Genomic DNA, 288,358 nt, shown 5'->3' on the forward strand with positions numbered 1-288,358 from the left:
GGGTATATTGATGGAGTCACATGAGTGGCTGGGGTATATTGATGGAGTCACGTGAGTTGCTGGAGTATATTGATGGAGTCACATGAGTGGTCGGGGTATATTGATGGAGGCACGTGAGTGGCTGGGGTATATTGATGGAGTCTCATGAGTGGCTGGGGTATATTGATGGAGACACATGAGTGGCTGGGGTATATTGATGGAGTCACGTGAGTGGCCGGAGTATATTGATGGAGTCACATGAGTGGCCGGGGTATATTGATGGAGGCACGTGAGTGGCTGGGGTATATTGATGGAGACACATGAGTGGCTGGGGTATATTGATGGAGTCACAAGAGTGGCCGGGGTATATTAATGGAGGCACATGAGTGACCGGGGTATATTGATGGAGGCACATGAGTGGCTGGGGTATATTGATGGAGGCACATGAGTGGCTGGGGTATATTGATGGAGTCACATGAGTGGCTGGGGTATATTGATGGAGTCACAGGAGTGGCTGGGGTATATTCATGGAGGCACATGAGTGGCTGGGGTATATTGATGGAGTCTCATGAATTGGCTGGGATATATTGATAGAGTCTCATGAGTGGCTGGGGTATATTGATGGAGTCTCATGAGTGGCTGAGGTGTATTGATGGAGTCACATGAGTGGCTGGGGTATATTGATGGAGTCACACAGGGCTGGGGTATATTGATGGAGACCCATGAGTGGCTGAGGTGTATTGATGGAGTCACATGAGTGGCTGAGGTATATTGATGGAGTCACGTGAGTGGCTGGAGTATATTGATGGAGTCACAGGAGTGGCGGGGTATATTGATGGAGGCACATGAGTGGCTGGTGTATATTTATGGAGTCTCATGAGTGGCTGGGGTATATTGATGGAGTCTCATGAGGGGCTGGGGTATTTTGATGGAGTCTCATGAGTGGCTGGGGTATATTGATGGAGTCTCATGAGTGGCTGGAGTATATTGATGGAGTCTCATGAGTGGCTGGGGTATATTGATGGAGTCACGTGAGTGGCTGGAGTATATTGATGTAGTCACAGGAGTGGCTGGGGTATATTGATGGAGGCACATGAGTGGCTGGGGTATATTGATGGAGTCACGTGAGTGGCTGGGGTATATTGATGTAGTCACGTGAGTGGCTGGAGTATATTGATGGAGTCACAGGAGTGGCTGGGGTATATTGATGGAGGCACATGAGTGGCTGGGGTATATTGATGGAGTCACAGGAGTGGCTGGGGTATATTGATGGAGGCACATGAGTGGCTGGGGTATATTGATGGAGTCACATGAGTGGCTGGGGTATATTGATGGAGTCACGTGAGTTGCTGGAGTATATTGATGGAGTCACATGAGTGGTCGGGGTATATTGATGGAGGCACGTGAGTGGCTGGGGTATATTGATGGAGTCTCATGAGTGGCTGGGGTATATTGATGGAGACACATGAGTGGCTGGGGTATATTGATGGAGTCACGTGAGTGGCCGGAGTATATTGATGGAGTCACATGAGTGGCCGGGGTATATTGATGGAGGCACGTGAGTGGCTGGGGTATATTGATGGAGACACATGAGTGGCTGGGGTATATTGATGGAGTCACAAGAGTGGCCGGGGTATATTGATGGAGGCACATGAGTGACCGGGGTATATTGATGGAGGCACATGAGTGGCTGGGGTATATTGATGGAGGCACATGAGTGGCTGGGGTATATTGATGGAGTCACATGAGTGGCTGGGGTATATTGATGGAGTCACAGGAGTGGCTGGGGTATATTGATGGAGGCACATGAGTGGCTGGGGTATATTGATGGAGTCTCATGAATTGGCTGGGATATATTGATAGAGTCTCATGAGTGGCTGGGGTATATTGATGGAGTCTCATGAGTGGCTGAGGTGTATTGATGGAGTCACATGAGTGGCTGGGGTATATTGATGGAGTCACACAGGGCTGGGGTATATTGATGGAGACCCATGAGTGGCTGGGGTATATTGATGGAGTCACATGAGTGGCTGGAGTATATTGATGGAGACACATGAGTGGCTGGGGTGTATTGATGGAGACACGTGAGTGGCTGGGGTATATTGATGGAGTCTCATGAGTGGCTGGGGTATATTGATGGAGTCTCATGAGTGGCTGAGGTATATTGATGGAGTCACACAGGGCTGGTGTGTATTGATGGAGACACGTGAGTGGCTGGGGTATATTGATGGAGTCTCATGAGTGGCTGGAGTATATTGATGGAGTCACATGAGTGGCTGGGGTATATTGATGGAGTCTCATGAGTGGCTGGGGTATATTGATGGATACACATGAGTGGCTGGAGTATATTGATGGAGACACATGAGTGGCTGGGGTATATTGATGGAGTCTCGTGAGTGGCTGGGGTATATTGATGGAGACACATGAGTGGCTGGGGTATATTGATGGAGACACGTGAGTGGCTGGGGTATATTGATGGAGTCTCATGAGTGGCTGGAGTATATTGATGGAGTCTCATGAGTTCCTGGGGTATATTGATGGAGTCACATGAGTGGCTGGAGTATATTGATGGAGACACGTGAGTGGCTGGGGTATATTGATGGAGTCTCATGAGTGGCTGGGGTATATTGATGGAGTCTCATGAGTGGCTGGAGTATATTGATGGAGTCTCATGAGTGGCTGGGGTATATTGATGGAGTCACATGAGTGGCTGAAGTATATTGATGGAGACACGTGAGTGGCTGGGGTATATTGATGGAGACACATGAGTGGCTGGGGTATATTGATGGAGACACGTGTGTGGCTGGGGTATATTGATGGAGTCTCATGAGTGGCTGGAGTATATTGATGGAGTCTCATGAGTGGCTGGGGTATATTGATGGAGTCACATGAGTGGCTGGAGTATATTGATGGAGACACGTGAGTGGCTGGGGTATATTGATGGAGTCTCATGAGTGGCTGGGGTATATTGATGGAGTCTCATGAGTGGCTGGAGTATATTGATGGAGTCTCATGAGTGGCTGGGGTATATTGATGGAGTCACATGAGTGGCTGAAGTATATTGATGGAGACACGTGAGTGGCTGGGGTATATTGATGGAGACACATGAGTGGCTGGAGTATATTGATGGAGTCTCATGAGGTGCTGGGGTATATTGATGGAGTCTCGTGAGTGGCTGGGGTATATTGATGGAGTCACAGGAGTGGCTGGGGTATATTGATGGAGTCTCATGAGTGGCTGGAGTATATTGATGGAGTCTCATGAATGGCTGCGGTATATTGATGGGGTCACATGAGTGGCTGGAGTATATTGATGGAGACACGTGAGTGGCTGGGGTATATTGATGGAGTCTCATGAGTGGCTGGGGTATATTGATGGAGTCTCATGAGTGGCTGGAGTATATTGATGGAGTCTCATGAGTGGCTGGGGTAAATTGATGGAGTCACATGAGTGGCTGGAGTATATTGATGGAGACACGTGAGTGGCTGGGGTATATTGATGGAGACACATGAGTGGCTGGAGTATATTGATGGAGTCTTAGGATTGGCTGGGGTATATTGATGGAGTCTCGTGAGTGGCTGGGGTATATTGATGGAGTCACAGGAGTGGCTGGGGTGTATTGATGGAGTCTTATGAGTGGCTGGAGTATATTGATGGAATTTCATGAGTGGCTGGGGTATATTGATGGAGCCTCGTGAGTGGCTGGAGTATATTGATGGAGTCACGAGTGGCTAGGGTATATTGATGGAGTCTCATGAGTGGCTGGAGTATATTGATGGAGTCTCATGAGTGGCTGGGGTATATTGATGGAGTCTCATGAGTGGCTGGATTATATTGATGGAGTCTCATGAGTGGCTGGGGTATATTGATGGAGTCACATGAGTGGCTGGGGTATATTGATGGAGTCACGTGAGTGGCTGGAGTATATTGATGGAGTGACAGGAGTGGCTGGGGTATATTGATGGAGGCACATGAGTGGCTGGTGTATATTGATGGAGTCTCATGAGTGGCTGGGGTATATTGATGGAGTCTCATGAGTGGCTGGGGTATTTTGATGGAGTCTCATGAGTGGCTGGGGTATATTGATGGAGTCTCATGAGTGGCTGGAGTATATTGGTGGAGTCTCATGACTGGCTGGGGTATATATTAATGGAGTCACATGAGTGGCTGGGGTATATTGATGGAGTCACGTGAGTGGCTGGAGTATATTGATGGAGTCACAGGAGTTGCTGGGGTATATTGATGGAGGCACATGAGTGGCTGGGGTGTATTGATGGAGTCACATGAGTGGCTGGGGTATATTGATGGAGTCACGTGAGTGGCTGGAGTATATTGATGGAGTCACAGGAGTGGCTGGGGGATATTGATGGAGGCACATAAGTGGCTGGGGTATATTGATGGAGTCACATGAGTGGCTGGGGTATATTGATGGAGTCACGTGAGTGGCTGGAGTATATTGAAGGAGTCACATGAGTGGCCGGGGTATATTGATGGAGGCACGTGAGTGGCTGGGGTATCTTGATGGAGACACATGAGTGGCTGGGGTATATTGATGGAGTCACATGAGTGGCCGGGGTATATTGATGGAGGCACATGAGTGACCGGGGTATATTGATGGAGGCACATGAGTGGCTGGGGTATATTGATGGAGGCACATGAGTGGCTTGGGTATATTGATGGAGTCACATGAGTGGCTGGGGTATATTGATGGAGTCACAGGAGTGGCTGGGGTATATTGATGGAGGCACATGAGTGGCTGGGGTATATTGATGGAGTCACATGAGTGGCTGGGGTATATTGATGGAGTCGCGTGAGTGGCTGGAGTATATTGATGGAGTCACATGAGTGGCCGGGGTATATTGATGGAGGCACGTGGGTGGCTGGGGTATATTGATGGAGTCTCATGAGTGGCTGGGGTATATTGGTGGAGACACATGAGTGGCTGGGGTATATTGATGGAGTCACGTGAGTGGCTGGAGTATATTGATGGAGTCACATAAGTGGCCGGGGTATATTGATGGAGGCACGTGAGTGGCTGGGGTATATTGATGGAGACACATGAGTGGCTGGGGTATATTGATGGAGTCACATGAGTGGCAGGGGTATATTGATGGAGGCACATGAGTGGCTGGGGTATATTGATGGAGTCACATGAGTGGCTGGGGTATATTGATGGAGTCACATGAGTGGCTGGGGTATATTGATGGAGTCACGTGAGTGGCTGGAGTATATTGATGGAGTCACATGAGTGGCCGGGGTATATTGATGGAGGCACGTGAGTGGCTGGGGTATATTGATGGAGTCTCATGAGTGGCTGGGGTATATTGGTGGAGACACATGAGTGGCTGGGGTATATTGATGGAGTCACGTGAGTGGCTGGAGTATATTGATGGAGTCACATGAGTGGCTGGGGTATATTGATGGAGGCACGTGAGTGGCTGGGGTATATTGATGGAGACACATGAGTGGCTGGGGTATATTGATGGAGTCACATGAGTGGCCGGGGTATATTGATGGATACACATGAGTGGCTGGGGTATATTGATGGAGCCACATGAGTGGCTGGGGTATATTGATGGAGTCTCATGAGTGGCTGGGGTATATTGATGGAGGCACATGAGTGGCTGGGGTATATTGATGGATACACATGAGTGGCTGGGGTATATTGATGGAGTCTCATGAGTGGCTGGGGTATATTGATGGAGTCTCATGAGTGGCCGGGGTATATTGATGGAGTCTCATGAGTGGCTGGGGTATATTGATGGAGGCACATGCGTGGCTGGAGTATATTGATGGAGGCACATGAGTGGCTGGGGTATATTGATGGAGGCACATTGATATTGATATTGATATGTATTTATTGAGCGCTCGTACGCCCGGGGGCTTCATGGCGCTATAGACAGGAACGCAACGCGGCAGTCAGGAGTAACAAAGAGGAGCTCAGCAGAACGCTTGGGAAAAAAGCCATGTTTTGAGGGAGTGTCTGAAACTGAGAATATTATCGCATGTTTTGAGGTGAAGGGGAAGAGAATTCCAGAAGGTGGCTGCAAGATGGTCAAAGCAGCAACCTCCGAGACGTTTCCTCTTGTAAGGAGGGACAATCAGAAGGGATTTGTGCATGGAACGGAGATTACGGGGGGGATCGTATTTTTTGAACAGACCTCTAATGAATAGAGGACCAGAGTGATGTAGGGACTTAAATAAAATACACCTGGTTTTAAAAGCTACCCGTTGCTCAACAGGCAGCCAGTGTAGCTGTTTTAGGCCTAATCTAACAGACTGCCTTTTAGGTAAGTTGAGAATAAGTCTGGCTGCCTGGTTCTGAATCAGCTGGAGACGCTTGAGCTCTCCAACCTGGAGCCCGAGATAGAGGCTATTGGAAAAGTCCAGTCTGGACAGAACCAGGGAGATGACAATCTGTGTGAGGACCTCCAGGGAGAAAAAGCGAGCGATTTTCTTGATTTTTTTCAACTGAAAAAAGCTAGAAGATACCACTGCGCCGACCTGCCTTTTCAGAGAGAGATCTTCACTAAGAAAAATTCCTAGGCTCTTAACTGAGGGCGACTTGGATGGGGGGGCTCCCATGCTGGCTGGCCAGAAGCCAGGGTTCCAACTAAGTACACTCTGCCCAGGCAAGACCAGTTCAGTCTTGCCCGGGTTGAGTTTCAGATGACTGCAGCTCATCCAACTCAGGATGTGAGACATGGTGTTTTGAAACTCTGCCACTGAGTCCTTGGTGTTTAAAGGAAAGATGAGCTGCAAGTCATCTGCATAGTTGAAGATGGTTACTCTGGCATTTCTGAGAGAGTACAGCAGGGGGCGTAAGTATAAATTAAAAAGCAAAGGTGACAGGGATGAGCCCTGAGGGACTCCGCAGGTGGTAGGAATGATGGGGGCTGTAAAGGAATCCAGTCTCACAGATTGGGTGCGGCCAGTAATAAATGAGCGGATCCAGCTCAGCGCAGAGCCCCTGTGACCTGCCTGCTCGACACGATTGACCAAGATGGTATAGTCAACCGGCACATGAGTGGCTGGAGTATATTGATGGAGTCACATGAGTGGCTGGAGTATATTGATGGAGACACGTGAGTGGCTGGGGTATATTGATTGAGTCTCATGAGTGGCTGGGGTATATTAATGGAGTCTCATGAGTGGCTGGAGTATATTGATGGAGTCTCATGAGTGGCTGGGGTATATTGATGGAGTCACATGAGTGGCTGAAGTATATTGATGGAGACACGTGAGTGGCTGGGGTATATTGATGGAGACACATGAGTGGCTGGAGTATATTGATGGAGTCTCATGAGGTGCTGGGGTATATTGATGGAGTCTCGTGAGTGGCTGGGGTATATTGATGGAGTCACAGGAGTGGCTGGGGTATATTGATGGAGTCTCATGAGTGGCTGGAGTATATTGATGGAGTCTCATGAATGGCTGGGGTATATTGATGGCGTCACATGAGTGGCTGGAGTATATTGATGGAGACACGTGAGTGGCTGAGGTATGTTGATGGAGTCTCATGAGTGGCTGGGGTATATTGATGGAGTCTCATGAGTGGCTGGAGTATATTGATGGAGTCTCATGAGTGGCTGGGGTAAATTGATGGAGTCACATGAGTGGCTGGAGTATATTGATGGAGACACGTGAGTGGCTGGGGTATATTGATGGAGACATATGAGTGGCTGGAGTATATTGATGGAGTCTTATGATTGGCTGGGGTATATTGATGGAGTCTCGTGAGTGGCTGGGGTATATTGATGGAGTCACAGGAGTGGCTGGGGTGTATTGATGGAGTCTTATGAGTGGCTGGAGTATATTGATGGAATTTCATGAGTGGCTGGGGTATATTGATGGAGCCTCGTGAGTGGCTGGAGTATATTGATGGAGTCACGAGTGGCTAGGGTATATTGATGGAGTCTCATGAGTGGCTGGAGTATATTGATGGAGTCTCATGAGTGGCTGGGGTATATTGATGGAGTCTCATGAGTGGCTGGATTATATTGATGGAGTCTCATGAGTGGCTGGGGTATATTGATGGAGTCACGTGAGTGGCTGGGGTATATTGATGGAGTCACGTGAGTGGCTGGAGTATATTGATGGAGTGACAGGAGTGGCTGGGGTATATTGATGGAGGCACATGAGTGGCTGGTGTATATTGATGGAGTCTCATGAGTGGCTGGGGTATATTGATGGAGTCTCATGAGTGGCTGGGGTATTTTGATGGAGTCTCATGAGTGGCTGGGGTATATTGATGGAGTCTCATGAGTGGCTGGAGTATATTGATGGAGTCTCATGAGTGGCTGGGGTATATTGATAGAGTCACATGAGTGGCTGGGGTATATTGATGGAGTCACGTGAGTGGCTGGAGTATATTGATGGAGTCACAGGAGTGGCTGGGGTATATTGATGGAGGCACATGAGTGGCTGGGGTATATTGATGGAGTCACGTGAGTGGCTGGGGTATATTGATGGAGTCACGTAAGTGGCTGGAGTATATTGATGGAGTCACAGGAGTGGCTGGGGGATATTGATGGAGTCCCAGGAGTGGCTGGGGTATATTGATGGAGGCACATGAGTGGCTGGGGTATATTGATGGAGTCACAGGAGTGGCTGGGGTATATTGATGGAGGCACATAAGTGGCTGGGGTATATTGATGGAGTCACATGAGTGGCTGGGGTATATTGACGGAGTCACGTGAGTGGCTGGAGTATATTGATGGAGTCACATGAGTGGCCGGGGTATATTGATGGAGGCACGTGAGTGGCTGGGGTATCTTGATGGAGACACATGAGTGGCTGGGGTATATTGATGGAGTCACATGAGTGGCCGGGGTATATTGATGGAGGCACATGAGTGACCGGGGTATATTGATGGAGGCACATGAGTGGCTGGGGTATATTGATGGAGGCACATGAGTGGCTGGGGTATATTGATGGAGTCACATGAGTGGCTGGGGTATATTGATGGAGTCACAGGAGTGGCTGGGGTATATTGATGGAGGCACATGAGTGACCGGGGTATATTGATGGAGGCACATGAGTGGCTGGGGTATATTGATGGAGGCACATGAGTGGCTGGGGTATATTGATGGAGTCACATGAGTGGCTGGGGTATATTGATGGAGTCACAGGAGTGGCTGGGGTATATTGATGGAGGCACATGAGTGGCTGGGGTATATTGATGGAGTCACATGAGTGGCTGGGGTATATTGATGGAGTCACGTGAGTGGCTGGAGTATATTGATGGAGTCACATGAGTGGCCGGGGTATATTGATGGAGGCACGTGGGTGGCTGGGGTATATTGATGGAGTCTCATGAGTGGCTGGGGTATATTGGTGGAGACACATGAGTGGCTGGGGTATATTGATGGAGTCACGTGAGTGGCTGGAGTATATTGATGGAGTCACATAAGTGGCCGGGGTATATTGATGGAGGCACGTGAGTGGCTGGGGTATATTGATGGAGACACATGAGTGGCTGGGGTATATTGATGGAGTCACATGAGTGGCCGGGGTATATTGATGGAGGCACATGAGTGGCTGGGGTATATTGATGGAGTCACATGAGTGGCTGGGGTATATTGATGGAGTCACATGAGTGGCTGGGGTATATTGATGGAGTCACGTGAGTGGCTGGAGTATATTGATGGAGTCACATGAGTGGCCGGGGTATATGGATGGAGGCACGTGAGTGGCTGGGGTATATTGATGGAGTCTCATGAGTGGCTGGGGTATATTGGTGGAGACACATGAGTGGCTGGGGTATATTGATGGAGTCACGTGAGTGGCTGGAGTATATTGATGGAGTCACATGAGTGGCCGGGGTATATTGATGGAGGCACGTGAGTGGCTGGGGTATATTGATGGAGACACATGAGTGGCTGGGGTATATTGATGGAGTCACATGAGTGGCCGGGGTATATTGATGGATACACATGAGTGGCTGGGGTATATTGATGGAGCCACATGAGTGGCTGGGGTATATTGATGGAGTCTCATTTGAGTGGCTGGGGTATATTGATGGAGGCACATGAGTGGCTGGGGTATATTGATGGATACACATGAGTGACTGGGGTATATTGATGGAGTCTCATGAGTGGCTGGGGTATATTGATGGAGTCTCATGAGTGGCCGGGGTATATTGATGGAGTCTCATGAGTGGCTGGGGTATATTGATGGAGGCACATGCTTGGCTGGAGTATATTGATGGAGGCACATGAGTGGCTGGGGTATATTGATGGAGGCACATTGATATTGATATTGATATTGATATGTATTTATTGAGCGCTCGTACGCCCGGGGGCTTCATGGCGCTATAGACAGGAACGCAACGCGTCAGTCAGGAGTAACAAAGTGGAGCTCAGCAGAACGCTTGGGAAAAAAGCCATGTTTTGAGGGAGTGTCTGAAACTGAGAATATTATCGCATGTTTTGAGGTGAAGGGGAAGAGAATTCCAGAAGGTGGCTGCAAGATGGTCAAAGCAGCAACCTCCGAGACGTTTCCTCTTGTAAGGAGGGACAATCAGAAGGGATTTGTGCATGGAACGGAGATTACGGGGGGGATCGTATTTTTTGAACAGATCTCTAATGAATAGAGGACCAGAGTGATGTAGGGACTTAAATAAAATACACCCGGTTTTAAAAGCTACCCGTTGCTCAACAGGCAGCCAGTGTAGCTGTTTTAGGCCTAATCTAACAGACTGCCTTTTAGGTAAGTTCAGAATAAGTCTGGCTGCCTGGTTCTGAATCAGCTGGAGACGCTTGAGCTCTCCAACCTGGAGCCCGAGATAGAGGCTATTGGAAAAGTCCAGTCTGGACAGAACCAGGGAGATGACAATCTGTGTGAGGGCCTCCAGGGAGAAAAAGCGAGCGATTTTCTTGATTTTTTTCAACTGAAAAAAGCTAGAAGATACCACTGCGCCAACCTGCCTTTTCAGAGAGAGATCTTCACTAAGAAAAATTCCTAGGCTCTTAACTGAGGGCGACTTGGATGGTGGGGCTCCCATGCTGGCTGGCCAGAAGCCAGGGTTCCAACTAAGTACACTCTGCCCAGGCAAGACCAGTTCAGTCTTGCCCGGGTTGAGTTTCAGATGACTGCAGCTCATCCAACTCAGGATGTGAGACATGGTGTTTTGAAACTCTGCCACTGAGTCCTTGGTGTTTAAAGGAAAGATGAGCTGCAAGTCATCTGCATAGTTGAAGATGGTTACTCTGGCATTTCTGAGAGAGTACAGCAGGGGGCGTAAGTATAAATTAAAAAGCAAAGGTGACAGGGATGAGCCCTGAGGGACTCCGCAGGTGGTAGGAATGATGGGGGCTGTAAAGGAACCCAGTCTCACAGATTGGGTGCGGCCAGTAATAAATGAGCGGATCCAGCTCAGCGCAGAGCCCCTGAGACCTGCCTGCTCGACACGGTTGACCAAGATGGTATAGTCAACCGGCACATGAGTGGCTGGAGTATATTGATGGAGGCATATGAGTGGCTGGAGTATATTGATGGAGGCACATGAGTGGCCGGAGTATATTGATGGAGGCACATGAGTGGCTGGGGTATATTGATGGAGTCTCATGAGTGGCTGGAGTGTATCGATGGAGACACATGAGTGGCTGGGGTGTATTGATGGAGTCTCATGAGTGGCTGGGGTGTAGTGATGGAGTCTCATGAGTGGCTGGGGTATATTGATGGAAGCACATGAGTGGCTGGGGTATATTGATGGAGGCACGTGAGTTGCTGGAGTATATTGATGGAGGCACATGAGTGGCTGGATTATATTGATGGAGGCACATGAGTGGCTGGAGTATATTGATGGAGGCACATGAGTGGCTGGGGTATATTGATGGAGTCTCATGAGTGGCTGGAGTATATCGATGGAGACACATGAGTGGCTGGGGTGTATTGATGGAGTCTCATGAGTGGCTGGGGTGTATTGATGTAGTCTCATGAGTGGCTGGGGTATATTGATGGAGTCTCATGAGTGGCTGGGGTATAGTGATGGAGACACACGAGTGGCTGGGGTATATTGATGGAGTCTCATGAGTGGCTGGGGTATAGTGATGGAGACATACGAGTGGCTGGGGTATATTGATGGAGTCTCATGAGTGGCTGGGGTATATTGATGGAGTCTCTTGAGTGGCTGGGGTGTATTGATGGAGTCTCATGAGTGGCTGGGGTATAGTGATGGAGACACACGAGTGGCTGGGGTATGTTGATGGAGTCTCATGAGTGGCTGAGGTATATTGATGGAGTCTCATGAGTGGCTGGAGTATATTGATGGAGTCTCATGAGTGGCTGGGGTATATTGATGGAGTCTCTTGAGGGGCTGGAGTATATTGATGGAGTCTCATGAGTGGCTGGGGTATAGTGATGGAGTCTCTTGAGTGGCTGGAGTATATTGATGGAGTCTCATGAGTGGCTGGGGTATAGTGATGGAGACACACGAGTGGCTGGGGTATATTGATGGAGTCTCATGAGTGGCTGGGGTATAGTGATGGAGACACACGAGTGGCTGGGGTATATTGATGGAGTCACATGAGTGGCTGGGGTATATTGATGGAGTCTCTTGAGTGGCTGGGGTATATTGATGGAGTCTCTTGAGTGGCTGGGGTATATTGATGGAGTCTCATGAGTGGCTGGGGTATATTGATGGAGTCTCTTGAGTGGCTGGGGTATATTGATGGAGTCTCTTGAGTGGCTGGGGTATATTGATGGAGTCTCATGAGTGGCTGGGGTATATTGATGGAGTCTGATGAGTGGCTGGAGTATATTGATGGAGTCTCATGAGTGGCTGGGGTATATTGATGGAGTCACATGAGTGGCTGAAGTATATTGATGGAGACACGTGAGTGGCTGGGGTATATTGATGGAGACACATGAGTGGCTGGAGTATATTGATGGAGTCTCATGAGTTGCTGGGGTATATTGATGGAGTCTCGTGAGTGACTGGGGTATTTGATGGAGTCACAGGAGTGGCTGGGGTATATTGATGGAGACACGTGAGTGGCTGGGGTATATTGATGGAGTCTCATGAGTGGCTGGAGTATATTGATGGAGTCTCATGAATGGCTGGGGTATATTGATGGGGTCACATGAGTGGCTGGAGTATATTGATGGAGACACGTGAGTGGCTGGGGTATATTGATGGAGTCTCATGAGTGGCTGGGGTATATTGATGGAGTCTCATGAGTGGCTGGAGTATATTGATGGAGTCTCATGAGTGGCTGGGGTATATTGATGGAGTCACATGAGTGGCTGGAGTATATTGATGGAGACACGTGAGTGGCTGGGGTATATTGATGGAGACACATGAGTGGCTGGAGTATATCGATGGAGTCTTATGATTTGCTGGGGTACATTGATGGAGTCTCGTGAGTGGCTGGGGTATATTGATGGAGTCACAGGAGTGGCTGGGGTGTATTGATGGAGTCTTATGAGTGGCTGGAGTATATTGATGGAGTCTCATGAGTGGCTGGGGTATATTGATGGAGCCTCGTGAGTGGCTGGAGTATATTGATGGAGTCACAAAAGTGGCTAGGGTATATTGATGGAGTCTCATGAGTGGCTGGAGTATATTGATGGAGTCTCATGAGTGGCTGGGGTATATTGATGGAGTCTCATGAGTGGCTGGAGTATATTGATGGAGTCTCATGAGTGGCTGGGGTATATTGATGGAGTCACGTGAGTGGCTGGAGAATATTGATGGAGTGACAGGAGTGGCTGGGGTATATTGATGGAGGCACATGAGTGGCTGGTGTATATTGATGGAGTCTCGTGAGTGGCTGGGGTATATTGATGGAGTCTCATGAGTGGCTGGGGTATTTTGATGGAGTCTCATGAGTGGCTGGGGTATATTGATGGAGTCTCATGAATGGCTGGAGTATATCGATGGAGTCTCATGAGTGGCTGGGGTATATTGATGGAGTCACATGAGTGGCTGGGGTATATTGATGGAGTCACGTGAGTGGCTGGAGTATATTGATGGAGTCACAGGAGTGGCTGGGGTATATTGATGGAGGCACATGAGTGGCTGGGGTATATTGATGGAGTCACGTGAGTGGCTGGGGTAAATTGATGGAGTCACGTGAGTGGCTGGAGTATATTGATGGAGTCACAGGAGTGGCTGGGGGATATTGATGGAGTCCCAGGAGTGGCTGGGGTATATTGATGGAGGCACATGAGTGGCTGGGGTATATTGATGGAGTCACAGGAGTGGCTGGGGTATATTGATGGAGGCACATGAGTGGCTGGGGTATATTGATGGAGTCACATGAGTGGCTGGGGTATATTGATGGAGTCACGTGAGTGGCTGGAGTATATTGATGGAGTCACATGAGTGGCCCGGGTATATTGATGGAGGCACGTGAGTGGCTGGGGTATATTGATGGAGTCTCATGAGTGGCTGGGGTATATTGATGGAGACACACGAGTGGCTGGGGTATATTGATGGAGTCACGTGAGTGGCTGGAGTATATTGATGGGGTCACATGAGTGGCCGGGGTATATTGATGGAGGCACTGATGAAGGGTGAATTGAAGCCCTCTGGGGTGTGGTCACGAGTCACAAACCATAAACCACCCTGCCCTGTGGTTTTGAGCCGTGGGCACATGTCACCGACGCAATACTTCACTGAGGAATAAGGAACAAGCAACAAAGATTACAGTTGGGTGACATTTTATTGCACAAAACACATGTATTTCAATAAAACGCATTTCTAGTGAATATTCTTTAAGACAATCTGGCTTCACTCTGCCAGGAGTATATGCTAAATAGAACTTGCTTCTAAAGTGCTGCGAGGCAAGCTGGAATGATCCATTGAAATCACATTTAAATCAGTTAGAGCTAGAATTTAAGAAGGACACAGAATACATTCTATGAACATATAGAGAACTTGAAACCAGCCTTCATGAAGAGAATAATTCCTGCAGATTGAATAGTTTAATGTGAGGGGCCAGCATTATTACGGCGGCACAATTGAAATTATTTCGGGTAAGCAGGACACTCTATAAAGTCTAGTGCCCAGAAGCCCCTTAGCCTATGGAGACTATCCCAGCAGGACCTAATAGCCTAAGTGAACCTAAAATGCAAGGGATTGGGTGTGAATGGAAAGTACAGAGCAAGGACAGACATTTAAAAGACAAAAGTATTATCTGGCTTAGGGTGCCCACCACCTGAGAGAGAGAGGAATTGACACCCCAAGTCAGACAATCGGCTAGCCGGAGAGCCTGCATGCAAGAAGTTGCATTAGCAGAACCCCGCCTTCAGATTTGACGGGCTGAATCTCATATACCTGAAAAATGCAGAACCAACACTGTGCTGACGCCTTTTCTGACGCACTTTCTGATGCAGGTCATTTGGCCACATGTGTTCTAGGACACCGGAAGCTCACCCCCAAAGAACACTCTGTTCTCTAAAAGAGGACACAGTGTTCTCAAAAAGCGAACATCTTGTACATTTCTAAAAATATATGTGTTAGAGCGGAACTTACAACAGGTGCCGAGGTGCTGTGACATTCATTTCATGCAAGCTATCTTTCAGATCAACATTTCTGCAAGATTCCAAGATGTGCCAACTTGTAATGGCTGAGTCTGTGTACGTGTGTGTGTGGTATCTTGCAATGGGGCTTGTGAAAGGCTACTGTAACTTTCAGGTTTGCTCAATTGCCTCGCTGTGTTCAGCACATCAGAAATGCACGTTTAAAACTATTTAGGCTCAGTGGTTTCTGTTAACATAAGCTGGTGACTTTTGGCCTTTGGCTTGGGCCTACAACCCCGGGATTCAGGGGATCCATGGGATTTCATTTGCTGATTTTATAAGGTGAAAATTGGTCATTTTAGCATATTTTCAGATTTTGTCAAGTAGGGCTCACATCAGACCTTCATCCTACCAAGGTCGATAAAAAGGCCCCTCTATCAGCACGTGAGTGGCTGGGGTATCTTGATGGAGACACATGAGTGGCTGGGGTATATTGATGGAGTCACATGAGTGGCCGGGGTATATTGATGGAGGCACATGAGTGACCGGGGTATATTGATGGAGGCACATGAGTGGCTGGGGTATATTGATGGAGGCACATGAGTGGCTGGGGTATATTGATGGAGGCACGTGAGTGGCTGGGGTATATTGATGGAGTCTCATGAGTGGCTGGGGTATATTGGTGGAGACACATGAGTGGCTGGGGTATATTGATGGAGTCACATGAGTGGCCGGGGTATATTGATGGAGGCACGTGGGTGGCTGGGGTATATTGATGGAGTCTCATGAGTGGCTGGGGTATATTGGTGGAGACACATGAGTGGCTGGGGTATATTGATGGAGTCACGTGAGTGGCTGGAGTATATTGATGGAGTCACATGAGTGGCCGGGGTATATTGATGGAGGCACGTGAGTGGCTGGGGTATATTGATGGAGACACATGAGTGGCTGGGCTATATTGATGGAGTCACATGAGTGGCCGGGGTATATTGATGGAGGCACATGAGTGGCTGGGGTATATTGATGGAGTCACATGAGTGGCTGGGGTATATTGATGGAGTCACATGAGTGGCTGGGGTATATTGATGGAGTCACGTGAGTGGCTGGAGTATATTGATGGAGTCACATGAGTGGCCGGGGTATATTGATGGAGGCACGTGAGTGGCCTGGGTATATTGATGGAGTCTCATGAGTGGCTGGGGTATATTGGTGGAGACACATGAGTGGCTGGGGTATATTGATGGAGTCACGTGAGTGGCTGGAGTATATTGATGGAGTCACATGAGTGGCCGGGGTATATTGATGGAGTCACATGAGTGGCCGGGGTATATTGATGGATACACATGAGTGGCTGGGGTATATTGATGGAGCCACATGAGTGGCTGGGGTATATTGATGGAGTCTCATGAGTGGCTGGGGTATATTGATGGAGGCACATGAGTGGCTGGGGTATATTGATGGATACACATGAGTGGCTGGGGTATATTGATGGAGTCTCATGAGTGGCTGGGGTATATTGATGGAGTCTCATGAGTGGCCGGGGTATATTGATGGAGTCTCATGAGTGGCTGGGGTATATTGATGGAGGCACATGCGTGGCTGGAGTATATTGATGGAGGCACATGAGTGGCTGGGGTATATTGATGGAGGCACATTGATATTGATATTGATATTGATATGTATTTATTGAACGCTCGTACGCCCGGGGGCTTCATGGCGCTATAGACAGGAACGCAACGCGTCAGTCAGGAGTAACAAAGAGGAGCTCAGCAGAACGCTTGGGAAAAAAGCCATGTTTTGAGGGAGTGTCTGAAACTGAGAATATTATCGCATGTTTTGAGGTGAAGGGGAAGAGAATTCCAGAAGGTGGCTGCAAGATGGTCAAAGCAGCAACCTCCGAGACGTTTCCTCTTGTAAGGAGGGACAATCAGAAGGGATTTGTGCATGGAACGGAGATTACGGGGGGATCGTATTTTTTGAACAGATCTCTAATGAATAGAGGACCAGAGTGATGTAGGGACTTAAATAAAATACACCCGGTTTTAAAAGCTACCCGTTGCTCAACAGGCAGCCAGTGTAGCTGTTTTAGGCCTAATCTAACAGACTGCCTTTTAGGTAAGTTCAGAATAAGTCTGGCTGCCTGGTTCTGAATCAGCTGGAGACGCTTGAGCTCTCCAACCTGGAGCCCGAGATAGAGGCTATTGGAAAAGTCCAGTCTGGACAGAACCAGGGAGATGACAATCTGTGTGAGGGCCTCCAGGGAGAAAAAGCGAACGATTTTCTTGATTTTTTTCAACTGAAAAAAGCTAGAAGATACCACTGCGCCGACCTGCCTTTTCAGAGAGAGATCTTCACTAAGAAAAATTCCTAGGCTCTTAACTGAGGGCGACTTGGATGGTGGGGCTCCCATGCTGGCTGGCCAGAAGCCAGGGTTCCAACTAAGTACACTCTGCCCAGGCAAGACCAGTTCAGTCTTGCCCGGGTTGAGTTTCAGATGACTGCAGCTCATCCAACTCAGGATGTGAGACATGGTGTTTTGAAACTCTGCCACTGAGTCCTTGGTGTTTAAAGGAAAGATGAGCTGCAAGTCATCTGCATAGTTGAAGATGGTTACTCTGGCATTTCTGAGAGAGTACAGCAGGGGGCGTAAGTATAAATTAAAAAGCAAAGGTGACAGGGATGAGCCCTGAGGGACTCCGCAGGTGGTAGGAATGATGGGGGCTGTAAAGGAATCCAGTCTCACAGATTGGGTGCTGCCAGTAATAAATGAGCGGATCCAGCTCAGCGCAGAGCCCCTGTGACCTGCCTGCTCGACACGATTGACCAAGATGGTATAGTCAACCGGCACATGAGTGGCTGGAGTATATTGATGGAGTCACATGAGTGGCTGGAGTATATTGATGGAGACACGTGAGTGGCTGGGGTATATTGATGGAGTCTCATGAGTGGCTGGGGTATATTAATGGAGTCTCATGAGTGGCTGGAGTATATTGATGGAGTCTCATGAGTGGCTGGGGTATATTGATGGAGTCACATGAGTGGCTGAAGTATATTGATGGAGACACGTGAGTGGCTGGGGTATATTGATGGAGACACATGAGTGGCTGGAGTATATTGATGGAGTCTCATGAGGTGCTGGGGTATATTGATGGAGTCTCGTGAGTGGCTGGGGTATATTGATGGAGTCACAGGAGTGGCTGGGGTATATTGATGGAGTCTCATGAGTGGCTGGAGTATATTGATGGAGTCTCATGAATGGCTGGGGTATATTGATGGCGTCACATGAGTGGCTGGAGTATATTGATGGAGACACGTGTGTGGATGGGGTATATTGATGGAGTCTCATAAGTGGCTGGGGTATATTGATGGAGTCTCATGAGTGGCTGGAGTATATTGATGGAGTCTCATGAGTGGCTGGGGTAAATTGATGGAGTCACATGAGTGGCTGGAGTATATTGATGGAGACACGTGAGTGGCTGGGGTATATTGATGGAGACACATGAGTGGCTGGAGTATATTGATGGAGTCTTATGATTGGCTGGGGTATATTGATGGAGTCTCGTGAGTGGCTGGGGTATATTGATGGAGTCACAGGAGTGGCTGGGGTGTATTGATGGAGTCTTATGAGTGGCTGGAGTATATTGATGGAATTTCATGAGTGGCTGGGGTATATTGATGGAGCCTCGTGAGTGGCTGGAGTATATTGATGGAGTCACGAGTGGCTAGGGTATATTGATGGAGTCTCATGAGTGGCTGGAGTATATTGATGGAGTCTCATGAGTGGCTGGGGTATATTGATGGAGTCTCATGAGTGGCTGGATTATATTGATGGAGTCTCATGAGTGGCTGGGGTATATTGATGGAGTCACATGAGTGGCTGGGGTATATTGATGGAGTCACGTGAGTGGCTGGAGTATATTGATGGAGTGACAGGAGTGGCTGGGGTATATTGATGGAGGCACATGAGTGGCTGGTGTATATTGATGGAGTCTCATGAGTGGCTGGGGTATATTGATGGAGTCTCATGAGTGGCTGGGGTATTTTGATGGAGTCTCATGAGTGGCTGGGGTATATTGATGGAGTCTCATGAGTGGCTGGAGTATATTGATGGAGTCTCATGAGTGGCTGGGGTATATTGATGGAGTCACATGAGTGGCTGGGGTATATTGATGGAGTCACGTGAGTGGCTGGAGTATATTGATGGAGTCACAGGAGTGGCTGGGGTATATTGATGGAGGCACATGAGTGGCTGGGGTATATTGATGGAGTCACGTGAGTGGCTGGGGTATATTGATGGAGTCACGTGAGTGGCTGGAGTATATTGATGGAGTCACAGGAGTGGCTGGGGGATATTGATGGAGTCCCAGGAGTGGCTGGGGTATATTGATGGAGGCACATGAGTGGCTGGGGTATATTGATGGAGTCACAGGAGTGGCTGGGGTATATTGATGGAGGCACATAAGTGGCTGGGGTATATTGATGGAGTCACATGAGTGGCTGGGGTATATTGATGGAGTCACGTGAGTGGCTGGAGTATATTGATGGAGTCACATGAGTGGCCGGGGTATATTGATGGAGGCACGTGAGTGGCTGGGGTATCTTGATGGAGACACATGAGTGGCTGGGGTATATGGGGGCTGTAAAGGAACCCAGTCTCACAGATTGGGTGCGGCCAGTAATAAATGAGCGGATCCAGCTCAGCGCAGAGCCCCTGAGACCTGCCTGCTCGACACGGTTGACCAAGATGGTATAGTCAACCGGCACATGAGTGGCTGGAGTATATTGATGGAGGCATATGTGTGGCTGGAGTATATTGATGGAGGCACATGAGTGGCCGGAGTATATTGATGGAGGCACATGAGTGGCTGGGGTATATTGATGGAGTCTCATGAGTGGCTGGAGTGTATCGATGGAGACACATGAGTGGCTGGGGTGTATTGATGGAGTCTCATGAGTGGCTGGGGTGTAGTGATGGAGTCTCATGAGTGGCTGGGGTATATTGATGGAAGCACATGAGTGGCTGGGGTATATTGATGGAGGCACGTGAGTTGCTGGAGTATATTGATGGAGGCACATGAGTGGCTGGAGTATATTGATGGAGGCACATGAGTGGCTGGAGTATATTGATGGAGGCACATGAGTGGATGGGGTATATTGATGGAGTCTCATGAGTGGCTGGAGTATATCGATGGAGACACATGAGTGGCTGGGGTGTATTGATGGAGTCTCATGAGTGGCTGGGGTGTATTGATGTAGTCTCATGAGTGGCTGGGGTATATTGATGGAGTCTCATGAGTGGCTGGGGTATAGTGATGGAGACACACGAGTGGCTGGGGTATATTGATGGAGTCTCATGAGTGGCTGGGGTATAGTGATGGAGACATACGAGTGGCTGGGGTATATTGATGGAGTCTCATGAGTGGCTGGGGTATATTGATGGAGTCTCTTGAGTGGCTGGGGTGTATTGATGGAGTCTCATGAGTGGCTGGGGTATAGTGATGGAGACACACGAGTGGCTGGGGTATGTTGATGGAGTCTCATGAGTGGCTGGGGTATATTGATGGAGTCTCATGAGTGGCTGGGGTATATTGATGGAGTCTCTTGAGTGGCTGGAGTATATTGATGGACTCTCATGAGGGGCTGGGGTATAGTGATGGAGTCTCTTGAGTGGCTGGAGTATATTGATGGAGTCTCATGAGTGGCTGGGGTATAGTGATGGAGACACACGAGTGGCTGGGGTATATTGATGGAGTCTCATGAGTGGCTGGGGTATAGTGATGGAGACACACGAGTGGCTGGGGTATATTGATGGAGTCTCATGAGTGGCTGGGGTATATTGATGGAGTCTCTTGAGTGGCTGGGGTATATTGATGGAGTCTCTTGAGTGGCTGGGGTATATTGATGGAGTCTCATGAGTGGCTGGGGTATATTGATGGAGTCTCTTGAGTGGCTGGGGTATATTGATGGAGTCTCTTGAGTGGCTGGGGTATATTGATGGAGTCTCATGAGTGGCTGGGGTATATTGATGGAAACTGATGAGTGGCTGGAGTATATTGATGGAGTCTCATGAGTGGCTGGGGTATATTGATGGAGTCACATGAGTGGCTGAAGTATATTGATGGAGATACGTGAGTGGCTGGGGTATATTGATGGAGACACATGAGTGGCTGGAGTATATTGATGGAGTCTCATGAGTTGCTGGGGTATATTGATGGAGTCTCATGAGTGGCTGGGGTATTTGATGGAGTCACAGGAGTGGCTGGGGTATATTGATGGAGACACGTGAGTGGCTGGGGTATATTGATGGAGTCTCATGAGTGGCTGGAGTATATTGATGGAGTCTCATGAATGGCTGGGGTATATTGATGGGGTCACATGAGTGGCTGGAGTATATTGATGGAGACACGTGAGTGGCTGGGGTATATTGATGGAGTCTCATGAGTGGCTGGGGTATATTGATGGAGTCTCATGAGTGGCTGGAGTATATTGATGGAGTCTCATGAGTGGCTGGGGTATATTGATGGAGTCACATGAGTGGCTGGAGTATATTGATGGAGACACGTGAGTGGCTGGGGTATATTGATGGAGACACATGAGTGGCTGGAGTATATTGATGGAGTCTTATGATTGGCTGGGGTATATTGATGGAGTCTCGTGAGTGGCTGGGGTATATTGATGGAGTCACAGGAGTGTCTGGGGTGTATTGATGGAGTCTTATGAGTGGCTGGAGTATATTGATGGAGTCTCATGAGTGGCTGGGGTATATTGATGGAGCCTCGTGAGTGGCTGGAGTATATTGATGGAGTCACGAGTGGCTAGGGTATATTGATGGAGTCTCATGAGTGGCTGGAGTATATTGATGGAGTCTCATGAGTGGCTGGGGTATATTGATGGAGTCTCATGAGTGGCTGGAGTATATTGATGGAGTCTCATGAGTGGCTGGGGTATATTGATGGAGTCACGTGAGTGGCTGGAGAATATTGATGGAGTGACAGGAGTGGCTGGGATATATTGATGGAGGCACATGAGTGGCTGGTGTATATTGATGGAGTCTCGTGAGTGGCTGGGGTATATTGATGGAGTCTCATGAGTGGCTGGGGTATTTTGATGGAGTCTCATGAGTGGCTGGGGTATATTGATGGAGTCTCATGAGTGGCTGGAGTATATTGATGGAGTCTCATGAGTGGCTGGGGTATATTGATGGAGTCACATGAGTGGCTGGGGTATATTGATGGAGTCACATGAGTGGCTGGAGTATATTGATGGAGTCACAGGAGTGGCTGGGGTATATTGATGGAGGCACATGAGTGGCTGGGGTATATTGATGGAGTCACGTGAGTGGCTGGGGTATATTGATGGAGTCACGTGAGTGGCTGGAGTATATTGATGGAGTCACAGGAGTGGCTGGGGGATATTGATGGAGTCCCAGGAGTGGCTGGGGTATATTGATGGAGGCACATGAGTGGCTGGGGTATATTGATGGAGTCACAGGAGTGGCTGGGGTATATTGATGGAGGCACATGAGTGGCTGGGGTATATTGATGGAGTCACATGAGTGGCTGGGGTATATTGATGGAGTCACGTGAGTGGCTGGAGTATATTGATGGAGTCACATGAGTGGCCCGGGTATATTGATGGAGGCACGTGAGTGGCTGGGGTATATTGATGGAGACACACGAGTGGCTGGGGTATATTGATGGAGTCACGTGAGTGGCTGGAGTATATTGATGGAGTCACATGAGTGGCCGGGGTATATTGATGGAGGCACGTGAGTGGCTGGGGTATCTTGATGGAGACACATGAGTGGCTGGGGTATATTGATGGAGGCACGTGAGTGGCTGGGGTATCTTGATGGAGACACATGAGTGGCTGGGGTATATTGATGGAGGCACATGAGTGACCGGGGTATATTGATGGAGGCACATGAGTGGCTGGGGTATATTAATGGAGGTACATGAGTGGCTGGGGTATATTGATGGAGTCACATGAGTGGCTGGGGTATATTGATGGAGTCACAGGAGTGGCTGGGGTATATTGATGGAGTCACGTGAGTCGCTGGGGTATATTGATGGAGGCACGTGAGTGGCTGGGGTATATTGATGGAGTCTCATGAGTGGCTGGGGTATATTGGTGGAGACACATGAGTGGCTGGGGTATATTGATGGAGTCACGTGAGTGGCCGGAGTATATTGATGGAGTCACATGAGTGGCCGGGGTATATTGATGGAGGCACGTGAGTGGCTGGGGTATATTGATGGAGACACGTGAGTGGCTGGGGTATATTGATGGAGGCACATGAGTGGCTGGGGTATATTGATGGATACACATGAGTGGCTGGGGTATATTGATGGAGCCACATGAGTTGCTGGGGTATATTGATGGAGTCTCATGAGTGGCTGGGGTATATTGATGGAGGCACATGAGTGGCTGGGGTATATTGATGGATACACATGAGTGGCTGGGGTATATTGATGGAGCCTCATGAGTGGCTGGGGTATATTGATGGAGTCTCATGAGTGGCCGGGGTATATTGATGGAGTCTCATGAGTGCCTGGGGTATATTGATGGAGGCACATGAGTGGCTGGAGTATATTGATGGAGGCACATGAGTGGCTGGGGTATATTGATGGAGGCACATGAGTGGCTGGAGTATATTGATGGAGGCACATGAGTGGCTGGAGTATATTCATGGAGTCTCATGAGTGGCTGGGGTATATTGATGGAGTCACATGAGTGGCTGGGGTATATTGATGGAGTCACATGAGTGGCTGGGGTATATTGATGGAGTCACATGAGTGGCTGGGGTATATTGATGGAGTCACATGAGGGACAGATTGACCATCACGGAACATCACATATCAGGCTGAGATGCACAGTTCACTAAAGGAGTCCTGATATAATTTATCTTAGCAGATTCCAAGGAATGGAGTCATTGAGGCCGGTAGTATTGGTCCCAAGACGGAACACCCCCCGTTGTTCCTTTTCCAGAAGACCTGCCTCAGACTGTAATTGCTCGATCACTGTCCACTGTAACTCATTGCCACAGTGTTGATGTTCAATAAAGTGGGCTGACATTTTTGTTGTAAGTTTTTTGCACCTAATGTTACTTTTGTGCTCATTGAGTCTTACTTTCACTGGTCTTGTTGTCATTCCCACATATTCTTTCCTGCATGGACATTTGATCAAATATACAACATTCTTGCTGTTGCAGTTCGTAAAAGCACGTTGTTCCCAATTAGTTCCATTGGAAAAAGTAAGAGTTTGGCTTTTTTTGGTGAGGTGACAATTATTGCAGTTGCCACACGGATGGTGGCCCTGTACCCCCTGCAGTCTTGGCTGTTTTTCTTTGATAGGACGGGGTCTTGTGTGGACAAGCATGTCTCTCAAGTTCCTACCCCTTCTGTGTGCAAACAGAGGTTTCTCCAGTGATAGAGTACCACTTGTTAATATACGCCAATGTTTATTGACCAGTTTCGTAACCTGATTGGTTACTGGACTGTATGTGGTAACACAGACTGTTCTATCCGCTTGGTTGTCTCTCTGAGGGTTATCCTCCAGGAGGGCATTTCGGTTGTTGTTTCTGGCTCTTTTCAAAGCCTTTTGGATCACCTGGTTAGGATACTTTCTCTGTCTCAGTTTCATGCTGAGATCCTTGGCCTGAGTTTTATATTTCGCAATGTCACTACAGTTCCGACGTAGGCGAAGAAACTGTCCATATGGTAAGTTCTCCCTCAGAAGACGCGGATGAAAGCTGTCAAATCTGAGGAGACAGTTCTTGGCCGTCGGTTTGAAATGGGTCTCCGTCTTCAAGACGCCTGCCTCATGATAAATGTTCAAGTCCAGAAAAACCATGGTACTGCTTGACATCTGGTAGGTGAATTTGAGGAATGCATTCTGGTTGTTAAGCCAATGCATGAATTCAGAAATTGAGTTCACATCTCCTTCCCAGATAACCAAAATGTCGTCAATATATCTTCACTATGTAAGAATCCTCGCCCTGTAGGGGTTGTTTGAATGTAGGATCTTAGAGGATTCCAGATGATGGACATAGAGTCCCGCCAGACTAGGGGCAAAAGTGCTGCCCATGCTGGTCCAGTGACTCTGCCAAAATAGAGTGCCCTCATATTCAAAAAAGTTCTTAGCGAGCGCCAGTGAGATACACTCCATCACTACACTGCGAGGGGTATGATACTTCCAATTGGTCGAGTGTAGTACTTCTTCAATAATCTGTAAAGTCTCATCATGTGGGAGGCTCGTGTAGAGACTCTCCACATCAAGGCTTAGAAGCATCTGAGAGGTGGGATCGAAAGTCTGATTTTGTAACAGTTGAAGTACTGCTTTCGTGTCTCTCAGATAGGTATCAGTGGCCTGTACGAGAGGTCTCAGGAAGGCATCGGCAAACTTGGACAGTGGTTCCAAGATAGATGAAATACCGGACACAATCGGCCGTCCTGGTGGATTCTCGAGGTTCTTGTGCACTTTCGGTATAGTATAGAAATACGGAATGCGCCGATTTTTTTGAACCAAGAATTCTGACTCTTTTTTGGTTACCCAGTCATGTGCGAGAGCCTCCTCAATCATACCACCTATTTGCACTCGTAAGGACTCAGTCGGGTCTTCAGCTAGGATCTGGTAATTCCTACTGTCCGAGAGAAGTCTCCGACACTCCCTGTCGTAAGCCGTGGTAGTTTGAATAACCACTGCTCCACCCTTATCTGCAGGTTTTATGGTAATGTTTTTGTTCATTCTCAACTCATTTATTGCCTCATTCTCCATTCTGCTCATATTTTGGAACACCCTGTGCTCGGTTTCCAAACATTTCAGTTCCTGCATGACTGCTTTTTCAAAAGCCAGCGCCTCCACCGGGAGTTGGTTATCCAGTGGCGTGAACGTTGACCTAGGTTTTAGCCCTGTGTCCGAGGTCTCCAAAAAGGGTTCCTTATCTTTGAAAAAAGCCCTCAACTTGATGGTTCTCATAAAGTCCTGCATTTCCTTATGCAGTAGAAAAATGTCAGGTTTGTTGGTGGGGACATATCCCAGGCCTTTGTTGAGTACCTTTTGTTGCAACTCAGTCAGGGGCCATGGAGTTATGTTAATCACTAGGTCCCCCTGCATGAGTGGCTGGGGTATAGTGATGGAGACACACGAGTGGCCGGGGTATATTGATGGAGTCTCATGAGTGGCTGGAGTATATTGATGGAGTCTCTTGAGTGGCTGGGGTATATTGATGGAGTCTCATGAATGGCTGGGGTATATTGATGGAGTCACATGAGTGGCTGGGGTATATTGATGGAGTCACATGAGTGGCTGGGGTATAGTGATGGAAACACATGAGTGGCTGGGGTATATTGATGGAGTCTCATGAGTGGCTGGGGTATATTGATGGAGCCACATGAGTGGCTGGGGTATATTGATGGAGTCTTATGAGTGGCTGGGGTATATTGATGGAGTCTCATGAGTGGCTGGGGTATATTGATGGAGTCACACAGGGCTGGGGTATATTGATGGAGACCCATGAGTGGCTGGGGTATATTGATGGAGTCACATGAGTGGCTGGGGTATATTGATGGAGTCACATGAGTGGCTGGGGTATATTGATAGAGTCACATGAGTGGCTGGGGTGTATTGATGGAGTCTCATGAGTGGCTGGAGTATATTGATGGAGTCACATGAGTGGCTGGGGTATATTGATGGAGTCTCACGAGTAGCTGGGGTATATGGATGGAGACCCATGAGTGGCTGGGGTATATTGATGGAGTCACACAGGGCTGGGGTATATTGATGGAGACCCATGAGTGGCTGGGGTATATTGATGGAGTCACATGAGTGGCTGGGGTATATTGATGGAGTCACATGAGTGGCTGGGGTATAGTGATGGAGATACACAAGTGGCTGGGGTATATTGATGGAGTCTCATGAGTGGCAGGGGTATATTGATGGAGTCTCATGAGTGGCAGGGGTATATTGATGGAGACACATGAGTGGCTGGCGTATATTGATGGAGTCACATTAGTGGCTGGGGTATATTGATGGAGTCACATGAGTGGCTGGGGTATATTGATGGAGTCACATGAGTGGCTGGGGTATATTGATGGAGTCACATGAGTGGCTGGGGTATATTGATGGAGTCACATGAGTGGCCGGGGTATATTGATGGAGGCACATGAGTGGCTGGGGTATATTGATGGAGACCCATGAGTGGCTGAGGTATATTGAGGGAGTCTCGTGAGTGGCTGTGGTATATTGATGGAGTCTCATGAGTGGCTGGGGTATATTGATGGAGTCTTATGAGTGGCTGGGGTATATTGATGGAGTCACATGAGTTGCTGGGGTATATTGATGGAGTCACATGAGTGGCTGGGGTATATTGATGGAGTCACATGAGTGGCTGGGGTATATTGATGGAGTCACATGAGTGGCTGGGGTATATTGATGGAGAAAAATGAGTGGCAGGGGTATATTGATGGAGTCTCATGAGTGGCAGGGGTATATTGATGGAGTCTCATGAGTGGCTGGGGTATATTGATGGAGCCACATGAGTGGCTGGGGTATATTGATGGAGTCTTATGAGTGGCTGGGGTATATTGATGGAGTCTCATGAGTGGCTGGGGTATATTGATGGAGTCACACAGGGCTGGGGTATATTGATGGAGACCCATGAGTGGCTGGGGTATATTGATGGAGTCACATGAGTGGCTGGGGTATATTGATGGTGTCACATGAGTGGCTGGGGTATAGTGATGGAGACACACGAGTGGCTGGGGTATATTGATGGAGTCTCATGAGTGGCTGGGGTATATTGATGGAGCCACATGAGTGGCTGGGGTATATTGATGGAGCCACATGAGTGGCTGGGGTATATTGATGGAGTCTTATGAGTGGCTGGGGTATATTGACGGAGTCTCATGAGTGGCTGGGGTATATTGATGGAGTCACACAGGGCTGGGGTATATTGATGGAGACCCATGAGTGGCTGGGGTATATTGATGGAGTCACATGAGTGGCTGGGGTATATTGATGGAGTCACATGAGTGGCTGGGGTATATTGATGGAGTCACATGAGTGGCTGGGGTGTATTGATGGAGTCTCATGAGTGGCTGGAGTATATTGATGGAGTCACATGAGTGGCTGGGGTATATTGATGGAGTCTCACGAGTGGCTGGGGTATATTGATGGAGACCCATGAGTGGCTGGGGTATATTGATGGAGTCACACAGGGCTGGGGTATATTGATGGAGACCCATGAGTGGCTGGGGTATATTGATGGAGTCACATGAGTGGCTGGGGTATATTGATGGAGTCACATGAGTGGCTGGGGTATAGTGATGGAGACACACGAGTGGCTGGGGTATATTGATGGAGTCTCATGAGTGGCAGGGGTATATTGATGGAGTCTCATGAGTGGCAGGGGTATATTGATGGAGACACATGAGTGGCTGGGGTATATTGATGGAGTCACATTAGTGGCTGGGGTATATTGATGGAGTCACATGAGTGGCTGGGGTATATTGATGGAGTCACATGAGTGGCTGGGGTATATTGATGGAGTCACATGAGTGGCTGGGGTATATTGATGGAGTCACATGAGTGGCCGGGGTATATTGATGGAGGCACTTGAGTGGCTGGGGTATATTAATGGAGACCCATGAGTGGCTGAGTTATATTGATGGAGTCTCGTGAGTGGCTGTGGTATATTGATGGAGTCTCATGAGTGGCTGGGGTATATTGATGGAGTCTTATGAGTGGCTGGGGTATATTGATGGAGTCACATGAGTTGCTGGGGTATATTGATGGAGTCACATGAGTGGCTGGGGTATATTGATGGAGTCACATGAGTGGCTGGGGTATATTGATGGAGTCACATGAGTGGCTGGGGTATATTGATGGAGACACATGAGTGGCAGGGGTATATTAATGGAGTCTCATGAGTGGCAGGGGTATATTGATGGAGTCTCATGAGTGGCTGTGGTATATTGATGGAGTCTCATGAGTGGCTGGGGTATATTGATGGAGTCTTATGAGTGGCTGGGGTATATTGATGGAGTCACATGAGTGGCTGGGGTATATTGATGGAGTCACATGAGTGGCTGGGGTATATTGATGTAGTCACATGAGTGGCTGGGGTATATTGATGGAGACACATGAGTGGCAGGGGTATATTGATCGAGTCTCATGAGTGGCAGGGGTATATTGATGGAGTCTCATGAGTGGCAGGGGTATATTGATGGAGTCTCATGAGTGGCAGGGGTATATTGATGGAGTCTCATGAGTGGCAGGGGTATATTGATGGAGTCACAGGAGTGGCAGGGGTATATTGATGGAGTCTCATGAGTGGCTGGGGTATATTGATGGAGTCTCATGAGTGGCAGGGGTATATTGATGGAGTCTCATGAGTGGCTGTGGTATATTGATGGAGTCTCATGAGTGGCTGGGGTATATTGATGGAGTCTTATGAGTGGCTGGGGTATATTGATGGAGTCACATGAGTGGCTGGGGTATATTGATGGAGTCACATGAGTGGCTGGGGTATATTGATGGAGTCACATGAGTGGCTGGGGTATATTGATGGAGTCACATGAGTGGCTGGGGTATATTGATGGAGACACATGAGTGGCAGGGGTATATTGATGGAGTCTCATGAGTGGCAGGGGTATATTGATGGAGTCTCATGAGTGGCAGGGGTATATTGATGGAGTCTCATGAGTGGCTGGGGTATATTGATGGAGACACATGAGTGGCAGGGGTATATTGATGGAGTCTCATGAGTGGCTGGGGTATATTGATGGAGTCTCATGAGTGGCTGGGGTATATTGATGGAGTCTTATCAGTGGCTGGGGTATATTGATGGAGTCTCATGAGTGGCTGGGGTATATTGATGGAGTCTCGTGAGTGGCTGGGGTGTATTGATGGAGTCTTGTGAGTGGCCGGGGTATATTGATGGAGTCTCATGAGTGGCTGGGGTATATTGATGGAGACCCATGAGTGGCTGAGGTATATTGATGGAGTCTCGTGAGTGGCTGTGGTATATTGATGGAGTCTCATGAGTGGCTGGGGTATATTGATGGAGTCTTATGAGTGGCTGGGGTATATTGATGGAGTCACATGAGTTGCTGGGGTATATTGATGGAGTCACATGAGTGGCTGGGGTATATTGATGGAGTCACATGAGTGGCTGGGGTATATTGATGGAGTCACATGAGTGGCTGGGGTATATTGATGGAGACACATGAGTGGCAGGGGTATATTGATGGAGTCTCATGAGTGGCTGTGGTATATTGATGGAGTCTCGTGAGTGGCTGGGGTATATTGATGGAGTCTTATGAGTGGCTGGGGTATATTGATGGAGTCACATGAGTGGCTGGGGTATATTGATGGAGTCACATGAGTGGCTGGGGTATATTGATGTAGTCACATGAGTGGCTGGGGTATATTGATGGAGACACATGAGTGGCAGGGGTATATTGATCGAGTCTCATGAGTGGCAGGGGTATATTGATGGAGTCTCATGAGTGGCAGGGGTATATTGATGGAGTCTCATGAGTGGCAGGGGTATATTGATGGAGTCTCATGAGTGGCAGGGGTATATTGATGGAGTCACAGGAGTGGCAGGGGTATATTGATGGAGTCTCATGAGTGGCTGGGGTATATTGATGGAGTCTCATGAGTGGCAGGGGTATATTGATGGAGTCTCATGAGTGGCTGTGGTATATTGATGGAGTCTCATGAGTGGCTGGGGTATATTGATGGAGTCTTATGAGTGGCTGGGGTATATTGATGGAGTCACATGAGTGGCTGGGGTATATTGATGGAGTCACATGAGTGGCTGGGGTATATTGATGGAGTCACATGAGTGGCTGGGGTATATTGATGGAGACACATGAGTGGCAGGGGTATATTGATGGAGTCTCATGAGTGGCAGGGGTATATTGATGGAGTCTCATGAGTGGCAGGGGTATATTGATGGAGTCTCATGAGTGGCTGGGGTATATTGATGGAGACACATGAGTGGCAGGGGTATATTGATGGAGTCTCATGAGTGGCTGGGGTATATTGATGGAGTCTCATGAGTGGCTGGGGTATATTGATGGAGTCTTATCAGTGGCTGGGGTATATTGATGGAGTCTCATGAGTGGCTGGGGTATATTGATGGAGTCTTGTGAGTGGCCGGGGTATATTGATGGAGTCTCGTGAGTGGCTGTGGTATATTGATGGAGTCTCGTGAGTGGCTGGGGTGTATTGATGGAGTCTTGTGAGTGGCCGGGGTATATTGATGGAGTCTCATGAGTGGCTGTGGTATATTGATGGAGTCTCATGAGTGGCTGGGGTATATTGATGGAGTCTTATGAGTGGCTGGGGTATATTGATGGAGTCTTATGAGTGGCTGGGGTATATTGATGGAGTCTCATGAGTGGCTGGGGTATATTGATGGAGTCTCATGAGTGGCTGGGGTATATTGATGGAGTCTTATGAGTTGCTGGGGTATATTGATGGAGTCTCATGAGTGGCTGGGGTATATTGATGGAGTCTTGTGAGTGGCCGGGTATTGATGGAGTCTCATGAGTGGCTGTGGTATATTGATGGAGTCTCGTGAGTGGCTGGGGTGTATTGATGGAGTCTTGTGAGTGGCTGGGGTATATTGATGGAGTCTCATGAGTGGCTGGGGTATATTGATGGAGTCTTGTGAGTGGCCGGGTATTGATGGAGTCTCATGAGTGGCTGTGGTATATTGATGGAGTCTCGTGAGTGGCTGGGGTGTATTGATGGAGTCTTGTGAGTGGCTGGGGTATATTGATGGAGTCTTATGAGTGGCTGGGGTATATTGATGGAGTCTCATGAGTGGCTGGGGTATATTGATGGAGTCTTATGAGTGGCTGGGGTATATTGATGGAGTCTTATGAGTGGCTGGGGTATATTGATGGAGACCCATGAGTGGCTGGGGTATATTGATGGAGTCTCGTGAGTGGCTGGGGTGTATTGATGGAGTCTCATGAGTGGCTGTGGTATATTGATGGAGTCTCGTGAGTGGCTGGGGTGTATTGATGGAGTCTCATGAGTGGCTGGGGTATATTGATGGAGTCTTATGAGTGGCTGAGGTATATTGATGGAGTCTTATGAGTGGCTGGGGTATATTGATGGAGTCTCATGAGTGGCTGGGGTGTATTGATGGAGTCTCATGAGTGGCTGAGGTATATTGATGGAGACCAATGAGTGGCTGGAGTATATTGATGGAGTCTCGTGAGTGGCTGGGGTATATTGATGGAGTCTCATGAGTGGCTGGGGTATATTGATGGAGACACATGAGTGTCAGGGGTATATTGATGGAGTCTCATGAGTGGCTGGGGTATATTGATGGAGTCTCATGAGTGGCTGGGGTACATTGATGGAGTCTTATGAGTGGCTGGGGTATATTGATGGAGTCTCATGAGTGGCTGGGGTATATTGATGGAGTCTTGTGAGTGGCCGGGGTATATTGATGGAGTCTCGTGAGTGGCTGTGGTATATTGATGGAGTCTCGTGAGTGGCTGGGGTGTATTGATGGAGTCTTGTGAGTGGCCGGGGTATATTGATGGAGTCTCATGAGTGGCTGTGGTATATTGATGGAGTCTTATGAGTGGCTGGGGTATATTGATGGAGTCTTATGAGTGGCTGGGGTATATTGATGGAGTCTCATGAGTGGCTGGGGTATATTGATGGAGTCTCATGAGTGGCTGGGGTATATTGATGGAGTCTTATGAGTGGCTGGGGTATATTGATGGAGTCTCATGAGTGGCTGGGGTATATTAATGGAGTCTTGTGAGTGGCCGGGGTATATTGATGGAGTCTCATGAGTGGCTGTGGTATATTGATGGAGTCTCGTGAGTGGCTGGGGTGTATTGATGGAGTCTTGTGAGTGGCTGGGGTATATTGATGGAGTCTTATGAGTGGCTGGGGTATATTGATGGAGTCTCATGAGTGGCTGGGGTATATTGATGGAGTCTTATGAGTGGCTGGGGTATATTGATGGAGACCCATGAGTGGCTGGGGTATATTGATGGAGTCTCATGAGTGGCTGTGGTATATTGATGGAGTCTCGTGAGTGGCTGGGGTGTATTGATGGAGTCTCATGAGTGGCTGGGGTATATTGATGGAGTCTTATGAGTGGCTGGGGTATATTGATGGAGTCTTATGAGTGGCTGGGGTATATTGATGGAGTCTCATGAGTGGCTGGGGTATATTGATGGAGTCTCGTGAGTGGCTGGGGTGTATTGATGGAGTCACATGAGTGGCTGTGGTATATTGATGGAGTCTCATGAGTGGCTGGGGTATATATATGGCGTCTCATGAGTGGCTGGGGTATATTGATGGAGTCTTATGAGTGGCTGGGGTATATTGATGGAGTCTCATGAGTGGCTGGGGTATATTGATGGAGTCTCGTGAGTGGCTGTGGTGTATTGATGGAGTCTCATGAGTGGCTGGGGTATATTGATGGAGTCTCATGAGTGGCTGGGGTATATTGATGGAGTCTTATGAGTGGCTGGGGTATATTGATGGAGTCTCATGAGTGGCTGGGGTATATTGATGGAGTCTCATGAGTGGCTGGGGTATATTGATGGAGTCTTATGAGTGGCTGGGGTATATTGATGGAGTCTCATGAGTGGCTGGGGTATATTGATGGAGTCTTGTGAGTGGCCGGGGTATATTGATGGAGTCTCATGAGTGGCTGTGGTATATTGATGGAGTCTCGTGAGTGGCTGGGGTGTATTGATGGAGTCTTGTGAGTGGCTGGGGTATATTGATGGAGTCTTATGAGTGGCTGGGGTATATTGATGGAGTCTCATGAGTGGCTGGGGTATATTGATGGAGTCTTATGAGTGGCTGGGGTATATTGATGAAGACCCATGAGTGGCTGGGGTATATTGATGGAGTCTTATGAGTGGCTGGGGTATATTGATGGAGTCTCGTGAGTGGCTGGGGTGTATTGATGGAGTCTCATGAGTGGCTGTGGTATATTGATGGAGTCTCGTGAGTGGCTGGGGTGTATTGATGGAGTCTCATGAGTGGCTGGGGTATATTGATGGAGTCTTATGAGTGGCTGGGGTATATTTATGGAGTCTTATGAGTGGCTGGGGTATATTGATGGAGTCTCATGAGTGGCTGGGGTATATTGATGGAGTCTCGTGAGTGGCTGGGGTGTATTGATGGAGTCACATGAGTGGCTGGGGTATATTGATGGAGTCTTATGAGTGGCTGGGGTATATTGATGGTGTCTCATGAGTGGCTGGGGTATATTGATGGAGTCTTATGAGTGGCTGGGGTATATTGATGGAGTCTCATGAGTGGCTGTGGTATATTGATGGAGTCTCATGAGTGGCTGGGGTATATTGATGGCGTCTCATGAGTGGCTGGGGTATATTGATGGAGTCTTATGAGTGGCTGGGGTATATTGATGGAGTCTCGTGAGTGGCTGGGGTATATTGATGGAGTCTCGTGAGTGGCTGGGGTGTATTGATGGAGTCACATGAGTGGCTGTGGTATATTGATGGCGTCTCATGAGTGGCTGGGGTATATTGATGGAGTCTTATGAGTGGCTGGGGTATATTGATGGAGTCTCGTGAGTGGCTGGGGTGTATTGATGGAGTCTCATGAGTGGCTGTGGTATATTGATGGAGTCTCGTGAGTGGCTGGGGTGTATTGATGGAGTCTCATGAGTGGCTGGGGTATATTGATGGAGTCTTATGAGTGGCTGGGGTATATTGATGGAGTCTTATGAGTGGCTGGGGTATATTGATGGAGTCTCATGAGTGGCTGGGGTATATTGATGGAGTCTCGTGAGTGGCTGGGTTGTATTGATGGAGTCACATGAGTGGCTGTGGTATATTGATGGAGTCTCATGAGTGGCTGGGGTATATTGATGGCGTCTCATGAGTGGCTGGGGTATATTGATGGAGTCTTATGAGTGGCTGGGGTATATTGATGGAGTCTCATGAGTGGCTGGGGTATATTGATGGAGTCTCGTGAGTGGCTGGGGTGTATTGATGGAGTCACATGAGTGGCTGTGGTATATTGATGGCGTCTCATGAGTGGCTGGGGTATATTGATGGAGTCTCATGAGTGGCTGGGGTATATTGATGGAGTCTCGTGAGTGGCTGGGGTGTATTGATGGAGTCACATGAGTGGCTGTGGTATATTGATGGCGTCTCATGAGTGGCTGGGGTATATTGATGGAGTCTTATGAGTGGCTGGGGTATATTGATGGAGTCTCATGAGTGGCTGGGGTATATTGATGGAGTCTCGTGAGTGGCTGGGGTGTATTGATGGAGTCACATGAGTGGCTGTGGTATATTGATGGCGTCTCATGAGTGGCTGGGGTATATTGATGGAGTCACATGAGTGGCTGGGGTATATTGATGGAGTCTCATGAGTGGCTGGGGTATATTGATGGAGTCTCGTGAGTGGCTGGGGTGTATTGATGGAGTCACATGAGTGGCTGTGGTATATTGATGGCGTCTCATGAGTGGCTGGGGTATATTGATGGAGTCTTATGAGTGGCTGGGGTATATTGATGGAGTCTCATGAGTGGCTGGGGTATATTGATGGAGTCTCGTGAGTGGCTGGGGTGTATTGATGGAGTCACATGAGTGGCTGTGGTATATTGATGGCGTCTCATGAGTGGCTGGGGTATATTGATGGAGTCTCATGAGTGGCTGGGGTATATTGATGGAGTCTCATGAGTGGCTGGGGTATATTGATGGAGTCTCGTGAGTGGCTGGGGTGTATTGATGGAGTCACATGAGTGGCTGTGGTATATTGATGGCGTCTCATGAGTGGCTGGGGTATATTGATGGCGTCTCATGAGTGGCTGGGGTATATTGATGGAGTCTCATGAGTGGCTGGGGTATATTGATGGAGTCTCATGAGTGGCAGGGGTATATTGATGGAGTCTCATGAGTGGCTGGGGTATATTGATGGAGTCTCATGAGTGGCTGGGGTATATTGATGGAGTCTCATGAGTGGCTGGGGTATATTGATGGAGTCTCGTGAGTGGCTGGGGTGTATTGATGGAGTCTCACAGGGGGGTCGGGTGGGGGTTGTTGCTCGCCTCTGGCTCTTGAAACCTCAGCTCTGGGGCGTTTTACAATGTATTGACCTTTTCTTGATTCAGCAGCGTCTGGCTTCAGTGGGTTCATTTTAGATCATTGTTAGTTTTTTTTGCTCCAGTCTTTGTGTTTATTGTTTGTATTTCGCCTTCGGTGGTAAATACCAGGTCACTAAAATCGGAGCAGATGCATGAAGCTTGCACTTCCGGGTCAGCACCAGTCGGAGCTACGGACAAGCAGCAGCCTCCTCACGCGGACCAGGTTTCCACTTCCGGGTCAGCAGAGGCGGAGTCAATTTTCACCAGCAGGGAATGCTCCTCGGCCTGGTACAATGGTCGCGTCATCGGAGGTTTGACGTCACTTCCGGCGGCTGCCTCTGCTTCCGGTCTGCGGCAGAGGAGGAAGTGCCGCGTGCGTGTGAGCAGGGGGCCCCATCCCCCCTCAGCCCCCGGTGCGGAGGAGCCCGGGGGGGTCTCCACGGGGTAAGGAGCTCCCAGGGCCCAGAGCAGGGGTTCAAGCCCCCTCTTCACCGCATTATTATTATCCCCCAGCCCTCCTCACCCCATTATTATACCCCTGCCCCCCTCACCCCATTATTATACCACTCCACCATAATACCCCAGCCCCCCTCACCCCATTATTATAACACCCCATCCCCCCTCACCCCATTATTATTATCATCCCCCATCCCTCCTCACCCCATTATTATACACCAGCCCCCCTCACCCGTCATTATAATACCCTATCCCTCTTCTCCCCATTATTATAACACCCCAGCCCCCCTCACCCCATTATTATAATACCCTATTCCTCTCCACCCCTTATTATAACACCCCATCCCTCTTCACCCCATTATTATAACACCCCAGCCCTCCTCACCCCATTATTATAACACCTCATCCCCCCTCACCCCATTATTACAATGCCCTATTCCTCTCCACCCCTTATTATAACACCCCCTCCCTCTTCACCCCATTATTATAACACCCCAGCCCTCCTCACCCCATTATTATAACACACCAGCCCCCCTCACCCCATTATTATAACACCCCATCCCTCTTCTCCCCATTATTATAATACCCCAACCCTCCTCACCTCATTATAATACCCCATCCCTCTTCACCCCATTATTATAACACCCCAGCCCTCCTCACCCCATTATTATAACACCCCAGCCCCCCTCACCCCATTATTATAATACCCTATTCCTCGCCACCCCTTATTATAACACCCCATCACCCCATTATTATAACACCCCAGCCCTCCTCACCCCATTATTATAACACCTCAGCCCCCCTCACCCCATTATTACAATGCCCTATTCCTCTCCACCCCTTATTATAACACCCCATCCCTCTTCACCCCATTATTATAACACCCCAGCCCTCCTCACCCCATTATTATAACACACCAGCCCCCCTCACCCCATTATTATAATACCCTATTCCTCTCCACCCCTTATTATAACACCCCATCCCTCTTCACCCCATTATTATAACACCCCAGCCCTCCTCACCCCATTATTATAACACCTCAGCCCCCCTCACCCCATTATTACAATGCCCTATTCCTCTCCACCCCTTATTATAACACCCCCTCCCTCTTCACCCCATTATTATAACACCCCAGCCCTCCTCACCCCATTATTATAACACACCAGCCCCCCTCACCCCATTATTATAACACCCCATCCCTCTTCTCCCCATTATTATAATACCCCAACCCTCCTCACCTCATTATAATACCCCATCCCTCTTCACCCCATTATTATAACACCCCAGCCCTCCTCACCCCATTATTATAACACCCCAGCCCCCTCACCCCATTATTATAATACCCTATTCCTCTCCACCCCTTATTATAACACCCCATCACCCCATTATTATAACACCCCAGCCCTCCTCACCCCATTATTATAACACCTCAGCCCCCCTCACCCCATTATTACAATGCCCTATTCATCTCCACCCCTTATTATAACACCCCATCCCTCTTCACCCCATTATTATAACACCCCAGCCCTCCTCACCCCATTATTATAACACACCAGCCCCCCTCACCCCATTATTATAATACCCTATTCCTCTCCACCCCTTATTATAACACCCCATCCCTCTTCACCCCATTATTATAACACCCCAGCCCTCCTCACCCCATTATTATTATTATCACTCCATAAGCTGTAAGCTCTTTTTTACTTCTTAAGTGCGGTTACGCTGCACTTTGTTGTACCTTCTGGTAGCTGATTTTTGGACCAACGTAATTTGTTTTTAGATCAGACATATGCCATGGAGGTTTAAAAGTCCCTGGGTTCTTGATGGCTGCTAAGTTATGTTTCCTTTTCTCTCTTAAGTCACGGTATAGTGATCTAATAATAAATCACAGTTTGTTTGGAGATGTTTACCTGTTGGGGACTCACTCAAGATGTTCAGTTCCCTGAATGATTGTTTGCATATGTTGAATCAAACCGGCCAGACCGTGCTCCACTTTAGCCGCCTTAGTAAAGAGTTTTTTTCTTCCTTTAGAGCGCTCTCTAACAGTTAAGGCCATGAGTGACTCAAGTAAGAGATTACTAACAAAGGCATAGTCCAAACTGGAAATGCCCAATATATGTGAGCGTGGGTTTACGAGACAGCCTTTTTGATGTCTTAAAAGCCTGAAATGAAATAAGATTATATGTGTGTAAAGAATCATTCATTTTCCTTGCAAGATGATCCACGCCAGTTGGCTGAATGTCAGCTGATTACCCAAATTGGGCAAGTTAAAGTCTCCAATTATAATACCTCATATGTTTAAAACCATCAAATGAGGTTGTTGAGTGCCTTACAAAAAGCCTTCTGCTGTTGGTTTCCTGTCAAACCTCCGGAGATTTTTAGTAAACGTTAACTAATAGAAGTGGTTTAGCACAGCTATCTAAGTGGAACCCATGGATTATACCCTGTGCACCCCCTCCTTCTTTTATGAAATACCCTCATTCCTCAGGACCTAGCCCACTGGGGGGCTACAGTGAAAACAAACACGGAAGACCGCACATGTTTTTTTTCCTCCCAATTTTGCTGCAAATTTGCATGTCAACCTGCGATTCGATGCAAAATTGAAAAGGCTCAGGGTATTCCTACCCTGCCCCCTTGTCTTTTTTGTAACATTATTATTTGCCAGCACTTCTTGGTTAAAGTGCTGCCAGTCAATCAGATCTCTGCACGAGATCAGCAAGATTTACGGAGAGTCACGTACCTAGATATTCAAATGTGGTTTTCCTTTAATATCTCAAAATCTACGGAACAGCTTTTCACAAAAGCACGATTTCTGGACCAATATCTAACTTTCTGCCAAATTTGGTGTAATTTCATGCAGCGGTTCGTGCTGTAGACCTGTTCAAAATCCCTATGGGGGGAAAAAACTTTTTCGCACCCTACCTTTTTTCTCAACCCCTACTTGATAAATTACCCAAAACGTTCAGCACTGCAACTGAAGTGAATAGCAAACAAATTTGGAAAATTTTGTGAAGATTCGTCAAACTTCACCAGAGTTATTGGAAGAACAAAAAACACTTTTCTTATTGAAACTATATCCTATCCATAACTACCTACTGGTGACCGCCAGTGGGTAATAGATATATATATATATATATATATCTAGATCTGTTTATGTAACAGTCTCCCTGACCTCCTTAATTTATATCAAGGGTGAGTAGATTGTGCTCACCAAAGCCACCGCCAGAGACTGGTGTCGCACCTCTCAGATCCAAAAACATTAGTCAAGATGAATGAGCTCTTTACTTGAAAATACTCTCCCAGAATATAAATCTGGCCCAATGTGCCCTCCTCTATATGGTCACCACTTACTTCTCACCGTTTCCTGTTAGTTGAGTGGAAAGAGCTGCTCCCTGTAAATGCTTTCACCTTAACCCCCTTGTGAGGGAAGATGACCGCCCAAGTCAGTGGGCGACTTAATATACGGCTGCAGCACCTATACACCAAGGCAATGACAGACTTCACAGAAACCTTACACCCTGATGCTTCTGCATCACATAACTCACATCTAGCAGCGGTCCTCGCTGCTGTCAGCAGTGACCTCCTAGGTTTCCTAGGACTCCATCCTGCACTCTGGTGGTGGTGCTGCTCTTGCATTACCCATCTCCCCCATACCTCTACATAGTCCCATGTGCATTACATCACCTCTGGGCCACCCAACTCCAGTGCCTGCAGTAACTCATTTGTGTGTGTCACTCACCTGCATCCAGGGTGGGCTCTAAAGCTTTAAATATGCATCGGCTACCTGTTGTTAAAAACTAAATTTGTGGAACACAGTTGAGCCTGCAAACTTCAGGCCAGTCGCCTATATTGATTAAAACTCCTGAGAAGGTGCTTATAATGCCAATGCCAAACTACTACGAGGCAAAATAATTACTGGGTGATTAAGTGCACCATCATGAAAGGATCAACCAGCCTCAGAAATATGCTGTTGAGTTATGCTTGGCATACCAGACCATGCAGGTTGTGAGTTATGGTGTATTTACCCCCATAGTGCTATCCACGTTATTTCCTTAGGCCTCCTTCTGACCCCATGCTTTTCACGGCTAGGGTTTTACATATGCCCCGATGATACACAGTTATTGTCAGTGTAATGTCATGTCACTTTTACTTGAGGAGGTTCAGTAATAGAGACAGTAGAACGTAGAGAGAGGGAAGTGAGGTGGCACCGAGAAAAGAGGACAGTGAGCATCTGTCTAGCGGATGCAAGACAGATAATGGATGTGAAAGTGCATGAGTCACGGGTACAAGGTGCCCATGAATGTAGGAAAGGACTGAGGCATAAGACTGGTGGGGGGAGAAAACTGAGGCACAGACAGGTGGGGAAACGTTACCAAGGCAAAAAGAAGATGTGTGGAGAGCAAGGCTTGCAAAATAAGTGTGTGCAAGACATGGCTGTGGAAGAAGGAATGAGACTTGTTGAGATGGACTAGGTGCGTGGGGACTGTGAATTTGAAGGCTTCTAAACAGTGACATGCTAGATCATAAAGGCGTTTAATATTTTCATTGTTAAAGCAGATCATAAAAAAATGTAAAATGACATGTGACACTATGAAGCGCGAGGATACCCTTGCAGGTGACTGTGAGCTTTACAAATTAAACTTCTGAGGAGCCAAAGATCTATGTTTTCAAACTAAAACAGATAACTTAGGTTTCTGTTCAGTCCTGTTTCCTGGTTAGTTTGGGGGCACTGCACTCTATAAACAATCAGCAATAGAACATTTGTGGTGGAATATTCCTATAGGCTCGCTACTCTGGTGCTTATACAACAAGGTATTTACTTACTCTAAAAGCAGCAAAAATTCACTGCCATTTAAGGACTAAATACGATGGATACTAATAAACTCTGCTTTGAGTTAAACTTAATTGCAAACTATTAGATTTGGCCGTCTAGGCAGGGTCACCCTCAGATGTTTGCCTTTAGTTTCTGACCTCTTTTTTGTTGGAATTAAGAATCTGTGCACTTTACCACTGCTTAAGTGCTTGTGCTCTCATCTAAAACATGGTAAAATTGGCCCACACCTTATCGGCACATTCAATTTACGTCCACGTCCCTAGTATTTGTAGTACTATATGTACCCAGGGCCTGTAAATGAAATATTACTAGTGGGCCTGCAGCACTCATTGTGTTACCCACTAAAGTAGCCCCATAAAACATGTCTCAGACCCTCTATTGTAGCCTGTTGTTCAGTTTTAAACTGCCATTTCGATGTGCCTAAATAAACCGCTTACCAGGCCTAAACCTTCCTTTTTAGGGCTCGGCTATAACGCGCTTAAAGCGCGTTCTCGCCAGAGAACTATTGTCGGCGTCTCAGCAGTCTGAGACGCCGAAGGGAGACAAGACCTGGCCGCGCGCAGCGTTTTTCCATAGGATAACGTTGTGCGCGCAGCCAGGTCTTGTCTCCACGGCATGCATGGCAGGCCGGATCGCGTCGCGCGCCTCTGTGGAATGCAGGGGGAGTCTGCAGAGAGGCGCGCGGCTCTGATAACACGCTCCATGTGTTAGTTATTACAGCCCGCCCACTCACAGCGCTGATGCTTTGCACTGAAGCCATTTTCAATTATGTATGCTTAAAGACATTACTGAGAACAGAGACAAGGAGTCAAATTGGTTTTTGAAGAAAGGTGGTATTATTCACCAAGGACAAGGGGTATTAGATGTACATTTACAGTTAGGGACAGCACTGTAAAGATTAGATCTTGTGACAACCCAGTGGCACTTGGTGCAAGGTGCTATATACAGTTTAAAGTGAAATAAAAAAGTGCAAGTGCTTAAAAAACAGCATTTGGTGGCGCATAGAGTATATTGTATACATCAATTACAGCTTCAATTACAGTACAAGTTACAGTCACTTGGAAAGGGTTAGTTTCTTGTAAGAGCTGAATGTGTCATATGCGTCTTTTAATTCAAGCTGTGTGGTCGACGGCGTTTCGATCCCCTTTGGTCGGGATCGTCATCAGGACGGGGTTGTCGATAAGTACAGTGCTGTGGAAGGATGAAGGGAAGAATGAGTGTGGTTCACCTGGGGGGCGGGAAGTGAGGGTGCAGCAGCACTCAAGGGTCTAACTCGTAAAGGTATACTGTGTTTAGGGAATGGTGGTGGTGGTGGTGGCCAGAAAGGGAAGAAGAGTGAGATTGGGGGTGCCTATTGTGAAGGTTGGAAAAAATTCTGGGTGGGATCGTGTTCCACAATAATAAATGATTGGATGAACACTTACAGGAGGCCAAGCAGGGATGCGTGGCTTGTGGCATTCGGGGGAACTGTGCGCCGGTAGCTGCAGGAAAAAGGGTAAGTATAAGTATAGGCACGTTTGTGTGAGAGTAACCAAGGGCGCAAGGGGAGTTAATACCTGGTCGCGGTGAGGTCCTGGGTCTGCTCACGAAGTTGGGCAGCGTCTGTGTGAAGGGAAACAGATAGCGTGCGGTCAATGCCACCGTTGTGGAACAGGCGTGCAATTGAGCAGCGCGAGCTAAGGGCGTAGTCTCTGTCCAGGGGAGAGGCGCTTACCTGAAGATTTAAGGGCACAGAAGGCGGAGGCTCATCTGGCGAGGTCAGTCAGCAGTGAATGCGATAACAGACCGCATCTGCACCGTGTACTAGGAGATATGAAGGATGCCGCGAGGGGGAGGCGGGGAAGTGGGCGTGTGCCGGGGGCGGGATCTGCGACTGAATGCAGATGTGTCGCGAGGTGATTGGAGTGGTGCTGCGAGGTGGGCGGGGTCAGGGCGGGGAGGCGAACAGTTCCTAAGGAAACCGGAGAAACAGGAAGTGTCAGAACCAGGGCGGACACATTGGCTAGGTGGCTAAAGCTGACTCGAAATTTGGGGTCCTGTGTGAATATAGCCGGGGTGTTCCGGATTTGTAGGCCTAGAGGAATTACACCAGACCGTAGGTAATCTGTAAGCATACGTGCATGTAGATCCGTTCTGATCTGTTTCTTCTTTAGTTTCTCCAGTTGATCCTGACACTTCCTGTTTCTCCGGTTTCCTTAGGAACTGTTCGCCTCCCCGCCCTGACCCCGCCCACCTCGCAGCACCACTCCAATCACCTCGCGACACATCTGCATTCAGTCGCAGATCCCGCCCCCGGCACACGCCCACTTCCCCGCCTCCCCCTCGCGGCATCCTTCATATCTCCTAGTACACGGTGCAGATGCGGTCTGTTATCGCATTCACTGCTGACTGACCTCGCCAGATGAGCCTCCGCCTTCTGTGCCCTTAAATCTTCAGGTAAGCGCCTCTCCCCTGGACAGAGACTACGCCCTTAGCTCGCGCTGCTCAATTGCACGCCTGTTCCACAACGGTGGCATTGACCGCACGCTATCTGTTTCCCTTCACACAGACGCTGCCCAACTTCGTGAGCAGACCCAGGACCTCACCGCGACCAGGTATTAACTCCCCTTGCGCCCTTGGTTACTCTCACACAAACGTGCCTATACTTATACTTACCCTTTTTCCTGCAGCTACCGGCGCACAGTTCCCCCGAATGCCACAAGCCACGCATCCCTGCTTGGCCTCCTGTAAGTGTTCATCCAATCATTTATTATTGTGGAACACGATCCCACCCAGAATTTTTTCCAACCTTCACAATAGGCACCCCCAATCTCACTCTTCTTCCCTTTCTGGCCACCACCACCACCACCATTCCCTAAACACAGTATACCTTTACGAGTTAGACCCTTGAGTGCTGCTGCACCCTCACTTCCCGCCCCCCAGGTGAACCACACTCATTCTTCCCTTCATCCTTCCACAGCACTGTACTTATCGACAACCCCGTCCTGATGACGATCCCGACCAAAGGGGATCGAAACGCCGTCGACCACACAGCTTGAATTAAAAGACGCATATGACACATTCAGCTCTTACAAGAAACTAACCCTTTCCAAGTGACTGTAACTTGTACTGTAATTGAAGCTGTAATTGATGTATACAATATACTCTATGCGCCACCAAATGCTGTTTTTTAAGCACTTGCACTTTTTTATTTCACTTTAAACTGTATATAGCACCTTGCACCAAGTGCCACTGGGTTGTCACAAGATCTAATCTTTACAGTGCTGTCCCTAACTGTAAATGTACATCTAATACCCCTTGTCCTTGGTGAATAATACCACCTTTCTTCAAAAACCAATTTGACTCCTTGTCTCTGTTCTCAGTAATGTCTTTAAGCATACATAATTGAAATTGTCTCTCAATAATACCTGTTGGGAATTGTTTTTTGTTTACATAACATACCCATCCCAACGTGGTTTATGGGTTTCCTCCTGTTCTTCCTATAACTTGCACTGAAGCCAGTCAATATCTGTGTACATGCCTATCACGAAACATATTCTGTACTTAAAAGTGCAGTTCAGATTTCGAGATCTTCATCCATCACTTCCCATTCCACCTCTAATAAGGTAGCCTAGATTCCATGGCGAGTTTCCGGATTGCTCCTGCCTAACATCTGAAACAGGTCTGACAGACCTATATGTGAACAAAAAAAAACATTTATTGTGCTTGTAAACTAGCCAACACGGGTGAGAACCCTGCTTCTCTGAGATAGGCTCTGGTTTCTTTCTCCTGATCCCTGGCTGTGTTAGGACATTGTATTTCCTCCTGCGTCACACATCCGTCCATACACCAGGAACGAAAGCCGAACCTGAGGTGTGGTCATCAACGTGATGCTTGCATCTGCGGGAACAGAAGATACCCACCGCCTCTTGCAGCTTCAAAAACAAAAAGTCCATGATTTTTTTTTAAACGAAAAACAAACAATTTATTATTTTATTTTTAAATCCTACACAAACTTCTCGTCAAAAAAAGCTAAGCATTGGAGTTACATGACACTGCAATGAAAAATTAACATATAAGCAGGACCCTAGCTGCGTGTTGGTGTTTACCCCCCAAAACGACGTGCAGCAGACTCGCAGTACACAAACACAGTAGGCTGCATGCACAGAAACGGACACCACCCGTGCTTAATTTGTAAAAACAAAAAGTGCCAGGGCTTTCATTTGTAAAAAATTAAGTGAAAGGGCACTCGTCAGGAGGCTACTGTAGTTAGCCATACACATTACGCGACTTTGAGCTATTGGCATTGTAAATGACAATGACTTTTATTTATATTTTTGTTTTTAAAACCTAAATAAAAGACCTTGTCATTTACAGTGTCAAGACCTTAAACTCGCGTTCATTTACAATGCTAATAGCTCTAACTTTTGCAATGCCGAGACCGTTGCATTGTAAATGCTTGTTTTAATACTTATCAGTCACTCCCAAGGTGAGCCTAACAGCTCTTGGGCAGGGTGCGTGGTATTTTTAAAAGGACATGTGGGTTTAAGTTTTACATGTTTTACATGTTCTGTTAAATTGTTTTTCACTATTATAAGGCCTATCTCTCCCATAGACTAATATCAGGTTGCCTTATTACACTTAATACAGGATGACTGGGGCAGAACTGCACCAATCCCCCTTACACTTCAAAGGGCGGTCCCTCCTGCATACACAAAAGACTTGACACTAGACTTTTTGTCACCCCAGATATTTGGAAGTCACACCCAGAAAGAGCAGGCAAGTGGGCCAGGTGTTGCCTCCCACACAAAGGCTGGCATTGGGGAGAAAAGGTTGCACACTCTGACCCCAAATAGGATCACTTCTGAAGCTGTGTAAAACTCGGAAGGACTGCTCTGCTACCCTTTTGCCGGAAGGGCTGCCTTGCTCCTTGAACGATGCCCTACTGCCAGAATAAGGAAGACATGACCTGGTTCTCGAACCTAGGGCCACCAAAGTGACTTCAAGGGCAAGTTGGTTGACATCCTGTGTGAGCTTCAGGGACAGAACAAGCTCCAGTGGCTTTGCACCTTGCTGCTGGCCTCAGCTGGTGTGATTCCTAACCCTCCAAGTGGTGCCGTCTGTGCCCAGGACCCTTGGAAGTGGTGTTGGTGGTTGTGTTCCAGCCTGACCCTAAAACCTGGGACTTGAACATATGTTTCAAGAAAGAGTACTCTGAGAACCGACATGAAACTGGGACCCACCTGCATGCTGATCTGATGAAAGTGCATCAATAGTGGGATTGACATCCCAGCGGCTCGTACTATGTTCTCTGCAGCAACAAATCCTTTTTGGTGGAACTTCTTGATGAATGTATCCGGCCTCGTGGAACCCTCTTAGACTAAAGGCTGTTGCCTCATCCCACTGGAAGAATCAGACTTTTAAAAAAAACATCTACGTCCGAAGGTAAAAGTGTTCACTGTTACCATGTCCAACAGTTCCCCTAAGACCTCTCCTTGGACACAGCCTGCTACCTTTCCCCACTAATGAATTTACCTTCTCCAGGAAATCTTCAAGAATTTTAATAGTTCCAAAGGTAAGCCGAGACCAGGCCCAATCCCCCTTTGTATCTGACCTGCGCTTCATTGTCGACCTTTACTTTTTACTTTGGCCCACTCTTGTACATCAAGATGCTCGCGATTGGTGCTTTGTTGTCCTTTTTGGTGCTATTTTTCACTACAAATTGTACAAATTCACTACTCTGGTTCTACTGATTGGATGTAATTCATTTTGGTGTCCTTTTGTTATTTTAAGACGTACTCTATTTTTCTAAATTGGTTTGGGATTTTTATTGTATTGGGTTTGCTGCATAAATACTTCACACATTGAATCTAAGTTAACCCTGACTGCTTTTGTGCCCAGCTGTCAGAGGGTTAATCACAAGTGAATTTAGTGACTTTCTGTGGTTCACCCTGACATGAATTGTGGTTGTTGCCTGAGTGGTACTTCCACCCCCTCAACCAATGATCTGACGTTTAACACAAACCAATATTTAAATTCAGATGGAAGTGGTTATTTTTTCCTAGTTTCAAGTAAGATCTTGTAGTTCCAGTTTAGTTACATTGAAAGAAGGGGGTGGGAATCTCTGGTATTCAGGAATATGTCCTCAAAAGGTTATATTTATTTCTTCATATACTTTGGGTTTTGTGCTGCTGGTGTCCACATGCCTGGCCTCTGTACTCCTAATTAAAGGTGATCAGGGAATTTACAAATAATATGATTGCAGAAATTTTGTAAATGAATGCAGGCTTTATCACTGAGGTTTGCTTCATGTGTGTAGGTTAGTAGGTTCATTTTTTTTTTAATTAATATTTTTAAGGTAGTTGTATTTGTTTTGCACACATGGAAATGGGTACAAAGTTTCAGAATTGCAATGTTCCCTGCTAATTCATTTTCAAGTAGTTTGCATGCCATGTCCTAATCAGTTCTCTTATTGTATGTGTTTTATAAGAAGGTAGGTTTTTCTGTGGTCATCTACATACAGACTATTTAACTGATTTTAGATCACTTTTCATTCAACAGATAGAAGACACATGCTGAATTACTGGATTATATCAAAAATGTGGAAGAAGAGTTGAAAGTGAATGCTACCAGTTTTCTAAAACAAACACTTCCAACAAGATAAAGAGGAACCTAAGCATGAACAACCCCTGCCTGAGAAAAAAGGGAAGCGCTACCCTGTGGCTGCAGGTCTCTGAGCTATGTACCTACATACCCTGAGACTCTCATCATCAAAATCCAAGCAAGTCCACAACACTGGCTCTCTACATCAATACAATATACCAACTTTGCACCTGAGATTGACAGTATCAGTGTTCATCTTTATAAAACAATACCATCCATTATCTTTGGTAGTCCTTTTTCTGTGTTTGTCCCTTATATCACATCAAAGAGAGGTAGAAACCTCGACTGAGAAGCATTTTGTAAGTGCTTTTGACACAATTCAGCAATTTGAGGAAATCTTATAAACCTGCATTGGAAACTCCAGGCATGCACTCGGGGTGATCATATCTATAACGTTTCATTATGCACAATGGATGATCAGCAAAGTCCAGCATTTCCTGTCTGCAAGCATAACTAACCCAGAGACGCTAAGCCATAGATAAAGGTCAGGCAGAAGACACCTTGCTAAGAGCTATAGACTCTCTTCTCTTCAGGAAAATCAAAAAGGTGAGATACCTAATGTATGCAGTGACTGAGGAAAAGCTTCACTCAGACATTAAAACTAACTTCAGACCAGCAGGTATAGGCAGATGTAAGACGATCCAGGTGATGTGAGTTTGGGCAGTATTCAATCTAACCTCTCATCTGTGAACAAACGCAGGAGAAAGGCAAACAGGTGCACTGAGTGAGGCAAGAGTTTTAATGGGCCATCAAATCTAGCATCTCATTAGCAAAAACACACAGGTGCAGTGATTGTGGGAATAGCTTTACTCGATTATCAACTCTAACGTCACATCAACGAATACACACAGGAGAAAAACCATACAGGTTCAGTGACTAGGTCAAATGCTTTGTTGAAGCATCAAAACTAAGGGCACATAAGCAAACACCCTCAAGTGAAAAAACATATAAGTACAGTGTATGTAGGAAGAGCTTTAGTCAGTATAACTCATGGCCCATCGCCAACTCCACACAGAAGAAAAACCATACTGGTGCAGTGAATGTGGCAAGAGTTATAATGAGTCCTCAAAACTGACATCTCATCAGCGAATACACACTGGAGAAAAACCATACAAGTGCATTGAATGTGGGAGTGGCTTTACTGATTCATCACAACTAAACAGACATCAACAAACACACACAAGAGAAAAACCATACAGGTGCAGTGAATGTGGCAGTGGCTTTTCTGATTCATCAAAACTAAAGAGACATGAGCGAATACACACAAGAGAAAAACCATACAGGTGCAGTGAATGTGGCAGTGGCTTTATTGATTCATCAAAACTAAAGAGACATCAGCGAATACATACCGGAGAAAAACCATACAAGTGCAATGAATGTGGGAATTGCTTTATTGAATCATCAAAACTAAAGATACATCAGAGAACACACACAGGAGAAAAACCATACAGATGCAGTGAATGTGGGAAGAGTTTTACTCAGTCAACAACACTATTAAATCATCAAAAAACACACACTGGGGAAAAACCTTACCAATGCAGTGAGTGTGGGAAGAGCTTTAATCAATCATCAAATCTGAAATCTCATCAGCGAATACACACCGGAGAAAAACCATACATCTGCAATGAATGTGGAAAGAGCTTTAAGGACTTATCAAAACTAAGGATACATCAGCGAACACACACAGGTGAAAAACCATATACTTGTATTGAGTGTGGCAAGAGCTTTAGTGACCCATCAGCCTTAGTATCTCATCAGCGAAGACACACCGGAAAAACACCAAATGGATGCAGTGACCGTGGGAAGAACTTTAATCGATCATCGAATCTGAAATCTCATCCACAAATACACACAGGAGAAAAACCATACAGATGCAATGAATGTGGGAAGAGCTTTAATCAGTCAATAAAACTATTGAATCATCAACGAACACACACTAGAGAAAAACCATATATATGCAATGAGTGTGGGAAGAGGTTTAAGCAGTCAGCAAATTTGAAATCTCATCAGCAAATACACACAGGAGAAAAACTATACAGATGCAATGAATGTGGTAAGAACTTTACTCGGTCACTGACACTATTGAATCATCAACGAACACACACTGGCGAAAAACCGTATAGATGTGATGAGTGTGGGAAAAGCTTTAGCATATCCTCAAATCTGAAATATCATCAGCGAATACACACGGGAGAAAAACCATACTCCTGCAATGAATGCGGGAAGAGCTTTGCTCAGTCAGTGACACTATTGGCTCATCAGCGAATACACACAGGAGAAAAACCATACAAGTGCAATGAATGTGGGAATTGCTTTACTAAATCATCAAAACTAAAGATACATCAAAGAACACACACAGGAGAAAAACCATACAGATGCAGTGAATGTGGGAAGAGTTTTACTGAGTCAACACCTCTATTAAATCATCAAAAAACACACACTGGAGAAAAACCTTACCGATGCAGTGAGTGTGGGAAGAGCTTTAATCAATCATCAAATCTGAAATCTCATCAGCGAATACACACAGGAGAAAAACCATACATCTGCAATGAATGTGGAAAGAGCTTTAAGGACTTGTCAAAACTAAGGATACATCAGCGAACACACACAGGTGAAAAACCATATACTTGCAGTGAATGTGGCAAGAGCTTTAGTGACCCATCAGCCTTAGGATCTCATCAGCGAAGCCACACCTGAAAAACACCATATAGATGCAGTGACAGTGGGAAGAACTTTAATCGATCATTTAATCTGAAATCTCATCAGCGGAAACACACAGGAGAAAAACCATACATATGCAAGGTATGGTATGTGGAAAGACCTTTGCTCAGTCAACAACACTATTGAATCATCACCGAACACACACTGGAGAAAAAACATATATATGCAATGAGTGTGGGAAGAGCTTTACTGAGTCAATGACAGTATTGAATCATCAACGCCGCGGCCAGGGCGACTGACGCTGGAATCTGGGGACCACGGTTCGATCCCCGGCTCCGGCAGCAGGTTAGCCCAGCACCATGTGACTCTGGGCAATAGCTCGCTTAATCTTCCTGACGGCCCCCAGCGCCTAGAGACCCTTACGGGTGATTGTGCGCTTTAAAAAAAAACAACAAAAAAAAACGAACACACACAGGAGAAAAACCATATAGAGGCGGTGAGTGTGAAAAGAGCTTTAATCGACCTTCAGTTCTGAAATATCATCAACGAATACACCCAGGAGAAAAACATAGGTGCAATGAGTGCAGGAAGTACTTTACTCAGTCAAAGTCACTGTTGAAGCATCAGTAAATACACAGAGGAGACAAAATTATGCAGGGATAATGAATGTTGGAAGTACTTTACGCAGTCAAGCACATGCGCATCGAGCAAGCGAGACTATAGGGGCTCATCCAGACTTTATCTAACTTGCAAGGAATCGTGGCGATTCCTTGCAGTGCCCGTGACTTTTAAGCTCAATGCGCATGTGCATTGAGCTTAAAAGCGCGTGCACAGCCGCCCGCATTCCTCCGACACCTTTGAAGTGAAGCTTAGCTTCACTTCAAAGGCCCGGCTTGTTCACACCCACATGCCGCTCTGCCCCGCTCCGCCCCCTCCCCTGAGTCATCCTGCCTGCCCCTTCCCGCCGTGTCGCATTTCTCCTCCCCCCTCCCCTCTCTTCCCTCCGTCTTGTTCTTCTTGCTCACTTGTCACTCTTTGCCCCTTACTTCTATCCCTTCCTTTCGATTCCCTCTCTGAACCTCCTTCTATGCCCATCTCCTGTTCCTTTCTTTTCTCCAACATTTGCCACGTCTGCTTTCCTCGTCTCCCCACACGTTTGCCTCCCTTTACCTCTGTTTCCTTAGCTCCTCGTTTCTCCCGCCTACTCTCACATCTTTCTCTTTTCTTTCTACCCTCTCGCCCCCACTTCTCTTCGTGCTCATCTGTTCTCCACACATTTCTCTCACTTAATTCTTCCTGCTCAACTCTCCGCTCCGCCCCCTCCCCTTCCCGCCGTGTCGCATTTCTCCTCCCCCCTCCCCTCTCTTCCCTCCGTCTTGTTTGTTGTTGTTTGTTGAAGCAAACCCTTGCATTCACCCTTCGGGAGTTCATCCATTTGCGAGACTGCGATAGGCACATTTATTATTTTGTTTCCCATTCACCACAGTTTTTATTTTTTTAATAGGCACTGGTAGAAAGGGAGACTCGAACCGGTCCGTAGTCCACATCAATGCGGTACGGACAAAGATAATGACCGTGAATTGTGACCGTGAATTGTGACCTCCGCTTCGGCATTATAATTTAGCTTCCCCTCTCCTGCTTCGCATTACCAGCCCTCCCCACCCTCTGAGCACAAACAGTGCCTTTCTTAAGCAAGTGTCAATACTTCCTTATTCCTCCTCCCGCAGCCATTCCCATGTCTGCCCGACCCCTCCCTCACTCCCTACACCCCTCCTGCACAGGTCCAGCGGGCGCCTACAAAGTAGGAGCTCCACAGCGGCATTTGTATTTTTAAAAAGCAGCAGCTTGTGTAAAAGCATTTCCATTCGGGCTTCGCAGCTGTAGCATTTGTATTTTCAAAAGAGTAGCGTGTGTACGCATTTGCAGTTTGTAAATGCTCGGTCACTACAGGTAAATAAATATTGAAGTGCGTGGACTTTAGTATGTGAACTGCCAGAGCCGCAAAGAAATGCTTTCACATTCTTCCTGAATCAACTTGTAGGTGTCACCAGAATTGGCACTCAGTGTCGGCCTCGTGATATGGTGAATAGGCAACAAGAGACTTGAGCAAAGCTGTCCTTCTTAAGGAGGCGATGTTAACCAAGAGGACGGTAGCTGGACATGAGGTAAATACAACACTGGAATTAAGGGGCAAACCAATTGCCTACCTAGGTATTCAGTCTTCCACCCCTGCATTCTTGAATCTTCTTTTCACTGACTCTTCCTTATGTTCTTAACCCTTTCAGAGTTACTGGACTGTTTGGAAAACGTTTAATTTCCTTTAAATCTACTCCAGTGTTGCAACCATCTTCTTAGCGGTGAACAAACAGTAGCTTGATCGCTTTAATCGTGAATTGTTTTATGCTCTGAAACTATCCAAGGAGCTAAATTGGTTCCCTGTAAAGAGCTTGCAGTTTCTGCTTACATTTCACATGCTTCACTTGGTCTTGTTTTTTGTTGGAATGCGGCGGAAATGACTTAATTGCCGTTAGTTTAACCCCAAGGTGCATTGGCAGGGCTGTTTCAGCCGTCTTCCTCCTGTTGGCTCTTTCCCCCACAACTGTGTTTTTATGGCCCGCTCACCTGTGTGCCTCTCTGCTCTGTGTACGTCCCCCTAATGACGGACCTGGCATGCTGTCCCGCTGCTATGTATTCTTTCTGCTTTGCCACACTTTTCACACGCAATGGCTATTTTCTCACATGAGCGCCTGCCGAGCTGTGCGTCTTTGCTAAGTTGCTTTTTCCCATAAATGAGCCAGGAGTCGATGTTTTATGGCTGTGTTTGCTAGTCCATCCTTCCTTCAGTGAACCCTCAGACTGGGAATGTAATGTTACCAGGTCAGTGTCAAACACAGTACACCAGCAGATCAAGACTTTCTATTTAGATAGCTGTGCACTCTTGCACTTTTGGGTTCTAATCGTATTTCAAGAGCTGCATTTCAGAGCTTTTAGAAATGTTTATGGCTTTTTTTTTTGAAATTCTTTAGCATTGGCTACAGGAAACAAAAATGCTAAAGATTTACAAAAAAAACCCATAAACAATTCTAAAAGCACTAACTCTAATGCTGCGAGACCTATTGCATTTTCAATGCTTGTTTGACTCATCAGCGAGGCGCACAGGTAAAAAGCCATGTAAATGCAATGAATGTGAAAGAAGTTCAGTTACTTGTCATTAGCTAATCCACAACGGTGAAAAGGCATGTTTATAAATTTTATGTGAGCAGAACTTCAGTGATTCATCAGCTTTAAGACACCATTAGACAACTGCAAAGCAGAAAAATACAAAAATGGAGATGTCAGAAAAACTTTAAACTGTTAAGATTTTTTCATTGACAGTTAAACACTGGAAACACATGGAGGTCCTGTGAGTTTAGGAACAGCTGCAATGACACAACAACCCTCATGACCCAGCAGCAAACATAAGGAATACCCGGATCCTTGCAAAAGAAGTTCAGAGTGGAACCATGCAGTGAAAGTAATATTAATCCTCGGAGAAAACCCATGGTAACAATTATGGAGAACTGAACCCCATTGTCGAGAGAGTAGTAAATATAGTCCCAAATAGTTTCTTCTTCACCGCACAGAGTGGTGTGTGGCATTCATAGAAGAAAAAGCAAATGCATAAATGCAGCTGGAGACTGTCTCAGTCCTGGTTTATAAATGTCATGTTTTTATGACTGAAGGCTATGCGACATGCTAAACAACAAAATAGTTGGTCTCATGCATTAGAAACAATGTAAACATTTCAGTGCCAAGCATACCATGGGGTCAAGAACCACCAGAAACTAGTGAAAAAGAAGAAGGTTGATTGATTGATTGATTGTGGGTTTCTAAAGCGCTAGAATCGACTCCCGAAGAAGTATCTCTGCGCTGTAGACCGCTGGGAAACCCGTCCTGGCTTTCCCTGTGAGATGGTCCCTACTGGGTATCTCCAAGGTGAAACCAGGCATCCCCGGCGTATGTGAGGGGCCGTTGTGGAGATGAGACAAGCTAATGCCCAGAGTTGCCGAGTGTGATCCCTAGTTAGAGTAGGCACCGAGGCGAGAATTATCAAGTCCGTTGACCCTGGTCCAAGACTCTGCCGCGTCAGGAATTGAACCCTGGTCCCGGGCCGTCCTCTGCTCCCAGGTGTGCCGCCTCTAACCAGTGAGCCACACCACTCCACTAAGGTGGAGTGACATCTCAAGTGATTATGTATTCTTGCAATCAAGTGGTCAGGGGAGATCTGGTAACATGCCCTGTGCCCCATACCGTCTTCAGCTGCATTGGTAACGATTCCAGGAGCCTAAGTGAACCCTTAATTATAGGATGTATATCAGACCTCATGTTTTGTACCGACTTCTTTCACTTGATAAATCTTGGACATATGTTTACCCTTTGTATTCATCCCGTACTAGCACTCTGTCTTCAAGAATTCACTAAGCTATGAGCATTTTTCCAGACTAGTCAACTGGAAGAAGAAGAAAAAAATTGGTCTTATCCAACTCTGTAAACCGAGATGATATTTTTTTCTGAATGCACAGTAAATATATATGCAAGGCTGACAGATGAGTACAGAGCAGAAACTTTGCAACATATCTTCAAATGCATAGTCCTCATTTTTCTCGTTTCTGCAATCCTATGTCCTTTTCAACCTGATTACATCATGTAAATGTATGTGAAATCAAGCATTGCATTGTACTGTATTATATTATTTTTTGAGAGCATTGAAGTGGCGTGGCTCATAACGCTAGTGTAAAACACTACTTGGTTTTATTATTATAGGTTGATACCTACATTACTTTACTGTTTGCTTGCATTTAATCATTTTTCTGTAATATGTGTAACTTAAAAATTGTAGCTCCTGGAACAACAGCATCATGTGTATTAGTTAGCTACTTAAAAGTTATAAATGTAAATAAAACTGATTGTATTACTTGACTGGAGGCTCAGTTGTTAACAAATCACCTTCTTTACTGGAAACTCAAGCAGCCAATAAAAGTAATTTAGAAATAGAAGCAAACTAACCATGGATGAAAAAATCCATCATAGGGAAAAGGTACACAGGATACCAGTCTAGTAATCCAAGGACATCTCAAAAGGACCGCTGATCACCCAGTGAACTTTGGTATAATGGTCTCTGTGAAGCAGTAAACTTTCTCTTCTATGCTGCTGTAGCATAGATAGCTACCTGTGTTGCATTGTTTCCTTATTCTTTGAATTTATTGTACAGAAAATACTTTATTTAGCATTTGATAACGTATTAATGTGTGGTTCCATGTTGTGTTTTGATTTTCATTAACATTAGCAAGGTTAATCTTCCTCGTATGCTGATGCGTGGCCTGCTTCATCTCAAACTGTGATGAGTAAACTTCCATAATTCAGAATAGGTGTTCTCTCAGGAGTGAATGCATGCTCTCTGATAAGCTGTGACAGCCGGTGCAGGTAACAGTGGTGGGGCGGGGTGGGTGGGAGTCAACAGACAAGTCGGCAATGCTGCAATCACAAGGTAAATGGTTTTATAAGGCTTCATGAGGGAAATTTCGCCACGGTACGCTGGGGCCCAGGAGGGGAGCTTACAGATGAGGTTCCGATTAGGAGAGGCATGCGCCAGGGTTGTGTCCTGGCGCCAACTCTGTTTTTAGGGCTCGGCCTACGTCAACCCTGCGTCAGCAGGGGAGGCGGAGCTCCGAGCTCCTTTTTTTAAGGGCTTTTGAATCCTGCAGGAAAAATTCCTCAGTGCGCGAGCTTTTTCAGTCGTTTAGTTTGCGATGTGAATGGAAATTGGTCCTCGCGGTGCCCTATTTTTAGTAGCCTGCACGTAATAGGCCATATGTTTTTCTGCTTGAGCACTTCCGCCATATCCTGAGTGGTTACGCGCACGGCAGTGCAATAAATTAACAATTATAGCTGTCAGGGTGCTGCGGTAATGGAATCCAGATGGTCTGGGCGCGTTCACCAGTCTGCCGTGAGTTTTAGCGGGCGTGCGTCCCTTTGCCTCCTTTCATGTGTAAGTGTTGGCCTTTTGCCAGATGCCGGCTCGCAGAGGCGTCTGATATTGCCTGTCCGTGCCTGCTCCTCACTGCAGCCCCCACCACTGGAAACGACAGGCTGGGAGTTCACAGAAGCCGGGAGCTCACAGAAGCCTGTGAAATCGCCTTCCTAGCCTGCTCGTCATTTCAGCTCCCACCGCTGGAATTGATATTAAAAGCATGCTTTTGATATACATAGATATGCTCTGTTGCTGCTGCTGCCTTGGCACAGTACCTGCTGTGAGTGTGTGAGGGAAGCTTGCACCGCTGCTGCTTGTGATGTCCTTCTTGTGATTGGGAGAAGCTTGCACCTCTGCTGCCTGTGCCTCTGAGGTGCAAGCTTCTCCCACTCACAAGAAGGAGTTCACAAGCAGCAGCGGTGCAAGCTTCCCTCACACACTCACAGCAGGTACTGTGCCAAGGCAGCAGCAGCAACAGAGCAAGAGTCCCTTACAAAGAACAGGCACAGCACAGAGATGTACAATGCAATCTTCTCATACTGACAGGCAGCAGCTGTGCAAGCTTCTTACACTCACAAGGAGACCACAGGCAGCAGAGGTGCAAGCTTCTCCCACTCACAAGAAGGAGTTCACAAGCAGCAGCGGTGCAAGCTTCCCTCACACACTCACAGCAGGTACTGTGCCAAGGCAGCAGCAGCAACAGAGGAAGAGTCCCTTACAAAGAACAGGCACAGCACAGAGATGTACAATGCAATCTTCTCATACTCACAGGCAGCAGCGGCGCAAGCTTCTCACATTCACAAGAAGGACATCACAGGCAGCAGCTGTGCAAGCTTCTTACACTCACAAGGAGACCACAGGCAGCAGAGGTGCAAGCTTCTCCCACTCACAAGAAGGACATCACAAACAGCAGTGGTGCAAGCTTCCCTCACACACTCACAGCAGGTACTGTGCCAAGGCAGCAGCAGCAACAGAGGAAGAGTCCCTTACAAAGAACAGGCACAGCACAGAGATGTACAATGCAATCTTCTCATACTCACAGGCAGCAGATGTGCAAGCTTCTTACACTCACAAGGAGACCACAGGCAGCAGAGGTGCAAGCTTCTCCCACTCACAAGAAGGAGTTCACAAGCAGCAGCGGTGCAAGCTTCCCTCACACACTCACAGCAGGTACTGTGCCAAGGCAGTAGCAGCAACAGAGCAAGAGTCCCTTACAAAGAACAGGCACAGCACAGAGATGTACAATGCAATCTTCTCATACTCACAGGCAGCAGCGGTGCAAGCTTCTCACACTCACAAGAAGGACATCACAGGCAGCAGCTGTGCAAGCTTCTTACACTCACAAGGAGACCACAGGCAGCAGAGGTGCAAGCTTCTCCCACTCACAAGAAGGAGTTCACAAGCAGCAGTGGTGCAAGCTTCCCTCACACACAGCAGGTACTGTGCCAAGGCAGCAGCAGCAACAGAGGAAGAGTCCCTTACAAAGAACAGGCACAGCACAGAGATGTACAATGCAATCTTCTCATACTCACAGGCAGCAGCGGTGCAAGCTTCTCACACTCACAAGAAGGACATCACAGGCAGCAGCTGTGCAAGCTTCTTACACTCACAAGGAGACCACAGGCAGTAGAGGTGCAAGCTTCTCCCACTCACAAGAAGGAGTTCACAAGCAGCAGCGGTGCAAGCTTCCCTCACACAGGTACTGTGCCAAGGCAGCAGCAGCAACAGAGCAAGAGTCCCTTAGAAAGAACAGGCACAGCGCAGAGATGTACAATGCAATCTTCTCATACTCACAGGCAGCAGCGGTGCAAGCTTCTCACACTCACAAGAAGGACATCACAGGCAGCAGCTGTGCACGCTTCTTACACTCACAAGGAGACCACAGGCAGCAGAGGTGCAAGCTTCTCCCACTCACAAGAAGGAGTTCACAAGCAGCAGCGGTGCAAGATTCCCTCACACACTCACAGCAGGTACTGTGCCAAGGCAGCAGCAGCAACAGAGGAAGAGTCCCTTACAAAGAACAGGCACAGCACAGAGATGTACAATGCAATCATCTCATACTCACAGGCAGCAGCGGTGCAAGCTTCTCACACTCACAAGAAGGACATCACAGGCAGCAGCTGTGCACGCTTCTTACACTCGCAAGGATACCACAGGCAGCAGAGGTGCAAGCTTCTCCCACTCACAAGAAGGAGTTCACAAGCAGCAGCGGTGCAAGCTTCCCTCACACACTCACAGCAGGTACTGTGCCAAGGCAGCAGCAGCAACAGAGGAAGAGTCCCTTACAAAGAACAGGCACAGCACAGAGATGTACAATGCAATCTTCTCATACTCACAGGCAGCAGCTGTGCAACCTTCTCACACTCACAAGAAGGACATCACAGGCAGCAGCTGTGCACGCTTCTTACACTCACAAGGAGACCACAGGCAGCAGAGGTACAAGCTTCTCCCACTCACAAGAAGGACATCACAAGCAGCAGTGGTGCAAGCTTCCCTCACACACTCACAGCAGGTACTGTGCCAAGGCAGCAGCAGCAACAGAGCAAGAGTACTGTACCAGTGTAACGTAGCTATCATTGTGCAGCACGTGCAGTGGCATAGCTACAATTGTGCAGCAGGTGCTGTTGCACCAGTGTGGCATAGCTACCCTTGTGCAGGATGTGCAGTGGCACCACTGTGGCATAGCTACCATTGTGCTGCAGGTGCAGTGGGACCAGTGTGGCGTAAGTATTTTTGGTGGAGCAGGTGGAGTAGTACCAGCACTGCCACCAGTGTGGTATAGCTATCATTACTGGAGCAGGTGCAGTGGCACCAGTGTAGCATAGCTACCATTGTGCAACAGGTGCAGTGGTATAGTGTGGTATAGTTATCATTAGTGGAGCAGGTGCAGTGGCACCAGTGTGGTATACCTATCATTAGTGCAGCAGGTGCAGTGGCACCAGTGTGGCGTAGCAGGTGCAACAGTGTGGTGTAGGTACCATTGTTCAGCAGGTGCAGTGGCACCAGTGTGGTGTAGCAGGTGCAACAGTGTGGTGTAGGTACCATTGTTCAGCAGGTGCAGTGGCACCAGTGTGGTGTAGGTACCATTGCAGCAGTAGGTGCAGTAGCACCAGTGTGGCGTACGTACCATTGCTGCAGCAGGTGCAGTTGAACCAGTGTGTAGTAGCTACCATAGGCACTGTGGCATAGCTACCAATTGTGCTGCAGGTGCAGTGGCACCAGTGTGGTGTAAGTATCTTTGGTGGAGCAGGTGGAGTAGTACCAGCACTGGCACCAGTGTGGTATAGCTATCATTACTGGAGCAGGTGCAGTGGCACCAGTGTAGCGTAGCTACCATTCTGCATCAGGTGCAGTGGCACTAGTGTGGTATAGTTATCATTAGTGGAGCATGTGCAGTGGCACCAGTGTGGTATAGCTATCATTAGTGCAGCAGGTGCAGTGGCACCAGTGTGGCGTAGCAGGTGCAACAGTGTGGTGTAGGTACCATTGTTCAGCAGGTGCAGGGGCACCAGTGTGGTGTAGGTACCATTGCTGCAGTAGGTGCAGTAGCACCTGTGTGGCGTAGGTACCATTGCTGCAGCAGGTGCAGTTGTACCAGTGTGTAGTAGCTACCATAGGTGGAGCAGTGGTAGTGTTTCTTAGCTATAATTGTGCAGCAGGTGCAGTGGCACTAGTGTGTGGTAGATGGCGTTGCGTAGCAGGTGTAGTGTTATCAGTGTTACTTATCTATGCTTGTGCAGCAGATGCAGTGGCACCAGTGTGGCGTACGTATCATTGGTGCAGCATGTGCAGAGGTACCAGTGAGTGGTAGCTACCATTGGTGGAGCTGGTGCAGTGGTAGTGTTGCTTAGCTATGATTGTGCAGCAGGTGCAGTGGCACCAGTGTGTGGCGAAGTTACCATTCGTGGAGCAGGTGAGGTGTTATCAGTGTTACTTAGCTATGATTGCGTAGCAGGTGTAGTACCACCAGTGTGGCGTACCTACCATTGTGCAGCAGGTGCAGTGGCACCAGTGCGCCTCATTAGTGTAACACACTCACTACCACACACTCACCCCCACAGACTCACCACCACACACTCACCACTACACACACAACCACACACACAACAACACACCACCAGCCGTCAGTGCACGCTATCATCAGGGCCAAACACCATCACCCATCAATGCACACTTTCACAAACAACAAACACCACCAGGCATACAACACCAGCCGTCACTGCATCCTTTTACAAGGCGCACTCACCAGCAACAATCAGTGCACCCTTTCACCAAACACACACACCATCAGCCATCTGTGCACGCTTTTACTAACTACACACAACCAGCCGTCAGTGCACCCTTCCACAAGGCACACACACCACCAGCCATCAGTGCACAATTTCTACAGGCAGTCACGGCCAACAGTACTTGCATCAATTGTTACACATCCACAATTAAGTATTGTAGCAATCTCAGTATGGTACACTTTAGTTTTAAAGTTCAAATGTGGGACCAGTGGGGCACTGGCTCCATCCCTATGCGCACACCTACCATTCCTCACACAAACCTGAGGATTCGTTGTACTGTTTATCCAAGTGTTTAGTAATGTTTATTCAATCACTATTTTTCAAAAATATGTTTCACATTTGGACATTCGGTCGTCAATCTGTTTTTCTAAACATTTTCAACATATGACAAAGTCCTTCAAGCAAGTCCAATGCATTTCGGGCGAATAATTGTGCCCTTCATCAGGGAACAGACACTGAGAAATGAAAATAAAACAATAACGAACAGTCAGTAAGTATCCTGTTGAAAACTGGGATGTTGGGGGTGGGGGTAGTGTGGGAATCACGTCGCGATGGGTCGTGAAACCGGTGTGTGAATAGTTAAGGTGTCACCTCGATTAACCTTAATGCCCGTGTGTGTCCAACAAAATAAACTGAAATGTCTCACATGTCATGGTTTATCAGGATGACTGGTTGATCCTAAAATTTGAATATCTGGAAACAGAAAAACTAATAAGAAAACGAAAAAACAACCACGGCTTCTTAATCATATCTAAGTCGGTGGTGCCGAGAAACTAACCTGGGAGTTTGTCATGTTGTTAGTCCGATGTTGCTCGGTTCAAAAACGCCGGTCGAGACGTGTCCGCCACGGACCGCGCTTCGTAATTTCCTCAAATAGACTACTTGTCGTGTTAGTGATCGGCCGGCAAAATAAACAAAAAAGGTGTTTAATGCAAGTGGTGCTTTGACGCAACAAAACACTACGTGTTGATGCTAGTAGGATATTCTAGTATATCCAGAAGGTTGGAAACAAATTGAAAAAAAGTTGAAAAAAATAGTGGAAGGTGGTATGAAAGATCGAACCCGGTCGGGTTGGGGTACATCACTGGTATCGTATATGGGTGAGCTAGTGAGTCTACAGTGCTATGGGAAGTGAGACTGGTGTATAGTGGATAAATATTAACAGGCTAACAAATTTCACATAAAATAAAACAAAACATGTTAACGTACAGGCTCACAGGAATTACTAATTCGATTTGGGAGCAGTTTTACAGGTAACAAGAGAGTTCAATTCTGTCATTTAAGCCAAACGGCTTGTGGGTTGAGAGTTTTTGTATCCAGGCATTTTCTCTTTGGGGTAGGAACTTAGTGTTGTCTCTGCCTTCAATTTTTACGATGGTTTCCAATATGATGTATTTCATTTGGGAAATATTATGTTGTTCTTCATTAAAGTGGGTTGCCACTGAAGATTTCGTGTTTTTCAGACGTATGTTTGATTTATGTTCAGTAAGTCTGATTTTGATTTTGCGCTCCGTTTTTCCAATGTATAGTTTGCCGCATGGGCATTTAAGGGCATATATGACATTACTTGAGTCACATGTGGCATTCACCTTCAGTTTCAGTTCATGTCCTTTCATCGGATGGTTGATTTTATTTCCCTTAATTATGCTATTGCAGTTTCCGCAATTTAAACAGGCTTTGGTGCCAGTAAATACAGTTGTTTTGGCCGGTTTATGTTGGAGAAGTTCTCCTAAGTTGTGTCCTCTAGTGAAAGCAAATAATGGAAGTTCAGAAAAAATCTGATTGAAATCTGGTTCGAGGTTTAACAATGGCCAGTGTTGTAGTATGGTCCTCTTGAATTTGGCAGTGGAGGTGGAATATTTAGAGACTACCACTATCCGGGTCTGTTGTTGTTTCTGGCTTGGTTGTAGCAGTTTTTTTCGGTCAGTATTAAAAATCCTGTGTTTAGATTCTTCTATGATGTCTTTGGGGTATCCTCGTTTATGAAATTTGGTTGACATTTCATTAATTCTTTCTTCCAATTTGTTTGGGTCTGATATTATTCTTTTAACACGTGCCATTTGTGAAAATGGGAGATGCTTTTTGAGGTTAGGTTCATGGAAACTTGAAAAATGAAGCATGTTGTTTCTGTCTGTGGGTTTTGTAAAGAGATCAGTTTCGAGCCCTTTTGTTGTTATGGAAACTTTAACATCCAAAAAATTTACACTGCGCTCTGATATTTCCCAAGTTAGTTGGATGCGTTCGTCAATTAGGTGGAATTCTGTAAGAACTGTTTGCAATTCTTCCTTAGTATTCTTCCAAATGATAAATAGATCATCGATGTAACGTATCATGAGTTTGAGATTGTCAGTCCATCTATGGTTGGCAAAGATGTGGGTCTCCTCGTAATGTTGCATGAATATGTTGGCATATACGGGTGCTGCTGAATTGCCCATGGCCATTCTGACTAGTTGTTGATACCATTTGTCTTGATACACAAAGTAACTTTGGTATAGTGTGAAGAGCATGAGCTCCATCAAGAAAGTTTGGAAAGGCGGGTCGGAGCTAGCCTGCAACTGAGATGGCCGCCTAAGCCATCGGCTCATCCGCCGCATTACACATCCTGATAAATATCCTGATTTGCCAGTGCCAAATTGCTTGCAAAACGATGGTACATCGTGCCGGAACATTGGGGGCACACGAGAAACGATCTGCGTCTTGAACCGACGGCTGGAAGCGCTCCTGAGGGCCTGGACACGCTCCGGACCGGGACCGATTGCTACGCGGCTCCCCGGGCTTGAAGAAGACGATAAGCCTGCGCTGGTGAACCCCACGGCTGCCATCACCTGAGGGTGCTTGAATGTTGAAATACCTGACCCGGAGCCGCGGAGAGATCGAGCGGCGCCCTTGGTGAGGAGTCTCGTGGAAGGGGGCCGGACTGTGTGTGTCGCACAGGCCAGTTGCAACATATCGAGCGCACAGCCTAATTTAGCCCCTGGCTTCTTCTGGGCCCCTGGGCCTCCCGCACACGGGGGCGCCGGCCGGCACAATCCCCCGGGAAGCCGCGGCGAAAACACTACGCCTGCATGTGTGGGCCCTGACTGAACACTCAAGACTACGTGGGGGGCGAAATGGATGCACCGGCCTAGCGCTTAAGAGAGGAGACGTGATGCCGGTTGTGGCCTGGACACAGGACGGTAATAGATGGCGAGGGGGGTGCTCAGACCTGTTCAAATGCTGACTCTGTGAATAGAGGGAGCACTGCTGCCCTGATGTAGCTGCGAGTCCCAATCTGAGCCAGGGTACTAATATCAGCATTCTGGACATTAAGATTGAGCTATCTGAGGAGGAGCTATAAAGGCGGCGGGATGGCGGTTTAGTCTCCCGGCTCCCCCCCGACCTCCTTCCTTAGCTAACAGATCCTGTCCCCTTTCCTGTTTTTCTGTCACACGTCAGTGTCTATGAACGGGTCTGCAGCCCGATGGAGCAATCCCGAAATGTTCCCGACATTGTGGTGAGGAGTAACGTCGAGGTCAGATCTTGAAGCCTGCTCCTATCTGGAAGCCGGGGTCTAGAGTGGTGGCCCTGCCGGATCCCAGTCGAACGACAGCGGACTGGTGAGGGCGGCTGGGCCCGGTCCGTTGACCTTTCAACACCTTTTAGACTGCTTTGCTGCCAATTTGCTGCCCCTGTCGAAACATGGCGGGGCGGACTGAGTGCGGCCCGACGCTGCGGGCTGTGCTGGCAGCCCTCGAGGCACTTCTAGCGACAACGGAAGTCCGGGTCCGTAAACTGCTGTCGGCGGCGGACGGCATTCGGCATTTGGAACCGGACTCTGATTCATCGCACGAGACTCGATGGACGCCTTTATTTTCGATAGACACCCCAGTGACGCATTTAGTCCCTGTGCACGGAGATGTGATTACCCCCCCAGAAGTGGTACTGATTGATCATGCTGCATTCTGTTTATCTACTGTGCGGCTCGACTCCTTGGTTTCGCTATCAGTGGACCATTTAGCCGCTATACCCATTCTGGTAACTTTGTGTCGAGACTGTCGACTGGATTGGACTGTGTCGCACCCCCTTCCCGGCTGGTCCACCAAGATGGCGGAGGAGGACATGTCGGACCGGACAGTCGGGGAGGAGTATCGTCGGCCATGTACTTTGGGGTTTGCCATCTATCCTTCATCTAGTAGACTGAATTTCGGCGACTTCTATATATATTTTGACACTTTGGGGAGTGAGTCCGACTTATCAGGAGGGGACAGCACGCTCGATCGAAGGGGACAAGGCTGAGACTATCGCTTTGGGTTTACTGAAGAGGTTTAATCGGTGACGGGATATGCTTCATTGGTTGTTGGAGACTGGGCGGGGCTTACAGTTTCCTCCAATATGAACTCCTCTTGTATCTGGCATGATGGCGTTTACTTATGGTGATTTTGTTGGGGCGGGGGGAGGCTTGGATTGCATGCGTTATTGTCCCCCTCCATTCCTACTTTTAGGGTCGGGGTTTAATCACCTCTTACATTCCTTTTTCTCTCTATATTTCGGGTTTTAGTCATCTAGGGCGACAGGCACGCTGCTAGGGGGGTTAGGCCGTAGTCACCTGCAGGGGTGCTGGGTGGGGGGTTGGGGGTGGGGATTTTTTTGTTTTGCCTTCCTTTGTTTCTATGGCCTTTTTCTCTTTTGTTCTTTTCTTCTTTTCTTTCGTTTCCTATTTCTCGGGTCAGTATGGTGGGTTCATTTTTGTGTTTATTTTCGATCCTTCTTTAATTGTGCCAATATCTCTATGGTACTATTTGTATCAATGGGCGGGCGCTTAACCTGTGCGAACTGTGATTGAATGCTTTCTTATCCTGAATCGTGTGTCCTGGCGCTACTGTTCTCACTACGACCGTTTTAATTGCGATTATTTTTCTATTTGGCCTGCCCTTCCTATGACGCTGTCTTATTGTATGGCACCTGATCCTTCATTTCTCATATTATAAAATGGAGCCTTTTGAATATTGTATTCTAGTTGGTACGCTCGATGGCAAGTTCTCAATGGAATCTATGGTGCCTCTGCTTCACGGGCTGCTGAATCGTATTATGCTCAACTTACTGTGGTGAAACCTAATTAGCGGCCGGCCCTGGTGGTTGTAGGCCCATACTTGTACTTGTTGGAAGTGATAATAAAGGCTTTAAAAAAAAAAAAAAAAGAAAGTTTGGAAAGGTACATCAAGGTCAGAATTTAATAGTGCCTGTTCAACAACTTCAATTCCCAAAGAGTGGGGTATGGTAGTATACAGTGAACGCACATCGGCGGTGCAAAGTATCAGTTTCTCTTCGGCGTCAAATGTTAGCTCTTGTAGTGTGGAAATGAAATGGTTGGTGTCCTTAATGTAAGTTCTCATTTTTTGTACTGTAGGTTGGAGATATTTGTCCAGGAGTTGGCCTATCGGTTCATGTAGACTACCACGTGTGGAGACTATGGGTCTTAGTGGAGGGTCCATGGTATTTTTGTGTATTTTTGGTGCCATTCTTAACGTGGGACTTTTCGGATAGGATTTTGTGAGGAAGTGCTTGGTTCTGTCGTTAATGATGCCAGCTTCATGTGCTTTCTCTAGAATGTTTTGTAAGTTCTTCATGAACTCTTGTATCGGGTTGTTTTCTAACTCCATATAGGTTGTGGTGTCAGAGATGTGTTCCATGACTTTCCGTTCATACATATTTCGGTTCATGATAACAAGGGCTCCTCCCTTATCAGCTTTTGTGCAAATAATTTCACTGTTAGATGATAATTTCTTGAGGTTATCCAAATCTTTTTGGGTGATGTTTTTAGCTCTTTTGTTGCCATGTTTGATACCATGTAGGTCTTGTTTCACTCTGTTTTCGAATAGATTAAATGTTTTGTGACTGACCGGTGATTGGAAAGTACTGGCTGGTCTTAGACCGAGTAGTTGGTCGGGTTCATCTTTATTTTGTTGAGGTAATACGTTGTCAAAAAAGTGTCGAAGTCGGAGCTTACGCATGAGTTTAAAGAAACTAACTTCCAATTCTATGTTATCCGTACTTGTCGTTGGTACAAATGATGTGCCCTTTTGTAGAAGTTGGATTTGATAAGGGGTGAGATGGTAGTCACTGATGTTAATTACAAGTTGTTCCGGGTCTAAATCTTTTTCCCTTTCTTGTCCTTGATGGTGCTCGTCATGCTTCTCGTGGATGGTGTTTCTTTCTCCTTTTCTTTTATTCTTTCCTCTCCGGGGTCTCCTTTTTGTGATTGTCCCTGTTCTAAAAAAGGATTCGGTTCGTTTTGGATACTGGTAGTTGGTTGTTGTAGTTGTGTGGTATCCGGGAGTTTGGTGATGGGTTGAGTTTTCCGGGATCTTTGGGTGGTATCACTATCTGATGAGGAAGTCTCAGTTTGAGAGGTATAGGGTTTGTTCCTTCTTTTTTGGGCATAGACTTCGGCCCATGTGTAGACTTCTCCTAGTCTATAATCAAGAGTGTCTCTCTTGAATTTACGTATTTTTCGTACATTAATGTCGTTGGTGTGTTTTTCCATTTGTGTTTTGATGTCTTCTAATGTGCTTTTGAGTTCTTCCTCGGTCATCATTTTAGATAGTTCTGTTGAAACCTCCGAAATTTCTGTGGTTAATTCTTCGAGTATTCCAGATAGTTCTTCAATAATTAGGAGAATCAGATCCAGGGAGCATTTATTAAGAATCTCATACCACCTCTCCTGAAATTTTTGGGAGTTTTTGCAGAGGGATGGCTTGAGGGCAATTCTGAGGCCCCTCGGTATGCGTTGATTACGATGATATTTTACAAGAGTGGTCGCATGGAGTTGTTGGTTGATACGTCTCTTGGTTAGGTATAATAGTTGTCTTATGTGTTGCTCCTTGGTTCGAGTAGTAGTTTCCTGTGAGTTTTCTTCCCTAATGAGTGCATATATGCGGTCCACTTCGTCTGATTGGTATGCAAACGTGGAGGCACGGGCCTCCGTACTTTTTGAAATTTCCTCATAGTTACTCATGTTTTGTATTTGCGTGCTATCTGTCCGAGTGTGGACGCTGAAATTGCAACAAAGAAAAAAGGCCGGGCAGATGCACAGCTGATTCGAATGCTTTCGTGAGTTTTTATTTTATTTTGTGGGTGCTGTATAGGTTACGTCGAGGGTCCTGCGGCGTCGTGACAACAACGTTCAAATGTGGGACCAGTGGGGCACTGGATCCATCCCTATGCGCAGACCAGCCAGTACTTTCCAATCACCGGTCAGTCACAAAACACTTGATCTATTCGAAAACAGAGTGAAACAAGACCTACATGGTATCAAACACGGCAACAAAAGAGCTAAAAACATCACCCAAAAAGATTTGGATAACCTCAAGAAATTATCATCTAACAGTGAAATTATTTGCACAAAAGCTGATAAGGGAGGAGCCCTTGTTATCATGAACCGAAATATGTATGAACGGAAAGTCATGGAACACATCTCTGACACCACAACCTATATGGAGTTAGAAAACAACCCGACACGAGAGTTCATGAAGAACTTACAAAACATTCTAGAGAAAGCACATGAAGCTGGCATCATTAACGACAGAACCAAGCACTTCCTCACAAAATCCTATCCGAAAAGTCCCACGTTAAGAATGGCACCAAAAATACACAAAATTACCATGGACCCTCCACTAAGACCCATAGTCTCCACACGTGGTAGTCTACATGAACCGATAGGCCATCTCCTGGACAAATATCTCCAACCTACAGTACAAAAAATGAGAACTTACATTAAGGACACCAACCATTTCATTTCCACACTACAAGAGCTAACGTTTGACGCTGAAGAGAAACTGATACTTTGCACCGCCGATGTGCGTTCACTGTATACTACCATACCCCACTCTTTGGGAATTGGAGATATTGAACAAGCACTATTAAATTCTGACCTTGATGTACCTTTCCAAACGTTCTTGATGGAGCTCATGCTCTTCACACTATACCAAAGTTACTTTGTGTATCAAGACAAATGGTATCATCAACTAGTCGGAATGGCCATGGGCAATTCAGCAGCACCCGTATATGCCAACATATTCATGCAACATTACGAGGAGACCCACATCTTTGCCAACCATAGATGGACTGACAATCTCAAACTCATGATACGTTACATCGATGATCTATTTATCATTTGGAAGAATACTAAGGAAGAATTGCAAACAGTTCTTACAGAATTCAACCTAATTGACGAACGCATCCAACTAACTTGGGAAATATCAGAGCGCAGTGTAAATTTTTGGGATGTTAAAGTTTCCATAACAACAAAAGGGCTCGAAACTTATCTCTTTACAAAACCCACGGACAGAAACAATATGCTTCATTTTTCAAGTTTCCATGAACCTAACCTCAAAAAGCATCTCCCATTTTCACAAATGGCACGTGTTAAAAGAATAATATCAGACCCAAACAAATTGGAAGAAAGAATTAATGAAATGTCAACCAAATTTCATAAACGAGGATACCCCAAAGACATCATAGAAGAATCTAAACACAGGATGTTTAATACTGACCGAAAAAAACTGCTACAACCAAGTCAGAAACAACAACAGACCCGGATAGTGGTAGTCTCTGAATATTCCACCTCCACTGCCAAATTCAAGAGGACCATACTACAACACTGGCCATTGTTAAACCTCGAACCAGATTTCAATCAGATTTTTTCTGAACTTCCATTATTTGCTTTCACTAGAGGACACAACTTAGGAGAACTTCTCCAACATAAACCGGCCAAAACAACTGTATTTACTGGCACCAAAGCCTGTTTAAATTGCGGAAACTGCAATAGCATAATTAAGGGAAATAAAATCAACCATCCGATGAAAGGACATGAACTGAAACTGAAGGTGAATGCCACATGTGACTCAAGTAATGTCATATATGCCCTTAAATGCCCATGCGGCAAACTATACATTGGAAAAACGGAGCGCAAAATCAAAATCAGACTTACTGTACATAAATCAAACATACGTCTGAAAAACACGAAATCTTCAGTGGCAACCCACTTTAATGAAGAACAACATAATATTTCCCAAATGAAATACATCATATTGGAAACCATCGTAAAAATTGAAGGCAGAGACAACACTAAATTCCTACTCCAAAGAGAAAATGCCTGGATACAAAAACTCTCAACCCACAAGCCGTTTGGCTTAAATGACAGAATTGAACTCTCTTGTTACCTGTAAAACTGCTCCCAAATCGAATTAGTAATTCCTGTGGGCCTGTACGTTAACATGTTTTGTTTTATTTTATGTGAAATTTGTTAGCCTGTTAATATTTATCCACTATACACCAGTCTCACTTCCCATAGCACTGTAGACTCACTAGCTCACCCATATACGATACCAGTGATGTACCCCAACCCGACCAGGTTCGATCTTTCATACCACCTTCCACCATTTTTTTCAACTTTTTTTCAATTTGTTTCCAACCTTCTGGATATACTAGAATATTCTACTAGCATCAACACGTAGTGTTTTGTTGCGTCAAAGCACCACTTGCATTATACACCTTTTTTGTTTATTTTGCCGGCCGATCACTAACACGACAAGTAGTCTATTTTCAGTTCCAACTATCACGTGATCGGAACTGAGGAAATTTACGAAGCGCGGTCCGTGGCGGACACGTCTCGACCGGCGTTTTTGAACCGAGCAACATCGGACTAACAACATGACAAACTCCCAGGTTAGTTTCTCGGCACCACCGACTTAGATATGATTAAGAAGCCGTGGTCGTTTTTTCGTTTTCTTATTAGTTTTTCTGTTTCCAGATATTCAAATTTTAGGATCAACCAGTAATCCTGATAAACCGTGACATGTGAGACATTTCAGTTTATTTTGTTGGACACACACGGGCATTAAGGTTAATCGAGGTGACACCTTAACTATTCACACACCAGTTTCACGACCCATCGCGACGTGATTCCCACACTACCCCCACCCCCAACATCCCAGTTTTCAACAGGATACTTACTGACTGTTCGTTATTGTTTTATTTTCATTTCTCAGTGTCTGTTCCCTGATGAAGGGCACAATTATTGGCCCGAAATGCATTGGACTTGCTTGAAGGACTTTGTCATATGTTGAAAATGTTTAGAAAAACAGATTGACGACCGAATGTCCAAATGTGAAACATATTTTTGAAAAATAGTGATTGAATAAACATTACTAAACACTTGGATAAACAGTACAACGAATCCTCAGGTTTGTGTGAGGAATGCAGGTGTGCGCATAGGGATGGAGCCAGTGCCCCACTGGTCCCACATTTGAACTTTGTTGTCACGACGCCGCAGGACCCTCGACGTAACCTATACAGCACCCACAAAATTTAAAAAAAACTCACGAAAGCATTCGAATCAGCTGTGCATCTGCCCGGCCTTTTTTCTTTGTTACACTTTAGTTTTAAACATATTCATGTAAAAAGACAGCATGCCACCAATGCTACAATTCCAATCTAACACACATAATTTCACTACACACCACATTAACACACTCCATAACACTTAGCAAAAATACATTACCATTTACAATGCCATTAGCTCAAACTCAAATAAATCCGAGCCCGATTGCATTTCTAATGCTTGTTACTATATGTTAACGATATGGTCCAGCATCTGCAATTATTCTCCCATGATTCACCTAAGCTCGGAGGTACTCATATCTGTGCCTTAACATTTGCGGACGATACAATGTTACTGTTCCAAACACCAAGGGGGTTACAAAACTTACTCAATAGCCTTAATAATTACTGTAAATTAAAAGGTCTCGAGATAAACCCTAACAAAACCAAATACACAGCTATTAAACCACATAAAAACTTCAAAATAGAATAGCTTTGAATGGGGTGCCCTTGGAGTGTGTTTCCAACTTTGTATATTAGGCGCTGCACTTGACTCAAAGCTCTCATGGAAGCCACAAATAAATCAAAAACAATTTTAATGCAAAATTCCACCCCCATTGTAAAGAAACAATACTTGACTGTGTCAAAGGCCATTACCCCTTGCTCTGATAGTTTACAAATCCAGAGCCCAAGCCGCCACCCTCTATGGATCAGAGATGAAAACCTACAGCCGCTAATTGTTGGGGGAAATAAAATCTTGAGAATGTTTACATGCTTCCCCCAAAATACTCCAATGATCCCACTAACATACGACATGGCGATGAAAACGCTGGAACTCTAAGCTTTATGGAGGTCATTGGCCTATTGGGTCAGAATTTGGACCACTGTGGAATTAGAAACCTACAGGCAGACCAGGCCCTGAGTGAGCTATTGGAATTTTTAGGTCTGAGCAGGTATTAGGTAAATCCAAGCCTGGTGACTCCAGAATCAAAGAGAGAGATCAAGCAGATATATTGGAATTTTATCTTGCACAAAGTCACTTTAAACTGTGAGTCAGGGAGTACTACACAATTTTTGTCTTTCAAAATGAACCCGAGCTTTGAGCCATTTTTAGATGAAATTAAACCGCAACTAGCAAAGACACTCCATCTGAAATTTAGATACGAGATACTTCAGTTAAATGTCTTTACAGCTAAATGGGCGAAGTCTCAATTGAGGGCAAGAGACCCTAAGTGTACATTATGTCCATTAGGTGCAAACGAAGGCATCGCACAAGTTTTATTTTTCTGCACAGCATATGTAACTCCTAGAAGAAAATGGATTAAGCCGCTGGGTAAAAGGTTGAATATCAGGAGCTACCTTGAGACACCGAGAATAATAAAAGCACAAGTTACTTACCTTCTGTAATGATATATCTGTAAGAAACATTAGTAGTGATAGTTTCCTTAACTTAGAATTACCCCCAGGCGTCAGTCTGGATCCGGAAAGTTTTTTGTCAGCAGTACCCCTGCTTGTCGGTAGGCATCGTCGTGCGGTTCGCGTGCATCGTTGGCGCCAGGATGACGTCGCTGGAGCTACTTAGACTCGCCCATGCACGCTGACGTCAGTTCTGTACATGACTTTCCACGCCCGTAATGCAGAGCCATGCAAGAAACTGACCACTGGGGCCATGAAACTAGGGCCCTGATAGGGATAACCGTAACCCTAGAAATCAGTACGCAGAACGGGGAGGATGGGTGGGACGGTAAGGAATCTATCACTACTAATGTTTCTTACAGATATATTGTTACCGAAGGTAAGTAACCTGTGCCTCTGAAAGAAACACATAGTGATAGATGCCTTACCTTAGAATAGATACCCCAGCAATACCAACCCCGGTGGTGGGTCTGCGAACCAAGATCACTCCAGAAAGTCCTGGAGAACAGAACGGCCAAAGAGGCTGTCTCTCCGGATTTGGCTGTCCAGGCAGTAGTGCTTGGTAAACGTATGCAGCGTAGCCCACATAGCTGCCTGACAGATGTCCTGCAAGGGAACTCCTCGTCCCAGGGCAGTAGTGGCTGCCGTCGCCCTGGTAGAGAGGGCGTGCAACCCCACCGGAGGCTCCTTTTAGCCAAGGAGTAACAAACCTTTATTCGTGGAACGACCCGCCGAGAGATGGTTCGTTTGTGCACAGCCCGACCTTTCTTGTCACCCACGTAGCCAAGAAAGAGCTGGTCATCCACCCGGAACCGTTGTAGATAAAAAGAGAGCACATGTTTTGGGTCCTGACGGTTGAGCCTCTCTTCCTCTTTAGAGGGATGCGGAGGTGGAAAGAAGGTGGGCAAAGTGATGGTCTGCCTGGTGTGAAAGGCAGTAACAACCTTTGGCAGAAAAGAAGGACGAGTCCGTTGAACAAGTTTATCCGGATGGACAGAGAAAAGGAGGCTTAGAAGAAAGAGCCTGGAGCTCACTCACTCTTCTGGCAGAGGTGATGGCAACCAGTCTTTAGAGTGAGAAGACGAAGAGGACAATTATGAAGTGGCTCAAAGGAACGCACATCAGAAAGGTAAGAACGAGATTCAAGTCCCACTGAGGCATCACAAAAGGAACAGGAGGAAACGTGCGTGATGCCTTTCAAGAATCTATTTACAACAAGGGACTTGAAAAGGGGAGGCTTGTCTGGGAGCCTTAAAAAGGCAGAAATGGCAGAGAGATCGCCTCTGATAGTGCCCAGAGCAGAACCCTGCTGGGCCAAAGAGAGAAGAAAAAGAAGGACCTCTGAAAGAGGGGCAGAAAGGGAATCCACAGCCTTTGCTGTGCACCATGCCACAAACCTATTCCACCTGCAGGTGTATACCGTCTTAGTGGAGGGACGCCTGGCTGCCAAGATAACATTACAGATTTCTGGGGGCAGGTCGAAAGATGTCAACTGCCGCTGCTCAATCTCCACGCAAGGAGGTGGAGGCTGGACAGGTTCAGGAGGAGAACCGTCCCCTGATGCGACAGAAGATCCTCCCGAAGAGGCAGACGGATCGGGGAATCGATGCTCATACTGAGTAGCTCGGGATACCATACTCTTCGAGCCCAGTCCAGAGCCACAAGAATAACTTGGGCCCGGTCGTGCCTGATCTTCTTCAGCACTCTGGGCAGAAGTGGTATAGGTGGAAAGGCGTACAACAGACCGCAACTCCACTCGTGCCAAAATGCGTCGCAGAGCGAGCGCCGCCTTAGAAATTCCAACGCACAGAACTGATGACTTCGTTGGCGAATAGATCTAACCAACGCTCTCCCCACTGCTGAAAGAGCCCTTCGCCACGTCAGAGTTCAGATGCCATTCGTGATCCATCATGCACCGGCGGCTGAGTTCGTCTGCCCATGCATTCAGAGAACCTGCCAGGTGTTGAACCACCGTCATGTGGTTTGTTGCAATACCACATGGTGTTTGTTGCAATAACACATGGCGGTGTTGTTGTTTGTGAACACCTGCACTACTCTCCACATGACAGAGGGGAGGAATGCCTTCAGAGCAAGTCGGATCACCTGAAGCTCCAGCAAGTTGATGTGGAGCCTGGACTCCACCGGAGACCAGAGGCCTCTGATCTCCGCCTCTCCCATGTGGCTGCCCCATCCCAGAAGGGACGCGTCCATCAAAACTGTATGTTCCGGTTGGGGAAGGGAGAGGGATCTGCCATTGACCCAATCGCGATTTGTGAGCCACCACTGCAATTGCCGTGCAGTGACCTCTGAGATCTGACAGGTTGCCCTGATGCTGTGCCCACTGGAACTTCAGGTACCACTGCAGAGCCCGCATATGCCATCGGGCATGATCCACAAGCAGGATGCAGGAGGCCATCAAGCCCAGCAGCCAAAAGGTCATCCAGACCGAAACCTGGGACAGAGGCTGAAAGAGTGGAATCATAGCCTGAATGTCCCGGACTCGCTGTTCGGGAGGATAAACCTGAAACTGCGCTGAGTCCAGAACCACTCCAATCAAAAGGAACTTCTGCGAGGGAATCAGGTGTGACTTCGGCATATTGATGGGAAAACCCCAGCAAATGCAGGAGGTCAGTGCCATGGCCCGGCGGTCGGGCACGACTTGGGGTCGTGGTCGCGCTCAAGGCAGTAGAGACACACGTGGTGGGGTCCGTCACCGACATCATGCGATGACAGTCCCCACAGTTCTTGAAACCAGGCATCCCTACGACACCCGGAGTCGGTTAACTCGACAAGATGAGGTAAAAGGCTTAAAAAAACTCAATCAAAAATTGACTGGGGGTACTTGCTCTTCCCGGATCTGCGCTTGCTGGCGCAGAAAAAGAAAGAACTGACGTCTGTGCGTGTGGGCATGTCTAAGTAGCTCCAGCAACGTCATCCCAGCGCCAACGAAGCATGCAGAGCCGCACGCCGACGCCTACCGACGCGCAGGGGTACTGCTGACAAAACTTTCTGGATTCAGTCTGACGCCGGGGGGTAATTCTAAGGTAGGGAATCTATCAGTACGTGTTTGTTTCAGATTCAGATAGCTCCCAACTTATTGTATTTGGAGTGAGTAAATGTTGAATGGCTGCCAGCTACATAAGGAAAAAGAAAGGGCAAAACTGTTAATGTAAATATATTATTCATATTGTCGCTTTGATTGTTTTTTAACACATACCATGAATTAATGGTCCAGCATATGTCGGGATAATGGAATAACAGTATGAATGCTTTTATTGTTAATTAGAGAAGGGTTTAATTATTTTAGCATAATTTTAATTAATTTCAGTGTTGCCATGGGCTAACGGAGCAGGTATTTGCATTTTACACTTATTATATTTTAAGCTGAATTACGATCCTTAGTATCATGCCAAAATGGGAATCTTAAACTGTTTACACTTTTTGCACCTTAGTCCCTAGTGAAAATTGCTCTTAATGCTTGTACTTGATGGGATTTTACTGCAATGTCTTTTAAAGATTTGTTTGAAATGCTTTAATGAGATAGCTACCTGTGTTTCAGTTTTCCTTATTCTTTGCATTTATTATACAGAAAATACTTTATATAGCATTTGATTAAAAAAGTATTAAAATGCTTGGTTCCATGTTGTGTTTTGATTTTCATTAACATTAGCAAGGTTAATCTTCCTCGTACGCTGATGCGTGGCCTGCTTCGTCTCAAACTGTGTAGAGTAAACTTCCATAATTCAGAATAGTTGTTCTCTCAGGAGTGCATGCATGTACCCTGATGAGCACTGACGGCTGGTGCAGATAACAGCGGTGGGGTGGGAGCGAGTTACAGACTAGTCAGCAATGCAGCAAGCACAAGGTAAGTAGTTTTCTTTTTTTTCTTTTCCCTCATCATCTGTCGACTCCACTGATGCCCTCAAACTCATTCTTTGGGCCATGATTCTATCCCGCCGTGACTACGGCAATGCCCTATATGTAGGCGCTCCGGCTTATGGAATTCGGTGCTTACAATTGATTCAAAATCAAGCAGCACGTCTTATCTATAGGCTTCCTAAGTCCCATCGAGCCACTCCCTGGCTAAAAACGCTTCATTGGCTACCCATCTCCCAGCAATCTCTATTAAGATGGGCTGCCTGATCTTTATGGCCTTAGCTGGCACTGCTCCAGTTTTTATCAACACGCTGATCTGCACTTACGTTCCCAGCAGAAGCCTCCGCTCCTCCACGCAGATTCTACTGAACGTCCCTCGTTTTCGGAGGAAACAATTTGGAGGCATGAGGTTTTCTACCCTTGCCCCCCACCTCTGGAATTCGCTCCCCTTTACCATTAGGTCCGCCCCCACCTATATGGATTTCCGTAAAGCTCTTAAAACCCACCTTTTCTCCCAAGCTTATTCTCCGTAGGAACCTCCCGGTCTCCCCTCAGCTCTGTCACTGCGTAGCACCAAGAAACTGCATGGTGTTAGAGCGCTTTATAAATCATTTCAACTTCAACTTCCCCCCACACACCCCACACACCAACCGCTCTTACCTGCAGGGGCCGTCACTGTTGGTGAGAGAGAATCTTCTCATCTTCAATAGTCAGTGAGGCCGCGCCCCTTTTCTATTCAACGTGCGGTCTTGCCTTTCTCTTTGGTTTTCACTTTCAATGTGCGTGTGTTCTTCATATTTAAAAGTGGTTAAAGCACAACCTTGTAGCACCCTTGCTGCCTTTAGGATTGACTCTTCAAAGCAAGAAACATTGCCAGCCCACTTTATTTTCTCTATTCCCCATCAAACAAGATATATTGGGTACCTTTGTTACAGTATGTTTATTAAGTTTGATACAATTACAAAAAAATAATGAATGAAGTACATACTGCAATGGATTATTTTAATTATAATATATTATTATATTTACAACGATTACAATGTCCTTCATTTTGGCTGCTCGCTATTATTCTATTATTGACGGGTATATTATGGGGGGCACTTATAAAAGTGACCTTAAAAGACTTTCAATCAATCCTGCAGTGAATTTAGGCCTTGAGTCTGATTCCTTTGTGGATGAGGAGAGCCGAGGGCGGCATAAAAGACGGAGTCTGTCCTTGAAGGGCAGGGCACAGGCAGAGAGGTCATACCGTCAGCTGTGACTCCATCGATCCAATCCAGGCAAGATGCTGCAAGTCTTTCCATTGGATCCTCTTTCAGTAAATTGATTGATCTTCCCTCATGGCCAGGGAAAGAGATAAGCAATTCCCAAGACACAGAATTCCACCACAAAAGTAGCAAAGATTCTGCTTACAGAAAAATAAATTTTGATACGATCCAAACTGACTGTCCAATGGATCAAGATCACGAATATATACCTTTTAAAAAGAGCAGTAGGGTCTCATCTTTAGGGATCCTTTTTGAGACAACAGTCAGGGAAAGCAACATTACCACTGGCACGGCCTGAATGGGATTTAATTTCCTCTCTGCTAAATCACCCAGAAGGACACAAATGAGGAAGACATAGTTCGTCCTCACACTTCAGGTGACGCACTGGATCCTGTAGCAGGAGGCAGCGCAGTCATCCTGGGTCCTCTAGTCTATCCTTATTTTGATGCCAAGATAATGACATGCCCTGGGTTGAAAGGACGCCTTCCTCTAATATTCAATGTGGGTCTCACTGGATTAGGAAGCCTATGGATTAGTCAAGTAAGAGTAAACTCCAGGCAGAATGCTCTAGGCCTATTTTAACCCACGAGCTAGCTGTTTCAACCAAAGTTGATATAGCCATTGGATCATGGTTTCAAGAAAGAGGGAAAGGTATAGACTACACTCTTCAAATTTGTCAGACATTTTCAGACCCTTGACTCAAATTTGAGAGATTATGGAAGATGCAGCACTCTAGGGGCTGTATTACAATAAATGCCCCAGGGTGCAATGGGCGTTTGCGCCAGCTTTGCACACCCCAGGGGCACTTTAGTATTATAGAAAGTGGGGCAGGTGCTTTTATGCCCCCTTCAGTAATACAGATAGCGCTGGCGCACTTTAAGTGCCAGCGCTACCATTAGGGGGCGTTCCCTTATTTGCATAGGGGCGTGCCCTATGTAAATGAGGGAATTCCTTTACCTCTGCGCCTACGCCATATTACAGACATGGGCGCAGAGGCAAAGAAGCTCTCAGGGGGTGCACTGTAAGTGCGTCCCCTGAGAGCAGCCTACTGAAGGGGAGAAAGGGGTTCCTATGGACCCCACAGACATCCCCTTTAAAAGTGCAGGCAGGTTGCCGCCTGCGTTGTGAAGGCACAGCAGCCGCTCCGTGTTTTCACGTGAATGTGCTGCCCGGCAGCGCAAGTTCGTGGCTGTCCTGTAACAAGGTCATTGTTTGCGCCAGGCACACCCAATGGTGTAAAGAAAAGTGAGGGGGCCTCCCTGCATGGTACTTAAAGGGGCCCCCTCTGGGCTCAATCAGGAGCTCTCCGGCCAGAGTGCAGTGCCGAGGGGGCCCATTGGAGCTAGGGCCCCCCCCGCACCGCAGGGGCTGCGGGGGCCTGTGTTACGCCCCTGGGCACACCTTTTAAATGGTGCACCCGGCGCAAACAATGACACTGCGTAATATGGCCCCAGGAGACTCAGCTTTTGCATCCCTAGAGGATGGACCCAGAGAACTATTTGCATGTTAGGCAATACTAATGCTCCCCTCGCATCGGAAAGAAGGAACATTGTATTAATGAGAATTGGTCCTAAACTGGCAGAAATAGTGGACAAAGAGCTTGGCCTTGAGGCCGAAGGGTATTTGTTTGGCAATCATTTGTCAAAGAACTCCAAAGGTTATGCTTTTGGTAGAGCCAAGTGAGTCAGAGGTCCCTCCTGTGGCAACCGTCAGCAGAGCTTTTTCGACCAACCTTCTGCACCTGCAGAGGAGGGCATACTCCCAGCTAAGACAGGAGTGGGTTTTACGCTTTGGTCTTTCAAAGAGGAAGTCACCGCAGAGGCCGGTTTCAACGTGGAAGAGGATGCCCTCCATTGTGATAGTTTAGTCCTCTTTTAAACTTTTTTCCCCAAGCCCGTTGGGTTGCAGACTTGCCATCTTTCTTCACATTTGAGGAATTATGTTGTCAGATCAATGAGTGCAGAATACAACTCAAGATTACAGAACAGACTATTATTCTCATCGTTCAGTTAATTTCATCCCTCTTGTATGATTTTCACATCTATACAGATTTAATTACACAGGGGGCTCGAACTTCTCCTCAAAGGTGGGATAAAGGACATTCCAGTAACCTCCTAAGTCTTTCTGGACAACTTATTTTTAACTGGAAATTAATTTGAAGCTGTTGACTGCTTTTGTCTTCACAGATATTTCAAAATAGAAGGATTCTCTGTTTCAGAGATTCTCTTCAGATGAGAGATGAGTTACCAAGGATAGACCTAAAGGACACGTACCTTTCAGTCCCAATTCACTGTGCACACAGGAAATTCCTACAGTTTATCTGACAAGAGAAGAGATATCGGTTCAAGTCACAGGCCCCTGGGTGTTACAGTAACTTAACGAATGTAATGTAATGTGTATACTTGTAAAGCGCACTGTTGCCAGCCGGCGTCCTGGCGCTGTATACCGCTGGGGAACCCGTCCTGGCTTTCCCTGTGGGATGGTCCCTGCTGGGAATCCCCAAGGTGGAGCCAGGCATCCCCAGCGTTGATGGGGCCATTGTGGAGATGAGGCAAGCTAATGCCCAGAGTTGCCGAGTGTGATCCCTGGTTAGAGTAGGCACCGAGGCGAGAATTATCGAGTCCGCTGACCCTGGTCCACGACCCTGCCGCGTCGGGAATCGAACCCTGGTCCCGGGCCAACTTCTGCTTATGGGTCTGCCGCCTCTAACCAGTGAGCCACACCACTCCAACAAAACCAGTCATGACTCTCTTGAGATCCCGAGGAGTCGGGACAGTGATCGATTTAAACAACATGCTCCTCAGGGACAATTCCGAACATTATTTGGAATAACAGATTCAGTGGGTGGTCAATCTTATCTAACAATTGGGGTTTGTGATTAACTAAAAAAGGTTAGTGCTGATTCCTTTACAAAGTATTTAGCTTCTAGGGATAAAAGTGTCCTCCTTTCTCCCACATACAAGAGTAAAGCTGATACAGGAGGAGATTGGATCCGTAGTTAGACTTCAGAACTTTTCCCTCAGTAGGGTGGTGAATCTTTTAACCACATCTGTTCACACAATCTTTCCTTGTCCACTACATTATCAAGCCTTACAACATCTTAAAGGATTACATCTGCGTAGTGGCCTCCGTTACTCATCTTTAATTCATCTTTCCCAAGAGGTAACACAAGAGTTCAGTTAATGACTTTCCCAAAAGAAGGCTTGCAAGGAAAGATCCATTTTTATCAGGACCCAAATATCACATTAGAAACAGATGCAAGCAAAATGTGATGGTGTGCAAGATGTGGAGATATGGTGACAAGGAAAATGGCCTCTCCACAAAAGCCAGTTTCATGTAAACTACTTAGAACAGCTTGCCAGTTCCATTGTGTTAAATATGTTGGCTCACAGCAAAATAAACTGTTGCATTCTTCTATGAATGGACACCGTCTCCGCTGTCTGATACATAACCCAGAAGGAGTATGATTCAGTTATTTGTCAGACTTACCCAAGGAATTTTGAGCACTTTTGCCACAATTGGTAAATTATGCTCCAAGTACAGTATCTTCCAGCCCTTTTAACTCAGTAACAGGTTGGGGGTCCAGATCCTCAAGATAGAAGCGGTTGGTCCCTTCATTGCTCAAGCTCTGTCTGATTCGTTGCTGCTGGGTTCCGATTCTGAACGGACGCTTCTGAGACATGAGTCCACTCTGGTCCGTACGTTACTAGACAATGTAAGGAACAAAATGCAAAATTATTAGTAATAGCACTCCCTGCTCCGGTCACATTTGGTTCTCTTCGAACACAACCTATGATGTAGGTAAATATTACTCCACTACTGACACAATTGTACAGTAATTGAATGACTATGATGCTTCAAAGTAACAACTACGTCCTCATGGATTCTCCACACTGGATGTCAATTGATCTTCTTTATTTTTCCACAGCAAGTTCCCAGCAATCGATACAAGCCAACACGTGTTTCGTCTGTACATTAATACGTATTCAGACTTTTTCAAGGCAATCACGCGAGTCAAATCAGAATTCCACGTGGCCGTCAAGGAGTTGTTTTGCCTCCCTTGCATTTGCATCTAGGTGTGAGGCTCCTCTAGCTCTCAGCTAGGATCATATCGGAACAAAAGGAGGTCTGACGGCCCCTTCTATTCAACTCTTGTGATGGGAGATGAAGTCTGAATTATGAAAGCCCCCGTCGCTAGAAATGAAAGCAGACATGATGCAGGCGCTGCTGAATGTGTCCCGGTGTCTGAAAATTACACCTTGACAGGTTTTGCATATTTCAGTGTGGCCCATTCCGTGCTTGGCGGACTGTGCCCACCCTGTGAAAATAGAGAGTGGATCGTGGAAGCCGTGTACTCACGTGTACCCCCGAATTGTGCCCTGGTAGACAACATGTTTTTTCTGCAAACAAAGTTTTATTTGTATGTATTACAGTAATAAACATAACTTCACTGAACACATGCTTATTTGTGTTGTATAGTATACCACATTCTGTTACATCACTGTTAGACAAGCATTAAATATAGTCAAGTGAAATCTTTTGTTACATAATATTACATGAAATATCAATCATGGGCCAGCGGCACTAAACCAGTATTTCTGAGAACGTTAACGGCTTTCCCCCATGCAATAATCTGGTTATTGCATCTGCGTGTTCTTCACATTGTAACCTAGTGGTTCAGTATCAGTAGGACATATGTAAAACCAGTGAACTACGACCGCTCATCGGCAGCATACTACAATGCTGGAGGGAATGGGATACAGAGGGTGGCCCGTCTGTCAGTGCCCTTTGAGCTTCGTAGGTTTCTTTTGTACTGAAGCAACTTTGGGTGGAATCCTCTTATTCCGGCCACACAACCAACTCCCACATATTGCTGCTGCGTTCCCTCATGGGGACTCTCAGGTGAAACCTCTGCAATAAATCCAGTCCCATCTTTTGGAAATGAGGACAAGATTTTTTCCCATGCACTGGCTGTCTCTGTTTAGCCCTTCCCTATTTTAGCCTTTCTTAGTAATAATACACTTTCAGAGCCAGCCCATTTTAATTAGTCAGTTTTCCATCATCTGTAGGAAAGTCCACTCACTGATTTTCAATTCTTTGTTGTCTGCCTTTTGTCTAATACCAAAGCCTGGTTATAAATCACCTTGGAAATTCCCCTTCATCTGTGGGTCTGAACAAGCACAGGTTTTGGGTCCTCCTGGGTGGACGCCCTCTGTTTGTAATCATAGATGATTACTCTAAGTACCCTAAAGTGCAGACACGATTGTGAGCTCTGCGTCAACAGAATAATTGATTCTAAACCAGAGAAAGTGAAGGCCACCTATGGAGTCATGTAGGTGTGAGGACCGACTATGAGTCTCTGATTCAAGGGAAGAAATATCAGAGTATTTGACATCTCGAAAAGTAAAACATCTCAAGATTACACCCTGATGGCAAAGGCTACTGGCGAAGCAGAGTTCTTGGCAGTCTTATTAGAACTTCCCATGACGTGGGGCATGATTTAAAGTATAGACTCTGGGGACTACAGCCTAACACCGCGCCATGACCCGCGCCAAGCCCCATTGATCTTTGATGCGCTTCCTCACCATCCATCAAGGGTTCCAGAGACTCCAGGTGATGTAGGAGTACCAGCTAGATGGATGGGAAGAAACAAATAATTCAGCGAATGGCTGTATGGGGACAAAAGAATTCACTGTCACCACGCTTGGCCCATCCCTTGTACTCAACCCTCGACCCTCCATGCCCTAGAATAGAAAACAATAAGGAGAAAAGAGAGAAGGGACAAAGAACACAGACAGAAAAAGAAAATGCTTTTTAATTCTAATTCGAACGAGGAGGAAACGAGAGAGCCCTGGTCACGGGACCCCAGACGCTGTAGAAGACCTGGACCCTGGTGCACTGTTCAGAAAGGACCCACGGGGAGACCCAAGATGTGAACAGCAAAGGGAGGGTTCACTCTCAGCCGCAGCACCCCCTGTCTGCTCCCAGGACCGAGGGACCCGTACCTCACAGTTGAGATGAATGCCGATACAGGAAGGGTCGGGCACAGCAAAAACCTAGGAGGGAAGGTGATACGTGTGCTTAACATACTAGTGCATGGAGACTGTCTTGTCATTACAAAAGTCAATATAATTATAAGAAAACAACGATTAGATTAGATACTCAGTCCTGACAGTGGACAGGTTGACAGATCTGGACAAGGATGTGCTTACTGTGAGCTGACAATTAGATACTTACAGGAAAAGGGGAATGATATACTAACTGAGAACTGTCAGCTTTGTTCAAATCTACCTCTAGCAATGTATGCTAGCTGGCAGCTGGGGTTCTTTGATGCCGTGTATCCGCCCGGAACTAAAGAGGCTCTGAATCGAGAAAAAATAAATCCTGACCAGACAATACAAAACGTTATCAAGCAAGCTCATCTGCATTGTGCTGCATTTAAAAATGCATAAGTGACATCTGGTCACATTTCCACACAATCACGTTCTCTCGTTATATTACGCTGACGTTCAATCGAACGGGTATCCATTGACCTCTAGGCATACAGATAATATTTTAGATTACCTTGGATGCATTGGAATTGTCCTCTTCACCTTAGACATTCAGATCATACATCAAGATTCGCTTGCCTCCGTTGACTGTCCTTCACGACTGGCGTACCCAAATTACCACTGCAAATAGATCCTACAATTATCTACATTGTTGCCCTTTTCCTGACGAAGGCGCTCTTGTTGTGCCCAAACTCGCGTAGAATACCATCAGTCTATTGAATTTGTGCCACTCTTTTTCCAATTAAATTTTTTTTTGTATACATTGTTAATTCATCATTGTGAAGCAATACGTTACCATACCAAACAATGTTTTTAAATTGCCGTTAGTGTGTCTGTGAATGTGTATGATGGATACGAAAGTGAATGAATGATTTTTACATTTTTTCTCATTATTTAACACTTAATAAAAGCTTCTTTTTGCATTTTTTATAAATATTTTATTGTCCTTGGTCCTATTTGATTGTAAATTGTCTATTCATCAACACTCAATGATTGTGTTTTGAATGGGTGCCTTAAATCTGTACATTTAGTGTTGCTAAACCAGCCGTTCATTGAATTCCTTCAAGTTGATGACTGTTCTGAAACCCTTGTCTTTATTCTCCACCAGGAATATATTGCTCAAAAACCCTCTAGGGCAGTACTGACCTGAAAATCGCAGCTTTACCCAAAAGTTCCATCACCTCTGGACCTATCAGGCTCATCCCCGGAGATGACAAACTCACATTGTTGGATATACCACTTGTGTTGGAGATCTGTAGAACTCTATGTGGTAGTCCTGAACAGTCTCTAGAACCTATGGGTGGTCTGAGGCGATTTCCTCCAACTGTGAACAAACCTCTTGATTCCCTCCCGTAGTTCTTGAGAAAAAGAAAGGGTATTGGTTACCATCAAAACCCCCGGGAGGGGTTGCTCCACATCTACCGGGTCTGTTGCCCCAGCCTTTTCCTGCATCACTGCTGGGGTAGAATATCCCCTGGCATCCGTTATGCCCAATGTTGTTTCTTTAAATTGGCCTCTATTGGAAACTTGCTGAAAGGAACAGCCGGAAGAGCAACCCCTGTGTTATCGGGCCCCAACAAAAATATTCCCTGGGAAAATCTTCTTTATGGAAAATTGGGCCTTTTCTAGTGGGGAGAACGTGACCACGAGCCTGCCCTTCTCCTTTAAGAGGGTTCTCCAAAGAGGTTCCCCTGAGCAATGATTCAGAAAAGGGGGTGGTGATGGACAGAGTATCTGAGTTAATCAGGACACTCCTACCCAGTCAACAGATCAGGGCTTGATCCATCACCGTTTTTTAGCTCACTGCACCATCCCAGTTCAGAACCTGGCTACATGCAAATTAGTCTGTCCCTGGCCCAGTGCATCATGGGAACAGGGCAGACCAAACTACCAAGCCAATTCTTTACTGGAAAGGAAACAAGCTTCCGGGGACCGGTTTCTGGCATTACAGCCGTCTTCGGCCCGGCTTGCTTGAATCCTGATGGTGCAGTGAGCAAGGGACTCATGTCTGAGCATACCCTTCCACACTTGTAGTGGCCAAAACGATTCAGAAAAGGGGGTGGTGATGGACAGAGTATCTGAGTTAATCAGAACACTCCTACCCAGTCAACAGATCAGGGCTTGATCCATCACCGTTTTTTAGCTCACTGCACCATCCCAGTTCAGAACCTGGCTACATGCAAATTAGTCTGTCCCTGGCCCAGTGCATCATGGGAACAGGGCAGACCAAACTACCAAGCCAATTCTTTACTGGAAAGGAAACAAGCTTCCGGGGACCGGTTTCTGGCATTACAGCCGTCTTCGGCACGGCTTGCTTGAATCCTGATGGTGCAGTGAGCAAGGGACTCATGTCTGAGCATACCCTTCCACACTTGTAGTGGCCAAAACGATTCAGAAAAGGGGGTGGTGATGAACAGAGTGTCTGAATTAATCAGAACCTGAGCAATGGCCCTGCCTCAGAGGTGGATTACTCCCCTAACTTGGGGTCAATTTTGATAGGAAAGGACCTACATCTCTTGGCAGATAGCGTGCAGTTCGCGTTGCCTAAGAAGCAGATGGCCGCTTTACCCAGCCCCCCACAACATCAGTGGCCATTGTTGTCCCTGACTGTTTGGATTGCTCCGCCAATACTATACATTTTGGGAGAGATCCCACAACATCCAGGAGCTTGTATTGAAATGCCCTCCAAATACCGGTCAATACTCTTTTTGGGCCCTTCATACATTTACTGAAGAAGGTGCACATCTTTGCATCTATCTCAGGTGTTAAAGCAACCTTACCTCCTAGTGAGGGTCTGGGGCACTCCGCCCTCAAGCAAGCTCATTCTTACTTTTGTAGGGGCTGACGGATGTTGTTGGCTACCTAGTCCGCTACCTTCTGGTCTGGGTAACATTCAGAGGATCGAGAATGGTAAATACTGTCTGGCTCAAACATAGCAGTATCTGACTCTCCATCTAGAGAATCAGAGTGTGGTGTTGGGTTCAAATCAGGCCTACATACTCTGCTAAGCTCTCGAACACCTTAGTATAGAAGTTGGCACGGACACTGGAAAAGGTAAAAGACAAGTTTATTAAGACCCCATGGGGTGGTGATACATTCCTACCGCACCCTTCGGCAGTGTAAGAGGTAGCACACCGAACATTGGTGCGCGACCTCTTTTATACAGTTTAATAGCAATAAAAAGATTGGCGGTCACAAGTTACACATTTTAGGTACATATAAGGTCATTTTTGGAACACAGCCAGCAGGTGGGAGGAGTTAAATAGCACTGGTCAGTTAGTACCAACATTCCTAAAGAGTGACCAGTAAATGCATGATGCGCATGTGCGCTTGACCAGTACTAAAAATAGCCTGTTGCCGAGCAAAATAAGGGACCATGGGTATCAAGAAAGGACAAAAGGGCACACTGACCATGAGGCAGCGTGTTCATAGAAAACGGAAGTCAGAGGGATTCAAAATGGCCCCCGTTCGTTTTGGTCAAGTTAACAGAAAAGACCGTGTAGCTGTGCTAAACGCTAACTCAGGAGCTGCCAAAACACGACAGACGGCCCTTTTAGCGTTTAGCAAAAGCGACCTCATACTGAACATAATCAGAATGTTCATCATCAATGTTAATAGCCATTATTTTCAATACTTCGTCGTTGATCAGTTTCTCTTGCTTTACAATAGCTCGTTTGGACGGAATACAGGCTGTGATACATACAGAACATAACGTAGGGCCGCATTGAATACATAGACAAAGGGTAAATAGTACTCCAAGGAAGACACAGAGAATCGTTAATAATTTCCAACCCCAAGTAGTAAGCAGAGTCCAGAACCACCCAGAAAAAGTCCATGCTCCATTTTCTGGATGGATCTCAGCAGCTATCTTATGTAATTTTGTAATTGAATCATACACAGAAGGTGAGTTATCTGGCACATACACACAACAACTACTCCCGATGACGCGGCATGCTCCACCCCTATCAGCTAGTATCACATCTAAAACCATTCGATTCTGGAGCGCTACAATTCTGGTAATTTGCAATTCCTCAGTAATATTCCCTAAAGCAGAGGCAGTTTCATTGGCGACAGCTTCCACCACACGTGTAAGCCGCCTTATCTTCCTGCTATTCAGTGCAGCTCCTACAAATGAAAATAACCCCAAGTTGAAATCTACATATTGTTGTAAAGTGGTATCAGTCTGATCAATTTCATCAAGATCTAATGTTCGTTTAACTCTGTTCAGCACGAAATCATGGTACAGAACGTAATCATTGTGATACATGGGAGGAGCAATAAACACAGGTGGTAATACAAAAGCTATATAACATGTTCCCAACCATCCCAATGGTAGACGATGGTATCCCTTATTTCCACAAATGAAATATGTGTTACGTGAAGCTACAAATGCAATTCCAATCGGTGTATCAAAGGTAAGTGTAATATTACATTCACTGCGACCTACAGGGATTGTACCTTTATTTCTAATACACAAATCTGCTTTTGTATCAATGACTGTTATCATATGCAAATTCGTCACATTTATAAATCTTTGATTCGTATATACACGAGGTGTAGAAACATTGTCCGGACGATACTCTTCCCATTCAAATTTAGTTCCTTCAGCATGTGGATAGCCTTCTTTATCGTTATAGCATATTTTATTCAATCGAAAAAGTAGTCCACCTTTCGTTGGCCATCTCAAGGTGAAGAGAAGAGTGTACCAAGCATGACAAGAACCATTATGAGAAAACGGGAGAGGAATGAGTGGTGTTCCTCCCTTCTTCTGATGTCCGGGCAACATTCCACATACCCAACAATTGGACATGTTGGTCATGTTGTGAGTATGATGCAAAATCTGAATAAAGCTGTTATTCAAATAAGTCTGCCTATGTCTTTCTTCGTGAAAAGGCAAAGTAAAATGAAAATGTTCAGATGGACTCGGAGTGGTGGGCAGCAAATGTTCTCGTACAGGAAACAATAGTTCTATAGTCCAAGCTAATACTGCAATCACCACTACGGTCAAGACAAAAAAAACAGCACCAAGAATTCTCCCTTTTCGTGTCGAAGGAGATGCCATAGTTCACAAAACAATATTCTTCAAAAGCAACACTAAGCGGAAAAATAAAAACGATGGTTCTGGACCGAGGCTGCCGTTGATTTGTTCTCCGGGATTCAAGACGGGTGTCGCTACACTGGGTAGAACTGATCCCCCCCCCTTGATATTCCCGGCTTCCGTTTCACAAACCTCAGAGCGGTTACCAACCAGTTTCAAAAACAAAAAGGGAATCTTATTTCCTGGGACGTAGATTGTACTTCACTTTATCAGAAACAACGTGGTCCGGGAAGGCTCCCTCCAATTCATCAGGCGTGACAGCTGGGCTCTTTTCTGTATCCAAAATCTTTCTGTAGTCGGATAGCACCACAGGGCTCACCAGATCCGGAGAGACACGTCGGCAGTGCGTTGAATGTATCCACCGCTTCTTGTTGGTGACTCTCACAGCAGTTCGCGTAGCCAGCAGCACTTGTTCAGGGCCATGCCATCTTGGTTCCAAACTGCTGGATCGCTCAAATACTTTGACCATCACGTGGTCCCCAGGGCGGAGATCGTGAGCCTCACCAGTGGAGTTATCAGGGAGCGCCTCTCGAACCTGTTGATGAATAGAAAGCAAATAATTTGTTAATCGTGCCAAATAATCGTTCATCATTATACAAGGCACATCATGTATTAAACGAGGTTTTGGAATTCCCCAAATATTCATCGGCCTTCCAAACACCACTTCATAGGGTGTGAGGCCAGATCGAGAATGTGGGACTGATCGAATGGACAGCAATGCCAGAGGCAAAGCATCCGGCCATTTCAGAGATGTGGATGCCACTATCTTTGCTAGCTTCAGTTTCAGAGTTGCATTGTATCTCTCGACCAAACCTGCTGATTGTGGGTGAAAGACTGCGTGGAATCGTTGTCTGATTCCCAATCCTTTCAGGATGTACTCCATTACTTTCCCAATGAAATGAGGACCATTATCACTCCACATAAGTTTACAAACACCATAGCGCGGGAAGTACTCTTTGAGTAACACCTTAGCTGTTGTCAATGCTGTATTGTCTTTCGTAGGGTAAGCCTCAATCCATTTGCTGAAGGCACACACCACCACTAGGACATACCTGAGATTATTACAGCGCTCCAGCTGGATGTAATCCATTTGCAGTACTTCGAATGGTGCAGTAGGTGGAACAAACCCTCCTTTGGGAGTATGAGTCCCTTGTCCAGGATTGTGCTGTAAACATATCAGACAAGTCTGTACTACTCTCTTAGCCGTGCTTGCAATATCAGCATTTTCCCAAACTCGTGTAAGCAATTTAGTAATTGCGAGAGCTCCAATGTGTGCCAGCCCGTGTGTCATTTGCACCATTGTTTGTAAATAGGCCATGGGTAGTTTCCATCTCTCCATATCTTTACTACGCCAGCAACCCTCATCATCCAATACTCCTTCAGTGGCCCATTTCATAAGTTCTGCCTCAGATGCTGACTTCTGTATATCTAATATTTCTTCTCTAGCATCATGCCACCGCTCGGCTTGTGACTTCACCACATACATGGGGAAATTATTTTGCAGCATAGCGGTCTCTCTCGCAATGCGATCTGCGAAAGCATTGCCTTGCCCTATTTTGTCCGTCACCTTTTTGTGTGCACTGCACTTGACTATTGCAACTTTCTTTGGGCATAACAGTGCATTCAGGAGATCGCGTACCAATTCTCCATGCATGATGTGTACTCCGTGTGAAGTCAAAAATCCTCGTTCCTTCCAGAGTAGGCCAAAATCATGCACTACTCCAAAAGCGTAACGACTATCCGTGTAAATGTTCACACATAGTCCAGCACTTAACTCACATGCTTTCGTTAAGGCTATCAGTTCAGCTGCTTGAGCCGATTTCTGGGGTATTCGTGCTGCTTCTACAACTGTCTTAAGTGTCGTGATCGCGTAGGCTGCAGAAGTCGTACCATCTGGTAACCTCACGCACGATCCATCAACCCACAGTTCCCCATCTACATCTGGAAACGGTGTATCCTGTAAATCGATACGACCCTTTGTCTGTTCCTCAGTCAGAAAAACACAATCATGTTGTTCTTCCTTCTGAGTCTCAGCAACAGGATCCGGCAGTAAAGTAGCAGGATTCAGTGTCGTACATCGTTTTAGTGTGATGTGCGGCGCCAACAATGTTAGCTCATATCCTGTTCAAACGGGCGCTGGTTAGATGCTGTGTTTTCGTTTGATTCAGTAACGCATCTACCGCATGGGGAACTAACACCAACAATTTGTGTGACAAAACTATTCCCTCACTTTGTCGTATCGCAACTGCTGTTGCTGCAACTGCTCGAAAACATCCAGGCAATCCTCGAGCCACAGGGTCGAGTACCGCCGAGAAGTATGCACAAGGCCTCTGTTTGTCTCCGTGTGTCTGCACTAACACTGACAATGCGCACCCATCCTTCTCGTGTACATACAATGTGAAAATCTTCGTGTAATCAGGTGTACCTAACACTGGTGCAGAACAAAGAACTTGTCTTAATTGTTCAAAAGCATTCTGACATTCATCCGTCCATTCAATGGGGATCGGTGTATCTTTAGACAACAATGCCAACAATGGTTTAACGATATGTGAAAAACCCAATATCCATTGCCTACAAAAAGACGTCAAACCTATAAAGGCACGAACATCCTTCTGGGTGCGAGGAACTGGAGTGTCTAGGATTGCTTGAATTCGATCTGGTGTCAATGCACGGCCCTCCTTAGACAAAAGATGACCGAGGTAGGTCACCTTTGGTCTACAATATTGCAGCTTTTTCTTCGAAACTTTATGATTATGTTTGGCCAGGAAGGAAAGCAAGGAAAAGGTACTCTTCTCACATTGTTCTGGCGTGTCTGCAGCAAGTAAGATATCATCTACATATTGAATAAGAGCCACTCCATCTTGTAATTCAAAGGAATCAAGCTGTCTTTTTAATGCCTGACTATAAATGCTAGGACTTTCAGTATAGCCTTGAGGAACTCGACAGAATCTGTACGATTTATTGTTCAATGTAAAGCCGAATAGATATCGACTATCAGAATGTACAGGGATCGAAAAGAAAGCATTCTTCAAATCGATGACTGTAAAAGTAGTTGCCGTCGATGGAACCAACGTAAGCAACGTGGTGATGTCAGACACCACCGGGTATTGAGGCACTACTATCTTGTTTATTTCCCTCAAATCAATAATGAAACGGTAAACCTTAGCATCTGTATCTCTTTTAAGGATCGGTAAAATGGGGCTATTGCAAATATTGTAGGGGACTTCCTCAACTACTCCTGCCGAAATCAAATCATTTACAATGTGTATCAAAGCAAGTTCACCCTCTCGGGAAATCTTATATTGTGGGACACGTGGTAGAGATACTCCCTCCTTTACAGTAATACGTACTGGAGGAATTATCATCCGCCCCACATCCGTATCGGAAGTGGCCCACAACGTTTTCGGTAAGGAGGCCAGTACTTCAGATTCATGGAGAAAACACACTCGCTCTAATTCTGGGTAATTCTCATTCAACACAACTCGCACTCCTTCTGGGGCACAGCGAATAGTGGCTCGAAAGTGTTTTAACATATCGAGTCCCATAATATTATCTGGTGTATTTGGAGACAACAAAAAGGGACAAGGGGCAGCAAATTTATCAACATGAAATGCAACTGGTTGAGACAGTGGGCTAGAAGTAGGTGTTCCATCGAACCCTATAGCTGTAATTACCTCGCCAGACAGGGGAGCCCTTGGAACCAAGTATTTGGACAAGGCGCTACGAGTAGCTCCTGTATCGACCAGAAATTGATCAGTAGAACCCAGAACATGTGCTTCTATATATGGACCCCTTTGATCAACTGGTACCTCAACCGATTCCACACCCCATCCTACGCAATCCTATGCATAGTGCTCATCCCGTGGCTCAGCAGAACCACCCTCATTTATCTGATATTGATTACGATTATCAAACGTATTATAATCTGTCTGACCACGACCCCTTGCTCCATATCCTCCGCGATCATTCGTGCCATAACCTCCTCGATCATTCGTTCCATAGCCTCCTCTTGACCCCCCATAATTATTTCTAGACCTCCCACTTCCTCGTCCCCTCAAATTACGCTGCTCTCGAAACACCGGACAGTCTGCAATCCAATGCCCAAACTGTTTGCAGTATGCACATTGATTCACAGAAATGTCAAAACGAGGGGGAGGAGCATTACTGTACGATCCTCGCCCTCCTCTATTGTTTCCTCTCGTAGCCTGAACCTGAGCTAACATTACCTTCGTCTTCAAATCCTTCGCCTTCTTTTCACTACTTTCTTTTGCCTCCAATTCCTGTCGTTCATAATATTGAGCCATAGTCAATAAAGAAGCAGGGGTTGCTGTGGTCCATGAACTTTCACTCGCTTTTAATCGTTTCGCAATCTCCGGTAGGAGATTAGCCACATACTTATCAACGAATAAGTGCCTGCCTGTATCTTCTGTCAATGATTGACCACTGTAATCATGGAACGCTTCCTCGAAGCGAGAGAAAAAATCAGAAACCGATTCATCCATTTTTTGTGTACAAGAAGCTAACATAGTCCAATCAATCTTTTTAGCGGGAGCAAGAGTCTTTAATTTTGTTAGTATGGCCTGTGGAAGGTCTAATATTAATTGACACGGCTTACATGCTGGTTCTCTATCTAAATCAGCCTGAACAAGATCTTTCCAAGTGGCCCCGAGAGTCGTGAGGTCATCAAACTTACGAATCGCTCTCCACATATCAGGAGGCAATATCAACCCGAAAAACAGGTCAATATCAACTAACGTCATAATACACGAAGAAATCGCGCTTTCAACATTTTCATAAAAAGCCGCAGGATTTTTACGGGGATCAGGTAAAGCATTCTTAAGCGCCATAACATCTGCTCTATTCCAAGGCGTATAAACCCAGTTATATACAAAATACCCTTTCGCATCTTTGGATCTTTTATCATCATCTGTGCCATCCCCTTTATGAGGGACATATAAAGGCGCAGCTTCTCGCATAGGTCTAACATTAATCGCAGCGATCTTATCTGTTTCAAAGATAGGGCATTCTTTGGATATCCCCGTCGCTCCGGACGCAGACGAATTCTTCGACTTTGCCAACTCCCGTAGTCGTGTCGCCTCATTTCACAGTTGAATCAAACGCTTGAAGAAGTCGTCCGCATCTGAAAGAACAAAAAGACCTTTACGAAAATTCTCACGACCCTCGGATATCTCCTTTGGCTCTAACTCGAGAGAATATTTTCTGTACCGCTCAACAACTTCATCTCCAAAATGATCTAAAAAATACAGTCGCTCCTGATCAGACCACTGTTCCATTTTCGCAGTAATGTCAGAAACAGTAACAGTATTAATATTTAGCTTTCGTGCAAACGAACGTAATTCCGCAGTTCGTTCTGCATGTAACCTGGTACGCTGTGTTCGATCACTATCCTCGTCTGATTCCTCGTTCGGAGCCGTAGGTGCGACGTACGGAGGCGGACAACGATCTAGTAATGAAAAATCATCTGTTTCATTAGTAAGGACTGGATAAAGAGGACGCCTGATAGGGAATTGACCATTAACCTGTAAATTGCGTTCTCGTCTCTCCCTCTCTTTCTTTTCCTGTAATTCCTTCTCCTGTAGCTGTAAAGCTTTGTCATGTGCAGCCTTCCGCTGCACTTTCTCCGCCAAGGCTTCCTCACGCTTCGCTCGTTCACGCACCTCTTTCTCCCACATACGCACACAATCAAACATATCTTGTCTAGACCTTCGCTGAAACAAACACTGCTCTACATATTGTACCTCGAAGGTCAAACGATCCATATAGTGGCCACTGTAATTCACGATCAGTCTTAGTATACTTATGCCATAATGTACTATACATTATTGGTGGAATACCGAATTTGACATACATTTCACGATTTGGAGTCCCCTCTGGGGGAGCCGGCTGTTTTTTACTTAATCGATAATTGGTACCATTTTCAAGACAGCACATCCTGCGGAGTGTGCTAAAAACAGGCATGTTTCAAAAAGTACCACGAGAACGCGATACTACAAAAATGACACCTAACGCGGTGTACCGTTCAAATCAAATAAATCAGAGAAATATCCCTACATGCCTGCCTATGTGAGGTGCACTTCACATATTCAAATTCAAATTCAAAGATTCAAACGTTAGCTAACTTCAAACAAATTCAAATTCAAATTCAAAATTCAAAAAGCCACAGTAAGTGTCAGTAGACTACCTCACCAATCAAAAGCTTACCAAATATTTTCAAACGTCCAAAGTCCAACTGCCAAGTTCTGTGGTCAAATCAGCCAAAACGGCACATCACGACAATCCAAGATCAGAATCTCAGTCGGAGACCGGCGCCACCTGGAAGGTCAGATCGGAAGGAAGGAAAGACACACCGTGGGTGCCAAGACTCGGGTCACTCAGTGGCAGCGTACGCGTCCATGGCGAGTTTCCTGACCTTCGTCACGACCTCTCCTTCGGGCATCCGAGTCGCCGATGAGTCCCTTCGTGGTCGCCAATTGTGGTGTTGGGTTCAAATCAGGCCTACATACTCTGCTAAGCTCTCGAACACCTTAGTATAGAAGTTGGCACGGACACTGGAAAAGGTAAAAGACAAGTTTATTAAGACCCCATGGGGTGGTGATACATTCCTACCGCACCCTTCGGCAGTGTAAGAAGTAGCACACCGAACATTGGTGCGCGACCTCTTTTATACAGTTTAATAGCAATAAAAAGATAGGCGGTCACAAGTTACACATTTTAGGTACATATAAGGTCATTTTTGGAACACAGCCAGCAGGTGGGAGGAGTTAAATAGCACTGGTCAGTTAGTACCAACATTCCTAAAGAGTGACCAGTAAATGCATGATGCGCATGTGCGCTTGACCAGTACTAAAAATAGCCTGTTGCCGAGCAAAATAAGGGACCATGGGTATCAAGAAAGGACAAAAGGGCACACTGACCATGAGGCAGCGTGTTCATAGAAAACGGAAGTCAGAGGGATTCAAAATGGCCCCCGTTCGTTTTGGTCAAGTTAACAGAAAAGACCGTGTAGCTGTGCTAAACGCTAACTCAGGAGCTGCCAAAACACGACAAGAGGTGGTAACTCCGGAAAAGCCACAGTCTACCCTGCTATGCTATCAGGAATGAAGAATAGCCAAGTTTATGTCCTTGGGCATCCCGGCCTTGGATCCTGCCAAAATGGGCCAATAATTTCATCTGCCTCAAAATTGACCAGTGCAAGACATTTGTCATATGCTAGGCATTTATTTGTGTAAATATGTTTTATATATTGTTTGTAATGCATTTATTTGGATATAGTTGCCCACTCTGCCTTACTCAAATCCACGTTAGCCTATGCTCACAGTGTTGCACAAGTCGACACATCCTACCTAAACTACCTGAGAACTGTATCGCACACATATCCCACGTATGCACTGTTGCAATGTATCTAAGACTACTCTGTGTAACTGCTTTATCCATATGTAACTATCTCTATTATCCCTGTGTATAGTACACTTTCAGTATACGTTGCTATGTGTTTGTACCTACTCCATGTACGGTACTTAACCCATGTGTAACTTGGGTAACTGTTTCTATGACAATTATGTAAAGCGGTGTGATACCTTTCAATCGTTCTCAGGTAATGCGGTGAGAATCTGGCACTCGCTTCCTCCATTGCCATAGCTGCCAAGGTTTCAGATTGCTATGTGTGACATTTCAATAATTTCAGTGTAATTATGAGTGACAATTCAACGACTATGAGTGACACTTTCTCGCAAGCAAAATCAAGAAATGAAGATGGGGGAAGAAATAAATATCAGAAATTACACCCATTTGAAAAATGAGAAACTGTAAGAAAGTCCAAAAACTGTTTCAAAGCACCAGAAATGGAATGGCACTCATCAGAGGCAGACTGCATGACTATAGTTCTCAGTAACAGAGGGCAGGCAGGCAGGCACTGCAGCGGCTCAGAAGATAATCTCATTGATATGATCATTCAAGACCGCTCGATAGCCTAAAAAGCTAATTTTATAGCATAGCAAGTGCAACTAGGAGATTGCACAATCATTCAGTATCAGGCAGTTACTGATTTTGTGAACCTGGCAAGCTGGAGCCGCAGCAACAGGCAGGCCCCGTCACACTGAGCAGCCCGGCTGCAGGTCTACATGGCAGCATAAACTTCACAACAAGACAGGATTTAACTGAAAATATATACTTCCTTAAACAAGAACACAGGTAGCCATTGGACAGAAAGTGTCCGCCTCCACAACAACAAACCACAACTGCAGCTACTCTTTAGATACGCAATGAAAACATATATATAATGGGTAGCAATGCAATCTAGGGAAAATATGTGTATACTTCAAATTACTCTGTGTTCCTGCATGGAATGCATTGAAAGTCATTATTTTCTGCTCACATTGTATTTCTGTTTCTTTACTTCCAGTGCTATTTAATTTTCAAATCTTGGTTATTATCTCACTTCAGAATAGGATTCTAAGGTATAATAAAGGCTGCACTTCTGCTGGATTTGGAACAGTCAATATGTCAAGTATCCACCCAGTTTATTTTAGCAACACCTGCCGTAGGTTTTTAAAAAAGTTTTTTACCTGATGTAACTAGTGCAACTATTCATCTATGTAAAGCGCTCTGATACCTCGGGGTCTAGCTAGCGCTATATAAAACTCTACAAATATATATATAAATGCTCTGTTTGCATGAGGTTTGTACAGAAAGTACAGTATCTTTGGTGCTTCTCAAAACACATTTTCCTCCTTGAATGCTTCCCTTGAGCTACCTCGGCAAAGACACTAAGAAGTCCACCACAGTTTGAAACTCTGGTATTGAAAGCAGCATGTAGTGCCTGATAGTGAGTCAACAACTATGTATCAGGGCTTTTACTGAAGCCTGCAAGTGCAACACTGCTATGCAAACCTACTCACTGTACTGGGGCGCCGTGGCGTGGCAACTGTATCAGCCTGTCGCTTGGTGGTTAGTGGTGCTGTTACAAATACAAAGACAATGAAGTGACAGTTCTCTTTCGCTAACTCATAGTGCTGCGCAAGTGAGAGTTCTCTCACACCCGCAAGTGAAGCGTATCTCATCAAATTACACTGACGAGCAGGCCTGACAGTACATCTGCGGATGAGATGCATATTTTGCTAGTGTTAAAACTAAATCTTGCATGACACCCGCAAAATGCTAGTAATTTGACAGGTGTACATGGTTTAAAATATATTGCCTGATTTGGTGTTAAATTAAATTGAATACTTTTTTTGTCATTTTCACTGCATTTTTTAATAAGGGAAAGATACAGCTAATCTACATTTTCTCCTTCCTTTAGAAGAGAGTTGGTGTGCTGCCTTGTGCTGTCTGTGTTTTGAACCACGGTGTTACCGATTCTAAATATCAGCCTCTGACATGCAAATGCACCCTGCCTTGTCAGTGAGCTGCTGATTGCTCTTTCAGTGTGCCAGGCCCAGTTGTAAAGCAGGGAGAGTCCCCTCCTGCAGGTCTCACAGCATGTGCCTGAGCGTTTTCACACTACCTCAGATACAGTAAGGTTCAGGCTAAGATTAGCTGCGGTCCTGCCCGCGAACCTGGCTCAATATTAACTTATGGGGCTGGATGCCACCATAGTACAACCCTGCCTCACAGCCTGTTAAACTTGTATTGGAGCGGAATTTGAAAATCACAACTTTCCCATGAAAAGAATGTGAGTTTCCCACATACTTAATTAAGCAGTCTAGGCGTGTGCACTGGGGTGGCGTCAGGACCTTCAAGGTTAAGAGGCTGGTCACTGAGTTTTCATCACCCTAATTACGAGCACCTTGACGCCTACAAAGAGGATCAGAGGCCCATGCTAGCGACCTCGAGGGCGAAGAGTTCCCCGAGAGGCCGAAACTGCGGACTTTACATTCTGCTGGGTACCAGGAGTGTGTGAGTTAATTTACTGTTGTGTCGTACAAGGGCAGGCGCTAACAGAGGAATCACTGTGTGACCTGAGCCTCGTCTCCAATCTCGCATTAGGTGCAGCTCCCATCGAGTCTGGCCGTTACTTGATTTCTTGCTGCACGGTGCGGGGGCCCTGCAGCACCTGTCCCTCTCACATCCCCCAGCGCCAGCCTATCGAAGAAGAAACCACGGGCCCGCTGCGATCCACATGGTGTCTTAAGAATGAAAAGAAGGCAGTCTTCCCTCACCAGTCGTCATGGTGCCTGCAGCCTCCTGAGGGACCGGCAGCGCTTCTCGCATTTGGCCCTTCTGCCCTTGCGAGTGTCCCTGAAACTGGAATTGGCCTGGGCCTTCTCAGGCGTGCACATCGTCAGCACCCTCCACTTTCCGAGGCCAGCTGGTTACAGCCAGGAGGAGGAAGACCAGTTGCAGTCACAGCGTTGCCCCAGAATGTGGCGTAAGGACGGGAGGATCCTCACTCCCCGTCCGCCTGCCTCCCGCCTGGCCGCACCCTTTTGTAAGCAGGTGTCTCCATTCGATAATTGACATGCACATGTAGTTACTTGGGCCTCTGCAGCAGTTGGCATTAATGAGCCAGTCCGAACTCGAAGACTGGCGAGTTTGGAGCTCCATAATTGCAGGCACGACTCTGCAGTACAGTGCTGGCTGCACCAGACAGGCTCAGGTCGTAGGCCACCGCAGGCCGCGGAAATTCAGGTTTGCAGCCCGGGCCGCCTTCGGTGATTATCGTCGAGGCAGAGGCTGTGTTCTGATTCCTGTGAGTCCCGGCGAGGCCGTCCAGTGCCAGACAGTCATTGGACACACACTTGATGACGTCAGGCTACAGGCGCGCCCCGTGGAATAATGGATTATGCTACATTGTAGCAGTTGGAGTGTGCGCCTTCCAGCAACCTTAAATCTGCTGGGAGCCCCACACTGCAGGAGCATCGAGCGCGCCACGAATGGCGCACCGCCACACTCGACGGTTTTAGGCAGCACTTTCAGTGAGAGCTGAGACATGCATATGCGTGACAATGCATTTCAGTGCGGTAATGCGGAATACCACACTGAAATACGTTAGTCTAACACGCGATGCGTGATACTTGGCAGGACTGCATTGCTCCGCGCCACCACCTCTATTTCGATCTTTAAAGCCGACCTCAAATCTCTTCTCTTCCAAAGACACTTTCAGAACAAAGACTTTCATTCTCAGGCCCCTCGAGGAAGTTCGCTCTTCATTGTAAATTTGTATTTTTTCCTGTTCATTCCTCACCCTTGGTGCGTAGGGTTATGTGTACCCTTCCTTTTAAGTCTCCTGTTTATCTTTGTAATGTTCTATTGTGTAACACTCTTCTCTTGTGAGGTATCTGGCTCTATTGCCAGCGCTCTGACACCTTTGACTTTATAAAAATGCACTAAATAAACCAAAGGGCCTTATCACTAAAACCGACCTGTCAATCACACACCGGGCCCGCCCTCCGCTCCCTGTGCGCACGCGTCGCGGTGGTGTTCAGTTGGTGAGCATGCGCAATGATTTCTGCTCATTCCGAGCATGCGCGCTGATCCCTGCTTATTCTGAGCATGCGCAATATTGAGCTCCTTCCGAGCATGCGTTCTGTTCTGGATTTCATATCTGAGCGTGCGCAGTGATCCAGCAGAGAACCGTCATCAATCTGCGCATGCGCTATGCCTAGTGCTCCCGCTCCGAATGTGCGCCATAATTCGTCGCTCAGCTCCCGCGCATGCGCCGTGATCCCGTTCAGACTCCGCGCATGCGCCGTGATCGTCGCTCAGACTCCGCGCATGCGCCGTGATCGCGCTCAGCCTCCGCGCATGCGCCGTGATCGCGCTCAGACTCCGCGCATGCGCAGTGGAAGCGCGGCCCTGTCCTCTGGAAGGAACTGCTCGTCCCCGGACTCGCCTGGACTCTGCCCCCCACCCCCGAGCCCCGGACACCCCGTGCTTTCCTAGGACCGTTGTAGGGTCGGAGGAGGACGCGCCCGCCGCGGCCCAGGGAGGGATGTCTCTGCAGGAGCCGTACGAGGTGAGCGGGGCCCAGAGAGGGAGGGAGGGGTGCTGCGGTGCACGTGCACTGATGACCACAGAGAAGGGGGGCTGTTAAAGATGTGCATGTGTGCTGATGGCGGGGGGGAGGGGGGATTTACAGCTGTGCTTGTGTACTGATGATGTCTGGGAGGGGGGTACTGTGGTGATCAAAGGCAGACGGAGGCTCCAAGTATGCTGAAACTGTACTTTATTTCAATCAACAAGAATAACATTTATAAACAACTAAGTCATGCTTGCACAATGGACTAACTAAAACTGACTGTATAAAATCCCAGGGGCCTCATTTATAAAAAGTGACGCATCGCTGCGTGAAAGCAGCGCTGTGTCACTTCTCACTGCGCCCTCCTTGCAACATGATTGATGCGTCATATTTAATGTATGACGCATCATGGCGCAAGGAGTTACAGATACGTCAATATTTCTGACGTATCTGTAAGCGCAAAAGTGACACATTCTGCGTCAGTCTTACGCCTGCTGTGAGGCAGGCTCAAGATTTTGATGCAACAGCGTCTTAAAAGTGGCGCAGTGAAATCTCATCGGTTTCACTGCGTCACTTCTACGAGGCTTTTTGCGGGAGAACGCCCCCCCTGCATACATTATACCTGACGCAGGTATAATGTAGCGCAGGGGTTTACAAAGTGACGCATCTACCTAGATGCGTCACTTTGTAAATATGGTGCAACAAGGCACATTATTTACGCTGCTGGTGCCGCGCAAAAAGTGATGCACCGGCAGCGTAACAGTGACGCACAGCCTCATAAATGAGGCCCCAGGTGTTACCAGTGCGCCAATAATAAATGATATAGAAAGGCAGTGACTTGTCTGGCCCATATAAACAATGAAACAATAATACTATAGGAAAAAAACTCAGCCAAAAACACTTTACCATAATTAAAAAGCTCAAACAAAACAAAAACTTAACAATATAATGACTAAATGTAATCGTTGTACTTGACAAATACTCTGATTACTCTTGTGCTTCATCTCAGACCAACATCCTTAACTGGAGCAGTAGCTGAAGAGTGTGAATCATGCAAACTAGCCCCTTTCATTCCTCTTGCCACTTTTCCTTAGCATGTCCTAGGATTACTCTTCTCTTCAATCAATCTGTTTTCTGTAGACTCCACTCTCACAACTCTTCTACTAATCTTCAATTGTCCACCTTCAGCTTTTACACTACTACCCTTTGCCTTCATGACCATAACAGGGGGGGGCAAGCTTGGTCCTCCCTTTCAACACATGAATAGGTTTGCACACACAAACCTTGCTTCCAACCATACCATCCAATATCTTAACTCTGTTTCTTTCATCAGAATTTGGGTTTTTACAGCATTTTTGAAATGTTTTCCCTGACTAAATCATCCGACCATTGACTGACTGTTTCCGGACCGTACCCACCTATTCATTCCTGCAAGACAAAAACAAGTGGTAGCCCTTCTTCCTCGCAGCACTTCGAAAGGGGAAAACCCTGTTGCCACATGAGGAGTTGTACATTAAAACCACAACATACTCTTCACCGCATTAACAACTACACACTTATTGGCAGTCGACCATTGGATGCACTCCCCCAGTACTTAATCATCCGCTCCACAAGACCATTCGTTTGAGGATGATATAGAGAACTCTTAAGATGTTTTATACCACTTTTCTCCAAGAACAATCTAAACTCTTCTGACACTAACTGAGCTCCATTCTCCAAAACCAAAGTAGATGGAAATCCCTCCTTCACAAACACTTCTTTCATAAACTCTACGTGCATTCACTAACAAATTTTACTTCAGGCCACTTACTATAGGTAGTCCATCAATACTAAAGCAAATCTAGAGGTGCTAGTCAATGCATGGAAAGGACCAACAATGTCAGTGCCTATCTGTTCCCAGGGACCAGTGGGTAATTAATTGGGGTCCAGGGGCGGAGTTCTTCACTTCAGAGATTTGCCACAACTTGAACAGTTCACACAATCTTTGACAACTGATCTATCTCTCGATCCATAGCCGGCCACCCGAAATGCAGCCGCACACGCTTCTTGGTCATTATAGCACCTAAATGAGCACCCACAACAATAGTCTCAAAGAAATTGGGGGAACAAATTTGTCAGCCCTCAACAGTAGACCATCCTCAATAGATTGCTCCTCTGCCACCTTAACAAAGGTTTTAAGGTCGAACTCAAGATTTCTCTCCTTTGGCCATCCCGTTTCAATGTATTTCATGACTAAACCTAAAGTGCAATCATCCTTAAGTGCGCTCCTCCAATCCTGCTCAGTAAAGGCTCTTACTAGAGGCAAATCAATAGACCCCACCTGCACTAGCTCCCTGTCAACAAGGGGATATCCTTCAAGCTCCTCACCCACGCACACAAGGCACTCCACAATACCAGCTCAGCCTACCTCAACAGAAGGCTGTCCTTCTACATCCCCAACCGCCAGCAACGCTGCTGACCTCTCACTCGTCACCGTCCCACGCATCCAAAGAACAACCACCGGTGGGAGATCCTTCTCCCACCTCGCCTAAGACATGGAACACCCTCCCACTGAGCCCACGACAGACACAGGACCTGCTGACCTTCAGAAGGCTACTCAAGACCTGGCTGTTCGATCAGTAGCCCCCCCCCAGCGCCTTGAGACCCTCGAGGATATGTAGTGCGATTTACAAATGATTGATTGAATTCACTTTATCTTCCTCATAACACAGCGCTTTATCCTCCTCAACCTTATCAGAAGAGCATGTTAAAAAATCAGCACAGCCATTACTCACACCAGGGATGTATTCCGGTGTAAAGTCAAGTTGTAACAACTTGGTTGAGAGACCTGCAATGCATGTAGTAAAACCTTTAGAATTTTTACCACTCAGGGTAGATCTAGGGTTTAAGATCAGTCTGGATGGCAAAACGATTATCCCACAGATAGTTCCTAAATTTCATGACTGCCCACCAACAGGCCAATTTTCTATCACAGAGTATTGTTTCTCTGTATCTGACAACACATGCAATGCATATCCAATGGTTTGCAACTAAGACTTTTTCACTTGACTGAGTACTGCACCCAACCCCACACTGCTTGCATCAACTCTAAGAATACACTGGAGTTCCGGTTCATAATTCTTTAGCACTCTCGGTGATGTTAATAGCTCTTTCATCCACTCAAATACACCCGGTCACTCCTTGCTCCACTCAAACACTACACCTCTCTTTAACATACTGGACACTGGTCTTAGTTTAGTCACATGGTTTTGAACAAACCAGGAGTGAAACTTACATAAGCCAAAGAATGGTCACATAAGCCAAGGAATGATTTTAAACCAGGCTTGTCTACCGGAGGGTTGGCTTGTGTAATGCTCTTCACCGGGTTTTGGTTCGACACCTTGACTGGTAATTAGATGTCCCAATATTCAACTTTATCTGCGAGAAAAGCACATTTATCTCTTCTGAGCACAACTCCTTGTGTTTGAAATCTGTCTAACAACTCGTTCAGGATCATGTCATGGTATCGTCTGTCTGGGGCGTAAATCAGAATGTCATCTTGGAATATAGATATTCCTTTGATTCCATTAAGCATGTTAACCGTAACTCTTTGGAACACTGAAGCTGCCGAAGCCAATCCAAAAGGCATCCAGCAATATTGGTACATGCCAATAGGAGATTGTGGCGAGGGGAGCCAGTCCGGAACCGAGATGTGCAAAAGTCTGACACCGAAGAATATGAACATACCTCTCTTCCTACAGCAGGCAGAAAACTGGAACAGGCCCGATCCCCCCCCCACTCTTTCTACCTGAAGAAGAAAGCAGTCCCCGTTTCTTTAACTGGGCCGAATTCACAGCAAGCCCCGCCCCCTTGGATGACGCCAAGGACTCCAAGCAGGTAAAACCAGGAAGTGAAGATAGAACGTGGTGTTCTACACCCGGAGGAGGAAGAAGCGAGTGCAGTGAGACTACAGTGATTGACGATAGGAGAGGAACGGACGAAGCAGGAGGAGAGGAGCCAACCCGACATATACCGGAGCCAGGAGGCCAACGACACGGCATATCGCCCAGCCACGCTTCGGGGGAAGCGTGGCTCACACAGGTACGTTCGAGTATCTCGGGTTGGGCGGGATGGAAGGGTTTTAAACCACCATAACCTACGATTCGGAGAAACCCTGTCACTCCCCTTCCTGAGCACCACCAACACCTTGTGCCAGTTGTTTTGCTTTATTTTGTACACAGAGTGACTCCTCACTTCCCTTCCCTGAATACTGTGTAAATATTGGGCACCCGACTGAAACCAGTCTTTGTTTTCCTTTACTCCCACATACTCCGGACCGGCGAGCGACCTCCAGATCACCCTGGAGTTGGGAAAGCGAGGAAAAGGCTTTCTGAAAGGGCGAATATCCCCGGAGAAGGAGTTGGAAGCACCACTACCGTGCTAAAGACTTACTACATGCTGAAAAAGACTGTTAAAACCAATAAAACCTAGTTTAACTCCCTATAGTGTCATCACGATTTCCTCTAGGCTGCCACAGAGATACAAAAGCTGTCAGATGTTTAGACTCATCATCCAGTTCAATCTGGTGATTGGCTGAGTCTAATCTAGTTTAGAGAAAACCTGGCCTCCTGCAATCCTGCGAACAGTTTAGAGATGTTGGGCAACAGATGTGAGTCTACCCATATTTCCCTGCTTAAACAGCGGAGGTCCACACATACTCTCAGCTCACCATTGTGTTTACGGGCCACAACTAAAGGTGACAGCCTCAGTGAATAATCTACAGGTTCAATTACACCTCTCTTATATAACATGACTAGTTCTTTCTCAAGGTCTTTGGAAATGCTAAACAACACACTTCTGAGCCTATGCTTCCTCTTCCCCTATTGCTATTTCAGGTAAATACTTCAAGATGGCTCTGCCTTCAAACCCTAATGAGTGTAGCAAAAGTTATTTTTTCCTTTCCGGCCTAAACCGAAGACTACCAATAGCACCGGAGTAGGTCTTGAACACCTCAAACCATTGATTCCAGGATACTAGTGGATCTCCTGGTGTTTCCAGAAAATGGGATCGTGGACATACAGCTTGCCTTCTTACCTAACCCGAAATAAAAGTAATAAACTTTAAAAAAAAGTTAAACAATGTAAAATCACACATTAACGTGTTGTGCAGACGACTTCCTTGTGCACAAAAGAACTATCTCCACTATATGAGTGTTCAAAATATAGGTGCTAGAAATTTCCATTCCTCTAGGAGAACTACTCAGGCCAAATGCTCCATTTGGCGAGTTTATATAAACATACAATAAATCTGTGCCTGACAGAGATGCTGAACAAATTTGAGAGCAAAATACCTGGTTTCATTAGATAATGTTCTTCTTTTTGTGTCTTATGTTTGGACTTAAAATCCCCGGATTTACAGTCTCGATCAGAAAGAAAATGACCCCGAATAGCACTAGCCGTGCGTGTCGGTAAATGCTCCTTTAAATAACAAGCTGCAAAACACATGACTCGCATCTGAGACAAGCAGTGCATGTCAGTATATTCACCCCAATAGACCGTAGTTGTGCCTGTATAGGATATGAATGTGTCTACATAGCACCAGTGTGTGCCTGTGCATGTCTACATAGCACCAGTGTGGACCTGTGCATGTCTATATAGCACCAGTGTGTGCCTGTGCACGCCTACTTAGCACTGGTGTGTGCCTGTGCACGTCTACATAGCACCTGTGCACTTCTGCATAGCACCAGTGTGTGCCTGTGCACATCTACATAGCACCGGTGTGTGCCTGTGCACATCTACATAGAGCAAGTGTGTGTCTGTGCAGGTCTACATAGAGCATGTGTGTGCCTGTGCATGTCTACATAACACTGGTGTGTCCCACTGCCTTATTCCATGATACAGTTTAGATTCTCAAATTTGCAAACTTGTCTCTTTTGAAGATTACACTGACGTGGCTCTTCTTTTGAGCTCCTCCAGCTGTTCTAATTTAAAAGGTTCATTAACTTATTGCCACCTTTCCGCAGAGGTCAGGGCTCTATAGTTTTCCATTTTCTTTTTGATAATAAACAGTTTAGCAGTAGCCACCACCTGGGTCATGTCTGCGCTATATAAAACTATATATAAATAAAATATAACTTAAAGAAATATAATTTCTGGGAGACATTGGTTGTTGGTTGAGGGGGTGTAAGCCCTTCTCAATCTACCGCCACAGTCCTTATCAGGATGAAACCCAAAAAGTCGCTAAATTAACCTGTGCTTAACCCTCTGGTAGCTCGGCACAAAAGCAGTCCGGTTTAACTTAGAGACAATATGTAAAGTATTTATGCAATACTAAAGCAGTTATCCAGTGAAAAAAACAGTACAAGAAAAATCTCACTCTGTGGGACCTGGCCCTTTCTGCAGGGTAACACCCACACTTTCTGCCTTCCTCGTCCCCTTTTTGCTGAATATGTTTTTGTTGGCTTTAGGACTCTGGGGACATTAACACTGTTAACCAGTGCTAAAGTGCAAGTGTTCTCTGCTTAAAACATGGTAACATTGGCTTATCCACAACTAACATATTTAACTTACTTATAAGTTCCGAGTAATGTGACCTACAATTGATCTGGGCCTGTAAATTAAATGCTGCTAGTGAGCCTGCAGGACTTGTTGTGCCAACTACTTAAATAGCCCTTTAAACAAGTTTCACGCCTGCCACTGCAGAGACTGCATGTGCAGTTTTAAAATGACATGTCGACCTGGCAAGTTAACCCTCTTGCAAGGCCCCAACCTTCCTTTTTAATAAATATGTCACCCCTAAAGTAGGTCCTGGACAACCCGAGGGCGGGGTGCAGAGTATCTAAGAAGTTGGACTTGTACTTATAAGTTAACATGCCCAGGTAGTGAAAAACACTTGCATTCGTTTTTCAATACTGCAGGGCCCATCTTTCTCATCCTATAATTGCAAATTTCCTATTGAGAAGAGACAGGACTCCAAAGTTTGGTGTCTCTGGAATCGCAATGTAAAATTTTAACTTATGGTGAAGTTAGATTTTAAATTGTAGTTCTGAAAATGCCACTTTTAGAAAGTTTGGCAGTTTCTTACTTTAACTGTTTGGTGCCTTCTGTCTCTGAATACACATCTGAGGTGGGTGACAGCTGGTCTTTGTGCATTCCCTCCAGATAGTCGCACACAAATGTGACTGATGGGCCATCCACATCCTGTTGAGTCATCCCAGACAGGATTGGAGGGAGGAGCTGCCACTTACACCTGAATAGGTGGTGCTTGTCCCCACGCAAAGGACTACTTCAAGGGCACAACTAGGTACATATAACTACTGGACTCCTGACACCACCTACTCAGTACACTTATGTACCTGAGGATACTCTGCCAGGAAGAAGGACTGCTGTGCTGCTGAAAGGACTGCCACTCTGCTGGACTTAGCTGAACTCATGCTCTGCCGCTATCTTTGCCTGGGAGTGAGATGGACTAGACCTGCATCTCTACACCCCAGGATCTAAGCGACTCCAAGGGCCTACAGGCTTGCCTCCTATTCTGAAATCTCAGTGACATCAAAGACTTCAATCAACTCTCCAACACCACCTACACTCGCGATTATGCTGCAGATGATGGATTATGTGGCAAAATAATGACAATGCGAAAATCGCCCTGGGCACACAATCTCATAATTCTAGAGGCCCTGCCTATAGCTTAGAACAGGAGGCCAGCTAAATAGCCTTTGGATTCCCTCGGGTATCTAGGGATGAAGATGGCAGGTCTAGTCTTCCTTCTCAGGCAGCAGAGCAGTCAGTCCTTCTGTAGTGCCCTGGGGTCCAGGAGTGTGCTGAAGAGTGGATGTGAGGGTCCATTTTATACCTAATGACAGCTTTGAAGTGGGTGAAGCTTCTGCAGCCCCCCCCCCACACACACACACAGAACTGTCTGGAATTTCCTGCCTCCTGCCCTCAGTCTGTCCGCTGTCATAATAGGCTAGTGTGAAGTTCTTTGTATGTGAGCTGAGGGAGTGTCTTTGAAGTGCAAGTAGGGCTGTGCATGGCTCTGCCCCCCATCCTTCCTTGGATTGCCCATCCTGACGCTATCCAATTGTCCGCGACGTAGGAGAAAGCTCTTCCACCCACTCTGGTTCTGCAGATGTGCAGGGTTTCTGCTAGGATGAGGTCGGCGGAGCAGCGGTTTCTTTTGGGTACGTGGAATGAGACTCTTTCGTTGAGGTATTTGGGTCCGGTGATGTGGAGGGATTTGTAGGTGTGGGTTAGTAGCTTGAAGGTTACTCTGTTCTCAACAGGGAGCCAGTGGAGGTCTTGCAGGTGTTATGTGATATGCTCATGTTGTGGGATGCCGAGGATGAGTCTGGCCGCAGTGTTCTTGATGGTCTGGAGTTTGCGTAGCAGGGATTTGTTGATTCCAGCATAGAGGGCGTTTCCGTAGTCCAGTCTGCTTGTTATGAGTGCGTGGGTGATGGTCTTTCTGGCTTCGGGGGATCCACTTGAAGGTCTTGCAGAGGGTGTTTAGGCTGAGGCGACAGCGTTGAGTCATGGTGAGGGAGGAGTCAAGTATGATGCTGAGGTTCTGGGCGTGGTCCGTGGGGGGTTGCCGAGGGCGGTGGGCCACCAGGTATTGTCCCTAGCTGAGAGGGTGGGTCCAAGGACAAAGACTTCTGTATTCTCCGAATTGGGCTTCAGACAGCTTCTTCTCATCCAAGCTGCAACGTCTTTCATTCCTTCCTGGAAGCTGAGTCTTCCTCTATTGCGTGGCTGTCTGGGAGGAATACACAAAGGCCTACTACACCTAGTCATGTGACCCAGGAAACAGGTTGCAAGCACCAAGAGGTGAGGACAAGAAAACGTCAACTTTCTAGAAGTGGCATTTCCAAAATTGTGACTTACCATTAAAGAGGGTTTTTTAAATTACAATTCATTTATGTGTAAACATGACATTTCTACTTGCTCCCGATCAAAAGTTAACTCTGAAGCTTCTTCAAGCTTTAGATCCAGCTCCTTGTGGCTCACTTCATGAGCCCACAAACCTTTATTGTCCCCCAGAGCATGCTTTTTCTCCTGCAGGGCTAGGTTTCTCTCAACCTCAGCCCTCTCCTTGATTCTCCCGGACAAACCTCTTGCCCCTTTTGAAGCTAGGTCTAATCAGGGCAGCTGTAGCTTTCACTTCCTTTCAGTTTGCCTGTCCTCTTGTTCCTCAGGGGACAGGGGGTGGGAGCACACACTGCTGCCTGTGCAGGACATAGTAGGGAACCTCACTCCTCTGGGTCTCCCAATGTCCTCTGGTTCTGGGGCTAGGGGCAGAAGATGCTTCTCTTTTCTTTCCAGCTCTCGAGCTGTTGTAAAGTTATCCTCTTAACTCTCTCTATTTCATCATCCTCCTCATCTATTTCATCCATCTCCTCCTCCTCATCCATTCCATCCATCTCCTCATCAGCCTCCTGCTCTGTCCTGCGGGCTGGCCATGTAAAGGATGAAGGATTTAGCAGCCACCCTGGCCAGGAGGGGTAAGAGCTTCCCCAGGCCATGTGGTATTTTGTGCGCCAGAAACACACAAAAATCATACTGCTGGCACACACTGTATTTATGCTGGGACTGGAGCTGTGAGTTCTACATGAGTGTTTTAGTTTCTTCTGCGCATGGCTGGCATCAGACTTACTCGGTGTTGTCTGTGCATGGCTCTGGCTTTTTTGAGAGCGCCCCAGGAGAATCTTTGTTTCTAAGTTTTTCAAGAAAGGATGCTAGTGAGCATATTGGGAAAACAACAACTATTTTTCAAATCAGCATAGTAAACCAATTAAAGTCTGCATTAAATAAGAAATGGAACACCGTCGCTGGAGAAAGGAATATGGAGATGTACACGTACCGGTTAGAGAGCGTATTAGAGGAGATGTACACGTACCGGTTAGAGAGCGTATTAGAGGAGAAACCAGTGATATAGTGGGATACCCGCTGCAAAATACCCATGTCATGGTAGGAAGATGGGATAGATTCTACTTTAGGGTAGAACAGAGTAATGATTCTCCGGTACAAAGAATTGAGACACCCACTCCAAATGGGGCCACTCTTGACGCCATCATTGCCAACAATGACTTGGCTTCCCTCTCCAACATCATCCCCATTGAATGGTCTGATCATCACCTCATTCTGTTCTCTATTGCAACCTCGGCTCCACTCACCCCCCCACCCACCATTAACAACAAAACCTCTAAATGGACCAGAAATCCTAATCGCATCCCCCCCGGTGAACTTGAGTCTAAACTCCTAGCACAACTTCTTCTCACCCTTCTCTCCCTAAATGCTAACGAACTCGCCGAAAATTTTAACAAAACGGTCATCGATTGCCCCATCCAAACTAAAAACCCTAAGAAACATTCCAGCTAAATCGTGGTTCAATTCCAACCTCAATAACGAAAGATGTGCACTTAGACTTACATAAAGAACATGGAGAAAAACACCCTTCCCCCGCCAATTTTGCTCTCCTCAGATCTGCCAGAGCCACGTAAAAGAAACACATATTCATGGAAAAGGCTTCGGCCTTCCATACACAACTCGATCGTGCGAAAAACAGACCCAGAGAACTGTTCAACATAGTTCGAAACCAAACTTCCTCTACCCCTCCAACCCGGGCAGCCACAACTGACAGATGTAAAGATATTGCTAACTTCTCCGAAAAAATTGCCATAATAGACCAATCCTTCCTAGCATCTCAGATCCAGCCTTATCTCCTATCTATTGCTGACTCTACCTCTCAACCTCCCTTGCTATTAACCCCCTCACCCCACGACTTCTCATCCCTCCTTCCTGCCACTTGCTCTCCGGATACCAGCCCTCCTAACTCACAGCCTAAAAACAATGCCTCCTGGCACAATTTCTACCCCGTAACAGAGCTTGAAGTCTCTAACATCATCTCCAAACTTTAACCGTCCTCACATACCAAAGACACTTTCCCTGCTAACCTTGTTCTGGAGCTTAAGTACATCATTGATGCTTATTGGACCCCCATCATTAACTCCTCCCTTACCTTGGGTTGTGTCCCTCCCTCCTTCCAACTTGAACAAATTCTTAAAAATTCCAATGCCTACCCTAATGACCTCAATAATCTCTGCCCCATCTCCAACCTCCCCCTCCTTTCCAAAGCATTTGAAAAATGTGCCCTTCTTCAACTGGACAAACACATTGACACCTTTAACCTCTTTGACTTCTTACAATCCAGCTTCCGAAAAGCCTGCAGTACAGAAACTGCCATACTAAATAATGTAGACGACAACCCTCACTCTCTAGATAATGGCGAGACCTGCCAACTCATTCTCCTCGACCTCTCTGCAGCATTTGATACTGTTAACCACCCTGCCTTACTTAAGGCGCTCAAAGTTTGATTTGGCCTCAATGGCCCGGTACTTAAATGGTTCTCCTCCTTCCTCCAACACAGAACACAACAAATCAAAATCTGCAACTGCCTTTCTAACTCCACACCGGTCTCCCTCTGTGTGTCGCGGGGTTCTATTATCCCCCCTCTCTCTTTAACCTCTTTATGAAAACCCTTACCCTCATTCTAAAACAAGCTGGAATCAGCTACCACCTCTACGCCGATGACACCCAACATCCTGTCTAAAATCCAATCCTGCTTCCTCCAACCATCTCAAACTCTACCCCAAAAAACGGAGTTCATTCTCTTCGCTCCAAAAAACAACCCTCTTCCTATCCAAACATGGATCTCTGACCTTCACGTCCTCAACTGTCCGCTCACCTTATCAAACTCCGTAAAATAACTTGGCATCGCCTTTGACAATAGCCTAACCCTCCAGGCCGACATAAAAAACTCGGCCAAAGGAGCTCTCTTCACTCTACGCCATCTCAAGAAAATCAAACCCTTCATCCCAGCATACGATTTTAAATCGGTCGATCAATCTCTTGTCCTCTTGAAAATTGACTATGGTAACGCTATCCTCTCCGGAACACCAAAAGTTCACCTAGCTCCACTCAAATCTGTGCTAAACCTGGCGACCAGGCTAATCACCGACTGCAAATGATTTGACCACATCTCCCCAGCCCCTAAAGCCCTTAAATGGCTGCTCATCGAAGGCAGATCCACCTACAAGATGGCATGCATTACTCACAAAGCCCTTCACTAAAAGGCCCGCTGTATCTCACTGACAAACTCAACAAAGTAGGCTGCGCCCGACTGTTGAGAAGCACCAACGCCCTCGTCCTTGTCACACCTTTGACTAAAAAGAAATCCACAAAATCTTGCTCTTTCTCCGGCTATACCCCCAGCATCTGGAACGCCCTCCCTAAAGACCTGCGTTGTAAGCCCTCCTACATCAGCTTTCAAAAAGATCACAAACTGCACCTGCTCAAGAAATATTGGGGTCCATAATCCTTTCCATTTCCATACTTTTCTTTTCTCTCTCCCCATTTCCCCTCCTTTTCCCTCCCTGCTTTTCCCTTTTCTTACCCTCTTCCTTGCCTTATTACTACCCCCACTCCTTTGTCTATTTTCCTCTTCCCCCATTCACACCTCCCCTCCCTCCACCCTCCTACCACCTCGCCTCCCTCCATCTCAGGCTACTATATATAATTCGACTACATGTATCCATTTTACTTATGTTTCATTTCTCTTTTGGTTTGACATATGCTAATTCGTATTATGCTGCTTGTTCTTTATAATCTGACCCATGTGATCTCTACGTTATGTACAACTGTATTATGCCTGTACTATCTTCACTCATGTAAAGCGCTCTGATACCCCGGGTCCAGCCAGCGCTATATAAAACCTTTAGAATAAATAAATAATCAGAAAAGAGAATGCAAGGCACAGATGACAACAAGACATGGCAAAATCCAGAGAGTAGATGGATGAGATTGAACAATCAAGAGAGTGGCAACAAACACAGAGAAGCTTTGATTGCAAAGAGAAGATGACACCCTTTGCAGAAAGAGACAGGGCAGTAAACAGGAGGAATGAGCACATAAGACAACAGAAGAAATCTAAAACACCTCTCTGTGTCAGAAACTCTCTCCGTCTCACTAATAATAACTGAAAAGGGAAGTGCAGAGTGAGGCAAGCAGGCAAACCTGTGAATAACAGAAAGAACAGTCTGGTGTTCATTGCTTCTTTACTCCATATTTTATTCTTCTTTCATTTTGCTGGAACATTGATTGAACTTTCCCGGTCTCTCCACAGGTTACATTCTGTGCTTCTGCGTGTTTCTCTGGCGAGGAGTGGAAGCTGTTACACAACTGGCAGAAGGAACTTTACAGGAATGTGATGAAGGAAATTCACCAAGCTCTGATCTCACTGGGTAAAGTTACAGTTTATCATTAGTTGTTTGTAACTGTAGGTTTCTAAACTGGTTTGACTTTATGTGTTTCATTCACACTAAAGAATTCTCAAATAAGATTACTTCATTTGTTGTACAAACAATATGGGTTTGTGCTGGAAGAAATCTGGCCAAGCAAAGCAAGCGGTAGGGAGAAACCCGGTTTGAACAGTGTGAGCCCTTTACATCGTGTAGGTCAAAATTGTGACTAGTGGAGGTTTAATGAGGCCAAAGCATGCAGTAATTCCTTCAACCCACCGGAGGAGAGCAGAAGCACTCACAAAATAGTAGCTGAAAACGACATTAAGACAGAAGCGATAATGTAATGTTTGGCTGCGCAAAGAGGCAAACCGCATTCAGAGGCTGCTACCTAAAAGCAGGATTGGGGCGGGTGGGGGGAAATTGGGTGGGAAAAAAAAGAATAAATTACCTTGCTGCCAGTCTTGTGTCACGTCCCATCTTCTTCCTGGCTTCTTGTGAGGAAGCAGAAAGCATCAAGGCTCCCACTCTCCCCACAGACAGTGCAGCGTTGTGATTGGTCCTAAGTGCTGTGACATGGCGCCCAGCCAGGGGCTAGAGGGATGGGCATGGCCTGCATGGAGAACAGAGAAAGAGCGCATGAATGCTTTAAGCGGTCCGAGAGGGCCGACCAAAATGTCATTGCACACTTAGGAGGGTTGTATCCTCCTCCCCCCCTGCTCTTCAGCTCCACCCGCCCCCTCACACAAGCTGCCGCAGCAGGAGGACAATATAAAACAATAACATTGCGTTATTATCATTTTATTTATTTATTTCCCTTTCTTTTGCTGCTTCCTGGCAGTGGGCCGACGTGGAGGAGCGTCGCCCCACTGATTGTATCGCTCAAAACTTGAAAAGCGAGTTTTGAACAAAGGAAGCACATCAGAACACCTGAAAAAGGGACAAATCTTCTATATTTATTTTCATGCTGTTTCTTTGGGTTCTGAAACTGATTTGAACCCCTGAACAATTATTGCTGCCCAGTTATGAAGGCAGCGAATCCGTGTCCATGGCTTCGCGTATCCTGTGAACTGCTGACAATTCATTGGGAGCTTGTGACGTTCTGAACTGGAGGCCAATAATGCTTGTTGTGTTTCTAAATCACTAAACCACACTGCACAGTCAACCAATACGCATAGAGAAGGATGGCTCAAAGGACGAAACAAAAAGGACTCACCACCATAATAAGAATGCCTTTTTGACCTCCTCACATGTCAAACAAGAACAGTCAAAATTGGAAACTTCTTTGAACTTAAAGACAGAACAAATCCCCCTACTAAGCTCTATTTGGAAAATGAAAGTGATTAGAACTCGATTAAGGGTTTTGCGAGCGAAATGCACTTGTGGGATTCTGCTTCACAAAATCACAAATGGCCATGTTCATGCTCCCTGATTTGCCAGACCCAGTTTTACCATCTAAAAATTCTGGCTGACCAAATCGCTTTTAGGGAAAGGGCGCAACTGTTTTCAAACCCTTGCTTGACCCTCTGCAGTGGCACGGAGGAAAGCATGTAATGCTTAACCGGTTAGATGACAGACTCCCTTTCCCTTCCCCACCCTTCTTAGCCCCCTTCCCCATACTTACCAACTGATCAGTGCAGATGATAACTGTGAGCGTTTATCCCCACAGAATAAGAAATATTCTGCTGAATTCCACTAGGTAAAACTGGGTCTGCGCAGTTATTCCCCATTCCATGGTGATTAACTTGTAATTGCAGGAATTCAATGTGGAAATTCCATCCAGTCTTAATAATTATAGCCGCTCTGAATTTCCTAATGGAATTCCAAAATATGCGACCTCAGGCCCTTTGTGCTTGTGAGCTTTCTAAAGAATTCTGAATCATGAACCCACGGAGAGTGAGGTGGACGGTGACCTGGAGAGCATTTGTAGTCTTGCTCGACTACTGTAGCAGGATGTAAAAAAGTCAAGCCAACAAAATTGCTAGAGGCACCAAAATCAATTGAAATCTAGAGAATTGTTTAGGATCTGGAGAGCCCAAGCGCACATTGCAAGTGGTAGAAGAGAGTTAGGCCTAGGGCTTGATTAACAAATGAGGAGAGTGACCTGCAGCAAAACATGTTTAGTTTTACAAAGATAAACCAAAGGGAAGGGGTTAGGAAAGATGGGGAGCGGCCTACTGATGAACATGCTCACTGGTAGCGTGTGTACATCGAATCGACTGTGTATCTTGTTAATCTCACCCCATCTTTATACACTGGCTTTTTCTATGCTATTCTGCACAATGTCGGCACTGCTGGCATGGCTCGGACATTACTGACTGAGTTGCTGTTTAGCCCAGACTTGTTCCCCCATCTTGCATGAGATAATAGTCTTAGGTAAATTGATTGTTCCATGTGGATCTGTTAAAGTAACTTTTCTGTTTCCTTTAAATTCTAGGTCCTATAATTGCCTCCACTGTCTCTACTTTAAAAGCAAAAGAAAATGAAGAACTCTATCCTGTGGATGACCCGTACTCTGGCAGAAGACACGTGATTGGCCATTATCCGGGTGAGTGATAGGGATAACAGTTGGCATCTGTTAGCATACACTGCATCGAAGCTGATGCACATCCATCCAAATGTGGAAGGGCAGTCGACCAGAGACGCGCCACACAACACATTTTTACAGACACATGTGAAAGGCACAGCCATTCACTGACCGAAACAGACAAATGCACGTGCAGTCTTCCTTTGATCCCACCACATTTAAAGTGTTTTTCATGAAGCCAATTTGCGTCAAATAGTTGTGTGATGTTAAAGACATGTACACTACCACAGCTTGAATTTGCGGCCAAAGGCATTCAACTTCACCATCCTCGTCATACAATGACCCAGGAAAGCAATCTTACTTGAGGGCGAATTACCCAGGACACACACAAAGCGAATTACCCAAGACACAAAAAAGCAGTTTTATGGCCTATCGGTGTGGAGTTCTGCCAACACTATTAAAGTGGCAACCCGACCGCCTGATGTGAAACGCAGACCGTGTAACAAACAACAGGAAAACATTATATATGTAATATGTTTGTGTTTTATGGGATGAAAAACCTTGGAAAACTGTTTAAATTGTAGACTATTTGTACAGTTTCTGTGAGATTTTCTCTCCATTAATCAAAAGACTTACAACCATATTCAACTTTCCTCGTCGTGTAGTACTCTTTCTCAGGTTAATTTTAAGAAGAACTCTGTTGCTTTCTATGTTTTTTTAATCCAAATAGGGTTAGAACTGTGTCTCACCTATTCATAAGTGAGCAGCCTTATGAGGTTTAAAATATTTTATTCATTTATTTGTGTGGTTCTATTTAGCTCAGACTAAGTTAAGTCGATGTTAAGGCAAGTAAGTCTCCTTTTCAGCGGCACCGTCTTGGGTGATCAGCCACGCTTTATAAGTACCGCTTGATTGATTGATTGATTGATCGATCGATTTCATGAGCGTTTAGGGAATTCCTATGTTGTTGCGCTTCATTAGGCATCAGAACGTCAATGAATGGACTCCTCTCCACTTTTTCCCTTGCTCGCTACAAGTGCTTCACTTCATGTACCACTTAGAAAGACTTTGTGAGCTCCGGAGTGCTCGCACCTGAACACTTTGCCTCTCTGAACAAGAGTAGCATAGCCCTTCTTCTAAATGCCTCCTAGGGCTAGAAAGGCATAACATGCATCCAGGCCGCACTAGCCTTTTAAAGACATGCTTCTTCCCACGTAGTCAAGCAGATTTTCCTACTTCTCCTGCCCCTGTTCGTACCATTGAATGAGGCTGGAAACATCCAATCTGCTGGAGAACGACCGAGAAATGAAAAGAGAGGCGGCCTCTGGCGGGTTAGCAATCCCTGGCAGTGGCACATCTTTTTTTTTTTTTTTTTTTTTTTTGCAGTTTTATATAGCACGAACTAGACCCGAACCGAATCAGGTATCAGAGCGCTTTACATAGCACCAGTTACGTTATTTATTTATTGACATTTATAAAGCGCGGCGAATACCCGTGGGCGTCTCGGCGCTAATTAAGGGCATAGATCAGCAAACTGGGGTAATGAAGATATACAAGGCTATTGGTCAAATAACCACGTCTTTAACTGTTTGCGAAATATGAACAGGGAGGGACTTGCCCGGATATGTGCAGGAAGGGTGTTCCAGAGTTTCGGGGCGGCAACCAGGAAATGTCTGTCGCCCCATTTGACTGTTCTAGTGCGAGGCACAGCCAAAAAGTTCTGATAAGAGGAACGAAGGGATCGGGTTGGAACATGATGAAGAAGATTCTGTTTGAGAAAATGGGGACCTTGATTATTGAGTGACTTATAAGCAATACACAGCGATTTAAATTTAATACGACTGCGTATCGGGAGCCATTGGAGATCCCTAATGATATTTGTGACTGGTGCAAACTTGGGGATCCCAGCCAGCATTCGTGCGGCGGCATTTTGGATTGACTGCATCCTATTTATCACTCGGACTTGAGCCTTTAAGAATAGAGCGTTGCAATAGTCCATGGAGGACAGGACTAGTGAGCTGACCAGTGTTTTCCCGGCAGTGTTCGGTAGGAAAGGTAGTATTTTCCTAATCATTCTCAATTTCATATGAGCTATGGCCGCAGTTTTGTTAGCATGTGCCATGAAGTTGAGGCCAACATCAAAAGTGACGCCTAGATTTCTCACTTTGCTGGCTGGACTAGGCGGAGGACCGAAAGATGGTGGCCACCAGACAGGTGACCAGCCCGGGGAGAGGTGACCGAAGATGACCACTTCAGTCTTTTCTGAGTTGAGTTTCAGACAGTTCGTGGCCATCCAGTCACCTATTGCCATCATTCCTCTCGTGAATCGATTGGCCACTTCCTCACCGTCCCCTTTGATAGCCAGTACCAGTTGGGTGTCATCAGCATAGGAGGTCAGGCTCATCCCAAATGCTTTGATGACACTAGCAAGGTCCGACACGTAGATATTGAATAGTGTCGGACTCAGGGATGAGCCTTGAGGGACCCCACACGGCAGAGACACCTTAGATGATTGGTAGGGTCCTAGAGATACTGCCTGTGATCTGTTGGCCAGGAACGATACGAGCAGGTCCAGAGCAATTTTCTGGACCCCCAGTCGTTCGACACGGTCGACTAAGATCTTGTGGTCGACCGTGTCGAAGGCCGCCGAAAGATCCAGCAGTACCAGGACTGCTGTCCCCCCCTGGTCTCGTATGGCTCTGATGTCATCCGCAGCCTTTAGGAGGGCAGTTTCCGTGCCATGACATTTGCGGAATCCGAACTGGGTGTTGTCGAGCAACTGGTGCTGCTCCACAAATTCCGACAGTTGCTGATTCATGGCTTTTTCTATTACCTTAGCCAGAAAAGGAAGACTGGCTATCGGACGATAGTTTTTCAGGTCATCTTTATTCAAGTTGACTTTCTTTAGAAGGGGTTTGACCAACGTATGTTTCAGAGAGGCCGGGAAAATTCCGGAGCTAAACATAGTATTGCAAACATGGGTTATAACCGGTATCAGCGTGTCCATAACTGGCATAAGAACTTTAAGCGGACACGGGTCCAGTGCTGAACCTGATTTAATCCTTAAGATAATGCTCCTTGTCTGATCCATAGTAAGATCGACAAAGCAGGTCAGTGTGTTATCCCGTGAGGTGGAGGACAAGGATAGCGGAGTAGTGTCCGTGTTTGAAGAAAAAGCCTGATAGATGTCGTTAACTTTCTTAAAGAAAAAATCAGATAAAGCGTCGCAAAGATGTTGTGAGGGAGGTGGTGTGAGGTCGTGTGTGCCACCCGACAAGCGTTTAGTAATGTCGAATAACTCTTTGCATGAGTTTTTGGCAGTCTCAATTTGTGCTGCATAGTAGGCTTTTTTCGCCTCTGCGATCATCTGTTTGTACCGGGCAAGTGAATCTTTGTATAATGATTTGCTTTCTGGGTCGTAGCGCTTCCGCCAGAATCTTTCTCTTTGTTTATTTAATTGTTTCTGTTTTTTTAGTTCATCCGAGAACCAAGGAGCACTAGGGGAGGCTCGATTCTGGGAGATAGATTTTACGGGCGCTAGCTCAAGTGTGGCCTGATTAAGCCAGTTATTGAACTGGTTTATGGCGACAGTAGGGTCATCTGACAACAGTGGCGATGTTCAAGCCAGGAATGTGTTCAGCGTCCCCACCTTTATGTCCTTCCATGCTCTCACCTGTTTGGGGCTATTGTTAGCAGCCTTCCTCTTAGAGGCGTCGGGAATAGCTAAATGACTTACAATGGCATGATGATCGGTCCATGCCAGGGGGAGGACATCTGCGATATGTAGCGTCTCAATATTAGTGAAAATGCCGTCAAGAGTGTGACCAGCGTCATGGGTAGGGGCAGAGATGCGTTGATAAAGACCTAGTATTTCCATGTCCGCTAAGAGACATGCAGTGTCTGTGTCACTACTTGATTCAAGATGGAAATTGAAATCGCCTAACACTGCAAAGTGGTCTTCAAGAGCTATGGATTCCAATATAGACCCAAGGCTGAGTAAAAAGGGGGTACGTGCTCCAAGTGGGCGATATACCAATACGCCTTTAAAATTGAAAAGGGGTGTGAGCTTAATACTGAATAGTAGGGCTTCGCAACATGTAGATGGTATCGGTGTGGTCCTGATTGGGAGATGGTCTCTGACTATAATTGCTACCCCACCTCCCCGCTGGCCTACTCTGTCCTGTCTATGAATGGTGAAACCACTAGGGACTGCTATGACCAAGTCAGGGTCCGAGGCACCATCCGTCCATGTTTCCGTAATAAACAGGACGTCCAAGTGGGCATCTGTTATTAGGTCTGCAATTTCTTGCCTGTGTTTGCACATGGAACGGGCATTAATAAGTGCTAAGTGAAAAGTGGTGATAGGAGGAGGCGGAGTAGTCAGGGCCTTAATTTTGTAGTTGACAATGTGTGTCTGAAATGAGCAGTGTGAACAAGATAATTGGTAGGGTACATCGGTGATTGAAAGTGGGTCATAAGTAACACAGCAATCATTGCCTGGTGACCGAAGTGCAGAAAGAGATGAGGATGAGTAGACCAGTCTGGTCGCAGTACCAGGGGTTTTGGCACTCAGCACGGGCCCGGCGCGGACGGGCGCAGACGGGCTGGACTTTGGCTTGACTTCGGCGCGCTTCCGGCGCGCCCGCTGCGCCGTCTGTAGGGGATACACATTTATAGGTAGTGAGGAGGGTAGGAGGCAGCCAGCGACTAGAGCGCTGACCTGCCTACCTCAAGATGGCGGCCGTCAATCGCCCCAGTACCTAGATCGGCTGGCGAGCGAAGACGGCGATAGCAGTGCCCAAGGTAAGCGCTAAGAGCGCTAATCAAGTAAATAGCACAGTACGACTACACCTGCATAACAAAAAGGGGTTAAAACATCCAGATACAAATTTTTAAAACCCACGAAGCAAATAGTGCCAATAGCAAAAATTCTGATGTGCAAATGCGCAAAGTGAAATTGTATCAAAGGCAGGTCTGTGTAGAGCCCCTCAGCGTGACCGCTACCCTTAGACCGGTGAGGTCGACTGCCCGGTGTTTGAATAGCTTCCGGGAGGGCAGGAGGCAGCTAGCGACTAGAGCGCTGACCTGCCTACCTCAAGATGGCGGCCGTCAATCGCCCCAGCACCTAGATCGGCTGGCGAGCGAAGACGGCGATAGCAGTGCCCAAGGTAAGCGCTAAGAGCGCTAATCAAGTAAATAGCACAGTACGACTACACCTGCATAACAAAAAGGGGTTAAAACATCCAGATACAAATTTTTAAAACCCACGAAGCAAATAGTGCCAATAGCTAAAATTCTGATGTGCAAATGCGCAAAGTGAAATTGTATCAAAGGCAGGTCTGTGTAGAGCCCCTCAGCGTGACCGCTACCCTTACGATACATGAGGACAGACACACATTTATTTTCAGGCACGGGGAGATTAAGTGATTTGCCCAGAATCACACGAGGTTTTGGCATCGTTACCAAGACTCGAACCCAGATCCCCAGCTCCGAGGTCGAGCGCCCTAGCTGTTAGGCCAACTCCTCTCCCCACATCTTGTAGCCTCTTGTTCACTGCACAGATACAGGCACCAGAAGAGTACTAGAAAGAAACGTTTGTGGTTCAGGCATGCTGGCGCAATCTCTAAGCTGAGCCGACTCCATCATTCTGGGTGACAAAACTGCATCTGATCCATGTCCATCTACCGCTGTACAGTATGTGCTTGAATTAGTTTTAAAAATGCACTTGAAATCACCCAGTGTATCTAGACCCTGCTGTGATCTGTCCACAGAGGAGTCATTCTGGTGAAAGAAAGAGAGGGGCTTAATGAAAGAATACACATTTAAACTCCAGATGCTATCTGAAGGAGAGTGGCAGGGTTGTGATGACGAAGCGAGACAAAGCTGTAATGTGTGTTGTTTTTGGACATGTGTAGCATGTCTAAAAGTCATGATGTTTTTCCTTATTGTGTGATCCTTTTATACGTGGGCAGAACAGTGATCAAAGAGTAAGTTCTATATAATCTCCAGAGTACTAATATAGTATTGGACTAAAGAGCAGAATGTTAATCCCTCCTCTGGAGAGTGTAACCGAGACATCTGTCTTCTCATCCCAGCTGACACTGCAGCCGACCCTGGTGTTGCTTTCAAGATGAAGGGCAGCAACCCTCCACATCTGAGAAGTCCTCTGCGCCCAGAAAGAAGGAAAACAAATGATCGCGTCAGCACAGGTGAGGAAGAACTGCACTGCATTACATGATAGTGACTCACTACAATATTTGAAATGCAAATGTTTTGTCCACCACCAGTATGGCTAAACTTGAGTTATTAGGCTCAGCATCTTAATGCAGCTTCAACAAAGATCTGTGTCTAACCTAACAGTCGCTAGTTAGTATCTCTCGTAACATCTCATCAGTGTGAGCTTTAATTAAAGGATTACAGTTGCATTTCATAATACTAGTTACTGGTGGTTGGAAACTATAAATATGGTAGTTAATACTGAAATTATATTTTTTTTAACTCATCTTACGCAGAGATAGAAAATCTGTCTAAAGGAGTTGAACGGTTTAACCACCGTCCTTCACGATGGGCCTGATGCATGAAGCATGTTTACAGTCGGAGACACTCCGATTCGGTGTTTGCAACCACCAAAATGCTTTTTTTATATGTACTAATCTCTTTTTAGGAGTTGGTAAACATTTAATGACTCCTAAGATTGCAAATGGATAGCGGTTTGGTATTTGGAAGGAGAGTGTTTTGAGAGATCTTTCCAATATTAAATTAATGTGTTGTGTATCTGTGTTTTACAACTGAAATCCAGTCACCAAACTTTGAAAATGACAGACTCCGAATTGGTCATGAAGAGGATAGATTAACTATGAAACGTCTAAGACAAAAGTATTGAATTAAATGTTGGGAGCAAAGTCTACATTTGAATCCAAGAGGTGGTGTGAGCTCAGTGAATGGGCTCAGACAAAGCATACCAAGTCCTTTTGAAAACTCACAAGTAAGCTAGAGGAGCCAGAATCCAAAATAGAGCATTGAGTTGCAATGCTGCGAGAAGCATCGGTGACAACTTCATTAGGACAACTCACGTGGGAATGAGCCAGACTGAGATGCTGACCGCAGTTCTTCACCAATCAAATAATATGTAGAAGCCACAAGTACAAAACCCACGCGGGTTGATCAATAGCAGCGTGCTTCTGATCCCAGGAACATCAACAAGTGACCCAATGAAGAAGCTCTTGCTCCTTTGAGTCCAGCGCATTTGAGAGAGGACCAGCTTTCTATCAGTGACGTCTGTTTGGTGCCTAATAAATCAGAGACATTAAAAACAATATCTCTAATGAAAAGCGGAGTGGTGCCAAGTCCAGATGGAGCCCCACTGGCAGTATGGATACCCGGAGTGTGCCGTTCATTAACACTGTACAAAGGTATCCTGGGTTCTGAAACTATACCCAACAGTTGGAAAGGTTCTAATTGCGTCCCACCGATAAGGAGGAAGGTGGCAACAATCCTCAAACATGTAGAACCGTTGCTCTTCTTGACACAGGAGCAAAGGTCTTTGCCATGTTATTACTGGTTAACCTGAAAGACTGAAGCGTAGGTAGGATATTAATCCTGTTGATCCAGACAGGCTTCATGAAAGGTTGCGAAACATTGGATAACATCCCAGTGATTAATCTAGCAAAAAAGCATTCGAACAGAAATCCTCCCTGTATATGCTTTTTAGATTACAGTGTTGTCTTCGATAAAGTCAATCAGGGCACACTGTGGCAAAAGGCATAGAATATTCTGAACACATTCTTTACCATCATTAGACTGCTGCATATCGATTCCTGGGTCAGGGTTAAATTGGGCAATGGTTCGACAATTTCTAAAAAGATTCCAAAGAACTGGGGACTAAAATGGGTGCCTGGTGGCACCAGTCCTTTTTATCTTGTATATTGCAGATATGTTTCTGCACTGGCCAGTCTAAAAACTTATTCCCCAATATTGGGGCCGCAATCGTTGCCACTTTTGCAGTATGCAGACGATAGTGCCTTATTCGATCAGACTGCAGTTGGCCTTCAGACGTCCCTAAATGGTCTCCAACAAACTAATGATCTGAATGAATTGAAATTAAATTTGGCAAAAAACTAAAATCATGTAGTTTGGATTGTATAAATATACATGGAAGTTAAATGATCAAAATATTTCCATTATCTATATATTGCAGTATGGTTAGATTCTCAACTCATACAAAAGTCAGTTAAAATCAATACCTGTTCCCTCCAAAATCAACTCGAAAAAATGAACAGCAGCTTAATGAGCATTCCTTGGACGAGACTGCTAGGAATAATCAATCCAAATAGGCCCCAGCATTATTACATGGGTCCCACTGGTGGGGGTCTAGATTGCATGGCGAAATGGAGTCCATTTAGTCCAGTGTTATTAGGGTAGTATTTGAGCTACCTAAAAGCTCGCTCCCTGGTCTGAAACTCAGATTGGAATTTGATATGGTAAATATATCTACTAAAGCTGATACTTATTTCGTCAAATACTGGTCTAACTGAGAAGTGCACCTCAAAAATCATTGAAAAATTTGTTGGAAGGAGCAGCAAAAACATCCAAAGATTTACATTAGCAATGGAACTCGAAATCTAACAAGATCCTGAAAGCTCTCGAGTTAATGAAATACTGGGAGTTAGGGATGGATCGCAGCCTTTTCAAAGCTCAAGGTACAATAGCGGCATAGCTGTATTGATACAGAAAAAAATCTGATGTCATTTAAAAATCTGTTCAGAGTCAAGTTATTACTATCTTCATATAATTCTACGTCTCCCACATTGTATCTTTTGCAAGACATGAAACAGGTCATTCGAACGAAGTTTATTTGGCTACGGTTTCTGCTACTTATTCTTAAACCATTAGAAATTTGGAAAAACTCTTCTGGTTGTGAATGTTGTTGTGGGCTTCAACGCGGCCTGTGCACTAAAGCATTCATTTTTTTCAAAACCGTATTTATTAAGAGTTCATGCATAAATCGATACAGCCCTCCACAGTCAGGAGGAGACTGTCAACGACAGACATTGAAAAAGGCATAGCAGTGAACCCAGTGTTATAAAAACATACCCCAGTCCCCTCCCAGACCACCCAAACCCAACCGCCCTACCACACCCCCCCCTACTACCCACCCCTTAACCCTCCCTAACCCAGTGCACGTGTTCACAGCGTAGCAACATAAGATGCAAAACAAAGGTGGAGTCAGCCAACAGTCTAAGGTATGGGGTCCACATTCAGAGCCAACACATCATCAAGATCAGCGGGGGGGTCGAGGTGCAGACCCCTGTAGTCCGCCCATCTTTTCCAAATTTTGTAGTGCTTCCGGGGACACCCTCTGGCCTCAAAAACAGGTAATTCCAGGCCCATAAGGAAGTCCAGTCCCGCTTTCCATGCACCAAGCGGGGGGGCACGAACGCTTTTCCAGGCCTGGGCCAGATCTCGCTTGGCCACCACTAGTCCCAAAAGCAGCAGGTGACGTTTGTAAGCATTGCCCCCAACATTTTCCAGGATATGAAGGAGACCCAGCCTAGGGGTACGGGGCAGGTCCCACCCCAGCACCTCCGAAAGACAGTCCCAAACTCCCGCCCAGAATCTGGTCAGCCTCCCGCAGGACCACACAGTATGGAGAAGCGTCCCTCTCTCAGCACCACACCTCAGACACTCCGGGGCGGCTATAAGGCCCGCCCGCCACAGCCGTTCTCTAGTATAGTAGGCCCTGTGAAGGTACTTAAACTGAATAAATCTGAGACGGACAGCTATAGCAGCTCCCCGGGGGGATTCAAGCGCCTCACGCCAGTCATCATCATCCAAGGGGCCAATATCAATCTCCCAGGAGGCCTTCAACGACGAGAGGGAAGGGGAACAGTGTGTAACCAAGGAGCGATATATCTGAGAAACCTTTTTGTCGCCTAGGTCACCCATAAATAGTTTAGCCTCGATGGGACTGAAATCAGGGAGTTGCTCCAAGCCCACCAGACTCGGGCCAAGGGCATGACGGAACTGGAGGTACCGGAAGAATTGGGACTTAGGCATATTGAATTCAGAGCTAAGGTCCTGAAAGGACTTAAGCGTAGTACCGGAGAGAACGTGACCAAGGGACGAAATCCCGATCGCGTCCCAGCCGCCAAACCCGGAAAGGGAAGCCAGTGCCGGGAGCAGGCCATTATGCCACAACGGCGTCTCGGCCGTCAGTTTGCCCCACCACCCCATACGATGCAAAGCTTGCCGCCAGACCGCGAAGACCACCTGAGTGACCCTCGGCAATATCCTCCTCCGCCTGGCCGAGTACAGCAATGTGTGGAGCGTGGCACCGCCCATCAACGAGTGCTCTAGAGCATAAGCCGGATCACTACGGTCCCCATACCACCACTCATTGAGCACGAGGAGGTGGGAGGCTTGGTAATAAGACAGGAGGTCCGTGGACGCCAAGCCGCCACTGTATGTAGAGAGAAAGCAGGTACGTAGCGCCACCCGAGAGGCCTAAAGCATTCATTTTGAACTACACATTTAAACTTGACCTCTTTTTTTTTTTTTTTTGCAGTTTTATATAGCGCGAACTAGACCCGAACCGAATCAGGTATCAGAGCGCTTTACATATTTTTCCAGTTACGTTACAGGAGGACACACTTTCATTTTAGGCACGGGGAGATTAAGTGATTTGCCCAGAATCACAGGAGGTTTTGGCGTCGTTACCGAGACTCGAACCCAGATCCCCAGGTCCGAGGTCGAGCGCCCTAGCCGTTAGGCCAACTCCTCTCCCCTGAGATGGTGACTTTTTACATGCTTTGCATGTACATGTGTAAGAAGTATTCGGGACAGAACAGTCAAAGGCAAGAATATTGGCTTATTTCCTTATTTTTTCTCCTTTCATATACAGTGTCATTCGTAATAGTACTGCTGATTTTCTCTGTTCTTAGGGCCCCGTTTCATAGGGAGTTCCCAGTGTGGATTTTGGCCCCGGTGCTCCAGATGGAGGAGAACATGTCCTGCAGAGAGTGGCGCTGTGGTGGTTGTGAGACCCTGGCGGACCTCTAACCGAATGACTCTTTTGTGTCCTTTGAACGGGCTACGGAGCTTTTTGGGTTAATTAGGGGGCAGTACCTCCACTACAGAGGCCTCCAGGACATAGCCAGGACAACGTGGCCCCAGTTCCCGGAGGCGCCTCCGCTGACCTATACTCTTGACATCATCTTATCCTGCGGTAGAGGTAAAAGACTGATTTCCCTGCTCTACTCGGCCATGCGCCGGGACTCGACCCCCCGACCGCGCCGTCTTGGGCGGCCTGGGAGGCGGACTTGGGGATGGAGTTGGAACCGGACCAGCGTAAACGGATCGGGCTCATGACTTGTAGGGTCTTCTGTAATGCTAGTTTCAAACTTATACACTTCAATTTTGTCCACTGTACCTATATGACCCCGGTCTCCCTGAACCGCATATCTGCAGATAGACGACACAACTGTCCTAGGTGTGGTGCGCAGAGAGCGGGATTTTTCCACCTAGCGTGGGAATGTCCTCTGGTCAATGCTTTCTGGAGAGAGGTGGTGGACCATATCGGTCGCGCCACGAAACGTAGAATTGCGCTGGACCCACTGCACTGTCTCCTGGCTTTAGTCCCCAAGCCCAGGAAGAAGAAGCTGTCTTATAAATTCTTACACTTGCTGCTAGTCTAGGCTAGGAGGCGCGTAGCTAAAACCTGGATGGGTCAAAGGGCTCCCGAGCTCTCCCTCTGGCTGAGAGATGCCAGAGAATGGGCCCTGGCTGAAGAGACACATATGCAGCGCACTCGCCGAGATGAGAAATTACAGGATGATCTGCTTGCTTGGAGGATGTTGTGCATAGAGGGGTTGACGGATGATGAGTCTGATGCCACCAGCGCTGAATTATTCACCCCTGATGAGTCTGGGTCCGAATGTGCTGAGCGGGGAGCCGAGTTGAGGGGCTCAAGTCCTGTGTAGTACCCCACCGAATGCACGCTGATATTCCTTGGTCCGCATAACGAATAGTTTTCTTACCTGTCGGTGTAGTTTTGCAGCTTGAAGATCTTTCTGGATTCACTATGCTGTGCATTATTATGCGGTCTTGTGGTTGGGTCCGGATTCGTAGTCTTTTCTTTCTTTTTTTTTTTTTTTTTTTCGTAGCCCAGGTGGGCGCCGGCGTCACACCTCCTTGGGTGCATTTCCGGTGACGTCGGCACTCTTGGGCGCCATCTTCGGGTTCTTTTTTTCCCTGTTTCTTTCGTTTCCGAAGTAATGGCAATGTTCTATTTAGGTGATATTTTACCGCTTTGTACTCTTAAGTCCTTTCTTTTTTAACCACCTCTTCTCTCTCCAGCCTCATCTTTCTGGAGGAGGTGGGTGGGTTCGCTAGTGAATCCAGGAACATCTTCAAGCTGCAAAACTACACCGACAGGTAAGAAAACTATTCGTTTTGCAGCGTGACTCTTTCTGGATTCACTATGCTGTGCATAGATTTTGTAGCGGTTTCTCATCTCTGTGGCGGCTGGGTGGAAGATGAGCGTTGGTTATTGAATATGTGCTGGAGCACCTTTTGTCCGACTTGTGCTTCCTTGTTCATCTGTATGTCCACACAGTAGTGCTTCGTGAACGTGTGCACCGAAGCCCATGTTGCCACCAGGCATATGTCCTCTATGGGTGTGTTAGCCAGGAAGGCTATTGTAGCACCCTTTTTCCTAGTGGAGTGGGCACGTGTCCCCTCTGCTAGCTCTTGTCCTGCACGTTTGTGGCAGAGTTGAATTGTCTGTGCGATCCACCGTGCAATAGTCTTTTTGGTTACTGCCTTTCCCATGAAACTGTTGGCGAATGACACGAAGAACTGTTTTGATTTCCTGTGTCCCTTCGTCCTCTCAATGTAGTGCATGACTGCCCTTGTGGCGTCCAGGGTGTGCAGAGCCCGCTCTGCGCTAGTTGTTGTTTTTTGGAAAAAACTCGGTATCTGTATAGACTGGTTCATGTGGAATTTGGATACCACCTTCGGCATGAAGTGTGGGTCAGTCCTCATCACAACCCTATCATTGTGTATTTGTATGTAGGGTTCTTGTAGCGTTAGCGCCTGAAGTTCGCTTACTCTTCGTAAGGACGTTATTGCAACCAGGAAAGCTGTTTTCATAGTTAGCATCTTTAGGGAGGCCTTGTGAAGTGGTTCAAAGGGTTCCTTCATGAGTTCCGTTAGGACTATGTTTAAGTTCCATGCAGGTGGCGGCACCCGCTTGAGTGGTGCGATCCTTTTTGCTCCCTCTAGGAATCTTTTCACCACCTGTGACGTGAAGAAACTCCTGCACGTTTCTCCCCTTGTGTAGGCGACTATCGCTGCCAAGTGAACTCTTAACGAGGATGAGCTAAGGTTCTTTTCCAGCAAGTGTGTCAGGTACTTTAGCACTGTGGAGTCCTTCTTCATTTTATTGTGAAGTCTTTCTTTCCTGCACCACATTGTGAATCTTTTCCATTTCGCAACGTAGCACTTCCGAGTGCTGGGCCTTCGTGCTTCCCGAAGGACCCTCAGGGTGCTTTCTGGCAGTCTCAAATGTGCAAACTCTATGTCCTCAGGAGCCACGCTACTAGGCTCAGGCTCTCTGGCTCTGGGTGTAGCACCTCTCCGTTCTGCATGGAGAGTAGGTCTTTCCTCCTGCCGAATCTGTGGGGTGCACCCTGTGTCATCTCTATGATCTGCGAGTACCATGTCTGCCTGGTCCACTGTGGCGCGACCAGTATCAGGGTCATGTTGCTCGCTCTGCACTTGCTCAGCACTCTGTGCATCAGTGGTATCGGGGGAAAGGCGTAAGCAAATGTCCCGGACCAGTCTATCCATAGGGCATTCCCCAGTGACCCCTCCTCGGGCTGTCTGGATGCGAAGTTTTGGCATTTTGCATTCCGGCGTGTGGCAAACAGGTCCACTGATGGTGTTCCCCATCTGTCGAACAGCCACTTTGTCTCCTGAGCGTTGAGCTCCCACTCGTGGGATGCCGATGTCTGTCTGCTGAGCCAATCTGCCTGTATGTTGTCCTTCCCTGGTAGGTGTATGGCTAGCAGGTCTATTTTGAGAGGGATGGCCCATCTCCATATCTCCTGCACCAGCGTTGAGAGCGGGGCTGACTGTGTGCCCCCCTGCTTGTTGATGTAGAACATCGCGGTGGTGTTGTCTGTCTGTAGCAGCACCTTGTGTTTGTACAGTCTTTTTTGGAAAGCTTTCAGTGCAAGGAAGATTGTCTTCAATTCTAGGTAATTGATGTGCCTTGTCGCATCTGTTGGCGTCCACAGTCCCCTCACCTTGAGCTCCTCCATGTGAGCGCCCCATCCCTTCAGGGATGCGTCTGTGGTGATGGTCACTGTTGGCGTTGGGGGTGTTAGAGGCTTTCCCCTTGTTATGTTCTCCATGGTCCACCATGTCATCTCCTTCTGCACTGCGTGCGTCACAACCACTAGATCCTCCCAACTGCCTGTAGCTTGTGACCATTGCTCCTGTAGCCATTCTTGAATGGGTCTCATGTGGAGACGTACATTGGGTACCAGGTGGATGCATGATGCCATCATCCCCATGATCTTGCTCGCAGTCCTCACTGTCCGAGCTTGTCCCTTCCGGTAGAGGCGAGTTTCCTTCACCAGCGCCCTCGCCCTCTTCTCGCTGGGGAACACCTTGCCCTGTAAGGTATTGATCTGTGCTCCCAGGAAGATCTTCACTTGTTCCGGCTCCATTGATGATTTCTTCCAATGGATGGAGAACCCCAGGCTTATGAGCGTGCTCGTCACAGTATGTGCGTGCTGCTTGCATTTCTGGTATGAATTTGCTTTCACCAGCCAGTCGTCCAGGTAAGGGTATACGTGTATTCCTTGCCTTCGTAGGTGCGCTGCGACTGCAGCGAGGCACTTTGTGAAGACCCTTGGTGCTGATTTTAGCCCGAAGGCTACTGTCGTGAACTGGTAGTGGCTTTCTCCGATGGTGAACCTAAGCATATGCTTGTGCTTTATGTTCATTGGGATGTGCAGGTAGGCGTCTTTGAGGTCTATTGTGACCATGAAGTCTCCGATCTGCAATTGCGGGAGCACCTCTTGCAGGGAGGTCATTTTGAATTTTTGCGTTCTTATGAATTTGTTCAGGAACCTTAGGTCCAGAATGGGTCTCATTGTCTCGTCTACCTTTGGCACCAGGAAGTACGTTGAGTATATTCCTGTGTTTCTTTCCTTAAAGGGTACCCGTTCTATGGCCTGCTTCCGCAGAAGTTCTTTTGCCTCTTCCTGAAGACACTCTAGCTGTTTGCTTGCTAGTTGTTTTCTCTTTGGTTTTCTGCTTACTGGCCTCCCCTCCAACTCTATGCAGTAACCGAATTGGATGATGTTGAGGATCCATTTGTCTGATGTGATTTTTCTCCATTCCTGGAGGTAAAGTCTTAACCTTCCTCCCACTGGTGTTATGTGGTCGTAGGTGTCTAGCTTATCTTGATCCCTCTGTACGTGCTGCCCCCTGGGATCTTTTCTGTGGGTGGGCACACAGAGTTTTTTGAAGTCACTTAGAGGCGGGCTGCTGTCCCCCTCTTCTATTCTGGCCACGTCCATTTCCTCTCCCTCGAAAGGACTGGCCTCTTTGTTGGTACTGCCAGGACTGCTTCTGCTGACCCTGCTGGCCCTGCGAGTCTGTCTGGTGCGTTTGTTGGAAAGCCTGGTGTGATGTACCTGGCTGGTTTCCACCTCTCCCGCCAGGCCTCCGTGACGGGGTGCCCCTTTTGTTGCCTCTGAACTGCAATGCTCCCATGGACCTTGCGGTTTCGTTATCCTTCTTCAGTTGGCTGAGCTTCTCATCAACTTTTGTTCCGAAAAGCGCGTCGCTGTTGAACGGTGTGTTCAGGATGCTGTGTTGCACCTCTGGTTTGAAACCTGAGATCCTTAGCCATGCGTGTCTTCTTTCAGTGACACCCATCATCATGAGCCTGCTGGCGGTGTCTGCTCCATCCAGGGCCCTCCTAAGTCAAGAATTTGCCGCGTTCTTCCCCTCTTCAACCAGTTTTTCGGCCTTCTGCTTGGCATCCTGGGGCAGGTCCTTCACCAGCTGCCCCAGCTCCTCCATGATCTGGTACATGTGTCTGTTTATCAGGGCGTTGGAGTTAGCCATGCGCCAGTGGGTTGCGGCATTCCGTTCGATCCTTCTGCCCACCAGATCCATCCTTTTGCTCTCCTTATCCGGTGGTGGTCCAGAGGTAGTGGGTACGTTAGCCCTCTTCCTTGCTGTGGCCGTGATAATGGAGTCTGCGGAGACCATCCCCTGAATGTAGGGTGGGTCCTTTGAGGAATGTTTGTATTTTTTCTCTGTTCTGGGAGTTACTGCCTTGCATGTTGCGGGCTCCCTGAATGCTTCCTTCCCCTGGACCAAGACGCTGTCGAGCATTGGCAGGTAATGGCTCCTTGTTTGTGTTGGGAGCAATGTCTCTAGAAGGAAGTCTGCTTTCTGCTTCTCTTCATCGACCTTCAGCTTGAATGCCGCTGCAGCAGACCTTATCACCGAATTGTAGGCCCCGATGTCGTCCGGCGGCGAGGGCCTCGAGGGATACGTGTCGACCGCCTCCTCCGGGCTGTCGGTCTCGACATCGAGGTAATCCACCTCCTGTAGGTCAGAGGGGGCCGAGTCTGCGTCCGTCCTGCTGTCCTCTTCCTCCCCATAGTTGTAACTATCGTAGGGATTCTCGTACTCTTCCTGGTCATCGACCACCTCGTCGTCCGGGTCTTGGTCTTGTTCTTCGGTGACCTCGTCTTCCTCCTCGACCACCTCCACCACCGGTGGCTTGGTCTTGTGAGGGATCGTGAAAGCTTTCATCTTTGCGTCGAATTCTTTCTTCCGCTGCACGATGTTTTCCATTTCGGCTTCGAGGCGCCTTCTCTTTTTCTCCATCTCGGCCGCGTGTTCCGCGTCGGATGGTTCGGCCGCTCTTTTCGGCGGTTGGCTCGGCGCCGTGCCTTTCGGTGCCGAAGTTTTCGACGTCGACGTCGAACCGGATTTTGGGTCTCTGGTCGGCGTCGGTAGTTTAGGGTCCTTGTCCCTCGGCGTCGATCGATCCTTTTCGGGGACGATTTTCGACGACTTCTGCTGTTCAACAGCTCTCGGCGCCGGGGACTCCTTCTCAGAGGATCCGCTGGGCCTGTGAGTACTCGCTGACGCCTGGTACTTCGGCGTCGGTGCTTTCGAGGCCTTGCCCTCGTTTTTTCGAGACTCAGAGTCTCTCGGGTTCTTGGGGGCCGGAGAGTCTCCTACCTTATCAGAAGTCTTCGTGTAATCGGTCTCTACGACCGTGTAGCTGTCGTCTTCGGCGGCAGCGTTGTCCTCTTCCTCGGAAGACATCCCCAGGTCGTAGAGGGACGGAGTCTGGGCCTTCCCCTGCAGGGTGGCGTGGGCTACCCTCTGTCTCTCTCTCACACGAAGGGTCTTCGGGGTGAAGGCGGAGCAGGCGTTGCAGTCCTGGCTTTCTTGATTCACCGGTAGACAAAGGTTGCATACCGGGTGCTGGTCCTTCTGCGCGTACTTGTGGTGGCAGTTACGGCAGAACTTGAACGGCGTGTTGTCCATCATCGAGCGCTCAGGGCCTCCCTGGTCGCGTGTTCGTCGACGGTCGTCGAGGATCTCGATGAATTCGCCTTTTCCTTTGCAGACTCCTCGTCGATGAAGTCCCCTGGAGTCTTCAGATGACTTTCCTTTGTTATTTCTGTATTTTCTTCTCTTCTTTTTCCAAAAATGTCTGGAGCCCAAACAGGAACGATCCAGACCCGACCGCGGAAAAAAAGAATCTGAAGATGGCGCCCAAGAGTGGGAGCTTCCGCAGGAAGCATGCCGACGTCACCGGAAATGCACCCAAGGAGGTGTGACGCCGACGCCCACCTGGGCTACGGAAAAAAAACAAAAACAAAGAAAAGACTACGAATCCGGACCCAACCACAAGACCGCGGAATAATGCACAGCATAGTGAATCCAGAAAGATTCACGCTGCAAAACTGTGATTAGCTTTGATCCCTATAGGTCTTTAATGCATACTAATGACTGCGCCTTCTTGGGCCTCACATAGATAGTCTGATTCTTTAAATGTTTGCTCGATAATGCCATGCTTCGGGGGTTTGTTTCTTGTTTTATGTTACACTGTATTACCATGAACACAAAAGGAAAATTTGCGAATACAAAGATACTTCCATATCCTTAACGCACAACTGAGTTACTCTATATGCATGATCTGATTTATGCCGCCCAGCCTCCGGGATGTGGGCCTAGATGGCTGTGTATTGTCCTGGACATAGCATGTCGTTACTCTTGCATATCAGTGGTGTGCCTTTTGTGATTTCGCAATAAAAATATTAAAAAAAATAAAAAATAAAAATCTCTGTTCTTCCTCTAGGTTCTTCTTACGTCCTGCAACACTGGAGCACCAACACCGCTTCTCCCTCGGACAAAAGAAACAGACTTGGCACAGGTAAGTGTTTCATTCACACTTGACACTGTTTGGGAAAGGGTGTGGGGGGAAGATCACCACCTGAGTCAACCAGTGTGTTTTTCCAGTATATTTAATCTGGTCCCACGTAAAGTAACTGTGGACATGCGCGATTCAGTGCACTCTGCTATAATTAATATAGGCGGTGCAGTGGGGGCTTGTCTGACGCTTCCTCCCTCCTTCCTTTTATGATCCGTATACGGGCACGTACCTGCGAAAGCCACGCTCCTCCAGGAGTGTGGCGGGGCCTCTGTTGGGTTGTTGGCCTCCTGGCGTCTTCCTGCTTGGCCTCCATCGTTCAGGAGTCGTTGTCTCCTACCCTTCTTCTTGAGGTGGCTGTGGGGAATCTTCCTCCTCCTGTTGGCGTTCTCTCGATGGCGTCCAGCGCATCTCTCTCTCTCAGCGTGTTCCTCTTCCTCCTCTTCACTTTCCAGCCACACCCCGATAGTCCTTCCTCTGCGCTTATTGGTTCTTGGACTCCCCTGACGTGGTTGCCGGCATCCAAGGAATTTCTGTAGTTTCCCCAAATAAAAGGGACCACTTTCTCTGAATGGTGTAGAGATCGTGTAGAACGAGGCTTGTTCCACATTTCACGTTCCTTCTCGCAGGGGCTGTAAATACAGAAGAGGGGCGGCGTGATGAGGCAGAGACCAGCATTCCTTGTCAATGCCAAGTACCTTGAGGCTAGAGCTCTAGTCCTCCTGACAACATAACGTACTCAGAAAGTATTGTGCTTGCAGCACATTTCTTTATTTTATCATGTTCAAGGTTAAAGAACACCGAGTACATTGCCCTTGCTTGTTGTCTGGTTGGAGACTGCTCTGAATTGGAAAGACAAGCAATCCCATAGGCATTGCACCTCCGACACTGTGCGTATAGGACCAAGCTTTGATTATATAAACAGCCTCTGAGTTATGTTCCTCAGATGAATGCTGCTTTGGATTATCCTGGAACATTCAGCAGTCGCTGAGGTGCAGCCCTGCTGACTCAAGTCTCTGTCCTGCAAAGGGCGGTGTCCTGTTTTACCCCAGACAGGCTTCCTCATGCATCTTACACAGGTATGGGGAGTTTGGCGTCCCAAGCGATCTGGCAGACAGTACTCTCACTTTGCTCTCGATGGTATAGGCAGTATGAGGTAGGAGTAAAAGTTTGATATATTCTCATATATTCATGTAATCACTTTAAATGTTCTAATGGTTGAATTGTTTTTTAGGTCTCGCCTAGTGAACGCAGCGCATGTACTGCTTCGCCTTAGCGAGACTATTGTCGTCGGTTTGTTGCGTAAAGGGAGACAAACTATGTGCATGCACGGACCGGCGATGTGCACGCGCATGGCGTCTCCTCTGAAGGGGGAAAGAAGATGGCATACGTACGGACAGGAGATGTGCACTCCACTCCGTACGTGTGCACATCTCACCAAGATCCCACAGTACCAGCAATTTTAGTTGTCTGTAGTGTAAAAAACCGAAATGTTTATTCACCAGAAAAAATGTTGCTATGCTTATTTCACAGCAGATAATCAATGCGATGTAAACTATATTTATGTTACTCATTAAGTCTATATCAATTAGTCTTTCTATATCTGAAAAATAGAACACATAATACTAATATCTGCTACAAGCCCTGAGAGCTTTCGCTCTACCCAGGCTAAATCTGACTTCCCCTAGCTACAATAGTGTTTAAAGCAACTCTGTCAGTCTTTTATTCTCACCTTCGCTCTGCCTGACTATGGGGTACCTGCCTCTAAGCGGTGGCATTGGGAGACCGGTCTGCTTGGCTGGATGCCGGGGGGTTTGGAGGCTTGGCCTGGCCTGAGTGCAGCCATAGGCAGAAGTAGTGTGGGTGTGGCACATGGCCCGCCAACAAAGGTCACCTCACTCATGTTTGTGTCTCCAATATATTTCTTTTCTCTAGGCCGTTTGATGGAATATACCCTTAACCCATCATTTAATGATATGTAGGAGTCTTCCTATTGGGCACGTCGCCACATTATTTGGATTTGGAAAATCTTTTTGTCGAGTTTAAAAAAATCTTTTTTCAAAGCGTTCTTGTTTAGTGACCTTTCACCGTGCAGCAAGCATTGTTTCGTGTTTCCTATGGAGTACTTCGTGATAAACTGCAGAAATATTCTTTAAACCATTTAAAAACGATTTTTCAAAACGCTCTTCATTACTTTAGGGGGCTTAATTATACTGCAGCTATCATCCTTGTCAGCCACCCAAAAGTTGCTAAGCATGACAATTGGTAACGTCATATCATCATTTACAAAATCTTTTTATAGCATTTCTTAGAATCCTTTTTTAAAAACGTTATTGCTCAGTGACCAGTCACCGTGCAGCAAACATTGTTCGTATTTCCTGTGGAGTGCTTCGTAGTATCTTGCAGAAATAGTCCTTAAACCATTAAAAAAAACTATTTCCAAAAAACCCTTTATTCCTTAAGGAGTTCAAACCTACTGGGACCAAGTATGCCAATTGAGAGCTGGCATACAGCACAGACAAATTGGACGTTTTAGGTAATGGTGGTCCACAACAGTGGACCATATATATGTACTTAATATATGCATTGTCTGAAATCGTAATATAGCATGTGCAATTTACAGGTTGGTTAGGTTGTATGACGTTACAACGCATACTTTTACAACGCATACCTTTACAACGCAACATCCATTACAACGCATTCCATTACAACGCATGCCATTACAACGAATATTGTTAAATGACCTGTTCGAGGCATGTGGGCTGCTAAATTCATATCTATAGCATAGATCGCCGCCTAGTGTTGGGTCCGGATGATTGCACATTGTTGTCCTGGAAGAGTCTTCGAAGTATCACGAGATAGGTGGCTCCGCCCCTGGACTACAGTGCGCATGGGCATCGACTCCATCCCCAGATTGTTTTTTTCCGCCATTGGGTTCGGATGTGATTTCGACGTCTCCTGTTCGGAATCGTTATAGAACTTTTTTAAGGCCAAAAGGCCTTCTTTGCACCGTCGGTATTGTTCGCGTTCGGTCCCGTATTTATTCCAACGCGTGGAGTCGGATATCCGGGGAGTCGTGTGACTCTTCGGTGATCGAGGCCCGGTCGGCGCAGCAAGACTTCGACGGCATGGAACGGAGTCCGTTCAAGAAATGTCCCGTGTGTGGATCCAAGTACCCACACATTGACGTCCATCCTGTGTGCAACAAGTGCCTGTCGCCGGACCACGACGAGGCCAGCTGTATGGCCTGTTCAAGATTTCGATCGAAGAAGACGATCAAGCTTCGGCGCGTGGCACGCCTCGAGGCCCAGCGATCGGCTCCGGCACCGGTGGACATCTTCAACGACCCCGAAGCAGACGAGCAAGTGCGTCACCTGCAGATTTCACCTACACCGGTGGAGGTCGAGTCCAGACTACGGAGCGGACGTCCAAAGCCAAGAAATAGAGGAAATCGTCGAGAAGGTAGGGGACGACGAAGAAGCATATGGGGCCACGGAAGATAGCTCGGAGGAAAAGCTATGCCCAGTTCGTACTCTTACAAAGGCTCAGGTCACGGGATCGCCACACGGCCTTACCCAAGACCTTACACCTCGATCCACGGCCCCGCCTTCCGGCCCGGCTACGGACACCTCCGCGGAGCTGCCATTATCAAAATCGAAACCGAAACTGAAACCCTCGGTATCGACGCAAACAAAGATGGCCGAGACGCCACCGAAACCGAAGACGTCTGCTCCACCATCGACGCCGTCGTCTTCGGAGGCCTCCAAGCCCATGAAAGCTGTCGACCAGGCAAAGGTGCCGAAGGTGGTCAAGGAGCCAAGCTCGAAGAAGGCCATCGAGCCAGTGTCAACCAAGGCGGTCGAGCCAAAATCCAAGAAGGCAGTCGAGCCTACATCGGGAAAGTCTGTCGACCCGAAGACCACAGGGCCCGTCGCGGCACAGTCAGTCAAGGACGCAGAGCCGAGGTCGGGGGTCATGACACCAAAAGGAAAACCTGCCGATCCGAAGCCGTCGGCATCGACGTCTGCGGCCTTGGACAGTGATCGAAGCGCACCGGTCAAGGGTGCTCCTGCGCCTCGACCAGACAAACAGAAGTCATCGACGCTCGGGTCTTCCCCTGGGGGCGGACCGAGGGCATTGGTCGGGTCGACGAAACCATCCGCTTCACTTACGAAGCAGGTCTCGGACTCCCTCAAGCGACTTAAGGACAAGGCTTTGGCATCGGAACCGAAGACTCCTTCCGCACCGAAGCCGGCTGACCCACCGAAAACCACCTCAACGCCGATCCTCTACATGTTACCGCCTAAGGTGGCGCCGAAGGCCTTTGCACCACGGTCGGTGCCCAAGGACACTGTGTCGAAGTCAACTCACCCGGCTGGGACTTTGAGTCATCGACACCCTTTAATAGAAGAACGGTCGGAGCATTTCATCGATGCCGACACCGGGAAGCTCACGCTCTACAAGAGGAAAATAACATCGCAGCCTTTGGCGTCGTTTACAATTCCTCTAAAACGCAAGAAGCCTGCACCAGAAACACCAGTACTGGTTGAACAGATTCTTCCACAGCCTAGGAGGAGTGCACCACCTTCACCCACATACTCTGATGGGGATGAAGGGGAGCAGGATGAGGAGTACAATTTTCCTGCAAATACAGAGCCTGATGAGCAACAGGACTCATGGATGGACACAGGTGATCAAGGGGACCAGCAAACGGTCCATGATCCTCAGGTTTATAACGTCAAGCCGTCTCCCACTGAAGATTCTGCGGCATTTAATGCATTGATTGAAAGGGCAGCTACAAACCATAAAGTGGAAATGCATGCTGACCCCGTGGAGGTGGACTTCCTTTTTGACACTTTCTCTACTGCTGAAAAAACTGTCAAGACTCTCCCAATGTTGAAAGGGGTCCTTAAGCATGCGGCAGACATTTTCAAGGAACCCACGAGATCAAGGGTTGTCAACCCGAGAATAGAGAAGAAATACAGACCCGCACCTGGCGACCCAACCTACATAAGGGGCCAGTTGCCTTTGGACTCTTTGGTGGTCTCTAATGCCCGCAAGAGGGCAAACTCCCAAACCACGGGTGAAGCTCCTCCCCCAGACAAAGAGTCAAAAGTGCTGGAAGCATCTGGGAAGAGGGTAGCAGCTCAGGCGGCCAACATCTGGCGCATCTCAAACACGCAGGCTCTGTTGGCCAGATACGATAGGGCACACTATGACACCCTAGAGCAGCTGTTGCAACACCTTCCAGACCAGTTTAAAGAGGGAGCTGAAATGCTTATCCAGGAGGGAAAACTCATCTCCAACGCTGCTATAAAGTGTGCGCTCGACGTTGCGGACACGGCAGCGAGAGCAATCAACACTAGTGTAATGTTGAGGCGTCAGGCATGGCTCCGCATCTCAGGATTCAAGCCAGAGATACAGACTACTATCCTCAACCAGCCCGTTAATCCAGATAGGTTATTTGGTCCAGAGGTGGACACCACCCTGGAAAAGATCAAAAAAGATACCGAGACTGCCAAGTCCATGGGGGCTCTCCAGTCACAACAATTTAGAGGGAACACTTTTCGTCGCTTAGGCAATCGAGGTGTTAGCAGAGGGCACATGTCGCAGCAGACGCCATTCAATAAAAGTGGTGCGCAATCCTCGTACAGCAAGCAGGGCAGAGGTGGATACAGAGGAAACAGTGCCAAGGGTAGAGGCAGAGGCAACAACAGTTCCCGTTCCTCTGCCACCAACAAACAGTGACTCCCTGTCACTGCCCCCCGACCATCCAACACCTGTCGGGGGGAGACTCCAACAGTTCCTGCCAGTCTGGAAGTCCATCACCACAGACAGGTGGGTCAGGAAACGTATCCAGTTCGGCTATTGTTTGGAGCTGACATCCACTCCACCAAACATACCCCCAAAACAACGTCCTATGTCGGCAGAGCACTTGCACTTATTGCAGCAGGAGGTTCTGGTGATGCTGCAAAAAGGCGCAATAGAGCTCATGCCAGTGGAGGAAGAAGGCACAGGGGTTTATTCCCTGTACTTCTTAATCCCAAAAAAGGACGGCTCACTCAGACCGATTCTAGACCTACGCCCCTTGAACCAGTACATTCTTTCAGAACACTTCCACATGTTGACACTGCAGCAGGTTCTTCCCTTGTTACAACAGGGAGACTTCCTCGCAACCTTGGACCTCAAGGATGCTTACTTTCACATACCACTCCACCCATCCCACTGAAAATACCTCAGGTTCACCATCCAAAACCGGCATTACCAGTTCAAGGTCCTCCCCTTCGGAGTGACCACTGCTCCCAGAGTGTTCACGAAATGTCTGGCAACAGTGGCGGCACACCTCCGGAGACAGAGTATACATGTCTACCCTTATCTAGACGACTGGCTCGTTCAAGCAAAGTCAGCCCAGCAGTGCGCCGCAGATATGTCCCACACCATTCACCTCCTTCACAGTCTGGGATTTTCACTAAACTACCCAAAGTTGCACCTTCAGCCAGCCCATGTGCGGCAGTATTTGGGCACGACGATAAATACTCTGGCTGCCACAGCTCAGCCAAACCCAGCGAGGATCGACAACATCCAGTCGTTAATCCAGAGGTTCAGACCACAACACTCGCTCCCAGCGAGAGTGTTCATGCAGTTGATAGGCATGATGGCCTCCTGCATCTTCATAGTCCCGCACGCCAGGTTGCATATGCGTCCGCTCCAAGAATGCTTGGCGCATCAGTGGACTCAGGCTCAAGGACAGTTGAACGACCTAGTGTTGGTGACGGATCGGGCATACAGCTCTCTGCATTGGTGGAATCCACACAACCTTTGGAAGGGCCGACCGTTCCAAGAGCCTGTGCCACAGATTATCCTGACAACGGACGCATCTCTCCAGGGATGGGGGGCTCATGTGCTCCACTACACAGTGCAGGGACTATGGTCGACGCAGCAAAAGAAGATGCACATCAACTACTTGGAACTGATGCCAATCTTCATGGCTCTCAAGTCCTTCAAAGTACATCTGTGCAACAAAGTCGTGTTGATCCGGACGGACAACATAACAGCCATGTACTACATTCAAAAGCAGGGAGGTACGCACTCTCCACAGTTGTCTCATCTGGTTAAGAGCATGTGGAAGTGGGCCATTCAGAGGAACATCTTCCTCATGGCGGAACACCTCCCGGGCAAGGACAATCAGATGGCGGATCTGCTCAGCAGGTACAGCCACCAGATGCACGAGTGGGAGTTACATCCATCAGTACTCCGCCCGTACTTCCAGCAGTGGGGTCATCCAGAGATAGACCTGTTTGCCACGGAGGAAAACGCAAAATGCCAAAGCTTTGCCGCCAGGTTCCCTCACCCACTGTCACAGGGCAATGCGATATGGATGAACTGGTCAGGCAAATTTGCTTACGCTTTTCCCCCAGCGCCTCTCATTCCGCTGGTGACAAGAAAGCTAAAGCAACACTCGATGACGGTCATCCTGGTTGCTCCAACGTGGGCACGCCAACCATGGTACACCACGTTCCTAGAACTCTCCGTGGTACCGCATCAAAGACTGCATCTCACACCCAGGCTCTTGAAGCAGAACCATGGCGACGTTCAGCATCCAGATCCGCAGCAGCTCAATCTGGCGATCTGGCTCCTGAGGCCTTAGAGTTTGGCTACCTCAACTTGCCTCCTGACTGCATGGATATCATACGGGAGGCAAGAAAGCCCACTACTAGGGTCTGCTATGCAGCGAAATGGAAGCGGTTTGTCATTTACTGTAGAGAGCACAATATCAACCCGCTAGATGCATCCATTCCTAATATCATCTGCTATTTGTTACATCTTTACAAATGCAATCTAGCCTACGCTTCCATTCGGATACACTTATCCGCCATAGCGGCTTATCTCCAGAACAGGCAGCATCTCTCTGTCTTCAGGGTGCCTGCCATTAAAGCATTCCTGGAAGGGCTGAAGCGGGTCATCCCTCCCTGGACCATGCCAGCTCCTGTGTGGAACCTCAATGTGGTACTCACCAGATTGATGGGTCCCCTGTTTGAGCCTCTGCATTCATGTGAGATTCAGTTCCTGACATGGAAAGTGGCTTTTCTCATTGCCATCACGTCTCTACGACGTGTTAGTGAGCTACAGGCGCTCACAATTCAAGAGCCATTTATACAAATTCATTCAAACAGGCTGGTGCTGCGCACTAACCCCAAGTTTCTTCCGAAGGTGGTGTCGCAGTTTCATGTCAATCAAACCATCGAACTGCCCGCATTCTTTCCAAACCCAGAAACAGTAGCAGAAAGAATGCTCCACACGCTTGATGTCAAAAGGGCGTTAATGTACTATATTGACAGAACACAACATTTTAGAAAGACACAGCAACTCTTTGTTGCCTTCGCAGCCCAGCACAAAGGCAACCCCATTTCCAAAGCAGGAATAGCCAGGTGGATCGTTAAGTGTATTCAGATTTGCTATCAGAAGGCTAAGCGCACTTTAACGGTCCCCCGCAGGGCACACTCCACACGCAAGTTGGGGGCCTCCATGGCATTCCTAGGTAACATTCCTTTGGAAGACATTTGTAGAGCAGCCACATGGTCTACACCACATACATTTACCAAACACTACTGTGTAGATGTGCATTCCAAACATCAGGCAGCTGTAGGACAGGCTGTTCTCAAGACACTTTTTCAAGCTTCTGCAGCTGGCACGGGCGGCCGCCGTTAATGGAGGGACTGCTATGTATTCTATGCTATAGATATGAATTTAGCAGCCCACATGCCTCGAACTGAATATGCTACTTACCAGTATGCATCTGTTCTTGGCATGTAGGGCTGCTAACATTCATATCGCCCGCCCTCCTGCCCGGCGCCCGTAGCGGCTGCAGACTTTTCTTGCATTTAATCTCTAGCATGGCCATCACTTACACTATTACACTCCATCTTTGCCACAATGGCTAAAAACAATCTGGGGATGGAGTCGATGCCCATGCGCACTGTAGTCCAGGGGAGGAGCCACCTATCTCGTGATACTACAAAGACTCTTCCAGGACAACAATGTGCAATCATCCGGACCCAACACTAGGCGGCGATCTATGCACTAGATATGAATGTCAGCAGCCCTACATGCCAAGAACAGATGCATACTGGTAAGTAGCATATTCATTACAACGCATTCCATTACAACGCATACTACCTTTACAACGCATACCATTACAACGCATAACATTACATCGCATGTTTGGTAAGTATTGCATAGTGTAGGGGTAAAAATTACTATTCTAACTCCAGGGGGTGCAACAGTAGGGTAAGTGTTGGATTGTAATGACATGCGTTGTAGTGGTATGCGTTGTAGTGTCATGCGTTGTAATGGTTGCGTTGTAAAGACATGTGTTGTAATGGATGTTGCGTTGTAAAAGTTTCGTTGTAATGGTAGTGCGTTGTAAAAGTTGCGTTGTAAAGGTTGTTTCCCGTTGGTAAAGCATGGAAGCTGAAGCCAGATGATAAAATACATTATAATAGTGATTGCTACTGCCATTTTTATTTGCAAGGAGGTTGCGGGTATAATCTGTGACAATATACAACAGGTTTTGATATTTCAGCACTGTTGGGTTACAGCAAAGAATTGATTAGTTTAATCTGTGATGTTAATGTTTCATTGTTATATTATTAATATCAAAGAATTTGTTCAGAGCTCAGCGAAGGTAACTCAAGTACAGGTCTTTTTCTAAGGTATAGCCCTGAATGCTTGTGAATCAAACTACTCTTTTACAGTTACTGTGTTATTTTTAGCTACACTTTGATTAAAGCTATATATAAAGCACGCCGCTCACGCTTCAATGCTTCGCTTTGGTAGTAAGCACTATTTAAATACAAGTACAAAGAGCTGCATGCATAGTAGGTACTCGCGCATGTTTGTTGTATCTGGAGGTGGTTCTTTCCTCAGTCACAACGCAATCACATTTATTTTCAACACAACCTGCTTTGTTTATTCCTGAGTTTTCTAGTGTTGTACTTGTATGTTAATGCTGTTCCTTCGCCGCTCAAAGTGAGGAACGCAGCAGTGTCCAATGGAAAAAAAACACAAAGGAGGGGGGAATATAGTTGAGCAATATATAAAGCATGCTGTTCGCGCTTCACTGCCTCATCATGGGTAGTATGCGCTACATAAAAATAGAATTACAAAGTACTGCACGCATTGTAGGTAGTCTTGCACGTTTACAATGCTAATTGCTTTAACTCAAAGAAATGCGAGACCTATTGCATATCCAATGCTTGTTTTATCATACTTGTATTGCTGGTACCAATGCTTTGTTTCCTCCTACTAATAATTGCAGCTCAAGTTTTTTACACAAGAATACAATGGTTTAAAAAAAACTGTGAAATGCCAATTTGTATCTTTCTTGTGTCTCCCGTGGGCAAGCCTAAGTAAATGACGAAAGGGTAGATCTGTTTCTACGGGTTCCTTTGGCCAATCAGAGTGGCCATGTTCTGAGGTAACAGATCCCATCCGGGGCCCTGTAAGGTCAGGGGTCCAGAGGGCGCACTGTGAGCTAGCTAGGAACTGGAACAACATACTCTAATGATAGGAGCCATATTGTTGTCCAGACACACAGTCCTACTTGATTAGTAGGAACCGTTCGACAGATTATGGTTATTGTGTAGAATCATTGTCACCCATAATATGCCTATGTCCACGCTTCGAGCGTATGAGAAGCCGTCTTTGCCTGTGTTTTAACAGGCTCGGGGTAAGATCAGTGAAGGGAGCAACTACAGTATACGTGCAGGGCTGCCGCATACAGCTAAGAAGCTGCCTCGTAAAATATTTGGATCATGTACTAATCGAACTGCACAAAACACAAATGGTAAAACCTGATTCTTCTTGTCAGAACTACCAGATGGCAGCTTGAGCCCTTCACTGCGCAATAGAAGGACGTTCACAATAGGGAAATGTGACTAGTCCGCAGAACGTCGATGCCTTTTCCACCTCACCAGTAGTGTGAAATCTCTAAATGGTGGATTTGCTGTTGGACTTCTATGGTTATTAATATCACCTTTAGGCCTATTGGAAGAGCGAGCCTTGAGAACGATATTCATTGCGAAGAGACGAGCACCAGCCAGGCTCCTATTTACTAGTACATTTAGGCACATTGATTAACGGAACACCAATGCACGTTAATAACACACTTTAAGGTTTGGGAAGTCCTAAACGGCAATTAGTTTTAATCTAGCCATAAGCATTTGTAAAATAAGTTCCAAGATGTGTGAAGCAATAAGCTGTTAAACACGTTCTTCCTATCACCCATATTACCTTTAGACGCATAGGCCATTCTTACTTCTATTACACTTTAACAATGCAGTGTAAGGTATGGGGAGCAAAGAAAGAAAAAACATTGTCATTTCTTTTGTGAATTAATATTACTGGCTGCTCTGTGATTCCCAGTCGTGTGGGGGGTTTAGTCCCAAGTATATCAATAATGTGCAATATTGCATAGGATTATAATGCTTTTAATAGTTACAGAGTTTTTATTTTTGATAATGTGATACTTGTAGCATATTTTAGTAGCTCATCTTAATTCTTCGATACAAAAGGGGATGATGGACGGAGCGTTTGAGCAAATCAAACACTCACCCCCAGTCAACTGATCTGGGTTTAATCATCACCATTCTTTAGTTCACTCAGCCACCCCAGTTCAGACATGGCCATATGCAAATCAGTCTGACCCTGTGCCTCATGGGAACAGTCCAGCCCGAACTGCCAAGCCATGTCTTCCCTGGACCAGAAACAAGCATCCTGGGACCGGTTTCGGATTCATAATCCTCATCAGCCAGGCTATCTTGAATCCAGTGGCCAAGTGAACAAGGGACTCAAGTCTGAGCATACCCTGCCACACTTAGGGCGAACAAAGCGATACAAAAGGGGATGATGGACGGAGCGTTTGAACAAATCAAACACTCACCCCCAGTCAACTGATCTGGGTTTAATCCATCACCGTTCTTTAGCCCACTCTGCCACCCCAGTTCAGACATGGCTATATGCAAATCAGTCTGACCCTGTGCCTCATGGGAACAGTCCAGCCCGAACTGCCAAGCCATGTCTTCCCTGGACCAGAAACAAGCATCCTGGGACCGGTTTCGGATTCATAATCCTCATCAGCCAGGCTATCTTGAATCCAGTGGCCAAGTGAACAAGGGACTCAAGTCTGAGCATACCCTGCCACACTTAGGGCGAACAAAGCGATACAAAAGGGGATGATGGACGGAGCGTTTGAACAAATCAAACACTCACCCCCAGTCAACTGATCTGGGTTTAATCATCACCATTCTTTAGTTCACTCAGCCACCCCAGTTCAGACATGGCTATATGCAAATCCGCAGGTTGTATTTAACATCAATTGCATGGGTTTACTGAAAATGTTTATAAGATGCGTTTTAAAGATTTTCTATTGTACTTGTTTTTGTTAACCAAACAATTACCTTGATTTGATTTGACTCCGAGTTGGAGAGGTAACCCGTTCGTAAGAGGGTCCCCTTGGAACCCTTCGCCTTTTGCTAATTATAAGAAAAAAGTTTGTAGGAGAGGTGACCACTGTCAACGTTTTATTATTTTTAAACTTTATTTTTAAACAGACACATTTTCTTGAAGGAAAATAGTCTGCATTTTAAGACCAAAGTTGCCTTTATTTAATGTAGTCATAGACATGTATGTGGCTGTTCCTAGAAGGCCTCCTTTCCTGTGACAGCCTGCTGTCGAAGCGAGTCCAATTTACTACATTACTAATGAGGTAGTTGGATTACGACACGCTCCAGTTGGGATTTTATGATCTGACTGATTAGTACATAGGTCAGGTTGTAAAATTCTTTAAAATCAATCAATCAATCAATCATAGCATTTGTATAGCGCACTACTCACCCGGAAGGGTCTCAAGGCGCTTGGGGGAAGGGGTCAGCTACTGCTCGAACAGCCAGGTCTTGAGTTGTCTCCTGAAGGCGAGATGGTCCTGGGTCAGCCGAAGGTGGATGGGGAGGGAGTTCCATGTCTTGGCCGCCAGGTAGGAGAAGGATCTTCCTCCGGCGGTGGCTCTTCGGATGGTACGGCGGCGAGGGCGAGGCTAGTGGATCGTAGCTGGCGGGTGGGCGTGTAGAAGGTCAGGCGGTCGTTGAGGTACTTGGGGCCCAGGTCGTGGAGAGACTTGTGTGCGTGGATGAGGAGCCTGAACGTGATCCTCTTGTTGACGGAGAGCCAGTGCAGGTCCCTCAGGTGGCCGGAGATGTGGCTGCGTCGGGGGATGTCCAGGATGATTCGGGCGGAGGCGTTCTGGGTGCGTTGGAGTATTTTCTGTAGCTTGGCTGTGGTGCCGGCGTAGAGGGTGTTTCCGCAGTCCAGTCGGCTGGTGACGAGTGCCTGGGTGACCGTCTTCCTGGTTTCAGTCGGGATCCATCGGAAGATCTTGCGGAGCATGCGTAGGGTGTGAAAGCATGATGAGGAGACGGCGTTGACTTGTCTGGTCATCGAGAGGGAGGAGTCCAGGATGGAGCCCAGGTTGCGTGCGTGGTCTGTTGGCTTGGGAGTGGTGCCCAGGGCGGGGGGCCACCAGGAGTCGTCCCAGGCGGAGGGTGAAGATCCCAGGATGAGGACTTCCGTCTTGTCTGAGTTCAGTTTCAGGTGGCTGTTCTTCATCCACTCGGCGACGTCTTTCATCCCTTCGTGTAGGCTTGTTCTGGCGTTGTCGGGGTCTCTGGTGAGGTAGAGGATCAGCTGGATGTCGTCGGCGTAGGAGATGATGTTGAGGTTGTGTTGGCGTGCGATGGCTGCAAGAGGTCTCATGTAGACGTTGAAAAGGGTGGGGCTGAGTGATGATCCTTGCGGTACGCCGCAGATGACTTCGGTGGCCTCGGATCGAAACGGGGGGAGGCGGACTCTCTGTGTTCTTCCGGCGAGGAACGAGATGATCCACTCCAGTGCCTTCTCTTGGAAGCCGATGTTGCTGAGGCATTGAACTAGGGTGCGGTGGCAGACAGTGTTGAACGCTGCAGAGAGGTCCAGGAGGATGAGTGCCGCTGTTTCCCCGTTGTCGAGCAGGGCTCGGATGTCGTCGGTGGCTGCAATGAGGGCGGTCTCGGTGCTGTGGTTAGCTCTGAAACCGGACTGCGAGGGGTCGAGGGATCCGTTCGTCTCGAGGAAGGCGGCAAGCTGTCTGTTGACGATCTTCTCGATGACTTTAGCAGGAAAAGGGAGGAGCGAGATGGGGCGGAAGTTCTTGAGGTCGGTGGGGTCCGCTGTTGGTTTCTTCAGTTGGGCGCTGAGCTCGGCGTGCTTCCAGCTCTCCGGGAAGGTGGCGGTGTTGAAGGAGGTGTTGATGATGTTCCGGAGTTGGGGTGCGATGGTGGAGTCGGCCTTGTTGAAGACGTGGTGGGGGCAGGGGTCGGTTGGTGATCCGGAGTGGATGGTGTTCATCGTGCGGGCTGTGTCTTCGGTGGTCACCGTGGTCCAGGTGCGGAGGGTGGCGGTGGGGGGCGTTGGTTCGGCGGTTGGGTGCGTGGATGGCGCGCCGAAGCTGTTGTGGATGTCGGCGATCTTGTGGTGGAAGAAGGAGGCGAGGGAGTCGCAGAGATCTTGTGAAGGAGTGATGTCGTTGTTGCCGGTGCTGGGGTTGGAGAACTCTTTGACGATGCTGAAGAGTTCCTCGCTGTCGTGGGCGTTGTTGTCCAGTCGTTCCTTCAGTGATTTCTTTTTGGTGGTGCGGATAAGCTTGGTGGTGCCTGCGGGTGGCGTGTTTGAGGGCGGTCATGTTGTCTGTGGTCTGGTCCCGGAGCCAGGCTTTCTCGAGGGTGCGGCAGTTCTTCTTGGAGTCCTTGAGTTCTTCGGTGAAACAGGAGGCCTTCTTGCTTCTGGGTCTGCTGGGAGGGTTCTTCAGTGGTGCGAGGTCGTCGGCGCAGGCAGTCAGCCACTGCGTGAAGTTGCGGGCTGCTTCGTTGGGGTCCGTTGTGCTGGCGGGTGGGTTCTGGCTGAGGGAGGTGGTGAGCTGGTCGGCGGTGATCTTGCTCCAGCTTCTGTGAGGGACCTGTTGCGGGTGGTGGTGGGCCGCGGTTCTTCTGAAGCTAAAGTGGACGCAGCTGTGGTCAGTCCAGTGGAGTCCGGTGGAGTGGCTGAAGGTGATGTGCTTGCTGGATGAGAAGACGGGATCAAGCGTGTGGCCGGCGTAGTGGGTGGGGGTGTTGACCAGTTGCTTGAGTCCGAGGTTGGCGAGGTTGTCCAGCAGGGCGGCGGTGTTGCGGTCCTTGTTGTTCTCCAGGTGGAAGTTGAGGTCCCCTAGGAGGATGTAGTCGGCGGAGGGGAGGGCGTGCCGGCTGATGAAGTCCGTGATGTCTTCGCTGAATTGTGTGCGTGGTCCCGGGGGTCTGTAGACGAGGGTGCCTCTGAGGGTCGTCTTTGGGTCGGTGTGTATCTGGAAGTGGAGGTGCTCGGCGGCGGCGAAGGTGTCGTTGGAGTCAGTCGTGATGCGGATGCTGGTCTTGTGGACGATGGCGAAGCCTCCTCTGGTCTGGTTGACGCGGTCCCTCCTGATGATCTTGTACCCGTCCGGGATGGCGACGGCGATGTCGGGGGCTAAGGAGGCGTTCATCCAGGTTTCCGTGAGGAAGGCGATGTCTGGTGATGTTGTGTCGAGGAGGTTCCAGAGTTCCACGGCGTGTCTGTGGACGGAGCGGGTGTTGCACTTCAGGAGGTTGCTGCTTGTGCTCGGCTTGGCAGGTGCTGTGCAGGTCCGGGTGCAGGAGAACTTGCAGGATTGGCAGGTGAAGGGTCCGTGGGTGCATTTCGGGGTGGCCCGGCAGCAAGCGGGGTTCCGGCCGGCATTGAGTGCGTTGAGGGCGGCGGCGGCATAGGTCCGTCGGGTCGTCTTGCATCGGCGGGGGCCAGGGGTCCTGGCACTGGGCGCGGTCCAGGCGCGGACGGACGCAGACGGACTTGCCTTTGGCGCGCCTTCGGCGTACAATCGGCGCACCCGCTGCGCGTCCGCGCGGTCGCCATTTAAGGCTAAGTGGGAGGGAGGAGCAGCTGGGAGGCGGGAGCGGGGAGGACACGGAAAGGGGGCGTGGCCGCGAGGACGGCGGCGGAGAGCGGAGCAGGCGGCAGAACAGGAATAAGCACACACTGCAACAATTTTAAACAGAAAAGAAGCACAAAATACTACAAGTTTAACAGAAAATTAAAGCGAAACAGCTGGGGGACAGTACAGTGAGGCGGCAGCTAGGGAGGCAGGCAGAACGGCAGAACGAGGCTGCGAGCAGCAGCCGGCACAAGAGGGGGCACACACACAGCTGGGGGCCGTGCGGCGCGGGGGTGTCCTGAGAACAGTTCACACTCACCTGCGCTGCGCGGTTGCCATTTAAGGACAAGTGGGAGGGAGGAGCAGCTGGGAGGCGGGAGCGGGGAGAACACGGAAAGGGGGCGTGGCCGCGAGGACGGCGGCGGGAAGCGGAGAGCGGGGCAGGCGGCAGAACGGGAATAAGCACACACTACAACAATTTTAAACAGAAAAGAAGCACAAAATACTACAAGTTTAACAGAAAATTAAAGCGAAACAGCTGGGGGACAGTACAGTGAGGCGGCAGCTAGGGAGCCAGGCAGAACGAGGCTGCGAGCAGCAGCTGGCACACGAGGGGGCACACACACAGCTGGGGGCCGTGCGGCGCGGGGGTGTCCTGAGAACAGTTCACTAGTTGCAGCAATACTGGTCGCAAATTGTGATTTCTTAAATCAGGCCCCATATACGAAAAACTTTTAGGTTATTTAAAGCTTGACTTTTGCAACGTTCAAACTCACATTTACTTTATTTTTTGAGTACGTTTTTTCTTCTTACGCAGGATTTGTCAACGCTGATGTTCATCTGGCAAATGATGACGAGCCCGCGACCATTTTCATTGACCACATGGGAGCCGAGATGGAGGAGAGCAGCGCTGAGCCAGACATGGGTAATTCACTGATGCTTCCTACTTCACATGGGTGAGGGGACGGGGAGAGCACGCTGAGCCTGGCGTGGGTAATTCACTGATGCTTCCTATGTCACATGGGTGAGGGGACGGGGAGAGCACGCTGAGCCTGACGTGGGTAATTCACTGATGCTTCCTATTTCACATGGGTGAGGGGACGGGGAGAGCACGCTGAGCCTGGCGTGGGTAATTCACTGATGCTTCCTATGTCACATGGGTGAGGGGACGGGGAGAGCACGCTGAGCCTGACGTGGGTAATTCAGTGATTTTTCCTATGTCACATGGGTGAGGGGACGGGGAGAGCACGCTGAGCCTGACGTGGGTAATTCACTGATGCTTCCTATTTCACATGGGTGAGGGGACGGGGAGAGCACGCTGAGCCTGACGTGGGTAATTCACTGATGCTTCCTATTCCACATGGGTGAGGGGACGGGGAGAGCACGCTGAGCCTGACATGGGTAATTCACTGATGCTTCCTATTTCACATGGGTGAGGGAACGGGGAGAGCACGCTGAGCCTGACGTGGGTAATTCACTGATGCTTCCTATTCCACATGGGTGCAGAGACCGGGGAGAGCACGCTGACCCTGACATGGGTAATTCACTGTTGCTTCCTATTTCACATGGGTGCAGAGACCGGGGAGAGCACGCTGAGCCTGATGTGGGTAATTCACTGATGCTTCCTATTCCACATGGGTGAGGGGACGGGGAGAGCACGCTGAGCCTGACGTGGGTAATTCACTGATGCTTCCTATTCCACATGGGTGAGGGGACGGGGAGAGCACGCTGAGCCTGACGTGGGTAATTCACTGATGCTTCCTATTTTACATGGGTGAGGGAACGGGGAGAGCACGCTGAGCCTGACGTGGGTAATTCACTGATGCTTCCTATGTCACATGGGTGAGGGAACGGGGAGAGCACGCTGAGCCTGACGTGGGTAATTCATTGATGCTTCCTATTTCACATGGGTGAGGGGAGAGCACGCTGAGCCTGACGTGGGTAATTCACTGAGCCTGACGTGGGTAATTCACTGATGCTTCCTATTTCACATGGGAGCAGAGACCGGGGAGAGCACGCTGAGCCTGACGTGGGTAATTCACTGATGCTTCCTATTTCACATGGGAGCAGAGACCGGGGAGAGCACGCTGAGCCTGACGTGGGTAATTCACTGATGCTTCCTATTTCACATGGGTGAGAGAACGGGGAGAGCACGCTGAGCCTGACGTGGGTAATTCACTGATGCTTCCTATGTCACATGGGTGAGGGAACGGGGAGAGCATGCTGAGCCTGACGTGGGTAATTCACTGATGCTTCCTATTTCACATGGGTGAGGGGACGGGGAGAGCAGGCTGAGCCTGACATGGGTAATTCACTGATGCTTCCTATTTCACATGGGTGAGGGGACGGGGAGAGCACACTGAGCCTGACGTGGGTAATTCGCTGATGCTTCCTATTTCACATGGGTGCAGAGACCGGGGAGAGCATGCTGAGCCTGACGTGGGTAATTCACTGATGCTTCCTATTTTACATGGGTGAGGGAACGGGGAGAGCACGCTGAGCCTGACATGGGTAATTCACTGATGCTTCCTATTTTACATGGGTTAGGGAACGGGGAGAGCACGCTGAGCCTGACATGGGTAATTCACTGATGCTTCCTATTTTACATGGGTGAGGGAACGGGGAGAGCACGCTGAGCCTGACATGGGTAATTCACTGATGCTTCCTATTTTACATGGGTGAGGGAACGGGGAGAGCACGCTGAGCCTGACGTGGGTGATTCACTGATGCTTCCTATTTCACATGGGTGAGGGGACGGGGAGAGCACGCTGAGCCTGATGTGGGTAATTCACTGATGCTTCCTATTCCACATGGGTGAGGGGACGGGGAGAGCACGCTGAGCCTGAGGTGGGTAATTCACTGATGCTTCCTATTTCACATGGGTGAGGGGAAGGGGAGAGCACGCTGAGCCTGACGTGGGTAATTCACTGATGCTTCCTATTCCACATGGGTGAGGGGTCGGGGAGATCACACTGAGCCTGACATGGGTAATTCACTGATGCTTCCTATTTCACATGGGTGAGGGAACGGGGAGAGCACGCTGAGCCAGACATGGGTAATTCACTGATGCTTCCTATGTCACATGGGTGAGAGGACGGGGAGAGCACGCTGAGCCTGACATGGGTAATTCACTGATGCTTCCTATTTTACATGGGTGAGGGGACGGGGAGAGCACGCTGAGCCTGACGTGGGTAATTCACTGATGCTTCCTATTCCACATGGGTGAGGGGACGGGGAGAGCACGCTGAGCCTGACGTGGGTAATTCACTGATGCTTCCTATTCCACATGGGTGAGGGGACGGGGAGAGCACACTGAGCCTGACGTGGGTAATTCACTGATGCTTCCTATGTCACATGGGAGCAGAGACCGGGGAGAGCACGCTGAGCCTTACGTGGGTAATTCACTGATGCTTCCTATTCCACATGGGTGAGGGAATGGGGAGAGCACGCTGAGCCTGACATGGGTGATTCACTGATGCTTCCTATTCCACATGGGTGAGGGAACGGGGAGAGCACGCTGAGCCTGACATGGGTAATTCACTGATGCTTCCTATTTCACATGGGTGAGGGAACGGGGAGAGCACGCTGAGCCTGACATGGGTAATTCACTGATGCTTCCTATTTCACATGGGTGAGGGAACGGGGAGAGCACGCTGAGCCTGACGTGGGTAATTCACTGGTTCGAGGCATGTGGGCTGCTAAATTCATATCTAGTGCATAGATCGCCGCCTAGTGTTGGGTCCGGATGATTGCACATTGTTGTCCTGGAAGAGTCTTCGAAGTATCACGAGATAGGTGGCTCCTCCCCTGGACTACAGTGCGCATGGGCATCGGCTCCATCCCCAGATTGTTTTTTTCCGCCATTGGGTTCGGATGTGGTTCTCGACGTCTCCGTGTCGGAACCGATAAACTTTGTTCTTAAGGCCAAAAGGCCTTCGTTACCAGCGTCGGTATTGTTTGCGCACGGTCTCGAGCGTCGTCCGACTCTCTGAGCCGGAAATCTACGGAGTATAGTTACTCTTCGCACTTCGAGGCCCTCTCGTCGCAGCAAGACACGACGACCTTAACATGGAGCGGAGCCCGTTTAAGTTCTGCCCCGTCTGTGGATCCAAATATCCACACATCGATGTGCATCCGATCTGTAATAAATGCCTGTCACCGGACCACAACGAAGACGACTGCATGGCCTGCTCAAAATTCAGGTCGAAGAAGACGCTCGAGCATCGGCGCGCGGCGCGCCTCGAGGCCCAGCGAGCGACACCGGCACCCGACAACATATTCGACGACCCTGCGGAGGAAGGCGGTAGCCATCACCTCCAAATTTCGCCACCGTCGACGGAGGTCCAGTCCGATCCCGAGGAACAGGTCGAAGGACAGGACCAGGACATTGAATACGTCGAGGAGGTAGGGGACGACGAAGAAGTTTTTTGGGCCGCGGAAGATAGCTCAGAGGAAGAGCTATGCCCCGACGTCTATATTACACAGGCTCAGGTCACGGGATCGCCACTCTGCCTTACCCACGACCCTGCACCGCTATCCCCGGCCCCGCATTCTAGCCCGGCCACGGACACTCAAACGGAGCCGCCATCCACCGTATCGAAACCGAAACCGAAAACTTCGGTTTCTACAACACCCAAGATGGCCGACGTCCAGGCAAACTCGAAACCGAAACCAGCGGATTCGACAACACCTAAAATGGCCGACGTCCAGCAGAAAACGAAACTGAAACTAACGGACTCGACAACATCTAAGATGGCCGACGTCCCACAAAAAATATCAAAGCCTGCTCCTTCATCGACTCCGTCCACCTCCGGTCCACAGAAGTCGAAGAAGGTTATCGAGCCAACAGCGCCGCAGAAGGTGCACAAGGACTCCTCCTCCAAAAAGGCCGTCCGTCAAGAGTCGGCCTCTGTTGCTCCGGCACGGACGTCGAAGTCTGTTCACACGCCTTCAGACGCTCCTACGGCGCCGTCAACTAAACGCCCCGTCAAACATAAATCGACTACAGGCCACGACCCAAAGGCCGCAGCCACTACGCATCGGCACAAAGATGTCGGAAATGCAGCATCGGCATCGGCGCCAAAGCCTACAACGGAGCCGCGCCACGTTGCAGCTGAAGAATCGTCGACGCAAATACCGTCGACACCGAGGGACTCCGACGCCACCGGACACCGAACGTCGGCTTCAACACCCTCCGCCTCCTTCACTAAACAAGTCACCGACTCCCTGAAAAGGATTCGAGACAAGACTTTGTCGGCGGCTCCCACGACATCGGCTCCGAAAGAGGTTGACACTCCTCAAAAGTCATCAACCAAGCTTATTTACACTCTTCCACCAAAGGTGCCACCAAAGGCATTTGCACCTAAATCGGTGCCAAAGACTTCGGCTCCTTCGACGCTTCAAGCCTCGGAACAAGACTCTGAGCATTACATCAATGCCCAAACAGGGAAACTGACCCTTTACAAAAGGAAGATCACTTCCCAACCACTGGAATCCTATGTTATTCCACTGAAGAAAAAGAAGCCAGCACAGGACATTCCTGCCCTTATTGAGCCTATCCTACCACCACCCAGAAGAAGTCCATCACCTTCCCCAAACCAATCAGGGGGAGAGGATGATGAGGAAGACGACCAATACAATTTCCCAGTGGACAATGACCCTGATGTTCAGCAGGACACATATGACGACACTGGGGACCAAGGTAGCCAGCAGGTGGTACAAGATCCACAAGGTTTTGGGCCACGTACATCTCCAACGGAGGATTCTGCAGCATTTAATGCTTTAATCGAACGGGCAGCGGGAAATCATAATGTGGACATGCATGCTGACCCGGTGGAGGAAGATTTCCTGTTTGACACTTTCTCTGTCTCAGAAAGAACAGTAAAAATTCTTCCTATGCTCAAAGGTGTCCTTAAACATGCCCCAGAGATCTTTAAGGAACCAACCAGGGCAAGAGTGGTGAACCCACGTATCGAGAAAAAATACAGGCCAGCACCTGGAGATCCTGCATATATTAGAGGACAGTTGCCTCTAGACTCGTTGGTGGTCGCCAATGCCCGCAAAAGGGCAAACTCCCAAACTACGGGTGAAGCTCCTCCCCCTGACAAGGAGTCGAAAGTGCTTGAGGCATCTGGCAAAAGGGTGGCTGCGCAGGCTGCCAATGTATGGCGTATAGCGAACACACAGGCACTGTTGGCGCGTTACGATAGGGCGCATTACAACACCCTAGAACAGCTCCTTCAACATCTACCTGATGAGTATAAAGAAGCAGCACAAATGCTCATACAAGAGGGAAAGCTTATATCAAACGCTGCAATAAAATGTGCACTTGATGTGGCTGACACAGCGGCTAGGGGAATTAACACTAGCGTCATGCTGAGGCGACAAGCTTGGCTTCGTATATCTGGATTTAAGCCTGACATCCAAACTACTATCCTCAACCAGCCCGTCAATCCTGACAGACTGTTTGGCCCAGATGTAGACACCACACTTGAAAAGATTAAGAAAGACAACGAGACTGCTAAGTCCATGGGGGCACTTCAGTCACAACAGTTCTGGGGCGGCACTTTTCGTCGCTCAGGAGCACGTGGTGTTACCAGAGGACACTTGGGTCAACAATCACAATTTTCAAAGGGAACTGCACAATCCTCCTACCCCAAGCAGGGTAGAGGAGGATACAGAGGTAACAGTGCCAAGGGCAGGGGCAGAGGAAACAACGACTCACGTTCCTCTTCCTCCAATAAACAGTGACTCTCTGTCACTGCCCCCCGACCATCCAACACCTGTCGGGGGGAGACTCCAGCAGTTCCTGCCAGTCTGGACATCCATCACTACAGACAGGTGGGTGCGAAAACGTATCCAATACGGTTACTGTTTGGAGTTAACGTCCACTCCTCCCAACATTCCCCCAAGGCACCGTCCTATGTCGGCAGAGCACTTGCACTTATTGCAGCAGGAAGTCTTGGTGATGCTGCAAAAAGGTGCAATCGAGCTCGTACCAGTGGAAGAGGAAGGCACAGGAGTCTATTCCCTGTACTTCCTCATCCCAAAAAAGGACGGATCCCTCAGACCTATTCTGGATCTACGCCCCCTCAACATGTACATACTGTCAGAACATTTTCACATGCTAACACTGCAACAAATTCTACCCCTGCTAAATCAAGGGGACTTCCTAGCAACCTTAGACCTCAAGGATGCTTATTTCCACATCCCACTCCACCCATCCCACAGACGGTACCTCCGGTTCACCATTCAAAACAGGCACTATCAGTTCAAAGTCCTACCCTTCGGGGTAACTACTGCCCCCAGAGTGTTTACAAAGTGTCTGGCGACAGTGGCGGCGCACCTCAGAAGGCAGAACATACACGTCTACCCGTACCTAGACGACTGGCTTGTTCAAGCAAAGTCGGAACAACAGTGCGCCGCGGACATGTCCCACACTATTCAACTCCTGCACAGTTTGGGGTTCTCGCTCAACTACCCAAAGTCGCACCTTCAACCAGCCCATGTGCGGCAGTATCTGGGCGCGACAATAAACACCCTGACTGCTATGGCTCAGCCAAACCCAGCCAGGATCAACAGCATTCAGTCACTGATCCAGAGGTTCAGACCGCAACACTCCCTGCCAGCGAGAGTGTTCATGCAGTTGATAGGCATGATGGCCTCCTGCATTTTCATAGTCCCGCACGCGAGGTTGCACATGCGTCCTCTCCAAGAATGCTTGGCGAATCAGTGGACACAGGCTCGGGGACAACTGACGGACCTAGTGTTGGTGACCGGTCGGGCATACAACTCTCTGCATTGGTGGAATCCACACAACCTTTGCAAGGGATGACCGTTCCAAGAGCCTGTGCCACAGATTATCCTGACAACGGACGCATCTCTCCAAGGGTGGGGAGCTCATGTGCTCCACTACACGGTGCAGGGACTGTGGTCCACACAACAACAGAAGTTGCACATCAACTACCTGGAATTGATGGCAATCTTCATGGCGATGAAGTCCTTCAAGGTACATTTGTGCAACAAAGTCGTGTTGATCCGGACGGACAACATGACAGCCATGTACTACATCCAAAAACAGGGAGGTACTCACTCACCAAACAACTTCAAACTTAGGGGTCTAAATGGGGATTCAACCGTAATCCTCTGCTCGTCATCACCTTATCAATAGTACAAGGGTACGAACACAATAATAATACTAACAAACCAGATCACAAGATGTGAAGAACCAGTAACGTGAGTCACCCCTGGTGTAGGATTCCCATCAACAGTCTTGTAATGATCAATATTATCATTTGGTAGTCCTTATCGGGTATTGTGTCTCTAGATCATTGAGACCGGCATACCCAGATAACCAGATACGGGGTAGCGACCCATTTTAGTAGAAATACAGGTGTTGGAGGGCAAAATTAAGGCCACCATTAGTGCCACCTTCAAAAAAAACAAAGACGAATCAGATAAAGCCAACAAAGAATTTGCTGATTCGATACTTCAGACTAAACTTGAGAAGTTCAAGAAAGACCTGGCCAAGTTTAATTTGGAAACTGTTTATCCCTACACCAGCGATTAATTACAAAGCTCCTGATTTCAATAAGAGAGGGAGAGTGTATGGATCCAACTACTCAGGATCAAGTTCAGAGACAGGAAGTGATTCAGAGGCCAGCAATCAACCTTCCAACGCCGGTAACAACCGAGGCAGAGGAGGTAGATCACAGAACTACAGGGGCCAGTACAACATGCCCGGCCAATCGTGGTGGCCTCCAGGACCCTGGGGCTATCCAGGTAATTTTGCGCCACCGATGGGCCCGTTTCCAGGTTTCCAAAACTTTAATAGCCAGCCTTTTTTAGCGCGTGGCCCCAGACGGTCACGGGGCAAAAGAAGACCGGCACAGGGACAACCTCAGGTCCAATGGGAGGATACAACAGGCCCCCATGCAGGAACTCGGAGTCATACGAGAAGGAATGCTCAAGAACAATAATTGAACCTAAACAGAGCTTGGTGGTCAATCTCAGTTCAAGAACTTTAACAGACATAGAGGAAGCTGTGCTGAATAAGGGCCTAGGCTTTGTGACTACTGATGAGGGCGATCCATTTGTCCTACAAATGGAATTAGCACAGTTTTTCCGGAAACTGAGGCTCCATTATTTCTTCAAAAACAAGAACTCTGAGGAATCAGAGGAGGAGAAGGATACCAATACAGGTTTGAGGAACAAATCTACTTTTTCACCTCCCTCACATGCCATACCGACTCAAGTCCTCACTTTCGAACTAGCTGTGAAGAATGATTTAGATCTCATACAGTACAGTTCCAGATCACGGTATAATAATCTCACCACTGCAGAGAGACAGGGTCTGAAAACATTGACCAAAGATGGTACTATAATTGTGAAGCCCGCCGATAAAGGGGGCTCCATTGTGGTCCAAAATGTAGACACTTATAGGGCAGAGTGTCTCCGTCAGTTGAGCAACAGCGATGCCTACCGTCCACTGACTATTGACCCTACTCCCAGACTGACGAGGGAGATTAAAGTCCTGGTTGAAGAAGCCTTAGCAGAAGGCTGGATCACCCCGCAGAGGCATTATTCCTGCAGGCTAAGCATCCTATCATGCCTTATTTTTACACCCTACCTAAGGTGCATAAGCCACAGAGACCGCCTCCAGGGAGGCCCATAATTTCAGGCCAGGGCTCATTACTTGAACCGCTTTCAGCGTTTGCTGACTACTTTCTCAAACCCTTGGTCAGCATGATGCCTACGTTCCTTAAGGACACTGCGGATGTCCTGAGAGTGATTCCCGAGATTGTGTTTGATCGAGAGACAGATTATCTTGTCTCTCTGGACGTTGAGTCCCTGTATACCTCCATTCCCCAGGATGCGACCCTGGATACCATCAGGTCCATCCTGGGCGAATCGGAACTGGACTCCATTACTCCAGTACCGTTTATTATGGCTCTGGCTACCATAGCCATGAAAGAAAACTTCTTTATGTACGAGGACCAGATATACCACCAAGTCTCTGGGACCAGCATGGGCAGTATTTTTGCCCCTTCGCTGGCGAATTTATATGTCCATCAATTTGAACAGACCACAGTTCTGCATCCCACCAACCCCTTTTTTCCATCCATTATTTGGTGGAAAAGATATATTGATGACATTCTGATGGTGTGGAGAGGGACTAGTGAATCAGTCATACAGTTTCATCAATGGCTCAACAGCAAGAACAATTACCTCAGTTTCACGATGGAAATGAGCAAAGACAGACTCCCCTTCTTGGATCTCTCGATTTACAGCACCTCGAGGGGTTTGGAGAGTGAATTGTACAAAAAGCCAATGGCAAGGAATTCATTGCTCCTGTATGAAAGTCAACACCCAAAGTCACTGAGGGATAATCTGCCCTTTGGACAGTTTCTTCGAGTTCATCTGAACTGTTCTACCCCTGAAACTTTCAAACGCCATGCAGAGGAGCTTTCTAAACAGTTGAGAGAGAGGCACTACCCAAAGAAATTGGTCCAACGTTCATACAAACGAGCAGCTAACAATCATCGTGATGCGCTTTTGGAACCACGTACAGAGAAACCACCACTGGATCGGCTCACCCTAGTGCGCACTTTCAACACTAAATCGAACTATGTTCAAAAAGTGATTAAAAAGCACTGGAGAATTCTGAACAGTGGCAAAGAAAAGATTCCCCTCCCACTTTTTGCCTTCAAACGCTCAACTAACCTGAGGGACCGTTTGGTACACACACGACCCAAAGCCACACCCAGGAGAGAGCTAGGCACACTATGGGATCTCCCGCCGGTGGTAGGGCACCATCCTTGCGGGGGTTGCTCTATTTGCCCTTTAACAACTAAAATCACGAGCGTGGACATTGGTACAGATAAGCCTTGGGAGCTGCGGCAGTTTACAAACTGCAACAGCACCAACTTGATCTACCTCATCACTTGCACGTGTAATGAAAGATACGTGGGCATGACCACGAGAAAGGTGCGTGTGAGGATGCAGGAACACAGAAGTACTTTCCGCTGTAAGAAAGATATCTCTAAACTTACCAAGCACTTTATCACATGTAATCATGCCGAGACAGACTTTAAATGGCATGTTCTTGAGAAACCACACATTCCACCACATGTGAGTGATGTGTCTAGATATCTTTTTATTCGGGAACAAAAGTGGGTGTTCAAATTGGGGACAGACAGACAAGGGCTGAACGATGATATTCCGTGGTTCGCCTTGTCCTGAGTTCCCGATATCTCTATCCATGTATGAATATAGGGTTATGCGTGGGACATACCCTTGACAGAGTACATCAGGATTTGTCCTTGGATATAACATGATTCTTCCTTTGAGGGTAATACACTAGTTGGCCATCTTTAGCCTACCACTTATTGATTGTCTTAAGAGCACTTCGCCTGTGGTTTGATGCTCTTTATCAGGTATACCTATTTCCAACGTTGCCCGTATGGCAGGGTAGTTTGGCGGCTTACTCAGCATTTTCTGGCACTTATGACGGCGAGCCCTGTTACCAAGGTAGTTGTTTATAGCGAACGAACCTTTAAAGGATAGGGGTCCGCTATTTGACGAATACTCCCTGTTTAATCCCGGTATAAATTGCATGCTGATTTGAGCAACCTCTTTGGAGCGGTTTGTGTGCTTCTTTACACGTCATTACTAATGTTTGACCCAGTAGTGCACCATCTGACAGCCAGTGCGCTTTGCCATGATTAAATAGCAATTTGTTATTCTGTTGCATTAAACTACATATGAGACGCTAGTTGGGAATAATTGTGTCCTGCCGTGGACTTACTACCAATGCGTTAGTCTGTTATATCACAAAAAACTTAAAAAACTACAATCACGAATGACATGACGTCATCCTGTAGTTCTATACCGCCAATGCCAAAGGACGGACGTCGCAAGCGGCCGTGAACGAGCGCGTGAGAGGGCACTTCCAAAAACGGCCTATTTGTAAGTCCGTACACCTCTAGTGGGTAGTACTGTGATCAGGCATGTGTACTATCAGGGCGGGTCGGGGCATGACGCGGTCTGTGAGTTACAGCGTCTTGCCACGAACTGACCAGTAATGCGGAAGTACCCCTCTTTGAAAGAACTACATTTACGAATGACGTGACGTCATTCTGTAGTTCCATACCGGCCATGCTCGCGAGAGCTCGCGCGCGTGGATGTGAATGCCTGTGGGACAGGGCACTGCCAGGACAGGGATATTATCAGCTCCTGAGACCATCAGCGGGCATTATTAAGTAGATAAGCGGTAGGTGGATACTAATGATAGATATGTTACAAGTGATCTTTGGGGAGGCGGCGATCGGGCCAGCCCCTCCCGTACCGGTATCGATTGGCTGTGTGTTGCTCAGCCTAACAGTTAAGAAGCCAGAGCTCACGGGTGACTGCGCCTCCCCCTGACTCAGTCACGGCCGGAGATACCGACGGACAGGTATGATTACCTGTGTTGCTAACCTGATATTAGGTGTTTGCCATTGTGCTAGCCATATGTTGTACATAAGAAGTTTTGTAAACCATTTTTAGTTTAGCCTGTAGTTGACAGGGAGGTGGATAGTGGGTGGTTTGTGAACCTATTGATGGGCGTTAATTCACTCCATGTACAGAATACCGTGGATTACGTAGATATATACATCGCCAGAGCAGCTTCATGTCTGGTCATCTGGTTTTTGTATTTTACGCAGTTGGTTTCTGTTATTGTAGAGCGGGGTCTCATATATCCTGAGCCAGGTCCAGGAAGAGGTGAGGTCCACTCCCCGGATATTCTGGGTGAGTAAGCAAGCTGTTACATTTTTGTGAAACAATTTATTATGTTTTCTATAGACCAGGGTAGCGGAGTGTGATTTTCCTGTATGTTTGTCCTCCCTATACAGTACATAATTAACCAGGTGCCGAAGAGAGGAGTTGACACAGTCGAAGGAACATTATATCCTTTACTGGTTTTCACTTGTGTGTTTTTTCCTAATTTTTCACACTTTATTCACAACCAATGCAGTAGTATTATTATAGAACAGAGACCCTGACGAAAGCCGAAGGAGTTATCCCTTAGTGGCTGAAACATGTTGGTCTCCTCACAGCTATTTGTTTGGACTGCGATGACGATATTATACTGTTCTTGTTTTTATTAAGGAAGGGGCCAACAATTATTAAAGCTTTCTGGGTTGAGTTCCCTATCCTTTTTTAAGATCACCACTTATACTTTATGTTTACACTGCACTTCCCATCACATCAACACCATGTGGTAGTACCGAGTGATTGTGGGTCGCTACCCCGTATCTGGTTATCTGGGTATGCCGGTCTCAATGATCTAGAGACACAATACCCGATAAGGACTACCAAATGATAATATTGATCATTACAAGACTGTTGATGGGAATCCTACACCAGGGGTGACTCACGTTACTGGTTCTTCACATCTTGTGATCTGGTTTGTTAGTATTATTATTGTGTTCGTACCCTTGTACTATTGATAAGGTGATGACGAGCAGAGGATTACGGTTGAATCCCCATTTAGACCCCTAAGTTTGTAGTTGTTTGTTGATTCCTACGGGGGATAATACTTAGGCTTGGTCTATAAACATCCCTCTAGCCCTGCAATAGATTGTGTTTTTCAAGGTACTCACTCACCACAGCTGTCTCATCTGGCTCAGAGCATGTGGAAGTGGGCCATTCAGAGGAACATTTTCCTCATGGCGGAACACCTCCCCGGCAAGGACAATCAGATGGCGGATCTGCTCAGCAGATACAGCCATCAAATGCACGAGTGGGAGATACATCCATCAGTACTCCACCCGTACTTCCAGCAGTGGGGTCATCCAGAGATAGACCTGTTTACCACAAGGGAAAACGCAAAATGCCAAAGCTTTGCCGCCAGGTTCCCTCACCCGGAATCGCAGGGGAATGCGATATGGATGAACTGGTCAGGCAAATTTGCGTGCGCTTTTCCCCCAGCGCCTCTCATTCCGCTGGTGGCAAAAAAGCTAAAGCAACACTCGGTGACTCTCATCCTGGTTGCTCCAACATGGGCACGCCAACCATGGTACACCACGTTTCTGGAACTTTCTGTGGTACCGCATCAAAGGCTGCATCTCACACCCAGCCTCTTGATGCAGAACCATGGCGACATTCAGCATCCAGATCCGCAACAGCTCAATCTGGCGATCTGGCTCCTGAGGTCTTAGAATTTGGCTACCTCAACCTGCCTCCTGAATGCACGGCCATCATCCGGGAGGCACGGAAGCCCACGACCAGAGCTTGCTATGCTGCAAAATGGAAGCGATTTGTCATTTACTGTACAGACAACAATATCAACCCGCTAGATGCATCCATTCCTAACATCATCTGCTATTTGTTACATCTTTACAAATGCAATCTAGCGTACGCTTCCATTCGGATCCATCTATCCGCCATAGCGGCTTATCTCCAGAATAGGCAGCACCTCTCTGTTTTCAGGGTGCCTGCCATTAAAGCCTTCCTAGAGGGGCTGAAACGAGTCATTCCTCCTAGAACTCCACCAGCTCCTGTGTGGAACCTCAATGTGGTCCTCACTAGGCTGATGGGCCCACCTTTCGAGCCACTGCACTCATGCGACCTTCAGTTTCTAACGTGGAAGGTGGCTTTTCTCGTTGCTATCACGTCGCTCAGACGTGTTAGTGAGCTGCAAGCGCTCACTGTCCAAGAGCCATTCATCCAAATACATTCTAACAGGGTGGTGCTCCGCACTAACCCCAAATTCCTTCCTAAGGTGGTGTCACAGTTTCATATCAACCAAACTATTGACCTGCCTGCATTTTTCCAAAACCCACAAACGGTAGCAGAAAGAATGCTTCATACATTAAACGTTAGGAGGGCGCTAATGTACTACATTGACAGAACACAACCCTTTAGGAAGACACAACAACTTTTTGTTGCCTTCTCCGCACAACACAAAGGCAACCCCATTTCCAAAGCAGGAATAGCCAGATGGATTGTTAAATGCATTCAAATCTGTTATCAAAAGGCTAAACGCACTTTAACAATACCCCCAAGAGCGCACTCCACACGCAAATTGGGGGCCTCCGTGGCTTTCCTGGGGAACATTCCTTTAGAAGACATTTGTAGAGCAGCCACATGGTCTACACCACACACATTTACCAAGCATTACTGCGTAGATGTGCATTCCAAACAGCAAGCAGCTGTGGGACAGGCTGTTCTCAAGACACTTTTTCAAGCTTCTGCGGCTGGCACGGGCAACCGCCCTTAATGGAGGGACTGCTGTGTATTCTATGCACTAGATATGAATTTAGCAGCCCATATGCCTCGAACTGAATATGCTACTTACCAGTATGCATCTGTTCTTGGCATGTAGGGCTGCTAACATTCATATCGCCCGCCCTCCTCCCCGGTGCCCGTAGCGGCTGCAGACACTCTCTTGCATTCATCATTAGCATGGACATCCTTTACACTATTTCACTCCATCTCTGCCACAATGGCTAAAAACAATCTGGGGATGGAGCCGATGCCCATGCGCACTGTAGTCCAGGGGAGGAGCCACCTATCTCGTGATACTTCGAAGACTCTTCCAGGACAACAATGTGCAATCATCCGGACCCAACACTAGGCGGCGATCTATGCACTAGATATGAATGTTAGCAGCCCTACATGCCAAGAACAGATGCATACTGGTAAGTAGCATATTCAATGCTTCCTATGTCACATGGGTGAGAGCATGGGGAGAGCACGCTGAGCCTGACATGGGTAATTCACTGATGCTTCCTATTCCACATGGGTGAGGGGACGGGGAGAGCACGCTGAGCCTGACATGGGTAATTCACTGATGCTTCCTATTTCACATGGGTGAGGGAACGGGGAGAGCACGCTGAGCCTGACGTGGGTAATTCACTGATGCTTCCTATGTCACATGGGTGAGAGCATGGGGAGAGCACGCTGAGCCTGACGTGGGTAATTCACTGATGCTTCCTATGTCACATGGGTGAGGGGACGGGGAGAGCACGCTGAGCCTGACATGGGTAATTCACTGATGCTTCCTATTTTACATGGGTGAGGGAACGGGGAGAGCACGCTGAGCCTGACGTGGGTAATTCACTGATGCTTCCTATGTCACATGGGTGCAGAGAACGGGGAGAGCACGCCGAGCCTGACGTGGGTAATTCACTGATGCTTCCTATTCCACATGGGTGAGGGGAGAGCACGCTGAGCCTGACATGGGTAATTCACTGATGCTTCCTATGTCACATGGGTGAGGGGACGGGGAGAGCACGCTGAGCCTGACATGGGTAATTCACTGATGCTTCCTATTTTACATGGGTGAGGGAACGGGGAGAGCACGCTGAGCCTGACGTGGGTAATTCACTGATGCTTCCTATGTCACATGGGTGCAGAGAACGGGGAGAGCACGCCGAGCCTGACGTGGGTAATTCACTGATGCTTCCTATTCCACATGGGTGAGGGGACGGGGAGAGCACGCTGAGCCTGACATGGGTAATTCACTGATGCTTCCTATTCCACATGGGTGAGGGGACGGGGAGAGCACGCTGAGCCTGACCTAGGTTACGCATTAGTGCTATCTCGCCTCTCAGCGCTTGATTGGCGCATTGCTGGCGGGGGCATGATTATAGTAACACACTGAGACTGCCACTGTTTCTGATTGGGTCTGTTTAGTTTCTGTGGAGAGGGGATGCAGATGGTATTCCACACCCGTGGAGCAGACTGAAGCAGCCCGGCATGCAGCAGTGCGACTCACCCATAGCTGTGGCAAACGCGATTCTCATACTGGTAGCGGAGCAGCTGGACGCGGGCGTTGATCAGAAGTGGACATGATTGGCAGCGCAGCAGACTAACTTGTGTACTTGCGCTAATAGATCAATAGTCCTCGTGGAGCCTAGTACTGTTTTCAGTCTCTCCATTACTGTGAGAGCTCAACACTTCATTATTTTTGCTCTTTTACTGACTGTACTTGGTGCACGGACCTCTTTATTGCACATGCACAGAGTGAGGGAGGAATTCCATTGTTTTTCACCCACTGCAACACTGCAACGCAGTCTTGGCCCTTCCCCAGTAGGACAGTGGAACCTAAATTGTCATACTAGGTCCCCTTCACATAAGAACATGAGCAGCCCCAGGCTTGGATCTTGTCAATGAGGTGTAGCTTGAGTCCTGTGGCACAGTCAGCAACGGGTACTCGTCTTACTTAGGGCGTCTATTGCAACAAGAACAAAGTGAAGGGTAAAATGCTTACACTATTCTCCGCCACTGACTGTCACTGGGGTCACACCCTAGTCAATTGTTTATGAGTCCCGGGTAAAAGGTGCACCAGAGCCTAAGGTTGTACCACGGAGGAGAACGTACCCAGAGTCTTGTGGAGGGGTCTCAGAGGCACCACCAAGTTGACAGATGCACCAGAGCCTGAGGTGTACCCTGAAGGAGGCTGTACCCAGAGTCTTGTGGAGGGGTCTCAGAGGCACCACCAAGTTCACAGATGCACCACCAGAGGCTCGTCTTAAGGAGATAGGTTACTATGCAGCGTCTCCTGCCTGTTTGGGAGACGGAGGCCACTTCACAGGTGCAGCAAGAGGTGGGGGCCTGCAGCTTGAAGATTACAGGTGCCACAGGGTATTGCATCACCGTGGCCTGGTATCGCATGAACCTTGGGGTGATGACCTGGCGACAGACCAGTGACCCCAAATATATAAGTGCTGCATGTGTTGCCACCAAGTCAATGCCCACGTGAACGATGAGCTGGCCATCTTGCTAGCCCTCCCTGAATCCTTTTGTAGCATAACTGCATTGTACAGTTTGTTTCCTCATAAGAAAGGGCCTCATACGGCCTAGGAATTGGGATCCAGTTTTCAGTGCCATCCGAGAGACGTGCTTGGTATCGCTTGGATTTTAGGTGCACACGTCCGAGGTCCTGACTCTGAACAAACACCGACCCTAGAATCCTCCATAGTATTGTATATGTGACTAGATACGCCCACAGTCCAGGCTGCCTCCTCATCGGCCCTTTGCCATCTTTGGAAAGATGCCTTTCTCCAACACCAGCGTCTTTAAAGCGTCTTGTGGCGAGTCCTTCCCGCTGCTCCGTCACTTAGAAATACTGTTTGTTTCTTCCCTTCGACTCATTTGCCCTCTTAGGCCGTCGTTACACGTGGCCTGGTACCTGGTGTGATATTTTATTGCACCTGAAAAAATCTGACTCTGCCTCGTCTAAACTCATCAGGTGTGATAAGCACCCCAATTACGAATTTCTTGGGATCAACATGTAAATACTGGGCATTTTCCCCACAATGAATACCTGCAGGTTGCACCTGCCGATATGTATCACAAAACGTCTAATCGTGTTAAGTGCAGCAACAGGAGTTGCCGTTTGTGTTGCCATAACCTGGGCTGGTCATAATGGGGGCCTTGTGTTTTCTTCACTTCAGTCTTGTGCTTTAAGATGTTATATTTCTGTCTGTGCATCATGATGTTTTCTGTGTATTCCAGGGCATGAGCTCGTTACATTTCGCATAAAAGACGAGAATGAGACCTCGTTCTTGGACTACGAAGAAAGCATGAGATTAGACAGCGTCAGCAGGACTGTTGGTGAGTAAATTGTGCCCTCCTGCCGGGTGTCAGATTCCACAAAACTCTTTACATTTGCGCATCAAAAGTGGCTCCCTTGTCAACCTGTGATCTTCTCTTATTTTTTTACTGAGCTTTATATAGTGCAAGTTTGTTGCCGTTCAACAACTTCCAAGTGCTCTGTTACACGTGTGTTCTCCATATGTTTTATGCGTAGTGTTGTCAAGAAAGTTGAATGGGTGAATGGGATTTTGTCTCTCATAAGGGTACTAGCGTGGCCTGAGTGTAGGGGATTTTTCTCTGTCACAGTCTCTTAGCAGGAAGTCATTGTTTGTGTCAATGTGGGTGTGAAGTACTTAGGTTTGGGGCGTACTGATTAAGTGGTGTCAGTAGTTCTGAAAGAGGCGACCGTTGTACATTGATACTTGCACCGCCTTATTCCAAAGACTGCCTGTACACTTGTATTTTCAAGATTTCCTTGAATTGAAGGTGGTTGGATTCGGCTCTGAATGGCTGGTTTACGCCATTAGAGTTTCAAAACTTGGATTCTGAGAGATCTAACTTGTGTTTTTGTGTCTGAATCTTGCCCATCTCAGGGTTATGATTGATATGTAGAATGTTGCAGATGCCTGGGAGTACCTGCTCTCGATACACGAGGCTTAGCTACAAAAGGCTGAGGGCGTCGTGTACTGGATATGGAATCTGATCGTTGGCTCTAAGTGGATTCAGTTGAGTTCTTAAGTGGTCGCTTCTGTTCTTATTGTGTCTCAATCTTTCCGCTCAGTTCTGGACTTGTTAAACTCAGTTAACTTGTTTTAGTGGAAGTGCACTACTGGTTGTAGACAATAATGCAGTCATCTCTTTGGCTATCACCGATGTCTTGATAGTGGGCTTTCGGAGGGAAAAGGAACATCTTTGGAGAAATTAATTTATTGTCTTGCATCTGTCTCTGGACTTACTCCTGACAGGTGGCTGCATTTATCTGGTGTTTTTATATAGTAGATGCAAGGCCCAAGAGCAACAGGGTGCTTTATATAGAAAACATGGTTGATAACAATGGCTGCAAACTTTACAACAATAATCAAAATATATACACACACAGCCCATTCTGAGATCAATCTCTGGTATAGGCAAGAATGCAGATATCTAGAGAATAAAACACACACACACCAAACATTCAAAACTGGGTTTACTGTAAGAGTAATGTTCGGGTGGATGGCAGGCGGAATAGAATTCCAGAGATTGAGTGAACAGCCTGGGATAGGCAGTATTTATTTCTGGCAGCAAGGAGTTCAAGAAGGATAGTGTCTGAACTGCAGAGTGGTAGAGAGCTTCTCGAGGTTTCCAACTTCTTGAACAGATAGTGGGGATGGTATAAACGTGGTGAACTTAATACATAAACTCCAGGTTTAGATGTGGACCTGCTGTCAATAGGGAGCCCACTCGGAGTGGAAAATGGAAGTTGTGTAACTGTAGCCGTCCATCCCTACGGTCCCGTGTGCCGCTGCGTGAACGGAAGCCTTGCGAGGATCAATGTGGATTTCTGGGATGCCAGAAGATTGCACAGTTGATAAAACAAGTTATTCTTTTAAATGTACTCCTTGTCAAACCGGTCTCCTCTTCCAAGGTTGTTTCCAGGAGCAGAGGCTGGAAATAGGTCTGTAGTCAGCAGAGGCTTCTGGGTTTGCAGAGGAGCATGTTTCAGACAGTTGGTGCTTTTCCAGAGACATTAACTAGGAGGAGATTGGATCATTTGCTACCGTGAGATATTGGCTTTCCGTGTCCTTAACTACATTTATGCTTTGATGTTCTCCAGTTTATGCTCTTTTCTTGGAGTTAATCTGTAATTTAATTTCTCCCTGTAACATAAAATATGGGATTGTAGGTCTAGGTGGTGATCTCCCGGGAAGTTCGGCTTTACCGTTCGTATTCAAAGTGAACCATTTCTTTTTGCACTAAAAGTTAGATGGATCATTTCTTTTTCTCTTGACATAGTCCTGCGAAGGTGAATTTTTTCTGGTATATTTTCCGTTTGTGCACACCATCTGAGTCCACTTGAGCGGGTAATGGTTTTTGCTCTTTTCCCTAAACCTGCCCTTTTCTTTTTTTGCATCTTTTTTAGCAGAGATGCGTTTTTCTTGCAGCCGCACCTTTGTGCATATCAACAGTGCTGACCGTATAAAGCAAGTTGTGTCGTAGAGGATTTCCATGGATAGTCATAAGCATTTGAATAGTCCCGCACATGCGCGGGGACCCCTTAGCACCTCTTTAGATATATCTTCTTAAGTGGACATTTTCCGCCTTTCATCAGGAAGGCCTGCAAGACACTTAAGAGATAGAAAACCAAGAATGCAGCCTAAATATATAGGCTACACCAGCCGCATCTTAATCATGAATATAAACAAGTATACTAAATTTTGGGTCGATTTTTTTAGTGTTTTACACAGAATAATCCCCTATTAAACCCTTTTTTATGATAGAGTTGAAAGGAAAGGACAGAATAGCCCCGTAGGCTGCCATTATATGTCTTAAAAATAGAAGCTGTGCCTTGAAGAATCCAGAGACCACCAGTATCGCATCATGAACCGCCAGTGGCAGCTACTTCAGTTCTTTTTCCCGGCTCCTGCTATCAGGACCCTGGAGCATTGAGCTCTACCAATTTGGTGTTTCTTTTCAAAATTCACATCTGAATTTAGCTAATAACTACTTCATTCGACCTCTTTGGTCTTCCTCTTAGTTTTTCTTACAGAAAATTAGCAGTTTTCACTCAAAAATGCCATCTATATTTAAAAATGCTGATTTTATTAACTCCTTTTTAAAGACTGATTACTTTGTATGTGTATACTTTTATGATCTATGTTTATTAATATGACCAAATTAAGTGGATTGGATTGGATTTGATTGGCTTTCCTGCTCACTTGTAATATCTCGCCATAGAACTAAACCTCGCAGGGGCACATCTGCTCATGCAGATATGTCCTCACTTAAAGTACTATGTCCCCTGCCTCCGAGCTCAAAGGCCTGCTGTAGGGGTGACTTTCATATGTTAAATTCAATGACGTTGGCATGACACAAAGGGGTGTGTCATGTCGGCTTTTCACTCATGGTTTACACCATGTCACGCAGCCTTCAATGGCAGTCCGTGTGAATTTGTATTGGGGTCCCTTAGGGTGGCATAAGATATGCTGCCGCCCCGAGGACCCGGCCCGAGGTACCATTTACTTTGGTTTAGGGAATGAGCACTGGCACTGAGGTCAGGTTGGCAGGCCTCAGTGCACTGTCAGAGTCGAAAATCAGCATCGAGTAGCTAAAAAGGGGGCAAAAAGTGGGGATTGACTGCAACAAATGCCCATTTATCTACACTTGAGATAGAGGGGACTGTCTTTACCAGCAAGAGGTATTATTTGTCCGTCTTTGATTTTGTCTTACTGTTGGTTTGAGTAGTGAATTCTGGTAATGGGTCCAATCTTCTCCCTCCGATTATCTACCCTTCGGGGTGCCATTAAACTATGTCTAGGCTTTATAGAAACAATTAATTTTAAGATGACAATATTTAAACCATCGGGTTTATTATCACATATGAACCGGTTTAAAAAACGATTCCCCGTTATCCACCCAACTCCCATCCCCCCCATAAACAATACACTTTGTTGAGGTATAATCTGCATCTCCTGTTGCCGTTCATCACAGCTCGCTCGGTTGCTGGATGAATTTAGAACTTTAAACATGAAGACAGCTGTAGGAGGATAAAACATTGTTATCCAATGAGGCCCTCCAGCCGCAGTTATACTTTCCCCTCCAGATCCTATGTAGAGATATCCATCTTCGTCATTTTCTGTTGAGCTCAGGGGTAGAAGGAGTAAAGTGCACAGAATAACTTCCTTGAGTTCCATACGAAATCACTCGTAATGGGCAATAAAAGTTTGGCCTATAAAATGATGCTTGCGGCTGAGATTGAGGGGAGAGCGGATCTATTTCCATTTAGGGCTGAAAAATAGAGTGAATATTTGTTGTCCGAGGTGACATAAAATGAATTGAGAATAAAATGGAGAGTACTAATATTCTTGCACAGACAATTTTGAATGTGTCTCGGGTTAAGGACAAACATTTCAAATTACTGAATGATTATACCACTATACGCCGTATCGTCGTACGGATTGGCGGTAAGGCAGGATAGTCCGTGCTTTCGGTGTTGGGCGAATGGGAGCGGGAGCTGCCCATAGCTTTGCTGCTTGAATAAATATATGCAGTTCTGTGCTTTGCATGGTGTGCCACCCGACTGATATTTTGCTTCTTCTATCATTGCATCCAGATGTATAATACAAGTAACGTTACACCTACAATTAGCCAGGACTATTAGCTTTGGCAATGGTTGTTAGTTGCATAAATTTGTATATAATATTGAAAATGCTTCTGCTCTTGTGGAAGGGATTTTTGCTTAATGCTTGTGCTGCCGTCTTCAGAGATGGGTTTTGAGTCTCGGGTCAGAGTAACATCCTGTGATTATTGGCAAACCAATGAAACTCCCCAGGTATATACATAAATCATGTATATCGCTCCAATACTCTTGGGTTGAGTTTGCACTATATAAAGCTTACTGCATTCATTTCTTTTAAGCAACTAGACCCGAACTTCGGGGGGGGTCTAACACTCCAGCAGTGCTAGCCCTAGCACTAGTTGCACACTGTGCAATAGTCTTTTTTGACCCCCCTCCCCCATTCCCTCCTTCTCCATGAATTCCCTCACCACCATCTCTCTAGAGCACCTATCTGACAAACATTTCATTTATTAATAGCAATGCTCATAGTTTACTCACACTCAGTTCTGTGATCTGCACGGTACATGTTCTTGGTCGCAGGCACATTAATCCTCTGTGCTGTGTGGGTGGCAGAAGTCCCCATGTGAGTGCACGATGAGCGATGCACCAGTGTGAGAGTAGGGTAGGAGGAGTGACTGCAGGGTGAGTGAGGGTGCAGAGTGGGACTAATTAATGCATGGTTAGTGATGGGTTTGTTTGAGTGAGATTGCAGATTGAGCCATGAGGGGAAAGGAGAGTAAAGTATCACATGATTGCTGGGTGAGTAGTGTGCTCGTGTGACTACAGGGTGAGGTACAGAGTGAACAGCGCAAGTGCAGAGTGATCACTGTGAGTGCAGGGCGAGCGAGTGAATGGTGTGAGTGCATGGGGATCGCTGTGAGTGCTTGGTGATCAATGTGATGGTTGTGATCGCTTTCAGTGCAGGGTGAGCGAGAAAGTGATGGGCGAGAATGAGGATTGAGTTGTCTGAATGCCTGGTGCATTCCCAGACACTTGAAGCAACTCAGCAGGTTATTGATGGCGGCGCAGGGTTTCAGATACAAGTTAAACTATTACTATTATGGTATTAATCAGGGATTGATGGTGGAGGGAATAAATCATGTGCTGATCCTGCAACAAACTTTCAGTCTCATGATTAGGGTTGCCAGCTCAATATTTTGATCCCCCAGAAGGGACAAAAATAAGCAGTCACCTAAAGCCTATTTTCAGCACTTATCTGTGCATACTTCGAACAGCCAATGTTATAGAATGCACTTTTAATTGTGTTGTTGGGCTGCCTGAATGATCCATGACTGATAATTAAAGGGAACAAAGAGAGAAGAGTCACATTACAAATGAATACATACTTTTTTTTTATTTATAACCATGTTTAGTGCGACGACGAGGTCTTTGCAGACTCTTTAAACAACACATGAGTGGCATTTTTCTTTTGGCAACCCTACTTTCTATTCCTTTTCATGAAATGCATTCTCACACTACTGCAGTAAATGTAAAACACAAATGTAAGGAATCGGCAGAGTGGGGGCCATGGGGGGTACTGGAACCAGAAAAAACTAAGCTTCGGTAACCGCTTTACAAAGGTATGTAAATATGCAAAAGACCTGTGAAAAAAATCAGCGTGCCGGAAATAAGACTCAAGACCCTGCCCAGCCGAGCACACAGGCTGATGCACACGACTAGGGCTAACACCCTTTTAGCCCTACGTGCATTGCAGCAAGTTTAAAATCACAGCGTGGGCTTCCAGGATCATCTGAAAGCACACATGGTGCTTTTAAACTTGCTGTATTTCTTTTCTTAACGCAGCACGGATGCGAACTGATTGTGGGCCTTTTGAAAGTATTTATGTAAATCACAGCGGCCTTCCAAGGCTGCATTCAACATAAATACTTTCAAAAGGCAAACAATCAGCCCCACAGCCGCGCTCTTTTTAGAAAAGAAATGCATCCGGTTTAAGAGCACAAACATGTGCTTTCAGATGATTCTGAAAGCACACCTCGTGCTTGTAAACTTGCTGTCTCAGACTTGTCCATGGAAAACGCAGTAAGGGAACCAATCGGGCCATGAAACCGTCGGTGTACGTGCGCTTAACAAGTACTTTTAACATAACTTAACAATAGGGCCCTGCTGGTGATGTGCGTGATCCATCGTGCGAGAAGGAGACGGTGAGGAGTAATGAAATGATTCAAAATGGACCATTGGCCTTATGTGATCCTCTAGGGTTTTAGCGAGATGATGGCCTCCGTTGCAGACTATTTGCCAAAAAGCATTACTTTTTCTATATAGGGCTTTGGGTTCAGCGATATTGGCTCTATTACCTTGTTTATGGCAATAAGACGGGTAACCTTGGCAAACCTACAGTCCGAGATAAACTGCTCCTGGAATCTAGAGGCTTTTTAACCAGTTTTGTCATCTTTTTGAAAGAAATCCTTCAATTCAGGAATAACATCTTGTGGTTTGGAGGACACTGTTTGGGTTACCCAAATTCTCCATCATCATGCCACAATAGTTGGCAACCACGGCATACATTCTTGAGGTAACATTGGGGGAAATGCTTGTCTCATTTCATTGGATGTTCCTTCGGTTATTACTTATAGCCAAAATGTCAGCTCCTTGGGACTGTCCTAAGGGATGGTGTACAGGCAGCAGACTCTGGGTGCTAAGATGCAAAGAGTCATGGACATTTTCTTCTCTACTTATGGCCTACATGTCCTGGGGCGATCTCCAGATCCTAACATTCAAAAGGATTTAGTCTGCTACAGTAGTAATCCCCCTCCGAAAAGTTGGAAGTGCATTGATGTCGTGGTGGAAGTGGCCATTACAAGCATGCAAGCCATATGAGAGATGTTGGACTTGGGCCTTGTGGCAGGTTCACCCCTGAACTTTTTGCCTTAAATTATAGTGATTTCTGGTCTTTGCGCACTTTGACACTGTGGCGCAGTGTAAAGTGCTTGCGCTCCCTGAGTGCGTGTGTGAGATAGGCCTGCCCTCCCATAGGAATGCATGGGGAATGTATGTGTCCCTGGTAGTTCCTGATGCGTGGGGAGTGCAGGCTCGAGTTTGGTATGTGTGAACTCGTGAGAATGAATGCTGCGAGATGGTGTATGCGGCATGTATGTGTCTAGTGGGGAAGTGCTACTTCTAGACATGGCTGTGTGTGTGCAGTGAGGGTGCTGGAGCGTGATTGGCTGGCATGCCAGGCTCCAGGAAGTCTGGATGGGTCTGCCCGGTGGTGAGTGGGAGGTTAGCATGAGTGATGTGTGGGAGGAGTGTACCTGTGTCCTGGATGGGCTGGGTTTTCCCCACTCAATGCTGGCTCCGCCCCCCTGTGGTGTGTCTGGTGACCCTAGCCCAGCCAGTGAATAGAGAGGGTGGTTGAGCCATCAACAGTACTCCCAGACCAGCTGCGACTGGTTCTTCCCCCACCCTGCACCTTTAGACAAAGGGTTGCTCTGTATAAAAAGAGGCTGTAACCTCTTGAAAAATGTTCTTGTTTGCTGCTTGAATCTGCCAGGGGCCTGCTGCTGCTTGGGCCCGGGGGGAAGGCTTGCCTCCCCTGGGCCCTGCCCAGCCCCTGGACTCCTGAAGGACTCTTTCTGGACTATGGACTTCCCTAAAGCGCCTGGGAGCGCTTGTTCGTTGCCCTAGCGCTGTGGAGCGCTGCGCTGTGTCTTGCCCTTCTAGCGCCTGGGAGCGCTGGATTGTCTACTAAGCGCTTGGGAGCGCTTCCTTTCTGCCACAGCGCGCTGAGAGCGCTTTGTTTGCCAAGCCGGTGCCCACCCGGCATTTGTGGAGTTCTGCTGCGCTCGGTATTTATTTTACGAGTGCCCACCTCGCTTTATTGTTATTTTAAAGCCGGTGCCCACCCGGAATTGCCCCGCTGGAGTGCCACCTCGTGCCAGTTATTTAAAAGGAGAGCCGGTGCCCACCCGGCATTTGCTGCTGTCTACTGCCGGGCCGCCGCTCTGCCTGCGACAACCCGGAAGCAGTTGGGCAGCCGGCCAATCCCGGCGCGGCCCCAACCGGAAGTCCCGCCTGCCGCCACCGGCAGGAGAAAGAAGCCGAGTGATGGCCGCCCGGGGCTCCCGTGAGCTGGGGAGAGCCCCGGGCCCGCCAGGAAGCAGCCGCCGGATGTCGCGGGGCTCCCAGGACCAGGAGGGAGCCCCGGTGGAGGAGGAGAGCCGCCGCCAAGCACCAGAGACCCGGTGAGTGTGTGCGGAAGGGAGGGGGGCGTCGGGGCACATTGGCCCGCCCCTCCCCTCCAGAGCGAGACCCTTGTCCAGTGAGGCCCGTGAGGCCTCGAGTGATGCCGAGTCCCCCGAGAGGGACTCCGCCTAACCCCCCACCTTGAGCCACGAGCCCGAGAGGCTCTGAGGTGCCATTCTGCTTTTTGAGCCCAGGAGAGGCTCATGGGGGCATATTGGATCAGAGCCTGAGAGGCTCCTTAAGGCACCTCCATTGTTTTAAGAGCCCACGAGGCTCAAGGGGGCATTCCTTTGTTCTCGAGTCCCCAGGGGGGGGGACTCCAACGATGCCCGCAATTGTGCCTACAGCCTAGAGAGGCTCAGGGCACCCCCAGTGTTCCCGGGTCCCCCGTGAGGGACCCCACCGCCCAGTGAGGCTACATCTTTTTGTTGAGAGCCCCGAGAGGCTCAGGGGGACATTTCATTTCTACAGAGCCTGTGAGGTTCTCAGAGGCCACATTTGTTTAAAGAGTCCAGCGAGGCTCCCACATTGGCCCCATTAATGTTCTTGAGCCCTGGAAGGCTCCAACGTATCCCCACCAACGTTCCTTCAACTGCCCAGCACTTCGTGGGCAGTTGCACCGTTTAGGACCCTGACATTGGGACTGCCACAGGTTGTGGTTTACGTGACTGTGTTGCATAGTTGCTTGTCCTTACACCTCTGAATGGGTAGATTATTCATCATGTGTTTCCTGCACCTCTGAATGTGTTGTGGATGCATCATGTGCCTTGTTCCTTACACCGCTGAACGTGTGTTGATGCGTCATGCGTTTCTCTTACTCCTCTGAATGGGTAGATTATTCATCATGTGTTCTCCTGCGCTGCACCTCTGAATGTATGCATTGCATCATGTGTTATGTTCTTACACCCCTACAGGTATTGTGATACTTAGGTGGTTGTTTTCTTCCTAGTACAAGTGGTGCTAGTGAGGTCCTGGTTACCAGTAGTTACTGATTGGGTGCTATTTTGTGCTACAGTGATTTTCTGTTATGTTTTAAGTGATCGATAGGCCCTATGTTCTAAGTTCTAGGCCTACAAGTATTGTATTCTACGGTCAGAAAGTGCTATTCCTGACAGTGGTCCAAGTGGCCCTGTCTTGTAAATATCCCCTGTAAATTCTGCCCGTGCCTCTGGCACATTGTAAAGTGTGTGTTTTATCTAATGTGTTTTGGTGTAATACAAAGGCTATTTTTATATAACCTGGTGTGGAGTTTCCTTTGTGGTGGGCCTTTGGGTGTTGTTGATGGGGTGCATGCGCAAATACTTAACTTACATCGCCTCCAAGTTTAGCCTTGCTGCTCGCGCCACGTTACCTAGAGGGTGAGCAGGGGTTATCTTGGCGTGTAACTCCCTTGCCCTGACTTGGGAGTGGTGGTCTCTGACTGACTTTGGCGAAAGCCCTGGCCAGCCAGGGATCCCATTTCAAACAAGAGAGACAAGTCAACCATTTAAAAACCTCTGCGGGTTTCCCTGAATTTATAAGGGGCAAACGTATACTCCCCGGAGTGTGTCTTCTTCAATTGTTTGGTTCTGCATAATAGCAGTAGGCTCAAAGGTTAAGTTGAAGTCACCAGCAAACAATAGCATAGTGGAGGGTCACTAAATTGTCAAGTAGATTAAGATTGGGAGATTAACTCTGATGTCTAACTCTTCTAGTGTAAATGTTAATTAAGATAAGGAACAACCTTGGAGAAGTGCTAAGTATTAAACCCTGGATATCTGGAGAATCAGTTGGTAACTCTCATTTGAAGGACAACAGAGGGATTATTAACCACACCATTAACCCGCCTGGGAAATAAATATACTGCTGGAATACAGAAGATCTTCTAAAAGCATTCTGCTTGGCCCAAGTCTTTTGAAAACGACAGATCTCAAATCTTTCTGTAAATTCTCTCCATGCGCTATCCCCCAACGATTTTAGTCGCTCTACGTTCCATCTAAGTATGGATGTAATCATGTCGATGGATTCTTTGAGCTGGGGAGGAGCCTCAGAGCTACACGGAGTACATTCCACCTGGACCCAAATCTAGAATTTGCGCTGTTTTTAGATTCTATCAATTCCACCTCCATAAAGTAAGGTCCCTTCTGGGCGTAATACATTGCGTCACAAAGTAACTAACGGAAGGTACATCCAAGGAAATGGAAAGGCATCAGTTGTTCTTGAGTACATTTGCAAGTCGAGAGAAATGATTTGCTGTTAAAGTGTGTGGGGGAATGTGGCGTTGAGGATTGAGTGAGGGAGCGATCTTCGCGGGTCATAGCAGTCATTTCTGATGGAGGCTTCTTTCATCTTAAAAACAGAAGGCCGCCTGAAGAACGATGTGCAGAAAATTTTAGAAAGAAACAGAGATGTTAATATTGTTCTATATTTGTGGAATGCCCTTGTCTGGACACTGATTATTTTACGGAGTTACATGAGGACACATTAATTTATGTTAGGCACTGGAGATTAAGTGATTTGCCCAGAATCACAGGATGTTCACCATCATTGCAGAGACTTGAACCTTGTTCCCCAGATTCCAGGTCGACCGCTCTAGCCGTTAGGCCAACTCCTCTCCCCTAAATCTAATTTCTATTGAATCATTTTGAGACGATTTTCATACCCCATGGCATAGACAGTTTTGTAACTTGGTTATCTACCACAGTCATAAGCCAATCGGAGCAGTGAAACTTGAATCTCTTCTTGGTTAATTGGCAGCCTTTGTTCCTGCATCATATAGCTGGATGCCCCCGGATCCCCGTTGAGTATCATATGCAGTATAGGGTTGATATTTCACGATCCGATCCAAGTGAAGGCCATCATAAAAACATTTATGAAATCTTATGCCAATGTGCCTTGTTTATAGTAGTAAGATAAGTTGGTTTGTTTATTGAGTTTATTAAAAAAATTGAATGTAATAATTCAAAGAGTATTTACCAACAACCAAGAATGGTAACACAACGCTTTGAATTAAAAGTAAAATAAAATTACTGGCACCCACATTTTATTTAAAAACCTGACCGAATTTAGCCACTGTAAGAAAAAAAAGTATTCCCTGCTTGATGCTTAAGTGTTACAGAAGTGAGTTGTAGACTGAACAGAGGCCACATGGCGGCTTTCATAGTCACACCACAAGTCTGTAAGGCTTGTCAGAGAGAATGATTGGGGAAAGCCCTTGAAGGGAAACGTTTCTAAATTGTTAAATGGCTCTGAGATGTGGATTCATGTGGGATGGTGATAAGGAGACAAGAGGAGGGGTGTGGGTTCGCTCCTCTGACCTGTGATTCGGCCGTTTTCTTCGCAGTGCATCCACCAGCAGTGATTTGCGTCTTTGAAGGTGTCAGAATTGTGATGTTTTTGAATACCCCTTAGTTTATTAAGTGGCCTTTTTAAATGTGTGGGGTGCCATGCAATGCATCTTATATGAAATCATTATATCTGGATGTTTTTACAGTTTCTCCGTGCTGCTGAGGGTTGTAGATTGATGGCATTGTTTATATTTGTAGCATGTGTTGGCCGTAGATATATATGTTTAGCATTATCCAAGTGTTGGGCTCGGACGATTACAGGTTATTTTTCTTTGAAGAAGTCTGAGTCACGAGCTATAGTGACTCCTCCTTCGGTGTGTATTGCGCATGCTGCTTGGTTCCTTTGTTGGATTGTTTTTTTCCACGTTCGGACTTCGATATAGCAGCTCCGAGACCGAAGCTTCATTCTCACCGAGGCCTTTGCAGATGCTTGGAATCAAACACATTTCATTTCTGAACGACGGCAGCGTAAAATAAGTAACATGTCCTTTTTTATTTATATATATATTTTAAATCATTTATTTGTTGTTAAACCATTGATACCTTATTTGCATTATGACATTGTTATGGTTTTAATTAACTTAAGCATTAAAGAATTGAATTGAATTGAATTGAATTGAACAACGGCAGCGGGTGTTATCGATCACTTCACAGCGCCCACCTGGCTCTGGCCCGGCGTTCCACAACTTCTTCATCTCCATTCTACAGGACTACTTCCACGAGGAATGAAAGACACGCCCTTCAGCTTTTGCCCTAATTGCCACGCTAAGTACACCTGGCAAGGCCAAGACGAAGTGTGCACTCTATGTCACAGGAGCATGAAGAGACCTTATGCGAGGCATGTTTGGGGTTCTGCTTGAAGAAAACACTTCAGCATCAGAGGGAGCGTCGTTGGGCCACACAACCACAGAAGATGCACCGGATACCTTCAGGGATCAGTTACCAGAGCCCAGTCAAGAAACAGAAGACAGACGTGCAGATACTGCTGGCTGCAGTGGGAACAGCTCAGACTCCTCAGCTCCCATCCATGTCCTCCAACAAGGAGCTCACCCAATGCTCCAGTGTTGAAAGAGTCTTATTGACATGTTTTTACAGAATTTTTGCTTCTCTTGGTTAGGCCTATCTTACTCCAATGAGTAGCAAAAATTCCCCAGGGATCTTCCCTTAGCCCCACACTTTTTAATCTGTACCTGTTCCCTTGTGCAAATATTGTGCAGTCGTTTGGACTGTCATTGGTCTCCCATGCCGATGACACCCAGCTGGTTCTGTCCATCTTCCCTGATCAGACTAACAAACATCGATCTTTAATGCTATGCCTCCAGGAAGTGGCCAGCTTGAAGGCCGGCTGCAAACTAAAACTTAACAAGGACAAAACAGAATTCCTGTTGTTAGGAAGTGACTATCGAAGTGGAGCCCAGAGGTCGATCCCAGATTGTCTAAGCAAGTTGCCAACACCCACAGATCCAATAAAGGGCTTGAGATTATTGAGGAAAGTGCTAAAGCTCCCCCTCCTACAGCCAGAAGAATCATTGTCCAGGCTCTGGTGATGGCGTGCTTAGAATATGATAATGCCTTATACCTTGGATCCCTGTGTTATGCAATCAAAAAACTGCAGGCAGTGCTGAACGCGGCAGTGTGACGTCTCTCCAATACCTCCTAGTGGTAATCAGTTGTCAAATCCTTCAAGCATCTTCACTGGCTTCCAGTGGTGCGTCACGTCCAGTTCAAGTCCCTCTGCATCATCCATTGGGCCATTACAATAGAGGGCATCCCTTTATGTGTCCAGCAGGTCTTTGAGATCAGCCTCGGCGGATTCACTGCTGATTCCCAGGATTAAGGAATCGCACTGAGGAGGCTGCTCTACATCCTACCTGGTGCCCAAACTTTGGAACTCCCTCCCTCTCAAACTCTGCGTCTTGGAGCAGTAACTCCCCTTCCGTAAAGCTCTCAAGACCTAGCTGTTGAGGGAGTAACTACACCCCAGAGCTGTTATTCAATAGTTGTGAAAGTGCTGGGAGGCCCACAGGTAGCTATGCCTAATACAAATACTGCCGAACAGACTCCGAGCCCCATTCCATACAGGGGCACATCAGTACCTCTGCGAAAGCTGTCCAAACACCTACCAAACCACCCAAACAGGCTTTCAGAGCGCCACTGCCTTCGGGTCATTGAGGTCTCCATCACCAGGACCACAAACACAAATGCACTCCATCCGGAAAGCCTTTGACTTTTGTCGAAAAATATTAAGCATTAAAGTTTGTTTCGGCACTGAAACAAACCACATCGGCACATCCGAAATTCCGGAAGGACCAAATCATTGAGCCAAATCAATGTACATCGGATCCGAAAAAATCCTTTGAATCGAAAGAAGGTCGAACTACAAAGCCTTCGGTATCGAAACTGGTGCATAAGCTGTTGCCAATAAAACCACACATTCAAAAGACTGCAACCAGAGCACAAGGCTATTCTACGTCTTCCACATCTTCAGCGTCGGAAAACACTAAAAGTAGCACAGAGCCACAGCAAAAACAATTGCAGCCCATTCTTTAGCGCTTGTAAGACAAACTAGCAACGTACTCTCTTTGTACACCCAGACACTGAGGAACTAGGCACTGAGCCAAACCGCCTGTTTCTCTTGTGCTTCATAAAAGAAAAAATCATTTGAGGAGGGCATTGCTGGACCTCAACCAACCCATCAACCAAAGAAGAAAAGGAAGGACAGAAGCACAAGTCCTATTTGTTTCCCTCCTTCTCCTCCTCCTATTCCTTCACCTCTTATTCCATCTTCACCTACTACTGTACCTTCAAGGCCAAAGCATACACCCTCTCCAGAACACTTGCCTTCTGAGCATTCACTTTTTTCACCAAATCAATCACCTGCTGGTGATGATCAACCAGAGGGATCCAATATTCACGGACCCACTGGGAGATCCCCAAACTGCCCCTGACCCATGGGATATTTATGATACTGATCTGCTGGGTGATCCATTCCAAGTGTCTACCCATCCAAACCCTCACCCTCCTGTGGGGCTGCCCTTTGAATACAATCGGGTTGAAATGCAGGAACTTGCTGCAACTCCTCCCTGATCAATATAGACAACGTGCAACACAATTGGCAGGAGAAGGCAATCCTAGATCTAATGCCCTTAGACGCCTCAGACACAAACGCCCCCAAACTTAACACCAGTATCCTCACCATGCAAGATCAGAGTCTCTGGGTTCAAACCAGCAACGCCTGCTCAATTGACCTTTTGATGGGCAAAACCTATTTGATCCTCATGTGGATGAAATGCTAGTTAAGTTAAAAAAGGACACTGAAACCGCGAATGCAATGCGGGCCCTACAAACATATCAGCACTGTGGTTCATTTCTTACGGGTCAATACAGTGGTGCAACCTGAGGCGGTTCCTCCACCAACTCTGGCAGTGGCAATAAACCGCACGACTCCTATCGGAGTCGATTTACCAGGGGATTTACAAGATCTTTCTATGAAACAATTTTTTAAGATAAATGTAGAGGCCGTGCAGCCACTACCACAACCTCCACCCCTCCAAAACAGTGACGAACTACACCTCCCCCAACCACATACAACACCAGTAGAGGGAAGGTTAAAACATTTCTATCCACTATGGTAGGACATCACCACGGACCAATGGGGGTATCCATAATCAAAGACAGGTATTGTTTAGAACTCCAACACCACCCACAATTCCACCAAAACCACAAAATATGCCAAAGGAACATCTTACACTTTTACAGGACGAGGTTCTTTCTCTCCTTCAACAAGAGGCAATAGACATAGCACCCTTACAACGTCAGGCGCATGGAGTAAACTCCCTTTATTTTCCCTTTTTCAAAAAGGGACTAAACATGAACACCTATCCTAGATCTCTGGCCACTCAACAGGTATATCTCCTCAGAACACTTTCACATGGTTGCACCACAAGATGTAATACCACTGTTACAGCAAGGAGATTTCATGATCACATTAGACCTCAAAGATGTACACTTCCATATCCCCATTCATCCAACACACCGCCGTTATGTATGCTTTCATTTAAATGGGCAACAGTATAATTTCAGAGCGGGACCCTTCGGGGTCACTACAGCTCCACGGCTTTTCACAAAGTGCGTAGTGGCTGTTCATCTCAGAAGAGAGGAAATTCACATTTTCCCGTCATTCGACAATTGGCTCATCAAACCCCCAAGTTACCAACAGTGTCCTCAAGAGGTTATCAGCCTTCTGAACAAACTTGGGTTTACGCTGAACACACAGAATTCTCCCCTGCAACCATTGCAAATTCAACCTTTCCTAGGTGCAACTCTCAATTTAGTTACAGCCAAAGCATATCCCAGTCCAGAAAGAGTGAAACAGTTCACAGAAAATATGTACCTCCTCATCCACAAGGTCATCTCACAGTAGAATGACTGATAGGGCTTTTAGTCATGATGTCTTCCTGCATAGCCATAGTAGCACACGCTCGTCTACATATGTGTCGCCAAGACGCCTTCGGGCATTAGCTGCGCATTATAAATCCAATTTCAATTCAATTCAACGCACTCTGCAATCTCAATGGTCTCGAGAGGAGGGGCATCTAATCGATCTAGTGTTGGTGGGGCCAGCCACCCTTAGCTCTCAGCAGTGGTGGAACAGCAACAACGTGTTGCAAGGCCGGCCCTTCAAAGCCTTAATTCTGCAAATCACCATTACTACAGGCGCATCCCTTCACATATGCAAGACCTCAGAGTTCACGGTCTATGGGCAAGAGCTCAAATGCATCTCCATTTCAACCATCTAGAGCTACAAGCAGTTCAGCTAGCCCTCTAAGCTTTGCACAATCTCCGACACCAGAACGTTTCACTAATACGAATAGACTGTATGACTGTAAGGCATTATATTAAAAAATATAGCAGGACACGCCTCTCACAGCTATCCCTTCTATCAGAGTACATCTGGCACTGGCAGTCCATCACAAAATTCACCTCCTAGCTGAATACGTACCAGGGGTGGAGAACGAGCAGATATGCTCAGCAGGGACACATCAGCAGGTGCACGAGTGGGAAATCACCTCAACACCAAATGCCAAAACTTTGCCTGCAGATTCCTCCACCCCCAATCCAAGGCAATACCCTATGGGTGAATTGGTCAGGAGCATTTGCTGACACTTTTCCTCCTCTTCCACTCATTCTATATGTAGTTCAGAACTTACCACAAACATGAGCGCTACAGGCATGGTTCACAATCCTACTTCAATTATTTTAAGTACCACACGAGAAACTGGCTCTTTGGCCACACCTACCAATCCAAGTTCAAGGAGGAGTGATGCACCCCAATCCCACACAACTCAATCTAGCTATTTGGCTCCCGAAATCCTAGAATTTTGGCATTTAAAATGAACACAAGAATGTATGTATATCCTTACACAAGCCGTAGGTTTACAACAAAAAAGTGTAATGCTGCAAAATGGAAACAAAGTGTAAATTTTTGTACCTATAAACAAAGTCAGCCTTTATCACCCACAGTACAGGACATGATAGGCTATCTCTTCCATCTGCAGCAAGCAGGGCTTGCCTTCACATCTATCAGATTACACCTAGCAGCACTAGCTGCCTACATGCAAAACAGGCAATATATGTCCCTGTTCAAAATATCCGTAATCAAAGCCTTCATGGAAGGACTTATAAGAGTTATCCAGCCCTCCACCAGCCCCAGCCTGGAACCTAAACCATGGGCCACCATTCAAACCACTTCATTCATGGCAACTCCAATTTCTAACTTGGAAAGTTGCCTTTCTAGTGGCAATCACTTCTCAGGATACGTGAATTATGGGCACTCGCTCTACAAGAACCTTTCTTTGAAAGTTACCCAAACCAATTAATTCTACGAACTAATCAAAAATGTCTACTTGAAGCGGTCTTATCCTAACCCAAACACAGTAGCAGAGCAGGCTCTGCATACATTAAATGTTAAAAGGTCTATCATTTTCTACATTTATAGGACAAAATCTTTTCGAAAGGCACAACAGTTTTTTGTTGCTTTTAACAAACCTCACATGGAGGCACCAATGTCCAAAGTAGGAATTGCTAGAGGAATAGTCAGATGTATTCAGACATGATATCAAAAAGCCAAAAGGGTGCTTACCATACCACCGCAAGCTCATTCCACCCGTAAACAAGGAGCCATTATGGCTTTCCTGGAACATATCCCTATAGAGAATATTTACAAAGCAGCTACATGGAATAACCAACATACTTTTATTAAACACTACTCACAAAACAAGCCACTGAGGAAAGTAATAAGGGGATATTAGATTTGGGAGGCTTAGAGTTTGAAGTCGAGTCATGAGTGAAATCACTTGCTGGCCCAAAGACGCAATAAACCTTTTTCACCCCCAGTGTCCCAGCACGGACCTACTGTGTTGATGTATTCACTCATCAAAAAGCAAGAGTGGGTCAAGCTGTACTTAAAACATTATTTTAAACAAGTACTTCAACCAATCACTGGCCACAGCAAGGGGAGCCCTGCTTTACATTCAATGCTAAGCGTATGTATCTACGGCCAACACATACTACGAATGGAATATGTTACTTCGCCTGTAAGCATCTATTTGTAGCGTGTAGTTCCATAGATTCATATGCACCCACCCTCCTCCCCGGAAGTTTTTGGTTGCATTACTTAGAAACATAATTTACACTCACAATTTTACGCATGTTTTGTTATTCTGTCACTTTATTTCTCCTTTTCCTAACCCTCAACGATGAGCCAAAACAATCTAACTAAGGAGGCAAGCAACACGCGGAATATACACCAGAGGAGTGGTCACTATACCTCGTGACTCAAAGACTTCTTTGAAGAAAAACAACTTGTATTCGTCCAAGCTCAAGAATAGATGGCAGGATAATGCTAAGCACATGAGTCTATGGCGCTACACACGACGAATAGATACTTACAGGGTAATTATCATTTTCCTTCTCAGGTATACCTATAACCTGTCTAGGTTTGGAACACTTATATGACCATGGTAAAAAGGTGTGGGCCTTCCTACCTCAATGACCAGTTCCTGTTAAGGAGACACAGAAGATATTAAAATTGGAAGATTTTCATGAAAAAATAGGAATTCTATTCACAAAAGAACTTTTGACAAGCAATAAGAATCAATATATTGTGAAAACTTAAAGCACATATCCTGGTTAGTTATTGTATGCAACAGGGAGGCTTTTGCCAAGTTCATTTTAGAAATGTAGCAGGGGTTTTGCGCTGCTAGGCTATCCCTCGCAGTCTCAAATGGGGAAAATGTGTCAGAAGGACCTCCCTGTATAGAGCCGAACTTCCAACGACATTGACATCCATATAGGGGAAGAGTCATGTGTCAAAGCTTTGGACGATGGGACCAGCTGCGGCTCTGCCTACCTCTAAATGACAGTATATACTAACAGAGGGTTCTGTCAATAAGCGTGCAATTCCTTCAAAGAGTTTAAATTTATCCGGATCACCTAGGAGAACCAACCAATGGTGCAAAGTCAACATTGATAACCACACAGACAGTAAAATGAGAATGACACTAAGTATTTAAACTGTGCGCGATATATTAGAATTCATATGTCGTGTAAAACAATACATCAACGAATATCGTGGAAACACAGGACTGGTACAGAAGATATATGGTTACATACATAAGTGCCATATACAAGGTACATTACATAGAACACATTCTAGAAGATAAGACACTCGACATCAACAAACACAGAAAAGATAACTCAATGGGGCATCCGTATATCCTTAGTTTGTATGTTCAAGCATGTGTCCTTATTCCTTGGACGCAGGTATGTCAGACACTAGGCCGGGACACCTATTCTTATCGTCGACGTTTCAACCCTTAATGAACCTCTAAATGAGGCAGCAAACCCCGAGCTCAACAGACAAAGCATCCCCCTTGTGGTGGCTGTCTCTCGATGACTCCTGCTGTACCAAGAATATTGTACTCTTTGTGAAACTAGATTCTAAATGATTGGGGCTGCAGCTCGGAGTAGTTTTGTGAAGGTGTCAAAATGTAAGTGGAGTAATCAACTGGATTGTATGGCACAGGTTATATTTTTTATTAAAAAAATTCTATATATTTTTAATATGCAGAATTTAAAAATGTGGACATAAAACACTTTTTAACGATGATTCTGTAGTGTGCTTAACATTAGCAATCACATACAGAGCATTAATCATTTCACTTCTGTTTTAATTCAACAGGTGATAAAATAAAGACTAGAAACATGAAAGCAGAAAACTCAGAAAAAAACGTGCCAAGAAGAGACGGCACAAAGTTTTTTCTTGGCCCTGAGAATGCGGCAAGCTATGATCTCCAAATGCAGCCAGATATCGGCCCACAGTTGGGAGGAGAACAAAGATTGCTTTGTGAAAGTGGTTTCAGTAGTGCAGCTCCCTTTAATGCATACCAGGAATCCCCGTATGCACGGAGTTCAGAAGAAGGTAATGAGTGGGGGAGCGCGCCGAAACACACAGACCAAATTTCATCCCAGCCAGAAGCACAACTCAATGGTGGACTATACCCGTGTACTGAATGTGATAAAAGTTTTAACAGGAAGGGAAATCTAATTAAACACAAAAGAATACATACAGGCATAAGACCGTACCAGTGCACTGAATGTGACAAGAGCTTCAGTAGGAAGGAGCATCTTATTGTGCACAAGAGAACTCACTCCGGATTAAGACCTTATTGTTGCAGTATATGTGGAAAAAGCTTCACTCAGACGGGTGTTCTCATTCGACACCATCGAACCCACACGCAAGAGCGTCCACATCAGTGTTGTGAGTGTGACAGGAGGTTCAGCCTCAAGGGAAACCTTATCAAACACATGAAAACGCATACCAACAACAGATGACCATCTCAGACGTAAATATCAGGAAGTAAAGAGTGACTTCTGACTTACCTGGTCTGTTTACCTGCAAGAACATCACAAACCGGTCTGGTCAGTAGCCTTCTGTTCGTTGGTGGTTTGAATTCGCCATCGCTCAGTTGGGCAGTATCTGTATTGACAACTCAACATTTTCTGTCGTATTCGCCATGGTTAGACGGAGAGCTTGGGCTTCACATCCCACAGTTCTGTCTTAGTTCCAGAATGCAGTGTGTAGGTGAACGCGCACCTCAGCAGACCCTCTCAAAGCAGAGTCGAAAGTTAAAGACCCAGATTCTTCTGATCACGACTCTGATCTGGAGCTTTGGTATCCTTCACAGAGTAACACGCTTACATTATTCACCAAAATGTGAATCTGTGAAAGATTCCAAAGAATGAGAACTGTAGTTACAGGTAAATAACTTATTTGTTGCACTGAGCGACCAGCATTTTCTGCCCCAAGACTATTTGGCCCCTTCCTGCCCAGACATCTGCTGACAGACCTGCTTCAGGTGATATTATTTTCAGTGCTGCAGGGGCACAATTTCGCAAGCTGCCTAACATAACTGATGTGCATATTTGAACACCTTTAACATGTCAGTACTAATACCTTTTGCAGATGTCATAGAAGAGGTCATAACCATATACAATTAAAGTACCTTACAAACTTTTGACAACAGTCACTATTCCTCTAACAGAGGTTGTTAATCAGAAATCAGGGCAGCTTTACTTAGGACCAGGTTTCAAGCGGGATCCATATGTCCGTCCAAGTGAGATGGCCTTCTCTGCCACATGTTGTTCTTCCAGTGGAAGTTAAGGGTGCAGTACTACTGTGTGCAGGCGCTGCGAGAAACTGTGAAACTGTTGGGAAAAGGGGTTGGTAAGGGCTTTGATTAGTAAACTCTGTTATTAATTACAATGTTTAGTCTCAGTTTTTTCATCTGGTGACAAAGTGGTTCTGAACCATCTGGAAGAACTCCGACACCTGTGGTATTTCTGTGCTCTGTCATCAACCTGCTGAAGTCTGTGCAGAAGTCTAAGCGCATGCCACTGATCTCGCTGTGGTGGCAGCTATGCAAGTGGCACTTGGACTTTTGAGGTGAACGCGATGCTTGGTGTGAGTGGCCACCCAGTACACTGCTGCACGACTGGTCCAGGCTAGCAACAATGGCCTACATATGACTGCAGTCAGTCCCACACTGCTGAGCAACACTGGAGGTCTGCATTGTCTTGCACACGTGTGGACTTGCAGGAGGGGATGCAGAATCAACCGAAAGAAATGAGTGTCACAACATCTGCAATGGGCACGTTTGCTGTTGGAGTGTGTAAGAAGGATGGTGCAGCAAGTTGCCTCCTCACTGCCTGCATGCACATAGTTAAAAAAAATGTAAGCATGCCACAGGGGGGCCACAGTGGCAAGAGAAAATGCCAGTATGCGTGCAGCAACTCTGTGTGCTTCACGAAGCACGCGAGTACTGCAACCAACCAGCCCTGGGGCGCAATATACCCTACTTTGATTATCAGATCTTTTGGGAAACCTTTGAAAAAACCTGTGTACTTGCTGTGTGGTAAATAAATTATTTACACTGCCGGAATTTCTATAGATACCAAAGGGCAATACATAAAATGAGGAGCAGAGTCCGTGGTGTTCGAGTCAAATGGCTTTATTCCAGAACTCGAGTTAAGGGAGAGCTCCTTCACCAAGCGGGTTCAGGAGTAGTCTGCTTTACTTGAAACATGACAGCACTTATATACATTACTTTCACAATCAAAGGAAGGAGTTTCCCGAGCATGATTTAATTATCCGTGATACAATCATACAGAAGACATAGCAGGCTTGGTTTCGTTTAAAGGATAACTTGAATCACATTTGTTAGACATAGACAAACATATGGCATCAGGGTGATTGTAGCAACAAGTTACAGAGTTACTAGTATCTGGGGACAGAGAACTGAGGCATTGTCACAGGGTCATTTTATCTGAAAGGTAAAGAGAACGAGGCATTGTGTGCTCCTTACTTCAACACAAGGGCGGTGATGTTCCACAATGGTATATGTGTGCAGCTGGAAGGAAGAAGAATGGGCCGTGTGTAACTATATTCTTCGTGTCTGTCTCGTGTATTTGATTAGTTTACTTTTGGTTGTTGACCCAGCCCGTGGCTGCCCCCGCAAGCTGAGAGATCATTGACAAGCGAGAGCTGTTCGTTCTTTGATAGTGTTAGGGAGGAGAGAAAAAATTGGCGGGGCAACCATCTTACTGACTCTGTTTTGTTATTAATGGACAGGACAAAAACCTGTAAGATGCATGATGGCTGGCCATCGTTCTTTGTATGTGCCAGTACAACTAAAAGACAGGCAAGGCAGGGGGGTGTAACAACACCATAGGAGGGTACTCACGTTTCATTAGCCGGCTTGCCTGGTCTGTAATGTGGCGAATAGGGTGCATGATGGGACACCAGAAAAAAGCTTTTAAGTCAACTTTCAACATTTCCTCCTTGTCCCATAGTAAACTCTATTGCAGAAATTCTTAGTCAATTTCTATGTTCATTAAGTTGTACACTTGTCCGTGTAACATGATCATCTCATTTTTCTTTCCTCTGTTTCGTGGACGAGGAGTACATGTAGTGGCACACAGCCCACAAAGAGCAGGACCACACTGGATACAGAGGCAACAAGTGAAGATCGTGGCCAAAATGAGGCCTAAGACAGTTAGTGCCTTCCATCCCCAGGTAGACAGGAGGCCCCATAACCAGCCGGTCAGGGACCATGTGCCGGTGTCCATATTCAATTTATCGGATAGTACATGAAGGCGAGAAATAGCAGAGTAAACTGATGGTGCGTTATCTGGAATAAATACACAGCAGCTGGACCCTATAACCTTACACACACCACTACGGTCGGCTAGCAGGATGTCTAAAACTATACAATGTTGGTGTAATAATCACCCGTATCCTCATCTGGCTTCTGTTTACAGGCAGAAATGGCATCCCAATCTTCCTTTTTTGTTGTTAATAATAGGGGCAAGACCTGTATGAGGAGACTGGGCAACTCCTTTACGCGTTCACCCAGACCTTCACCTGGCTTTCTGTCGGCCTCTTCTTTTTCTAGGGCAGCCCACGTAATCTTTTTACCACCCACCTCCCAGTCCTTTTCCTTTAGTTTGTCGAATATACCTGTAGGTAAAATTACTTTAAGGAGTATTATTATATCTGAATATGTGAAACTACCCATTTGGAGGATGTCTTTCAATTCTCTATGAAATCCTCCAGGATCTTTTTCGTGTGAGGGCACCATTTTTTTCATTTCCAATATTTCTAACTTGGTGAGGGGAGTATACACATGTATTCGTCGCAAGGTGCCATCTGGCTCCGGTATAGAGTGGACTTCTCGCAAGGGGTATTGGCCTATCCTATAAGTTTCATGATCTGATGTGTCTGAGATAAATTGGTGGTAACGGAGGCGCAGGTCCAGAATGGTATTGATCAATTCCGGTCCCCGAGACATCCATCTACCTGTCACTACTCCTTGTAACAATTTGTATAGCTTATTTGGTCGATGGGATTTATTCTCATATAAGGTAGCCAGGTGTTGGACCACATAGATACCTGCTAGACGCTGTTCTGTTTGGGGAAGAGCCAGAAACATCTGTGCTACTATATCTGGGCCATATAGCCGGTGCTGTGATATCCAATGGGTGGCAGACCGGGCCAATTCTTTTTCTTGTTGGGTAAGAGGAGGCTCATCGTCAATCCATTCATCCAAGGCTCTTTCCGTGGACTGGAAAAAGTCCTCGGGGGAAGGATCTAGTCTTTTAATCTTTTGAGACATTCGCGAGGGTCGGCACTTGGAGCCATGACAGTGCCGCGCTACACCCAGAAAATTCATCCTACCTAGTGTCGGTCCCTCATCTTCTTCTGAGTTGTCTTCCTGTGTAACTTTCTCAGAGCGAATAGCGACAATTTTCTTAACCAATCGTTTAGTCACCTTGTCGATCTGATGGCCCAGATCATGTGCCCCCCTGTGTATTTGGTCACTAAGGTCTATTAATTCGGAGTCTACGTTCCCATTACCGGGGTCTAGTTCCCGGATCAAGCAATTTATGATGAACCGTAAGAGTAGTCCCCTGATAGGAACTTTTCTGTTCTTCATGACCTGGGCCAGAGTATCCGGACCTTCCCCCGTTCGTATAAATTCATAAACTCCATCCAAATGTTTTGCTATACCAGGGACCTTTTGGAGTTGACCAAGGGCTTGTCTTAACCTCTCTGATATCGTGGCCATTGGGCCATTACCAGGCTCGGGGTCATAAGAGCACTCAAGAGGCGGGACATCATCCTTATCCTCAGTCCCGTTCCCGGGCACTCCCAAATCGGTGGCGGGACCACTGGCTACTAGCTCAGGCGCATATGTAGGTGGACGTGTCCTAGGTGAGTTAACATAAGCGGGGGTGGTTCTGACAGATGGCCGCGAGAAAGTTGTCGGGGACGGTGGGAGCTATTTTCACTGTTGTTTTAGGGGGACTTTCTATAATTTCTTCTGAAAGAACGGGATAAATGCCAGTAACAAGGGCACCTCTCTCTCTGTCTGCCTGTTCAGCTAAGACTTTCTCGCCTTCCTCCTGTAGTTTCTTTTCTTTGGCCTGTTCCGACATTCTCTTACTTTTCTCAACTTTCCCAAGTTCCTTCTGGGCCCTCGTCTGTGCCTCTTTCAGCCATAATTCAATGGCTTCTGTCTGTTAGGGCCTCACCTTTCTTTTCCATAACTCTTCCTCCACTCTCATGATGCATTCCATGTCCCATGTACCTGTGGCAGGCCACTTATACATCGTTTCTAAATTCTTTGTATAGTCTACCCAGAGGTCTAAAAACCATATGGCCCCCAGTCCATGTTTGTTATACATGAAATGTCCGGGCGTGTCTCTAGGCGGGACTTTAACCGGTTCCTCTAGTATTCTCTTTTTGGTGCTTATCTTACATAATTTTGAAAACAGAGGCATATTTTTTTTAAATTGTTCAATTATTTTTAAACTCGAAACATACACAAAATATCTTGTATACTAAAATACAGTGCAACCATACCGGTCCCACGAATGAGACTCGTCTTTACCGTGTTCCCAAATGGAACCCGTCTTTATACATTCCCAGTTGTACTCACCGAAAAGCAAAACTTGAGGACCTTGTCATCGGACTCTTGACGCTTGCGCAGGAATATCGGGGCTCCAAAGACCTCGGACTCGACGCTCTCACTGGTCGGGCTCCGGGTCGGGACACTCCGCTGTCTTCTCCACCGCCTCGTGTGGATGATCAGTCGCAGTCCGTCTCCTCCTCGTCCCGAGGGAGTTAGCGGGAACACCCCGCTGTTGTGCACTTGAAGTCCGTCGAAAGTATGGAAGGGACAGGGACCGGACCTACATCGCCGGCGCGTGGGGAAGAGGGAGTGTTCCTGTTCAGGCGCCAATTAATGTGGTAAATAAATTATTTACACTGCCGGAATTTCTATAGATACCAAAGGGCAATACATAAAATGAGGAGCAGAGTCCGTGGTGTTCGAGTCAAAGGGCTTTATTCCAGAACTCGAGTTAAGGGAGAGCTCCTTCACCAAGCGGGTTCAGGAGTAGTCTGCTTTACTTGAAACATGACAGCACTTATATACATTACTTTCACAATCAAAGGAAGGAGTTTCCCGAGCATGATTTAATTATCCGTGATACAATCATACAGAAGACATAGCAGGCTTGGTTTCGTTTAAAGGATAACTTGAATCACATTTGTTAGATATAGACAAACATATGGCATCAGGGTGACTGTGGCAACAAGTTACAGAGTTACTAGTATCTGGGGACAGAGAACTGAGGCATTGTCACAGGGTCATTTTGTCTGAAAGGTAAAGAGAACGAGGCATTGTGTGCTCCTTGGTTCAACACAAGGGCGGTGATGTTCCACAATGGTATATGTGTGCAGCTGGAAGGAAGAAGAATGGGCCGTGTGTAACTATATTCTTCGTGTCTGTCTCGTGTATTTGATTAGTTTACTTTTGGTTGTTGACCCAGCCCGTGGCTGCCCCCGCAAGCTGAGAGATCATTGACAAGCGAGAGCTGTTCGTTCTTTGATAGTGTTAGGGAGGAGAGAAAAAATTGGCGGGGCAACCATGTTACTGACTCTGTTTTGTTATTAATGAACAGGACAAAAACCTGTAAGATGCATGATGGCTGGCCATCGTTCTTTGTATGTGCCAGTACAACGAAAAGACAGGCAAGGGAAGGGGGTGTAACAACACCATAGGAGGGTACTCACGTTTCATTAGCCGGCTTGCCTGGTCTGTAATGCGGCGAATAGGATGCATGATGGGACACCAGAAAAAAGCTTTTAAGTCAACTTTCCACAGCTGTCTTCCAATATTTCTTTAGTATTGGTGGGCATGCACTGCTCTGTAGGGCTGCAGTCAGACCAAGGAAGTGTGTTCATCAGAGCCACCAACATACACATTCCTGCACCCCAGTTATTGGATGAACAAGGTGAACCACCAATGAAATGGAAGATCATGTATTGCAACTTCATCAATGATGTGATTGCCTTGGGTGGGTGGGTTTGCTGTTTGCTCCTGTTTCATGCGTTGCAGTAGCGGGCCCTGCATGCAGCCTGTGAATGGTTATTCATCTTACACTGTCTGTAATGAGACTGTAGCTCACTCACCTGCTCGGTCTTGTGCTGGAACATCATGGTTTGTGTGTTCTTTATCACTTGGTGCAAGAACCAGTGAACTCTTGCACACTTTAATGACGTTTATTTTAATGCGTTCTATTACACACGCGCCTGCCAACTTCTCCATTTCCGAGTACTGAAATCTACCTCGGCGGACAATGTTTGTATCCGTGCTTAATTTGAGCTGATGGTTTCCGGTGCTCTGCGCCGGCACTTAATTGCCAACACTGGCGCTTATGGTGGCTTGCTGTATTTTAGGGACAACTCCAATGGCACAGCGTAATGCTTCAGAGCGCGGTCTAAAAAATAAACATCATCTTGTTTAACGGAACTGCAAAATAAAATGTGGTGCTCAATGAGGTTGTATAATATCCAAGTGTAATTGTACATTTTTATATAAATAAATATGCAAAAGGACTAGTTGTGACATCATTTTTTCTAATAGCATAAAAAAGAGGGCTCTGTACTGATGACAAAGGAAATAATAAATATGGATAAAAACAGAAAGGAATATGATGTAAGTGATATTTCTATAACCTAAACCTTGTTAAAATGGCAGCAGAGGGATGTGAACGGTCAAATGCAACAATTCACACAAGTGAACAGAGTGCTAGCTGGTTTCTGGGAGCATAGCGGTACTGTTGCTGCTTGTGATATAGTTTTTTAGGTCGAGCTGGAGAAAGCAATGCGAAGCATTGCGTCCAGCTCGACAACTAATGTTGCCCGTCTCCTGGGAATCTGAGACAGGGGTCGGCCACGCACGGCGATTGGTGTCTGTGGACGCGCATGTCCAGGCCGGCGCCGTGCCCATCTCCTGCCTCAGATTTCCTAAAGTGCGCAAACACACACTCACAGCCACACTCACGCATGCACACACATACACTCACGCAGACACGCAGGCACAATGCATCAGGAAGCGCGCACACAGACACGCAGCCCCACATATACACACGCACAGCTAACAGACACACAGCCACACATATACACACGCACAGCTACACGCGCACACACACAGCTACACCCACACATGCGCAGACACACCCCTCTCCCCCCCCCTCACCGGGCTCTTTAACCCCAGCACTCCCGGAATCCCTGCTTTCTTCTGGGCTCCCTCTGCTTCCAAGGTGCCGCGCTTCGGACGAGCTACGTCACCGCTAGCCTGCTACTGAGGCGGGAAATCTCCCGGAACTTCGCAGGCTCCTGCCTATCAAAGTAGAGCCCGCCTCTCTCTCCTGCGTTCCACGCCTCGTTGTCACATTGCCTTGTTAACCTTTGAGATCACTGTTGTGATTTTAAAAAATCGTACAAATAAATCTATATGTCTATTTCAAATACTCTTCTCGACCCCTGGTCAGTGAGGAGAAAAGGCAACAGCAAATATGGATACTGGGCCTGTTACTGCCTGGCATCCACCAACTCCCGGTGAAAGCTCTAACAAGAAAAGTAATTCTAGTCTGTTTACTTTCCAAATCAAAAATAATAAAGATCGGGTACTGCGCCCCTATTTTCGCTAACCACGGAGAGCTTAAGCAGACCAATCTAAATTGCATCACTGCTGTTGCCGAACTGAATTCTATACGATTTTTCCGAATGTAATGTGGTTTGTTTGCCCAGCAGATGGCACCAGCAGCCTGTTTTTTCAACATTTCCTCTTTTCTTTCGGAATGCCCGTGAGCCCGCCGTCCCGTGGGAGCAGCTGGTAGGTGCCACCAAAGTCTCGCACATCTTTACTCCGATTAATAAAATACAATAGTGCTGTTAGGTTGCACGTTTACTTGCGGCGTCCAGCTTAGGACTTTTGCGTTGGTCAGATTTTGAGAACTCATTAAAGAGCTGTTATCTGAAGAAAGCAGAGTAGGGTTGTTGCGGTTTTCTGAGTCTTTTACCTTTTACCAGTACAGGTGTGAGGAGTGTTTTCTAACGCAATTGACTTTTCTGGGCATAAGCGGTCTGTTGTTCTACAAAGAGCCAAAAAGCGGTTGAGCTTGCACTCCCTTTGCAGCTGGCTCCTTCGCATGTACAGTGGACTTAACTACAGCTACACATGAGAGAAATAATAGCCACACTTTGAGAAAAGTTTAAACATTCCTCCCCACTAAGCAGCTGGTGAGAGTTCAGGATCGTCAGCGTTTGCGCCTGGTCAGTAGGTAGGGCGGTTGCCTCTGTTGGTGGCTTTTAGCTTGTGACTCTCATTGGTGCTACTAGCCTTGTTGCTACAAACTGTGTGTACCCGCATACTACTGGTGCCCTACGTGTGTACCTACTGGTGTCTTAACAGAGCCTCGGTCCTGTCCGGTGCAAAATAACTTCCTGCTACATTACTTTGCAGGATTTACTATTTCATAGATTGACATGATTACATTATTTCCCCATCATTCAGGTAGGGGATTCTCCGTAGTTCATGTTTGCGGGGTGCAAAAACTAAGAGCCCACTCACCCCTTGATGATCAGCTGCTCAGATTTTACACCATACGACTAGAGAATGGAAGGGCGTCCTTATAAGAATGCTTTCTTTGACGTTTTTGGATATTTTTGGCAGATTTTTTTTTAAATGCTTCTCACTGTGATTACTCTTTAACTTCTCACCGCTCACATTTGCAGAGGTTGACTGTTTTGTTGTTGTTTATGTTTTGCTCCTTTTGTGATTGGATGGCTAATCCCTGGGATGGGAATCACTATCCTCCTCATGACTGACACCATCAAAGAGAAAGTCCTTTTACATATCTTGTTCCCTGTCAGCCCTTCTACCTTCATCTATTATTCTTTTCCTACCCTCCCCCTTGCTACCAAACCCTTTCTACTTCCTGCTTCTCCCATTTCTCTATCTTTCACCACAGACCCTCTTCCCTCCTTGTTTGCCATCTCTCTCTCTATATACTTCTCTCCAACCCCCCCTCCATCTTCTCACATTCCGTTGTTTCTTCTCATCGATAATCTCTACAACAATCCTTCTCCCTCCGCCTCTCTATCCGTCCTCCTTTCTTTTTGCCTCTTCTATCATCCCTCATTCTAACATTCTGTTTCTACCCCTCCGTCCCTCTACTCCCCCTTTCTCCCCTCTTCTGCACCATCCCCTTCCTCCCAACATTCTCTCTGTCCTAGGCTGTTGCCTTCCCCACCCTATTACCTTCCTATTTTATTCATTTTATGTCCTCCCTCCCTGGTCCCACATTCCATTTCTACTCCATTCACCCCTCCTTTCTCTCTCGTTCCAGTCTGCCCTCCCTCTTTTACTTTCATTTTCCTTTTCGCTCTCCTGACCTCCTATCGCTCGTTCCGCCCTCACTCTGTCTATTGCACTCACTCTATCGATCACCCTCACTCTGTCTATCTTTCTACCACCGTCGCTCTATTTAGCTATCTATCGCCCTCACTCTATTTATCTATCTATCTATCGCCCTCACTCTATTTATCTATCTATCTATCGCCCTCACTCTATTTATCTATCTATCGCCCTCACTCTATTTATCTATCTATCTATCGCCCTCACTCTATTTATCTATCTATCTATCGCCCTCACTCTATTTATCTATCGCTCTCACTCTATCTTTGGCCCTCCCTCTAGCTATCTATGGCCCTCACTGTATCGCACGACCACAGCATCACTCAGGGGCTCCACAGCATCACTCGGGGGCACCACAACATCACTATGCGCTACTACAGCATCACTGAACGTCACAGCATCGTCGCCACCACAACATCACTCCACACCACCACAGCATCAATCTGTGCAACCATTCAACAACAACTGGTTCAAATATGTTCTTTCAATGTTTCAAGCTTTATTACAAATGTCACAAAAAATGTTAATATTTCACCACTGTTCTTGGATTTTCATCACACTAAAATACACTGAACATAATCTTCACAAAAGTTATTTACAAAACTTTGTTATTGCCATTATAAATTACAATAACTTTTATTTAAGTATTAATTATTTGAAAAAATTAAAAGCTATTGTTATTTGTAATATCAATACATCTAAGTCACGTAAATACAAAACATGTTGCATTACAAATGCTATAGGTGTCATATTTGCAAAAGTTTAAAGTATTGGCATTGTAAATGGCAAAGCTATTAATTTCGCTATTTTCAAAACCAACACATAAATAAAAAATGTGTCATTTACAAGACCAATAGCTCAAACTTTCCTAATGCGAGACCTATTGCATTGCAAATGCTTGTTTTTTTAAAGAGCTGAGCAAACACAAGGAGATGATGGATGTAGTGCTGAAACTTTTCAGACACTCACCCCCAGTCACAGATCTGGGTTGAATCCAACATCATTCTTTAGCTCACTTTGCCACCCCAGTTCATACCCAGCCATATGCAAATCAGTCTTGACCCTGTGCCTCATGGGAACAGTCCAGACTGAGCTGCCAAGCCATGCCTTCCCTGGACCAGAAACAAGCTTCCGAGGACCGGTTTTTGGGCCTCACCCTTCATCACCCAGGCTTGCTTGAATCCAGTGGCAAAGTGAGCAAGAGACCCACGTCTGGGCATACCCTGCCAACTTAGGGCAAACAAAGGAAACACAGGGAGATGATGGACGGAGCGCTGAAACTTCAACAAGTTTCTAAATTGGGGCGATCTTGATGGATATAGGGATGTTGTTGCAGATCCTCAGGGCGTGAATTGAAAAGGCCTGGTGTCTTGTTCTTTTCTTTTATATACTTCTTTGTCACCACACTGATGGTGTCCTGCTTGTGGGTGTTCTAAGAGCCCCCAGAGATGGTGTCCACCGGTGGCGATGCTGGTTGTGATGGCTTTATAACTGCCAGATTGGTGCAATGCTGGTTGAGATGGCTTTGTGAATGCTAGATTGGTGCAATGCTGGTTGTGATGGCTTTATAAATGCCAGTTTGGTACAATGCTGGTTGTGATGGCTTTATAAATGCTAGATTGGTGCAATGCTGGTTGTGATGGCTTTATGAATGCCAGATTGGTGCAATGCTGGTTGTGATGGATTTATAAATGCCGGATTGGTGGTGGTGCTGGTTGTGATGGGTTTATAAATGCCGTATTGGTGAAACGCTGGTTGTGATGGCTTTATAACTGCCAGATTGGTGCAATGCTGGTTGAGATGGCTTTATGAATGCTGGATTGGTGCAATGTTGGTTGTGATGGCTTTATAAATGCCGGATTGGTGCAATGCTGGTTGTGATGGCTTTATAAATGCCGGATTGCTGCAATGCTGGTTGTGATGGCTTTATAAATGCCAGATTGGTGCAATGCTGGTTGTGATGGCTTTATAAATGCCAGATTGGTGCAATGCTGGTTGTGATGGCTTTATAAATGCCGGATTGGTGCAATGCTGGTTGTGATGGCTTTATAAATGCCAGATTGGTGCAATGCTGGTTGTGATGGATTTATAAATGCTGGATTGGTGCAATGCTGGTTGTGATGGCTTTATAAATGCCAGATTGGTGCAATGCTAGTTGTGATGGCTTTATAAATGCCAGATTGGTGCAATGGTGGTTCTGATGGCTTTATAAATGCCAGATCGGTGCAATGCTGGTTGTGATGGCTTTATAAATGCCGGATTGGTGCAATGCTAGTTGTGATGGCTTTATAAATGCCGGATTGGTGCAATGTTGGTTGTGATGGCTTTATAAATGCCAGATTGGTGCAATGCTGGTTGTGATGGCTTTATAAATGCCGGATTGGTGCAATGTTGGTTGTGATGGCTTTATAAATGCCGGATTGGTGCAATGCTGGTTGTGATGGCTTTATAAATGCCAGATTGGTGCAATGCTGGTTGTGATGGCTTTATAAATGCCGGATTGGTGCAATGCTGGGTGTGATGGCTTTATAAATGCCGGATTGGTGCAATGCTGGATGTGATGGCTTTATAAATGCCGGATTGGTGCAATGCTGGTTGTGATGGCTTTATAAATGCCGGATTGGTGCAATGCTGGTTGTGATGGCTTTATAAATGCCGGATTGGTGCAATGCTGGGTGTGATGGCTTTATAAATGCCAGATTTGTGCAATGCTGGTTGTGATGGCTTTATAAATGCCAGATTGGTGCAATGCTGGTTGTGATGGCTTTATAAATGCCGGATTGGTGCAATGCTGGTTGTGATGGCTTTATAAATGCCAGATTGGTGCAATGCTGGTTGTGATGGATTTATAAATGCTGGATTGGTTCAATGCTGGTTGTGATGGCTTTATAAATGCCGGATTGGTGCAATGCTGGTTGTGATGGATTTATAAATGCTGGATTGGTGCAATGCTGGTTGTGATAGCTTTATAAATCTCAGCTTGGTGCAATGCTGGTTGGGATGGCTTTATAAATGCCAGATTGGTGCAATGCTAGTTGTGATGGCTTTATAAATGCCAGATTGGTGCAATGCTGGTTGTGATGGCTTTATAAATGCCGGATTGGTGCAATGCTGGTTGTGATGGCTTTATAAATGCCAGATTGGTGCACTGCTGGTTGTGATGGCTTTATGAATGCCAGATTGGTGCAATGCTGGTTGTGATGGATTTATAAATGCTGGATTGGTGCAATGCTGGTTGTGATGGCTTTATAAATGCCAGATTGGTGCAATGCTGGTTGTGATGGATTTATAAATGCCGGATTGGTGCAATGCTGGTTGTGATGGCTTTATAAATGCTAGATTGGTGCAATGTTGGTTGTGATGGCTTTATAAATGCCAGATTGATGCAATGCTGGTTGTGATGGATTTATAAATGCTGGATTGGTGCAATGTTGGTTGTGATGGCTTTATAAATGCCAGATTGGTGCAATGCTGGTTGTGATGGATTTATAAATGCCAGATTGGGTCAATGCTGGTTGTGATGGATTTATAAATGCTGGATTGGTGCAATGTTGGTTGTGATGGCTTTATAAATGCCAGATTGGTGCAATGCTGGTTGTGATGGATTTATAAATGCCAGATTGGGTCCATGCTGGTTGTGATGGATTTATAAATGCCGGATTGGTGCAATGCTGGGTGTGATGGCTTTATAAATGCCGGATTGGTGCAATGCTGGTTGTGATGGCTTTATAAATGCCGGATTGGTGCAATGCTGGGTGTGATGGCTTTATAAATGCCAGATTGGTGCAATGCTGGTTGTGATGGCTTTATAAATGCCAGATTGGTGCAATGCTGGTTGTGATGGATTTATAAATGCTGGATTGGTGCAATGCTGGTTGTGATGGATTTATAACTGCCGGATTGGTGCAATGCTGGTTGCGATGGCTTTATAAATGCCGGATTGGTGCAATGCTGGTTGTGATAGCTTTATAAATCTCAGCTTGGTGCAATGCTGGTTGTGATGGCTTTATAAATGCCAGATTGGTGCAATGCTAGTTGTGATGGCTTTATAAATGCCAGATTGGTGCAATGCTGGTTGTGATGGCTTTATAAATGCTGGATTGGTGCAATGCTGGTTGTGATGGCTTTATAAATGCCAGATTGGTGCAATGGTGGTTGTGATAGCTTTATAAATCTCAGCTTGGTGCAATGCTGGTTGTGATCGCTTTATAAATGCCGGATTGGTGCAATGCTGGTTGTGATGGCTTTATAAATGCCGGATTGGTGCAATGCTGGTTGTGATGGCTTTATAAATGCCAGATTGGTGCAATGCTGGCTGTGATAGCTTTATAAATCTCAGCTTGGTGCAATGCTGGTTGTGATGGCTTTATAAATGCCGGATTGGTGCAATGCTGGTTGTGATGGCTTTATAAATGCCGGATTGGTGCAATGCTGGTTGTGATGGCTTTATAAATGCCGGATTGGTGCAATGCTGGTTGTGATAGCTTTATAAATCTCAGCTTGGTGCAATGCTGGTTGTGATGGCTTTATAAATGCCGGGTTGGTGCAATGCTGGTTGTGATGGCTTTATAAATGCCGGATTGGTGCAATGCTGGTTGTGATGGCTTTATAAATGCCGGATTGGTGCAATGCTGGTTGTGATAGCTTTATAAATCTCAGCTTGGTGCAATGCTGGTTGTGATGGCTTTATAAATGCCGGATTGGTGCAATGCTGGTTGTGATGGCTTCATAAATGCCAAATTGGTGCAATGCAGGTTGTGATGGCTTTATAAATGCCAGATTGGTGCAATGCTGGTTGCGATGGCTTTATAAATGCCGGATTGGTGCAATGCTGGTTGTGATGGATTTATAAATGCCAGATTGGTGCAATGCTATTTGCGATGGCTTTATAAATGCCGGATTGGTGCAATGCAGGTTGTGATGGCTTTATAAATGCCAGATTGGTGCAATGCTGGTTGCGATGGCTTTATAAATGCCGGATTGGTGCAATGCTGGGTGCGATGGCTTTATAAATGCCGGATTGGTGCAATGCAGGTTGTGATGGCTTTATAAATGCCAGATTGGTGCAATGCTGGTTGTGATGGATTTATAAATGCCTGATTGGTGGCAGTGCTGGTTGTGATGGCTTTATATATCCCGGATTGGTGCAATGCTAGTTGTGATGGCTTTATAAATGCCAGATTGGTGCAATGCTGGTTGCGATGGCTTTATAAATGCCAGATTGATGCAATGCTGGTTGTGATGGCTTTATAAATGCCAGATTGGTGCAATGCTGGTTGTGATGGATTTATAAATGCCTGATTGGTGGCAGTGCTGGTTGTGATGGCTTTATATATGCAGGATTGGTGCAATGCTAGTTGTGATGGCTTTATAAAGCCAGATTGGTGCAATGCTGGTTGTGATGGCTTTATAAATGCCAAATTGGTGCAATGCTGGTTGTGATGGCTTTATAAATGCTAGATTGGTGCTATGCTGGTTGTGATGGCTTTATAAATGCTAGATTGGTGCAATGCTGGTTGTGATGGCTTTATAAATGCCAGATTGGTGCAATGCTAGGTGTGATGGCTTTATGAATGCCAGATTGGTGCAATGCTGGTTGTGATGGCTTTATAAATGCAAGATCGGTGCAATGCTGGTTGTGATGGCTTTATAAATGCTAGATTGGTGCAATGCTGGTTGTGATCGCTTTATAAATGCCAGATTGGTGCAATGCTGGTTGTGATGGCTTACACATGCCAGATTGGTGCAATGCTGGTTGTGATGGATTTATAAATGCCAGAATGGTGGTGATGCTGGTTGTGATGGCTTTATAAATGCCAGATTGGTGCAATGCTGGTTGTGATGGCTTTATAAATGCCAGATTGGTGCAATGTTGGTTGTTATGGCTTTATAAATGCTAGATTGGTGCAATGTTGGTTGTGATGGCTTTATAAATGCCGGATTGGTGCAATGCTGGTTGTGATGGCTTTATAAATGCCAGATTGGTGCAATGTTGGTTGTGATGGCTTACACATGCCAGATTGGTGCAATGCTGGTTGTGATGGCTTACAAATGCCAAATTGGTGCAATGCTGGTTGTGATGGCTTTATAAATGCCAGAGTGGGGTTGGTGCTGGTTGTAATGGCTTTATAAATGCCAGATTGGTGCAATGCTGGTTGTGATGGCTTGATACATGCAGGATTGGTGCAATGCTGTTTGTGATGGCTTTATAAATGCCAGATTGGTGCAATGCTGGTTGTGATGGCTTTATAAATGCCAGATTGATGCAATGGTGGTTGTGATGGCTTTATAAATGCCAGATTGGTGCAATGCTGGTTGTGGTGGCTTTATAAATGCCGGATTGGTGCAATGCTGGTTGTGATGGCTTGATACATGCAGGATTGGTGCAATGCTGTTTGTGATGGCTTTATAAATGCCAGATTGGTGCAATGCTGGTTGTGATGGCTTTATAAATGCCGGATTGGTGCAATGCTGGTTGTGATGGCTTGATACATGCAGGATTGGTGCAATGCTGTTTGTGATGGCTTTATAAATGCCAGATTGGTGCAATGCTGGTTGTGATGGCTTTATAAATGCCAGATTGGTGCAATGCTGGTTGTGATGGCTTTATAAATGCCAGATTGGTGCAATGCTGGTTGTGATGGCTTTATAAAAGCCAGATTGATGCAATGCTGGTTGTGATGGATTTATAAATGCCAGATTGGTGCAATGCTGTTTGTGATGGCTTTATAAATGCCAGATTGATGCAATGGTGGTTGTGATGGCTTTATAAATGCCAGATTGGTGCAATGCTGGTTGTGATGGCTTTATAAATGCCAGATTGGTGCAATGCTGGTTGTGATGGCTTGATACATGCAGGATTGGTGCAATGCTGTTTGTGATGGCTTTATAAATGCCAGATTGGTGCAATGCTGGTTGTGATGGCTTTATAAATGCCAGATTGGTGCAATGCTGGTTGTGATGGCTTTATAAATGCCGGATTGGTGCAATGCTGGTTGTGATGGCTTGATACATGCAGGATTGGTGCAATGCTGTTTGTGATGGCTTTATAAATGCCAGATTGGTGCAATGCTGGTTGTGATGGCTTTATAAATGCCAGATTGGTGCAATGCTGGTTGTGATGGCTTTATAAATGCCAGATTGGTGCAATGCTGGTTGTGATGGCTTTATAAATGCCAGATTGGTGCAATGCTGGTTGTGATGGCTTTATAAATGCCAGATTGATGCAATGCTGGTTGTGATGGCTTTATAAATGCCAGATTGGTGCAATGCTGGTTGTGATGGCTTTATAAATGCCAGATTGATGCAATGGTGGTTGTGATGGCTTTATAAATGCCAGATTGATGCAATGGTGGTTGTGATGGCTTTATAAATGCCAGATTGGTGCAATGCTGGTTGTGATGGCTTTATAAATGCCAGATTGGTGCAATGCTGGTTGTGATGGCTTTATAAATGCCAGATTGATGCAATGGTGGTTGTGATGGCTTTATAAATGCCAAATTGGTGCAATGCTGGTTGTGATGGCTTTATAAATGCTAGATTGGTGCAATGCTGGTTGTGATGGCTTTATAAATGCTAGATTGGTGCAATGCTGGTTGTGATGGCTTTATAAATGCCAGATTGGTGCAATGCTGGTTGTGATGGCTTTATAAATGCCAGATTGGTGCAATGCTGGTTGTGATGGCTTTATAAATGCCAGATTGATGCAATGGTGGTTGTGATGGCTTTATAAATGCCAGATTGGTGCAATGTTGGTTGTTATGGCTTTATAAATGCTAGATTGGTGCAATGTTGGTTGTGATGGCTTTATAAATGCCAGATTGGTGCAATGTTGGTTGTTATGGCTTTATAAATGCTAGATTGGTGCAATGTTGGTTGTGATGGCTTTATAAATGCCAGATTGGTGCAATGCTGGTTGTGATGGCTTTATAAATGCCGGATTGGTGCAATGCTGGTTGTGATGGCTTTATAAAGCCAGATTGGTGCAATGCTGGTTGTGATGGCTTTATAAATGCCAAATTGGTGCAATGCTGGTTGTGATGGCTTTATAAATGCCAAATTGGTGCAATGCTGGTTGTGATGGCTTTATAAAGCCAGATTGGTGCAATGCTGGTTGTGATGGCTTTATAAATGCCAAATTGGTGCAATGCTGGTTGTGATGGCTTTATAAATGCTAGATTGGTGCAATGCTGGTTGTGATTGCCTTATAAATGCTAGATTGGTGCAATGCTGGTTGTGATGGCTCTATAAATGCCAGATTGGTGCAATGCTGGTTGTGATGGCTTTTTAAATGCCAGATTGGTGCAATGCTGGTTGTGATGGCTTTATAAATGCCAGATTGATGCAATGGTGGTTGTGATGGCTTTATAAATGCCAGATTGGTGCAATGTTGGTTGTGATGGCTTTATAAATGCCAGATTGGTGCAATGTTGGTTGTTATGGCTTTATAAATGCTAGATTGGTGCAATGTTGGTTGTGATGGCTTTATAAATGCCAGATTGGTGCAATGCTGGTTGTGATGGCTTTATAAATGCCGGATTGGTGCAATGCTGGTTGTGATGGCTTTATAAAGGCCAGATTGGTGCAATGCTGGTTGTGATGGCTTTATAAATGCCAGATTGGTGCAATGCTGGTTGTGATGGCTTTATAAATGCCAGAGTGGGGTTGGTGCTGGTTGTAATGGCTTTATAAATGCCAGATTGGTGCAATGCTGGTTATGATGGGTTTATAAATGCCAGATTGGTGCAATGCTGGTTGTGATGACTTGATACATGCAGGATTGGTGCAATGCTGGTTGTGATGGCTTTATAAATGCCGGATTGGTGCAATGCTGGTTGTGATGGCTTTATAAATGCCAGATTGGTGCAATGCTGTTTGTGATGGCTTTATAAATGCCAGATTGGTGCAATGCTGGTTGTGATGGCTTTATAAATGCCAGATTGATGCAATGGTGGTTGTGATGGCTTTATAAATGCCAGATTGGTGCAATGCTGGTTGTGATGGCTTGATACATGCCAGATTGGTGCAATGCTGGTTGTGATGGCTTTATAAATGCCAGATTGGTGCAATGCTGGTTGTGATGGCTTTATAAATGCCAGATTGGTGCAATGCTGGTTGTGATGGCTTTATAAATGCCAGATTGGTGCAATGCTGGTTGTGATGGATTTATAAATGCCGGATTGGTGCAATGCTGGTTGTGATGGCTTTATAAATGCCAGATTGGTGCAATGCTGGTTGTGATGGCTTTATGAATGCCAGATTGGTGCAATGCTGGTTGTGATGGCTTTATAAATGCCAGATTGGTGCAATGCTGCTTGTGATGGCTTTATAAATGCCAGATTGATGCAATGCTGGTTGTGATGGCTTTATAAATGCCAGATTGGTGCAATGCTGGTTGTGATGGCTTGATACATGCTGGATTGGTGCAATGCTGGTTGTGATGGCTTTATAAATGCCAGATTGGTGCAATGCTGGTTGTGATGGCTTTATAAATGCTGGATTGGTGCAATGCTGGTTGTGATGGCTTTATAAATGCTGGATTGGTGCAATGCTGGTTGTGATGGCTTTATAAATGCTGGATTGGTGCAATGCTGGTTGTGATGGCTTTATAAATGCTGGATTGGTGCAATGCTGGTTGTGATGGCTTTATAAATGCCAGATTGGTGCAATGCTGGTTGTGATGGCTTTATGAATGCCAGATTGGTGCAATGCTGGTTGTGATGGCTTTATAAATGCCAGATTGGTGCAATGCTGGTTGTGATGGCTTTATAAATGCTGGATTGGTGCAATGCTGGTTGTGATGGCTTTATAAATGCTGGATTGGTGCAATGCTGGTTGTGATGGCTTTATAAATGCTGGATTGGTGCAATGCTGGTTGTGATGGCTTTATAAATGCTGGATTGGTGCAATGCTGGTTGTGATGGCTCTATAAATGATGCAGCTCTTTTTGGAGATGTGCCGGCCGGTGAGAAGAAGCGATTAGAGTTCCATGATCATATTCCTTCATGCCCTGGGTGAGGCTTGCTGCAGTCAGTAGGGTGCCCTTACGGGGTGAGCACCGTGGATCTTGGGACTCAGTGGAGCCGGATGTTTTTCACCCTTCAGATACAAGAGTAACTTCTGCAGTTGGTTCCTATGAGGAGCAGTTCAATAAGAGAATGGTTACCAGTCGGTATTTCTTATTTTGATTCCTTCAGGTTGAGCTTCGTGCGAATCCAGATGGCCTAGCAAAATTGGGTGACAGTTGGGGTTGAAGCCGTCAGAGTTGATCTAATTTGTGCATGGTTTGTGCTGCTTCTTGCTTTTTGTTCTGAGCAGATAACCGCGTTCCGTCTTGGTGGGGTTGAGCTACAGGTAGGTGCAGAACAGCCAGGTCTGAATGAGCTGCAGGCAGTGTTTGAGGCATTGGACGCCTGGACCGTGAAAGACTTCCAAGGAGATGTGTATGTCATTGGCACAGTGTTACTTTTGATATTGTCATCTGTGATCATAAAACTGGGAACTTTAATAGCAGCTGGACAGCTGACGTCCTTTTTTTGTGCTTTTTTAGAAGGTATTCTCCAGTATCAAGCCTCTGTTGCTTCTGAAGGTAATTGGACCGTCACGCAGTAAAGTTTGCACTCAATGAAGATTTGTAGTTAGTTTAGCAATTCCTTGAATGGAGAGGATACTGGAACTCGACCAATAGTTTTATAGAACATCTGGATTGGCTGTTCTCTTTGAGAGAAAAGCTGTCCTTGCACGTTTTGGCTTCTTGTGGTCAACAGAGAACTGGACTGACGCAAGGCTGCCTATTGTTGCTATTTGTGGCCCACCTCTGGCTGCGGTGGCATGCCTACATGGCAGGCGGGCACAGAGGCTCATGACCGCCATTGGATGGTGAACCCCCTTTTTAACACGCTGCTGTGCTGGTCTGTCCACTGCTGCTGGCAGCCTCTTCAGCTGCTGGGAATGTGTAGCTGCTGGAAAAGCCTGCTCGTCTCTGACTGGGTTGTGCTCGGCCCCTGCTGCTTAGTACAGGGCACAGCTAAGCGGTGCACCCATTCGAGAGGATCCTGACCTATGTTTATCTAGTCTGACCGCGTGAGCTGTCGCTCTCTTTCCCTGTACATTCTGTGGGCTCGAGCGACCGACTAAGACCCTCATTCCAAGCGCTGATGAAGTCCTGATTTGGGTGGAAACGAGTGTCCTTCTGAATTGTTATTCTGAAACATACGGTATTGCTAGATCTGGTTTTCCAAGCACACACCTTACCAGTGAAACCAGGCAATGGTATTTTGGGTGTGAAATTAACTGCATCTGGTGTTTCCCCAGACTGTGTTAGGTAGTTGGCAATCACAGGCAGACTTCAGGGTAAAGGTGGGCGGACACAAGGTAGTAAATAGGTAGTTTACAGCTTATTCCGTGTATCACTGGCAGAGGGGTGGCTGGTACGATACAGAGGAATACGATAGAAATAAATGTTTACCGCTGTTTGTAGGGAATATACAAATAATTGGTGGTAAGGAAAAGCTGAGAGTAGATGGGTTTTTTAATGCTTTCTGCAAGTAAGGAGGGTGTGCTGTGTTTGATGCTTATCTCATGGCTCAAGTGAAGGATCAATTCTGCGCAAAACATTTTATGAACCTACCAGCCTCGAGTAAAGCGCTACGATTTCTGCAGTCATCATAGAAAGGGAGCAGACTGCATAGAATCGGAGGGTTTCTCTGGTGGATCGCTTTTTATACCAGACTACAAAGTTTAAAAATGACCCTTTCTTTTAGGGGTAGCCTTTGGAGATCGTGTGGTTTGAGAGAGTGTTTGGGATTGAAGGGGGGGGGGGAAGGCTTGGAGTTTGGGCACATAGTCCTATTTTCCCGTTGAGGTGAGCATTCTGACCTGGCGATGGAATGTTTCTCTGAATGTTGCACGAGCTACTTGTAAGTTATGTACTAGAATAACGTTCCCAAAGTCTGTTCTCCAAAGGACCAGCATTACACAGCGAGTTTGATATGGTCCGGGGAGATTGGCACCCTGCGATATCTAAAGTTAAGGTGGGTCAAGGGTAGAACCAAGGTACTTATCTACAGAAATGAGCGGGGGGGAGAAACCATCAATTCAATCCGTTCTGACTGGAGGCAGCAAGTTAGCAATTTTAAAAAGATCAGAAAGGAGGAATTCTGTTAGGAGGGTTTATAGGGTGATGGAGATGTCGCCTGGATTCATCGTTTTAAGATAGTTGTATATCATCGGCATATGGGTGGAAGGACTCAGTTTCATTCTCGAGGCCGAGGGATTCAAGATACAGGAACAACATAGTTACTGCTGGTATCGAGCCTTTAGATACGCCACAAGGCATGTTGGTCTCAGACGGATTTCCCATTTTCGCCACTTGCACTCTCGTTGTAAGAAACCAGAAAAAATGGCGCAATAACAGGTCTCTAAAACCACCTGTGGATAAGTGCCCAGCGCCCAGTTGCAAACTCTGGAAACAGATGACCAGCTCCCCCAGAACATGTTTGTACATTGCTCCAGTGTGGAGTCGCACACGGGTCTGTCCCAGTCCTCCCTGCTGTATCATGTTAAACTCAATCCAAGGCACTCCATAACATAATTTGTTCAGTGGTCGCATGAGTGTCAAAGCAAAGCCAGTGCTGTGAGCCCTTGGCACCATTGTTTCATTGTTTTGGCCATGCAAACCATAAGGTTCATCAACAAAGCGTCCACTACTTTGTGATCTATTCTTCAATCCGCAGACGACTCTCCTTTAAAATATCCCCAGGAGGCACACTGGATCCAGAAACATTTTCAGCCTAGTCCCTGTGTGGCAATAGGTGGCGTTGTGCAGTTCACGTCTACTTCACTCCACCCCGTAAGTGACAACTGGAGACATGTACGAGCGCCACCCAAGCGTGCTGACCCCAGTTGTATCTTTTCGTGCCTTCATACGCAGAGCCAGAGTTAACTGCTACGTTTTCTCGTCGGTTGATAAGCTTTTTCTTCCAAAATATTTGATTGTGGTACGAAATATGTCCCCTTCTTAAACTACATGTTTTAAATTTAGAAAGGACTGCCACAAACAAACGTCTGTGATAGATCTTCACAAGGTGTGCCTCTGATGTTTGAGGTTGTGTCACAGGTCCAAATTATGTGAGATGGGGCCCTGACGAACTGAGATTGTGAAGCTAAGCTCTACATTGTCTAACCCCGATGGATATCGTGTCTAGGCCATGCATGCTCGAAGTCAAGAACACGGATGCGCTCCCGCTCAAGACACGGGGTCAGTGACAAATCTAAATAACACTTTAGGTCAGTCATTGACCAAAAACAGAAGTCAGAGGTCCGCACCACTCTGAGAAGTGGCAAGGACGTCAATGTGCGCTGCGTTTTTGCTCCCGGTCACCTACTCGGGGGCTGATTCCCCTGATGATCCCACTGCAACTCGAATTCCCAGGTCAATTCGCGAGGCAGCAAGAAATTGAGGTATTCTAGGAGGCATGCTATGCAGATTTGGCACCTTTTTGGCTACCTTTAGTATACCTTCTGGTCACGTACATGGGCGAAGTCCATCCGCTGGGTTACCACTGCTGGGTCCGCCCGCTGCACCAGCTGTGCCCCTTGAACCTGCCTAGGGCTCCGCTACGACTCAGCAGCAGATTTCACACCAGCAGCACGATCCATGCCTGTTCCTGCCGTGTTGACACTGGCTGCAAACCAGGGAAAGACGTCCAGCCCACAGCTCTGACCCACTCGGAAACAAAGAAATCTCTGCTAAATTTCTGCATGAATTTGGTTCCCCGCGCCTGGCCCCACATCCATTCTGACTCCAACAAGACTTCACCTTTGCCTAGAGCCACCTCCCTGCACTCCACCAGCTCTTCGGATCACACTCTGACCAGAGGCAACCTCCTTTAGGTGATGATGATGGGGACGGATTTTCTCCAATATGGAGACATTTTTATATGGACCTACAAGAGGCTAGAGGGCCAGAGACTTCCCCTGACATTGTGGTTGCTCCGCCCCCCTCGTCCCACAACCCGGTCCGTGCATTTTTTTCTTTTGCATAATTAGAATGTGCTTCATTAGCATGGCAGCCGCAGTCCTAGATTTAGTACTGCCTCCAATCAAAGTAAAGACTAATATCCTCGCAGAGGTTCCGAAACCCAGACAATCCTCATCAAAACCTCTGCTGCCTTTTACTGAGGCCCTAACTGACCCTCTCATGAGCACTTGGTCCAAACCCTGCTCTTGTACACCAGTAAACTGACAAGTGGCCCATCACGCCATAGGCCAGTTTGTGTGACTTATGCAAAGAAACAATTGATGGACGGAATGCTGGAAAATGTAAACATTCACCCCCAGTCACAAGGATCTGGGTTAAATCCAATATTCTTCTGCTCCCCACACCACCCAAGTTTGGACCCAGCCATATGCAAATCAGTCTTGACCCTGTTTCTTGTGGGTACAGACCAGCCCGAACTGCTAAGCCAGGTCCTTCCTGGACTGGAAACAAGCATCCTGGGACCGGTTTCGGGCTTTCAGCCCTTATCAGCCAGGATAGCTTGATTCCAATGGCATGGAGAGCCCGGGACTCACGTCTGAGCATACCCATCGCACTCGGGGTGACAAATGCAAAACAACAGGTGATGGACAGAATGCAGAACATTGTCATACATTCACCCCAGTACAGACATCTGGGCCTAAATCCATCGTTTTTTTGCTCACCATACCATTCCAGTTTGAACCCAGCTATATGCAAATCAGTCTTGACCCTGTGCCCCATGGGAACAGTCCAGCCCGAACTGGTAAGCCAGGTCCTTCCTGGACTGGAAACAAGCATCCTGGGACCGGTTTCAGGGTATCACCCTTCATCAGCCAGGCTAGCTTGAATCCAGTGGGGTAGTGAGCACGAGACCCATGCCTGGGCATACCCTTCCCACTTAGGGCGACATATGCAAAACAAACAATTGATGGACGAAATGCTGGAAAATGCAAACATTTACCCCAGTCACAAGGATCTGGGTTAAATCTATCATTCTTTACTCACCACCCCAGTTTGGACCCAGCCATATGCAAATCAGTCTTGACCCTGTTCCTTGTGGGAACAGCCCGGACCGAACTGCAAAGCCAGGTTCTCCCTGGACAGGAAACAAGCATCCTGGCACTGGTTTCAGTTTGTGTGACTTGGCATCCTGCTCTGGAAAGCTTGGTTTTACAGGCATCCACCAGCAGAGTTAACTTAAATACATTCCCTACGACCCCCTGTCGGACAAGGGATCGAGGAAAAGGAAGCTATTTGGGGAGAGCATCACCCTCAGGTCAATCGACGTCAGCAGATTGCTGGGTTGATACTCCTACGTGTTATGGGACTCAGTTCTGAAATATTACTAACTGTCCGAGAAGAATTCAGAGCAACTGTGGCACAGGTCATCCAGGAAGGTCGGGGCGGCCATGCTCATCTGCCCCAGACTGGACACAGCAGACGGCTTGGTAGAGCGATTGGTTCTCCAGCTCCACGCGTGGTTGAGAGCAGAGCAGAGTGAATCTCCTTAAATCGTTGAAGTTCACGGTCAGTATGCCGAAGTCACATTTGACTCCTTCACAGAAGCTCCCTTGCATCGGATCATTCCTGGATATGTCTCATTTTAAAGCCTTCCCTCCTGAATGTAAAAAAAAAAAAAAAAAAATCTTTATTGCGCGGTTAATTAAAACCATTACAATGTATAACATTCTGCAACATTAAAAGCAACTTTTAAGGAATGGGAAAGGAATAATAAGTAGCAAGGGAAGGGGAAGAGAATTTAAAAACGAGGATAAAGCTATGTTACAAAAGACTGTCACTGGTTCCAGTGGGCTTTGCTGGAGCACAAATTTGTCATTCAGTGTTCTTAGGTCTTGACGAGGGTCGATTCGATGGCTATGGGCCTCGTTTTTTTTCACAAAGCTGTCCAGAAATGTTACTGATCGGCAGATCAGTTGAGGGTCCACTGAACATAGGATCTGTACTATCACTGATCGACAGGTGCGGACTCCTTGCTCGTTAAGTTTGTCTTTCAGCCAGTGCCTCCGATCTTGATACATGGCAGGACAGATACATACTATGTGCATAATGTCTTGTTTACCTGCACCACAAAGATCGCATTCCGTTGTTTCTTGCGGTCTCCATTTAGGTTGGTCTAGTTTTGTGGGCAGAATGTCCATCCGTAAATGGAGAAATTTACGTTTAAGTGGCAGCGAGAATGCGGTGTCAAGGTAAACTGCTGGAGTGAGCCTTGTGTACGATTTAATGGTCATCCAGGCGTGGGTTCGAGTGCTAAAAGTTATTCCCTCCTGAACGTGTCTGGGATGTTCAGGCTTTGACCCCTACGTTTCAGCCTCAGTCCTGGGTCTCAGTGACTGGCTCTGAGGCTCCTGAGCCTGTTGGCCTCCTGCATCCTGCTTGTCAATCATGTCAGATAAAGTATGCTAGATCTGCAGTGAGACCCTAAGCTCATGGGGCAAAGGACTCTGGAGACCCGCCTTCACATCAGTCTTCTGAAGTTGTGGGCCATTCACTTGCCGTTGAATGCCTTTCTGTCATCCATCAAGGGGAGGCTGCTTCAGATCCTCGGGATACCTCCACCATGTGGTATTGCAACAAGCAGAGCAGAGGGGGGTCCTGGACTCTGTGCCAAGAGGCCCTGTTCCTCTGGACCCGAATGAATCCCCAGTATGAACACTTTTGCGCATTGGAGGCCGTACAACTGCTCTTCTTTCTGAAACACGTTCCGTTTAGAGTGGAGCTGGGGACCCTTGTATGTCTTCCCTCCACCATCTAACTTGCCGGTGTTCTGAAGAAGGTCAAGAATGACCGGGTTCAAGTCCTCCGGATTGGTCCTGTAGAGTGCAATACTCGGAACGTCTGGGCGTTCGCATCTGTCCTCCAATACAGCTGCCGCTTCAGTATTACATTCCATTGCAGCAGCAGGGCAGCGTCTTTCATTCGGACGTGTGCTATCTACACCCTGGAGGTTGAGCAGTGGCAGTATACTGCATTTGATCTCCCTCCCGAAGTAGTGAAAGTCCTCCTGCGGTCAGACCGCCGTCTATGAAATTCATTTACATGGGATGCTGGGACAAGTTGTGCCTTGATGTGGGACCCATAATATTGACCCGTTCCAATTCAAAACGATGAATATTTTATTTGTCCTATCTTTGTCCAAGCAAGGACTTGCAGTGGGAACTGTTTTAGGTTACATGTCAGGCTTTTCGGCCTTTTTGCATTTATTGGACCAACCATCCTTGTTTAACTTTCCTCATGTCCTGCATTTTCTCAAGGTTTTAGCCCACATCTCCCCCATTCCCTTCAAATACCTTTTGTTATGTCTCAGTTGGGCTTTAACTTGGTCTTTTATTTTCTTACTTTTACTCCTTTTGAGCCATTGCACAGCTGCCCCCTACATCTGCTGACCCAAAAAATGGTTCCTCAGTGCAAAAACATCAGCACATCACATGGGTGAGCTTCAAGCTCTGTCAGCCCAGCACCCTTACACCACCTTATTCCCTGATAAACTGGTACCGAGGACCACAGCGGCTTTTCTCCCTTGTCGAACAATCCTTCGCTTTGCTGACCTCCTGGCCCCCTCTCCCCACACCAACCTTTTGCAAGAGGGGGAGAGACTCCATGGGTTTTACTCAAAAAGAGTGCTACGTTTTTACATTGATCGTACCTACAACCATCTACTGGATAATCAGCTCTTTGTGGAGTTCTCTGGGGCGACAAAAGGCAAGGCTGTGCAGATGAGGACCTTTCCTAGGTAAATAGTCCTCGCCATCAAAGTCTGCTCTTTAATGGCGAAGAGCAGCCTCCTCGAGACGTCTTGAGGGCCCATTCCAGCGGGACCAAGGCTGCTAGAAGTCTTGAGGGCCGTTCCACCGGGGCCAAGGATGCTAGAAGTCTTGAGGGCCGTTCCACCGGGGCCAAGGATGCTAGAAGTCTTGAGGGCCGTTCCACCGGGGCCAAGGATGCTAGAAGTCTTGAGGGCCGTTCCAGCGGGACCAAGGCTGCTAGAAGTCTTGAGGGCCGTTCCAGCGGGACCAAGGCTGCTAGAAGTCTTGAGGGCCGTTCCACCGGGGCCAAGGATGCTAGAAGTCTTGAGGGCCGTTCCACCGGGGCCAAGGATGCTAGAAGTCTTGAGGGCCGTTCCACCGGGACCAACGATGCTAGAAGTCTTGAGGGCCGTTCCACCGGGACTAAGGATACTAGAAGTCTTGAGGGCCGTTCCACCGGGACTAAGGATACTAGAAGTCTTGAGGGCCGTTCCACCGGGACTAAGGATGCTAGAAGTCTTGAGGGCCGTTCCACCGGGACTAAGGATACTAGAAGTCTTGAGGGCCGTTCCACAGGGACCAAGGATGCTAGAAGTCTTGAGGGCCGTTCCACCGGGACCAAGGATGCTAGAAGTTTTGAGGGCCGTTCCACCGGGACCAAGGATGCTAGAAGTTTTGAGGGCCGTTCCACCGGGACCAAGGATGCTAGAAGTTTTGAGGGCCGTTCCACCGGGACCAAGGATGCTAGAAGTCTTGAGGGCCGTTCCACCGGGACCAAGGATGCTAGAAGTCTTGATGGCCGTTCCACCGGGACCAAGGCTGCTATGACTGTGTTGGCACGCTGAGTCCTTATCCTGGATAGCTGTCAGGCAGCAACTTGGGCATCGGAGCTCACATCCGTAAAGCACTTCTACCTTGACAGCCAGGTCTGACAAAAAGGGCCTTTTTCCCCTTCGTTACTACAAGACTTTATGGTCCGACTCGTTCTAAAGACCCAACACTTGGGGATGTTCTGCTTTAATATCTATTCTAAAGTTGAAGAAACTGTGATTAGAAGTATCCATCAGGAGAATAAGTTATTTGACTTTGGTAATGTTCATGCTGGAGGATACTCTTCTGCAGATTCCTCACCCCCATCCCTCCTTCCCGCAGGGGCGGCTCTAGGCTCAGGGTGGCCCTGGGCAGGGAGCATAGGTAGGGGGCCCCGGAAGAGGGGGTCTGGGCGGGGCAGAGCGCGGAGGCCATTGAAGAGGGGGGGGGGTCAGGGTGTTTGGAAGTGGAACAGAGCCGGAGGCCGCCAAATCCCTGCCAGGGGCCGCCACGCAAATATGTATCCATCCTTAGAGGATTATTATATTAAGGATATATATTGGCGTGGTGGCCCCTGGGGTTTGATGGCCCTGTGCAGGTGCACAGCTTGCACATGCCTAAGGCAGCCCCTGCTTCACGTTCTGTCAAATGGCTCCTTTTCCATCTACTAAGGTCCCAAAGTAGAGATCTCCACCCTAGCACCATTGATTAGTTTTGGGCTCAGCATCCAAAGTAGTAGACCGTGTCTAGAAAGAAACTAATGTCCGAATGCTTGAGTAGTGTCTATTTATAGCTCCAGTCACTTCCGGGGCAGAACAATATCACTTATCGGCATGCATGGGCTATGCTGAAAGATCTTACTGATGCTGACGGAGAATATTCTAAAAGTGAGGAATCTGTGGCTAAATCGAGTATCAAATAGAAAGAGCGTTACCAAAGGTAACTAACTTGTATATGTATATATAAAATATTATACTGTACCAGTATACTTTATGAAGCTGGACCTTAAATGATTGTTAATACAGCTCTGAATGATTTAATGAAGGAATAACAACATTATTTATGCTGAATTATTCAATTAACCGGACTTTATGGCAGTGATTACATTTTTATACATTTTGAAATGCATTGTTCTATATTTTTTAAATATTTAAAATGTATACATGATTGTTGAAAATTACTTGGAAACACTTGCTTTTAATGTTGATTCTGTAGAATGCTTAAAATGACTAATCACAGAGCATTAATCATTTCGATTCTGCTTTAATTCAACAGGTAATAAAATAAGGACTAGAAAAATTATATCAGAAAACTCAGGAAAAAAAGCATCAAGAAGAGACAGTATGAAATTGTTTCCTGGCCCAGGGAATGCGACAAGTTATGACAACCAAATGCAGTCAGACGTTGGCCCTGAATTGAGAGAACAAGGATTGCTATATACAAGTGGTTTCAGTAGCGCAGCTCCTTTTAATGTATACCAGGAATCGCAACAAGTACAGAGTTCAGAAGAATGTAAAGAGGGCGGGAGCGCGCAGAAGCAAGCAGACCGCGTTTCATGTCAGCCAGAAGCACAACTCAACGGTGGACTGTACTCCTGTACTGAATGTGGTAAAAGCTTCAGCAGAAAGGGAAATCTAATCAAACATAAAAGAATACATACAGGCGTAAGACCATATCAGTGCACTGAATGTGACAAGAACTTCAACAGGAAGGAGAATCTTATCGTCCACTTGAGAACCCACTCCGGGGTGAGGCCTTATTGTTGCAGTATATGCGGAAAAAGCTTCACTCAGATGGGCGTTCTCATCAGACACCATACAATCCACACACACGAGCGTCCACATCAGTGTTCTGAGTGTGACAGAAGGTTCAGCCTCAAGGGGAACCTTATGAAACACATGAAAACACATAACCCCATCAGATGACCATTTCAGAAGAAAATATCTGAATGATGTAAGTGACCTCTTATTCTCCTGTTCTGGTTTAACTTCACCAGTCAGTCTTGCCTCCAGCCTCCTGCTTCTAGGTGGTTTAAAATCAACATTGCTCAGTTGGCCAATATCTTAAGGGGCGGCCTGGAGTAATTAATCATACACGCCGTGGTAAGGATGGAGAGTGTAGTAAATGGGTTCTCTTCATTTTGTACTCTTTGCACCACACAGTTTTTGGACTTTTACTATGAGTGTCACTAGCTAATTCTCACTCGCAGTTAATTTACGGTACCTGGGCTGAGCGTGCTAACCACCAGTATCCACCTTTTAAAGTAAGGCCACTGCTGTGCAGCTAGGGTAAGAGGGTCTGGGCTGGTTACACGTGAACTCGTGAGTGTGTAGATACTGGGCTGCGCAGGATGGAAGCTTCACACGTGCTGCCAGGTATCGCCACACAGGTAACCTGTCGCAGGAGGGACTCTTTAGGGATTGGCGCTGGCTTGGAGTAGGGCTGATAGTGTTATTGGGCCTTCATAGGGCAGCTCTGTAGTGCTTACAGAAGGTATGTGGTGTTTTCGCTGTGCTTGACATTATAGGCGAATTCAGCCCAAAATTGATGTTTCTCTCCCCATAGGCTTACAAGATCCAGTGACCAACCAATCTGGGGTGAAACATACACCAAATGTACATTTTCAGTTCCCAACATCCCACTTAAACAACTTCTGACACTTTACGATTTGTCTTTTTTCCCAGGCTCAGCTTACTATCATACTCCTGGCCTTTGCCCTCACCAGCCATATTGGGCAAAGTAAATGACTCTGCTTCCCAGCAGATTAATCAAAGGTCTTCTCACACAATAGAGCAATTAACACTGCTTGACACACTCTGGGAAAGGAGGGATGAGGCAGAATTCTGTATCTGATTTTTTTCCCACCAATATATCTATTGGCATTTAAAACATCTGAAACATGTTGTTACAGGTTCCACTGCAACGTCAACATTGATAATGTAGTAATAGCATTACAGATCAAACAATGATTGTGTAAAGATTCCGATAATTAGCCTTCCAAAGCGTTGACACATTCCCCATTTGAGTCTTTAATGGTCTGCCATACTCAAAACGGTCTGCTTGTATCCCAGCGCGGCATGATCTCTACTCTTAGCAGTCGATTAAGCTTGGATTGAGGGTCAGGCATGGCCTGGCGACATTGTGTGTATGTACATCACGGTTAGCTCTGTATCAGGAGCCGTGGGGGGAGATCTGAATAAGTCCTAGAAGGTGGGTGTTGCGCATTGAACAGAGGATTATCATTCAATGTAATAGCCAAGTTGAAAAATAAACTACAATACAAATAAAAAGTGTAATGCGATACAAAACTTGTATCATCTGTTTCCATTTACTAGTATGTCTGGGTGTGCTGTTCATCAGTAAGCATCTGAATCTTAAATGCATCACATGGTGTCTGAGGTATGGGTCTCTGAGTCCAGGGGCAGGGAAGGAGTAACGGGTCTGACAGCCCAGAACGAGATATGAATGGGGGCCAGAATCCGGATGTCTTTCCAGGGTGCCAGCCAGCACCTCCCCTCCGTTCTCCCCGTCCATCTCATCTCCCCAGTGGCTATCTCCGGGGTCATCTGAAGCTCCCTGATCTGAATCTGAGAACCTTCCTGGATTCTCCCTAGGATTTCGGTCCAGAGGCCTGCTAGCGGGCGTCTCTGGATTCCTCTGGAATCCTCTCTGCAGAGAGCACTCGCCTCTGCTTCTGCCGAGGAGGTAACATCTTGTACCCGTGTGTCAAATCTGGGGCCTTCCACCAATTTCCAAACTATGTGTTCGAGGCATATGAGCTGCAGATTGCACACGATGCATAGATGGCCACCTAGTGTTAGGCCCGGATGTTTGCAGTTTGTTTTTCTTGTAGAAAGTCTTTGGAAGTCACGAGATGGGTGACTCCTCCTTTGGGTGATACTGCGCATGGGCATCGGCTCCATTCCCAGATTGTTTTTTCCGCCACCGGGCTCGGATGTTGTTCCAGCGCTCCTTGTTGGAACTGACTACTGTCGGCGCGCAATCCTCACCGGCTTCAAGAAACTACTCTCAAAAGCGTTTTCCAGTCGACACTATTCTTCAAGATCAAGAACGTCCATTCCGGTTGTCGACTACGGCCTTTGGGCCCAACTAGGCCTCGACTCCAGCTAATGGAAAGGACGCCATTTAAAAAGTGTCCTCGGTGTGGGTCGAAGTTTCCCCACACCGACCTCCACGGGGTCTGTAACCTCTGCCTCTCTCCGGAGCACGAGACCTAGGACTGTTCAGCCTGTGCCTCCTTCCACTCCAAAAAGACTATCTGGGACCGGAGAGCCAGAAGAACAATGGCTCAAAGATCTTCAGCATCGATTCCGGACGACATCTTCCAGGAAGGTGTCGATGTCCCAGAACAGCACGACGTCGACAGCTACTCAGAGGCGGAAGATTCTGATGTCGAGGACGTGACTCCAGCGCAGCAGGTCGTAAGTAAGACCGTCGACCCTGACCCTCCCTCAACACACTAAAAAGGCTACGGTCACACCCTCACCCTCGGGCTTGGGTGCATGCCGAGACACCGCTTCCGTGGCCCCTCCTTCGGGCTCGGCCAAGAAGTCAATAAGGCCTTCGGGCGACTCGGGCTCGAGTCGACCCCCACTCGGTGCCAGCCCACACTCACCGGCACCGAAGAAACCATCTAGTACCGCACCAAAGCCATCAGTGCCGAAGCACTCAGTTCCCTCGGCACCCAAAACAACTTCAGAGCCACACAAAACTTCCGGCCCCAAGAAAGCTCCGGAGCCGAAGCACACATCGAGACGAAAAAAGTATTGGACTCGAAAAAACCCTCGGAACCGAAAAAGACTTCGGAACCGAAAAAGACCACGGCTTCCCCCATTAAAGACAAGAGGTCGAAAGAAGCCACTACGGCACCAAAACGAGCTTCCACGCTGAAAGGTCACCCTCCTGAAAGAGACTTGTTTACTCCAGACCCAAGGCAAAAGACTCTCATAAAAGATCCTAAGACTGGTCGATTGACGTTATCAAAGAAACGACCATCAGAGGCGCCAGCACCAGCTCCGGCTCCAAAGAAGAAGAAAGACATTGCTACCTCACCTATGCATGTACCTTCCACCGCCTGCACCCAATCCCTCCCCCCATATTTCACCACCTCGCTCCCCTACACCATCTAGCATACATGATGATAATGGGGACGACATGTCAGATACAGGGGCTAACCCACAGGAGCCATATTATTCCCCAGCCTCGCCAGACCCATGGGACAACTATAATACACCAGATGTCCCAAATGTCCCTCAAATTGACATATACCCCTCTAGGCCATCACCGCCAGAAGACACCATGGGGTTTAACCAGTTACTGCTTAGAGCAGCACAATACCATGGGGTAGACATGCACTCCGATGCAGTAGAGGAGGACTTCCTGCTAGACACATTTGACACCGCACAGAGGTCCGCAGCAATTTTGCCAATGCTCAAAGGAATGCTTAAGCATGCCTCTGAGGTCTTTAAAGACCCAGTCAGAACTCGGGGCATAAACCCAAGAGTAGAGAAAAGTATAAAGCTGCACCATCTGACCCAGCATATATAAAGGGACCAGTTCCCTTAGACTCTTTAGTCGTATCTAACGCACGTAAGAGAGCTAACTCTCAAACATCAGGCGAAGCTCCCCCGCCAAACAAGGAATCTAAACTCCTTGACGCGTCAGGGAAAAGAACGGCCTTACAAGCAGCAAACATGTGGCGCATCGCCAACACACAAGCCTTACTAGCACGCTATGATAGGGCACATTATGATGGGCTCGAAGAAATAATACAACATCTCCCTGATAAATTTAAAGATAGAGCTAGTGAGCTAATTCAAGAAGGGAAAATTATCACTAACACATCTATCCGCTGTGCACTAGATGCAGCAGACACAGCCTCCAGAGCCGTCAATACTAGCGTCCTGCTGCGCAGGCATGCTTGGCTACTTATATCTGGCTTCAAGCCAGAGGTCCAAAGTGCTATACTCAATCAACCATTTGATGAGCAACACTTAACACGAGGTGGATGTCTTCCTCGAAAAAATGAAGAAAGACACCGACACAGCAAAATCTATGGGAGCCCTGCAGTCGCAGGCTCCCAGACATTCATTTTGTCGCTCCACATATAGAGGTGCAAGCAGAGGGTACTCATCAGACGCACCTTCCACAGCATACAAAAGCCCCACTCAGTCTACCTACAGTAAGGGCTACCAACGGGGAGGTTACCGCGGTAACAACAACAAGGGCAGAGGCAAAAACAACAACTCACGCTTTGCCTCCACCCCTACCCAATGACTCCCCTTCCCCCGCCCATTCCACTCCTGTCGGGGGAAGACTTCAACAATACCTGCCAGCCTGGGAAAACATCACATCAGACAGGTGGGTGCTTCAAATAATTGAGTCAGGTTACTGTCTTAAACTAACATCTACCCCCCCAAACATACCACCCATACAGCGTCCAATATCACTAGATCATTTAACGCTGCTCAGACAAGAAGTACTTTCTCTCCTGCAGAAAAATGCAATAGAAATAGTTCCAAAACATCAAAGGAACAAAGGAGTATACTCCCTGTACTTCTTAATTCCAAAGAAGGACGGATCTCTGAGACCTATTCTAGACCTCAGACCTCTAAACGCTTACATACAGTCAGATCATTTCCATATGGTCACACTTCAGCAAGTCCTTCCACTCCTGTTGCAGAACGACTTTCTGGTCACACTAGATCTCAAAGATGCCTGCTTTCACATCCCAATTCACCAGGCGCACAGAAAATATCTAAGATTTGTGCTAGAAGGACAGCACTACCAGTTCAAGGTACTCCCATTCAGAGTAACCACAGCGCCAAGAGTGTTTACCAAATGTCTAGCAGTGGTGGCAGCGCATCTAAGAAGACAGCACATACACGTCTTCCCATATCTAGACGACTGGCTCATAAAAGCACAGTCATACAGCCAGTGTGTACAACACACTCACAACACAATAATGCTACTCCACAACTTAGGCTTCACAGTAAATTACACCAAGTCCCATCTGCTACCATCGCACACACAACAGTACCTAGGAGCTACAATCAATACTCAACTAACACTAGCTTATCCCTCTCCAGCAAGGATAACAAGTGTGCAAACGCTCCTAATAAAATTGAAATCACAACACTCGCTTCCAGCTCGAGTGTTTATGCAACTCATAGGGATGATGGCATCTTGCATATTCATAGTACCTCACGCAAGACTGCAAATGCGTCCACTGCAGGAATGTCTAGCACGTCAATGGAACCAGGCTCAGGGTCAGTTGACAGACCTAGTGTTGGTAGACAGTCTGACTCATCGCTCTCTGCAATGGTGGAACACAAAAAACTTGTCAAAAGGACGACTGTTCCTAGAGCCAGTTCCACAAATAATACAGTAGACGCATCACTCTCCGGTTGGGGAGCCCACCTACTGCATCACACTATGCAGGGAAAGTGGACGCCAATGCAAAAACTACTCCACATCAACCATCTGGAGTTGTTAGCTGTGTTTCTAGCTCTAAAAGCATTCCAAAAACAAATCGCAAACAAGACTGGCTTAGTCCGCACAGACAATATGACAGCCATGTATTACATAAACAAACAAGGAGAGACACACTCTCTGCAGCTCTCTCAACTAGCTCAGCAGATATGGAGGAGGGCTATATCTCAGAACATCTTCTTAATAGCCCAACTCGTCCCAGGGGTTCAAAACACCATGGCAGATCTGCTAAGTCGGCAGACTCAGCGGATGCACGAGTGGGAACTTCATCCACAAGTTCTTCACCCGTTCTTTCAAATGTGGGGACAACCTCAGATAGACCTCTTCGCCACCCACGACAACGCAAAATGCCCACACTTTGCCGCCAGATACCCACACCCATTGGGCAAAGGCAATGCGATATGGATAAACTGGTCAGGACTATTTGTGTACGCTTTTCCTCCTCTACCAATAATTGCTTTACTAGTTCGCAAGATGCAACAACACTCGCTAACCCTTATACTAGTAGCTCCAACGTGGGTCAGACAACAATGGTACACACACTGCTACAGCTATCTGTGGTACCACACCAAAAACTAAACCTATCTCCACATCTTTTAACTCAGAACCATGGAGAGATCAGGCACCCGGACCCAGCTCAGCTCAACCTTGCGATCTGGCTCCTGAAGTCATAGAGTTTGGTTATCTTAAACTTCCTCAAGAGTGCATGAATGTTATCAAGGAAGCAAGGCGTCCCACCACCAGAGCATGTTATGCTGCTAAGTGGAAACGTTTTGCAATATACTATCAAAACAACAACATAAATCCCCTAGATGTGTCCATCCAACACATTATAGGCTATTTACTACACCTTCAAAAGTGTAACTTAGCCTACACATCTATCAGGTTGCACCTAGCTGCCATTGCAGCTTACTTGCAAAATAGACAACATCTGTCTCTTCTTAGAGTGCCAGCCATTAAAGCTTTCATGGAGGGTCTCAAAAGGATAATACCTCCAAGAATACCACCTTCACCTGTGTGGAACTTAAACATAGTGCTCACACGTCTCATGGGACCTCCATTTGAACCTTTACATAAATGCGAATTGCAATTTCTCACATGGAAAGTGGCTTTCCTAGTAGCCATTACTTCTTTAAGAAGAGTTAGTGAAATACAAGCATTTACTAGCCGAGAACCTTTTCTGCAAATGCACCACAATAAGGTTGTTCTTCGTACAAACCCTGAATTCCTTCCAAAAGTCATTTCGCCATTCCATCTAAACCAATCTGTGGAACTGCCAGTTTTCTTCTCGCAGCCACAAACAGTAGCAGAAAGAGCTCTGCACACCTTAGATGTCAAAAGAGCATTACTATACTACATAGAGAGAACACAAAGCTTTAGGAAAACAAAACATCTTTTTGTATCCTTTTCACCACCGCATAAAGGCAACCCAATTTCAAAATCTGGTATTGCCAGGTGGATCGTTAAGTGTATCCAAATATGTTATCACAAAGCTAAGCGTACACTAACAATTCCTCCAAAAGCCCATTCTACAAGGAAAATAGGGGCATCCATGCCATTCTTAGGGAACAGTCCCTTAGAAGACATCTGCAAAGCAGCTACATGGTCTACACCGCACACATTCACAAAACACTATTGTGTAGATGTGCAAACAAAGCAACAAGCCACTGTAGGCCAAGCTGTACTTAAAACACTATTTCAAAGAACTGCAACAGATACTGGTGGTCGCCGCTAACGTGGGTACTGCTATACAATCTATGCATAGTGTGCAATCTGCAGCTCATATGCCTCAAACGGAAAATGCTACTTACCAGTATGCATCTGTTCTTGGCATGTAGAGCTGCAGAATTGCACACGCCCACCCGCCTACCCGGCTACCTTTATCTGTTCCAGTGTTATCGTCATTAGATTCAAACACACATGGTCATCACTATCTCTTAGCTCCATCACTTCCCTAATGGCGAAAAACAATCTGGGGATGGAGCCGATGCCCATGCGCAGTATCACCCAAAGGAGGAGTCACCTATCTCGTGACTTCCAAAGACTTCTACAAGAAAAACAAACTGCAAACATCCGGGCCCAACACTAGGTGGCCATCTATGCATAGTGTGCAATTCTGCAGCTCTACATGCCAAGAACAGATGCATACTGGATTCCCTATCCTGCGTTTGGCTAATGCTAGTGCCAGGTCTAAAAATGTAGTCCTTACTTTGCGTTTCTCAAGTCTAGGAATTTTTCCCAGTAGGCAGGCCTCTATCTGGTGCAGAATAGTGTGCCCCAGTGTAAGTAGTCTGTTAAGGACCACATTCACCAGCGTGTTGAGACAGTTCCATGTAATAAGGCCCAATTCGGCATCAAAGAGCCCACACCGGGTACATCTCCCTGAGCCAGCCCCGTAAACTACCTGTAATCTATGGGGTGGAAGGTATGCTGTATGTAAAAAAATGAATTGATTATATATAAGCTTGAACGTTTTTTGGGGTGAGCCACTATTTTGACCCAGTCCCTATCTGTAATCTCGCTGCCCAAGATAGTCTCCCATCTAGGCTTCCAGCCTGTAGCGGCCTCTTCCCCATATCACTCAGGGAGAGGTAGAACCATGTAACCAAGCATGTGGCTGAACCCATTGTGAGTAAAAGTCGGAGTGTAGGGTGAGGGGAGGGCTCGTCTCGTCCATTGTCCCACAGTTTCACGAAGGTCCGCACTCAAGCCTTATAAGTCAGGAACTGTCCCCTGGGTACAGTATATTGCTCAGATAGTTTCTTGAATGGTATCAACATGCCCAATCAAAAGCAGTCCTCCACCACCCGCAGACCCGCCTCACTCCCATCCGACAACTGAACGGATGCAAAACAAGTGACCGGACTCCCATGTGGTAGCACTACTAGTGGTAGAGCAGGTACGTATAGTTGTGCCATTCGGATCTGTTTCTGTCTCCAAGAATACAGCGCTGCTCGCAGCAGCACATTCAGACACAGGATGGATGACCAGATCCCGCTGCAGCAGTTGGAGCAAGAGAAGACCTTGGTTAGGGGCCAGGCCCACTAGGTCCAGTGCATCGCACTTGGACTCATCCATCCAACTGGCTATTCAACTGGCTATTCACTGTAATTGCGCTGTAAAGTAGTACAGTTCAGAGTCCGGCACCCCTAGGCCACCCTCATCTGGTGGGTGCAGTAGCACTTCAAGGGGTATCTTATGCCGGCCTCCATCCCAGAATAATTTGCGAAGTAAGATATATACCTGTCTAAACCAAATGACATGAATTTGGACCAGGAGGTTGTAAAACAATATAGCTGGCGAGGGAGCATCACCATCTTGGAGATGGCAATTCACACCATCAGGGAATGTTGCAGGGATCTCCAAAAGGTGACACAACCCTTAAGAGAGCAGTAACTTCCCCCTAGACTTCCCTCTTGTAGGTCTTCCAGTGTGTGGTATAGTTGAATACCAAGATACCTAAAAGAGGTGGGCGACCACCAAAGTCCCAGTGGAATATTCTGTGGACAAGGAGAGTTTTTCAGAGTTAGGGAAAGTCTATAGCTAAGTGACACATACCAATTGTACTTAAGTTAATACAGTCTAGATATATAATTGAAAATAGAAAGTCCAACTGTATAATGATAGTCTCCAAACATTGGAAATTTCTGTTATAATTTTATTAGTATGTATTATTCATATCAATCAATTTTTTTGGGAGAAATTACATATTTTATATAGTTTTTTGGTGTATTTCTCTTTTGTTTTTGTTTTTTTAGGATTATATTTCAATATAACAAATAGTCAATTAAAAACATATTAGAAAAAGGACAAAACCAATAGACATAAAGCTGAATGCATTGTTGAAGGCAAAGCGGTAGATGTCACACAACGCGCGTTTCGGCTCTTGAGCCTTCCTCAGGTTACCGTCTACTGCTCTATGGATTATAAAAAACATATCTTAATATTTTTACATCACAAAACCAAAATATTTACAGTGGACTTAAATATATACACATAATATATACATTCTTGTTTAGCTAAGTGTCTTCATATGAACAGCAAGGAAAAGACATGAATTGGATAATATAACTTCATCTATATGGCAGAGGCAGAAGCATATAACACATTTGACTCGTGTATACATCTGTTGCACAAATTTCATACAATTATATCCTCAAGAGTGTTATTTCTCTTCTTAATTATTCAAACAGTCTATGCATCCGAAGAGGAAGGTTATATATTTCATAACTGTAGCAGGTACATAAGGATCTCAGGTTCTTATATGTTCAGATAACATTCAGTAATTTGATATTTGAAAAAAACCTTGTCATAGAAGGAGAGTTTTTCACACAGGGAAACCGGCAGGTTTTACTACAGTTGAATCGTAACACAGACACCCGCCCGAACTCCTCTAGGCCGTCAATCGCCTCTCGCGCTCTCCCAGGACCATCTGCTAAATACAAGAGAAGCACATGTGCGTATAGCAAGATATGTTCCTGCCCGATAACTAATGCCACAGCTCACTCCTTCTCTTCAAAACAGTTCTGCCAGTGGTTCTATGGCCAGGGGCGAAAAGTAAAAGGGACTGGGGGCAACCCTGTCTAGTACCCTGAAAAATATCGTACTTGGTAGAGACTATAGAGCCCGTTCTAACGCTGGCTGTCGGTACGGTATATGGTAGTGTCACCCGTCTAATCCATCCCTCCCCTAGACCCATCCTCCGCATGACTTCCATTAGAAGTCCCATGGTATCGAGTCAAAAGCCTTCTCGAGGTCAACTGACAGGAGCATCGCAGTCGGATAGTCCTGCACTTCAGGGTGGCATAACACATGGTGGCGTCTTCGCAGGTTAAGGGAAGTACTAGTGTTTGGTATGAAACTATTTTGATCTTTTTGAATGAGCACCTGCATATAAGGAATCAATCTATTTGCCTTACTAAAGACCTCAAAGTCCATGTAAGCATTGGTAAAAGGGCGATAGGCAGTTGTGGGTGCTCCCGAAACTTTTGTTTTTTCGGGAGGGGTATCAGGAGGGCACTTCTGGTGGGCTCAGGCAAGTGGCCCAACCAACCTCAAAGACTCTGCATACAGAGTTGCTAGTTTTGGGGCTAGAATGCCCACATTAGTTGAGTAAAACTCTGTTGGGAGTCCATCAAGCCCCAGGGTTTTGCCCGTAGCCATATCCTTAATAGCTTGTCATATTTCAGGAGCTGTGATCGGTACCTCAATTAGGTGCTCTCCCCCCGGACGTATGGTTGAGAGGCATGTACAGCCTAAAAATGTGTGCTACAGGGATTCTGGGAGCGCTTCTCGGTGACAGTAGAGGGCCTCTTAGTAGGAGCACAACTCGTCATTAACCGCATGCGTGCGGCCATTTAATTTGCGAATTACCGCGTTACATGACAAGCTGCACTCGTCATCAGCACACGGTAGGTAACGCTGATGTCGAGCTGAGCTCGTCATCAGCATGGAAGGGGTTAATCTCTGTGAGTAGACATGTGCCCATGAAGCTGCAATTAAATGCACAATGGGCGTGCCATGCAGATCAGGACAAATAAGTCAAGCCAACAATCGCCCGGACCGACCCTCCTCATCATGTGTCTTGGGTATGTGATTCTTAAAGTCGTAACAAATAAGTCTTTCTAAAAGAGTGTTGAACTGCTCTTTTGCATCTCTTAGGTCTAATCCAAAGCTGTGGATGGTGTTGTCTAATGTGTGTAGCTCCCCATGAAGCTTCCTGTGAACTCTTGCTGACTGACCCATAGTATGACCACGAATCAGAACCGTAAAGGCTTCCCATTCCATCAGGGAGGAGGAGGCCGAGCCCTGGTTCGCATCAAAGTATTCCATTACAGCAGTGGATAAAGACTCCCTGTAGCATTCGTCCTCTAACACTGCAGGTTGTAGCCGCCACAAGAGGCTCGCCAGTCTGTCATCTAGTGGGTGAAGCCCCACGAGAAGGGGACTGTGGTCCGGGAGGGTGCACCCCAGGTACATAGGAAACGTCACTTTTTGGCACAACCTCTCTGAGCAAAATAATGTATCTATCCTGCTATGCAGTGCTTGTCTATAGTAGAAAAAGGAAAATCACATTCAAGTCTATGTTGGGTTCGCCAAACATCTAATCGCCCTCAATGGTGTATCCAGTCTCTAAACCCCAGCTGTACGTCTGGAACACAGTTATAATCTCCTCCCAGAAGAAAGTCTCCACCCACTAGTAGCCCCAGCGGGGCCGAAGAGCCTGGAGAAATGCAAGTTGGTTTTGATTGGGTGCATAGACGCTTCCCAGTGTTACTTGTCTCCCCAGTAACCTGGCACCACTAAAACTTACCGTCCCTCCTTATCAGTGACCGCTTGAGTTTGAATGTGGTTCCAGCTCTGACCCACACCAATGCCCCTCTTGCATAAGCAGAGTAGGAAATTGTGTACAGTTGCCCACGCCATCATGGGGCGCAGTCCCCCTTTTTTACTCTGTTTGTCTTGTTTTTCATTTTACTGTGTTATGTTACGGTGATGTAGTTCTCCTTACCTAAAGCGCCGGGACACTCTTTTTGAGTAACCGTTGCGCTATACAAAAGAATAAATAACATAACATAACGCTCCACCTCTGCTCCCTCAAGATGGGTGTCCTGTAGCACCCCTATCTGGACCCCTCTACACCTCAAATACCTGTGGACATTATGGTGCTTTGCAGCTGATCCCATCCCCTGGACATTCAAGGTCATACAAATTAGACATTCAGAAAACTCACTACTGATCACGTTTAATCAGATCCAATTGCTTCTGAGTCTGTGTCCCACAACAGAAGTGTGTGAGTCCCCCCGAGGCACTCAAAAACAATAAATCCTCATCATCATACTATCTATCCCAGGGCCAAGCAGCAATGACTGACCGCCCAAAGTATAGCCAATGCAAGAAACCAAGCCATAAGCAAAGCTCCTCTGGTGTCCTATAACGAGTCGGGTGGTGAGGTGTAGGCTTCCTGAGTCCAAATACCAAGCCGGTGCTCCGGCCCACACAAAGTACTTTCACTGGCCACAGGAAAAGTTAATTGAGCGATCTTCCAGCTGGGCAGTGTCCATGTCCAGCACGATGCACTAAGGTGCACACCTATCATACTCCCCTCCCAGGGGGAGCCACAAAGTAATCCTACTCCTTGTCACTGGTCATGCTCATCGTCACCTGAACCACAACCAGAGCTCTCCCTCCATCCCCGGGGTTTCCAAACTGTAGCGTAATGCGGCAGGTGACTTGCATTCAGCAATACAAGATTAAATCGGGTCTATTGATTGTGGTGCGACCACAGGGAGTCCCTCCTCCTCCGGTATAGACGTCTCTAAGTCAGTATCTGCTTTATGCTTCTCAGACATGGAGCCATGGTCCGAGTCCGATCCCGCCTTCAGCACAATCTCTGCCTGTATTGCTGCCTATATTCAGCTTTTTTAATATGCCACTATATCTGGCACGTCAGGTTCTTTTATAGGGTCATCATCTGTTTTGCATGTTTTCTCCCGGCTCTCTTCTCTTTGCTACCAAAGGGGTTCCCATCCTGTATGACTCCAGCCAATCCCAGGCCACTGAGTTTCCCGTCTAGCATGATTTTCAACTTGGTCGGAAACATTCAGTGGCGGCTCCATCGCCCCCACTGCTCAAAAAGTAACTTAAAATGATAATAACGTATCGTTATTATCATTTTATCTTTCCTATTGAGTCAGTGGCTCTCAGGGCAGAGCGGGGGAGAGGAGAGGAGTGGTTTACACTGCACATGACTGCTTGGCCGGCCTTCTGTGCACTTTGCATCTTCCCCACCAGGCTTGCTTTACACAGCCTGGTGAGGAACATGCAAAGCCTCCCATTCCCCATCTGAGCACCGATCCACGGCGCTCAGACCAACCACAACGCTGCATGCAGCGTTGTGATTGGCTATGGGGAGCCTTGGAGCCTGGGTGCTTACTGTTGCCGGCGGAGACAGGAATGAGACGGTGGCTGGCTGGCCCAGGTAAGTAGTTCTTTTTCTTAATTCTATGTACCCCCTATTCCACCTCCCCCACCTCCACATTCCCGTCCGGTAGCAGCCGCTGAAACATTACAGAATATTTAAGGCCTTCCTTTCTAAGCGCTCTCTTTACTTCGATGAATTAAGCTCTCTGGCCCTGGACTGCTGCTGTGTAGTTCAGAAATAGGGAGACTCTCTTGCCAACTTGGTAAAGGCCATCTGTATGGGCTCCTTGTAAGAGATCGACTCTCTCTCTGAAGTGAAGCAACTTGGCTACCATTGGGTGCAGCAGTCGGCCAGAAACCAGAGGGTAGGCTCGCACCCTGGTTGACTGTTCCAGTGCAAAGAAGGGCGTTCCATGATTCAGGGTGACTGTAGCTTTCATCCAAGCCACAACGTAGGCCACCATGTTGTCTCCCTCCACTGCCTCCGGGAAGCCCACAATGCAAATGTTATTCTGCCTGTTATGGCCCTCTGCATCTTCCGCCCGTTGCACCACTACTCGCATTCTGTCTGATAGTGCCGCGACTTGTCGGGTGAGTTCCAGTTGAGGAGGGCGTAGTTCTTCAATCCCAACTCTGGCCTCTCGCACTTTATCAGCTAGTTTGTAGTGCTCCGCTCTTGACAGACCAAGTCCCACGATACTGTACTATGTCATGTTGGAGGACAGCCTTGTTATCCGTGATGGCAGCCAGTATTTTATCATATTGCATTTGCATAGGGTATATCCCCCTGTCTTCCCCTTCAGTGTCCCCTGAAGGCATTGCCAGAGGATCAGGTGCATCAGCGTGCGCACTAACCTGTTTACCTCAAGGTTTCCCCATAACTAGGAAATGTTCTGTCTTTGTCATCAACATGCAGGAGGATACAGCCACTAGTGGTCCGCCTAAGGATCGAAGGCTGCCAACCATGTCTCCCAGGGCACCGTTAGCAGCTGAGATGCCGCCTTCATGCACTTGGAATCCGAGCATAGGCCTTAAGTTTCCAATAAGCTGGCAGATAGCCTAAGCTGCCTTCCCGCCTAGTCAGAGGTATTCAGCAGGTCCTGACAGGGGAAGGGCAGAGTCTCTCCTATGGTCGTGTTCTCACCTATTCCGTTACCCACCGCTTGCCGGCCAGCTAGCAAGCACAGGCACTGTGTTTGCATCAGTCTTACAAGGTGGGGGCAATCCCGTTATTTCCCCAGTCGTATGTCAGGGGGCTATCTGATAGCCGCAGTTATCAGATAGTGTATACCGCCTGTGGCATAAACAGTCAGAACTGTTCCCGCAACACCAGTACTCAGTCCGGGAGGATGGGGGCTCCTCAAACATGCAAGCAGGCAGACTTAGGTTAGGGCCTCACCACCCCACACATTTAGGCCAAAGAGTTCAGGATCGTGGTAGCAGAGGTGCAAAATTGAGGCAAGGGTGGGGTCAGAGCCCTCTGCCCTACCTGCTCAGTTCTGCCCAGTCGCAGGGGCCAAGTCTCTTGGGTCCCACTCCAGGATATCGAGATCTGCGGCAGAGGATTGCGATTGAATGTTGACAGTTCAGGTGCTTCATATCTTCTCCCCAGCTGCTCACACAGTCCTCTGTGCACCATTGGCCCGGCCGTGCACTGCGGGGCAAGGTCAACAGTCTTTGACAGGTTAAAGGGGCTCATCGGTAACTGGGTGCACTCTCACTGTCCAGCCTCTAAGATCGATTTGCCCACAGGCCCTTCCCTGCGGGCTGCTCATCTGCCTCCATCTCGGCTCCTCAGCAAAGCCACCTCTCGCCCAGGTACGTTCCACTGCCTCCATGACCGCCCGTCCATATTGGCAGCCTGCCAAGCTTCCAGTTGCTTTCCGGTACACGAGGGCAGTATGCGCACTGGGAGGTGCTCGCTTCATCACCCCCCGGTCTATCACCGTGTAAGGCTTTACCGCAGATTAGGCCTGACAGCAGCAGCCATCAAGCAGTGTGTCTCCCTCAGTACACCAGGCCGAGCCCTTTAAAAGGGCCTCAGCTTACCTCTCCTGTCGGATGGGTCCTTGTGGCCGCTATTTGACAGGATAAAAAATGCAGGCCTGAGTGGATCATTAGAATTACGCGTCTGCCATCTTTTGCTGCGAAGCCGCTCCCCAGGAGATCTGCATCTGATAATTAGATTGCCACACTGCACCCGAACTGGGATAGCCTAGGCCCACTTGAACAAAGGAGGAGAACGAGACCTCTGGAGCCAACACAAGAGGGGCTCACCTTTGAAGTTTTGGTGGGAAGGGATCAGGCAGCTGTGTAATCAAGGGAGGAGGAGCGAAGGCTCTCAGTGGAGTTCTTTTCATACAGCTTGAAGCTGCCATATTGGATTGGCCCAAATTGCTGTGCTGGAGGGTTGGAACAGGGTTGGAGTGATGATGTGGCATCCTAGAGTTGGTCGGGGAGCCTGGATTTTAGAACTCTTTGCCACCACTTAAACGTCCTTGCAGAAGAGAGCTCGACTGATGACCTGCACATACGAACTGAAGGAATGTAATTCCAGCTTGTTATATCTTAATAATGATGTATGTTCCTTTAAATACTAATGTTACAATACCTTGCTTACTGGAATGTGGAATCCAGGTGGCAGAGAGAGAGTTACTTGGTTGCTGATGGAGTTGGTCCTTGGTTGCCTATGGGGTTGAATTGATGAATAAACCTAATTTATTTCTACAATCTGCGTACATCAAGTAATTTCAGTGGCCACGAGGATGGGATCGATTTGAAGATTCGCTATACCGAATTTAAGGAGAAATAAATGTATCCGTTAAGAACTTCTGATGAAAAAAATCTTCACCCTCCTGAAAAAAAAATGTTTCAACCCCTAAGGCTGATAACTACAAATATACAAGGTACCTTTAAATCAAGCTATCTCTAACTAAAACCGAATTCTGCAAAATTTAACCTGCTTGATTTTAACCTGCTTTTATGTTTAAACAACTGACTTTTTAAACTTCATATTGATCGCAAACTCCTGAATGTGTAATTCAATTTTAACTTGGAAAGTGATTCGTCTCAACATTTTATTCATAATTTGGATTTGACTGTTGTATCAAGAAAAAGAAACTTACATGCTGAAAATCGTTAGTGCTAGATAATATCTTCGTTGCTGTGTTTATTTACGAAACTTCACACGCGTGCTCTGTTGTCTTTCAAGTGCGCTGCCCGCGTACCTCGGCATTCTATCTCACGCGTCAACACGTTGTATATCATCGCATCTCAACGTTGAATCACGCTGCACATCATCACGGCATTACGTCCTCGACGCATGGCGGCCATCTTCAATTGCCATGACAACTATACACAAATAGTGTATGTCGGCAAATTGCATCACAAAAACATCGTTTTGCTCGAATTTTAATAAAACATTTAAACTATTTTGTAAAGCACAACAGCAGAACCTTTACAACAAGCATTATACAGCTTTAAACAACCTTTCAAGGAAAATCGTTTTGTTTATAAACCCATCAGGCATCTCAACAAATGAACTTAAATACTGTTGGGAATAAAATCGTATGAAACATTTGAACAGATCAAATTTCATCATACTTCAACATATATATATTTCTGCATGTATCAAACAAGGCGATATCAGTCAAATAATCGAGTATTACACACAGCATTTTCGAAAGAAATGAAGCAAATCTGAACTACTCCATCTTAACTCAAGTTGACATCGGTGACTACATTAATTATTTAAATTTTTTTTTTTTAATACATGTGTCGCTAACATCGGTGACTACATTAATTATTTTTTTATATACATGTTTCTGAATATTTTAATGTATAGAATATAAGTGAATTTGATCAATATGGATGTTAACTCATCTGTTACAGCTCCTCCCAAATTCTTACAAAATCCTGGTTCTCCTTCCATGAATTGGGAGGATTGGTCCGAATCATTTGAAACCTACTTAGAAGCTATCGGAGGAGATGTATTCTTACCATCAAGATAGTTAGCTTTACTAAAACACAACTTAGGAGTAGAAGGGAGAAAAGTTCTAAAAACTTTACCTGTAATAAATCGAGTAGTGTCTACTGTAGTTGACACTGTGGATGAAAGTAGTGAAACTAGTGAGACCAGTTCCAATGATGCGTCCATAGATGTTTATTCTGAAGCTTTAAAAGCCTTAGAAGAAAATGATGGAAAAAAACCTAGCATAGTAGTGGAAAGACATAAATTCTTTTCTAGGGCACAATTACATGGAGAAAATGTCCAACAATATGTAGCTTGTTTGAGGTCTTTAGCTATAACCTGCAAATTTAAAGATTTACACGAAGAAATAATTTGAGATTAATTTATCAATAGAATTAGAAACATAAAAATTCAAGAGCGTCTACTTGAGCTTAAAAATCCTTCTTTGCAAAAAACTTTGGATACTGCTAGGAAAATGGAAAACACCTCTCATTATGTTAAAGAATTAACAGCCTGATTCATCATTCACCCGTTTGGCGAGCCCCTAATAGCGATTCATAGCAAATCGCTATTAAGGACTCGCAAAACGGTATTCATGTAGGAATTGCTAAATAAATAGCGATTCCTACACATTCCCTATTTGCGAGTAGCAAATTGCTATTCGCAAATAAGGAATAACTCCCCATTCATTCCTATGGGCCTTTTGGCCCATAGGAATGAATGGGGAGTATTCCTTATTTGCGATTAGCAATTTGCTACTCGCAAATAAGATAGCGATTTAAAGGGTGCCAGGGGTGTCCAAAGGACACCCTGTAGCACCCCTTAAATGCACATTTGAACAGGTGTTGCGCACACACATGTCCAAAGGACATGTGTGTGTGTAACATGCAAAAGAAAAAAATGCACTAAAGTGCTTTTTACACTATTTTCGCAATTTACCACCAAGTCAGACTTGGTGGTAAATTGCGACCAAATATTGCGATTTCGCAATTTCTAATTGGTTGATGAATTGCATTTAAGGAATCTCTATTAGAGATTCCTTAAATCCAATTCCTCGCAAATATGCGATTTCGGTAATAGAGATTTTTGCATTTGGGATGATGAATCCCAAATGCAAAAATCGCACTCGGAAAGGGCCAGATTCTCAGAATCTGGCCCTTTGCAAGGCCAAATCAGCTTGATGAATCAGGCTGTAAGTTCCATACAACACAAAGATAATGATGAATCCAGCAGTGTCAGTGTAATAAACAATAGCAAAAAGAAGAATGATTTTAGATATAACAAAGATGTGAAAATTAATTTTTCAAAAAACAAAAGTAGTTTCAGCAAGCGTGTTTGTTTCAGATGTGGTAGTCAGAAACATACTGCTGATTTTAATAAGTGTCCTGCTATTAAAGTCATTTGTAGCAAATGCAAAAAGATTGGTCATTTTGCCAAGTGGTGTCGAACTGGTGATAATAGCAATTGGAAGCGTTCTGTTAATCTCATTGAACCTCAAAGTGATAGTGAGGATGATAATATTGAAGATAATAAAACAGAAATTGAAGTGATGGTCATACATGATGATGCTATTTGTGAGATTTCTGAAGATTATCAACCTCCTAAGTGTAATGTGAGGATAAATAATGATGACATGGCACTATGGGCAGACTCATGTTCACCGTATACCATTATAGATAAATACATGTGGGAAAATGGAAGCAAACCAACTTTGATTTACTCAAATGTATCTCCTAAAGGGTATTGTGGTATAAAACTACCTATGTTAGGGTACTTTGATGCTCGGTTAACATTCAAAGGGAGGTCTTGTTTAAGTCCAGTTTATGTAGTTGAACAAGGACATGCCCTATTGGGATGGAAGGATGCAAAGAAAATGGGTTTGATATTAGACCCCAACCATCCTGATCAAATACTATTATCCCAAGATTATGTTGATCAAGTTTTGTTAACTGATGACAATCATTTCTCCAAATGGGAATCTATATTTCCCAAATTGTTCAGCAAAGATCTTGGATGTTTAGTTAAATTTGAACACAAAATAATTCTCAAGTCTGATAACAATCCTGTTGTTCATAAAGTAAGAAACGTGCCATTTGTTTTACGAGGCCCATTAAAGGACGAATTAAATAGATTGTGTGAAGCTAAAGTGATTGAGCCTATCAAAGCCTCTGATTGGCTTAGTCCTATTGTTTTGGCTCGAAAAACCAATGGAAAAATTAGGATGTGTGTGGACCTGAGAGATTTAAACAACAACATTTGGGTTGACCGTTATCCCCTTCCACACATAAATGAAATGGTATCTAGTATTAAGGATGCTATGTATTTTTCATCTATTGATTTGTCTAATGCATATCATCAAATCAAATTGCATAATGAATCCAGACATTTAACATCTTTCATCACTCCCGAAGGTGCTTTTCAATATCTGAGGATGCCGTTTGGTTTAGCATCTGCATCTTCAGTTTTTCAAAGAGTCATGTGCAATATCTTGAAGGATGAGAAATATGTAAGAATTTTTCAAGATGATGTTTTAATTTGGGGTAAAGATTTATCTTCTCATGATAAAAATGTACATAATGTTCTTAGTAAACTTCAAAATGCTGGTTTAACTGTAAGTAGTGACAAATGTAAATTTGGAGTAAAACAAATTGATTATCTTGGTCACACTATTTCCAATGAGGGGGTTAAACCAAAGATGAAATTATTGGATGCTATTGAAAAGGCACCACATCCGGTTAATAAAGATCAGCTACGGTCCTTTTTGGGACTTGCGGAATATTATTCCAAGTTTGTTCCTAATTTTGCTGACAAGGTACACGAATTAAGATTGCTAATGAAGAAGGGTGTGTCATTTAATTGGTCCACCTTATGTCAACAAGCTTTTAACAACATAAAAAAAGACATTACCAAAGCTGTTGCCCTAAAGCCATACGATCCTAATCATATCTCTATTATAGTAGTCGATTCAAGTGCTTATGGTTTAGGTGCTGTTCTTATGCAAAGGGACAATGATGGAGCTGAGAGAATCATTGCCTTTGCTTCTCGCACTCTTAAAGGTGCTGAACCCTCCTATTCGGTAATTGAAAAAGAAGCTTTAGCGTGTTGGTAGGGGGTGGATCACTTTAAGACATTCATTTGGGGAACAGCATTTGATCTTTGGACTGATCATAGACCTTTAATTGACATCTTCACTACAAGAGGTGCTTCTAAAGCCACACCTAATATAGCAAAATGGTCTTACAGATTGCAAGAATACAATTTCAAAATAAAATATGTACCTGGTCACAAAAACATCAATGCTGACTGTTTATCACGTCTTCCATTGAACTGTGATACAATTAGTGTAGATGAAGACAAGGATGAGTGGTTAATAGCCAGCATTGAGGAATCATGCAATAATGCATTGAAAGAACAAGAATGGATTGAAGCTATAGTTATAGATGACGTTTTGCAGCAATTGATTAAAAAGTTGCATGAAGATATAGATCCATCAACTTTGAACAAGACCGGTTTAGCTGACTATAAGATGACATGGGGAGAACTATCATATGTTGATGGTATTCTTAGGAGAGGTGACAGGTTAGTTGTACCTTCATCACTTAAGGAAAAGATGTTAAAATTATTGCATGAAGGACATAGTGGCATGACCAGCATGAAAAGGAGAGCTAGGAATGATTTTTGGTGGATTGGCATGGACAAAGATATAGAAAGATGTGTTCGAAATTGTTTAGCATGTATGTGCAGTGATAAATCTCACAAATCACAAGAAACCACCTGTCAGAACTCAACTTGGCCCGCGCAAGATTCTTTCTGCTCACGTTAAAGGTACCACTCCAGTCCTGTCCATTTGGAGTTGGCGGCAGAGAGTGGCGCAACAGTGGTCTGATAGTTGGTAGGTTGTTCCTGGTTGTGCCGCCCAAGTTCTGCGGTCAGCGTTCTAGTGTTCCGCTGACAGTCCGCCATTTCGTGCGCGAGAGCCCTCTGCTCTGCGCACTTCAACTGTCGTATTGGAACGGAAGGTCGCTTTTCCTCAGCGCTTTCTATTTTGAACTAAAACTTCGTGATTTGGGCACAGTTACCTGTGTAGGGCTCTTGAGTAGTTTAGGAGCCTCTTGCTGCACACTCGACAAGACTTTTGAGTTGGTTTTTGGTCCGTGTGCACTCCTTGTTTTTCCTTCAGTCCCGGAGGCGGTTCCTCTGCCTCGCTCCTTCAGTAAAGCTGGTTTCTAGCAGACTCGTCAAGTATTCTCCTGCAACTGTGTTTCCTGAAGAGTCCTGGTGCTAGCGTCTTCAGGCAGCGGCTCTGACTTCACCGGCAATTCAGTAGGAATATTCCTTGTTGTTTTTTCCCAGTTGAACTATATGCTAAGTTACTCTGCTCGCAGCCTCTGTGTACTCTGCCCAAGTAATCTCTTTCGGGGGCATCCCTGTAAATTCACTGTCCTCAGAAAGACTGTATCTCCTGGAATATTTCTTCATTACTCAACATCGTTTCCTGCAGTGTCCAGTCATCGCTCTAGTTGAGCATAGTAAATGGGGTATTCATTGTATGCATATAATTAATACTGCTGTCTACCTCCAAATCATCATTCCACCAACTGCTACTTCTGGATACGGAACTGTATGCATGAAATATGTTAGGGAGCATGTTATATTCAATGAAGAATTAGAGAGCAGCAAATTCCACACTTGAACAAGGTAAAGAGAGAAGCTAGTGGGAATAACTAGTAGTTAGGAAGTCAATCCTTGTGGGAACTGTATTAATGATGTTCTTCATGTTTTAGGTGCGGTTGGGCCATTCTAGAGAAGAATCCTTAGGCACCTGTGTGGCAGTCTCTCTTGTCTATCCACTTCCCCTTTCCCTTCCGTTCCTGGCCTTGGAGAAATCCGGGTCCAGGGAGGTGAGGGAATTAGGAATTACTCAGCTGGGCTCCTCCCTTCAGTCATCTGCTTCCACGGAAAAAGCCAAGAATTCAGGTACACTTCTGACAGATTGAAGTGCCATCTAATTTTCTTCCGTCTGAGCAAAATGGCTGAAGGGTTAGATGTAAAAGCGCTAGCCTCTATTTTGGAAGGGTTGCAGAAACAACTTAGTGAGACTAGGGAAGAGGTTAGAAAATCTAATCAAGAGGCAAGCTTTCTTCGGCAAAGAATAGATCAGATGTCCACAAGTCCTAGTCCTAATTTTGGGGGTTTAAGGGCCCCAGTTTTTGATCCTTCCCCCACTACTTCATCGTCCCTTACCACTCAAGTAGTGCATGCCATGTCCCCTACCATTCCCTTGGCAGCCCCAGAGAGGTTTCAGGGGGACCCCAATAAGGCGCAGATATTCATGACTCAGTGCTCTCTCCATTTTTTATGCAAGCCTATATTGTTTAAGGAGGATCAATCCAAGGTGGCTTTCGTGCTCTCTTACCTGAGTGGAGACGCAGCTTCGTGGTCCATGCCATTGGTCTCCTCTAATAATCCAGTGTTGTACAAGTTTGAAGAGTTCAAGAAAGAGTTCTTACGAATTTTTGACAGAAGAGCCATATCCCAGGCGACAGATAATGAACTATTGGATTTAAAACAGGGCAATCGTGAACTGGTGGCATACCTTGCTCAATTCAATAAATTAATTGTGGAAACAAATTGGCCTTCTGAAAAAAGAGCAGCAATTTTTTACAGAGGTCTTAAGGATGAGTTAAAGGATGGGTTGTCGCAAATTCCCCAGAGACCCACGGATGTGTCTGAGCTCATCGATCTTGTGCTTCAAATTGATCAGCGTCAGTCCGAACGACGTAGTGAAAAGAGAAAAGACTTAAAACCATTTCCCCCTAGATTTGATCGTGTTAGAGTTGAACCGGCAAAGAATTCTGAAGGGGTCGTTCTTGAAGAACCAATGCAAATTGGCACAGTTCGTGGACCGCTTTCGAAGGAAGAAAGGGAGAAACGCCAAATGGGAAGACTCTGTATGTATTGTGGACAGCCTGGTCATTTTGTCAGAGAATGTACCAAAAAACCAAAATCTAAGCAATGGGTAAAAGACAGGCTCCACCAGTAGACGGAGTTGCTCTGGTGGGAGCTCCTTTAGAGTCAACTCCCAAACCTCAATCATTAGCGAACACTCTCCAATCTGCAGCTCCACATTTGATCTTGTCATGTAAAATTCGCTTCGGGGAAAGACGGGAAGAAGAGGTCGACATCATGTTGGATTCAGGTGCCACGGGAAATTTCTGTGATATCCAGTTCGCAAAAGCCATGGGCATAAAATTTGAGAAGAAACCTAGGCCGGAGCCGGTTAGAGCTGTGGATGGTACCAACTTATCATCTGGTCCAATTGTCTTTGACACCGAGGCGATGTGGGTAGTTGGTCCTGGAGAACATCGAAGCAATATTAGTTTCAATTTAATTGATGCGCCTCAATTTCAGATGATTTTGGGATTGCCCTGGCTCACAGAACACAATCCACAGACCGATTGGTCAAGACGTACTGTGGAAATGAATTCAACTTTCTGTCATGAGCATTGTTTCCGTGAGCAAGCCGAAAAGGTCCAGACCACGTTGTCGTCCAGTTTGGCAGATCAAGTACAGATGATTTGTGCGGTAGAGATTCCTGAGATCCCACTGGAATACCAAGATTTGGCAGAGGTGTTTAATGAACAAGAAGCCAGAAAATTACCGCCTCATCGGGACTACGATTGTCGAATCGAGTTGGAACCTGGAGCAACCTTGCCCTGCAGTCGCATTTATGCTTTGTCTGAGCCAGAGAATTTGCACTTGAAAGAATACATAGAGCAAAGTTTGGCGTGTGGATTTATACGACCCTCCCAGTCTCCAGTGTCATCTCCTCTCTTCTTCATTCCTAAGAAGGATGGTTCATTGAGAACATGTATAGATTACAGAGCCTTAAATCTAGTGACAAAAAAGAATCGCTATCCGCTACCTCTCATTTCGGAACTCCTAGATCAGGTCAAGGACGCGTGCATCTATACCAAGTTAGATCTGCGAGGAGCGTATCATCTTGTGCGAATGGCGGAAGGAGAGGAGTGGAAGACAGCCTTTCGAACGCGGTTGGGGTTGTTTGAATACCAAGTCATGCCCTTTGGGTTATGTAACGCCCCAGCTGCCTTTCAGCATTTTGTAAATGATGTGCTTCGAGAATTTTTGGATCGATTCGCTGTGGTCTACATCGATGATATTCTCATTTTTTCGAACAGTTTAGAGGAGCATGTTGGTCATGTTAGAGTGATTTTGGAACGTTTATTGGAACATCACCTGTTCGTGAAATTGGAAAAGTGCGTCTTTCATTCGTCTAAGGTGGAGTTCTTAGGATTCATTCTGTCTCCAAGAGGGGTTTATATGGATGACTCCAAGCTCCAGGCAATCAAATCTTGGCCAGCTCCCAGATCTGTGAAAGAGATACAAAGCTTTTTGGGATTTGCCAACTTCTATCGGAGGTTCATTCAAAATTTTTCGGAAAAGGTGGGTCCCATTACCCGCCTTTTGAAGAAGGATGCACGATTTGTTTGGGGCCAAGACTCTGAAGACTCTTTTCAATTGCTAAAAGAAGCGTTTGTCTCAGCTCCAGTGTTACAACACCCGGATTTGAAAGAACCCTTTTACATTGAGGCAGATGCCTCAAATCTGGCCATTGGAGGAATCCTATCCCAGCGTCATAAACAGACGGGCCAGTTACATCCAGTGGCGTATCATTCGCGGAAATTATCTCCAGCGGAAATCAATTACTCCATTGCGGATAAGGAATTATTGGCCGTAAAGGATGCCTTCCAGGTGTGGAGGCATTATTTACTTGGGGCAAGACATGTGATAACTGTATTTACAGATCACCGCAATCTGCAATTTTTGAAGTCAGCTCGTACCCTCACACCTCGTCAACTGCGATGGTCGCTTTTCTTTGCAGATTATGACTTTGTTTTAACCTACAAGCCTGGATCAGCAAATGGAAAGGCAGACGCTTTATCCCGTCTCAGTTCGGAAGGAGAGTTTGAAAAGGTTTCCGAAGGATATATTATCCCTCAAGAAAGAGTCATAGCATCTGTTGCAGAAGATGACCTGGGAAATCTAATCAGAGAAGAATTTCGAGGAGAAAAGTTTCAAAATTGGTTGGCAGAAGGTGTAGATCGAGAAGTCCGAGATGGAAAACCTTACATTCAGGGAAAGGTGTTTGTGCCTAGTGAGGAACTTCAGGAAAAAGTCATTCGGCTTCTACATGATCATCCACTTGCAGGACATAAGGGAGAAGTCAAAACGGTGGAATTGGTGAAGAGGACCTTTTACTGGCCAGGAATGGAAGCTCAGGTGAGACAGCACGTAGCAACTTGCGAGCAATGTGTTAAGGGGAAAAGTTCCAGGCAGTCTCCGCAGGGTTTGCTCATGCCTTTGCCATCAGCCCCGTCCCCGTGGCATACTATCCTCATGGATTTTATTGTAGAGTTGCCCTCCAGCCAGGGATTTTCTGTGATTTGGGTGGTGGTTGACCAATTTTCTAAAATGAGCCATTTCATTCCATTAAAGACCTTACCTACAGCTCCACAACTAGCCTCCTTATTCATTCAACACATAGTCCGGTTGCATGGGATTCCAAAGGTTGTCATTTCTGACCGGGGACCACAGTTTGTTTCCAGATTTTGGAGGTCCTTTTTGAAGGGGTTGGGAGTGGATTCTCGTCTGTCCACCAGTTTTCATCCAGAAACGGATGGACAGACGGAAAGAGTAAATCAGGATTTGGAGCAATATCTTCGGCTGTATTTGATGGATCAGGAAGGGGAATGGCCTTCTTTATTAAGTACAGCGGAGTTTGCTTATAATAACTCAATTCATTCAGCAACAGGTTTCTCCCCATTTTATCTAAATTCTGGTCGTCATCCCAACATGCTAGTTGGTCGGGAGGAGGTGGAGGTCCCAGCTGCGGAGGAGGTGATTCAGAATTTGCAGTCGGCTTTCCAGTCTGCATCTCTTAATCTATCCAAAGCAAAATCTGGATACAAGAAACAAGCAGATAAGAAGAGAAGGGAAAGTCCAATTTTTAAGGTTGGGGATTTGGTTTGGGTCTCAACTAAACACATGCGATTAGTGGGGAATCGAAAATTTCAACCTCGATATGTAGGTCCATTCCCAGTTGAGCGGATGATTAACCCAGTCAGCGTGAGAGTAGTTCTTCCTAAATCCATGAAAATCCATCCTACCTTCCACGTCTCTTTGGTCAAGCCAAGTCCACCCAATCTGAGATGTGAGCCATCTCCAACTCCAGTTCAAGTGGAGTCGGCACAGGAGTTCGAGGTGAAAAGAATTCTGGACTCCAAATTGAAAAGGAACAGACTGTTCTACCTGGTGGATTGGAAAGGTTTTGGTCCTGAGGATCGTTCTTGGGAGCTTTAGTGGGGGGTACTGTCAGAACTCAACTTGGCCCGCGCAAGATTCTTTCTGCTCACGTTAAAGGTACCACTCCAGTCCTGTCCATTTGGAGTTGGCGGCAGAGAGTGGCGCAACAGTGGTCTGATAGTTGGTAGGTTGTTCCTGGTTGTGCCGCCCAAGTTCTGCGGTCAGCGTTCTAGTGTTCCGCTGACAGTCCGCCATTTCGTGCGCGAGAGCCCTCTGCTCTGCGCACTTCAACTGTCGTATTGGAACGGAAGGTCGCTTTTCCTCAGCGCTTTCTATTTTGAACTAAAACTTCGTGATTTGGGCACAGTTACCTGTGTAGGGCTCTTGAGTAGTTTAGGAGCCTCTTGCTGCACACTCGACAAGACTTTTGAGTTGGTTTTTGGTCCGTGTGCACTCCTTGTTTTTCCTTCAGTCCCGGAGGCGGTTCCTCTGCCTCGCTCCTTCAGTAAAGCTGGTTTCTAGCAGACTCGTCAAGTATTCTCCTGCAACTGTGTTTCCTGAAGAGTCCTGGTGCTAGCGTCTTCAGGCAGCGGCTCTGACTTCACCGGCAATTCAGTAGGAATATTCCTTGTTGTTTTTTCCCAGTTGAACTATATGCTAAGTTACTCTGCTCGCAGCCTCTGTGTACTCTGCCCAAGTAATCTCTTTCGGGGGCATCCCTGTAAATTCACTGTCCTCAGAAAGACTGTATCTCCTGGAATATTTCTTCATTACTCAACATCGTTTCCTGCAGTGTCCAGTCATCGCTCTAGTTGAGCATAGTAAATGGGGTATTCATTGTATGCATATAATTAATACTGCTGTCTACCTCCAAATCATCATTCCACCAACTGCTACTTCTGGATACGGAACTGTATGCATGAAATATGTTAGGGAGCATGTTATATTCAATGAAGAATTAGAGAGCAGCAAATTCCACACTTGAACAAGGTAAAGAGAGAAGCTAGTGGGAATAACTAGTAGTTAGGAAGTCAATCCTTGTGGGAACTGTATTAATGATGTTCTTCATGTTTTAGGTGCGGTTGGGCCATTCTAGAGAAGAATCCTTAGGCACCTGTGTGGCAGTCTCTCTTGTCTATCCACTTCCCCTTTCCCTTCCGTTCCTGGCCTTGGAGAAATCCGGGTCCAGGGAGGTGAGGGAATTAGGAATTACTCAGCTGGGCTCCTCCCTTCAGTCATCTGCTTCCACGGAAAAAGCCAAGAATTCAGGTACACTTCTGACACCACCATTTCGGCAACCTCTTTTCCTGACAAACCATGGAACAAAGTTGCCATTGATATAAGCGGTCCTTTTCACGTGAAAGGAATTGAGGACAAATATGCTATAGTTTTAATGGATTTTCATTCTAAATGGCCTGAAGTTGCTTTTGTAAAAGACATAAAAGCTTCCAACATAATAGATTTTTGTGAGGAAATTTTTCACAGAGAAGGATACCCTAGTGTAATTCTTTCAGATAATGGCCCACAATTTGTGGCAGGTGAATTTGCTGATTATCTTAAAATGGTAGGTATTAAACATAACACTACTTCAGTTTATAATCCAAGAGAAAATGGTTTAGTAGAAAGATTTAACCGAGTTTTGAAAGAATGTATTCAACTAGCTAACAACAATGGTGATAACTGCAAGGATGCTGTCAAGAACATGCTATGGTCTTACAGAAATACTCCACATACTGCTACTGGGATGTCTCCATTTTTTCTATTAAAAAAACGTGAAGCGGGGTCCAAAGTCAAACCCATTTGGATGTCTAAGAAAAATTACGTGACAGTCAAAGACAGCAGAGAAATTTTGAATAAAGTTCAAAAGTACCAGGAAAAATATATTCATAATCTCATAATCATAATGTCAGAATTAAGACACCCTCAAAATCATTTAAAAGTGGTGAGTGGGTACGTACACAACAAATGGGGAACAAAAAACCTGGTTCTTCCAAATGGTCCAAACCAAAACAAATTGTTTATACAGTAGGTAATGTAGTCAAGTTAGATGATGGTAAGAAATGGAATATAAGGAGTATAACGAAATGCAATGATTTGGAATGTAAACTTCTTGCAAGTCAAGAATGTATCGATGCAGAATCTAAGTCTGCAAGATCTTCAAGGTTTGCTTCAGATGAAAATGTAAAAGAGAGATGTGTTCGTTCTAAATCCAAATCTATATGGATGAAAGATTATAAGTGTAATTAGTTATCAAAGTACTTTCAAGTAAGAATTTTAAAAGATATGTTATATATTTAATTGGACATGTGTTCTAAACAAATATTAAAATAACTTTCTTTAGGTTATTTAGGAAGGGAGATTTGTTATATCTTAATAATGATGTATGTTCCTTTAAATACTAATGTTACAATACCTTGCTTACTGGATTCTGGAATGTGGAATCCAGGTGGCAGAGAGAGAGTTACTTGGTTGCTGATGGAGTTGAATTGATGAATAAACCTAATTTATTTCTACAATCTGCGTACATCAAGTCATTTCACAGCTGACCAACAGTACTAGGCTAGGCCTCTCCAGGGCCAGTAGATATGACCCTCTTATACCCCCCGAGGAACAGGTGAGACAATGGAGCTGCTGGGTAACCCTAGATGGATCTCCTGGAGACTTATCTTGACTGGCCCTGGGCTCCGCTAACCCCCAGGCGCCCTTGAAGAAGCCCTATGACTCTTGGACCTTAGGTGTGCAGCAGAGAGGGGGTTTTGTAAGATGCCCCCACCAACAGGAGCTGAGCACCAGGAGCCAGGCAGAGGACAGGCCTGGAAAGGGAGCAGCAAATCAGTCTCCCCAAACAGAAAGCCACATCAAGAGGCCCGGAGGCCTGATGGGGAGGCTCATGATAGCCAGAGCTCACCCAGGAGCAAAGAGATGCTTCTCTAATGGAAATAGGCCCTACGGGGCCAGAGATACAACCCGGTCTGCCAGAAGGGACTAAGCAGAGAATGAAGTGTATAGCACTTTGCTCTCCTTTCCCCCAGGGAGGCCCAAGAACACACGTGCCAGTACAGCTTTAATTATTTATTATTTGTGCCGAAGGGCCTCCATCTCCCCCAAGGCTGCCGCGTGCACAAGGGCCTCTGAACTTTCCGCCTGTGCTCACTGGATGCAGGGACAGTGCACAGCCCGCGCCCGTGGGCAGGGGCCGAAGGAAGACTTGCTCCCGCCATCGCATGAGCAGCAGGCTCGCTAGCATGGGAATAGGCTCCCTGCGCTACCACAAACAATGAGACAAAGGCAGTGGGTTCACCTGGTGTGACCTGGGCATTCAAAAACAAAATAAGTACTATAGATCAAGACCACTAGGACCAAAGGGACAAAGCGGCAAAGGTGCTCCTAAGGTATTCACAGCCTGCAGAACGGAGCGCCCCATATTGCCCCGCGAGGGGACGAATTTGTAAACTTGTCTACTTTGGTGGTGCAGGGGTACCAACATCATTGTTGACTTGAAACAGGGTTTGGGGCTGCTAAAGTGCAGTTGCTCCCAAGAATGTTTTATGGGAATTTTACCCTAAGTCTCCTGGGGCCTTAAAATGATGACCCTTCGAGAGGTTTTCATAAATTTTAGGCACTCACAGTAAAGTCCACATTTGTAAAGCGCACAATCACCCGTAAGGGTCTCTAGGCGCTGGGGGCCGTCGGGAAGATTAAGCGAGCTATTGCCCAGAGTCACATGGTGCTGGGCTAACCTGCCGCCGGAGCCGGGGATCGAACCGTGGTCCCCAGATTCCAGCGTCAGTCGCCCTGGCCGCGGCGCCACACCTCTTCCCTAACAGTGCGGAAGCTCCCAGGCTCTGGGGTGTACGCGTCCTTTGTGTTCGCTCCTATGCCCACAGTGGCGGTCTAAAAGTGGTAAAAGAAACACTTGGTGCATGTTTTGAATTGGCGAGGGCACGCATTATAGTTAATTATGGCATTAGTTATAGTTATGAGAGAGAACCATGAACTGGTTAATTTCTGTGGTTTCATTTGTGTAAAACTGTATGTTTTAACTGACATTTTCTCCTAGCTATAACATCCCTTTAACGCTTGTTTTTTAAAAAAAAATTAATTTCTAAGGTTGTTTGTTTATGAAAAGTAACATTATTACAATCCCTAACTATAATGTCACTTAACCTTTGCTTTTTTTGGTGAATTTCTGTTTTTATAACGTAAAGTAAGAAGACGTCCATTACCATGCGCAGTGTAGGATGGGTGCACGACTTGGCCTGCAACCAACCCTCCACCGGCACCCAACCACCTGCTGCACATTGCTTTTGGCGGTGTGCAGCTTTTAGTTGGGGGCCAGGGCCTGGCCTGCTGCTAGGGTGAACGCTGTACCCCTGTGGGCGTGCACAGCTAGCTATGCGCCTGATAACGATGGTGGTCGAATAAGCGCTCAACTGCCATCGCAGCGGTAGTGGGACCGCCCGATACGTATTCGGAGGTCCCACTCCCCAGATTATGATGTGACCGCCGTGTATTCGTTCAGAAACATCTCTTTTCCTATTGCAACTTGTGATGCGGCCCTGAAAAGAGACGCAGCACAAGCCGCAGTAGGCAAAGTGATGGTGTTTAAACATCCATGTGCTTGGCACACGGTGCATGAATGTTTGGGGGGCTTCCCATGCTCCCTTTCAGGTCACATTGCAGAGGCCTCAGGGGGACGGGGGTCCTGCTAAGGTCCCCCCAAAGTCACTTTCCAACAGCTGTCGGGCGCCATAAAAATTATACCGGAAACTGACATCCTAATCCCTACTACGGTGCCTCGGCAGGCACTGCCTCCGTTGGAGTGATTAGGCTCCGACCGCCACCCCGAAGGGCTCCTTTAGCGTGTTGAGGGCAGCAGTCCTTCCCCTGCCCAAATCGCTCTGACTGCTGGCATCATAATCCAGAGGTTGGACCAATACTCTGGCTGTTGGGCAGACTGCCACTGACGGCCTGTCGTTGGTGGTCCGCCCAACATCCTCATAAGGTCGTATGTGATGTAACAATGTAAATGATGTCATTTTAAGTAAGGTAAACCTACTTACTTTGTCAAAGGGTCAGAACACCAACATATACAAAGTGAGCTTATTGGCATCAAGGGGTCAGCATACTAACATGTATATTGTTTTAAAAAAATTTATTTTCATTTACCATTAAAACAATATGTTGCATTAGAGGAGCCACTCACTGATTACAGTCCCACAAATGGATCAACTCTGCACTGATCGGTGGAGTCTGTCTGCAAGATGTTACACAGGAACCATGTCTGAAGCATTTCTTTTGATTCAACATAAAGTAGACCTCTAGTCTTTGTCAAGAAGTCAGCAGTAATATATATTATATAAACTCACACTGCAATATTTAATAAAAGTGATTATCCTAAAATTGTTTTAATAAAGCCTTATTGAGGAAAAAACAACATCTTTGAGTCTTTCTTTGAAGATTTTCAGGCCACAAAGTGAAGCCACAGAACCCACCACAAGGGGTCCCTGCTCTCCAGCTGAAGAGCGTGCCGGTCCAGCTCAGAGCTTTTAAAAAATATGGTATTCTCTCTTAGGGTCTTGAATTTAATGACCCTAGAAACTTACTATGTGCTTTTTTAAAATGTTTTTGGGGTGACTGAAGCACTCCCTGTAGCCCCCCACAACATAAAAAAAATGCCAGGCACCACCAGCCTCCAAAAAATATATGTAAAAAGGTCTTGCAGGACCTTATGGGGGAGCTCCTTCTCTGAAGCAGTGACTAATGAATGAGCGACTCCTGCTGCTCATTTATTAATCCTATTTTTTTAAAAACTTTTATATTTGGCTGCCCATATTGGACCCCCACACTTTTTTTTAATGCTGTTGGCAAGGGAGAGTTCCTCTGAGGGTGGTGTTGGGGTCAGTGTGGAACTGGATGTGCAGGTGTTCGGAGGTGTTGAGGGTGTCGTCGGAGTTGGTTGAGACCTTGAGGGTGGACTTGTGGACAATGGCATTCCTCCTCCAACTCCATTGGTGCGGTCTCTGTGGGTGATCTTGTAACCATCCGGGATGGCGATTTCAGGTGCTGAGGCAGGGTTCAGCCAGGTCTCGGGACATTGAGTCTAGTAGGTCCCAGAGTTCTACGGCGTCTTTGCGGGCAGAGCGGGTGTTGAGGAGGATGCATCTGAGGTGGTTGGGTTCTTTCCTTTGCGGTGGTTTGGCTGGGCAGTTGCTGTTGAAGCTGCAGTTCCAGCAGGTGGAAGGTCCTTGGGTGTGCTTCGGGGTTGCCCGGTAGCAGGTGTGTTCTCATCCAGGGTTGAGTGCGTGGTGGGGGCTGGCATCGTAGCGGAGTTGGGCGTCGTGGCGTTTGCGGGGGCCAGGGGTTCTGACGCTGGGCGCGGACGGGCGCAGACGGGCTTGACTATGGCACGCCCGCACAGTGGCCGCCATAAGAAGGGGAGGTGGGAGGGAGGAGGAGCTGGGAGGGGGGATTGGCGAAGCGGCGGTGTATTGTAGTTCCTATATTCCCAATAGGCTCTGCGCATTGGAATAATATATCCTATAGATAAGACATAGGACTTAGGTCAGTAGGTCTCTATCGAATATACTAAACTTAATAGTGAGTGCCAGCTAGCTCAGGGGTCACTAGAAACATTTTCGAATACATAATAAGGGATTAGTTTCTGACAACCGCATAAACATGACAACTTTGTTTCCCTAGGACTAGAACAAATATCTTCAGAGTCGTGGAAACAATAGATAACTATTTTACTCAGTCAATCGTGCATGCTTCGTTTCTACAGAGTTGCAGAGAAATAGTGAGACGGGCGTTTTCAATAAAAAGGGTTTATTGAACACTCTTCTTTCTCATGCAAGAGAGGTGAACTGCTACAATCGTTAGACAGAATGCAAAGTATAATGCATATATCGATAATATTATTATACAATAATACTGTAATAGCATTGTATGGTTTCTAAACCATATAAAAATACATACATAAATAACACAAGCTAAAATACTCAACTGGTGCTTCTAAAATACGCCTACCCCAATGTACCTAACCTAGGTCTAGTACGAGGAAAGCAGTAAGTATGGTCTTTAGCATAGGTTAGCTTTTACCAAGGGTTTGCCAAAGGTTTATCTAGGTTCTAATCAGCTCCATACCTTAGAATGAAGGAGGTCTGGTATATCTGTCTCGGGACATGCAAGTCAGAAACACTGGAGCTGGATTCTCAGCGAGAGAAAGGACAGCTTCTGATCAGTGCGTGAGCTGGAGAGTCCGCTTCCTTCGGCACTTGCTGTAGCGAGCTGCGTAGGGCAAGTAGGTCGTCCAACTGCACCAAACCACACTGTGCATTGACAGAGCAAGTGAAGGTATATTTATACCTTGAAGGTGTTTAGGAATGCCAGTATTGACGTAAAGTCGGGCATATGAACGTGATGGATGAACCCCTAAGGAATAGTTGTTCATACATAATAATGAGTTTCTTGGAGAAATCAATATCCAAGCAAGGGGAAGTCCCTAACGGCTTAAGAGTCTGGTTTTCCAAGAAATCATTGTGACGTAGATGAACGGATGGAAGTAGCCATGCCTGTATTTGGGTAGCATGGGCTATGCCTAAATAAGGACTAGATTTTTTTGCCTATATAAGGGCAACGTGAATTGTACCTATATTAAGGCATGAATCGGGAAAATTCATTCGGAATCTAAAATGCCATACAACAGCTGGATGGGGACCGGCAAGGAACAGAAGCCAGAATGGGCACAACAGCACAAAATGCAGTTACAGAAGGCAAAGAAAGAACACAGAAACAAGGCAAAAACAAACCAAAAACAAACCAAAGGCCTACCACTGGCCACCAGGGATGAGGCACAGGTGGTAGCCTGCGGGTGGAGGCGGGCCTCAAACTACAGCAGCAGCTGGGACTCAGACACGGGCCCAGTTAGGTGGAGTTGCGTGGCGTGGGGAGCGACCTGACTGGAAACAGTCCAGCCCGAACTGCCAGGCCAGGTCCTCCCTGGGCTGGAATCAAGCATCCTAGGAACGGTTTAGGGATTTCAGCCCTCATCAGCCAGGATAGCTTGATTCGAGTGGCATGGAGAGCACGGGACCCACGTCTGGGCACAACCGTCCCACTCGGCTGGGTCCAAACTGGGGTGGTGTACTGGGAAAAAGAACAATGGATTTAACCCAGATCTTTTGACTGGGAAGCATGTTTGCATTGTCAGCATTCCGTCCATCATTTGTTTGCTGTAACATCTTTGTGTAATACAGCACCACAGATTTACCACTGTTTTGTGCTGCATGACGTGTAGGGAGTCTGATCCCAAATAAAAAAATAATGATCACACACTTTACTTAATTATTGTAACCCCATCAGGTCTTCTCCTTTCTAAACATGTCCAAACATCTAGGTGAATTTTTATGCATATATGAAATAGGAGTGGCAGGAAACGCTTTGCTGAGCTCAAAACGTGTACATTTCGTGAAGCTACAGGTCTTTGAACTTGGTGGGTAAGGTAGGTTTTAAAAATTATGCCCCTACAAGCAATTTGTAACGCTTTTTTCCACGTGCTAATTAATATGCTTTTCGAAGTGTAATTAAAAAAAACTTGACAAAACGTGTGGCCGGAAGTTCTACAATTCGGACCTTAATTTGAACATGAAGGGACTCATTTATGAGGCTGTGCGTCACTTTTACGCCGCCGGTGCGTCACTTTTTATGACGCACCAGTGGCGTAAAAAATGTGCCATATTTACAAAGTGACGCCTCTAGGTAGATGCGTCGCTTTGTAAACCCCTGCGCCACATTATGCCTGCGCTAGGTATAATGTATGCAAGGGGGGCGTATTGACACAAGGAAGGGTCATGAAAGTGACGCAGTGAAATCTATGAGATTTCACTGCGCCACTTCTAGGACTCAAATGCATCAAAATCTTACGTCTGCCTCAAAGCAGGCGTAAGACTGACGCAGGCCCTTTCACATGGGGCTTGCCCCATGTGGAAGGACACATTGCTGGAGTTGCGTCACTTTTGTGACACACTCCAGCAATGCGTCACTTTTGCGCCATACAGATACGTCAAAAATACTGACGTATCTGTAACTCCTTGCGACATGATGCGGCATACTGTAAATATGACGCATCATTGGGGTCGCAAGGAGGGCGCAATGAAAAGTGACGCATCGCTGTTTTCACGCAGCGATGCGTCACTTTTCATAAATGAGGCCCAAAATGTTTCTAAAATGATTCCGTAAGCAATGTCCATGAGACTTCAACCAACAGACCAGGTACTTCAGTTACATGCTGGATATTATTGTTAGTAACCGAAAGAGGCCGAGTGCTGACCAATGAAGGAGACTCTCGAGTATGGTGAGAGTGGCGTTTGCATGTGTTTGTTTTCAGGTGCGGTGTGGTCTCCCTCTTCAAGAGAAGCCCTCACCCTCCAAGGCTCCTGGCAGCGCACACCCGTGCACACCTGTCCTAGCAAGCACCAGCATGGCTCTGGTTTCCACGGTCCGCTATCCCTTTGGGTCAGACTGTCTAAACATTCATCCAAGTGTTTTCACTCAGCCGGAAGGGCGTCTCGAACTTGGCCTGGTGGCGCCGCCTCATTTCTTACCTCTGGTCCTTTTGGGGCATATTTACAAACCCCTTGTGCCCCTTTTGCGTCATTTTCAACATGGGAAAAGTGACGCAAAAGTGGCGCAAGGGGCTTGTAAATAGGCCCCTTTGTTTTTCGTGACTGCTTCTGTTTGGCAGATGGAAAGGATTGGCTCCGGTGGGAGGACGTTGAATGTTGATGGTTGGTTTTGTGGGTGGGCAGGGCAGAAGAAGGTTACTAAAACTCAACACTAAGATCTGATGGGCCAGAGCAGAGTAATGTTGTTTTGTAAAGTGCAGATCTTAAGAGGATCCAACCTGTATCCTGACAAATCATCGACATAGACACAATGGTATATTGACAGCAGTACATTTGAACTGTCTGGCACCTTTAGTCTTTCCTCAACTGATGTCCTACTGACAGCTGCAGTCTCTGGTCTCGGCTCTACCTATCCTCTCTGACGCCATCACACCCCCCCACTGTCTGTGTAAAGACCTCTAGAGATCAGACTCTGCCCTGCCACTACAGCCGGAAACTAGTTCCATGGCCTTAATTCTATGCTCTCGGCTCAACCTTGAGGTCTTCCAGGACCTTGGCCCCCCTTTGTTCCTAAAATACCTCTTTCACTGTCAGACACCTCTGAAGAGTTCACATAATGACTGAACACAGTTTAGGAAAACCAAAAGGGATGATGGACGGAGTGTTGAACATTGCAAGCTTTCCCCCCCAGTCAACTATCCTGGGTTTAATCCATCACCGTTCTTTAGCCCACTCTGCCACCCCAGTTCAGACATGGCCATATGCAAATCAGTCTTGACCCTGTGCCTCATGGGAACAGTCCAGCCCGAACTACCAACCCATGGGCCATACCAAGCACAGGGTCAGACTGATTTGCATATGGCCATGTCCGAACCTTTGACCCTGCTTGCCGGCAGGTCGTCCCCACACCACCACTCGCCACCACTCGCCACCTGCTGCATTTACCGCTGCTGCGACCCGCTAGGCAGTCGTCTTCCCCCCGCCCCCCACCGCTCTCTACCCAGCCTTCCTGCCGCTGCCTCCCTGCGGCACCACCCCCCAGGCCCCCAGCACACCCATTGGCCTCCCTGCTCCAGCCTCCCAGCTGCTCTTCCCTCCCAGGCATCCTCTAAAAGGGGCCAAGTGACGGTGATCAGGAGCGACCTTTGACCCTGCTTGCAGGCAGATCGCCCCCACACCGCCACTCGCCACCTGCTGCATTTACCGCTGATGCGACCCGCTCGGTCGCCGTCTTCCCCCCGCCCCCCACCGCTCTCTACCCGGCCTTACCCACCGCTGCCTCACTGCAACCCCGCCCCCCAGCACAACTTTTGGCCTCCTCGCTCCCGCCTCCCAGCTACTCCTCCCTCCCAAGCCTCCTCAAATGCAGGCCGAGAAGCGGCCGTGCGCAGCGGGCGTGCCACTGGCACGCCGAAGGCGCGCCTAAGGCAAACCCGTCTGCTCCCGTCCGCGCCTGGACCGTGCCCAGTGCCAGAACCCCTGGACCCTACGAACACCACAACACCAGACTCCACTACGACGCCAGCTGCCTCCAAGCACTCAACGCCGGCCGAAACCACACCTGCTTCCAGGCCGCCCCGAAACTGACCCACAAACCCTTCTCCTGCCGCACCTGCAACTTCACCTGTGACAGAAACACCAAACCTCCAAGGACTGGACCCAATCACCTCCGCTGCATACTCAACACCCGCTCCGCACGCAAACACGCCTTCCAGCTCCTGGATCTGCTCGACACCTCCACCCCAGATGTGGCCTTCCTGACCGAGACCTGGTGGAACGACTCCTCAGCGTCCGACATCGCCATAGCCATCCTTGACGGCTACAAGATCACCCGCAGGGATCGCATCAACAGAATCGGAGGAGGAATAGCCATCATCCACAAGTCAACCCTCAAAGTCGCCACCCACACAGACGACACCCTCAACACCTCCGAACACCTGCACTTCCGGATACACACCGACCCCAACACCACCCTCAGAGGAACACTCATCTACAGACCACCCAGACCGTGGGCTCAGTTCAGCGACTCCATCACTGACCTCGCCAGCACCCACGCACTTGCCTCCACGGACTACATCCTCCTCGGGGACCTGAACTTCCACCTCGAGAACAACAACGATGCCAACTCCGCCACCCTGATTGACAACCTCGGCCTCAGACAACTCGTCACCACACCCACCCACGCCGCCGGCCACACGCTTGACCCCATCTTCTCCACAGGCTCCCACGTCACCTTCAATCACCCCACCGAACTCCACTGGACCGACCACCACTGCATCCACTTCACATTCAAGAAACCAACCACGCACCATCGCACCCAACAGCTGCCTCGCCGCTGCTGGAGCAAAGTCACCGAAGACCAGCTACTCACCTCCCTCACCAAGAACCCACCCACCGGCCCCACCAACTATGACACCGCAGCCCTCAACCTCAGACAGTGGATCGACAACTGCACCAACACCCTCGCCCCGCTCAAGAAACCCTCCAACAGCCACACCAGCAAGAGAGCCACATGGTTCACCAACAAGCTCCATGCATCCAAACGCACATGCCGAAAACTGGAGAAGACTTGGCTCCATGAAGGCACACCAGACAAACGCGCAGCCCACAAGGACGCTACCCGCAGACATTACCACCTCATCAGATTAGCCAAGAGATTCTCCTTCAAAGGCCACCTGGATAAAAACACACACAACAGCAAAGAGCTCTTCAGCATCGTAAAGGAACTCTCCAACCCCAGCGCCAACGCCAACGCCAACGGCATCCGCTCTCACAAGAACTGTGCGACTCACTGGCCATCTTCTTCCACTGCAAGATCGCTGACATCCACATCAGCTTCAACACCACGACTGCCCCGAGTATGGCAGACTCCACCTCCCCTGTGAACACCACCAGCGCCAACCGCCTGACCTCCTGGTTGAACGTCAATGACGACGAGACACGCAAGGTCATGAACTCCATCCACTCAGGATCTCCGTGTTACCCGTGCCCACACCACGTATTCAATAAAGCAGACGCAGCCATGGCACCCCAACTACGGAAGGTCATCAATATCTCCTTCGAAACAGCGATATTCCCAGAAAGCTGGAAACACGCTGAAATCAACGCCCTCCTCAAGAAGTCCAAAGCAGACCCCAAGGAACTCAAGAACTTCCGGCCCATCTCCCTGCTCCCATTCCCGGCCAAAGTCATTGAGAAAATCGTCAACATGCAACTGACTCGCCACTTGGAAGACAACATCTTCCTGGACCCGTCCCAGTCCGGATTCAGATGAAACCACAGCACCGAGACTGCCCTCATCATCGCCACAGACGCAGACTAGAAAACGGCGAAACAACAGCCCTCAACCTCCTGGACCTGTCAGCCGCCTTCGACACGTTCTGCCATCACACTCTAAAGACACGCCTCCTAGAAGCAGGAATCCAAGAGAAGGCCCTTGACTGGACCTCGTCCTTCCTCACCGGCAGAACCCAGAGCGTCCGACTCCCACCCTTCCGATCCAAAGCCACTGACATCATCTTCGGCGTCCCCCAGGGCTCATCCCTCAGCCCGACGCTGCTCAGCGTCTACATGGCTCCCCTCACACTAGTGGCCCGCCATCACAACCTCAACATCATCTCCTACGCCGACGACACCCAGGTCATCCTCTCTCTCACCAAGGACCCACACACGGCCAAAACCAACCTCCACGAAGGAATGAAGGCAGTCGCCGAGTGGATGAGGAGCAGCCGTCTGAAGCTGAACGGACAAGACGGAGGTCCTCATCCTCGGATCCACCCCCTCAGCCTGGGACGACTCCTGGTGGCCGACCACACTGGGAACAGCACCAACACCCACCGACCACGCACGCAATCTAGGATTCATCCTCAACTCTTCCCTCTCCATGGCCAAGCAGGTCTACGCTGTCTCCTCCTCCTGCTACAACACCCTCCGCATGCTCTGCAGAATCTACAAGTGGATCCCGACCAAAACAAGAAGAACGGTGACACAGGCCCTCGTCAGCAGCAGAATGGACTACGGCAATGCACTCTATGCAGGAATCCCAGCCAAACACCTACGACGACTACAACGCATCCAAAACGCCTCCGCCCGACTGATTGTCAACATCCCCTGCCGCAGCCACATCACCCCCCACCTGAGAAACCTACAGTGGCTCCAATCGACAAGAGGATAACCTTCAAGCTCCTCACCCAGGCACACAAAGCACTTCACAACACCGGACCAGCCTACCTGAACAGCAGACTCAGCTTCCACACTCCCACCCGCCAGCTTGGCTCTGCCATCCTCGACTTCGCCGCTGTCCCCCGCATCCAACGAACGACCTCCACCGGCAGATCCTTCTCCTACCTCGCCGCCAAGACCTGGAAAACCCTCCCCATCCACATACGGCAGACCCAAGACCTACTCACCTTCAGAAGACTCCTCAAGACCTGGCTCTTCGAGCTGTAGCAGCCCACTCCCCCCTCACTTCAGCGCCTTGGGACCCTCACGGGTACGTAGCGCGCTTTACAAGTGCATTGATTGATTGATTGATTGAACTGGGGTGGCGGAGTGAGCTTAACCCCTTTGGTTTTGCTAAGTTTGCCCTAAGTTGGCAGGGTATGTCCAGACTTTGATTTTGCTGAACACTGTTTAAAACTTGGACTAGCAGTTGGGCAAAGTGAAAATGGTGCCCTGATGTTGAGTGAAGTTTGAATCCTAAGCCATGGCTTTCAGGGAGGTTTAAAATGTGGGTCCTGAAGTTGACCCACTTTTTGCTGGATACAGTGCCCCCCCCCCCTGCCTCTTGGACCGGTTTAACCAGCCTGTCTCCGGACTCAGCGGTTGCTCCCCCTCGCCTCCTGCAGCTTCTGGTATCGTAGCGCTGCTCTCCTCCTCAAGCGCCTCGCACTGCTGCTGTTTTATTGACTGATTGTGCCGAGTAATCGTAGCGCTGCTCTCCTCATCAAGCGCCTCGCACTGCTGCTGTTTTTATTCACTGATTGTGCCGAGTGTCTAACTTTGTGCTCAGCAGTGCCCACGGGAGTATTTAATTTAATGTTAACATTTCCATTACTATTATTGTCTTCCTTGTGCCCAATATCGGCGTGTTAGCCTGTGTGTTGTGTATTTTAACCGATCGCCATTTGGTTGTGCCTTCAGCCCGTCCCTCCCCCCACGCTCCCGCCTCCCAGCCGCCCCGCCCACGCTCCGCCCCCCTCCATCCTCTATTTATGACAGCTGGACAATAGTGCAGCGTTCACGCGCAGCGGTCGCGCCCCAGTCGCGCTGAAGGTGCGCCAAAGGTAAGCCCGTCTACGCCCGTCCGCGCCTGGACCGCGCCCAGTGCCATTCCCCCTGGCCCCTGAACCACCCATCCCCCCCACATCACATACGACGCCTCCACCCTCCTAGCCCTTAACCCCGGCCGACTACCCAACTGCGCCCAAGCCGCTCCTGGACACACCCATGGACCCTTCACATGCTACTCCTGCAAGTTCAACGGCACAAAGAAAACCTCCTCATCCACGAACACAAAACATACATCTGACTCCAACCACCTAAAATGCATACTGCTCAACACCCGTTCAGTCCACAGACACGCCATCGACCTCTGGAACTTACTAGACACCATTTCTCCCGACGTCGCCTTCCTAACTGAAACATGGATGAACGCCTCCTCAGCCCCAGACATCACCATTGCCATCCCGGAAGGATACAAGATCATTCGTAAGGACCGGACCGACCAAACAGGAGGAGGTATCGCTATCGTCCATAAGTACTCCATCCGCATCTCAACCAGCTCAGACGTCAACCTTGCCAACACCGAACACCTTCACTTCCAGATCCACACCGACCCCAAGACCACTCTCCGAGGCACCCTCCTCTACAGGCCACCAGGACCCCGTGCACAATTCAGCGACGACATCACTGACTTTATCACCCCACACGCCCTCCCCTCCGAGGAATACATTCTACTGGGAGACCTCAACTTTCACCTGGAAAAGAGCAACGACAGCAACTCCACCTCCCTTCTGGACAATCTCACCAACCTCGGACTCAAACAACTTGTCACTACGCCCACCCACATCGCAGGTCACACACTCGACCCCATCTTCACCTCCAGCAAACATGTCTCCTTGAGTCACACCACAGCCCTCCATTGGACGGACCACAGCTGCGTACACTTTATCTACAATAAGACCACAACTCACAACCATCCTCAACCCTCTCTGCGAAGAAACTGGAACAAAATCACCACCGACCAGATCTCCTCATCGCTTCTTCAAAACCCCCCTGCCCACTCCTCAAACCCCGACCAAGCAGCCACTAACCTCACCCAATGGCTATCCAACAGCGCCGACATCCTAGCACCGCTGAAAAAACGTCAAATCAAACTAGGCAGCAAAAATGCCTCCTGGTTCAACGATGATCTTAAGAAATCGAAGAAACTCTGTCGCACCCTCGAGAAGGCCTGGAAAAAAGACCCAAACACCAGCACCAGAGACGCATTCAAAAACGCCACCCGCATACACCACCAACTAATCCGGTCTGCCAAGAAAGCCGCATTCAAAGACCGACTAGATAACAACGCCCACAACAGCAAGGAATTATTCAACATCGTCAAAGAATTTACCAACCCCTCAGCCAACTCCAACGACATCACCCCCTCTCAAGCCCTCTGCGACTCCCTAGCTTCGTTCTTCCACAACAAAATCGCAGACATCCACAACAGCTTCGACAACCGACCCGGAGACCAACCCACCCAACCTTCTGCAGGACCTTCCCCCCCATTGAACATCCTTAACAGCTGGAACCCAATCTCCACTGAGGACACCATCCGCCTGATGAACTCCATCCACTCAGGATCACCCACAGACCCTTGCCCTCACCACATCTTCAACAAAGCTGACTCCATCATAGCACCGCACCTCCGAGACGTCATCAACTGCTCCCTCAACTCCGCCACCTTCCCGGAAAGCTGGAAACACGCAGAACTTAGCGCCCTTCTGAAAAAACCCACAGCGGACCCCACCGAACTCAAAAACTACCGCCCCATCTCGCTCCTTCCATTCCCGGCCAAAGTCATCGAGAAAGCTGTCAACAACCAGCTCGCCGCCTTCCTCGAAACCAACAAATCCCTCGACTCCTCACAGTCCGGCTTCCGAACCAAACACAGCACGGAGACCGCCCTCATCGCAGCAACAGACGACATTCGAACTCTACTGGACAACGGAGACACTGTCGCCCTCATCCTCCTTGACCTCTCCGCAGCCTTCGACACAGTCTGCCATAGCACCCTTCTACAGCGCCTCAGAAACATCGGAATCCAAGGAAAAGCACTGGAATGGATCACCTCGTTCCTCTCCGGAAGAACCCAGAGAGTCCGCCTTCCACCATTCAAATCAGAGGCCACTGAAGTCATCTGCGGCGTACCACAAGGATCCTCACTCAGCCCCACCCTCTTCAACGTATACATGAGCCCCCTCGCGGCCATCGCACGCCAACATAACCTCAACATCATTTCCTACGCGGACGACACTCAACTGATCCTCTCACTCACCAAAGACCCTAACACCGCCAAAACCAACCTACATGAAGGAATGAAAGAAGTGGCCGAGTGGATGAAGCATAGCCGTCTGAAACTAAACTCAAACAAAACAGAAGTCCTTATCTTAGGTACCACCCCCTCCTCCTGGGATGACTCGTGGTTGCTAGAGGCCCTTGGAAAAGCACCCACCCCGACGGACCACGCACGGAACCTGGGCGTCATCCTGGACTCCTCACTCTCCATGAACAGACAAGTCAACGCCGTCTCATCATCTTGCTTCAACATTCTTCGCATGCTCAAAAAAACATTTCGCTGGATCCCCACCGAAACCAGAAAAATGGTCACCCATGCACTGGTTACAAGCCGCCTGGACTACAGAAACACCCTTTACGCCGGTATCACCGCTAAACTCCAGAAAAAACTCCAACGCATCCAGAACGCATCAGCCAGACTCATACTAGACATCCCGCGTAAAGACCACATCTCCAGGCACCTGAAAGACCTTCACTGGCTTCCCGTCAATAAGAGGATCACTTTCCGCCTCCTAACCCATGCACACAAAGCACTCTACGAACTTGGACCCGAATGCCTCAACACACGACTTTCCTTCTACACCCCCTCCCGCCAGCTACGATCCTCCAACCAAGCCCTTGCTACCGTACCTCGCATCAACAAAACCACCATGGGAGGTAGATCCTTCTCCTACCTTGCAGCTAAAACCTGGAACTCACTCCCCACTCACCTTCGTCTCACTCAAAACCCCCTAGCGTTCAGAAAGCAACTTAAAACCTGGATATTCGACAAGTAATTCCCCACCCTCTTCAAGCGCCTTGAGACCCTCCGGGTATGTAGTGCGCTATATAAATCTTTTGACTTTGACTTTGACTTTTGACTATCTACTGTTTGTTTGCAAGTGGAAGGTTGTTCGGGAGCAGTGACATTTGTGGGGGGTTTTCCTGTGTGCTTATTAAAAATTTTATTTTCCGATGGTGTGTTTGTGTTCTGTGTGATAATCTGTGCACTGCTGGCTGTGTCGTGGCTCTTTTGATTCCTTCAAAATGGCCACTCACACATGACCAAGGAAGGGGGTCTGTCTGTAAGAAACCCCCAATGACAGGGCTCAACTCCAAACATTACCATGGGCCTGCGGTTCCCTCTATTGCCACTGAGTGGCGATGCAACACAAGAAACCAGCATGTCCAGCACCGCTAGAAGCATCCCCAATCGAACCCGTAATAGCACTCTCCATACTGACCGCTGGGTGGCGATGCAACACCAGAAACCGCGATGTCAAGGAGCTCAATTACAAGAATTACCAAGGAACTGCGTTTCCATCTTTTGTCCCCTGGGTGGCGATGAAACACAAGAAACCGCGATGTCCGTGAGCTGCACCGGCCACATTCCAATGCGGCCTCTTAAAGCGTTTCCCTCCACTGTCCACCGGAGGGCGCTGCAGCACAAGACATCCGCCCTGACCGGCACTATCTGCAATAAATGATTGTTGACGCACCCCTATTTACTTGTTTGTATAATTAATGCTTCTTTGAATGGAAGCGCATAGAAGCTGCGTGTATTATGAAATGTTGGTGAGAATAAATGCAGATGCTAAAAAAAAATTGTGGTGCATTGTTGTAATACTCCCCAAAATAATTATTTATAGTGTTCTTATGTGGGGCTCCCCTCATTTTGAGTAGTTTACTGATGCTACTTTAATATTTACGTTTTCATTTCTCAAAGATCAAGGAACATGATACCCTCTGTATGCACCCGAGGATGGAAGGCTGATACCCTGTGTATGCTCACGAGGATGGAAGGCTGATACTCTCTGTATGCTCACGAGGATGGAAGGTTGATACCCTCTGTATGAGCTCACGAGGATGGAAGGCTGATACCCTCTGTATGAGCACAAGGATGGGTGTTGATATCCTGTGTATGAGCTCACAAGGATGTAAGGATGATACCCTCTGTATGCTCACGAGGATGTAAGGCTGATACCCTCTGTATGAGCTCACGAGGATAGAAGGCTGATACCCTCTGTATACTCATGAGGATGGAAGGTTGATACCCTGTGTATGCTCACGAGGATGGAAGGCTGATACCCTCTGTATGCTCACGAGGATGGAAGGTTGATACCCTCTGTATGAGATCACGAGGATGGAAGGCTGATACCCTGTGTATGAGCTCACAAGGATGTAAGGATGATACCCTCTGTATGCTCACGAGGATGTAAGGCTGATACCCTCTGTATGAGCTCACGAGGATGTAAGGCTGATACCCTCTGTATGAGCTCACGAGGATGGAAGGCTGATACCCTGTGTATGAGCTCACGAGGATGGAAGGATGATGCCCTCTGTATGAGCACAAGGATGGAAGGCTGATACCCTGTGTATGAGCTCACGAGGATGGAAGGCTGATACCCTCTTTATGCTCATGAGGATGGAAGGTTGATACCCTGTGTATGAGCTCACGAGGATGGAAGGCTGATACCCTCTGTATGAGCACAAGGATGGAAGGATTATACCCTCTGTATGAGCTCACAAGGATGGAAGATTGATACCCTGTGTATGAGCTCACGAGGATGGAAGGCTGATACCCTCTGTATGAGCACAAGGATGGAAGGGTTATACCCTCTGTATGCTCATGAGGATGGAAGGTTGATACCCTGTGTATGCTCACGAGGATGGAAGGCTGATACCCTCTGTATGCTCACGAGGATGGAAGGTTGATACCCTCTGTATGAGCTCACGAGGATGGAAGGCTGATACCCTCTGTATGCTCACGAGGATGGAAGGTTGATACCCTCTGTATGAGCTCACGAGGATGGAAGGCTGATACCCTGTGTATGAGCTCACAAGGATGGAAGGCTGATACCCTGTGTATGAGCTCACAAGGATGTAAGGCTGATACCCTGTGTATGAGCTCACGAGGATGGAAGGCTGATACCCTCTGTATGCTCACGAGGATGTAAGGCTGATACCCTGTGTATGAGCTCATGAGGATGGAAGGCTGATACCCTCTGTATGAGCACAAGGATGGAAGGCTGATACCCTGTGTATCAGCTCACGAGGATGGAAGGCTGATACCCTCTTTATGCTCACGAGGATGGAAGGTTGATACCCTGTGTATGAGCTCACGAGGATGGAAGGCTGATACCCTCTGTATGAGCACAAGGATGGAAGGATTATACCCTCTGTATGAGCTCACAAGGATGGAAGATTGATACCCTGTGTATGAGCTCACGAGGATGGAAGGCTGATACCCTCTGTATGAGCACAAGGATGGAAGGGTTATACCCTCTGTATGCTCATGAGGATGGAAGGTTGATACCCTGTGTATGCTCACGAGGATGGAAGGCTGATACCCTCTGTATGCTCACGAGGATGGAAGGTTGATACCCTCTGTATGCTCACGAGGATGGAAGGTTGATACCCTCTGTATGAGCTCACGAGGATGGAAGGCTGATACCCTGTGTATGAGCTCACAAGGATGGAAGGCTGATACCCTGTGTATGAGCTCACAAGGCTGTAAGGCTGATACCCTCTGTATGCTCACGAGAATGGAAGGCTGATACCCTGTGTATGAGCTCACAAGGATGGAAGGTTGATACTCTGTGTATGAGCTCACGAGGATGGAAGGCTGATACCCTCTGTATGAGCACAAGGATGGAAGGCTGATACCCTGTGTATGAGCTCACGAGGATGGAAGGCTGATACCCTCTTTATGCTCACGAGGATGGAAGGTTGATACCCTGTGTATGAGCTCACGAGGATGGAAGGCTGATACCCTCTGTATGAGCACAAGGATGGAAGGATTATACCCTCTGTATGAGCTCACAAGGATGGAAGATTGATACCCTGTGTATTCGCACAAGGATGGAAGGCTGATACCCTCTTTATGCTCACGAGGATGGAAGGTTGATATCCTGTGTATGAGCTCACAAGGATGGAAGGCTGATACCCTCTCTATGAGCACAAGGATGGAAGGATTATACCCTCTGTATGAGCTCACAAGGATGGAAGATTGATACCCTGTGTATTCGCACAAGGATGGAAGGCTGATACCCTCTTTATGCTCACGAGGATGGAAGGTTGATATCCTGTGTATGAGCTCACGAGGATGGAAGGCTGATACCCTCTGTATGAGCACAAGGATGGAAGGATTATACCCTCTGTATGAGCTCACAAGGATGGAAGATTGATACCCTGTGTATTCGCACAAGGATGGAAGGCTGATACCCTCTTTATGCTCACGAGGATGGAAGGTTGATACCCTGTGTATTCGCACAAGGATGGAAGGCTGATACCCTCTTTATGCTCACGAGGATGGAAGGATTATACCCTCTGTATGAGCTCACAAGGATGGAAGATTGATACCCTATGTATGAGATCACGAGGATGGAAGGCTGATACCCTCTTTATGCTCACGAGGATGGAAGGTTGATACCCTGTGTATGAGCTCACAAGGATGGAAGGGTTATACCCTCTGTATGCTCACGAGGATGGAAGGCTGATACCCTGTGTATGAGCTCACAAGGATGGAAGGCTGATACCCTCTGTATGAGCACAAGGATGGAAGGTTGATACCCTGTGTAAGAGCTCATAAGGATGGAAGGCTGATACCCTCTGTATGAGCACAAGGATGGAAGGCTGATACCCTGTGTATGAGCTCACGAGGATGGAAGGCTGATACCCTCTGTATGCTCACGAGGATGGAAGGTTGATACCCTGTGTATGAGCTCACAAGGATGGAAGGCTGATACCCTCTGTATGCACACGAGGATGGAAGGCTGATACCCTGTGTATGAGCTCACAAGGATGGAAGGCTGATACCCTGTGTATGAGCTCACAAGGATGGAAGGCTGATACCCTGTGTATGAGCTCACGAGGATGGAAGGTTGATACCCTGTGTATGAGCTCACAAGGATGGAAGGCTGATACCCTCTGTATGCTCACGAGGATGGAAGGTTGATACCCTGTGTATGAGCTCACAAGAATGGAAGGCTGATACCCTGTGTATGAGCTCACGAGGATGGAAGGCTGATACCCTCTGTATGAGCTCACAAGGACGGAAGGGTTATACCCTCTGTATGCTCACGAGGATGGAAGGCTGATACCCTGTGTATGAGCTCACAAGGATGGAAGGCTGATACCCTCTGTATGAGCACAAGGATGGAAGGGTTATACCCTCTGTATGAGCTCACAAGGATGGAAGGTTGATACCCTGTGTATGAGCTCACGAGGATGGAAGGCCGATACCCTCTGTATGAGCACAAGGATGGAAGGCTGATATCCTGTGTATGAGCTCACCAGGATGGAAGGCTGAAACCCTCAGTATTCGCACAAGGATGGAAGGCTGATACCCTCTGTATGCTCACGAGGATGGAAGGAAGGTTGATACCCTGTGTATGAGCTCACAAGGATGGAAGGGTTATACCCTCTGTATGAGCTCACAAGGATGGAAGGATGATACCCTGTGTATGAGCTCACGAGGATGGAAGGCTGATACCCTCTGTATGAGCACAAGGATGGAAGGTTAATACCCTGTGTATAAGCTCCTAAGAATGGAAGGTTGATACCCTCTGTATGCTCACGAGGATGGAAGGCTGATACCCTCTGTATGAGCTCACGAGGATGGAAGGCTGATACCCTCTGTATGAGCACAAGGATGGAAGGCTGATACCCTGTGTATGAGCTCACAAGGATGGAAGGCTGATACCCTGTGTATGAGCTCACAAGGATGGAAGGCTGATACCCTGTGTATGAGCTCAAGAGGATGGAAGGTTGATACCCTCTGTATGAGCTCACAAGGATGGAAGATTGATACCCTGTGTATGAGATCACGAGGATGGAAGGCTGATACCCTCTTTTTGCTCACGAGGATGGAAGGTTGATACCCTGTGTATGAGCTCACAAGGATGGAAGGGTTATACCCTCTGTATGCTCACGAGGATGGAAGGCTGATACCCTGTGTATGAGCTCACAAGGATGGAAGGCTGATACCCTCTGTATGAGCACAAGGATGGAAGGTTGATACCCTGTGTAAGAGCTCATAAGGATGGAAGGCTGATACCCTCTGTATGAGCACAAGGATGGAAGGCTGATACCCTGTGTATGAGCTCACGAGGATGGAAGGCTGATACCCTCTGTATGCTCACGAGGATGGAAGGTTGATACCCTGTGTATGAGCTCACAAGGATGGAAGGCTGATACCCTCTGTATGCACATGAGGATGGAAGGCTGATACCCTGTGTATGAGCTCACAAGGATGGAAGGCTGATACCCTGTGTATGAGCTCACAAGGATGGAAGGCTGATACCCTGTGTATGAGCTCACGAGGATGGAAGGTTGATACCCTGTGTATGAGCTCACAAGGATGGAAGGCTGATACCCTCTGTATGCTCACGAGGATGGAAGGTTGATACCCTGTGTATGAGCTCACAAGAATGGAAGGCTGATTCCCTGTGTATGAGCTCACGAGGATGGAAGGCTGATACCCTCTGTATGAGCTCACAAGGATGGAAGGGTTATACCCTCTGTATGCTCACGAGGATGGAAGGCTGATACCCTGTGTATGAGCTGACAAGGATGGAAGGCTGATACCCTCTGTATGAGCACAAGGATGGAAGGGTTATACCCTCTGTATGAGCTCACAAGGATGGAAGGTTGATACCCTGTGTATGAGCTCACGAGGATGGAAGGCCGATACCCTCTGTATGAGCCCAAGGATGGAAGGCTGATACCCTGTGTATGAGCTCACCAGGATGGAAGGCTGAAACCCTCAGTATTCGCACAAGGATGGAAGGCTGATACCCTCTGTATGCTCACGAGGATGGAAGGAAGGTTGATACCCTGTGTATGAGCTCACAAGGATGGAAGGGTTATACCCTCTGTATGAGCTCACAAGGATGGAAGGATGATACCCTGTGTATGAGCTCACGAGGATGGAAGGCTGATACCCTCTGTATGAGCACAAGGATGGAAGGTTGATACCCTGTGTATAAGCTCCTAAGGATGGAAGGTTGATACCCTCTGTATGCTCACGAGGATGGAAGGCTGATACCCTCTGTATGAGCACAAGGATGGAAGGTTGATACCCTGTGTATGAGCTCACGAGGATGGAAGGCTGATACCCTCTGTATGCTCACGAGGATTGAAGGCTGATACCCTCTGTATGAGCTCACGAGGATGGAAGGCTGATACCCTCTGTATGAGCTCACAAGGATGGAAGGTTGATACCCTGTGTATGAGCTCACGAGGATGGAAGGTTGATACCCTGTGTATGAGCTCACAAGGATGGAAGGTTGATACCCTCTGTATGAGCTCACGAGGATGGAAGGCTGATACCCTCTGTATGAACTCACAAGGATGGAAGGTTGATACCCTCTGTATGAGCTCACGAGGATGGAAGGTTGATACCCTGTGTATGAGCTCACGAGGATGGAAGGTTGATACCCTGTGTATGAGCTGACGAGGATGGAAGGCTGATACCCTGTGTATGAGCTCACGAGGATGGAAGGCTGATACCCTCTGTATGAGCTCACAAGGATGATAGGCTAATACCCTCTGTATGCTCACGAGGATGGAAGGTTGATACCCTGTGTATGAGCTCACAAGAATGGAAGGTTGATACCCTGTGTATGAGCTCACGAGGATGGAAGGCTGATACCCTGTGTATGAGCTCACGAGGATAGAAGGCTGATACCCTCTGTATGAGCACAAGGATGGAAGGGTTATACCCTCTGTATGCTCACGAGGATGGAAGGGTTATACCCTCTGTATGAGCTCACAAGGATAAAAGGCTGATACCCTGTGTATGAGCTCACAAGGATAAAAGGCTGATACCCTATGTATGAGCTCACAAGGATAAAAGGATGATACCCTGTGTATGAGCTCACAAGGATAAAAGGCTGATACCCTGTGTATGAGCTCACAAGGATAAAAGGCTGATACCCTCTGTATGAGCTCACAAGGATGGAAGGTTGATACCCTGTGTATGAGCTCACGAGGATGGAAGGTTGATACCCTGTGTATGAGCTCACAAGGATGGAAGGTTGATTCCCTCTGTATGAGCTCGCAAGTATGGAAGGTTGATACCCTGTGTATGAGCACACAAGGATGGAAGGCTGATACCCTCTGTATGCTCACGAGGATGGAAGGTTGATACCCTGTGTATGAGGTCACGAGGATGGAAGGCTGATACCCTGTGTATGAGCTCACAAGGATAGAAGGCTGATACCCGCTGTAAGAGCACAAGGATGTAAGGCTGATACCCTGTGTATGAGCTCACAATGATAAAAGGCTGATACCCTCTGTATGCTCACGAGGATGGAAGGGTTATACCCTCTGTATGAGCTCACAAGGATACAAGGCTGATACCCTGTGTATGAGCTCACAAGGATAAAAGGCTGATACCCTATGTATGAGCTCACAAGGATAAAAGGCTGATACCCTGTGTATGAGCTCACAAGGATAAAAGGCTGATACCCTGTGTATGAGCTCACAAGGATAAAAGGCTGATACCCTGTGTATGAGCTCACAAGAATGGAAGGTTGATACCCTGTGTATGAGCTCACGAGGATGGAAGGCTGATACCCTGTGTATGAGCTCACAAGGATAGAAGGCTGATACCCGCTGTAAGAGCACAAGGATGTAAGGCTGATACCCTGTGTATGAGCTCACAATGATAAAAGGCTGATACCCTCTGTATGCTCACGAGGATGGAAGGGTTATACCCTCTGTATGAGCTCACAAGGATACAAGGCTGATACCCTGTGTATGAGCTCACAAGGATAAAAGGCTGATACCCTATGTATGAGCTCACAAGGATAAAAGGCTGATACCCTGTGTATGAGCTCACAAGGATAAAAGGCTGATACCCTGTGTATGAGCTCACAAGGATAAAAGGCTGATACCCTGTGTATGAGCTCACAAGGATGGAAGGCTGATACCCTGTGTATGAGCTCACAAGGATAAAAGGCTGATACCCTCTGTATGCTCACGAGGATGGAAGGCTGATACCCTCTGTATGCTCACGAGGATTGAAGGCTGATACCCTCTGTATGAGCACAAGGATGGAAGGTTGATACCCTGTGTATGAACTCACGAGGATGGAAGGCTGATACCCTCTGTATGAGCTCACAAGGATGGAAGGTTGATACCCTGTGTATGAGCTCACGAGGATGGAAGGTTGATACCCTGTGTATGAGCTCACAAGGATGGAAGGTTGATACCCTCTGTATGAGCTCACGAGGATGGAAGGCTGATACCCTCTGTATGAACTCAGAAGGATGGAAGGTTGATACCCTCTGTATGAGCTCACGAGGATGGAAGGTTGATACCCTGTGTATGAGCTCACAAGGATAAAAGGCTGATACCCTGGGTATGAGCTCACAAGGATAAAAGGCTGATACCCTGTGTATGAGCTCACAAGGATGGAAGGCTGATACCCTGTGTATGAGCTCACAAGGATAAAAGGCTGATACCCTGTGTATGAGCTCATGAGGATGGAAGGCTGATACCCTCTGTATGCTCACGAGGATTGAAGGCTGATACCCTCTGTATGAGCACAAGGATGGAAGGTTGATACCCTGTGTATGAACTCACGAGGATGGAAGGCTGATACCCTCTGTATGAGCTCACAAGGATGGAAGGTTGATACCCTGTGTATGAGCTCACGAGGATGGAAGGCTGATACCCTCTGTATGAGCTCACAAGGACGGAAGGGTTATACCCTCTGTATGCTCACGAGGATGGAAGGCTGATACCCTGTGTATGAGCTCACAAGGATGGAAGGCTGATACCCTCTGTATGAGCACAAGGATGGAAGGGTTATACCCTCTGTATGAGCTCACAAGGATGGAAGGTTGATACCCTGTGTATGAGCTCACGAGGATGGAAGGCCGATACCCTCTGTATGAGCACAAGGATGGAAGGCTGATATCCTGTGTATGAGCTCACCAGGATGGAAGGCTGAAACCCTCAGTATTCGCACAAGGATGGAAGGCTGATACCCTCTGTATGCTCACGAGGATGGAAGGAAGGTTGATACCCTGTGTATGAGCTCACAAGGATGGAAGGGTTATACCCTCTGTATGAGCTCACAAGGATGGAAGGATGATACCCTGTGTATGAGCTCACGAGGATGGAAGGCTGATACCCTCTGTATGAGCACAAGGATGGAAGGTTAATACCCTGTGTATAAGCTCCTAAGAATGGAAGGTTGATACCCTCTGTATGCTCACGAGGATGGAAGGCTGATACCCTCTGTATGAGCTCACGAGGATGGAAGGCTGATACCCTCTGTATGAGCACAAGGATGGAAGGCTGATACCCTGTGTATGAGCTCACAAGGATGGAAGGCTGATACCCTGTGTATGAGCTCACAAGGATGGAAGGCTGATACCCTGTGTATGAGCTCAAGAGGATGGAAGGTTGATACCCTCTGTATGAGCTCACAAGGATGGAAGATTGATACCCTGTGTATGAGATCACGAGGATGGAAGGCTGATACCCTCTTTTTGCTCACGAGGATGGAAGGTTGATACCCTGTGTATGAGCTCACAAGGATGGAAGGGTTATACCCTCTGTATGCTCACGAGGATGGAAGGCTGATACCCTGTGTATGAGCTCACAAGGATGGAAGGCTGATACCCTCTGTATGAGCACAAGGATGGAAGGTTGATACCCTGTGTAAGAGCTCATAAGGATGGAAGGCTGATACCCTCTGTATGAGCACAAGGATGGAAGGCTGATACCCTGTGTATGAGCTCACGAGGATGGAAGGCTGATACCCTCTGTATGCTCACGAGGATGGAAGGTTGATACCCTGTGTATGAGCTCACAAGGATGGAAGGCTGATACCCTCTGTATGCACATGAGGATGGAAGGCTGATACCCTGTGTATGAGCTCACAAGGATGGAAGGCTGATACCCTGTGTATGAGCTCACAAGGATGGAAGGCTGATACCCTGTGTATGAGCTCACGAGGATGGAAGGTTGATACCCTGTGTATGAGCTCACAAGGATGGAAGGCTGATACCCTCTGTATGCTCACGAGGATGGAAGGTTGATACCCTGTGTATGAGCTCACAAGAATGGAAGGCTGATTCCCTGTGTATGAGCTCACGAGGATGGAAGGCTGATACCCTCTGTATGAGCTCACAAGGATGGAAGGGTTATACCCTCTGTATGCTCACGAGGATGGAAGGCTGATACCCTGTGTATGAGCTGACAAGGATGGAAGGCTGATACCCTCTGTATGAGCACAAGGATGGAAGGGTTATACCCTCTGTATGAGCTCACAAGGATGGAAGGTTGATACCCTGTGTATGAGCTCACGAGGATGGAAGGCCGATACCCTCTGTATGAGCCCAAGGATGGAAGGCTGATACCCTGTGTATGAGCTCACCAGGATGGAAGGCTGAAACCCTCAGTATTCGCACAAGGATGGAAGGCTGATACCCTCTGTATGCTCACGAGGATGGAAGGAAGGTTGATACCCTGTGTATGAGCTCACAAGGATGGAAGGGTTATACCCTCTGTATGAGCTCACAAGGATGGAAGGATGATACCCTGTGTATGAGCTCACGAGGATGGAAGGCTGATACCCTCTGTATGAGCACAAGGATGGAAGGTTGATACCCTGTGTATAAGCTCCTAAGGATGGAAGGTTGATACCCTCTGTATGCTCACGAGGATGGAAGGCTGATACCCTCTGTATGAGCACAAGGATGGAAGGTTGATACCCTGTGTATGAGCTCACGAGGATGGAAGGCTGATACCCTCTGTATGCTCACGAGGATTGAAGGCTGATACCCTCTGTATGAGCTCACGAGGATGGAAGGCTGATACCCTCTGTATGAGCTCACAAGGATGGAAGGTTGATACCCTGTGTATGAGCTCACGAGGATGGAAGGTTGATACCCTGTGTATGAGCTCACAAGGATGGAAGGTTGATACCCTCTGTATGAGCTCACGAGGATGGAAGGCTGATACCCTCTGTATGAACTCACAAGGATGGAAGGTTGATACCCTCTGTATGAGCTCACGAGGATGGAAGGTTGATACCCTGTGTATGAGCTCACGAGGATGGAAGGTTGATACCCTGTGTATGAGCTGACGAGGATGGAAGGCTGATACCCTGTGTATGAGCTCACGAGGATGGAAGGCTGATACCCTCTGTATGAGCTCACAAGGATGATAGGCTAATACCCTCTGTATGCTCACGAGGATGGAAGGTTGATACCCTGTGTATGAGCTCACAAGAATGGAAGGTTGATACCCTGTGTATGAGCTCACGAGGATGGAAGGCTGATACCCTGTGTATGAGCTCACGAGGATAGAAGGCTGATACCCTCTGTATGAGCACAAGGATGGAAGGGTTATACCCTCTGTATGCTCACGAGGATGGAAGGGTTATACCCTCTGTATGAGCTCACAAGGATAAAAGGCTGATACCCTGTGTATGAGCTCACAAGGATAAAAGGCTGATACCCTATGTATGAGCTCACAAGGATAAAAGGATGATACCCTGTGTATGAGCTCACAAGGATAAAAGGCTGATACCCTGTGTATGAGCTCACAAGGATAAAAGGCTGATACCCTCTGTATGAGCTCACAAGGATGGAAGGTTGATACCCTGTGTATGAGCTCACGAGGATGGAAGGTTGATACCCTGTGTATGAGCTCACAAGGATGGAAGGTTGATTCCCTCTGTATGAGCTCGCAAGTATGGAAGGTTGATACCCTGTGTATGAGCACACAAGGATGGAAGGCTGATACCCTCTGTATGCTCACGAGGATGGAAGGTTGATACCCTGTGTATGAGGTCACGAGGATGGAAGGCTGATACCCTGTGTATGAGCTCACAAGGATAGAAGGCTGATACCCGCTGTAAGAGCACAAGGATGTAAGGCTGATACCCTGTGTATGAGCTCACAATGATAAAAGGCTGATACCCTCTGTATGCTCACGAGGATGGAAGGGTTATACCCTCTGTATGAGCTCACAAGGATACAAGGCTGATACCCTGTGTATGAGCTCACAAGGATAAAAGGCTGATACCCTATGTATGAGCTCACAAGGATAAAAGGCTGATACCCTGTGTATGAGCTCACAAGGATAAAAGGCTGATACCCTGTGTATGAGCTCACAAGGATAAAAGGCTGATACCCTGTGTATGAGCTCACAAGAATGGAAGGTTGATACCCTGTGTATGAGCTCACGAGGATGGAAGGCTGATACCCTGTGTATGAGCTCACAAGGATAGAAGGCTGATACCCGCTGTAAGAGCACAAGGATGTAAGGCTGATACCCTGTGTATGAGCTCACAATGATAAAAGGCTGATACCCTCTGTATGCTCACGAGGATGGAAGGGTTATACCCTCTGTATGAGCTCACAAGGATACAAGGCTGATACCCTGTGTATGAGCTCACAAGGATAAAAGGCTGATACCCTATGTATGAGCTCACAAGGATAAAAGGCTGATACCCTGTGTATGAGCTCACAAGGATAAAAGGCTGATACCCTGTGTATGAGCTCACAAGGATAAAAGGCTGATACCCTGTGTATGAGCTCACAAGGATGGAAGGCTGATACCCTGTGTATGAGCTCACAAGGATAAAAGGCTGATACCCTCTGTATGCTCACGAGGATGGAAGGCTGATACCCTCTGTATGCTCACGAGGATTGAAGGCTGATACCCTCTGTATGAGCACAAGGATGGAAGGTTGATACCCTGTGTATGAACTCACGAGGATGGAAGGCTGATACCCTCTGTATGAGCTCACAAGGATGGAAGGTTGATACCCTGTGTATGAGCTCACGAGGATGGAAGGTTGATACCCTGTGTATGAGCTCACAAGGATGGAAGGTTGATACCCTCTGTATGAGCTCACGAGGATGGAAGGCTGATACCCTCTGTATGAACTCAGAAGGATGGAAGGTTGATACCCTCTGTATGAGCTCACGAGGATGGAAGGTTGATACCCTGTGTATGAGCTCACAAGGATAAAAGGCTGATACCCTGGGTATGAGCTCACAAGGATAAAAGGCTGATACCCTGTGTATGAGCTCACAAGGATGGAAGGCTGATACCCTGTGTATGAGCTCACAAGGATAAAAGGCTGATACCCTGTGTATGAGCTCATGAGGATGGAAGGCTGATACCCTCTGTATGCTCACGAGGATTGAAGGCTGATACCCTCTGTATGAGCACAAGGATGGAAGGTTGATACCCTGTGTATGAACTCACGAGGATGGAAGGCTGATACCCTCTGTATGAGCTCACAAGGATGGAAGGTTGATACCCTGTGTATGAGCTCACGAGGATGGGAGGTTGATACCCTGTGTATGAGCTCACAAGGATGGAAGGTTGATACCCTCTGTATGAGCTCACGAGGATGGAAGGCTGATACCCTCTGTATGAACTCACAAGGATGGAAGGTTGATACCCTCTGTATGAGCTCACGAGGATGGAAGGTTGATACCCTGTGTATGAGCTCACGAGGATGGAAGGTTGATACCCTGTGTATGAGCTCACAAGAACGGAAGGTTGATACCCTGTGTATGAGCTGACAAGGATGGAAGGCTGATACCCTGTGTATGAGCTCACGAGGATGGAAGGCTGATACCCTCTGTATGAGCTCACAAGGATGGAAGGCTGATACCCTCTGTATGAGCTCACAAGGATGATAGGCTAATACCCTCTGTATGCTCACGAGGATGGAAGGTTGATACCCTGTGTATGAGCTCACAAGAATGGAAGGTTGATACCCTGTGTATGAGCTCACGAGGATGGAAGGCTGATACCCTGTGTATGAGCTCACGAGGATAGAAGGCTGATACCCTCTGTATGAGCAAAAGGATGGAAGGGTTATACCCTCTGTATGCTCACGAGGATGGAAGGGTTATACCCTCTGTATGAGCTCACAAGGATAAAAGGCTGATACCCTGTGTATGAGCTCACAAGGATAAAAGGCTGATACCCTATGTATGAGCTCACAAGGATAAAAGGATGATACCCTGTGTATGAGCTCACAAGGATAAAAGGCTGATACCCTGTGTATGAGCTCACAAGGATAAAAGGCTGATACCCTCTGTATGAGCTCACAAGGATGGAAGGTTGATACCCTGTGTATGAGCTCACGAGGATGGAAGGTTGATACCCTGTGTATGAGCTCACAAGAATGGAAGGTTGATACCCTGAGTATGAGCTCACGAGGATGGAAGGCTGATACCCTGTGTATGAGCTCACGAGGATAGAAGGCTGATACCCTCTGTATGAGCAAAAGGATGGAAGGGTTATACCCTCTGTATGCTCACGAGGATGGAAGGGTTATACCCTCTGTATGAGCTCACAAGGATAAAAGGCTGATACCCTGTGTATGAGCTCACAAGGATAAAAGGCTGATACCCTATGTATGAGCTCACAAGGATAAAAGGATGATAATCTGTGTATGAGCTCACAAGGATAAAAGGCTGATACCCTGTGTATGAGCTCACAAGGATAAAAGGCTGATACCCTCTGTATGAGCTCACAAGGATGGAAGGTTGATACCCTGTGTATGAGCTCACGAGGATGGAAGGTTGATACCCTGTGTATGAGCTCACAAGGATGGAAGGTTGATACCCTCTGTATGAGCTCGCAAGGATGGAAGGTTGATACCCTGTGTATGAGCTCACGAGGATGGAAGGCTGATACCCTCTGTATGAGCTCACAAGGATGGAAGGTTGATACCCTCTGTATGAGCTCACGAGGATGGAAGGTTGATACCCTGTGTATGAGCTCACGAGGATGGAAGGTTGATACCCTGTGTATGAGCTCACAAGAATGGAAGGTTGATACCCTGTGTATGAGCTCACGAGGATGGAAGGCTGATACCCTCTGTATGAACTCACAAGGATGGAAGGTTGATACCCTCTGTATGAGCTCACGAGGATGGAAGGTTGATACCCTGTGTATGAGCTCACGAGGATGGAAGGTTGATACCCTGTGTATGAGCTCACAAGAACGGAAGGTTGATACCCTGTGTATGAGCTGACAAGGATGGAAGGCTGATACCCTGTGTATGAGCTCACGAGGATGGAAGGCTGATACCCTCTGTATGAGCTCACAAGGATGGAAGGCTGATACCCTCTGTATGAGCTCACAAGGATGATAGGCTAATACCCTCTGCATGCTCACGAGGATGGAAGGTTGATACCCTGTGTATGAGCTCACAAGAATGGAAGGTTGATACCCTGTGTATGAGCTCACGAGGATGGAAGGCTGATACCCTGTGTATGAGCTCACAAGGATAGAAGGCTGATACCCGCTGTAAGAGCACAAGGATGTAAGGCTGATACCCTCTGTATGAGCTCACAAGGATGATAGGCTAATACCCTCTGCATGCTCACGAGGATGGAAGGTTGATACCCTGTGTATGAGCTCACAAGAATGGAAGGTTGATACCCTGTGTATGAGCTCACAAGGATGGAAGGCTGATACCCTCTGTATGAGCTCACGAGGATGGAAGGTTGATACCCTGTGTATGAGCTCACGAGGATGGAAGGTTGATACCCTGTCTATGAGCTCACAAGAATGGAAGGTTGATACCCTGTGTATGAGCTCACGAGGATGGAAGGCTGATACCCTCTGTATGAACTCACAAGGATGGAAGGTTGATACCCTCTGTATGAGCTCACGAGGATGGAAGGTTGATACCCTGTGTATGAGCTCACGAGGATGGAAGGTTGATACCCTGTGTATGAGCTCACAAGAATGGAAGGTTGATACCCTGTGTATGAGCTCACGAGGATGGAAGGCTGATACCCTCTGTATGAACTCACAAGGATGGAAGGTTGATACCCTCTGTATGAGCTCACGAGGATGGAAGGTTGATACCCTGTGTATGAGCTCACGAGGATGGAAGGTTGATACCCTGTGTATGAGCTCACAAGAACGGAAGGTTGATACCCTGTGTATGAGCTGACAAGGATGGAAGGCTGATACCCTGTGTATGAGCTCACGAGGATGGAAGGCTGATACCCTCTGTATGAGCTCACAAGGATGGAAGGCTGATACCCTCTGTATGAGCTCACAAGGATGATAGGCTAATACCCTCTGCATGCTCACGAGGATGGAAGGTTGATACCCTGTGTATGAGCTCACAAGAATGGAAGGTTGATACCCTGTGTATGAGCTCACGAGGATGGAAGGCTGATACCCTGTGTATGAGCTCACAAGGATAGAAGGCTGATACCCGCTGTAAGAGCACAAGGATGTAAGGCTGATACCCTCTGTATGAGCTCACAAGGATGATAGGCTAATACCCTCTGCATGCTCACGAGGATGGAAGGTTGATACCCTGTGTATGAGCTCACAAGAATGGAAGGTTGATACCCTGTGTATGAGCTCACAAGGATGGAAGGCTGATACCCTCTGTATGAGCTCACGAGGATGGAAGGTTGATACCCTGTGTATGAGCTCACGAGGATGGAAGGTTGATACCCTGTCTATGAGCTCACAAGAATGGAAGGTTGATACCCTGTGTATGAGCTCACGAGGATGGAAGGCTGATACCCTCTGTATGAACTCACAAGGATGGAAGGTTGATACCCTCTGTATGAGCTCACGAGGATGGAAGGTTGATACCCTGTGTATGAGCTCACGAGGATGGAAGGTTGATACCCTGTGTATGAGCTCACAAGGATGGAAGGTTGATACCCTCTGTATGAGCTCGCAAGGATGGAAGGTTGATACCCTGTGTATGAGCTCACGAGGATGGAAGGCTGATACCCTCTGTATGAGCTCACAAGGATGGAAGGTTGATACCCTCTGTATGAGCTCACGAGGATGGAAGGTTGATACCCTGTGTATGAGCTCACGAGGATGGAAGGTTGATACCCTGTGTATGAGCTCACAAGAATGGAAGGTTGATACCCTGTGTATGAGCTCACGAGGATGGAAGGCTGATACCCTCTGTATGAACTCACAAGGATGGAAGGTTGATACCCTCTGTATGAGCTCACGAGGATGGAAGGTTGATACCCTGTGTATGACCTCACGAGGATGGAAGGTTGATACCCTGTGTATGAGCTCACAAGAACGGAAGGTTGATACCCTGTGTATGAGCTGACAAGGATGGAAGGCTGATACCCTGTGTATGAGCTCATGAGGATGGAAGGCTGATACCCTCTGTATGAGCTCACAAGGATGGAAGGCTGATACCCTCTGTATGAGCTCACAAGGATGATAGGCTTTTACCCTCTGCATGCTCACGAGGATGGAAGGTTGATACCCTGTGTATGAGCTCACAAGAATGGAAGGTTGATACCCTGTGTATGAGCTCACGAGGATGGAAGGCTGATACCCTGTGTATGAGCTCACAAGGATAGAAGGCTGATACCCGCTGTAAGAGCACAAGGATGTAAGGCTGATACCCTGTGTATGAGCTCACAAGGATAAAAGGCTGATACCCTCTGTATGCTCACGAGGATGGAAGGGTTATACCCTCTGTATGAGCTCACAAGGTTAAAAGGCTGATACCCTGTGTATGAGCTCACAAGGATAAAAGGCTGATACCCTATGTATGAGCTCACAAGGATAAAAGGCTGATACCCTGTGTATGAGCTCACAAGGATAAAAGGCTGATACCCTGTGTATGAGCTCACAAGGATAAAAGGCTGATACCCTCTGTATGAGCTCACAAGGATGGAAGGTTGATACCCTGTGTATGAGCTCACGAGGATGGAAGGTTGATACCCTGTGTATGAGCTCGCAAGGATGGAAGGTTGATACCCTGTGTATGAGCTCACGAGGATGGAAGGCTGATACCCTCTGTATGAGCTCACAAGGATGGAAGGTTGATACCCTCTGTATGAGCTCACGAGGATGGAAGGTTGATACCCTGTGTATGAGCTCACGAGGATGGAAGGTTGATACCCTGTGTATGAGCTCACAAGAATGGAAGGTTGATACCCTGTGTATGAGCTCACGAGGATGGAAGGCTGATACCCTGTGTATGAGCTCACAAGGATGGAAGGCTGATACCCTCTGTATGAGCTCACAAGGATGGAAGGTTGATACCCTGTGTATGAGCTCACAAGAATGATAGGCTAATGCCCTCTGTATGCTCACGAGGATGGAAGGTTGATACCCTGTGTATGAGCTCACAAGAATGGAAGGTTGATACCCTCTGTATGCTCACGAGGATGGAAGGTTGATACCCTGTGTATGAGCTCACAAGAATGGAAGGTTGATACCCTCTGTATGCTCACGAGGATGGAAGGTTGATACCCTGTGTATGAGCTCACGAGGATGGAAGGCTGATACCCTGTGTATGAGCTCACGAGGATAGAAGGCTGATACCCGCTGTAAGAGCACAAGGATGTAAGGCTGATACCCTGTGTATGAGCTCACAAGGATAAAAGGCTGATACCCTCTGTATGCTCACGAGGATGGAAGGGTTATACCCTATGTATGAGCTCACTAGGATAAAAGGCTGATACCCTGTGTATGAGCTCACGAGGAAAAAGGCTGATACCCTGTGTATGAGCTCACAAGGATAAAAGGCTGATACCCTGTGTATGAGCTCACAAGGATGGAAGGCTGATACCCTGTGTATGAGCTCACAAGGATAAAAGGCTGATACCCTCTGTATGCTCACAAGGATGGAAGGCTGATAACCTCTGTATGCACCCGAGGTGGAAGGCTGAAACCCTGTGTATGAGCTCACGAGGATGTAAGGCTGATACCCTCTGTATGCTCACGAGGATGTAAGGCTGATACCCTCTGTATGAGCACAAGGATGGAAGGCTGATAACTTCTGTATGCACCCGAGGATGGAAGGTGATACCCTGTGTATGAGCTCACGAGGATGGAAGGCTGATACCCTGTGTATAAGCTCACAAGAATGGAAGGTTGATACCCTGTGTATGAGATCACGAGGATGGAAGGCTGATACCCTGTGTATGAGCTCACAAGGATGGAAGGCTGATACCCTGTGTATGAGCTTAAGTGGATAGAAGGCTGATACCCTCTGTATGAGCACAAGGATGGAAGGCTGATACCCTCTGTATGAGCTCACAAGGATAAAAGGCTGATACCCTGTGTATGAGCTCACAAGGATAAAAGGCTGATACCTTATGTATGAGCTCACAAGGATAAAAGGCTGATACCCTGTGTATGAGCTCACAAGGATAAAAGGCTGATACTCTGTGTATGAGCTCACAAGGATAAAAGGCTGATACCCTGTGTATGAGCGCACAAGGATGTAAGGCTGATACCCTCTGTATGCTCACGAGGATGGAAGGCTGATAACCTCTGTATGCACCCGAGGATTTAAGGCTGATACCCTCTGTATGCGCACTAGGATGGAAGGCTGAAACCCTGTGTATGAGCTCACGAGGATGTAAGGCTGATACCCTCTGTATGCTCACGAGGATGGAAGGCTGAAACCCGGTGTATGAGCTCACGAGGATGTAAGGCTGATACCCTCTGTATGCACCCGAGGATGGAAGGGTTATACCCTCTGTATGCTCACGAGGATGGAAGGCTGATAACTTCTGTATGCACCCGAGGATGGAAGGCTGATACCCTCTGTATGCTCACGAGGATGGAAGGCCGATACCCTGTGTATGAGCTCACAAGGATGTAAGGCTGATACCCTCTGTATGCACCCGAGGATGGAAGGCTGATACCCTCTGTATGCACATGAGGATGGAAGGCTGATACCCTCTGTATGAGCTCACGAGGATGGAAGGCTGATACCCTCTGTATGCACCCGAGGATGGAAGACTGATACTCTCTGTATGCTCACAAGGATGGAAGGCAGATACCATGTGTATGAGCTCACAAGGATGGAAGGCTGATACCCTGTGTATGAGCTCACGAGGATGGAAGGCTGATACCCTCTGTATGCTCACGAGGATGGAAGGTTGATACCCTGTGTATGAGCTCACAAGGATGGAAGGCTGATACCCTCTGTATGCTCACGAGGATGGAAGGTTGATACCCTCTGTATGAGCTCGCAAGGATGGAAGGTTGATACCCTGTGTATGAGCTCACGAGGATGGAAGGCTGATACCCTCTGTATGAGCTCACAAGGATGGAAGGTTGATACCCTCTGTATGAGCTCACGAGGATGGAAGGTTGATACCCTGTGTATGAGCTCACGAGGATGGAAGGTTGATACCCTGTGTATGAGCTCACAAGAATGGAAGGTTGATACCCTGTGTATGAGCTCACGAGGATGGAAGGCTGATACCCTGTGTATGAGCTCACAAGGATAGAAGGCTGATACCCGCTGTAAGAGCACAAGGATGTAAGGCTGATACCCTGTGTATGAGCTCACAGGGATAAAAGGCTGATACCCTCTGTATGCTCACGAGGATGGAAGGGTTATACCCTCTGTATGAGCTCACAAGGATAAAAGGCTGATACCCTGTGTATGAGCTCACAAGGATAAAAGGCTGATACCCTATGTATGAGCTCACAAGGATAAAAGGCTGATACCCTGTGTATGAGCTCACAAGGATAAAAGGCTGATACCCTGTGTATGAGCTCACAAGGATAAAAGGCTGATACCCTGTGTATGAGCTCACAAGGATGGAAGGCTGATACCCTGTGTATGAGCTCACAAGGATAAAAGGCTGATACCCTCTGTGTGCTCACGAGGATGGAAGGCTGATAACCTCTGTATGCACCCGAGGATGGAAGGCTGAAACCCTGTGTATGAGCTCACGAGGATGTAAGGCTGATACCCTCTGTATGCTCACGAGGATGTAAGGCTGATACCCTCTGTATGAGCACAAGGATGGAAGGCTGATACCCTGTGTATGAGCTCACGAGGATGGAAGGCTGATACCCTCTGTATGCTCACGAGGATGTAAGGCTGATACCCTCTGTATGAGCACAAGGATGGAAGGCTGATAACTTCTGTATGCACCCGAGGATGGAAGGTTGATACCCTGTGTATGAGCTCACGAGGATGGAAGGCTGATACCCTGTGTATGAGCTCACAAGGATAAAAGGCTGATACCCTGTGTATGAGCTCACAAGGATAAAAGGCTGATACCCTCTGTATGAGCTCACAAGGATGGAAGGTTGATACCCTGTGTATGAGCTCAGGAGGATGGAAGGCTGATACCCTCTGTATGAGCTCACAAAGATGGAAGGTTGATACCCTCTGTATGAGCTCACGAGGATGGAAGGTTGATACCCTGTGTATGAGCTCACGAGGATGGAAGGTTGATACCCTGTGTATGAGCTCACAAGAATGGAAGGTTGATACCCTGTGTATGAGCTCACGAGGATGGAAGGCTGATACCCTGTGTATGAGCTCACAAGGATGGAAGGCTGATACCCTCTGTATGAGCTCACAAGGATGGAAGGTTGATACCCTGTGTATGAGCTCACAAGGATGATAGGCTAATACCCTCTGTATGCTCACGAGGATGGAAGGTTGATACCCTCTGTATGAGCTCACGAGGATGGAAGGTTGATACCCTGTGTATGAGCTCACGAGGATGGAAGGTTGATACCCTGTGTATGAGCTCACAAGAATGGAAGGTTGATACCCTGTGTATGAGCCCACAAGAATGGAAGGTTGATACCCTGTGTATGAGCTCACGAGGATGGAAGGCTGATACCCTGTGTATGAGCTCACGAGGATAGAAGGCTGATACCCGCTGTAAGAGCACAAGGATGTAAGGCTGATACCCTGTGTATGAGCTCACAAGGATAAAAGGCTGATACCCTCTGTA

General features: G+C 47.0%; 2 protein-coding genes across 3 annotated transcripts in view; both read left to right on the plus strand.

Moving 5' to 3' along the window:
- Window positions 1-51,792, plus strand: part of LOC144799441 (uncharacterized) — a 282,889-nt gene extending 231,097 nt beyond the window's left edge. Inside the window, 2 exon segments of the mRNA XM_078670744.1 lie at window positions 49,513-51,296; window positions 51,299-51,792. Coding sequence (XP_078526870.1) covers window positions 49,513-51,296; window positions 51,299-51,454 — 1,940 coding nt within the window. The 3' untranslated portion in view covers window positions 51,455-51,792.
- A 49,537-nt stretch (window positions 51,793-101,329) lies between these two features.
- On the plus strand, window positions 101,330-223,036 carry LOC144799440 (uncharacterized). 2 transcript variants are annotated; one of them, XM_078670742.1, is made up of 9 exons: window positions 101,330-101,495; window positions 114,660-114,777; window positions 117,212-117,322; window positions 123,397-123,510; window positions 135,708-135,782; window positions 152,630-152,737; window positions 170,317-170,415; window positions 190,484-190,723; window positions 221,004-223,025. In XM_078670742.1, the coding sequence occupies exons 1-9, from the start codon at window positions 101,472-101,474 to the stop codon at window positions 221,651-221,653; spliced, it is 1,539 nt and encodes a 512-aa protein (XP_078526868.1). In that variant the 5' UTR covers window positions 101,330-101,471; the 3' UTR covers window positions 221,654-223,025. The 2 variants fall into 2 exon arrangements, with proteins under 2 accessions (XP_078526868.1, XP_078526869.1); XM_078670743.1 differs by lacking the exon at window positions 190,484-190,723 and having other exon boundaries at window positions 221,004-223,036.
- The last annotated feature ends 65,322 nt before the right edge of the window (window positions 223,037-288,358 follow it).

Source organism: Lissotriton helveticus, chromosome 12 (genome assembly GCF_964261635.1).
Source record: "Lissotriton helveticus chromosome 12, aLisHel1.1, whole genome shotgun sequence".
Taxonomy (NCBI): Eukaryota; Metazoa; Chordata; class Amphibia; order Caudata; family Salamandridae; genus Lissotriton; species Lissotriton helveticus.

Coding starts and splice junctions, on each gene's coding strand:
- LOC144799440 (XM_078670742.1), top strand. CDS start 101,472: ATGTCTCTGCAGGAGCCGTACGAG. Junction 101,496..114,659: donor CTCTGCAGGAGCCGTACGAG/GTGAGCGGGGCC, acceptor GTCTCTCCACAG/GTTACATTCTGTGCTTCTGC. Junction 117,323..123,396: donor CGTGATTGGCCATTATCCGG/GTGAGTGATAGG, acceptor TTCTCATCCCAG/CTGACACTGCAGCCGACCCT.